Source organism: Anolis sagrei, chromosome 3, assembly GCF_037176765.1.
Source record: "Anolis sagrei isolate rAnoSag1 chromosome 3, rAnoSag1.mat, whole genome shotgun sequence".
Lineage (NCBI taxonomy): Eukaryota > Metazoa > Chordata > Lepidosauria > Squamata > Dactyloidae > Anolis > Anolis sagrei.
In genome coordinates this window covers 1,961,146-2,171,661 of record NC_090023.1, presented here as the reverse complement: position 1 = coordinate 2,171,661, position 210,516 = coordinate 1,961,146, and the positions used below count along the sequence as shown (strand labels likewise).

General features: G+C 45.3%; 2 protein-coding genes across 6 annotated transcripts; one reads left to right on the top strand and one right to left on the bottom strand.

The window, feature by feature from the left end:
- Window positions 1–25,223: 25,223 nt before the first annotated feature.
- RHOG (ras homolog family member G) lies at window positions 25,224–25,931 on the bottom strand. The gene has a single exon (XM_060771328.2). The coding sequence runs from the start codon at window positions 25,877–25,879 to the stop codon at window positions 25,304–25,306; it is 576 nt and encodes a 191-aa protein (XP_060627311.1). The 5' UTR covers window positions 25,880–25,931; the 3' UTR covers window positions 25,224–25,303.
- Window positions 25,932–61,329: 35,398 nt separating this feature from the next.
- Window positions 61,330–203,672, top strand: STIM1 (stromal interaction molecule 1). 5 transcript variants are annotated; one of them, XM_067466400.1, is made up of 14 exons: window positions 61,333–63,911; window positions 65,998–66,298; window positions 146,262–146,392; window positions 154,621–154,735; window positions 159,353–159,464; window positions 161,197–161,312; window positions 179,994–180,171; window positions 183,794–183,971; window positions 186,139–186,306; window positions 187,702–187,802; window positions 188,327–188,571; window positions 190,434–190,502; window positions 195,124–195,190; window positions 201,507–203,672. In XM_067466400.1, the coding sequence occupies exons 2-14, from the start codon at window positions 66,190–66,192 to the stop codon at window positions 202,099–202,101; spliced, it is 2,184 nt and encodes a 727-aa protein (XP_067322501.1). In that variant the 5' UTR covers window positions 61,333–63,911; window positions 65,998–66,189; the 3' UTR covers window positions 202,102–203,672. The 5 variants fall into 5 exon arrangements, with proteins under 5 accessions (XP_067322498.1, XP_067322501.1, XP_067322502.1 ...); XM_067466397.1 differs by lacking the exon at window positions 190,434–190,502 and having other exon boundaries at window positions 61,330–63,911; window positions 195,124–195,511; XM_067466401.1 differs by lacking the exon at window positions 190,434–190,502 and having other exon boundaries at window positions 61,334–63,911.
- The last annotated feature ends 6,844 nt before the right edge of the window (window positions 203,673–210,516 follow it).

The window sequence follows — 210,516 nt, the reverse complement described above, 5'->3', positions numbered from 1 at the left end:
GGCTTCAAGGCAGTGCTGCACCTCCAAGAATCATGTCGTTGACAATGCACAGCTGTGAAGGTAAACCTGAGTGGGAAAGGTGTCAAAATTTTCCTTCCCACTCCCAGTCCTTAGCAGGTGATTGCAGGTGAGGAGGTATAAATAAATTCCACACAGACTATCAAGGTAGAAAATCCCACAATATCTGCTTTGAACTGGGTTATTATCTGAGTCCACACTGCCATATATTCCAGTTCGAAGCAGATCATGTGGGGTTTATGTCAGCTGTGTGGAAGGTGGCCCCCAGTCTGGCCAAAGTTGGAGACCCACCTGGCCGTGGGACAAGGATCTTTCCAAGCATCTCTTCCCCACTTAAAAGTGCTTAATGTCCTGCGGCGCACAGTGGGGCCAAAGGCCCATGTGGCCAAATTGTGTGACAGTGGTGCTGCTGGACGTTGGCTGGAGTGGAGAAGGTGCAGCCGGTGCAGAACACGAGGTGGCCTTCAAGATTTGCAAATGTGAGAGTGTGTGGACGTGTGGTGTGACTGAGTGGCATGAAGATTGGCCTTTTGTGCAGCCTACTAGCCATTACAACAACAACAACAACAATAATTATTTATTTGACTAGTCATATGACCATTTCAAAATACAACACAAATACAAGACAAAAATGAGAGGACAGCAGCTGACCTTCTATTTACAGTCAGAGTCTTATTTTCCTGGTCCTTCTTTCAGGAAATCCGCTCTTTTCTTGATGGCTTTCAGAATAAAAAGGCTGACTCTGATGATGGTGGATCTTTCTTGTCCTTGCAAGAGGAATGTCAGAATGTCATTTATGTTGTGGGACCTGCAGTTGGATAATATTGGATGTAATATCTGTATCGCACTTCAGCATATACTAGCCATCCTCATGTGTGTGAAGGCACACACGACAATGGCTGTTAACCTGCTCCATCGGCTCTTCGTGCAAACCAAGTGAGAGAGATGGTGTGGGTCAGTCTCCCTCCAAACTAGCTATTTGGAGGGAAACTAAAATGATCAAGGGTCTGGAGAACAAGCCCTATGAGGAGCGGCTTAAAGAGCTGGGCATGTTTAGCCTGAAAAAACGAAAACTGAGGAGATATGATAGCCATGTAGAAATATGTGAGAGGAAGCCACAGGGAGGAGGAGGGAGCAAGCTTGTTTTCTGCTTCCTTGGAGACTAGGACACAATGGAACAATGGCTTCAAACTACAAGAGAGGAGATTCCATCTGAACATGAGGAAGAATTTCCTGACTGGGAGAGCTGTTCAGCAGTGGAACTCTCTGCCCCGGAGCGTGGTGGAGGCTCCTTCTTTGGAAGCTTTTAAACAGAGGCTGGATGGCCATCTGTCAGGGATGCTTTGAATGCAATATTCCTGCTTCTTGGCAGAATGGGGGTGGACTGGATGATCCAGGAGGTCTCTTCCAACTCTAGGATTCTATGATTATCAGGACCCCAACATCCCCAGGGAAAGAATCCAGCTAAGGGACCCTCCAAAGCTCTCTCGAGTGCGATACCTGTTCACCTTTTTGTTGCCTGTCAGGTCACCACCTGAATATCCACATGTTGTCCTTTCTTCCTTCATCCAGATGCCCATTCCCTCAGCTTGAGTTGCCCATCATGGGCATGACTATTGAAAAATGATGGTTCAGTTGCATCCAGGGTGGTGGAGATCCCATAAAGTGTATGGGTTTATAGCAGAGATAGTGTTGCACTCCAGGACAGGAAAAATCCTCTGATTTTAAACACCACACATTGAATAGGAAAACAATCCTTTTAATGAAGATACGTAAAAAAGCATCTAAATAAAAAGCACTTAAAAGGAATAGGCAAATCCAATTAGGTAAGAAGATAAGCAGGAGCACATTAATCCAAGGTAGAGTTCAGCCAAGTCCATAAAGCAAAGTCCACACTTCTCTAATATAATCCAGAAAAATGGGAATATATTGATCCAAGGCTTGGATGAGCAATCAGTCAATCCAGGAATCAAAAACCATGACACAACAAATATCTTAAGATGAATCTTCAAAGCAGAGCTTCCATGAAACAAGGACAAGAATTTGGTGTGATTCTAAACGATGCTTCATCTGACTACATATCCCAAAGTTGAGACTTATTGTCTCATTAGCTAGGTCACTAGCAATCAGAAACTGGTTGTAATTTTGGCTTTATTACTGTTTTTTGTCAAAGCTGGGCCAATCGGCAAAGCCGCTCTTCAGCCCTCCTGTTTTGGCTAATCTTTTCTCTCCTATCTCTTGGCTCGTTATCTACCTGCTCATTAATTTCTGCAGAGCTTCCATGAAACAAGGACAAGAACTTGGCGTGATTCTAAACATTGCTTCATCTGACTACATATCCCAAAGTTGAGACATATTGTCTCACTAGCTATGTCACTAGCAGTCAGAAATTGGTTGTAATTGAGGCTTTTTTACTGTTTTTTGTCAAAGCTGGGCCAATTGGCAAAGCCACTCTTCAGCCCTCCTATTTTGGTGAATCTCTTCTCTCCTATCTCTTGGCTCGTTATCTACCTGCTCATTAATTCCTGCAGAGCTTCCATGAAACAAGGACAAGAACTTGGCGTGATTCTAAACATTGCTTCATCTGACTACATATTCCAAAGCTGAGACTTATTGTCTCGTTAGCTAGGTCACTAGCAGTCAGAAATTGGTTTCTCTTTCATTCAGGCTTTATTATTGTTTTCTGTGAAGCCAGGCCGATCGGTGAAGTCACTGTTCAGCCCTCCTGTTTTGGCTTCTCTCTTGGCTCGTTATCTACCTGCTCATTAACTTCTGCAGGTGCTGAGCTAACTTTGTGTTCTCTCTCATGGGAACCCTCTGGTAACCATCATCCCCACACTCCTCAGGGACATTCTCATAGGAAACTACAGGGATCTCCTGGTCATTTTCTGCATGGAGATCCCTGACCAAACCATTGCCATCTTGAAACTCATCTTGAACCTCATTGAGACCTTGATTCTGTAACACAATCACAGGCTGAGCTCCCAACAGGTGGGCAAAGAGAGGGTCCATGGAGCAGGTTTGCTTAATTCAGACATGGGCAAACTTTGGCCCTCCAGGTGTTTTGGACTTCAACTCCCAGAAACCCCAGCCAGCTGGTAAGCTGGCTGGGGTTTCTGGGAGTTGAAGTCCAAAACACCTGGAGGGCCAAAGTTTGCCAATGACTGGCTTAACAGTTGAGTTTAAATACACCTGCCTTGAGCTCCACCAGCCTCAGTGGAAGAGACGTGGGCTGTCTTTTGTGGTTTGCACAGATGTGAGTGTGTGAGTGGTGTGGACAGAAATATAGTAATGGGATAGAGGGATGTGCAGAATCGCCTTTTGCAAGTGGCAAGTCTCTGGGGCCATTCAACCTGCCAACAGGTAGCAAAGGCACACCTGAGGAGGGTTGTGACCTGCTCCTCTGATCCATTGCCCATCAAATCTATCCAAGGTGGCCGCAAAGACCCCAAAATCCCCAGGGAAAGAATCCAGCAGGCCGGAAGACAGAGAAGGGTGCAAAGGGACCCCCCAAAATACCCCACCTCAAGACAGGTGTGTTGCAAAGTTGTGTCTCCCATCTGGCCTACTTTGCCTGCCCATCTTGCTCAGCCTCTGCACTGTTGCCAACTTGTTGCATATGATATCCGTGTGTGTATATATGTATGTATGTGTGCGCATGTGCCTGTGTGTGACGGTTTGTATATCCATTTGTATATTTGGATTGGGAAGAGTCCCACAAGTGGAATAAAAGCACTGAGTCTTTTCCATCCTTTCCCAAATTCTGTTGTTGGTGGAAGGGGAGAGCAGGTGTGCTCGACACATGGCAACATAGCGCACATCTGCAAGGGAGGGAGAGTGGGTGGGACTGAAGGGAGGCTCGGCCAGTGAGTCATTTCAAGACATGGGGGTTCTGTGTGGGAAGTTTGGCCCAAATTCTATTGTTGGTGGGAGGGGAGAGCAGGTGTGCTTGACGCATGGAAACATGACACACATCTACAAGGGAGGGAGAGCGGGTGGGACTGAAGGGAGGCTCGACCAGCGAGTCATTTCAAGGCATGGGGGTTCTGTGTGGAAAGTTTGGCCTAAATTCTATTGTTGGTGGGAGGGGAGAGCAGGTGTGCTCGACACATGGCAACATAGCACACATTTGCAAGGGAGGGAGAGTGGGTGGGACTAAAGGGAGGGTCAGCCAGTGAGTCATTTCAAGGCATGGGGGTTCTGTGTGGGAAGTTTGGCCCAAATTCTATTGCTGATGGGAGGGGAGAGCAGGTGTGCTTGACGCATGGAAACATGACACACATCTACAAGGGAGGGAGAGCGGGTGGGACTGAAGGGAGGCTCGACCAGCGAGTCATTTCAAGGCATGGGGGTTCTGTGTGGAAAGTTTGGCCTAAATTCTATTGTTGGTGGGAGGGGAGAGCAGGTGTGCTCGACACATGGCAACATAGCACACATTTGCAAGGGAGGGAGAGTGGGTGGGACTAAAGGGAGGGTCAGCCAGTGAGTCATTTCAAGGCATGGGGGTTCTGTGTGGGAAGTTTGGCCCAAATTCTATTGCTGATGGGAGGGGAGAGCAGGTGTGCTTGACGCATGGAAACATGACACACATCTACAAGGGAGGGAGAGCGGGTGGGACTGAAGGGAGGCTCGACCAGCGAGTCATTTCAAGGCATGGGGGTTCTGTGTGGAAAGTTTGGCCTAAATTCTATTGTTGGTGGGAGGGGAGAGCAGGTGTGCTCGACACATGGCAACATAGCACACATTTGCAAGGGAGGGAGAGTGGGTGGGACTAAAGGGAGGGTCAGCCAGTGAGTCATTTCAAGGCATGGGGGTTCTGTGTGGGAAGTTTGGCCCAAATTCTATTGCTGATGGGAGGGGAGAGCAGGTGTGCTTGACGCATGGAAACATGACACACATCTACAAGGGAGGGAGAGCGGGTGGGACTGAAGGGAGGCTCGACCAGCGAGTCATTTCAAGGCATGGGGGTTCTGTGTGGAAAGTTTGGCCTAAATTCTATTGTTGGTGGGAGGGGAGAGCAGGTGTGCTCGACACATGGCAACATAGCACACATTTGCAAGGGAGGGAGAGTGGGTGGGACTAAAGGGAGGGTCAGCCAGTGAGTCATTTCAAGGCATGGGGGTTCTGTGTGGGAAGTTTGGCCCAAATTCTATTGCTGATGGGAGGGGAGAGCAGGTGTGCTTGACGCATGGAAACATGACACACATCTACAAGGGAGGGAGAGCGGGTGGGACTGAAGGGAGGCTCGACCAGCGAGTCATTTCAAGGCATGGGGGTTCTGTGTGGAAAGTTTGGCCTAAATTCTATTGTTGGTGGGAGGGGAGAGCAGGTGTGCTCGACACATGGCAACATAGCACACATTTGCAAGGGAGGGAGAGTGGGTGGGACTAAAGGGAGGGTCAGCCAGTGAGTCATTTCAAGGCATGGGGGTTCTGTGTGGGAAGTTTGGCCCAAATTCTATTGCTGATGGGAGGGGAGAGCAGGTGTGCTTGACGCATGGAAACATGACACACATCTACAAGGGAGGGAGAGCGGGTGGGACTGAAGGGAGGCTCGACCAGCGAGTCATTTCAAGGCATGGGGGTTCTGTGTGGAAAGTTTGGCCTAAATTCTATTGTTGGTGGGAGGGGAGAGCAGGTGTGCTCGACACATGGCAACATAGCACACATTTGCAAGGGAGGGAGAGTGGGTGGGACTAAAGGGAGGGTCAGCCAGTGAGTCATTTCAAGGCATGGGGGTTCTGTGTGGGAAGTTTGGCCCAAATTCTATTGCTGATGGGAGGGGAGAGCAGGTGTGCTTGACGCATGGAAACATGACACACATCTACAAGGGAGGGAGAGCGGGTGGGACTGAAGGGAGGCTCGACCAGCGAGTCATTTCAAGGCATGGGGGTTCTGTGTGGAAAGTTTGGCCTAAATTCTATTGTTGGTGGGAGGGGAGAGCAGGTGTGCTCGACACATGGCAACATAGCACACATTTGCAAGGGAGGGAGAGTGGGTGGGACTAAAGGGAGGGTCAGCCAGTGAGTCATTTCAAGGCATGGGGGTTCTGTGTGGGAAGTTTGGCCCAAATTCTATTGCTGATGGGAGGGGAGAGCAGGTGTGCTTGACGCATGGAAACATGACACACATCTACAAGGGAGGGAGAGCGGGTGGGACTGAAGGGAGGCTCGACCAGCGAGTCATTTCAAGGCATGGGGGTTCTGTGTGGAAAGTTTGGCCTAAATTCTATTGTTGGTGGGAGGGGAGAGCAGGTGTGCTCGACACATGGCAACATAGCACACATTTGCAAGGGAGGGAGAGTGGGTGGGACTAAAGGGAGGGTCAGCCAGTGAGTCATTTCAAGGCATGGGGGTTCTGTGTGGGAAGTTTGGCCCAAATTCTATTGCTGATGGGAGGGGAGAGCAGGTGTGCTTGACGCATGGAAACATGACACACATCTACAAGGGAGGGAGAGCGGGTGGGACTGAAGGGAGGCTCGACCAGCGAGTCATTTCAAGGCATGGGGGTTCTGTGTGGAAAGTTTGGCCTAAATTCTATTGTTGGTGGGAGGGGAGAGCAGGTGTGCTCGACACATGGCAACATAGCACACATTTGCAAGGGAGGGAGAGTGGGTGGGACTAAAGGGAGGGTCAGCCAGTGAGTCATTTCAAGGCATGGGGGTTCTGTGTGGGAAGTTTGGCCCAAATTCTATTGCTGATGGGAGGGGAGAGCAGGTGTGCTTGACGCATGGAAACATGACACACATCTACAAGGGAGGGAGAGCGGGTGGGACTGAAGGGAGGCTCGACCAGCGAGTCATTTCAAGGCATGGGGGTTCTGTGTGGAAAGTTTGGCCTAAATTCTATTGTTGGTGGGAGGGGAGAGCAGGTGTGCTCGACACATGGCAACATAGCACACATTTGCAAGGGAGGGAGAGTGGGTGGGACTAAAGGGAGGGTCAGCCAGTGAGTCATTTCAAGGCATGGGGGTTCTGTGTGGGAAGTTTGGCCCAAATTCTATTGCTGATGGGAGGGGAGAGCAGGTGTGCTTGACGCATGGAAACATGACACACATCTACAAGGGAGGGAGAGCGGGTGGGACTGAAGGGAGGCTCGACCAGCGAGTCATTTCAAGGCATGGGGGTTCTGTGTGGAAAGTTTGGCCTAAATTCTATTGTTGGTGGGAGGGGAGAGCAGGTGTGCTCGACACATGGCAACATAGCACACATTTGCAAGGGAGGGAGAGTGGGTGGGACTAAAGGGAGGGTCAGCCAGTGAGTCATTTCAAGGCATGGGGGTTCTGTGTGGGAAGTTTGGCCCAAATTCTATTGCTGATGGGAGGGGAGAGCAGGTGTGCTTGACGCATGGAAACATGACACACATCTACAAGGGAGGGAGAGCGGGTGGGACTGAAGGGAGGCTCGACCAGCGAGTCATTTCAAGGCATGGGGGTTCTGTGTGGAAAGTTTGGCCTAAATTCTATTGTTGGTGGGAGGGGAGAGCAGGTGTGCTCGACACATGGCAACATAGCACACATTTGCAAGGGAGGGAGAGTGGGTGGGACTAAAGGGAGGGTCAGCCAGTGAGTCATTTCAAGGCATGGGGGTTCTGTGTGGGAAGTTTGGCCCAAATTCTATTGCTGATGGGAGGGGAGAGCAGGTGTGCTTGACGCATGGAAACATGACACACATCTACAAGGGAGGGAGAGCGGGTGGGACTGAAGGGAGGCTCGACCAGCGAGTCATTTCAAGGCATGGGGGTTCTGTGTGGAAAGTTTGGCCTAAATTCTATTGTTGGTGGGAGGGGAGAGCAGGTGTGCTCGACACATGGCAACATAGCACACATTTGCAAGGGAGGGAGAGTGGGTGGGACTAAAGGGAGGGTCAGCCAGTGAGTCATTTCAAGGCATGGGGGTTCTGTGTGGGAAGTTTGGCCCAAATTCTATTGCTGATGGGAGGGGAGAGCAGGTGTGCTTGACGCATGGAAACATGACACACATCTACAAGGGAGGGAGAGCGGGTGGGACTGAAGGGAGGCTCGACCAGCGAGTCATTTCAAGGCATGGGGGTTCTGTGTGGAAAGTTTGGCCTAAATTCTATTGTTGGTGGGAGGGGAGAGCAGGTGTGCTCGACACATGGCAACATAGCACACATTTGCAAGGGAGGGAGAGTGGGTGGGACTAAAGGGAGGGTCAGCCAGTGAGTCATTTCAAGGCATGGGGGTTCTGTGTGGGAAGTTTGGCCCAAATTCTATTGCTGATGGGAGGGGAGAGCAGGTGTGCTTGACGCATGGAAACATGACACACATCTACAAGGGAGGGAGAGCGGGTGGGACTGAAGGGAGGCTCGACCAGCGAGTCATTTCAAGGCATGGGGGTTCTGTGTGGAAAGTTTGGCCTAAATTCTATTGTTGGTGGGAGGGGAGAGCAGGTGTGCTCGACACATGGCAACATAGCACACATTTGCAAGGGAGGGAGAGTGGGTGGGACTAAAGGGAGGGTCAGCCAGTGAGTCATTTCAAGGCATGGGGGTTCTGTGTGGGAAGTTTGGCCCAAATTCTATTGCTGATGGGAGGGGAGAGCAGGTGTGCTTGACGCATGGAAACATGACACACATCTACAAGGGAGGGAGAGCGGGTGGGACTGAAGGGAGGCTCGACCAGCGAGTCATTTCAAGGCATGGGGGTTCTGTGTGGAAAGTTTGGCCTAAATTCTATTGTTGGTGGGAGGGGAGAGCAGGTGTGCTCGACACATGGCAACATAGCACACATTTGCAAGGGAGGGAGAGTGGGTGGGACTAAAGGGAGGGTCAGCCAGTGAGTCATTTCAAGGCATGGGGGTTCTGTGTGGGAAGTTTGGCCCAAATTCTATTGCTGATGGGAGGGGAGAGCAGGTGTGCTTGACGCATGGAAACATGACACACATCTACAAGGGAGGGAGAGCGGGTGGGACTGAAGGGAGGCTCGACCAGCGAGTCATTTCAAGGCATGGGGGTTCTGTGTGGAAAGTTTGGCCTAAATTCTATTGTTGGTGGGAGGGGAGAGCAGGTGTGCTCGACACATGGCAACATAGCACACATTTGCAAGGGAGGGAGAGTGGGTGGGACTAAAGGGAGGGTCAGCCAGTGAGTCATTTCAAGGCATGGGGGTTCTGTGTGGGAAGTTTGGCCCAAATTCTATTGCTGATGGGAGGGGAGAGCAGGTGTGCTTGACGCATGGAAACATGACACACATCTACAAGGGAGGGAGAGCGGGTGGGACTGAAGGGAGGCTCGACCAGCGAGTCATTTCAAGGCATGGGGGTTCTGTGTGGAAAGTTTGGCCTAAATTCTATTGTTGGTGGGAGGGGAGAGCAGGTGTGCTCGACACATGGCAACATAGCACACATTTGCAAGGGAGGGAGAGTGGGTGGGACTAAAGGGAGGGTCAGCCAGTGAGTCATTTCAAGGCATGGGGGTTCTGTGTGGGAAGTTTGGCCCAAATTCTATTGCTGATGGGAGGGGAGAGCAGGTGTGCTTGACGCATGGAAACATGACACACATCTACAAGGGAGGGAGAGCGGGTGGGACTGAAGGGAGGCTCGACCAGCGAGTCATTTCAAGGCATGGGGGTTCTGTGTGGAAAGTTTGGCCTAAATTCTATTGTTGGTGGGAGGGGAGAGCAGGTGTGCTCGACACATGGCAACATAGCACACATTTGCAAGGGAGGGAGAGTGGGTGGGACTAAAGGGAGGGTCAGCCAGTGAGTCATTTCAAGGCATGGGGGTTCTGTGTGGGAAGTTTGGCCCAAATTCTATTGCTGATGGGAGGGGAGAGCAGGTGTGCTTGACGCATGGAAACATGACACACATCTACAAGGGAGGGAGAGCGGGTGGGACTGAAGGGAGGCTCGACCAGCGAGTCATTTCAAGGCATGGGGGTTCTGTGTGGAAAGTTTGGCCTAAATTCTATTGTTGGTGGGAGGGGAGAGCAGGTGTGCTCGACACATGGCAACATAGCACACATTTGCAAGGGAGGGAGAGTGGGTGGGACTAAAGGGAGGGTCAGCCAGTGAGTCATTTCAAGGCATGGGGGTTCTGTGTGGGAAGTTTGGCCCAAATTCTATTGCTGATGGGAGGGGAGAGCAGGTGTGCTTGACGCATGGAAACATGACACACATCTACAAGGGAGGGAGAGCGGGTGGGACTGAAGGGAGGCTCGACCAGCGAGTCATTTCAAGGCATGGGGGTTCTGTGTGGAAAGTTTGGCCTAAATTCTATTGTTGGTGGGAGGGGAGAGCAGGTGTGCTCGACACATGGCAACATAGCACACATTTGCAAGGGAGGGAGAGTGGGTGGGACTAAAGGGAGGGTCAGCCAGTGAGTCATTTCAAGGCATGGGGGTTCTGTGTGGGAAGTTTGGCCCAAATTCTATTGCTGATGGGAGGGGAGAGCAGGTGTGCTTGACGCATGGAAACATGACACACATCTACAAGGGAGGGAGAGCGGGTGGGACTGAAGGGAGGCTCGACCAGCGAGTCATTTCAAGGCATGGGGGTTCTGTGTGGAAAGTTTGGCCTAAATTCTATTGTTGGTGGGAGGGGAGAGCAGGTGTGCTCGACACATGGCAACATAGCACACATTTGCAAGGGAGGGAGAGTGGGTGGGACTAAAGGGAGGGTCAGCCAGTGAGTCATTTCAAGGCATGGGGGTTCTGTGTGGGAAGTTTGGCCCAAATTCTATTGCTGATGGGAGGGGAGAGCAGGTGTGCTTGACGCATGGAAACATGACACACATCTACAAGGGAGGGAGAGCGGGTGGGACTGAAGGGAGGCTCGACCAGCGAGTCATTTCAAGGCATGGGGGTTCTGTGTGGAAAGTTTGGCCTAAATTCTATTGTTGGTGGGAGGGGAGAGCAGGTGTGCTCGACACATGGCAACATAGCACACATTTGCAAGGGAGGGAGAGTGGGTGGGACTAAAGGGAGGGTCAGCCAGTGAGTCATTTCAAGGCATGGGGGTTCTGTGTGGGAAGTTTGGCCCAAATTCTATTGCTGATGGGAGGGGAGAGCAGGTGTGCTTGACGCATGGAAACATGACACACATCTACAAGGGAGGGAGAGCGGGTGGGACTGAAGGGAGGCTCGACCAGCGAGTCATTTCAAGGCATGGGGGTTCTGTGTGGAAAGTTTGGCCTAAATTCTATTGTTGGTGGGAGGGGAGAGCAGGTGTGCTCGACACATGGCAACATAGCACACATTTGCAAGGGAGGGAGAGTGGGTGGGACTAAAGGGAGGGTCAGCCAGTGAGTCATTTCAAGGCATGGGGGTTCTGTGTGGGAAGTTTGGCCCAAATTCTATTGCTGATGGGAGGGGAGAGCAGGTGTGCTTGACGCATGGAAACATGACACACATCTACAAGGGAGGGAGAGCGGGTGGGACTGAAGGGAGGCTCGACCAGCGAGTCATTTCAAGGCATGGGGGTTCTGTGTGGAAAGTTTGGCCTAAATTCTATTGTTGGTGGGAGGGGAGAGCAGGTGTGCTCGACACATGGCAACATAGCACACATTTGCAAGGGAGGGAGAGTGGGTGGGACTAAAGGGAGGGTCAGCCAGTGAGTCATTTCAAGGCATGGGGGTTCTGTGTGGGAAGTTTGGCCCAAATTCTATTGCTGATGGGAGGGGAGAGCAGGTGTGCTTGACGCATGGAAACATGACACACATCTACAAGGGAGGGAGAGCGGGTGGGACTGAAGGGAGGCTCGACCAGCGAGTCATTTCAAGGCATGGGGGTTCTGTGTGGAAAGTTTGGCCTAAATTCTATTGTTGGTGGGAGGGGAGAGCAGGTGTGCTCGACACATGGCAACATAGCACACATTTGCAAGGGAGGGAGAGTGGGTGGGACTAAAGGGAGGGTCAGCCAGTGAGTCATTTCAAGGCATGGGGGTTCTGTGTGGGAAGTTTGGCCCAAATTCTATTGCTGATGGGAGGGGAGAGCAGGTGTGCTTGACGCATGGAAACATGACACACATCTACAAGGGAGGGAGAGCGGGTGGGACTGAAGGGAGGCTCGACCAGCGAGTCATTTCAAGGCATGGGGGTTCTGTGTGGAAAGTTTGGCCTAAATTCTATTGTTGGTGGGAGGGGAGAGCAGGTGTGCTCGACACATGGCAACATAGCACACATTTGCAAGGGAGGGAGAGTGGGTGGGACTAAAGGGAGGGTCAGCCAGTGAGTCATTTCAAGGCATGGGGGTTCTGTGTGGGAAGTTTGGCCCAAATTCTATTGCTGATGGGAGGGGAGAGCAGGTGTGCTTGACGCATGGAAACATGACACACATCTACAAGGGAGGGAGAGCGGGTGGGACTGAAGGGAGGCTCGACCAGCGAGTCATTTCAAGGCATGGGGGTTCTGTGTGGAAAGTTTGGCCTAAATTCTATTGTTGGTGGGAGGGGAGAGCAGGTGTGCTCGACACATGGCAACATAGCACACATTTGCAAGGGAGGGAGAGTGGGTGGGACTAAAGGGAGGGTCAGCCAGTGAGTCATTTCAAGGCATGGGGGTTCTGTGTGGGAAGTTTGGCCCAAATTCTATTGCTGATGGGAGGGGAGAGCAGGTGTGCTTGACGCATGGAAACATGACACACATCTACAAGGGAGGGAGAGCGGGTGGGACTGAAGGGAGGCTCGACCAGCGAGTCATTTCAAGGCATGGGGGTTCTGTGTGGAAAGTTTGGCCTAAATTCTATTGTTGGTGGGAGGGGAGAGCAGGTGTGCTCGACACATGGCAACATAGCACACATTTGCAAGGGAGGGAGAGTGGGTGGGACTAAAGGGAGGGTCAGCCAGTGAGTCATTTCAAGGCATGGGGGTTCTGTGTGGGAAGTTTGGCCCAAATTCTATTGCTGATGGGAGGGGAGAGCAGGTGTGCTTGACGCATGGAAACATGACACACATCTACAAGGGAGGGAGAGCGGGTGGGACTGAAGGGAGGCTCGACCAGCGAGTCATTTCAAGGCATGGGGGTTCTGTGTGGAAAGTTTGGCCTAAATTCTATTGTTGGTGGGAGGGGAGAGCAGGTGTGCTCGACACATGGCAACATAGCACACATTTGCAAGGGAGGGAGAGTGGGTGGGACTAAAGGGAGGGTCAGCCAGTGAGTCATTTCAAGGCATGGGGGTTCTGTGTGGGAAGTTTGGCCCAAATTCTATTGCTGATGGGAGGGGAGAGCAGGTGTGCTTGACGCATGGAAACATGACACACATCTACAAGGGAGGGAGAGCGGGTGGGACTGAAGGGAGGCTCGACCAGCGAGTCATTTCAAGGCATGGGGGTTCTGTGTGGAAAGTTTGGCCTAAATTCTATTGTTGGTGGGAGGGGAGAGCAGGTGTGCTCGACACATGGCAACATAGCACACATTTGCAAGGGAGGGAGAGTGGGTGGGACTAAAGGGAGGGTCAGCCAGTGAGTCATTTCAAGGCATGGGGGTTCTGTGTGGGAAGTTTGGCCCAAATTCTATTGCTGATGGGAGGGGAGAGCAGGTGTGCTTGACGCATGGAAACATGACACACATCTACAAGGGAGGGAGAGCGGGTGGGACTGAAGGGAGGCTCGACCAGCGAGTCATTTCAAGGCATGGGGGTTCTGTGTGGAAAGTTTGGCCTAAATTCTATTGTTGGTGGGAGGGGAGAGCAGGTGTGCTCGACACATGGCAACATAGCACACATTTGCAAGGGAGGGAGAGTGGGTGGGACTAAAGGGAGGGTCAGCCAGTGAGTCATTTCAAGGCATGGGGGTTCTGTGTGGGAAGTTTGGCCCAAATTCTATTGCTGATGGGAGGGGAGAGCAGGTGTGCTTGACGCATGGAAACATGACACACATCTACAAGGGAGGGAGAGCGGGTGGGACTGAAGGGAGGCTCGACCAGCGAGTCATTTCAAGGCATGGGGGTTCTGTGTGGAAAGTTTGGCCTAAATTCTATTGTTGGTGGGAGGGGAGAGCAGGTGTGCTCGACACATGGCAACATAGCACACATTTGCAAGGGAGGGAGAGTGGGTGGGACTAAAGGGAGGGTCAGCCAGTGAGTCATTTCAAGGCATGGGGGTTCTGTGTGGGAAGTTTGGCCCAAATTCTATTGCTGATGGGAGGGGAGAGCAGGTGTGCTTGACGCATGGAAACATGACACACATCTACAAGGGAGGGAGAGCGGGTGGGACTGAAGGGAGGCTCGACCAGCGAGTCATTTCAAGGCATGGGGGTTCTGTGTGGGAAGTTTGGCCCAAATTCTATTGCTGATGGGAGGGGAGAGCAGGTGTGCTTGACGCATGGAAACATGACACACATCTACAAGGGAGGGAGAGCGGGTGGGACTGAAGGGAGGCTCGACCAGCGAGTCATTTCAAGGCATGAGGGTTCTGTGTGGGAAGTTTGGCCCAAATTCTTTTGTTGGTGGGAGGGGAGAGCAGGTGTGCTCGACACATGGCAACATAGCACACATTTGCAAGGGAGGGAGAGTGGGTGGGACTAAAGGGAGGGTCAGCCAGTGAGTCATTTCAAGGCATGGGGGTTCTTTGTGGGAAGTTTGGCCCAAATTCTACTGTTGGTGGGAGGGGAGAGCAGGTGTGCTCGACGCATGCCAACATGGCGCACATCTGCAAGGGAGGGAGAGCGGGAGGATGAAGGGAGGCTCGGCAAGCGAGTCATTTAAAGGCATGGGGGTTCTGAGTAAGAAGTTTGGCCCAAATTCTGTTGTTGGTGGGAGGGGAGAGCAGGTGTGCTCGACACATGGCAACGTGGCCGGGAGAGCTTTTGCACAATTAAAACTTGTGCGCCAGCTGCGCCCGTACCTTGGGAAGTCTGATCTGGCCACGGTGGTCCACGCTCTTGTCACATCCCGGTTGGATTACTGCAACGCACTCTACGTGGGGTTGCCTTTGAAGACTGCTCGGAAACTTCAACTAGTCCAGCGAGAAGCAGCCAGATTGCTCACCGGAGCGGCGTACAGAGAGCATACCACCCCCCTGTTGTGTCAGCTCCACTGGCTGCCGATCCAATTCCGAGCACAATTCAAAGTGCTGGTTTTGACCTACAAAACCCTATACGGTTCCGGCCCAGTGTATTTGTCCGAACGGATCTCCCTCTACATCCCACCTCGAAGCTTAAGATCTTCTGGGGAGGCCCTGCTCTCAACCCCGCCACTCTCACAAGTGAGGTTGGCGGGGACGAGGAGCAGGGCCTTCTCAGTGGTGGCCCCTCACCTGTGGAACTCACTCCCTGGGGAGATTAGATCGGCAACCTCCCTCCTGGCATTCAGGAAAAAACTGAAGACCTGGGTTTGGGACCAAGCCTTTGGACACGCTGGCAGCTAAATTAAGGATCTGATGACAGACAAGGACAAATGGAATGGAATGGATATATGGACTCTGAACCCGAGCATGAGATTGTCTTAATATTTTATTATGCACTGATGTTTTAATTTTAACTGTTGAATTGCTTTTTTGTATTTTGTATTACTGTCAATTGATTTAGGCATTTAATTGTGCCTCCTCTGTAAGCCGCCCTGAGTCCCTCTTGGGGTGAGAAGGGCGGGGTATAAGTAAATGAAATAAATAAATAAATAAATCTGCAAGGGAGGGAGAGTGGGTGAGGATGAAGGGAGGCTTGGCCAGTGAGACATTTCAAGGCATGGGGTTTCTCTGTGAGAAGATTGGCCCAAATTCTATTGTTGGTGAGAGGGGACAGCAGGTGTGCTCGATGCATGGCAACGTGGTGCATATCTGTGAGGCTGGAGGGAGATTCACGTTACTTCTGAGTCCACCCTCCGGGGGGGGGGGGGGGTTGAGAAGGGTGGGGTAGAAATGTTTTAAATAAGTCCCTACAAGGCAAGGAGTTTTTGTGTGGGAGGTTTTGGCCCAATTCTATCATTGGTGGGGTTCAGAATGCTCTTTGATTGTAGGTGAACTATAAATCCCAGTAACTACAACTCCCAAATGTCAAGGTCTATTTTCCCCAAACTCCACCAGTGTTCACATTTGGGCATATTGAGTATTCATGCCAAATTTGGTTCAGATCCATTATTGTTTGAGTCCACAGTGCTCTCTAGATGTTGGTGAACTACAACTTCCAAACTCAAGGTCAATGCCCACCAAACCCTTCTACTGTTTTCTGTTGGTCATGAGAGTTCTGTGTGTCAAGTTTAGTTCAGTTCCATCGTTGGTGGGGTTCAGAATGCTCTTTGATTGTAGGTGAACTATAAATCCCAGCAACTACAACTCCCAAATATCAAGGTCTATTTCCCCCCAAACTCCACCAATGTTCACATTTGGACATATTGAGTATTCATGCCAAATTTGGTTCAGATCCATTATTGTTTGAGTCCACAGTGCTCTCTGGATGTAGGTGAACTACAACTCCCAAACTCAAGGTCAGTGCCCACCAAACTCTTCCAGTATTTGTATTGTCGAAGGCTTTCATGGCTGGAATCACTAAGTTCTTGTGGGTTTTTTCGGGCTATATGGCCATGTTCTATATGGCCATGTTCTAGAGGCATGTTCTAGAGGCAAATGCCTCTAGAACATGGCCATATAGCCCGAAAAAACCCACAAGAACTTAGTGATTTCAGCCATCTTCCAGTATTTTCTGTTGGTCATGAGAGTTCTGTGTGCCAAGTTTGGTTCAATTCCATCATTGGTGGATTTCAGAATACCTTTTGATTGTAGGTGAACTATAAATCCCAGCAACTACAACTCCCAGATGACAAAATCAATCTAGCCCCAACCCCACCAGTATCATTCACATTAATGTAAAAACAATCCCAGTTGTTCTTATCTCCAGTGCCATGTGCGTGTTTCTGGTGATCTTGCTCCATTTTGTGTGTGGTTCCCATTCTGGGAACTCATTTGTTAGTGAAATCCAGTCCAGGAAGCAGAACAAGGGCCTTTGTGTAGAAGGAGGAGGAAACCCGAGTCCGGGGGAATTTGGCCGGACGGCCAGTGACCACAACTTCTGCAGCTCTGACCAGGAAACGAACGTTAGGGGAAAGCTTCCCGGCAAAACACAACTCCTTTCTTCTCAATTGTTGGAGGTGTTGCACCAGAAGTTGCATGGCTATCTCTCAAGGAGGTTGGTCTACACCAGACATGGGCAAACCTCAGAATTGAGCCGTGTCCGGCTGCATCTGTGTTGCAGAATTAATGCTGTTTGGTCCCTCTTGAAGTGCTACAACTCAGTGCTACAGAATCCTAGGAGTTGCAGTTTAGTGTGGCCCTGACACTCTGTTGTGGAGAAGGTGAACAAGCTCATAACACTACAGCTCTCACAAATGCACTCTGCCATGGCATGTGTCTAAATGCATTCATTGAGCAGGCATGTGCAAATTTCGGCCCTCCAGGTGTTTTGGACTCCAACTCCCACCATTCCTAACAGCATAAGCATAAGCGGCTGAGGGGGGAAAGGAAAGGGCCTGAGACTGTTAAGAATGGTGGGAGTTGGAGTCCAAAACATCCAGACAGAAGGCTAACGTTGGCCCATGCCTGGTCTGGATGGCCTTTGTGGAAACACCACATTAGAAGGGTCCCAATCAGACAAAGGTCCCTGTTTTTGCATATCCAATGTCCAAGAGGCCCAGGTGAAGTGGCAAAGGTTGAATCTGGCCATCTGTCAGGAGGGCTTGGGAGTTGAAGCCCAAAACATCTGGGGACCCACAGGTTGAGAACCACTGCTCTGGAGGTTTCCCAGCAGAGGATGAATCTGGCCATCTGTCAGGAGGGCTTGGGCGTTGAAGGCCAAAATATCTGGTTACCCACAGATTGAGAACCACTGCTCTGGAAGTTTCCAGGAGAGGATGGATCTGGCCATCTGTCGGGAGGCCTTGGATTGTGTCTTCCTGGCTGGAAGAAGAAGGGGTTGGACTGGGTGGTCTTTGGGGTCCCTTCCGGCTCGATGACCTTACAAATGCTTCTAGAACATGGCCATATAGCCTGAAAAACCTACAACAACCCAGACGTTACCATTCCCATTGTCCCTTCTGCCAGTCTGACCATCAGCTGTGTCCTGACCTCACCGAAGGCAGCGTCCAGCCTCGGTGGTCCTGGGGGTCTCCCAATCTCCCCAGAGGGAAGGGGGCCAACTGGGGAGGGGGGTTTCCCTTTCCCCAACTGGTGCCAGACATCCTCAGCGGCATCTTTAGCCAAAGGGAACCGAGAGTGCCACATCAGCCCTCGGCTTCCCCTTCCTTCCTTCTTTTCTCATTGCCACAGCCCTTAGGGACCCCTTCCTCTTTTCATTCCCAGCCCCGAAAGAGGGATTTCCTCAGATCCTGAGGGTCAGCCTCTCCAACCCCACATGCATCTGGAGGCATCCCAATGGCCTTCTGGACCTTTGGCCAAAGGCTGGGAAGTGCCCCTTTCCAACTCCAAACAGACCCTTGCTTCTCATACTTGGTCAACGGAGGAGGAGATCCGACCTGAGCCTCAGGTCTCAGCGGTGGCCAGGGGAGCATTTGCACAGCTTCGGCTCATGCGCCAGCTGCGCCCGTACCTCGGGAAGTCGGACTTGGCCACGGTAGTCCACGCTCTGGTCACATCCCGCATAGATTACTGCAACGCGCTCTACGTGGGGCTGCCCTTGAAGACTGCCCGGAAGCTCCAGATGGTCCAGCGCTCGGCAGCCAGGTTGCTAACAGGAGCAGCTCTCAGGGAGCATACCACTCCTCTGTTGAGCCAGCTCCACTGGCTGCCAATTCCCTACCGGGCACAATTCAAGGTGCTGGCATTAGCCTACAAAGCCCTAAACGGTTCCGGCCCCACCTACCTCTCCGAACGCATCTCCTCCTATGAACCGACACGGACATTAAGATCGTCCGGGGAGGCCCTGCTCTCGGTTCCGCCTGCGTCACAGGCACGGCTGGCGGGAACGAGAGACAGGGCCTTCTCGGTGGTGGCCCCTCGGTTATGGAATGCCCTACCAAGCGACATCAGACAGGCCCCTTCGTTGCTGGCATTTAGGAAGAAGCTCAAAACCTGGCTTTTTGAGCAAGCGTTTGGCTAATCAGCGCAATTGTACACAGAATGACGGTAAACTGAACATAGGAACGGTATAAGGATATGAGACTGGATCTTGGTTGCGATCGAGGCACTGTATGAATGGTTGTGTGTTTGTTATTGGGTATGCTGTGTTTTAATTGTTATTGTTGTGGTAATTAATATTGTGTAAACCGCATTGAGTCACCTATTATAGGTTGAGAAACGCGGTATAGAAATAAAGCAAATAAATAAATAAATAAATAAATAAAATAGTAGTAAAAAAAAATTGATATTGTCATTTGGGAGTTGTAGTTGCTGGGATTTATAGTTCACCTACAATCGGAGAGCATCCTGAACCCCACCAACAATGGAATTGAACCAAACTTGGCACACAAAACTACCATGACCAACAGAAAATACTGGAAGGGTTTGGTGGGCACTGACCTTGAGTTTTGGAGTTGTAGTTCTCCTACATCCAGAGATCACTGTGGAATCAAACAATGATGGATCTGGACCAAACTCTACAAGAATACTCAATATGTCCACATGTGAACACTGGTGGAGTTTGGAGGAAATAGAATCTTGACATTTGGGAGTTGTAGTTGCTGGGATTTATAGTTCACCTACAATCGGAGAGCATTCTGAACCCCACCAATGATGGAATTGAACCAAACTTGGCACACAGTTCTCCCATGACCAACAGAAAATACTGGAAGGTTTTGGAGGGCAGTGTCCTTTGGTTTTGGAGTTGTAGTTCACCTACAACCAGAGAGCACTATGGACTCAAACAATGACGGATCTGGACCAAACTCTACACGAATACTCAGTATGCCCAAATGTGAACACTGGTGGGAGTTTGGAGGAAATAGAATCTTGACATTTGGGAGTTGTAGTTGCTGGGAATTGTAGTTCACCTACAATCACAGAGCATTCTGAACCCCACCAATGAGAGAATTGGGCCCAACCTCCCACACAGAACCCCCATGTGGGCCACAGCAACGCGTGGCAGGGGATAGCTAGTCTATATAAATAAAAATGTAATGTTCAGTTCTTGTGGGTTTTTCGGGCTATATGGCCATGTTCTAGAGACATTTCTCCTGACATTTTGCCTGCATCTATGGCAAGCATCCTCAGTGGTGTAATGTAATGTTCCTAACAGCATGCCGGCTGTTAGGAATTGTGGGAGTTGAAGTCCAAAACACCTGGAGGGAGGGCCCAAGTTTGCCCATGCCTGGATTTAATCTTCGGCATCTCTAGTGTGGATGCACCTCAAAGAGGGAAAGCCATTCACTGCGGTCAGAACCTCTTTGACCGCTGAACGGCGAGTCCACAACCGTTTTGTGACTTTCTTTTATTTGGCCCCGTGTCGAGGCAAAGCATTCAAACCAATCCATCCCCCATTTTTTCAGAGATATACACAAAGGCGGAACAGTTGCATGGAAAGAGGAAGGCCAGGACTCCGTTTCCTTCCTCCTTCCCTCCCTCGGCCCCAAATGGAGTTAAGACGAGTCACTGAGGCGCCCGCCTCGTCCCCATCGCTTCCAAGTTGCAAAGAAACTGCAAAGTCGTTTCTCCAAGTTGCAATGATGGTGGTTAAGAAACACAACCGGAGGAACGATGGGGCCAGAGCAGGACGCAGACTGGACGGTCCAAAGTAGCCACACTGACCGGGACTTTGACGCATTTCTTGGACACTACACCCAGCACCGTGACTCAATGCAATGAGATGGGCCAAAACTAACAAAATGAAGTTCAACAGTGACAAATGCAAGATACTCCACTTTGGCAGAAAAAATGAAATGCAAAGATACAGAATGGGGGACAATGCCTGGCTCGAGAGCAGTACGTGTGAAAAAGATCTTGGAGTCCTCGTGGGGAGGAAGGGGAACATGAGCCAGGAATGTGATGTGGCGGCAAAAAAAGCCAATGGGATTTTGGCCTGCATCAAGAGGAGCATAGTGTCTAGATCTAAGGAAGTCATGCTCCCCATGCTCTATTCTGCTTTGGTTAGACAACATCTGGAATATTGTGTCCAATTCTGGGCACCACAATTCAAGAGAGATATTGACAAGCTGGAATGTGTCCAGAGGAGGGCGACTAAAATGATCAAGGGTCTGGAGAACAAGCCCTATGAGGAGCGGCTTAGGGAACTGGGCATGTTTAGCCTGAAGAAGAGAAGGCTGAGAGGAGACATGATGAGGGCCATGTATAAATATGTGAGAGGAAGCCACAGGGAGGAGGAGGGGGGAGCAAGCTTGTTTTCTGCTTCCTTGGAGACTAGGACACAATGGAGGAATAGCTTCAAACTACAAGAGAGGAGATTCCATCTGAACATGAGGAAGAACTTCCTGACTGTGAGAGCCGTTCAGCAGTGGAACTCTCTGCCCCGGAGTGTGGTGGAGGCTCCTTCTTTGGAAGCTTTTAAGCAGAGGCTGGATGGCCATTTGTCAGGGGTGATTTGAATGCAATATTCCTGCTTCTTGGCAGAATGGGGTTGGACTGGATGGCCCAGGAGGTCTCTTCCAACTCTTTGATTCTATGATTCTATGAAGTCCTAAGAGTTGTAGTGTTTACAACGCCTTTAGCCTTTCCCATCACAGAGCACCAAACCACGACTCCCAAGATCCCCTTGCATTGAGCCACGGCAATCAAAGGGGTTTTAAACTGCTTTAATTTCACAGTGCAGAAAGGAATTTGTTTGTTTGTTTGTTTGTTTACTATATTTATATACCGTCCCTCTCTGCCCGCAGGCGACTCGGGATGGTTTAGAGTTGGTTTGTTGTTGTTCATTTGTTCAGTCGTCTCCGACTCTTCGTGACCTCATGGACCATCCCACGCCAGAGCACCCTGTTGGCCGTCACCACCCCCAGCTCCTTCAAGGTCCGTCCAGTCACTTCAAGGATGCCATCCATCCATCTTGCCCTTGGTCAGTCCCACTTCCTTAGAGTTGGTACCAAGACCATAAAATACAATTTCAATATAATAAAACAGTCGAATAATAAAACCACACCAGAATTGATAAAATCAGTAAAAACATGTATCATTAGGGTCTCCTCATTAAAAAACGTCGTCCAATCCCATTCTCCAACCATTCCATTTTCCTATGTCTGATTACAATGTATTTGGACACACCTGCTCAAAGAGCCAAGTTTTAACTCTCTTCTGGAATGTTAAAAGGGAGGGGGGCAATCTGATGTCCTTAGGGAGGGTGTTCCATAACCGAGGGGCCACCACTAAGAAGGCCCTGTCTCTCGTCTCCGCCAACCGTGCTTGTGATGAAGTCGGGACCGAGAGCAGGACCTCCCCAGACAATCTTAAATTAAGGGACAACATCGTGGTATTTCAATGGAGAACACAGAGGCAGAGGTAGGTAGCCACTCCACAAGATGTAGTTTCATGAATTACATTTTTTCCTTTATTTTAATTACCATAAGCTGGGACCTCCCACCCACCCCAACCCAAACCCTGAATATCCTCTGCAGAAGAGCAGGAATTGTGGCAAAACTAAGCTGAGAGAGTCTTTAAACAAAGGGAGATGGACAAAAAAGGAACTTCGCTGAGTTAAATAAAGGCCAAACAATGCCCTGAAGGCACCATATAATGTCTGACTTTGGTGGCTAAGCAGGACTAGACCTGGTTGGCCCTTGGATGGAGTACCAGGCATTGTAAGGTGAAGGGACACTAGAATGGAAAAATACCAGCTGGGACTTGTTCACCCGGCAGGGTGTTTTGGCCAAATAAACCTATTGAACAATTTCCTTGCTTCTAGTGTCTGATTGGATAGAAACCTTGGAGGTTTGGGGCCATAAAGAAAAGAAGGGCAGTGAATCCCAACAAATGATACTAATTAAAAACATTCATGGGTTCCCCTTAAGTCAACCAGGGACTGGAAGCCACAGGGGCCCAAATCAAGGTCCTTGTGTTGTAAACAGGTTGCTGCATGTAGATAGCAGGTCTATAAGGTATTCTGAAGATGCCCAAGAGGGCAAACTCTCATCCATCAAAGCTCAGAGGTCATCCTTGCAAGAGTTAGGAGACTGCAAGCCAAACATGAGCCAATGGTGTGATGCAGCAGCAAGAAAAACAGTGCAATTCTAGGCTGCATCAAGAAGAGTCTAGTTAGTGTCTGGATGGGTAAGAGACGTCCAATCCTACTCCCTTCTTTTCACCTGGAATGAACCTGTGTCCAGTTCTGGGCAAAGCAAGTCCAGAAGGAGAGGGACAAACTAGAGCACGCTGGAAATGGTGAAGGTTCTGGAAAGCATGAATCCATCTGAAGATCTGGTGAGGGAACTGGAGATGCTTAACTTGGAGATGTTGGGCTGTTCAGCACGGAGAAAAGGAAGCTGAGAGGAGACACAGGAAGCAGCTTGAAATACTCAAAAGGATATTCCAGTGATGGGGAATGAGTCAGCCTGTCTTCTGCTGCTCCAGGGACACAATGGGGAGATTTTTTGTTCATGTCAGGAACGACTTGAGAAACTGCAAGTCGCTTCTGGTGTGAGAGAATTGGCTGTCTGCAAGGACGTTGCCCAGGGGACGCCCGGATGTTTTGATGTTTTATCATCCTTGTGGGAGGCTTCTCACATGTCCCTGCATGACGAGCTGGAGCTGATAGAGGGAGCTCATCTGTGCTCTCCCCGGATTTGAACCTGCGACTTGCTGGCCTTTGGAGATTCCTTCAACCCTACTGGAATACAGCCCACCTGGGATGTCCATCTACTGGGAAGGCTTGAATTGTGTCCTTCCTAGCTAGAGAGGATTGGACTGGATGGCCTTTGGAGGTCCCTTCAACCCTACTGGAATACGGTCCACCTGGGAGTCTGGTGGAGGGCCATCTACTGGGAAGGCTTAGATTGTGTCCTTCCTGGCTGAGTCCCTTCAACACTACTGGAATACAGTCCACCTGGGATGTTCATCTACTGGTAGGGCTTGGATTGTGTCCTTCCTGGCTAGAGAGGCTTGGACTGGATGGCCTTTGGAGGTCCCTTCATCCCTACTGGAATATGGTCCACCTGGGATGTCCATCTACTCGGGGGGGGGGGGGAGGGCTTGGATTGTGTCCTCCTTCCTGGCTGGAGAGGCTTGGACTGGATGGCCTTTGGAGGTCCCTTCAACCCTACTGGAATACAGTCCACCTGGGATGTCCACCTACTGGGAGAGCTTGGATTGTGTCCTCCTTCCTGGCTGGAGATACTGGGTGGCCTTTGGAGGTCCCTTCAACCCTATGGTCCACCTGGGATGTCCACCTACTGGGAGGGCTTGGATTGTGTCCTTCCTGGTTGAGTCCCTTCAACCCTACTGGAATATGGTCCACCTGGGATGTCCACCTACTGGGATATGGTCCACCTGGGATGTCCGTCTACTGGGGGGGGGGGTGGATTTTGTCCTCCTTCCTGACTGGAGAGGCTTGGACTGGATGGCCTTCAGAGGTCCCTTCAACCCTACTGGGATATGGTCCACCTGGGATGTCCACCTACTGGGAGGGCTTGGATTGTGTCCTCCTTCCTTCCTGGAGAGGCTTGGACTGGGTGGCCTTTGGAGGTCCCTTCAACCCTACTGGAATACGGTCCACCTGGGATGTCCATCTCCTTGGAGAGCTTGGATTGTGTCCTCCTTCCTGGCTGGAGATACTGGGTGGCCTTTGGAGGTCCCTTCAACCCTACTGGAATACAGTCCACCTGGGATGTCCATCTCCTGGGAGGGCTTGGATTGTGTCCTTCCTGGCTCAGTCCCTTCAACCCTACTGGAATACAGTCCACCTGGGTTGTCCATCTACTGGGGGGGCTTGAATTGTGTCCTCCTTCCTGGCTGGAAAGGCTTGGACTGGGTGGCCTTGGGAGGTCCCTTCAACCCTACTGGAATATGATCCACCTGAGATGTCCACCTACTGGGAGAGCTTGGATTGTGTCCTCCTTCCTGGCTGGAGATACTGGGTGGCCTTTGGAGGTCCCTTCAACCCTACTGGAATACGGTCCACCTGGGATGTCCATCTCCTGGGGGGGTCTTGGATTTTGTCCTCCTTCCTGGCTGGAGATACTTGGACTGGGTAGCCTTGGGAGGTCCCTTCAACCCTACTGGAATACGGTCCACCTGGGATGTCCATCTCCTGGGAGGGCTTGGACTGTGTCCTCCTTCCTGGCTGGAGATGCTTGGACTGGGTAGCCTTGGGAGTTCCCTTCAACCCTACTGGAATACAGTCCACCTGGTTGTCCATCTCCTGGGAGGGCTTGAATTGTGTCTCTTCGCCTGGCAGAAAGGGTATGATACCCCCTCTCCCCGGAGGGTGGTCCAGGTGGCCCCTGGGTGCTCCTCACAAGAGTCGGCAGGGCTTCTTGGGCTTGGCGGGGGCCGGGTTGAGGACGGCGCGGACGGCCTCTGCGAAGACGTCCTTGATGCCCTCCTGGTTGAGGGCGGAGCACTCCACGTACTTGACGGCGCGGATCTGCTTGGCCAGGGCGTGTCCCTGCTGGGGGGTGAGGGGGGCCTGGCTCTGCTCCTTGAGCCTGCGCACGGCCTCGGCGTCGCCGCGCAGGTCCTTCTTGGTGCCCACCAGCAGGATGGGCACGTCGGGGCAGTGGTGGCAGACCTCCGGGTACCACTTGTGCTTGACGTTCTCGTAGGAGGAGGGGCTGGCGATGGAGAAGCACACCACGAAGACGTTGGTCTGCGGGTAGGAGAGGGTGCGCAGCCGGTCGTACTCCTCCTGCCCGGCCGTGTCCCACAGGTTCAGGCTGACCGTCCGGCCGTCCACCGTGTTCTGGGCGCTGTAGTTGTCGAAGACCGTGGGGATGTACTCGCTGGGGAAGGCGTTGGTGGTGTAGCAGATCAGCAGGCAGGTCTTGCCCACCGCACCGTCACCCACCACCACGCACTTGATGCTCTGCATCCCGGCGGGGACACCCACCCACAGGTCTCCTCGGCCTGGAAGGAGAGAAAAGGGGAACATCAGTGGCACGCGGACAGCTCGAGGTGTTGCATTCATTCATTCATTCGTTCGTTCACTCATTGTGTAACCCTGCCAGAGGGTGTCTCCAGGCAACAACAGCCAGGCTGTCTCTATGCAGATACCCTCACTGATCGATCCTGCAAATTTCATGGCTACTCAATGCTAATCAAGCTTTTGAATTGCAACTTTCACACTTGCTTCAAACAGATCACCAACCAAACAGAGGGTGCCTCCAGGCAACAACAGCCAGGCTGTCTCTATGCGGATCCCCCCACTGATTGAGTCAGCAAGCTTCATGGCTACTCAATGCTAATCAAGCTTGCGAATTGCAACTTTTACACTTGCTTCAAACAGATCAAGTGCCAGTTGACATCAGACAGATCAGGGTTCAATTACTGATTAAGACCTCCCAAACAGAGGGTGCTTCCAGGCAACAACAGCCAGGCTGTCTCTATGCAGATCCCCCACTGATTGACCCTGCAAATTTCATGGCTATGCAATGCTAATCAAGCTTGCGAATTGCAACTTTCACACTTGCTTCAAACAGACTGAGTGCCAGTTGACACCAACCAAACAGAGGGTGCCTCCAGGCAACAACAGCCAGGTTGCCTCTATGCGGATCCCCCACTGATTGACTCTGCAAACTTCATGGCTACTCGATGCTAATCAAGCTTGCGAATTGCAACTTTCATACTTGCTTCAAACAGATCTGGGTTCAAACAGAGGGTGCCTCCAGGCAACAACAGCCAGGCTACCTCTATGCAGATCCCCCACTGATTGACTCTGCAAACTTCATGGCTAGTCAATGCGTATCAAGATTGTGAATTGCAACTTTCACATTTGTTTCAAAGAGACCAGGGTTCAAGTGCCAGTTAACAACACCCAAACAGAGGGTGCCTCCAGGCAACAACAGCTAGGCTACCTCTATGCATATCCTCTCACTAATTGACTCTGCAAACATCATGGCTACTCAATGCTAATCAAGCTTGTGAATTGCAACTTTCACATTTGCTTCAAACAGATCAGGGTTCAATTGCCGGTTAAGACCTTCCAAACAGAGGGTGCCTCCAGGCAACAACTACCAGGCTACCTCTATGCAGATACCCTCACTGATTGACTCTGCAAGCTTCATGGCTGCTCAATGTTAATGAAGTGCTAGTTAACACTGCCCAAACAGAGGGTGCCTCTAGGCAACAGAGGCTGGGCTACCTAGAATCAACAACCAGCCTACCTCTATGCAGATTCATTCACTGATACCTTCATTCACTGATACATTCGCTCACTGATACATTCGCTCATTGATACATTTGCTCATTAATGCATTCGCTCATTCATACATTCATTCATTTATACATTTGCTCATTGATACGTTCATTCATTGATACATTCACTCACTGATACATTCACTCACTGATACATTCATTCATTGATTCCTTCGCTCATTGATATATTAACTCATTGATACATTCGCTCACCAATACATTCATTCACCGATACATTTGCTCACCAATATATTCGCACATTGATACATTCGCTCACTGATACATTCACTCATTGATACCTTCGCTCATTGATTCACCCACTGATACATTCGCTCAGTGATACCTTCGCTCAGTGATACATTCACTCATTGATACCTTCGCTCAGTGATACATTCACTCATTGATACCTTCGCTCAGTGATACATTCCCTCATTGATACCTTCGCTCAGTGATACATTCGCTCACTGATACCTTCGCTCACTGATACCTTCGCTCACTGATACCTTCGCTCACTGATACCTTCGCTCACTGATACCTTCTCACACTGATACCTTCGCTCACTGATACCTTCGCTCACTGATACCTTCGCTCACTGATACCTTCGCTCACATATACCTTCGCTCACTGATACCTTCGCTCACTGATACCTTCGCTCACTGATACCTTCGCTCACTGATACCTTCGCTCACTGATACCTTCGCTCACTGATACCTTCTCACACTGATACCTTCGCTCACTGATACCTTCGCTCACTGATACCTTCGCTCACTGATACCTTCGCTCACATATACCTTCGCTCACTGATACCTTCGCTCACTGATACCTTCGCTCACTGATACCTTCGCTCACTGATACCTTCGCTCACTGATACCTTCTCACACTGATACCTTCGCTCACTGATACCTTCGCTCACTGATACCTTCGCTCACTGATACCTTCGCTCACATATACCTTCGCTCACTGATACCTTCGCTCACTGATACCTTCGCTCACTGATACCTTCGCTCACTGATACCTTCGCTCACTGATACCTTCGCTCACTGATACCTTCTCTCACTGATACCTTCGCTCACTGATACCTTCGCTCACTGATACCTTCGCTCACTGATACCTTCGCTCACTGATACCTTCGCTCACTGATACCTTCGCTCACTGATACCTTCGCTCACTGATACCTTCGCTCACTGATACCTTCGCTCACTGATACCTTCGCTCACTGATACCTTCGCTCACTGATACCTTCGCTCACTGATACCTTCGCTCACTGATACCTTCGCTCACTGATACCTTCGCTCACTGATACCTTCGCTCACTGATACCTTCTCACACTGATACCTTCGCTCACTGATACCTTCGCTCACTGATACCTTCGCTCACTGATACCTTCGCTCACATATACCTTCGCTCACTGATACCTTCGCTCACTGATACCTTCGCTCACTGATACCTTCGCTCACTGATACCTTCGCTCACTGATACCTTCTCTCACTGATACCTTCGCTCACTGATACCTTCGCTCACTGATACCTTCGCTCACTGATACCTTCGCTCACTGATACCTTCGCTCACTGATACCTTCGCTCACTGATACCTTCGCTCACTGATACCTTCGCTCACTGATACCTTCGCTCACTGATACCTTCGCTCACTGATACCTTCGCTCACTGATACCTTCGCTCACTGATACCTTCGCTCACTGATACCTTCGCTCACTGATACCTTCGCTCACTGATACCTTCGCTCACTGATACCTTCTCACACTGATACCTTCGCTCACTGATACCTTCGCTCATTGATACCTTTGCTCACTGATACCTTCGCTCACTGATACCTTCGCTCACTGATACCTTCGCTCACTGATACCTTCGCTCACTGATACCTTCGCTCATTGATACCTTCGCTCATTGATACCTTCGCTCATTGATACCTTCGCTCATTGATACCTTCGCTCACTGATACATTCGCTCACTGATACATTCAGTCATTGTGCCTTCCTGTCTAGAAACCCGGTGTTGGACTAGATGACCCTTGGGCTCTCTTCCAACTCTAGGATGTCAGAATTATTGAAGGTATGCATGTATGGTTTTTCAATGTGCTTCTATATGATTATGAATGGTGTTCATATGTATTCAAGATGGATTCTGTTATGTTCAATTATGTGTTGGAATTGTTGTAAGAGACAGAGATGTACAGAGAGAAGAGACCTTGACAGAAGTTAGATAACGAGTTTCTCTGCTGGGAAGAAAGAGGGAGTATCCGGCTTACAGCCAGAGAGCCTGATAAGCAGATGTTCCGAAACTGTACTGAAGCTGTGCTTTGTAGTTGCTGATTTTGCTCACTTAGAAGTAGACATGTATTGAGATGTACTAAGTAAACTTTGTGTTATTTTTAAAACTGGAAAACGGCAGAGTCCTGGAATTTTTGGAGTCCTGTGTCTGTTTGATCTAGCACCTCATCTGCTGCGCATAGCCCCCCGAATTTTACTCTGACATAGGATTCCATGATTCATTCACTCATTCATTCACTCATTCATTCTCCATGATTCATTCACTCATTCATTCACTCATTCATTCTCTCACAGTCACAGTCAGGAAGAACTTCCTGACTGTGAGAGCCATTCAGCAGTGGAACTCTCTGCCCCGGAGTGTGGTGGAGGCTCCTTCTTTGGAAGCTTTTAAGCAGAGGCTGGATGGCCATCTGTCAGGGGTGATTTGAATGCAATATTCCTGCTTCTTGGCAGAATGGGGTTGGACTGGATGGCCCAGGAGGTCTCTTCCAACTCTTTGATTCTATGATTCTATGATTCGTTGGGTGTTCCTGCAAGGTGGAATGGAGCTGGACATAAGTCGGCAGGTGACCTGAAGACAGGATAATAGGATCCTAGAGTTGGAAGGGACTTGGGTTAGACTGGATGGCCTTTGGGGGTCCCTTCCAACTCTAGGACCCTATGATTAAGAAACCCCGCCTATAGTTTGAAGCCCCCTCTGAAAATGGGGGCTATGATCTATAGCAGTCATTGGCAAACTTTGGCCCTCCAGGTGTTTTGGACTCCAACTCTCACAATTCTTATGGGATTGTGGGAGTTGGAGTCCAAAACACCTGGAGAGCCAAAGTTGGCCCATTCCTGACCTACAGAAAAAGGAGACAGACAGATCAAATGAGGATAAAAGGCCAAAGACTTCACCCCAAACCATTCCAGTGTCAGCAAACTACACACACAACCATCTCTAAATAGGCCTCTAATGTCACATGCGTTGTTGTTGTTGTTGTTGTTGTTGTTGTTATTATTATATCTTCCTTTTTTCCCATTCGAGATGCCATTGAAAAAATTCGCAAGAGTATTATATTTTATCTATACATTTAACTATGTTGTGCCCCACCTCAGGACATAAGAAGAGGCTGGGTGCATAACAACAACAACAACAACAACAACAATGCCCGACATGTCATCCAATACAACAGCCAGCAGAGAGATCTTGTTTGCTGTGTACTCATCTTGTTGTGTGTCTAACAACAACAACAACAACAATCAAAGCCAGAACTGAAAAGTTGGCCACAGATCCCAAGTGTAGACTCTGCAAGGAAGCAGATGAAACAATAGATCCCATCCTCAGCTGCTGCAAGAAGAAAAAGACGCGGACAGACTCCAAGCAGAGGCACAACACTGTTGCTCAGACGAACAATTGGAACTTGTGCCACAAATCCCATCTGCCTGCGTCAAAGAACTGGTGGGATCACAAGCTTGAAAGAGTTAGAGAATGAACACGTCAAGCTCCTCAGGGACTTCCGGATTCAGACAGACAGAGTTCTGGAGCACAAGATTCCTGACCTCAACATCGTGTAAAAAAACAAAGTATGGATTGTTGATGTCGCAATCCCAGGTGACAACAGGATTGAAGAGAAACAACTGGAAAAGCTGGCACGATATGAGGATTTAAAGATCAAACTGCAAAGACTCTAACACAAGCCAGTCAAGGGGGTCCCAGTGGTGATCGGCACACTGGGTGCAGTGCCTCAAGACCTTGGCCTGCACTTAAACACAATAGGCACTGACAAAATTACCACCTGCCAGCTGCAAAAGGTTACTCTACTGGGATCTGCACGCATTATTTGCCAATACATCACACAATCCTAGACACTTGGGAAGGGTCCAATGTGTCATCCAGTACAACAGCCCGCAGAGTGACCTTGTTTGCTGTGGACTCATCTTGCTGTGTTTCAAATAACAACAACAACAACAACAACAACAACCCAGCATATACATCTCATTTGCTGTGACATACTGTGTTTTTGTGTCAGTAAAATAATAATAATAATAATAATTATTATTATTATTATTATTATTATTATTATTGGAAGTGTCCGATGTGTGATCCAATACAACAGCCAGCAGAGAGATCTTGTTTGATGTGTACTCATCTTGTTGTGTCTCTAATAATAATAATACTCAAACTGGTGGTCCCAGTAGTGATTGGCACACTGGGTACAGTACCAAAGACCTTGGCCTGCACTTAAAAACAATAAATGATGACAAACTCAGCAGGGGTCAGCTGCAAAAGGACACCTTATTGGTAATAATAATAATAATAACAATAACAACAACAACAACAACAATAATCCAGCATATACATTTCATTTGCTGTGACATACTGTGTTTTTGTGTCAGTAAAATAATAATAACTATTATTATTATTATTATTATTATTATTATTATTATTATTATTATTATTGGAAGTGTCCGACATGTGATCCAATACAACAGCCAGCAGAGAGATCTTGTTTGCTGTGTACTCATCTTGTTGTGTAACTAATCATCATCATCATCATTATCATCATTATCAAAATGCAAAGATCGAACTGCAAATACACAAGCCAGTCAAGGTGGTCCCAGTGGTGATCGGCACACTGGGTGCAGTGCCTCAAGAACTTGGCCTGCACTTAAAAACAATCAATGATGACAAACTCAGCACGGGCCAGCTGCAAAAGGCCACTTTATTGGCATCTGCACACATTATTCACCAATACATCTCATACAGCCCTAGACACTTGGGAAAGGTCCGATGTGTGATCCAATACAACAGCTAACAGAGTGACCTTGTTTGTTGTGTACTAATCTTGTTGTGTAAATAATAATAATAATAATAATAATACTCAAACTGCAAAGACTGTGGGACAAGCCAGTCAAGGTGGTCCCAGTAGTGATCGGCACACTGGGTGCAGTGCCTCAAGACCTTGGCCTGCACTTAAAAACAATCAATGATGACAAACTCAAGAGTCCTAGACATTTGAGAGGGGTCCAATGTGGAATCCAATACAACATCCAGCAGAGTGACCTTGTTTGCTATCTACTAATCTTCTTGTGTATCTAATAATAATAATAATAATAATAATAATAATAATAATAATAATACTCAAACTGCAAAGACTCTGGAACAAGCCAGTCAAGGTAGTCCCAGTGGTGACTGGCACACTGGGTGCAGTGCCTCAAGACCTTGGCCTGCACTTAAAAACAATCAATGATGTGACCTTGTTTGCTGTGTTTGTTGTGTACTAACCTTGTTGTGTATCTAATAATAATAATAATAATACTCAAACTGCAAAGACTCTGGGACAAGCCAGTCAAGGTAGTCCCAGTGGTGATTGGCACACTGGGTGCAGTTCCTCAAGACCTTGGCCTGCACTTAAAAACAATCAATGATGACAAACTCAGCACAGGTCAGCTGCAAAAGGCCATCTTATTGGTATCTGCACACATTATTGGCCAATACATCTCATACAGCCCTAGACACTTGGGAAGAGTCTGACGTGGAATCCAATACAACAGCCAGCAGAGAGATATAGTTTGCTGTGTACCCATCTTGTTGTGTATCTAATAATAATAATAATAATAATAATAATAATAATAATCAAACTGCAAAGATTGAACTGCAAAGACTCTAGCACAAGCCAGTCAAGGTGGTCCCAGTGGTGATCGGCACACTGGGTGCAGTGCCTCAAGACCTTGGCCTGCACTTAAAAACAATCAATGATGTGACCTTGCTTGCTGTGTACTAATCGTGTTGTGTATCTAATAATAATAATAATAATAATAATAATAATAATAATACTCAAACTGCAAAGACTCTGGGACAAGCCAGTCAAGGTGGTCCCAGTGGTGATCGGCACACTGGGTGCAGTGCCTCAAGACCTTGGCCTGCACTTAAAAACAATCAATGATGTGACCTTGTTTGCTGCGTTTGCTGTGTACTAACCTTGTTGTGTATCTAATAATAATAATAATAATAATAATAATAATAATAATAATACTCAAACTGCAAAGACTCTGGAACAAGCCAGTCAAGGTGGTCCGAGTGCTGATCGGCACACTGGGTGCAGTGCCTCAAGACCTTGGCCTGCACTTAAAAACAATCAATGATGTGACCTTGTTTGCTGTGTTTGCTGTGTACTAACCTTGTTGTGTATCTAATAATAATAATAATAATAATAATAATAATAATAATACTCAAACTGCAAAGACTCTGGAACAAGCCAGTGAAGGTAGTCCCAGTGGTGATTGGCACACTGGGTGCAGTGCCTCAAGACCTTGGCCTGCACTTAAAAACAATCAGTTATGTGACCTTGTTTGCTGTGTACTAACTTTGTTGTGTTTATTATTCTATTAAATGCACAAATCAACAGATAAAAATAATGTAAATACTCTCAAGCAAATAGAAAGGCATTTTGCAATGACAAAAAAAGGCAGAGGAAGGGCGCACCGAAATAGAAGAAGAAGCGGAAGAAGCAACAGCAACCGGCAAAAAAAAAAATCTTCCCAAAATAGGACAGTGGTCACTCACAAACGTTGTGGCGCTCCGGTCCCTTTTTCTATCCTGCAAATAATTGTTTTGAACATGCATTCATCGTGTGCAAAGAAACAGGGCGACGGAAACGTTTCAAATTTTGCAACTTGTCATTTCAGGAAGTTGGCTTTGTATTGTTCGCCGATGCCAGCTGGCACCAATCCCCGGCAAGTTTGTAGATTGGCAAAAATGATACAAATGGGTGTTGTTTGTCTTGTTTATTTAACTAGTCTTGAATATTCAAAAGTAAATAATAACATATGGGAAAAACAAAGGAAAGAATCATAGAATCATAGGATCAAAGAGTTGGAAGAGACCTCCTGGGCCATCCAGTCCAACCCCATTCTGCCAAGAAGCAGGAATATTGCATTCAAATCACCCCTGACAGATGGCCATCCAGCCTCTGCTTAAAAGCTTCCAAAGAAGGAGCCTCCACCACACTCCCTCCGGGGCAGAGAGTTCCACTGCTGAACGGCTCTCACAGTCAGGAAGTTCTTCCTCATGTTCAGGTGGAATCTCCTCTCTTGTAGTTTGAAGCCATTCCTCCATTGCGTCTTAGTCTGCAAGGAAGCAGAAAACAAGCTTGCTCCCTCCTCCTCCCTGTGGCTTCCTCTCACATATTTATCCATGGCTATCATGTCTCCTCTCAGCCTTCTCTTCTTCAGGCTAAACATGCCCAGTTCCCTAAGCCGCTCCTCATAGGGCTTGTTCTCCAGACCCTTGATCATTTGAGCCACCCTCCTCTGGACACAGTATTCCAGCTTGTCAATCTCTCTCTTGAATTGTGGTGCCCAGAACTGGACACAATATTCCAGGTAAAGTGGTCTAACCAAAGCAGAATAGAGCATGGGGAGCATTACTTCCTTAGATCTAGACACTATGCTCCTATTGATGCAGGCCAAAATCCCATTGGCTTTTTTTGCCGTCACATCACATTCCTGGCTCATGTTCACCTTCCTGTCCACGAGGACTCCAAGATCTTTTTCACACGTACTGCTCTCAAGCCAGGCATTATCGTCCCCCATTCTGTATCTTTGCATTTCATTTTTTCTGCCAAAGTGGAGTATCTTGCATTTGTCACTGTTGAACTTCATTTTGTTAGTTTTGGCCCAAGAGTATACAATGAGAGCAGGTTTCAGTATATAAGTGTTATATACTATGGAAATATGCTTGCATTGCATACTCTACACCTCACAAAACTGAAACAAGCACACTAGCATAATAGGAACCAATAATAAAAATAGGTTCATGCTGTTGTTGTTGTTGTTGTTGTTGTTGTTGAGCAGGTTTCGGTATACAACTAAGTATTATATACTATGGAAATCTGCTTGCATTGCATACTCTACATCTCACAAAACTGAAACAAACACACTAGCATAATAGGAAACAATAATAAAAATAGGTTCATGCTGTTGTTGTTGTTGTTGTTGTTGTTGGTATCTTCCTCTCCTTTTGGCTCAAGCCTAGGAACAACATAGTTAAATACATAATAACGATGATGATGGGTTGTTGTAGGTTTTTTCGGGCTATATGGCCATGGTCTAGAAGCATTCTCTCCTGACATTTCACCTGCATCTATGGCAAGTATCCTCACCTCACTACCTCTGAGGATGCTTGCCATATGTGACCATGTTCTAGAAGCATTCTCTCCTGACGTTTCGCCTGCATATATGGCAAGCATCCTCAGAGGTAGTGAGGTGAGGATACTTGCCATATATGCAGGCGAAACGTCAGGAGAGAATGCTTCTAGAACATGGCCATATAGCCTGAAAAACCTACAACAACCTAGTGATTTCGGCCATGAAAGCCTTCGACAATACAATGATGATGATGACTATCATCATCATTAATACTGATGATGATGATGATGATTATTATTATTATTATTATGAGGATTTTAAGTTTGAACGGCAAAGACTCGGTCACAAGCCAGTCAAGGGGGTCCCAGTGGTGATCGGCACACTGGGTGCAGTGCCTCAAGACCTTGGCCTGCACTTAACAACAATTCGTGCTGACGAAACAAGCACACTAACATAATATGAACCAATAATAAAAATAGGTTCATGTTGTTGCTGTTGTTGTTGTTGTTATCTGCCTCTCCTTTTGGCTCGAGCCTGGGAACAACATAGTTAAATACATAATGATGATAATGGTGATGATGATTATCATCATCATTAATACCGATGAAGATGATTAATATTACTATTATTAATTATTATTATTATTACAATTAGAACAGCACAACAACAGAGAGGAAACAAACAAGCACATCTAATCACCTCTCAACAAAAGATTGCTCCAGGCACTGCCAGGCAATCAAATACTAATCAAGATGGGCAGCTGAAACTTTCACACCTAGCTCCAACAGACAAGAGTCCTTTGTCCCACCCTGGTCATTCCACAGATATATAAACCCCTTTTCCTAGTTCCAACAGACCTCACAACCTCTGAGGATGCTTGCCGTAGATGCAGGCGAAATGTCAGGAGAGAATGCCTCTAGAACATGGCCATATAGCCTGAAAAAACCTACAACAACCCAGTGATTCCGGCCATGAAAGCCTTCGACAATACATCTAATCACCTCTCAACAAAAGATTGCCCCAGGCACTGTCAGGCCATTATATGCTAATCAAGGTGGTCAGTTGAAACATTCACACCTAGCTCCAGCAGAAAAGAGTCCTTTGCCTCACCCCAGCCATTCCACAGATATATAAACCCTTTTTCCTAGTTCCAACAGACCTCACTACCTCTGAGGATGCTTGCCATAGATGCAGGCGAAACATCAGGAGAGAATGCCTCTAAACCATGGCCATATAGCCCGAAAAAATCTACAACAACCCAGTGATTCCAGCCATGAAAGCCTTCGACAATACATCTAATCACCTCTCAACAAAAGATTGCTCCAGGCACTGCCAGGCAATCAAGTGCTAATCAAGGTGGTCAGTTGAAACAGTCACACCTGGCTCCAGCAGACAAGAGTCCTTTGTCCCACCTTGGTCCTTCCACAGATATATAAACCCTTTTTCCTAGTTCCAACAGACCTCACTACCTCTGAGGATACTTGCCATAGATGCAGTCAAAACGTCAGGAGAGAATGCCTCTAGAACATGGCCATACAGCCCAAAAAAACCTACAACAACCCATTATTATTATTATTATTATTATTATTATTATGAAGATTTTAAGTTTGAACTGCACAAGCAAGTAAAGGTGGTCCCAGTGATGATCGGCACACTGGGTGCAGTGCCTCAAGACCTTGGCCTGCACTTAAACACAATCAGCACTGATAAGATTACCATCTGCCAGCTGCAAAAGGCCACCTTACTGGAATCTGCACACATTATTTGCAGCTCCATCACACAGTCCTAGACACTTGGGAGGTGTGCGATGTGTGATCCAATGCAACACCCAGCAGAGTGACCTTGTTTGCTGTTGACTCGTTTACTTATTTATTATTTTATTTATTTACAGCTTTTCTATTCCGCCCTTCTCCTCACCCCGCAGGGGACTCAGGGCGGATTACAGTGTACACGTATATGGCAAACATTCAATGCCAATTTTGACATACAAACATATACAGACATACACAGAGGCTATTTAAGTTTTTCTGGCCGCCAGGGGAGCTGTCACTTTCATCGTCCATCTGCAACGCTGATGAAGCACTCCGCATTCCCCGCATGCTTCCCCGCATACTTTGCTGGAGTCTTCTTTATGGCTTCATAAATCAGTTAATTTAGCCTCCCCACACTTTAAGGTGGTACCTTAAAGATGCAACTGTCTTTCAGGTTGCAAAGGTCAACAACAGGCTACACCCAATTGGTTGGAAACCCACTCCAACCCGGGATGATGAAGCACTTCCGCATTCCCCGCATGCTTCCCTGCTGGAGTCTTCTTTATAGCCTCATAAATTAGTTAATCTAGCCTCCCCACACTGTAAGGTGGTACCTAATTTTCCTACTTGACAGATGCAACTGTCTTTCAGGTTGCAAAGGTCGACAACAGGCTACACCCAATTGGTTGGAAACCCACTCCAACCCGGGCTGATGAAGCACTTCCGCATTCCCCGCATGCTTCCCTGCTGGAGTCTTCTTTATAGCCTCATAAATTAGTTAATCTAGCCTCCCCACACTTTAAGGTGGTACCTAATTTTCCTACTTGACAGATGCAACTGTCTTTCAGGTTGCAAAGGTCAACAACAGGCTACACCCAATTGGTTGGAAACCCACTCCAACCCGGGATGATGAAGCACTTCCGCATTCCCCGCATGCTTCCCTGCTGGAGTCTTCTTTATAGCCTCATAAATTAGTTAATCTAGCCTCCCCACACTGTAAGGTGGTACCTAATTTTCCTACTTGACAGATGCAACTGTCTTTCAGGTTGCAAAGGTCGACAACAGGCTACACCCAATTGGTTGGAAACCCACTCCAACCCGGGATGATGAAGCACTTCCGCATTCCCCGCATGCTTCCCTGCTGGAGTCTTCTTTATAGCCTCATAAATTAGTTAATCTAGCCTCCCCACACTGTAAGGTGGTACCTAATTTTCCTACTTGACAGATGCAACTGTCTTTCAGGTTGCAAAGGTCGACAACAGGCTACACCCAATTGGTTGGAAACCCACTCCAACCCGGGCTGATGAAGCACTTCCGCATTCCCCGCATGCTTCCCCGCTGGAGTCTTCTTTATGGCCGCATAAATCAGTTAATTTAGCCTCCCCACACTGTAAGGTGGTACCTAATTTTCCTACTTGACAGATGCAACTGTCTTTCGGGTTGCAAAGGTCGACAACAGACTACACACAATTGGTTGGAAACCCACTCCGACCCAGGCTGGCTTCGAACTCATGACCTTTTGGTCAGAGTGATCTTAATGCAGCTGACACTCAGCCAGCTGCGCCACAATCCCGGTGCAGTTTCAAATAACGTTGTGTTTCAAATAATAATAATAATAATAATAATAATAATAATAATAATAGTCCTACACACTTGGGAAGTGTTCGACGTGTGATCCAATGCAACAGCCAGCAGAGTGACCTTGCGGGCTGTGGACTCATCCTGTTGTGTTTGAAAAACCTCCAGAGGAAGAGACTCCAAATCCTAGGGCTGCGAGGGCTCCCCAAAGACCATCTAGTCTGACCCCACTCAGGAAGACACAATTCAAGCCCTCCTGACAGATGACCACCCAGCCTCTGTTTCAAAAACCTCCAGAGAAAGAGACTCCAACAGACTGCAAATCCCAGGGCTGCATGGGGCACTCCAAGGTCATCCAGTCTGACCCATTTTGTCATTCAGGAGGACACAATCCAAGCCCACCTGACAGATGGCCACCCAGCCTCTGTTTCAAAACCTCCAGAGGAAGAGACTCCATCAGACACCAAATCCTAGGGCTGCGGGGGGCACCCAAAGGCCATCTAGTCTGACCCCATTCTGCCATTCAGGAGGACACAATCCAAGCCTTCCCGACAGATGGCCATTCAGCCTCTATTGAAAAAGCTCCAGAGAAAGAGACTCCAACAGACTGCAAATCCTAGGGTTTCAGGGGTTACCCAAAGGCCATCCAGTCTGACCCCTCTCTGCCATTCAGTGGGACACAATCCAACCCTCCTGACAGATGGCCAGTCAGTCTCTGTTTCAAAACCTCCCATAAAGGAGACTCTACCAGACTACATATATTCCACTAGAGCTGGAAGGGGACCCCAAAGGTCATGCAGTCTGATCCCATTCTGCCATTCAGGAGGACACAATCCAAGCCCTCCCAACAGATAACCATCTGGTATCTCTTTCAAAACCTCCAGAGGAAGAGACTCATCATTTCATAATATCACCTCAGGACCTTGGGAAGGGATGTTATGTATATGTAATAAATATAATATGTTCATATCGTTATTATCGTTATTTGAAACACAACAAGACGAGTCCACAGCAAACAAGCAAAACATTCTTGTTACATGACAATAAATTGAGAAATTATGATGGGAAAGTAATATGAACTTACGTGCGGTCTGGAGCTTGCAAATGAGAGACCCCAAAATCTCCTTTTCTTGCAAATAGTAGTATCAGCAGGGACCAAGGCGCTCTGGGATGTATAGTTCTCCGGAGAGCATGATCTCCAAGGGTTTTCGGTCTTGAGAAGAGAAGTCAACAAGAGATGACAAATAGGGTTCCAAAGGCAGGAATGTCAACAATGTTTACGGCGTTTGCACACATGCAAAATGCACCGCAAGCGAGACGTTGGCTGGTCTTCCAAAGAGAGAGAACGAGGAGGTCAGAAGAAGTGCCAAAGAGACCGAAAGAGGAAGGAAGACCTTGCCCTCCTCCTTCTCCTCCTTCTCCTCCTCCTCTTCCTCTTCCTCTTCCTCCTCTGTCAGAAATTGCAAAACCCTCCTTGCAAGGAAGGCAAGGGAGAAGCCAAAGGGGGAATTCCTGCTCTCAGGCCGATGGTCAAAGGAGGCCTCCAGCACCCCAATCCCAGACTGGGAAGGGAACCCCAAGGGTCATCCAGTCTGACCCGCTTCTGCCATTCAGGATCACACCACCCAAGTTCTCCCATTCAGGCTTCGGCTCAAACACCTCCAGATACTCCAAATCCTAGGGCTGCAAAGGGTACCCAAAGGCTATCTAGTCTGACCCCATTCAGGAGGGCACAATTCAAGCCCTCCCAGCAGATGGCCATCCAGCCTCTGTTTCAAAAACCTCCAGAGAAAGAGACTCCAACAGACCGCAAATCCCAGTGCTGCAAGGGGCACCCCAAGGTCATCCAGTCTGGAAAGTGTCCCCAAAGGTTATCCAGTCTGACCCCTTCCTGCCATTCAGGAGGACACAATCTAAGCCTTTCCAACAGATGGCCATCCAGCCTTTGTTTCAAAAACCTCCAGAGGAAGAGACTCCATCAGACACCAAATGCTAGGGCTACGAGAGGCACCCAAAGGCCATACAGTCTGACCCCTTCCTGCCATTCAGGAGGACACAATCTAACCCCTCCCAGCAGATGGCCATCCAGCCTCTATTGAAAAACCTCCAGAGAAGGAGACTCAATTAAACTCCAAATCCTAGGGCTGCGAGAGGCACCCAAAGGCCATCCAGGCTGACCCCATTCTGACAAGAGGAAGGCACAATCCAAGCCCTCCTGACAGATGGCCACCCAACCTCTGTTTCAAAAACCTCCAGAGAAAGAGACTTCAGACTGCAAATACTAGGGCTTCAAGGGTGTATCCAAAGGTCATCCAGTCTGACCCCTTCTTGCCATTCAGGAGGACACAATCCAAGCCTTCCCGACAGATGGCCATCCAGCCACTTTTGAAAAACCTCCAGAGAAGGAGACTCTATTAGACTCCAAATTCTAGGGCCGCGAGCGGCACCCAAAGGCCATCCTGTCTGACCCCTTTCTGCCATTCAGGAGGACACAATCCAAGCCTTCCCAACAGATGGCCAGCCAGCCTCTATTGAAAAACCTCCAGAGAAGGAGACTCCAACAGACTGCAAGGGTACCCCAAGATCATCCAGTTTGACCCCATTCTGCCATTCAGGAGGACACAATCCAAGCCCTCCCAACAGATAACCATCTGGCTTCTCTTTCAAAACCTCCAGAGGAAGAGACTCCATCAGACACTATAATCCTAGGGCTGCAAGGGTTCCCCAAAGGTCATCTAGTCTGACCCCTTTTTGCCACAATCCAAGCCCTCCTGACAGAGGGCCATTCAGACTCTGATTCAAAACCTCCTGAGAAGGAGACTCCAAGAATTCTATATATCCCACTATATAGGGGGTCCCCAAAGGCCATCCATTCCAACCTCTTTCTCTCAGGAAGGAAAACACAGTCAAAGCCCTCCCAACAGATGGCCTTTGGGCACAGAAGAAAACAAGGCCGAGCATTCTCTGCATGACAAAGTTTGCCAAAAGTTGGAGTTCTCTCTGGAGACCAGGACTTGCATCCCTGTTCAGCTGTGGGATTTGTAGTTTTGCAAGGTCTTTGGCCCTTTTCAGGGCTGGTGCAAACTTGGGCCCTCCAGGTGTTTTGGACTACAACTCCCACAATTCCTAACAGCCTGCCGGCTGTTAGGAATTGTGGGAGCTGTAGTCCAAAACACCTGGAGGAAAGGCTGAAGTTTGCCCATGTCTGCTGTAAATGCACCTCCTGAAATGGCCTGCGAAGGAAGGAAGGAAGGAAGGAAGAGGTCAGCCGGCTGAGTATATTTATAGCCCTGCGGCCAGAGAGTGACCATTAGTCACAGCAGCAGCATCAGTCATGGAATCCTAGAATTGGAGGAGAACCCCAGAGGCCATCCAGTCCAACCCTTTTCTTTCTTCCATGTGGGAAAAGCACCATCAAAGCCCCCCTGACAGATGGCCATCCAGCCACTATTTAAAAGACTCCCTTCCCTTATGTTCTGGAAGTTGTAACTTACAGCATTTGGGTTTTTAATAGATAAGGAATAATCAGAGGTGGGTTCTGTTGGTTCCTTCCTCCAAAATATTGCTTCCAGCATCAATATCCATTGCTATGGGGACCCCCTCCAAATCCTAGCCTGGGATGACCCTGCTTAGCTTCCAAGAACAGACCTACCTACGTATATAGCCATCCACCTACCTACCTACCTACCTGTCTATCCATCCACCTATCCGTTTATCGTCTCTCTATCTATGTGTCTATCTATCCATTGGATGCCTCTCCTTCCATTTATCCACCTATTTATCATATATCATTGCATTATTTTCCATCCATCTGGCTTATCTATTGTCTATCTCTCTGTGTGTCTGTCCATCCATCTACCTATCTATCCACCTACTAATCTCTCTATCTCTCTATCTATCTATCTATTCATCCATCCATCCATCCATCCATCCATCCATCCCCCTAGCTAGCTAGCTAGCTAGCTAGCTAGCTACCTATCTATCCACCCATCCATCCACCCACCCATTCATCCATCCATCCATCTACCCATCTGTTTATCGTCTATCTCTTTCCCTATCTATCTATCTATCTATCTATCCATCCATCCATTGGATGCCTCTCCTTCCATTTATCCACCTATTTATCATATATCATTGCATTATTTTCCATCCATCTAGCTTATCTATTGTCTATCTCTCTGTGTGTCCGTCCATCCATCTACCTATCCATCCACCTACTAATCTCTCTCTCTATTTGTCTGTCTATCTCTCTATCTCTCTCTCTATCTATCTATCTATCTATCCATCCATCCATCCATCCCCCTACCTAGCTAGCTAGCTAGCTACCTACCTATCCATCCATCCATCCATCTACCCATCTACCCATTTGTTTATCGTCTATCTCTTTCCCTATCTATCTGTCTATCTATCTATCCATTGGATGCCTCTCCTTCCATCTATCCACCTATTTATCATATATCATTGCATTATTTTCCATCAGTCTAGCTTATTTATTATCTATCTCTCTGTGAGTCCATCCATCCATCTACCTATCCATCCACCTACTAATCTCTCTCTCTCTCTCTCTCTCTATTTGTCTGTCTATCTATCTATCTATCTATCTATCTATCTATCTATCTATCCATCCATCCCCCTACCTAGCTAGCTAGCTAGCTACCTACCTATCTATCCACCCACCCACCCATCCATCCATCTACCCATCTGTTTATCGTCTATCTCTTTCCCTATCTATCTACTATCTATCCATTGGATGCCTCTCCTTCCATCTATCCACCTATTTATCATATATCATTGCATTATTTTCCATCAGTCTAGCTTATCTATTATCTATCTCTCTGTGTGTCCATCCATCCATCCATCCATCCACCTACCTATCCATCCACCTCTCTATCTCTCTATCTATCCATCCACTTACCTACCTACATATACAGCCATCTATCTATCTATCTATCTATTTATCTATCTATCTATCCATCCATCCATCCACCCATCTGTTTATCATATCTATCTATCTATCTATCTATCTATCTATCTATCCATTGGATGCCTCTCCTTCCATTTATCCACCTATCATATATCATTGCATTATTTTCCATCCATCTAGCTTATCTATTGTCTATCTCTCTGTGTGTCTGTCCATCCATCCATCCACCTACCTATCTACCCACCTACTCATCTATCTATCTATCTATCTATCTATCTATCTATCTATCTAGATGAAAGACATTTGATAGATAGATGGTTGGATGGATAGATGAAAGTGATGATAGATAGATAGATAGATAGATAGATAGATTTTTTTCATGTCAGGAGCGACTTGAGAAACTGCAAGTCGCTTCTGGTGTGAGAGAATTGGCCATCTGCAAGGACGTTGCCCAGGGGACACCCAGATGATTTGATGTTTTTATCATCCTTGTGGGAGGCTTCTCTCATGTCCCCTTCGCGTGAGGAGCTGGAGCTGATAGAGGGAGCTCATTCGCCTCTCCCCGGATTTGAACCTGCAACTGTCGGTCTTCAGTCCTGCCATCACAGGGGTTGAACCCACTGAGCCACCGATAGATAGATAGAAGAATAGATAGATAGATAGATAGATAGATAGATAGAAGAATAGGATCATAATCTCCTAGAGTTGGGACTCCCAAGTCCACCCAGTCCAACCCCCTTCTGCTAGGCAGGAGGACACAGTCCAATTCCTCCTGACAGATGGCCACCCAGCCTCTGTTTAGAGATTTCCAAATAAAGGAAGGAGACTTTGGGAAACTGGTGCTCCCAGGCCTGAACGTTTTATTTCCCAGGGAGCCTTTTCCCCTCCAAATTAAGGCCTCTCCTCTTGGATCCTCCAAACGCCTTACTCTTGCCTTTGTACCGAGCCATTGCAGTTCAACTGTTATCAAACTGTGTTAACTCTAGAGTGTAGATGCACCCAGGCCTTAGGGGACAGAGCTGAACCGCTGTGCTTGCAGTCCAAACAAATACCCAGAAACATCCTAAAGCAGGACAAGAATCCAAGGTGTTCCTGGATTGCAACTCCCAGCAGCCCCAGCCAGGAATGCTGGGTGTTGTAGTCTGCCATTTATCATCTCTGGGGCCTCTGGATCCCCCTTGATGGGGCAACAGCTTCCTATGAATAAGTGGAGTCACAGAATGCAAGACTCCTCCAGTTTGTGAGTCAGACATGAGTTGTTTTGCATCCGGGGGAGTTTTTCAGTCTCCATGAGCAAAAAGCTCCAGCAAACAAATCAGCTCCGTGACATCCATGTGGCTGAAGCAGGAGCCTTTAGGCCCATGCAAAACACATGCAAATCGCATGCAAATCATGTTCAGCACCAAAACCCTTGCACAGCACACAAGATGCAAAAGCGGCAACTTCTTGCACCACCTCCAGCACCTGACCCCCTCCTTGATGCAAGTGGAAGTGATGTCACACCACTTCCTGTTCTGTTTTTTTTTGCAAAACTATTGCGTTTTGCAGTGCGTTTAATGCATCAGGAGGGAGGTATTTTTCAGCTTGCTTACTGTTGTCAATCCTCTGGGAACTGGAATTCAAAATGGAAAGATTATCTAAAGAAATCTCCCATTTGGAAAGCTACACTGCGAGTACCGATTATTTTTATTCACATGGTAGTTATAATTCGTCCCATGGGGAAAAGACTTGTCATGTTTTGCTTTCTAGGACTAGTTCTGGCCCTCTTCATTCGCTGTAGACCTAGACTTGTGTTAAGAATTGTGTTACTATCACAGCTCAGGATAGATTCGCCTTGCTCAGAACAACACCACACACCAAGGCTGTAGATTTTGTAGTTTATTGAAGGAAAAGCAGAATCATAAACATAGAAATACAGCTTTGGAAAGGGAAAGTCAAGATTCCCATGAGAACATACATTCCGGGCCAATCGGAGACGGTTCACTCCCTTTTCCTCCCAGTGTTAGCTCTCCAGAGGATCAGGCACCTGGCTTGCCTAATGAGGATAGGCGGGGGCAGATTTGGCAGAGTCAGGGAGAAGCCCAATGTTTACGCAGGTCAGCCAGATTGAAGGAAATCCAAACAAAATCTACAGGCGTGTCTCGCAATAGATTTCTTGGCTTTAAACATGACTGCTCTGAATACAGCTTCAGACCAGGCATCGTTCCAGATTCATGTGCCAACGTTTGCAGGTCTCCTGATCCAAGTAGCCTTGTTCCACGGAGGTTTTCTAGTTGCCCTAAGTACGGTTAGTGATTTGCTAACAGGTTCCAGGATTCAACAGTTTAGCTTGTTTATGGACATTTTTTGTTTATGGACATTTTTTGTTGCTGATTTTTACTGTGGCTTTTTCCATTTGCATTTTTTCCTCTATTTTGTATTCTTCTTTCATCAATAAAAAAAAGGATTGTTTTCCTGAAGCCAAGCGTGGTGGATTGTTGTCTGAGGGTCCAGTTTCCTGCTCTGGGTTGCAACATGCCATATCTTAATCTCCCGAAACTAGCACCAACCTCATCAATGAACTCCATATTGCAGGACAGTATGACAAAAGGACCTAGCCTCTCGGGGTTAGACAAGAATGTTAATTCAGAGAATCAGACAATGACCTAGGCCAGGCTTGAGAGCCAAAAAGCTATCGCCCAGCCATTTGGCAAACATCAGCCACTTTTAATCCAGTCAACTAGACATCTCTTCAAAAGCAGGACAAGAGCCCTCATTGGATCTCCTGCTGGCTTCCTGACGTCACAGCCAATCATAACAAAGCCAGCTGGGGGGGGGGGGGATGGGACTTTTGAATCTGAAGGCTATATATATTGTACTAGCTGTACCCGCCAACTTTTCTCCTTCTTTCTCTCCTTTCTTTCTCTTCCTTCCCTCCCTCCCTCTTTCTTTCCTTCCCTCTTTTCCTTCCCTTCTTCTTTCTTCCTTCTCTACCGGTTTCTTTTCTCGCCTCCTTTGCTCTTTGTTCCATCCCTCCTTGTCTCTTTCTTTCCTTCCCTCTTTCTCTCTTTCATTCCTTCTCTCCTTCCTTCCCTCTTTCACTTTTTTATTTCATTCTCTCCCTCCTTCTCTCCTTCCTTCCTTCTCTGCCCTTCTTTCTTTCCTTCTTTCTCTCCCTCCCTCCTTCTTTACTTCTTCTTTCCCTCTTTCTTTCCCTCCTTCTCTCTTTCATTCCTTTTTTACCCTTCTTTCTTTCCTTCTTTATCTCCTCCCCTCCTTCTTTCCCTTCTTCTTTCTTCCTTCTCTATCTGTTTCTTTTCTCGCTTCCTTTGCTCTTTGTTCCATCCCTCCTTGTCTCTTTCCTTCCTTCCCTCTTTCTCTCTTTCATTCCTTCTCTCCTTCCTTCCCTCTTTCACTTTTTTATTTCATTCTCTCCTTCCCTCCTTCCTTCCTTCTCTGCCCTTCTTTCTTTCCTTCTTTCTTTCCTTCCTTCCCTCCTTCTTTCCCTCTTTCTTTCCCTCCTTCTCTCTTTCATTCCTTTTTTACCCTTCTTTCTTTCCTTCTTTATCTCCTTCCCTCCTTCTTTCCCTCTTTCTCTCCTTCCTTCCTTCTCTACCCTTTTCTTTCCTTCCTTCTCTCCTTCCCTCCTTCTTTCCCTCCTTCTCTCCTTCCTTCCTTCACTACCCTTTTCTTTCCTACCTTCTCTCCTTCTCTCCTTCTTTCCCTCCTTCTCTCCTTCCTTCCTTCACTACCCTTTTCTTTCCTACCTTCTCTCCTTCCCTCCTTCTTTCCCTCCTTCTCTCCTTCCTTCCTTCACTACCCTTTTCTTTCCTACCTTCTCTCCTTCTCTCCTTCTTTCCCTCCTTCTCTCCTTCCTTCCTTCACTACCCTTTTCTTTCCTACCTTCTCTCCTTCTCTCCTTCTTTCCCTCCTTCTCTCCTTCCTTCCTTCACTACCCTTTTCTTTCCTACCTTCTCTCCTTCCCTCCTTCTTTCCCTCCTTCTCTCCTTCCTTCCTTCACTACCCTTTTCTTTCCTACCTTCTCTCCTTCCCTCCTTCTTTCCCTCCTTCTCTCCTTCCTTCCTTCTCTACCCTTTTCTTTCCTACCTTCTCTCCTTCCCTCCTTCTTTCCCTCCTTCTCTCCTTCCTTCCTTCTCTACCCTTTTCTTTCCTACCTTCTCTCCTTCCCTCCTTCTTTCCCTCCTTATCTCCTTCCTTCCTTCACTACCCTTTTCTTTCACAATACCGAAAGGAAAGATCAGTGGGCACCAAACTGTTGCAGTATTATCTGTTGGTCATGGGAGTTCAGTGTGCCAAGTGTGGTTCAAAACCGTAAATCCCAGAAATGAGGAGTACATTGTTTAAAAAGTGAAACAGCAGCGGGCAGGAGAACCAGTTGGGAGAGACCTTGGGGGAAGAGGTATTAGCAGGCCAAATTTGGTGAGATTTCGTCCGGTGGTTTCTCCGTTTTTGACCGCCTAAGGACGCCCTTCAGATCCTTATATATATAGATTTCTCTGCCCAGTGGGTTATGTCAATTGTGTTGGCAGGCTACTGCAATCGTCACCCTTTCCAGCTGGAATGAAACAAAACCTCGGTGGCTTTCTCTTCAACTTGGTGAGATTTATTCTGGAATGCTGGCTTCTCTTTCTCACCAGGCAACCCACAATGGCTTGGGTCTCTCTATCCACAGCCACTCTCAATTGCTCGACAACACACCTACACTCAGAGAGCACTCTGAACCCAACTGAGATTTATTTATTTATTTATCGTGTCATCAGCAACCATTGTATTACAATTCTAACAGAGCAAAACAAACACAGAGATTAAAAAGAAAAAGGGGAAAAAAACCACAGATTTTGCAAATTTGGTATTTGGTTAAATGTCCTTTGACCAGTCTCTGGCCACGTGGAGTGCCTCTGGTGTTGCTGCAAGAAGGTCTCCATGGTGCATGTGGCAGGGCTCAGGGTGCATTGTGGCAGGTGGTCAGTGGTTTGCTCTTCTCCACACTCGCATGCCGAGGATTCCACCCTGTAGCCCCATTTCTTAAGATTGGCTCTGCATCTCGTGGTGCCAGAGCGCAATCTGTTCAGCGCCTTCCAAGTCGCCCAGTCTTCTGAGTGCCCAGGGGGGAGTCTCTCATCTGGTATCACCCATGAATTGCGGTGCTGGGTTTGGGCCTGCCACTTTTGGACTCTCGCTTGCTGGGGTGTTCCAGCGAGTGTCTCTGTAGATCTAAGAAAACTATGTCTTGATTTACGTCGTTGACATGCTGGCTGATACCCAAACAAGGGATGAGCTGCAGATGTCACTGCCTTGGTCCTGTCATTATTGGCTGCTACTTCCCAGCAGATGTCAGGTGGTGCAATACCGGCTAAGCAGTGTAATTTCTCCCGTGGTGTAGGGCGCAGACACACCGTGATAATGCGGCGTGTCTCATTAAGAGCCACATCCACTGTTTTAGTGTGGTGAGATGTGTTCCACACTGGGCATGCGCACTCAGCAGCAGAGCAGCACAGCGCAAGGGCAGATGTCTTCACTGTGCCTGGTTGTGATCCCCAGGTTGTGCCAGTCAGCTTTCGTATGATGTTGTTTCTAGCGCCCACTTTTTGCTTGATGTTCAGGCAGTGCTTCTTGTAGGTCAGAGCACGGTCCGAAGTGACTCCCAGGTATTTGGGTGTGCTGCAATGCTCCAGTGGGATTCCTTTCTTCCCAGGTCATAATCCTCAGAGCTCGGGATGCTTCTCTGTTCTTGAGATGAAAGGCGCATGTCTGTGTTTTAGATGGATTAGGGATCAGTTGGTTTTCCCTGTAATAGGCAGTAAGAGCACCTAGAGCTTCGGAGAGCTTCTGTTCAACCATCTCAAAGCTCTCTGCTTGAGCGGTGATGGCACGATCATCAGCGTAGTTGAAACTCTCCGTCCCTTCTGGCAGCGGCTGGTCATTTGTGTAGATTTTGAACATGGATGGAGCAAGCACGCTCCCAACTGAGATGGAACTGCAACAAACTTGGCACGTTGACTACTGGAAGGCTTTCAAGGGACTGACTTTAGAGGTTGGGAGTTATAGTTCACCCACATCCACAAAGTGCTGTGCTTCCAATTGGTGATGGTTCTTGACCAACTTGGCAGAAATGCCCAATATGACCAACTCTGAATACTGGTGGCACTTTGGGGGTGGGGGCTGACCCAACATAATGGGAGTTGTAGTTCCCTGCATCCAGAGAGCCCTACGGCCCCCACCGATGATGGAGCCAAACCAAACTTGGCAAACAGACCCAACATGGCCAGCTTGAAATGCAGGTGATGTTTGGGGGTGATTGGCCTTGCACTCTTGACGCACACAGAGACCCCATTTGCAATGCAAAAGCAGCAGTTATATGGAAAGGGATGGATTTGCCTACTGGGAAAACAAAGGGCCTATAGCATCAATGACCTTGGGCTCAGCTGGGTCAATGCTATGGGGTCCTGGGAGTTGTAGTTTGGTGGGGCGCCGGTGCAATTGGGCAGAGGAGGGGAAAGGCCTTGTCAGACTACAGTCCTCAGGATCCCATTAAAAGTGGGGTTCCCCTCCCCCTTTGTCAAAACTACAATTCCCAGGATTCCATACTTTAAGCCCTGCACTGTAAGTGGATGCATTCATTCTTGTCAAACTACAAATCCCAGTATTCTACAGCATTAGCAGTTAAAGTGGAGTTATTCAATCCACAGTGCAGGTTGCAGTTCTCGTTAAACTACAGATCCCATGATCTCATAGCATAGAGTCATGGCGATTAAAAAGGGTCACCCCCTTGTCAGACTACAAATCCCAGGATTCTATAGCATTGGCAGTTCATGTGGGGTTATTTATTTTACAGATACCCCTCTGATCAAACTACAACTCCCAGGATTCCATAGCATTAATCCATTGCAATTCAACTTGGGTCACCCCTTGTCAAACTACAACTCCCAGGATCCCGTAGCACTGGGGTCATTCATTCTATAGAAGTACCTCTTGTTAAACTTCAACTCCCAGGATTCCATAGCATTGATCCACGGCCATGGATCTGGGGTTCTTCCCTTTGTCAAACTACAACTCCCAGGATTCCTTAGCATGAAGGCCTGGCTGTTAAAGCAGTGTCAAACTGCATTAACTTTGCAGTGCAGATGCACCCATGCAGGGCTGACATCATTTGGATTCGCTCCGAGGAAGCTAAACAAGCTCCAATGTTTTGCAAAGCTTATGTTTATGTTTCCGCAAAGCTTATTTTTAGGGACAAATAGAACAAGTTTCCAGAAGGAAGGTCCTGGCCAGATATGGAGCAGAGCTATTTGTTTCTTTTGAGATACACACACACACACAGCCATGTAGTAAAACAGTTGACACTGAGCCCGTGCGCGGCAGGGAGCCCCGCCTTCACATTGGTGTGAACTGCAGCGGAGAGTTCCGCAGTTCCTGGATCAAGTTTTGGGGACCAACAGATGAAATGTGCCCCAGCAGCCAGCTCAAAACCAGGAATGCCTGCAGCCTTTCTTTGCTTTCCCCTTCTCCTTACTTTGTATCATTTCCCTAATAAAGGTACTTGAAACTTGCAACTTTTTATCTCTCCGCTTGATACTTTTGTATCTTTCCTGGCTCAAACTATAACAACACTAAAATAAACCTTTTTCCGGGCTCCGGAGAGCCGTGAGCCCGCGCGAGGCGCCTCCGGGCGCCCCCGAGACCCCGAATCTGCGTCCGTTCAAACCGCAGATACGGAAACCGCCATTTCAGACCTCCTTATCCGCGAAAATACATAAAATGGTGGATCGCCGCCGTTCCAATTTTATATTTTTCTACAACTAATCTTAAGACTAACTGCTATCTCCCTTTTCTCATTTTGGGCTCCTACACCCGGGAATAAATTGGTTTTTGCTTGAGTATTTTATCTTACAGAAAAACAGCTGTTTGTCAATTTGGCCGGGCTCTTCGCTTCTCCTCGGCAGTGCTTGCTCATACTTGGATCCAGCAACCAGGGACCCACTGCGGCCGCCCGTAGGAGTCCCGGGGAGGCGGCCAGGCGTGGGTCCCGGCCTCTGACCAGGGAGATGTAGTTTCCCAAAGGACATTGCCCCATCACTTGCAACCCGGAAATCCTCTTCGGACTCTTTTGCCCTCTCCTATTGACTTTCTGCCCCATATCCCGGACTGTTTTCCTGCTGCATCTTTGGACACGAACTTCAGACCAAGCTTGCCTTGAAGGACAAGCAGCCTCAGCTTCCGCGCGCCTTCATCAAGAGGCTATGAATTTCTTCGTACAATAAAATAAATCAACTATTTTTAATAAACTTTGCTGGGGATGGGGATGGGGTTTGCTCATGAAATATATGAAATGTATGGAAAGTTTATAATGAAATATCATATGGAATGTACTCTGATTCCCCTTCCCGCCTTTCCCTTTGACCCTTGCCCCAAAAAGATGTGACCTGGGGATTACTGTCATAAGGAGGAACTCCTTTGTCCTCCCGAAACTATTCTTAATTACATTTGCATGGGCCGTGCTGTTGTCTTTCCCCCGATCCTGGCTTTCAGAGCAGACAGTCAGGGGAGGGGGAGTCAACAGAAACTCAGGAAGAAAAGACTGATTAAATCCTTTAAGATATTGTTGATCCCCCCTTTTGAGGTCCGATATCAATAGTAATAATAACACTTCCTTCCAAATCCCATCACAGACCAGGAAGCTCATTGTTCCCCTATCTGACACCCCGCCATGTGAGGACAAAGCCTCACATTCCAGCTGGCGGATGCCCTCAAGGCTGTCATTTCCCCGGCCATTGTCAGGCTTCGTCCCGCCTCCTAGCTGCCGATTGGCCCATCTTCAGAGGCGCTAGGAAGGCGCTGATTGGCCTCCTAGAGGCAGCGGGGCCCGCTGATTGGACCAGAGGCGAGGCGGGCCGCCAAGCCTCCTCCCAGCTGTTCCGCGGCCAGCCAATCAGAGCAAAGCCGGCCGGCAGAGGGCGGGTGGGAATTTTGAAACTGTTTCCTTTTGTCTGAACCCTATAAAATGCTTGGAAAATTCTGTAAAATCATGCTTGTATGTGAATCATCACTACAATCGCATCCTTTTCAGCTGAATTGCAGAATAAACGCCTCGGTCACTGAACCTCTTCCGCCTCCGGTGAGATTAATTTTTAAATATTCTCGTCTTCTTTGGATTGGCTTCGCTGGGCTCACCGAGGTTCGAGGACCCTTTTGGGTGGTCCTAAGGGATCTCTCTCGCTGGGAGACCCCCACAAAAGAGCTCGATATCAACACCAAAGCCATGGGGTTGTGGGAGTTGTAGTTTTACAAGGCCTTTCGCCTTCTCTGCCGAAGAAGGAAGACACAATCCAAGCCCTCCCAACAGATGGCCATCCAAAGTAGGAGAGCCCCCCACCTCCAATGACGTCCATAACCCACTAGCATCAGAAGGGACCCCCAAAGGCCATCTAGTCCAATTTATTTGTTGTGTCAGGGCAACCAGTCAATTGTATTACATTTCTAACAGAACAAAACAAACAAACAAACAAACAGACAAAACACAAAATTTACAAACTTGGCAGTCTATTAAATGTCCTTTGAGCAGTATCTGGCCCCTTGGAGTGCCTCTGGTGTTGCTGCAAGAAGGTCCTCCCTTGTGCATGTGGCAAGGCTCAGGTTGCATTGCAGCAGGTGGTCAGTGGTTGGCTCTTCTCCACACTCGCATGTCGTGGATTCCACTTTGTGGCCCCATTTCTATAGGTTGGCTCTGCATCTCGTGGTGCCAGAGCGCAGTCTGTTCAGCACCTTCCAAGTCGCCCCGTCTTCTGTGTGTCTGTCATTTGGTATCAGCCATTGGTTGAGGTTCTGGGTTTGAGCCTGCCACTTTTGGACTCTTGCTTGCTGGGGTGTCCCAGCGAGTGTCTCTGTAGATCTTAGGAAACTATTTCTTGATTTAAGTCGTTGACATGCTGGCTGATACCCAAACAAGGGATGAGTTGGAGATGTCTCTGCCTTGGTCCTTTCACTATTGGCTGCTACTTCCTGGCGGATGTCAGGTGGTGCAATACTGGCTAAGCAGTGTAATTTCTCCCGTGGTGTAGGGCGCAGACACCCTGTGATAATGCGGCATGTCTCATTAAGAGCCACATCTACTGTTTTAGCGTGGTGAGATGTGTTCTACACTGGGCATGCGTACTCAGCAGCAGAGTAGCACAGCGCAAGGGCAGATGTCTTCACTGTGTCTGGTTGTGATCCCCAGGTTGTGCCAGTCAGCTTTCGTATGATATTGTTTCTAGCACCCACTTTTTGCTTGATGTTCAGGCAGTAATTCTTGTAGGTCAGAGCATGGTCCAGAGTGACTCCCAGGTATTTGGGTGCGCTGCAATGCTCCAGTGGGATTCCTTCCCAGGTCATCCTCAGAGCTCGGGATGCTTCTCTGTTTTTGAGGTGAAAGGCACATGTCTGTGTTTTAGATGGATTAGGGATCCGCTGGTTTTCCCTGTAATAGGCAGTAAGAGCACCTAGAGCTTCGGAGAGTTTCTGTTCAACCATCTAAAAGCTCCCTGCTTGAGCGGTGATGGCACGATCATCAGCATAGATGAAACTCTCTGTGCCTTCTGGCAGTGGCTGGTCATTTGTGTAGATGTTGACCATGGATGGAGCAAGCTAGATAGATGAGATAGATAGACAGATAGATGATAGAATCCTTACACTGAATTATTTCAATACAGCTTGTGAAGCTCCACTTACACAACCCATTGAAGTTTGCACAACTATTGTGTTTCTGTTTCATAACAACTGCACCAGCCAAGAATGCGCAAGTGAATGGCTGGCATATATTGATTGGTTAGAGTAGACCCCCCAAATCAAGGAAACACACCCTTAAAAAGGTATTGTTTCAGTACTGTTTGTGGAATGCCACTCACACAAGTGTGAGCTTGCACAACCATTGAAACATACCCTTAAAACAGATTATTTCAGTGGAACGCCACTCACACAATTGTGAGCGTGCACAACCATTGAAACATACCCTTAAAACAGATGATTTCAGTGGAACGCCACTCACACAATTGTGAGCTTGCACAACCATTGAAACATACCCTTAAAACAGATTATTTCAGTGGAATGCCACTCACACAATTGTGAGCTTGCACAACCATTGAAACATACCCTTAAAACAGATTATTTCAGTGGAACGCCACTCACACAATTGTGAGCTTCCACAACCATTGAAACATACCCTTAAACCAGATTATTTCAGTGGAACGCCACTCACACAATTGTGAGCTTCCACAACCATTGAAACATACCCTTAAACCAGATTATTTCAGTGGAACGCCACTCACACAATTGTGAGCTTGCACAACCATTGAAACATACCCTTAAAACAGATTATTTCAGTGGAACGCCACTCACACAATTGTGAGCTTGCACAACCATTGAAACATACCCTTAAAACAGATTATTTCCGTGGAATGCCACTCACACAACTGTGAGCTTGCACAACCATTGAAACATACCCTTAAAACAGATTATTTCAGTGGAACGCCACTCACAATTGTGAGCTTGCACAACCATTGAAACATACCCTTAAAACAGATTATTTCAGTGGAACGCCACTCACACAATTGTGAGCTTGCACAACCATTGAAACATACCCTTAAAACAGATTATTTCAGTGGAACGCCACTCACAATTGTGAGCTTGCACAACCATTGAAACACACCCTTAAAACAGATTATTTCAGTGGAACGCCACTCACAATTGTGAGCTTGCACAAGCATTGAAACACACCCTTAAAACAGATTATTTCAGTGGAATGCCACACACACAACTGTGAGCTTGCATGACCATCGTGAAACAATGGTGCAAATAGTGCAAATGCACGTGGAAGGGAAATCACACATTCGGAGGCACAACATCAATCACTACCCAAAGCCAAATGGTACCAAGGTCTTGAGATGGACATTTGGACACTTGACCACCATGAAGGGCCAAAAGTGGAACAACCAATAGGATCCCTGCCCCAAATCTAGACTACAAACTTTCGGCATTTCGCACATACCTCACGTGGGAAGGGAGGGTTGGGTTACTTTCCTTTAATTTCTGAAGAGCGTTGCCAAAATCGCAGGCCGCGGAAACGCGTGTGTCATGCGTGACGCCACTTACGGCAAGCGCAACCCCACAAAAACCCCAAACGGAACGCTTGTGCAAAAGGATTATAAAAAAAAAATATTTGCACTTCCTGAAAAGTTTGGGCGAGAGAGAGAGAGCAGAAAACACAAGCAAAGGGACACAACAGAGGAGGACAAAAGGCAGATTATTTAGAAGGGAGGATAAATGCATCTTTGGCTTATTTTTAGGCAGGGCAAACTCGGGTTCAAATCCCCATGAAAACCCTACTGGATGGCCTTGGGCAAGTCACACTTTCTCAACCCTTTACATCTACTGAATTGGACATGGCTCTCAATAAATGTAAAAATGGCAAAGCAGCTGGCCTGGATGATCTACGGATGGAACAAATCAAGAACTTTGGTCCCAAAGCAAGGCGCTGGCTGCTGGAGCTGATGAACAACTGCACTGCATCCTGTCAGATCCCCAAAATCTGGAGGAAAGCAAGAGTCATCGCCATCTTGAAGCCAGGCAAAGACCGCAATGACCCAAAAAGCTACAGACCAATCTCCCTGTTGTGCCACCTCTACAAAGTTCTGGAGAGACTTATTTTGCATAGAATTACGGAAAAAATAGACCCGTGTCTGATTCCACAGCAAGCTGGCTTCAGAAAAGGCAGAAGCTGCACATTGCAAGTGCTGAACCTGACTCAGCACATAGAAGATGGCTTTGAAAAGCAGCAGATCCCAGGAGCTGTCCTCATAGACCTGTCAGCAGCCTATGAGACTGTGAACCACCGCCTCCTCCTGAGAAAAATGTATAGTATCACAAAGGACAACCACCTCACCCGCCTCATAGGAAACCTGCTACAAAACAGGAGCTTTTTTGTTGAGTTCCAGGGCGAGAGAAACAGATGGCGGAAACAGAAGAACGGCCTGCCTCAGGGGAGTGTGCTCGCTCCATTCATGTTCAACATCTACACAAATGACCAGACACTTCCAGAAGGGACAGAGAGTTTCATCTATGCTGACGATCGTGTCATTACAGAGACACTCGCTGGAACACCTCAGCAAACGAGAGTCCAAAAGTGGCAGGCTCAAATCCAGCACCTCAACCAATGGCTGATACCAAATGAGAGACTCCCCCCAGAAGACGGGGCGACTTGGAAGGCGCTGAACAGACTGTGCTCTGGCACCACGAGAGGCAGAGCCAACCTTCAGAAATGGGGTTACAAAGTGGAATCCTCGACATGCGAGTGCAGAGAAGAGCAAACCACTGACCACCTGCTGCAATGCAACCTGAGCCCTGCCACATGCACCATGGAGGACCTTCTTGCGGCAACACCAGAAGCACTCCAAGGGGACAGATACTGGTCAAAGGACATTTAACCAAATACCAAGTTTGCAAATTTTGTATTTTGTCTGTTTGTTTGCTTTGTTCTGTTAGAAATGTAATATAATCGACTGGTTGCCCTGACACGATAAATAAATAAGCCCCAGAAAAGTCTGAAATAAGGTTCAAAATAAGGCGGAAATTACTCGAAAATAAACAGACCCTGAGGGTCCCAGGATTCCAGGGCATTGAGCCATAGCAGTTAAATTGGCGTCAAACTGCCTTAACTCTACAGTGCAGATGAACTCAATGGTATGGAATCCTGGGAGTTGTAGTTTGGTGAGGCCCCAGAACTCTTTGGGCAGAGAAAACCACACCTCCCAGGATTCCATAGCATTGAGCCATGGTAGCTAAAGTGGTGTCAAACTGCATTAATTGTATAGTGTAGATGCACTCTTGGGCTGCTGTGTTATAACAATGGCATTTCCCCTCAAATTTGAGACTTTGCTGCCCTCTGGAGTCAAAAGCCAGGCCTTTTTGTAGTGCAAAACAGTCTCCCTGTGGATAGAAAAATAAGGGTATAAATAAACATAATAAACATAATAATTAACATAATAATAATAAACAAAACAGGGAACCATAACAATATACACACCTACAAGGGTTATCCAAAAAGGTTACAAGGCACGTAGCTCTCATGGAGAATTTTCACAGGGAAAGTTAATATCATTGCCCTGTAGTGGGAAGCCAGCGGAAGTGAATGAGCAGTGCCAGTCGTTGGGAGCTCATCGACTGGTGCTTTGGTGAAGGTTCGAGATGAGTGTCCTCATTCTCTTTCCCTCCAAGTGCAAAGTTTGCACTGTACAAGGGACATCTGGAAAGTAAGGTTACAAGGCATGTAGCTCTCATGGGAATTTTCTCAGGGGAAGTTGGTATCACTGCCGTGTAGTGGGAAGCCAGCGGAAGTGAATGAGCAGTGCCAGTTGTCGGGAGCTCATCGACTGGTGTTTTGGGGAAGGTTAGAGATGAACGTCCTCATTCTCTTTCCCTCCAAGTGCAAAGTTTGAGCAGTACAAGGGACATTTGGAAAGTAAGGTTACAAGGCATGTAGCTCTCATGGGAATTTTCTCAGGGGAAGTTGGTATCACTGCCGTGTAGTGGGAAGCCAGCGGAAGTGAATGAGCACTGCTAGTTGTCAGTAGCTCATCGACTGGTGTTGTGGTGAAGGTTAGAGATGAACGTCCTCATTCTCTTTCCCTCCAAGTGCGAAGTTTGCACTGTACAAGGGACATCTGGAAAGTAAGGTTACAAGGCATGTATCTCTCATGGGAATTTTCTCAGGGGAAGTTGGTATCACTGCCGTGTACTGGGAAGCCAGCGGAAGTGAATGAGCAGTGCCAGTCGTCGGGAGCTCATCGACTGGTGTTTTGGGGAAGGTTAGAGATGAACGTCCTCATTCTCTTTCCCTCCAAGTGCAAAGTTTGAGCAGTACAAGGGACATCTGGAAAGTAAGGTTACAAGGCATGCAGCTCTCATGGGAATTTTCTCAGGGGAAGTTGGTATCACTGTTGTGTAGTGGGAAGCCAGCGGAAGCGAATGAGCACTGCTAGTTGTCAGTAGCTCATCGACTGGTGTTGTGGTGAAGGTTAGAGGTGAGCATCCACATTCTGCTTTCCTCCAAGTGTGAAAATCGTGCTGTACAAGGGATATCTTGAAAGTAAGGCTACAAGGCACATAGCTCTCATAGAGAATTTTCACAGGGAAAGTTAATATCATTGCCCTGTAGCGGGGGAAGCCAGAGGAAGCGAATGAGCAGTGCCGGTCGTCAGGAGCTCATCGACTGGTGTTTTGGTGAAGGTTAGAGGTGAGCGTCCTCATTCCGTTTCCCTCTAAGTGCGAAGTTCGCACTGTATGAAGGATATCGGAAAGTAAGGTTACAAGGCATGTAGCTCTCACGGTAATTTTCTCACAGTTGGCCGAGGAGGATAGTCTTCCAGGACCACTGTTCTGGTGGGTCCGTAGGTGACTGTGGAGCCCTCTCCTTGATCTGCATTGGTTTCCAGGTGGAAGCCGGTCTCAGTTGGGGTTGGCTTGATGCGCCTTCCTCCTGGAACGTTTCTCTCTTTCGCCCTACATTCGTGCCTCTTCAAATTCGGAAGCACTGCTGGGCACAGCTGACCTCCAGCTGGGGCGCTCAAGGGCCAGGGCTTCCCAGTTCTCAGTGTCTATGCCACAGTTTTTAAGGTGGCTTTGAGCCCGTCTTTAAATCTCTTTTCCTGCCCACTGACATTCCATTTTCCGTTCTTGAGTTTGGAGTAGAGCAGCTGCTTTAGGAGACGGTGGTCAGCTTCCCTGGTTGGAGTTTTGATGTAGGTATCTATCTGTGTGTGTGGGTTTTCTGTAGACGGTGTGACCCAATTGTTGATCTGGTTTGCGGATGACTAGGACATCTAGAAAAGGCAGTCTTCCTTCATTTTCTTTTTCCATGGTGAACTGGATTTTTGGGTGAATAGATATCTACATAAAAACTCCAACCATCACCCAAGTCAACAAAGAAGCCCCATTAAAGCCTTGGCAGACCATGCAAAAAGAATCTGCGCAGTCCACCTCCTCCAAGATGAACTGAACCATCTCAACTGGGCTCTCCAGGCCAATGGAGACTCCACCTCAGGCATCAGAAGAGCTGCAAGACAACCAAGAACAAGCCAGGAGAGTCAAGATGAAGATCCACCCAGAGGGAAAGGGTTCCTGTCAGACATCAAGGGAACCACTGACCGCAGAGGGAAGCTAAGGAGGAAACACAACATACAAACTATCTACAAACCCACCAAGAAAATCCAACCAATGCTCCGTTCAGCAAAGGACAAGAGGGATCCTCTCACCTCTGCAGGAGTCTACCGTGTACCATGCAGCTGTGGACAAGTGTACATAGGGACCACCAAACACAGCAGCATTGCCCAGACACGCATCAAGGAACATGAAAGGCACTGCAGACTACGTCAACCAGCGAAGTCAGCCATAGCAGAGCACCTGAGGAACCAACCTGGACACAGCATTTTATTTGAGAACACAGAAATGCTGGACCACGCTCACAACCACCATGTCAGGCTACACAGAGAAGCCATTGAAATCCACAAACGTCAGGAGAAATGGGCTCTATAGCCCGAAAAAACCCACAAGAACCTAGTGATTCCAGCCATGAAAGCCTTCGACAATACATTATCATCATCATCATCATCATTATTAGGTTCTTGTAGGTTTTTTCGCCTGCATCTATGGCAAGCATCCTCAGAGGTAGTGAGGTCTGTTGGAAATAGGAAAATGGGTTTATATATCTGTGGAATGACTGGGGTGGGGCAAAGAGCTCTCTGCTGAAGCTAGGTGTGAATGTTTCAGCTGACCACCTTCATTAGCATTTGAAGGCTTGGCTGAGCCTGGGAAAATGTTCTGTTGAGAGGTGTTAAGATGTGCCTGGTTGTTTCCTCTCTGCTGTTTTGCTGTAGCAATTTTAGAGTTTTTTTAATACTGGTAGCCAGATTTTGTTCATTTTCATGGTCTCCTCCTTTCTGTTGAAATTGTCCACCTGCTTCTTGTGGATTTCAATGGCTTCTCTGTGTAGTCTGACATGGTAGTTGTTGGAGTGGTCGACAATACATCATTATCATTATCATTATCATTATCATTATCATTATCATTATTATTATTATTATTAGTAGTAGTAGTATTAGTATTAGTATTATTATTATTATTCCACCCTCCGCCTGTAGAGGCCGCTGCCGGGCAAGCTGAAATCCTTGGACAGCGTCCCGCGCTTTGATTGGCTGGCAGCGGCGAGGGGGCGTGGTCTTTTCGGCCGCGAAGCCCCGCCTCTCCTCGCTCTCTCTGCTGTGTGCGCTAGAGCGAGAGAGAGAGAGAGCGAAAGCGCGCCGAGGAAGCAGCGAAAGGAGCAGCCGCCGGACGAAACCACTCGGCGCCAGGAAAAGGGGGGGGAGGGCTCTTCCTCCTTCTCTCTTTAGGGAGAGACCACCGTCAGAGGCGGAGGGGGGGGGGGGAGGAGAAAAAAAGAGCGGGAAGCCAGGAACGCTTTCTCTTCTGCGCTTGGGCGATACCATTGCGGGGCGGGAGAGGGGGGGGAATAGAATATAATACATAGCACAGGGAGGAACCATTTTGACAGATCTAGGGGAGGGCGCTGGGAATATTTTGGAAGCTTTAGGGCTTTTGGAGCCAGTTAGGCTTTGTTCTGTAATTAGAAAAATTAGTAAAAGGGGGTGTCATCAGGCTGAAGTCTAGAGGAGTCTGTTGGTGTGAGGGTTTTAGTCAGAACTGTGAGGGGAAACGGTTGGCCAGAGTGACGCCATCTTTGTTTACTTTTTGAGGCAGTTGAGAGGCAGCCTGAGGAAAAAGACTCAGGAGGGTTTGAGGTGGATATATATATATATATATATATATGAAAATTAGGGTCTATATATTATAGTAGACCTATATATATATATATATATATAAATATAAATAATCAGAGGCTAATTGGGTTTTGTTTCTTCAAAAAGTACCTCAGAACTAGGGTCTATATATTATAGTAGACCTCTATATATATATATAAATTAATCAGAGGCTAATTAGGTTCTGTTTCTTCAAAAAGTACCTCAGAACTAGGGTCTATATATTATAGTAGACCTATATATATATATTTAAATATAAATAATCAGAGGCTAATTAGGTTTTGTTTCTTCAAAAAGTACCTCAGAATTAGGGTTTATATATTATAGCAGACCTAATCAGAGGCTAATTAGGTTTTGTTCCTTCAAAAAGTACCTCAGAACTAGGGTCTCTATATTATAGTAGACCTATATATATATATATAGATAATCAGAGGCTAATTAGGTTTTGTTTCTTCAAAAAGTACCTCAGAAATAGCACCTGTGGGAAAGTAACGCTAGAATAACTTTTGGCTAGGCCTCCACGACAGTTTATTAATCTATATTATATATTAATATATAATATTACATATTAATATATAATATACCGGGATATATATTGTGGGTGGTGCCTCAGAAATAGCACCTGCGGGAAAGTAAAGCTAGAATAACTTTTGGCTAGGCCTCCACAACACTTTATTCATATATATTATATATTAATATATAATATTATATATTAATATATAATATACTGGGATATATATCGTGGGTATCATCAGGGCAAGTTGCTAGGAAAGTGCCTCGGGAATTAACACCTGTGAGAAGGTAAAGTACTAGCCAAATATAGATAGGTAGATATATTTAATTATATATACACACATACACACACACACACACATATATTTAAAAGGAGGGTTTTAATTAGGGTTATTTGCTAGAAAAAAATACCTCGGTGAATCCACCTTTGGGAAGGTAAAGCTTTCCCACTGGCTATATATATATATATAGGGTTTCGAAAAATTAGGGCTATTTTCTAGAAAAGCGCCTCAGTAAATACACCTGTGAAGGTAAAGTTTCCCCACTGGCCAGAGAGATATAGGTATTTATATATATACTTATACATACATACATAACATATATATTAAAAGGGGGTATTGCGTTATTTTCTGGAAAAGTACCTGAGCAAATACACCTGTGGGACGGTAAAGCTTCCCCACTGGCCAGATAGATATAGATATTTATATATATACATATACACACACATACATACATAACATATATTAAAAGAAGAGTTTTAATTAGGGTTATTTTCTAGAAAAGCACCTCAGCAAATACACCTGTGGGAAGGTAAAGTTTCCCCACTGGCCAGCTAGATATAGATATTTATTTATATATATACATACACACATATATATTAAAAGTGGAGTATTAATTAGAGTTATTTTCTAGAAAACTGCCTCAGCGAATCCACCTGTGGGACAGTAAAGCTTCCCCACTGGCTATATGTATATATATGTATATTAAAAGGGGTTTTAAAAGTAGAGTTATTTTCTAGAAAAGTATCTCAGCGAATACACCTGTGGGACCTTAAAGCTTCCCCACTACCACAGTAACTTCTGGTCATAGATATTAAAAGAGGGGCATTAATTAGGGTTGTTTTCTGGGAAAGTGCCTCAGCAAATACACCTGTGGGAAGGTAAAGCTTCCCCACTCTCACAGTAACTCCTGGCCGTAGAGATAGATATTGAAAGCGGGGTATTAGGGTTATTTCCTAGGACAGTGCCTCAGGGAATCCACCTGTGGGAAGGCAACACCCCTTTGCTACCAGAACTACTCCTGCCAGGCTCTTACCTGTTCGCTCAGGTGTGTTCACCTGCCCTGCTGTGCTTCGTGGAACCCGGCCCTGCCTTGTGTAAGGAAGCCAACCCGGATCCACAGGCCCTGTTCTGGATTAACTGGGCACCTGCCACCCCTCCAGGATAACCTTTCTTTGGGACAAAGCAAAGCCAACGGAGAAGCGAAGCCAACGGAGAAGCGAAGCCAACGGAGAAGCGAAGCCAACGGGAGACTACGGGCTTTCCTTCTCTTGGAGAATAAACTGAGAAGACCCGTGACTCTTCCTCCTGGATTCCTCTTTGTTTTTTTTTCTCTTTCTTCCTCCATCTCTCTTTCAACTGGGACGAAAAAAGGAGAGATTAAAAGGAAAAGAAGCCAATTAGGTACAGAAAACAGAAGCTTTTGTGTTGTTCTCAGCGCTTGACAAAGTGTTCTGCAGAAAAGGGGAAGCAAGGGACACAAGTCTGAAGGGTCCCAAGGATTTTTGGGAGAGTGATTTGTCTTTAATTTTTTGGGTGGAGCACAGCAGGAGGAGGAGGAGGAGGAAGAGAGATATTCCTTTGAGGTTGTGCAGAGGACCTGCTCAACAGCCTTGGGTTTCAGCAGAGCCAACAGCAATGCCTCTTTTTCTCCAGGATGGCGGAGCTAAATCAGGGATCCGGCAAGATCGGTAACTTTGCTTCAGGTAGCACGAAGCGGCCTCTTGGCCTGCTTCCTGAAGTAAAACCACAACCCAAGAGTTTCACGATTTGTGCAACTGGTCTCAAATTCGCTATTTTTAAAAATATATTTAAAACTTCCTGACTGTGAGAGCCGTTCAGCAGTGGAACTCTCTGCCCCGGAGTGTGGTGGAGGCTCCTTCTTTGGAAGCTTTTAAGCAGAGGCTGGATGGCCATCTGTCAGGGGTGATTTGAATGCAATATTCCTGCTTCTTGGCAGAATGGGGTTGGACTGGATGACCCATGAGGTCTCTTCCAACTCTTTGATTCTATGATTCTATGATTATATTTGGTTGTAAGGAGTTTATTTTGGCTTTGTTTTTTGACAGGATCCCAAAGGAGACAGGATCTCCCTCATTGACAATTTGCTTTCCTGATTGCTGATTAATTATCTGCAATTGTCCTTAGAAGCATTTTACTACCCGTTGGGTTGGTCTCTCTTAAAACCCTCTGTTCACGCCCAGTGTTTACTTTAATTTTTTTAATTTTTTAAAAAGAAATTTGGTTGAATTTTATGTAAGATACAGCGAAAGAGTTTTTAATATATTTTTAAATTTTTAATTAATTTAATACAGATAATAATACAGATGATGTGTATTATCTGCTTTGAACTGGATTATATGGGTCTACACTGCCATATAATTAATTTCAAAGCAGATAATATGGATTTTGTATGGCAGTGCAGGCGAGGGCTTAATTTTGTCTAAATGTTGTGGGGCAGTGACATGTGAGTCTAAGTTTTGGAGTGACTCTGGCAAAAAGAGATGGGCAAAGACAACAGGAATATGCATTGTCGAAGGCTTTCATGGCCGGAATCACTGGGTTGTTGTACGTTTTTTGGGGCTATATGGCCATGTTTTAGAGGCATTCTCTCCTGACGTTTTGCCTGCATCTATGGCAAGCATCCTCAGAGGTAGTGAGGTTATGGCCTCGAGTTGCCGGAATTTAAAAAAAAATTAATTTATTACACCTGACCATAAGGTTTTAAATTCTCTGTTATTGTTTATATGTAAGTTATATTAATTGTACTGTTTTATTTGCTTGCTCTTTTGTTTTTACTGATGTGTTGTTGGGCTTGGCCTATGTAAGCTGCCCCGAGTCCCCTTGGGGAGATGATGGCGGGGTATAAAGATTATTATTATTATTATTATTATTATTATTCCCACTCTCTCCCCCACACACACACATTTTAAATTTCTCTGGCGTGTTCAGCTTCACCTGCTTCCTTTTACAAAAGCGGTTACTGGGTTGCATCAAAAGTAAAGGGCTTGCTGAGCCTCCAAAAGTCAGATTCAAGCTGTTGTGGTTTGGCATTTGAAGGCTGAGAATTAAGCTATGAGTGGTAGTTATGGTAATCTCATTGTTTCCCCCCCTGCCCCCAAAAAGGGAGTAAGTTTCCAAATGCATTATGATTAATATATCATTCTCAATTGCTTGTAACCATTTGGAAATTGGCTGGAATAGCTCATTTGGAGAGTGAGATGCATGTGAGGACTTGTAAACAAATTTTGAAAGAGAGCTACGCAGTACATTTCTTTTTCCACATTTCTGGTATGCTTGGGAACTGTTGCTTTAATTGTTTAGGATTTAATTTCCCCCTCAACCGCTTGGGCAGGCCTGCTGTGAGCACATAGGAGCAGCTTGGGGAGCCTTTGGAAATCTAGCGCAGGCTCTCTTCAGGTGTGTTGAGGAGTGAAGGGGGGAAGAACACCTCTTAAAGCCTCTCTCCACCCTTTATTTACATCTGCAGCTTTTGGAAGCAAAGTGGTTTCGCGCCAGGATTAGAAGAAGAGCCTTTTGGAATATAAAGGAGCCGAAGGGGCCTCAGAAGAAAAGGATTTCTGCGGGAGAACCTGGACTTCTTTCCCTGCCTGGGAACTGATGTTGAGGGGGAGCTGACATTTGGAAATTACCGCAGGGGTCTTCTCTGGCTGAGCAAGCCATGGATGTCTGGTCCCGGATTGCCGTGTGGCTCCTCTGTGGCATGCTCCTGCAGCAGGGACATGGGGAGCGGGCCCCCGGCACTCACCTGGATGAAGCCACCATTGCAGGTAAGAAGAAGCCCCTTCCTTCACCTGTGGGGCGGGATCCTGTTTGGTCAGGGGTCTTGTTGCCACCTTCGCTCTTCTCAAGTTGCAATCTGTGCCGTTGCCTTGTCAGTGTTTTAACAGAGTTCAGAACAGTTTTTGAAAATTATGTTTTAGTTTGGCTTAACTCTTTTTTGCTCTTAGGGTTTTAAAAATATTATGTGATTTGCTTTCAGTATTTTGCCATATTTGTGCAGTCTTCTGGTCAGTTACCTTCTGCGTTTTACATTGGTTGCAGCTTCTAAGTTGTTTAATAAGACTGGAGAGATAAGAAATACATACGCTCTTCAGAACAGGAGAGGCTGTCTGTTCAAGTGAGCACTCTCCCTCTGCACATAATGGGTGCTTAACTAATGGTTGAGAGGAGAAACATTTTAGGCCCTTCTACGTTGCCATATAATACAGATTATCAAAACAGATAATACACATTATCTGCTTTGAACTGGATTATATGGGTCTACACTGCAATATAATTCAGTTCAAAGCAGATAATATGGATTTTATATGGCAGTGTACGGGAGGGCTTAGTTTTGTCTAAATGTTGTGGGGCAGTGACATGTGAGTCTAAGTTTTGGAGTGATTCTGGCAAAAAGAGATGGGCAAAGTCAACAGGAATATGTATTATCGAAGGCTTTCATGGCCGGAATCACTGGGTTGTTGTCAGTTTTTTGGGGCTATATGGTCATGTTTTAGAGGCATTCTCTCCTGACGTTTCGCCTGCATCTATGGCTAGCATCCTCAGAGGTAGTGAGGTTATGGCCTCGAGTTGCCGGAAGGCTGAGAGGAAGCAGTATACAAATACAATAAATAAATAGCACTCTTATGGCAGCGGTTTCTATGAGTCTGCACTTAATAGGGATGTAGTTGTGCATACATCTAAGATTATTTATTTTAAGTGATTTTAATTGACTGTGTTAAATATTATTGGGTCATTCATATTTGTATTGTATGTATTATATCTTATGTATTTTACATTGCATTTTTAATGTTGTGATCTGTTTCGTGTCTCAGTTGAGGTACTATAAATGTACTATAGTTCAGGGTTGTTGTAGGTTTTTTCGGGCTGTATAGCCATGGTCTAGAGCAGTGGTTCTCAACCTGGGGTCCCCAGATGTTTTGGCCTCCAACTCCCAGAAATCCTAACAGCTGGTAAACTGGCTAGGATTTCTGGGAGTTGTAGACCAGTGGTTCTCAACCTTGGGTCCCCAGATGTTGTTGGCCTACAACTCAGGCGCGTTTGGTGGGGACACGGGACAGGGCCTTCTCTGTGGTGGCTCCCTGCCTCTGGAATGCCCTCCCGAAAGATCTCAGACAGGCCCCTACCTTGGCGGTTTTCAGAAAGAACCTGAAAACCTGGCTGTTCCAATGTGCCTTCTCAGATTAGGAACCCCACCACCAAAGCCCAGAAGCACTTTAGTAGAGTTAAGATCACCCTCACCACACACTGCACTTATATTTTAACCCCATATCCCTCCGACACTTCAGCACTTTTAATCCTGTACCCTATTCCAGGCCGGCTCAGTTTTTTTTTTTTTTTTTAAATAATCTTTATTGAGGTTTCTTTTATGTTACAGAGTCTTTGAAGTCTAAGAAAAGTAGGGTAAAAGTAGGATAAGGGGGGATGGTGATGGGGAAGGCAGAGGAGAAGGGGGAGTGATAGTAGGGTAAGGAAAGCGCAGAAGGGAAGGAAAAAGAGTGAAGGAGAGAAAAGAAAAAAAGTAAAGAGGGGTTAAAATAAAATATGAAAATAAGAATAAAATTTAGAGACAGATGTTCTCGTCTCTCTTGTTGACTTCCTTTGTGACTTCCAAGTGGATCTTCCCTTTTCCTTCTTCCATTTTCAAGGTTTCTTCTCTATTCTTCTCTTCTGTTTATTATTCTGAATTATTATTTATTTGGTTTATATAATTTGTTACCTTTGTCCAATCAGTTTCCTTTATTGGGGTTCCTTTATTTTTAGATAACAGATAGGTTAATCTATCCATGTTCCTAATGTCCAGTATTTTTTCTATCCAATCTTTTGTTTCTGGAATTTCTTCTTTTTTCCAGAGTTTCGCATAGCAAATTCTTGCAGCGGTACTCATTAAAAAAAGGATTTTATCTGTATCTCTTTCCATTCTCGTATCAACTATTCCCAATAAAAAGACCTCAGGCGTAAGTGGTAGTTTTATATTTAAGATTTCTTGTGTTATTCTATGGATTTTTTTCCAATATTCTTTAGCTTTTTGGCACGACCACCACATATGATAGTAGGAGCCTTCCATCACCCCGCACTTCCAGCATTTATAATTTAAATTTTTATAAGAATTGTTCAATTTTTGGGGAGTCATGTACCACCTATGTGCTACTTTCAGCCAATTTTCTTTTAATTCTGTTGCGTATGTGTATTTAAGTTTTATTCTCCAGATTTTTTCCCAATCCTCTTTCTTAATTTTTTTCCCTAAATTCTCATTCCATCTTTTCATATATTTTTTCTCTCCTTCTGCTTCTAGATTCCATTCTAACAATTTCTTATATAATTTTGTTATTATCTTTCTTTCCGCTTTTAATATCTTGTCCCAGAAGGTGTCTTGTTCTTGGAAACCATACCTTTTATCTTTTTTGTAGCACTCCATTATTTGTCTATGTTGGAACCATGAAATGTTTTTATTTATCGCATTCATTTCTTGTTGTGTTTTTAAAACCATCTCTCCTCTTTCCTTTTTTAATAGTTCCTTGTATCTGGGCCAGTTATTCCATCCCATTTCCCTTCTTTGCGTAGCCTCCAGGGGGGATAACCATAAAGGGGTTTTATCTCCAATTTTTGTTTTGTATTTCTGCCAAATTTTTATGATAGCCGATCTAATGAAATGGTTTCCAAATTTTTTTTCCTTTTTTTGACCTTCGTACCATAAGTAATGATGCCAGCCAGTTCTTAGCTCAAATCCTTCTAATATGAGTAATTTCTCCTTTTTCAGTTCTACCCATTCCTTGGCCCACATCAATGCGCTGGCTTCAAAATATAGTCTTAGATCAGGCACAGCAAATCCTCCCCTCTTTGTATCCTCTGACATATTTTTGAAATTAATTCTAGCTTTTTTGCCTTGCCAAATATATTTCATTATCACCTTATTCCATTCTTTTATTATATTTTGGTTCCTAATTATAGGTAAATTTTGAAAGAGGAAGATCATCCTGGGTAGTATTTTCATCTTCACGCTGGCAATTCTCCCTAGAAGCGATAGATTCATATTCTTCCAGCTTTCTAATTCTTTTTTCATTTTTCTCCATCCTTCGATGTAGTTGTTCTGTAGTAGCTGCAGATTCTTTGCTGTTAATATTATGCCTAGGTATTTTAATTTAGTTACAATCTGGATGTCCCATTTCTCTGCTAGTTTTTCCTTTTCTTTCCGTGTGATATTCTTTGTTAGGGCTTTTGTCTTATCTAGATTTAATTTGAAACCCGCTACCTCGCCAAATTCGTTTATGGTTTTTATCCATTTTCCCAAATTCTTCTCTGGATCCTCAATTACACATATGATGTCGTCAGCGTATGCCCGTAATTTATAGTCTTGGCCTTGTATTCTCGTACTTACAAGTTCTTTGTCGTCTCTAATCTTATCTAATAGGACCTCTAACGCCATAATAAAGATCAAGGGCGAGAGGGGACAACCCTGTCTTGTCCCTTTTTCTATCTCAATTTTCTCTGTTTCTTGCTTATTAATCCATATTTTTGCCTCTTGCCTCTCATAGATTGCCGAAATCATATTTTGAAAATAATACCCAATATCCATTTCTTTCATAAGTGCTTTAAAGAAATCCCAATTCACCCTGTCGAAGGCCTTCTCTGCGTCAAGGGCGAGAAACATTACCTTCTTTTGGTTATTAACGTCGTAGTATTCAATCAAATCTAGTATTGTTCTAACATTTTCTTTTTGTTGTCTATTTGGTAAAAAGCCAGATTGTTCTTCTTTAATTCTATTTTTTAACAATTTTTTTAGTCTTTCCGCAATTATCGAGCTATATATTTTATAATCCAGATTCAACAGCGAAATGGGTCTGTAATTTTTTACTTTTTCAGGGTCTGAGTTTTCTTTATGCAGCACCGATATATTAGCTTGTCTCCAAGATGTTGGAATTGATTTGGACACTCTAATCTTATTCATAATTTTTTTTAAGTAAGGTATTAGTTCCTCCTGAAAGGTCTTATAGTAGATAGCAGAGAACCCATCTGGGCCTGGTGCCTTTTCTGTTTTGAGGTTTCTGATTGCTTCTTTTATTTCTAAGTCCGAAAATTCTTTATTTAGATCTTCTCTTTCTTCCTCTGATATTCTTGCTATTTTTCTTTCTCCCAGGTATTTTGAAATCTTTTCTTTGTCAATCTCATCTTTTTTGTATAAATTTTTATAGTACTCCCTAAATTGCTTTTTTATTTCTTCTTCTTGTGTGTATGTTTTTTCACCTTCTTTTAATTTTGTCACAAATGTTGCTTCTCTCTTTGCTCTTAGTTTCCTGGCCAGCCATTTCCCTGGCTTATTAGCATTCGTGAAATAGTTTTGCCTCAGGAATTTTAATTCTTTCGCTCTTTCATCCATTTCCAGGAGCTCTCTCTGTTTATGTAATATTTTTAATTTTCCAGCAATTTTACCATTTCGGGGATTTTTCTTGAGCTTTTCTTCTTCTTGCTTGATTTCCTCCATAATTCTTTCCCAATCTTGTCTTTTCCTTTTGTTCTTTCTTGCTTTCTGTTGGATGAAATTGCCACGCATAACTGCCTTGCTGGCTTCCCAAATTGAGTATAGGTGTATATCTTCTTTGTCATTAATTTCGAAAAACTCTTTTAATTTTTTCCTATTATTTTCAATGTCTTCTTCATTCTTTAATAAATTATCGTCTAATCTCCATTTTCTTGTTGTCCTAGATATTTGCAATTTCATTTCTAATGGGCAGTGATCTGACTCCAATCTTGGTAGAATATTTATTTCTTTGACATTAATTATTAGGGAGTTTGTTAGCCACATCATGTCGATTCTTGACCAGCTTCTATGGCGATCCGAATAGAAGGTATAGTCAATGTCCTTTTCATGTTTCGTTCTCCAGATGTCTTGTAGACCATACTCTGTCTTCCAATTTAGTATTGATTTTGGTAGGTTCCCGCTGACCAACTTCCTCTTTCTTTCCTGTTTTATCAATTTGCTTCTATCCAATTTAACATCTATCACTCCGTTAAAATCCCCCAGGATAAGTAGATAGTCAAATACTTGGTTATCAATTTGTTTCTTTAATTTTTCAGAAAATATCGTTTTAGTGTCGTTTGGGGCGTAAATATTACAAATTAGCAATTTTTTATCTTGGATAGTAATGTTAACACCCAGGTATCTTCCCTCCTCATCTTTAAAAGCTAACTCCGCTGGAATATCTTTGTTTACATAGGTTGCTACCCCTCTTTTCTTTTCATTGGCCGAAGCATAAAACACTCTGCCCAATTGTTTATTACTTAAATGTGCTACATGCTTTTGTGTTATGTGGGTCTCTTGGAAAGCCACGACATGATATCTTTTCTTTATTAATCTGGTAAATATTTTATTTCTTTTATTTGGGGAATTAATTCCATTAATATTATTAGAATAGATTTTTAATTCTCCATACATTCTTCTTTTTGTGTCTCCTTCTCCTCTTCTTCCTCCTCCCTCTCAGTCTCTCCATATTCTTCTTCTTCTTCCTCCGTCTCTTCTTCTACTTCGATTTCTCCTTCCTCCGTCCTCCTTAAGTTCTCTCTCTCTACAGCTTCATCCATGGTTGTCATCTTGTATCTTTCTGATTGGGTTCTTTGGAATTCCTGACCATCCTGTTTTCCTGGTAGGATTCTTCCTTGTCTTTTCTCCATTCTTTTCTCTCTCTCGTGCTTCTCTCTTCTTTTTCCAGCCTCTCTTTTTATTTTATCGAAGAAGTCTCTTGCACATTCTTCATTAAGGATCCAATAACGCTGCTCTTTATATGTTATCATCAAGCCGTCTCCTTTCTCCCAGCGGTATCTAATATTTTGTTTCTTTAATTCTTCCGTGAGAAAAAGATATTTCCTTCTTTTATACAGTGTTGCCTTTGGGTATTCCCTCATTATAGCCACTTTCTTTCCTTTATAATATATGTTCTTGTTGCTATTTATTTTTAGTATTTCATCTCGAACCGTCTTTTTCGTAAAATTCACTATTACGTCTCTTGCAGTTTTATTCTTTTTTGCATATATTGTATTAACCCGGTATATCCTGTCCGTGTGGTTTATCACTTCTTGTTCCGTCCATTCTAGCATTTCTGTTAGAATTTCTACTACCTTCTCTTGTATATTCTCTCTTGTCTCTTCCGCTATGTTTCTTAATCTAAGTTGATATTCTAGATTTTTTGCCTCCATGGCCTCCTGTCTTTCTTCTATTCGGTGACTTTTTAGGTCCATGGTTTTTACTTTTACTACAATCTCCTCCTGTTCTTTCTTCAACTCTTGTTTTTCTTTTTTTAGATCTTTTAGCTCTTTTTGTATGGAGGTTATGTTTCCCTTCATAGCTCCTAGCTCTGCCTTCAGTCCTGCCATCTGTTCTTGTGCAATGTTTTGATAAGCATCCTGTTTCTCTTGCATTTTATCCTGTTTTTCTTGTATTGTTTGTATTTCAGCCAATATCTTTGTCATCATCTGTTTTAGGTTCATCTCCTTTGGGATCGTCTCCTCTGTCAAAGAACCTTTCCTGGTTGGTCCTTTCATTTCTTTTGACTCTCTGTCACCTTTGTTTTTCGGTGTATTCATCTCTTATAAGTAAATTCCCTTTTATTTCTTATTTTTTCTATGTATTCTCTTTTCTTTATATGCTGACTCTGAGGGTATAAGTGAGGGAGTTTAGATAAAGAACTGGTCCAGGGAAGCGGATAAAAACTTTTTCAGTTTATTGGTTATTATTGGATTAATTTAGTATTGGTATTAATTGAAGAGGTAAATTTTCTTTTGTTTCCTTACCCTTTCGCTCTTAGTTTTCCTGTTTTTTCTCCCTTCCTCTGCTGGGTTGCTGGGTTGCTATATCTTATTCCTTCACTAGCCTCTTCTGTCTCCTTTCTGTTCAAATTCTTTACCTTTAATCGCGCTCCGTCTCTCCGTGCTCTTCTCCTCGCGAAGCTCTGACGTTCTTGGTATTCTTTTTCCTCTTTCTACCCTTCTTCCGCCCTTCTTCCGCCCTTCTTCTCTCTCTATCCTGCTTCCGCCCTTCCTTCTTCTGCCCTTCCGCCCTTCTTTCGCCCTTCCTGACCTCCTCTCGTCTCTTCTCGCGATGGCGCGCTCCCACTGGGTCCCGCTCTCGCTCTCGCGTTATCTCGCGCTATTTCGTTCCCGCGATTCTGTGCAGCCCGGATCTTCCTCCCTCCAGCGTCTATTGTTCACTCCCACGCGGCTTGCCTTGTTTACCTACTCTGTGCGCTTTATCACTCCTTATCTTCCCCTGGATGGCTTGTTCAAGGTCAGTTACTGCTTCTCTTTAGTTTCCAATCTCCCGCGTTCCAATTGTCTGGATTCCAATTATTATATTATTTCTAGGGCGTTATTTTCAAGCGTTATTTCGGGCGCTTGCTTGGGGCGTTTAATAGTCTAATAGGGTTCTCTCGAGTTATAGTTTGATACAACTGTTGATTTATTTTCTATCTTCTGTTGTTATTGCCTTATACCAGGGTACCGGAGTGTTTAATTAGAGGGGGGGTACTTTCCCAGGCTTATTTTTTTTTTTTTCCTTCTCTCTTCTTTATTCCCCCCTTTTCTCTTCTTATATCTCCGGACCTTCGTTTCTCTCACTATTTCGCTTAAAGAGTATTTATATAGTATCTCTTTCTGTCTCTTATATCCTCTTTCCTCTTTCCTTTTCTTCTTCTCTTTCCCCAGGGGGCTTCACCCCTTCTGTGTCAAATTTGTTTTTATTTCTTACCTTCTTGTCAAATGTACCCTCTTCGATCCATTCAAGAAGAGAGGCTTCTTATCCACTTTTCCGTCACTTTCTTTGTTTCTATTTCTTTCTTTCCATTCTCTTACTTCTTCTTGCAATCGAAGTGTGCTCGCCCGGAGATATACAGGGGAATAAATTCCCTGTGCGCTGCTGAGACGGCCCGCCTTACCTCGGGGATCTGATTGCCGGGTCCTTCAGGAACCCCCTCTTGAGGAGGGAGCCCCTTTTTGGACCATCGGCCGATCCCCTTGCGGTTACGCTGTTTCTCTCTCTTCGATCCGAGAGAGAAAGGGAGCTTTTGCTCTACCCAGCCGTCTTCAGAGCTGGCACTCTCTCCCGAGCTAAAGTGCCTGTCTCCCCGCCATGGCGGCACACCGGAAGTCCCCCAGGCCGGCTCAGTTTTTAATGATGTCCTGTTGTATTGCTGCTGTTGTTGTTTTCTGCTTTAACTGTTTTATTTGCTATGTATTGTACTGTTGTATTGTGTTGGGCTCCGGCCTGCTGTAAGCCGCATCGAATCCCTTGGGAGATGCTAGCGGGGTACAAATAAAGTTATTATAATAATAATAATAATAATAATAATAACTCCCAGAAATCCCAGCCAGTTTACCAGCTGTTAGGATTCCTGGGAATTGTAGGCCAAAAACATCTGGGGACCCCAGGTTGAGAACCACTGTTGTAGACCAAAAACATCTGGGAACCCCAGGTTGAGAACCACTGGTCTAGAAGCATTCTCTCCTGACGTTTCGCCTGCATCTATGGCAAGCATCCTCAGAGGTAGTGAGGTAGTGACCTCACTACCTCTGAGGATGCTTGCCATAGATGCAGGCGAAACATCAGGAGAGAATGCCTCTAGACCATGGCCATACAGCCCGAAAAAACCTACAACAACCCAGTGATTCCGGCCATGAAAGCCTTCGGCAATACTATAGTTCACTTGGGCAGCCCCACATAGTGTGCATTGCAGTAGCCAAATCAAGACATTGCCCATGCATGGGCTTTTGTGGTCAATTAGCCCCCTCCAGCTGGGCAGACCAGTTGAAGTTGGTCTACCCAGAAGCTGTTTCTGGGGAAAGAGGTGAGTCCAGGCATACCTCACAGATGAACATCCGCTTCTTCGGTTGGAGTGCAGCCCCATCCAGGTTGCTCCCAGGCTGTATTTTAATTTAGGTGAGGCATATTTCTCCCTGCTCCATAGTTTCAGGTTTTGCTTTACTTCTCTGCAGGAAATATGAGAGGCTGTGAAGCTGACGCTTAACTAAATCTGGGGAAATTATGTTATCATTCAATAGAAGGGGTTTGTTTCCAGAGTTACATGTAATGAACAGCTTGAGGAAACAAAAAGGCACTTGTATAATTTGTTAAGTGGAGCTCTGCTCCTTTTTTGGACTTCCTGGCTTCGGTAAAAGTTTGATCAGTTTCCGGACAAAGCTCAGCTTTGGATAAGAAAAGAGTTTGCAGTAGTATATAGGACTGCTTTGGCACACACGAGGCAGAATATATTTTTTAAAGGATTGTTTTGCATAATATTCTAATGTATTACTGGGTTAGTTTTGCTGCTTGGTGGGAGCAGTAGGTGAGGCAGTCAGTATCGACTTCTCCCAAGTTGCTTTCTGGTCATTCATAAAGATTTAGGAGCAACCTACAAATGGGACTTCACTTGCTGAGAGACTACAACTGTAACCCCCTCCTTTTCTCCTGTCGGAAATCCCCATCCTTACATCACACGTCTTTAAAATAGCTGCACGTCAGTATCGCCATGTAGGATGTTGCTTTTATCAGGTGGCTTGGCAAAGGCAGAGGAAGGGTATGACAACGCTGTTTGGAGATGGTAGTCAGCACTAGTTACTGAATGGTGGAACCATGAAATATGTGGTGATAACAGTAATCATGCATATTAGTTGTATCTGGACTTGGTTTCTTGTATTTATGTCAGCTGCCTTTTGTGCATTTGTTTGTATGCATGTGTCTGCAAGTCACCTGTACATATTCCTCCCATCATTATCAATATTAATTATATGATTATTATTAAAAGTAGAAGTGTGTTTATATAATAATATAATAATAATAATAATAATAATAATACTTTATTTGTACCCCGCTACCATCTCCCCAAGGGACTTGGTGCGGCTTACGTGAGGCCGAGCCCACAATTCAACAATAAACAATAACAATAATACAAAACAATAAATAACTCATAAGCAAAAATAAGCAATAAACATTAACAATAACACAACGCGTTTAAAAACCTATGGCTGGGCCAAATGTAATAATTAATTTTTTTAAAAAAATAATGCTGGACATGACAAGGTGACATGGAACTGAGATAGAAGTTTTGGAGAGGGATGAGTGCAGACAATCTTAAATCACTAATAAAGAGCGTTCAGGGACATATTGCTGGGAGTTTCCTTATTCTGGGAAGGCACACTGAAACAACCATGTTTTCAGGCTCCTCCTAAAGACTGCCAGAGTTGGGGCTTGCCTAATGTCCTTGGGGACATTATCTAAAAGGAGTAGAATAATACAGGGTAAAAATCAGTACAGTGAGCATGAGGCTTGTATAATAGTTTATGTAGTTATTTATTTATTTATTTATTTACCTACCTTTTATGCCACCCATTTCAGCCTGAAAGCAACTCAGGGCAGTGCACAGATCGGCAACAATTAGATGCCATAAATAAATAAATTTATAATATGTACATGTTGATGTAGATATGTGTTTAGTGTATTTGCTTTTGATTTAGTTTTGTAGTATGTTGTATTCATTCATTTATTCATTTGTATCCTGCCCTTCTCAACCCCGGGGGGGGGGGGGGGGGGTACTCAGGGTGGCTTACACCAGCAACAATTCAGTGCCAATGCACAACATAGCAATAGAACACAATTAACATATTGATTAAAACATTCAATATAAATAGGCAGTTAAAAACATTATTAACAATAATATAGCCGCATCCAAGTTCGATTCAACATTCAGGGACTTAGTCCAAAGCCTGTAGGGCAGTAGTTCTCAACCTGTGGGTCCCCAGATGTTTTGGCCTTCAACTCCCAGAAATCCTAACAGCTGGTAAATTGGCTGGGAGTTGTAGGCCAAAACACCTGGGGACCCACAGGTTGAGAACCACTGCTGTAGGGGCTAGTTAGAAAGCTACTTACTTTTTTGTGATATATAAACATAAAAATCTGGGGTTTCCTTTTTTATTTCTGCTTTTTTAATAATTTATGCATTATTATTATATTTATTTATGCCCTGCTTTATCTCACCTGAAGGGGATTCAAAGCAACTTAACTTAAAAGCATCAGCATAACGATTCAAAATACACGAATATACAAATGTTAAAACAGGATTAAATATATACGGTATTAAAAATTCCCAGTTAAAAACCATTGAAACATATTCAAAGTTAAAAGCCACATTTCTGAATAAATATTAGTGACACATCATTATAATCAGTTATTATAAATATTTATATCCTGCCTTTGTCCCATTTGGGGACTCAAGCCAATTTACAACAGATTAAAAAAACTTAGTTAAAAGTTCACACAATACAAAGGTTAGAAAGCGATTAAACTGTCAAATTAAAGCCAATTCAGAATGAAAAGCATAAGAAACACAACAGCGCAGCAAAAATAACAAATAGAAAACCCAGCACATTGTACAAAACCTGCCATGCTTTAGCAATAGGTCTGCAAATATGTGTCGGAAAGGAAAGAGCTTCTCCTGTTTACAGAAAGAGAGTATGAAGGCTGTCAGTCTAACCCAGTGTTTCCCAAACAGTGCTCCTCCACGTGTTTTGGACTTCAGATCCTAGAAATCCCAGCCAGCTTACCAGCTGTTAGGAACTGTGGCAGCTGAAGTCCAAAACATCTGGAGGAGCTCAGGCTGAGAAACCTCTTTGGTAAGGGATGTCCAGAGCCTGCAGGGAGCCACCAAGAAGCCCTAGGTCTCTTCCATGTTCAGGCTAGATGTCCTCTTGCAGGTAAAAGGGCCCTCTATTAGATCTCAAAATATAGGGAAAGTACAGTATAGTTCTTCAGATAGCTCAGATTTCTACCTTGGAGAGTCTGTTTGGTCACCATTGAGAAGTAGGCTTCCTCAGTGTGCCCTCCAACATAGCAACAGTTCAGATCTTGGAAAAGTGACCTTTCTGGACTGCAGCTTTCAAAATCCCAAAGTTACCCAAAGTGTTAAATTCCATGATGCGTTTGAGCCTCATGCAACCATATAACTGGTGCCCTCACCTGTGTTATGCAGTAGTACTATTATATGCTAGGAATTTTACTGGAGAGGCATTTGTGACCCAGAAGCAGTGGGGTTTTTAGGGCATTGAGTTTCCCGGTTCAGCAACCAGCGTTATCAATCCTGCTTACAGAGCAACCAAACAGGGTTCTTCAGCCACACAATCTTTTTGCAATGTGGTTGTTCTCTGTCGCATTCCGTTTCTTCACTTCCTGCTTGCCTGCCTGCAGAATTGACAGTTTTGCCAGATGTTTGAGGCCTAGGGAGGTACCAGCAGGAGTGTGAGGTGCTCCTTTAAGTCTTCCCTTTGGACAGGAGAGTGATGATCCAAGCAGTAAAATACAACAAAATCGAGACTATGGTGTTACTTTTACTGGGCCAAATAAAAAAACACAAACCTCATGCAAGCTTTCAAAGCTCGCTACCTTCTTCATCAGGCAGATAAGTTAAAAAGAAATCATATGATGTGGGCTTCACAGGCCTACATTTTGTCTCAGATGTTTGTATATTAAAGTGGTCCAGACGGATATCAATATAAGTTCTTGGACAGGTGAAGATGGACCAGGGATGAAGGGCAATAAAATTTCAACTCTGCTGCTCCTTCCTTAGGTGAAGAACAATTTCTCAAGCAGCCTCTGTACAGTCACATCTGGGGGAAAAAAAGGGTTTGTGTAGATAAAACCCGCCAATTGTAGTCCAAGTGAAAGGGTTATTTTTGAAATAACCCGAGGATGTGGACAAGATACTTGATGTTGACAAGATGTTATGAAACCCGAGGATGTGGACAAGATACTTGGAGGAATGAGGCCCACCACGTCCATCCTAGACCCCTGCCCATCCTGGCTGAGTGGGTAACAGTGGTGGTGAATGCCTCCCTTCGGGAAGGCAAGATTCCAGCGAGCCTAAAACAGGCTATCATAAAGCCGCTGTTGAAGAAACCATCACTGGACCCCACTAAATTGGACAACTTTCGGCCTGTTTCCAATCTCCCCTTCTTGGGCAAAGTCATGGAAAGCGTGGTGGCCTCACAACTCCAGGTATTCTTGAGAGACACGGATTATCTGGATCCGGCACAGTCTGGTTTCAGACCGGGGCATGGTACCGAGACGGTCTTGGTCGCCTTAGTGGATGATCTGCGCCGAGAGCTAGACAGGGGGAGTGTGTCCCTGTTGGTGCTCCTGGACCTCTCAGTGGCCTTCGATACCGTCGACCATGGTATCCTTCTGGGGCGCCTTGCGGAAATGGGCCTTGGAGGCATTGCTTTGCAGTGGCTCCAGTCATTCCTGGAGGGCCGCACCCAGAAGGTGTTATTGGGGGACTCCTGTTCCGCACCACAACCTTTGACTTGTGGGGTGCCACAGGGTTCCATACTGTCCCCCATGCTGTTTAATATCTACATGAAGCCGCTGGGTGAGATCATCCGGAGTTTCGGGGTGCGGTGTCATCTGTACGCAGATGATGTCCAACTCTGTCACTCCTTCCCACCTGCTACTAAGGAGGCTGTCGAGGTCCTGAACCGGTGCCTGGCTGCTGTAACGGTCTGGATGAGGGCGAACAAACTGAAACTAAATCCAGACAAGACAGAGGTACTCCTGGTCAGTCGCAAGGCCGAACGGGGTATAGGGTTACAGCCTGTGCTGGATGGGGTCGCACTCCCCTTGAAGGCGCAGGTTCGCAGCTTGGGTGTGACCCTGGACTCATCGTTGAGCCTGGACCCCCAGGTTTCAGAGGTGACCAGGGGAGCATTTGCACAGCTCAGGCTCGTGCGCCAGCTGCGCCCGTATCTCGGGAAGTCTGACTTGGCCACGGTGGTACACGCTCTTGTCACATCCCGCCTGGACTACTGCAACGCTCTCTACGTGGGGCTGCCCTTGAAGACGGCCCGGAAGCTTCAGCTGGTTCAGCGCGCGGCAGCCATGTTACTAACTGGAGCGGGTGACAGGGAGCACACAACGCCCTTGTTGTCCCAGCTCCACTGGCTGCCGATTTGCTACCGGACCCAATTCAAGGTGCTGGTTTTGGCCTACAAAGTCCTAAACGGTTCCGGCCCAAAATATCTTTCGGACCGCATCTTGGCCTACGAGCCCACGAGGACCTTGAGATCGTCTGGGGAGGCCCTTCTCTCGATCCCGCCTGCCTCACAGGCACGGCTGGCGGGGACGAGGGAGAGGGCCTTCTCGGTGGTGGCCCCCCGGCTGTGGAACACTCTCCCTGCACACATCAGACAGGCGCCCTCCCTCATGTCCTTTCGAAAAAGCCTTAAGACATGGCTGTTCGAGAGGGCATTTAATTAAGTGCTAAAACAATACGGTAAAGAGGACTGGAATGGAACAAGGAATATGAGACTGGTTATGATTCCACTACGAGACGAAGCGGATTTTTAGTGTAGTCTGTAATTGTTGTATAGTTTATATGTTGTTGTTGTAACTGGCTTTTTTGTAATTGTCTTTTATGTGTACTGTACACCGCCATGAGTCGCCCTTATGGGCTGAGAATGGCGGTTAATAAGTGCATCAAATAAATAATAAATAAAATAAATAAATTTTTCCTTGTTGGAGGTCAACATCTCAAACAAGTAAACCCCAATCTACTTCTCCCTCTTGTTAAAGATTATACTGTTTCACCAAAATTCAGTACCTTAAAATCCAAGAAACATATTCAGGGCTAGCCATGCTGGCCATGCAGCAAAATATCACAAAGGAAATTTCCAGATAACAGTCATGCCTTTATTGGGTCAAGCACAAAATATACCATGCAAGCTTTTGGAGCATCGCTGGGTTCTCCATCTGGCAAAAATGCCAAGCAGTGAGGAGCAGAAGGGGAGTACTGTATTTGCAAAGTAAATTGAACTAATCTAAAAGTTTGTGTTTTGTTTGTTTGTTAAAAAATGCAATACAACTGTTTGTTTTGCTCCTGACATGATAGATAAATAAATAAATATCGAAAAGTTAAATACAGTAAACTAATCTTTAGAAGTAATTGAAATCTTTAGAGTTGCAGGGTATGTGTCTGAAATGATCACAGCCTTCCAGTTTTAGAAGATTGGCTGGATCTTTGTCCGTCAGCCTCAAAGATTCCAGAAAAAAAGACAATGAGTCACCTAATTTTTTTTCTCACCCTGTGGGAATTGCGCTGAACTGGAGGGAATACAAATGGACCGTGCCTTCAGGCTCTTTCTTGCTCTGGATGCCACAGTTCTTTCAGGGCTTTGTGTTGCCCAGGATCCATCCCTTCCAGCCACAGTGGACTAATAATGGCTTTAACTACATCAAGAATAGGTAAAGTGCTGCCCATGAGCTAAATGCAGTCTGCTATTACAGAGAGGTCTAGTTTCTTTGTTCCAAACATTTATTTCTTGCACTTCTACCCCGCCCTTCTCAACCCCCGAGGGTTGAGAAGGGCAAAGGTGCTCCTAGGCAGCATGGAGGACAGTTTTGCTAAAAGCATTCCAGATATGCCTCCCAGGCTGCCTAGAAGACACTGGGGGACAACTCTTTTGATTTCTATTTCTTCACTAGCTTAGGTCCCAGACAATGCCTGGGTTAGGTTATTTGTAACCCTATTTATTAGGAAAAAGTCATTGATCGTTTTGGGGTTTTATGAACAGTCTCATTAGCAAATGCATAAAGATATGGGTAAGCTACCACTTGCATTATCCCAGGTCCATTTCCCCCAAACCCCTCCAGTACTTAAAGTTGGTCATGATGAGTTTGTGTGCCAAGTTTGGGCCAGATTCATTGCCAGTGGGGTTCACAGTGCTTGCTCTCTGGATCTGGCAGCCACCCACATACAAACATTGTTGTTCATTTGTTCAGTTGTTTCCGACTCTTTGTGACTTCATGGATCAGTCCACGCCAGAGCTCATTGTCGGTCGTCACCACCCCCAGCTCCTTCAAGGTCAATCCAGTCACTTCAAGGATACCACCCATCCATCTTTCCCTTGGTCGGCCCCTCTTCCTTTTTCCTTCCATTTTCCCCAGCATCATACACTTCTCTAAGCTTTCCTTACACACATACACACTTACAAGCACATTTCCACTTTTATTATATATCTAAAAGACTAAAAGATTAAAAAAATAAAGGACGTGTATATATTCAGCATTGCCTGGGTTTGCATTTTCTTTGTTTCTTTCTTTTTCAGTTTGCTTCCTACACTTAATCCTTCTCTCTTCTCTTTTTCTTTACCTAGACACAGCCAATTTGCTTCATTCCTTTCTTTTCTTTAGTTCAAACCCCTCAATTATTTAGTTTTTATTTAATGAAGGGTATGAGTGCCAGGTTTGGTCCTGATCCATCAAGCCACGTAGGAACTTTTGTGATACAGACCAATTAACCAACAAACATTGCATACATATTTTGACATATACATACATAAGATAAAGTGCAATTCCCAAAGTTTTCCCCTTACTCCCACATCAGGGCAAAATGCTTTCAAGGGACTCCCACATTTCCAGTCCATGAAGGTCTCTACTGGAGGCCTGCTTGTCATCTTCCCTTTGAGCAGAAACAAGAAGGGATTCTTTGCTACGTAACCCCCCCCCCCCCCCCGCAAACATGCTATTTGCCCCTTGTTTCCATCACAAAATGGTATGAGACCTCCTTTGCCCCAAGAAGTGACGTTGTGTGAGACAGAAAGAATTACTCCAAGGGCAAAATGTCTTAGCTAGATGGAGAAAAATGTTGCCCGTGCTGTTCTTTGTCCATCAGATAATAAGACAGGGCAGGTGGCCGAAACCTGGGACATTGTTGAGATGTTAGTTGTGTAAAATGTGTACCTTGCAGTCCTTGGTTCTGTTTTGAAAAGACGACTAGAGTATGGCTTTGGACAGAGTTGGACTTGTCCATGCACTTCTAATAGGGTACATTTGCCCACTTCCATCTTGCTCCCAAGAGAAAAGATCACTTGACGTGGCTTAGCACTTGTTCAGACTATGTCCTCCATGGCAGGGGGTTGGACTAGATGGCCCATGTGGTCTCTTCCAACTCTATTATTCTATGATTTTCTGCCCTGAGCCCTTGAGCAAAGGTGGATGGTGGAGAGGATCTAGTTCATCTATGCCTCCCTGCTCCCTGAACTTTCTCCTGTGAGAAATAAACTGAAGCAACTAATGAGATTGTTAACATGGATTAGTAGCTATATTAGCCTGTTGCAGCAAATATCGTAAAGTTTGGTGGCATGGTTCATCCTTAATAAATCTTTTTTGGAATGAGCTTTTATGAGCCAGTCCAGTCCATCGGGGACAGATGTGTTATCCTTCAATTGCCAGGCTTATGCATTCTTCTGCTTGGTTTGGGTGGAAATTGTAAACAGAGGAGTAGAGTGAAGCCCAGATAATGAAGATGAGTGTCACGGTGACAGTGGACTGAATTGTAGTTGTGTTGATGAGCTGATTAACTCATTCCAGGTGGTTAAAATATTTCCTCCCTGTTCAAGCCACACGAGGACCAGCTTTTACTTCTTTGTGGAATTACATTCATCTGTTTCTTATTGACATTTCATTGTGCCAGGACAGCTGCCAACAGAATATTACTGGGGCTGAAATATCCTCCCACTGGTTTTTGAATACTGGTACTTTTAATGCCAGTATGCTTCTTCTTTTCTTCTGAGACGCAACTGTTTGCCAGAAGTGTGTTATGCATAGGGTTCTGTTATTGCATGGCTTCAAATCGACCATGCCTTCCAATTGAATTATGGCCAGATTCTCTTAGGACTTTATTGGCAAAATTTCTTCAGAGGAGGTTTACTATTGCTTTCTTTTTGGGGTTCTAAGGGAGTGTCACTTGTCCCAGTTCATCCAGTGGGTTTCTATGACTAAATGGAGGTTTCAACCCTGGTTGTCTTCAACGTTTAAGCCACGCTGCCTAAATGATAGTGCTTTCTTGCCCAGAATTATCCAGGCTTCCTTTGTGGTTTGTCTAAGGGTCAATACTTGAACCATTGGGCCATGTTGGTTCTTTCTGGGGTATGTTCCACAATGGAGGACATAAGCAGGGGTGTTATGGTCCCTTCATGGTCTGTATAGCATTATCACTTTTGGTTCTAGAGTTGGTTCTTGGTTTTGCCATTTTGATGTACTTTTTAGTTAGAAATTGTAAGTGCAATGACGCCAAAATACGAAAAGTTCTCGTCTTCTCTCGCTTGCAGATGTAGGTTTTCTCTGGATAAAAGTCTGGCTATCTTTGCCTGGGTTTTCCCCCTCTCATTGTTTCACTGGTGGTTTTTGTCTTCTGAGAAATAACATGATTTAAGTCTGTAATGTTATTGCATTTCTGCAAGATGTGGAGTGTGGCTTATGATGTGCTCAGAGTGGAAGCCAGGAATTTTCTGATTAAATGTGACTATATATGATTGGAGGGGGGGGGGGATGCAAGTCAGCTTTCCCCACTTGCTGGCACCTGGGTGGGTGGGTTAATGTCTTCCATGGAAGTGGAAAAAGTGCATTTTAAAAATCCACAAATATTTTTTAGTTGGGAGACATAGACCATAAAATGACACTGGAGTACCTAGAGATTCCTAGCGAGAACATTTTAATCAAATAGTTATACACACATAGATAGCAATATGTGTTGATTTTGTATAACTGTATCCAGGTTCATAGGTCTTTTCAAAGTTGAGACATTTTACATGCATTTTGATGTAAGATAATATACCAAGTTGTAATTTGTCTCTGGTTAACAATTTTTGTTTTATTACCCCCCCCCCCCCGTTTTTTCTTTTATCCGCCCCAGAAGAAGAGCATTATATATTACAAGGTTGAAAAGCTTGGAAAAGATTAGAAAAATAAAGTTGAGTTTTCAAATTGAATATATTTATATATTGCTGCTTTAAATTACTGTTTTTCTAATCCCACATTATCTAAACTGGTTTTATGATAAGCTGTCTAGAGATCGTATGTTTTAATTAAATCGTTAAGTCTACCTGGTCTGCTTAATTAAGGGTTTTATGCCCAGTTGCTTCCTTACTGACCAGGAGCGAACTGAGTTGCAGTTTCCTTGCTGTCACTCTCCTGTCCCTGAAGAAAGTATTAACGGATTTCAATTCTGGTTGAACCACTTGAGCAGCAGGATCTCAGGCTGCTTCCGTTGCCGCTGATAGTTGACACAGTCTCCAGCTGTATTGTCTGTATCTTTACTCTGCCCCAGATCAAATATTTATCAAACACGATTTTCAAGAGTCAGATTGATACTGTGGCCTCTCCTGGCAAATCGGAGGTTGTCTCAGCTTTCTGCTCCATTTCTCCTCCTCATTGCTTGTTATGTCATCTATTGGCAACCAGTTATACAAGGGTTGAATGAAAAGTAATGCCTCCACCTTCGTAACTCCTCAACAGATGGCAGTACTGGTATGCGGCAGGAACTAGCGTGTTCAGTAGACTCTCCTCTACAGTTCCATTTTGGCAGGAAGCCTTAGCATTGAACGGTTGTGTTGTTAAAGTGTGAAGTATGAAACCCTGAGTAGACGGTGTGTCAATGCTACTTAAGCAACGTGCAGTCATTGAATTCTTGACAGCAGAAGGTGTCACCTCAACATCTTTAAACTTACTCGCCCAATGACGCACAGTACTCACATCAACACAATCACCATAAACAGCTTGCATTCTCTGATGAATCTTCTTTGAGGTGACACCTTCTGCTGTCAAGAATTCAATGACTGCACGTTGCTTAAGTTGCATTGACTGACCGTCTACGCAGGGTTCCATACTTCGCTGTTTAACAACACAACCATTTAATGCTAAGGCTTCCTGCCAAAACTGAACTGCAGAGGAGAGTCTACTGAACAAGCCAGTACCTGCCGCATACCAGTACTGCCATCTGAAAAAGATCTTGGAGTCCTCGTGGACAACAAGTTAAACATGAGCCAACAATGTGATGTGGCGGCAAAAAAAGCCAATGGGATTTTGGCCTGCATCAATAGGAGCATAGTGTCTAGATCTAAGGAAGTAATGCTACCCCTCTATTCTGCTTTGGTTAGACCACATCTGGAATACTGTGTCCAATTCTGGGCACCACAATTCAAGAGAGATATTGACAAGCTGGAATGTGTCCAGAGGAGGGCGACTAAAATGATCAAGGGTCTGGAGAACAAGCCCTATGAGGAGCGGCTTAGGGAACTGGGCATGTTTAGCCTGAAGAAGAGGAGGCTGAGAGGAGATATGATAGCCATGTATAAATATGTGAGAGGAAGCCACAGGAAGGAGGGAGCAAGCTTGTTTTCTGCTTCCCTGGAGACTAGGACGCGGAACAATGGCTTCAAACTACAAGAGAGGAGATTCCATCTGAACATTAGGAAGAACTTCCTGACTGTGAGAGCCGTTCAGCAGTGGAACTCTCTGCCCCGGAGTGTGGTGGAGGCTCCTTCTTTGGAAGCTTTTAAACAGAGGCTGGATGGCCATCTGTTAGGGGTGATTTGAATGCAATATTCCTGCTTCTTGGCAGAATGGGGTTGGACTGGATGGCCCATGTGGTCTCTTCCAACTCTTTGATTCTATGATTCTATGATCTGTTGAGGAGTTACGAAGGTGGAGGCATTACTTTTTATTTAACTCTTGTATGTTTAAAAGCAGCTGATTTTTCTTGGGTTTGCCTTTATTGTGGGTAAACTCTGGTGCTCTGAAGTCAACACAGATGGATCTGGTTGGAAGGTAAAATAGAATGAGCCGGTTACTCCCTTTAACATGTCTTGCGCTTCCTGAAACAAAAGGGAACACAGTTGGAGGTGCCTGAAAGTTTTCCTGAACAACGTGTGGGTTTGTTGTGACGTGTTTAGAGGGAGCAGACAATTCCCTTGTTGCAACAGTTCTGTTTCAGGCACAATTCAGGAGGCTGCATATGGCTTCAAAAGCCCTGTGTGGCTCAGATCCAGGCTGTTTAAATGCACATATCTCTCTATGCAAGGCTTCCTGAGTGCTGAAATCTTTGTCGGTTGACGGAGCAGGGTTTTGGCAATGCAGTCATGTGAAACAGATCAGAATCATGCCCCTCATACACTTGAAACAAATGTGTGCATGTAGGTGATATGCTGGTTTCATGTGACATTAAATTGTAAAAGGTAAAGCAGCTTTTAAAATGCAATTGGACACTGTCTGACTTCTGAAACTCACCGTGTAGAAGGGCTTTTTGTAATAAAATGTGTGCCTGGTGCTCTCATCATTACGTTCTATTATTGTTTTAAATTAGCGATGCTTTTAATACAGTGGTTCTCAAACCAGATGTTTTTGCCTTCAACTCCCAGAAATCCTAAGAACTCGTAAACTGTCTGGGATTTGTGGGAGTTGTAGGCCAAAACACCTGGGGACTCACAGGTTGAGAACCCCTGTTTTAATAGGAGTTGCTGTCAAGCTGACTCAACTTATGGCAACCTTATGCATACGGGTCTTTCAAGAGACTTTGGGTGTGTCTACATAGTAGAATTCATGCAGTTTGACTCCCAAGGCTCAGTGCTATGGAATCATGGGGTTTGTGGTTTTGTATAAGTGACCAACACTTAGTGGCAAAGAAGGCTAAGGATCTTGTGAAATGACAACACCCAGGATTCCATAACATGGAGCCATGGCAGATAATATAGTGTTGAACTGCATTCAGACTGTAGTGTAGATACACCTGATATTAAATACCCTCCTCAGGTCTTGCAATGAAGAACCCCCAGGTTTAAATAAATCTTTTATTTATACCTTTCCTTTCTCCCAGTATGAAATCCAAAGTTTACGCAGTATACTGATTTGCAACTGAGTGGGAAACATATAGGCTTCTACTGTTGACTCCCACTTCATCCATGTTCCAATTTTTTGCATTCGTTGGAGAAATTCACATTGCTCTGAGCTTCTTTTGCCCCATTGAAGCCCAAATCAAGAGACTGTTACCCTAAGGGCTATGAGTATTCTAGCTTTGGGATGCCTTTTGTCTGGTTCATTTTTTGGGGGCTCGATGTAACATTTTACAGAGGGTTTGTTGTGGCACTGCAAAGGCTGACACTGTGGCTGTGGTATTAGCTTTTGTGGAATTCATGTTTCTTTAGAGGCTCAGTTATCCTGGTTAGCTGAGGCAAAAAGAGCAGACGGTGAGGTCAGAGGGGAAGGAAGCACAGAAAGTCCGACACAATACTGTCCAAAATCCCCCACAGAGCTGCAAACCTTTTATTGAGCCAGCCAAAATACACAAAATATATCATGCAAGCTTTCATAGCTCTACTGTCTTCTTCATCAGGCAAAAGTGTTAAAATCATACATGAGGAGGAGAGAAAAAAATGACCTTAGTGGAATCATAATACTGCATTTTGTTTCAAGATGTTGCTTTTGGTCTGGAGGGATATCAGCTCTCGCTCCTCTTTGGTCCTGTTGGCACAAGAAGATAAAGAGCCATAAAGTCCTGGCAATAATAGTTCAACTCCATTAGCAGTAGAAAAAATTGTTTCCCGTGAGATCCAAGCTGTTTCTGCCCTGGAGGTTATTTACCCCTTTCTTAGCCAGAGAACATTCAATTTCTCAAGAAGCTGCTATACTGTTGCATCTGGAAAAATCTTCTAGGTGCTATATAGGTAAAATCTTCCCAATGCAATCTGAATTTAAAATTTGAACATTTGTTGGAGGTTGCAATATCCTCAAATCAAGGCTGCATTGCCTTTCAGGAAAATACAACAACATCCACAATCCATAAAACATGATGTATTATGAGTTTTTGGGTTGGCTCAATAAGGGTATTGCTGCTTGTGGAACTTAGATTTTGTTGTATGTATTTTGCTGTGTGTCCAGCATGGCTATCCCCAATATGCCTTCTGGATTTGAGTATACTGCATTTTACCCCCAACAAAAATCCAGAATCTATTTTGTTACTAGTGGCCATGGACAGAATGGCTTGAATCTACTCCAAGTTCTTGTTTTTTAAATACAACATAACTTTTAATAAATTTTAATGAATCTGTGAGTCGTCGTTGCCAGTGCCCTTTACTTTCTGCCATTACCTTCCCTGAGAAGCTGGTCCTGAAGAACCATGGACATTCCTTTCATTAATGCTGGCAGAGTAAAATGGGATTGATTTCTTGGAAATTGGACTCTCTCTTCCCAGTTGATGCAGAGCTTGTTCAGTTGAAGTGGTTATTAGACAGTGACTTTGTACTGATGGAAGGCAGTCTGGTTCTCTTTTCCTGAGAACTTAATGCCCTGCAGAGTAAAATTGTGCAGAAACCAATGATGTGCTAATATTTGCTCATCTGAATGGAAGTTGACTCTCAGCGGCACAACCTGCTGCTCATCTAAAATCATTTTGATTCTTCAAGCTGAGCTACTAGGCTATTTGTATGACTGAGCTCCATTTTTCTCTTGACAGATCACACAAATCACAAGTATTTGAGCCCTTGTAGCATTTGCAGGGCCTCCTAATGATTCCAGGCAGAGGTTTTGTGGTTCCATTTTTTTTCCTGTAGATCTGGAAAAATGTTTCTTTCTTATGCGTCTTAGAAGTTTACAGATTTGTAATACCTTCAAATCTGTCTTGTTTGAACACAAATTCCACTTGATCCCTATCCTGCCTGGTTTGTCTGGTGGACTGTTAGGCCTAAGTCTCATTTCCGTAGTTTTTGTGTCTGTTTAAAATAGGCATGATTCACCTTTCCGCTCAGGTACTCAAAATGGTAATTAGGTACATTAATATCACATCAAAACCACAACCTAAGCTTACAGTAGAAGAAGAGAATCCAACGTGTCATAATTGGCAACTGTACTGAAGCTTTTCACACATAGTAATGGAAGTTAAGGGGCAGAGTTGGGTTACTTTCAATGATTCTATTCCAGAATGAAGGCAGCAAAACAGATAAGGCCTTGCTCCATGCATGCCTGGATCTTGCTTCTGTAAAAGAAACAATCTAGAGTAGTTTGCTTTGGGTAACCTGAGGAAACAGGAATGTTACCCTCCCATTTACCAGCCATTAAAGCTTGAAAGTTAACCTTTTGTATTTTGAATGTAATCTGGAAGTAACACACCAGCCAGCTCTGTTGCATCAGACCAAACGTAAAATAGCTTATCTCGGTGGTTTGATCAGACAATGGGCTGCTGCATTTGCTCTGGCAAAAGTGTCTCAGCCTTGTTGAAGGGCAGCCTGGCATGAAGCGTGTTATTGTGGAATTTTGTGTATTTTCCGTGTTCTAGCAGCATTTTCAAGGAGAAAATGAACACTCCCATACAGCCCAGAAACCACACAACACTCCCGTGATTCCAGCCATGAAAGCCTTCAACAATACACGTTACTATGGTCTAGATTATGATCTAAATGGTGGAAAGAAGAGCCCAGTGAATAAGGAAAGGCATCAGAGAGCAGCTGGTCATGTATCGGATGCCAAAGCAAAGAACCCAGGATCACATCAAGTCCCTGCTTTTCCAGGGAGACTGTGACCTTGTCATCAACAAGTTGGTCCTTCAACCCCATCACTTCCTTTTCACTAAACATCAGCAACTGCTGGGCTTCAGTTGGCTACCTTCAGTATTGCCCATCACAGGACTCATGATGCTGGAAGCAACTCTTAGGTGGAACAAAGTTGAAAAATGGGAAGTAAGGTCACAGCAGTTTGTTAGAGGTATTGTTTCCTTAAATTTTGAATAGTTTATCTCCTCACAAACCCTAGTTCGGATGAGTCTTGTCATTGCTGAGATCAGAAGGTACTAGAATGGACTTAGCAGAGCAGAGCCTATTCTGTCACATCAGCCTATCCCTCTGCTGTGAAGCCTCATCCGCGGTGGTCTCTGATGCAATTAGGCTTAGTGTCTTGGAGGTGGCTCCCCTTAGGCCAGAAAGGCAAGAATGTGCAGGTGCCCATGGACCTTGCCATGTTTCCTGACAGCAATAATGGAAACCAATCCCATACATCATCAGGCAAGAAAAAAAGCAGTGGGTGCCTTATTAGTTGAACCATGTTAACAACTAAATTAGATTATTGGAAGTGCTTTATGGACACATCAGTGGGCTTTGGTGACACTTTCCTTTACAGGAAAAACAAGGAAATTTATGCTGTGTTAATAGCTTTGCCAGCTCTGTGTGTGTGTGTGCATGTGAGTGTGTGTGTGCATACCCCCTCCCCCCCAAACTGGGAGTCACCGACTCTACAGGGAGGCATAGCTTTGGTGATTAGCTTCTGTTCCTGCTTTGGAACCGAACTTAGGAGGCTCAATTGCACTGTGACACAGGATGTCTGTTTGAATTTGCCCTTATCAAAATCGACCTTATTAATGGTGTAAGTGCCGTATCCATTAGTCTTTCAAGGCAGTGGGTGGATGTAGAGAGCTCTAATGCACTTGGTTTAGTATCTAAGAGATGTTGCAGTCGGCTCCTCTTGTATTCCCTGTTAGTAATTTTGGTCATAAAGTCTTACTCAGGACATAGCTTTGGGAAAATCGATGCTGAGTAGAAGAGGTTTAAGGGCTGTGTTCTGAACCGAGGCATCAAGCCAAGAATGCCAAATGATTCAGAAATACAGTCACAGAGTGACATTTCTCTACACAGGAATGTGGTGCATGCTTTTAAACTTAGCCAAGAGGTATACTGATGGAATGATAATAATAACTTGGCCAGCATGAATGGTCTTGCTCGGAGACCTCCCTAATTCAGATTCATGTGTGTGCAGAAACATTTAGCTCTGTGGCATAATTCCTTCTGTCTGTTAGAAGAGAATAAGAAGAGTGTTCAAACAGGGCAATCCTCAGAAGGGTGGAGCTTCTTCTTAGAAGGTCACTTGGTCATTTGTATCTCATAGTCGAGCTGTGGATGCGGCCGGTGACCTTTGTCCCTTCCCCACATCTGGTGCAAAAGGGACCTGCTTGCTGCGAACCCTCTCCCATAGCCAATAATGAGCTTTTGAAAAGCAGACTTGCACAGCCACCTCTTAAATGGCAGACCACATTTGTTTGTTTATTAGTGTTGAAAACCTCAATTGAATTCTTCTCATTAATCAGCTTCACTAGAGAAAAAAAAACCCCAGATGCTTGAGAAATTAATTCATGCCCTCTTGAAGACCGAGCAGAGAGAAAGCTCACTGTTCTGTGTTATTTATTTATCGTGTCATCAGCAACCATTGTATTACAATTCTAACAGAGCAAAACAAACACAGAGATTAAAAAGAAAAAGAAAAGAAAGAAAGAAAAAAAAACCACACAGATTTTGTAAATTTGGTAGTTGGTTAAATGTCCTTTGACCAGTGTCTGGCCACTTGGAGTGCCTCTGGGGTTGCCGCAAGAAGGTCCTCCATCGTGCATGTGGCAGGGCTCAGGGTGCATTGCAGCAGGTGGTCAGTGGTTTGTTCTTCTCCGCACTCGCATGCCGAGGATTCCACCCTGTAGCCCCATTTCTTAAGATTGGCTCTGCATCTCGTGGTGCCAGAGCGCAGTCTGTTCAGCGCCTTCCAAGTCGCCCAGTCTTCTGAGTGCCCAGGGGGGAGTCTCTCATCTGGTATCACCCATGAATTGAGGTGCTGGGTTTGGGCCTGCCACTTTTGGACTCTCGCTTGCTGGGGTGTTCCAGCGAGTGTCTCTGTAGATCTAAGAAAACTATGTCTTGATTTAAGTCGTTGACGTGCTGGCTGATACCCAAACAGGGGATGAGCTGGAGATGTCTCTGCCTTGGTCCTTTCACTATTGGCTGCTACTTCCCGGCGGATGTCAGGTGGTGCAATACCGGCTAAGCAGTGCAATTTCTCCAGTAGTGTGGGGCGCAGACACCCCGTGATAATGCGGCATGTCTCATTAAGAGCCACATCCACTGTTTTAGTGTGATGAGATGTGTTCCACACTGGGCATGCATACTCAGCAGCAGAGTAGCATAGCGCAAGGGCAGAAGTCTTCACTGTGTCTGGTTGTGATCCCCAGGTTGTGCCAGTCAGCTTTCGTATGATGTTGTTTCTAGCGCCCACTTTTTGTTTGATGTTCAGGCAGTGCTTCTTGTAGGCCAGAGCACGGTCCAAAGTGACTCCCAGGTATTTGGGTGCGCTGCAATGCTCCAGTGGGATTCCTTCCCAGGTAATCCTCAGAGCTCGGGATGCTTGTCTGTTCTTAAGGTGAAAGGCGCATGTCTGTGTTTTAGATGGGTTGGGGATCAGCTGGTTTTCCCTGTAATAGGCAGTAAGAGCACCTAGAGCTTCGGAGAGCTTCTGTTCTACCATCTCAAAGCTCCACTGTTCTGTGTTGAATGAGGTCATTGCAGCGAAGGAGTCCCAAGATGACCTCCAGCAAAGTCAGTTGAGTTTTATTTCTTTATGATTTTATTCTCATTCCTTCACCAGGGAGATTCATTCAGGTGAGGCTTTTACAGGGAAAGTAAAGTGGTTCTGTACCTCCATGTTTAGTGAGTTATCTTTTGTGTTGTCTTTTGTGAGTTGTCTTTTGTGTCCTAAATGGCGTGCTTGCCTTCATCCTTCATAGCCATCTTTTTGTTGCACTTGGAGGTCTGCAACTTCCTCTGGGATTTGGCAGCTTTTGCATTTCTTTGAGGACTGCTCTGACAAAGAGAGACAGAACTGCTGCCGTGTCCTTGGTCTTTTTGTCCATTTCCTCCTCTATAGTCTCCTCTAACTGGCTCAAGATTTCCAGGTTTTTATTATTATTATTATTATTATTATTATTACTTAATTTGTACCCCACTAGCATCTCCTGAAGGACTCGATGCGGCTTACATAGGCCAAGGCCTCAAAACACAATACAACAATACAATACCTAAAGCAAATTAAAAACAGTTAAGCAGTATGAACAACAAACAATAAACAATACATCAAGACACTATAAAACTGGGCCGGGCCAGAGTAATGGGTACAAGATTAAAAGTGCTGATGTGGCAGGAGGTATGTAGGATTATAAGTAAGTGCAGTGTGCGGTGTGCAGCAATCTTAATTCTACTAAAGTGCTTCTAGGACTTGTATTGGAGATTCCTAATCTGAGAAGGCACATCGGAACAGCCAGGTCTTCAAGTTCTTTCTGAAGACTGCCAATGTAGGGGCCTGTCTAAGGTCTTATGGGAGGGCGTTCCAGAGTCGGGGGGCCACCACAGAAAAGGCCCTGTCTCGAGTCCCCACCAAGCGCGCTTGCGACGCAGGCGGGATCACAAGCAGGGCCTCTCCAGATGACCGAAGAGAACGTGTGGGTTCGTAGACGGAGATGCGGTCACGCAGATAGGGTGGTCCCAAACCGTTCAGGGCTTTGTAGGTAAGCACCTGCACCTTAAATTGGGCTCGGAAAATAAACGGCAGCCAGTGGAGCTCCTTGAACAGGAGGGTTGACCTCTCTCTGTAATGAACCTTGGTTAACATCCTGGCCGCTGCCCGTTGGACCAGTTGGAATTTCTGAGCCGTTTTCAAGGGCAGCCCTACGTAGAGCACACTGCAGTAATCCAATGTAGAGGTGACCAAGGCATGGACCACCCCGGCCAGATCAGCCTTCGCGAGGTACGGTCGCAGCTGGCGCACAAGTCTCAATTGTGCAAAAGCCCTCCCGGACACCGCTGACGCCTGAGCCTCAAGGTTTCAATCTATGGGAGGCCTTTCCCATCATCTGCTGCCTGATGGAAGCCAAGATTGAATTTGAGAGATTCTCTATGCAGGCTGTGAAAGAGCAAAGGCTTCTCTCCGATGACAGTTCTTTTGGATTTCCCAGAAGAGAATTTCATGCAGGACCTTGGAATTTGTGGAACCGTCTGCAGACAAATGGAGCAAGTGGAACTCTTTCTCCGCAGAACATTTGGAACCAGTGACATCAGTAACATGGAACTGAAAGCAATGCACTTCAAAGAAAAGGAAGTGCCTTTCATTATGTCTCAGCAAGGGTTTTTTTTTTTAATCCAAAGCTTCCTATCTGTATGCGTGAAATGGAGCAGCCAGGTCAGGTCAGCCTGGCTTTCTTCACAAGGCGGAAGTGGACTACCAGGCATCTTGCTGCTTCCTCCACTGTTGCTCTGTGCTATTTTTACAGGCCTCACCTTGCGTTCTCTCTGCAATCCTTTACCTGGGCCATTTTGGATAGGGACTTACAGTCCTCTCCTAACATTCTCAGTCTCTCTGCAAGCCTGCCTCTTCCCTGGGGGCAGATGAAGATTAGATCATTCATCTCATGGAGCATCATTTTCTCCCCCAAGGAGTATTCACCTTAGCTAAGTACCTGAGATCTTGCAATTTTCCAAGGTACGGAGCCACGAGGGACTGCAGAGCACAGGCCCTGGGCCTGACCTGAACTAATCTTATAATTTGGATACCATTACCCATTTCTCAACTCCTGCCTCGACTGGGCTGCTTCACTGCCTTGTATGTGAGGCAGCCTTTACAAATGATTTTGTTTACTTCCCACCTTCCTCTCATACCATATTCTAAGAAACATCAGATGTTCATAAGCAGAAACTGAACAAAAAGGTGAGGGAGTCTTTGGGGGAGGGGTTTATCTGAGAAGTTTCCATGGATTTATTTATTTATTTATTTACTGTACTTGTATACCGCTGTTTCTCAGCCTAGCTGGCGACTCAACGCGGTTTACAACAAAATACCAAATACAATAGTCAACAGTATACAATTTAAAACCATAAAAACATAATACACAATATTGGTACATCAATAACAATCCAATGCATCTCCTGACTAAAATCGTTATCCAGTTTCGTCGTCCATATTACCAATCCTTTAATCATCACATTCATTGCACCGAATTAACCAAATGCCTGTCCGAACATCCAGGTTTTTAATCTTCTTTGGAACACCATCAGCGAGGGGGCTGATCTTACCTCCATGGGAAGGGCGTTCCATAGCCGAGGGGCCACCACAGAAAAGGCCCTGTCTCTCGTCCCCGCCAGACGCACCTGTGAAGCAGGCGGGATAGAGAGCAGGGCCTCCCCAGAAGATCTTAGGGTCCTGGTGGGCTGATAGGCCGAGATACGTTCGGATAGGTAGGTTGATTTACGTGGCTTTATGGGAGCAATTAAATAAGCACAGGAGCTGTAGTGTTGGGTGAGTGGAATGTGGGTACAAATGATGCATCTGTACTTGGTATTTTGCAAAAACAAGAGAAGGGACTCCCCCCCCCCCCCCCATTAATCTTTGATAGTAAAACCTGAAGAAATGTTTTAGGCCAATATACCAGCTTGACCGTCAGATTGCTCCATTGTGTGCTTCTTGGGCTCCTCTGCAGTTTCCAGTTGCTCATTGTTTTCTCTTTTCCTGCTGCTCTCTGACCTGCGTTTGGAGCAAGTTGTCCCTTTGGGCTCGCTGTTTTCTTAGGCCTATTTCTAGGCTGCGAGGGGCCCAGCTGCAATGCTTGTTCTTCCCAGTGTCTTGGCTATCATCTCAGCCGGTTGAGGAAGTAACTCTGTTTACCTGTTTATATTTTGGGCATTTAGGGAGCCACTATAACTATGTAATAAAATGAAAGTTAAAAAAAGATCTAAAAACAAGGAAAATACTGTTGCTCAGTTTGCAAAAAGAGCAGCAGGCTCCGATACTATCTTTTGCTTTGAGAGGTTTTTCGGTGCATGTCTTTGTTGACACTTTTAGTCCAAATGCACACATGCTTCTGTCAAGTTCCTATTTCAGGGGAGATGTTGTGCAAACAATGAACGTGCTGAATGTGGAGTGTGAGAAATATGACATGCTTCCTTTCAGGGTGGTGATGGCTCATCTACTTACAACTATTGTGCTCAGAGGCTTCTGCTGGATATAGTGGGTGGCTTTGCTACTGTGACTGTCACCTCTCTCTCCTTGCTGCCCCACACTGGCCTTTTCATGCCCCTCTCCCCCAGTGGCGCAGTGGGTTAAACCCACTGGTTTAACAGGACTGAAGACCAACAGGTCGGAGATTCGAATCCAAAGAGAGCGCAGATGAGCTCCCTCTGGGAGCTCCAGCTCTCCATGCGGAGACATGAGAGAAACCTCCCACAAGGATGGTAAAACATCAAAACATCCAGGCATCCCCTGGGCAATGTCCTTGCAGGCAGTCAATTCTCTCACACCAGAAGCGACTTGCAGTTTCTCAAGTCGCTCCTGACACACACAAAAAATGCCCCCCTCCCTCAATTTGGGGTGCGCAGGGATGTGGCACAATGGGGTGAATTGGAACTAAACTGGAGCCCTTGCTGCTGTGTCTGCAAAACATCTTCCCAAAGAAAATCTATATTATAACCTGCTTCCATTTAGGGGGAAATCTCTGTCCAGTGATGGTCAGACATCTGCCCCTAGATAGTGGTCAAGCAGCAGGTGGCTTAGTGGTGTAACTCTTTCTTTTGGAAAAACATCACTAGTGGGGTGTCACATTGGGACACATCTTTATCAGTTATTTGGATGACAGAATAGAAGGCATGCTGGTCCCATTTGCAGATCACACCAAATTGGGAAAGATAGCTAATGTCCCAGAGGATAGGATCAGGATCCAAAATGACCATCACAGATTAGAGAACTGGTTGGCCAGAACTAATAACAGGAACCTCAGCTGGAAGAAATGCAAAGTACTACTCGTATGGAGGGAGAAAAGAAATGCAAAGTCATTTTGTTCATTCGTTCAGTCGTCTCCGACTCTTCGTGACCTCATGGACCAGCAAAGTCATAGGACCTGGTTTTAAAACAATTTGTGTTAAAGGTAATTGGGATTCTTAGCAGAGTCAGCAGTATGATGCAGCAGCTAGAAAAGTCAATGTGATTATGGGATGTATCCATAGGAGTCCAGGGCTTGAATAGAGGAAGAGTGATCAGGCAGTGGAATATGCTGACACAGGACAAGGTAGAGTCTCCTCTTCAGTAGGTTTTTTTAAATGTCTTCCATAGGAGGCTTCTCTTTAAATCAAAGTAATATGGTTGCACGATTTACAAAAACAAGTTTTCCATAACGCAAATAAAGTTCAATCTTCACACTGGAGCTTCACACACGAGGCTTTCAACCTGGGGCTTCTCTCACTGAAGCTTCTCACAGACTAAGACTGACCTCACACTGTGAGGCCTTCTCTAACAGACTAAGACGCGGTATTGGCAAACCCAGGCCTGGGGTTCAAATGTGGCCCCTTGATCTCTTTTCTCAGGCCCTCCTTTTTCACACCATCCTCTCTCACACCTTCCTTCCTTCCTTCTCTCTTTCTTTCCTTCTAGAGGTTTTAAAGCATAGACTGGATTGGCATCTGCTGGAAGGGCTTCAATTGTGCTTTCCTGCTGGGCAGGAAAGGCTTGAATTGTATGTCCCTTGTGGTCTCCCCCAACTCCTGGATTCTGTGATCTCAGCATTGACGATGGGTTGGACTAGATGCCTTTAGATTCCCTTCCAGCTCCGATGCTTCTGCCTGCCGAGGGAGCCCAGTTTTGCCCTTCCTCTGGACTAGATGGTGATAGCAGCTCCCTGTCCTAGAGCTGAATGAGAGAGAAAACACACACTGATGGAGAGGCTATGGCTCTGGCGTCCAGGATGCAGAAAGAGTGCCTTGTCTTTGCTTCCAACATTCCCAAGGCATTTAAAGCAAGTAAATGCTTGCTTCTAGTGTTTCCCTTGTTCCTGTTGCTCTCAAAATTTAGTGGCATTATGAGGAATGCAGAAACAGCCAAGGGGTCTCTCATTTATCTCCTTAATTTTAGAGGCTTTCTGTCTGTGAATTGAGAGGTTCTGCTTGGACAATGGTCATTCACAGGCCTCTTCTTCCGTCCTAAATCGAAACCACGGGTCATTGGTCTCCTTTGCTGAGCAAGAATCCCGCAAACAGCACATGCAGCCTCCTATTCCTCTGCCTGGACATCCCTTTCAGGAAAGGAAAAACATGTTCCTTGGCCCATTCTATTCATGCTGTGCACAAACCTCAGCCATGCCTCTTTTAAAATCATACTTTTCCCCTCAAATACCTTTCCTTATTTGGAAGGGCCCCAAGCCCTTTGCCATTTTGATTGCGCTTCTTTCCACCTCCCCTTTGTGAATGGGCCTCTCTGTAGTGTTGTAAATCTTGCCATAACATAGAGCTTCATTAATATGTAATTATTTCTAAACCATGCTCTAATTATCCTTAGTATTGAATTGTTTGTTTTCCCACGGCTGCTGCTTTCCACTCACCTGATGTTTTCCTTAAGTCCCAAGATGCCTGCCAAAGCTTGGAGCACATACTGTCCTGTGTTTAATCCTAGGCATCTTCTGTTAAATATCTGGAATAACATTTTGGGGGAACAAAGCTGCTTGTCCCGAGGTTTTAGATAGCCATTTCCTATCAGAACAGACCAGCAATTTATAGCCTGTTGTCCTCCAGTTGTTTTGAGATGCATCTCTATAATGTTTGATCATTGACTCAAAACATCTGGAATGTTGCCTTTTCCTGAAATAGAAAACCATTGTGGGTTAGGTCAAGCGAGTCTGAGTCAATCCATATCAGTCTATTATTGTTGTGTGCCTTCACATCGTTCCCGACTTAACAGTGCCTTTAACACAAATACATCTATAGTGATACTAAGAGCCAAGACAGGCCCATTAGCATGCATGCACACGTGTGTGTGTGTGTGTGTGTGTGTCAGACTGTCTGTCTGTCTCTCATGACTCCTTTGGAAATCATGCTCTAAATGTCAACATGGGACATGTGTTATGGGCTACAGAGTAACATACAGGGTTTGGGGGAGACTGTTTCCCCAAATGGGTTGTTGTGAGTTTTCTGGACTTTATAGCCATGTTCTGACGTTTCACCTCCATCTATGGCAGGCATCCCCAGGGGTTGTGGGGTCTGTTGGAAACTAGGCAAGTGGGGTTTATCCCTCTCTGTCTCTCTCTCTCTGGGATAATGTCCAGAATTGGAGAAAGAACTTTTGTCTGTTTGAGGCAGGTGTGAATGTAGCAATTGGCCACCTTGATTAGCATTTATTTATTTATTTAGATCATTTGTATCCCGAAGGGGGACTCAGGATGGCATACAATGGCAGTCATTAGATGCCAAACAAAGAAACAGCAATAAAAATGCATCAAAAAAGCAATAAAATACATTAAAAATACTGTCCCTTAAAATATTAACACAATTCTTGTCCAAGGTCTCTTAATTGACAATTCTCACGAGTCATTACAGTTGTTGCTCAGCCAGCTGCCCGAATGCTTGGTCCCAAAGCCAAGACTTGAGTTTCTTCCTGAAGGAGAGGAGAGGAGTCGCCCTAATTTCACTGGGGAGTGCGTTCCACGGCGGGGGGGGGCCACCACTGAGAAGACCATGTCACTTTAGAAGTGTCGGACAGACTTCTGCTTCAGCAAGGCCTTTTCTTCCTTAATATACGCAATAGTTTTTTCTTTAGTAATCCATTTCATCAGTTTACCTCAGTGTCAGCTTTCTAACAGCCTTGCAATTGCTTGGCTTTGTCTTGGATTCCATTAAAAATAGCCTTACATTTGCTATATTTTGGGCCTCTGTTAAGAGACTGACCTAATTACTAGCTGCATATTTTATTACTTCATCATCAGCCCTACATTTAGAAGGTGTATGTCATCCAGATTTGGAGGCTTTGAAAGAAGTGTTTTTCAGTTAGTCGTAGGACGCCTTTTGTCGCCTCCCTTGAGATTATTCTTGGGATATATATCTCCCTGCTGCCATTTTGCCAAGAATGTTTCATTTAGATGTTTGCTATATTTATATCCTGCTTTTCCTTTTTGAACTTGAGGCAGCTCTCCTTCTCCCTTTACTATAACATCACAACCAGGACCCTGGAAGGTTAGCCAGGTTTGGAGAATGGGTTATTTATTTGTCCTATCAGGAGCAAACCAAGAATACAGTTGTAAGGTTAAAGCACAAAGTTTAAAAACTTGGCATTGTATTAAATGTCCTTTGACCATTTGAGGTTCCTCTGGTGTTGCTATAAAGAGGTCCTCCATTGTGCATGTGGCAGGGCTAAGGTTGCATTGTAGTCGGTGGTCTGTGGTTTGCTCTTCTCCGCACTTGCATGCCATGAACTCCACTTTGTGGCCCCATTTCTTAAGGTTGGCTCTGCATCTTGTGGTGCCAGAGTGCAGTCTGTTCATAACCTTTTAAGTCTCCCAGTCTTCTGTGTGCCCAGGAGGGTGTCTCTCATTTGGTATCAGCCATTCATTGAGGTTCTGGGTTTTAGCCTGCCACTTTTGGACTCTTGCTTGCTGAAGTGTTCCTGCAAGTATCTCGGTAGATCTTAGAAAACTATTTCTTGATTTAAGGCATTGGCATGCTGGCTGATATCCGAACAGGAGGTGAGCCGGAGATGCCACTATGTTGGTCCTTTCATTATTGTCTGTTACTTCCAGGTGAATGTCAGCTGGTGCAATACCGGCTTAACAGTGCAATTTCTCCAGTGATGTAGGTTGCAGACATCCTGTGATAATGCGGCATGTCTCATTAAAGAGCCACATCCATTGTTTTAGCGTGGTGAGATGCTTTCCACACTGGGCATTCGTACTCAGCAGCAGAGTAGCAAGTGCAAGGGCAGATGTATTCACTGTGTCTGGTTGTGATCCCCAGGTTGTGCAAGTCAGATTTCATACGATATTGTTTCTAGCGCCCACTTTTTTGCTTGATATCCATGCAGTGCATCTTGTAGGCCAGAGAACGGTCCATGGTAACTCCCAGTATTTTGGTGTGCTGCAATGCTCCAGTGGGATTCCTTCCCAGGTCGTCATCAAAGCTGGAGATGCTTATCTGTTCTTAACATGAAAAGCACATGTCTGTGCTTTTGATGGATTAGGAATCAGCTGGTTTCCCCTGTAATGGGCAGTAAGAGCACCTAGAGCTTTGGGGAGCTTTTGTTCAACCATCTCAAAGCTCCATGTTTGAGCGGTGATGGCATAATTGTCAGCATAGATGAAACACTCTGTCCCTTCTGGCAGTGGCTGATCATTTGTGTAAATGTTGAACATTGATAGAGCAAGTACACTCCCCTGAGGCAGGCTGTTCTTCTGTGTTTGCCATCTGCTTTTCTTGCCCTGGAATTTCTGGCCCTGGGGAATGGGTGGCTGGCTTAAACTCAGATGGTGAGTTTCATGGCTGAATGGGAAAAAATATGAACCTGCAATGTCTCAGCCTAAACATCCCAGGCCCCTTTTACACTGGCAGGGTAGAATCATATAATCCAATTCAAAGCAGATAATGTGGATTATCTGCTTTGATAATCTGGATTATATGGCAGTCTAGAAGGGGCCCCAGTTGTAGGCCGGGAAGACATTGTTGGATGGATAGTACAGATAGCTAGCACTAAGCAATACCCTACACTAGCTCAATTCGGGCCTACAACGTGGGAGTGATTTCAGCGTGAAAGTTTTGGCAGATGAACGTCCAGATGAGCTCGATTTCCTCTTGACATCTCAGCCTACAGTGCTGGATTTGTGAGTCAATGTGAAGGTGACATTGGTTCAGTTTTGGAGACAGATATTTGTTAGACACCTTTGTGTAGGAATATTTGATGTCTATAACAGATTATTATATTATAGCAATGGCCAATCTTGATAAAATAGTAAAGAGTAGAGACATTGCAATAGCAACAAAGTTCTGCATAGTCAAAGCCATGGTATTCCCTGTAGTAACCTACGGATGTGAGAGCTGGACCTTAGGGAAGGCTGAGTGAAGGAAGGTCGATGCTTTTGAGCTGTGGTGTTGGAGGAAAGTGCTGAGAGTGCCTTGGACTGCGAGAAGATCCAACCAGTCCATCCTCCAGGAAATAAAGCCTGACTGCTCATTGGAAGGAAGGATACTAAAGTTGAAGTCCTTTGGCCACATCATGAGGAGACAGCAAAGCCTAGAGAAGACAATTATGCTAGGGAAAATGGAAGGTAAAAGGAAGAGGGGCCTACCAAGGGCAAGATGGATGGATGGCATCCTTGAAATGACTGGACTGACCTTGAAGGAGCTGGGGGTGGTGACGGCCGACAGGGAGCTCTGGCGTGGGTTGGTCCATGAGGTCACGAAGAGTCGGAAACGACTGAACGAATAAACAACAATAACAGATTAGAGTGCAGTGTAGCCAGTGCTCTATATGAGCCTATGGTAGAAAAAAAGGAGATGAAATACGCAGGATGCTGTCTCTGGGAAGGTTTAAAAAAAGATTGTTCAAAACCCTTGTTTTTTATTGTTGCAAGTAAAATACAACTTGGCTAAAGGAGGCGATGGAGAGGAAAAGGAGGACAAGGACGTTACCTGGCTTTGGTAGAATACACCCTAATGCTGATTCTCATGTCTCTGAAGCCTCATGGCATTTCCTTCTCACACAAAGAACAATAAAGATATAGCAAAGAAGAAGGAGGAGGTGAGATTTGCATGCAGGCAGGAAGCGAAACATCTTGAGTTGCCTCACTTTTGGAAACACAGATGAAAAGTAAGGCAGCAGGCATGCTCCATAGGGTTCCCTCTGTCCCTAATGACTCTCTATATACAAGTGTAAATGCTTCTTCACTTCCAACACGTTGTGAAATGGAATCGAAGCGGAAACCACTGTGTGGCTAGTGTTTGGAGTGCTGCTTGTTTCCTTTTTAGGTTTCTGTACTCACCACACATTTGGAATTAGTAAAAAGTTAAAAGAAACAGTTCCACATTCATAGTGGCTGGGACAACACTGGAAGGGTGTTCCCGCTGCCCTCCCGTCTTATCTCTCTCAGGTCCGTGAGACTGTTTGACTTTTTAGTTGTGGTTACCATCCGTTTCAGCCCTTGTTGCAGCCTAAGGCTTTCCAAAGACCAGGAAGGCAAGGTTGTAATAATGTGTGCCTTGTTTTGGATTGTTTGTGTCCCTCGAAGGTTGAATGGCTCACAATTCTAAACAAGCAAAAAAGGGGCCAAGAAGGATTTGGCCAGGGAGGGGCCAGAGGGAAAAGCAGGTTTGTCCCTCGGTCGGCCAGTGTGCTTTTATCGGAAGTTGGCTCCTTTTCCAAGACCGACGTCAGCAATGTTCAGGCTTTGCATGCCAGCGCCTGCCTCTCAGGGAAATTTCTGCCTCTGTCCACAGAGAACAGGAGCAGCTGGTCCTGCCTTTAGGAGGCAAAGTGGTCATGAGCTGCATGTCATTCGAACTTCCTCTTCTTTTCAAGCCACAAATGTGTTTGGTAATCCATAACCAAATGTGCACTTAAATACTAAGTACAGTACCTCTTGAACAGCACCTCTACATTTGGTACTACATAACTAAATAGTTTGGTACTACATAAGTAAGTAAGTAAATAGGTTTGGTACCTGTTTACTTATTAAGTACAAAACACAGAGGTGCTGACTGTTATAGAGATAGTATTTAAATACTCATTTGCTTATTGAATATTTAAATGTTAGTACCTCTGTCACAGTATCACAGTCTGGTATTTATTTACTTAATTAGTACCAAATGTTCCACCTGAACAATGGGAATCATGTCCTGACTACAAGAAGAGCTGTTCAGCAGTGGAACTCACTGTCTCAGAATTCAGTGGAGCCTCCTTCTTAGGGGGCTTTGACTGTGCTTTCCCTGCCTGGCAGAAGTGAGTTGGGCTGGGTGGCCAGTGGGGTCTCTCCCAACTCTGTGGTCCCATTATTCTACTTATGCCCTACCAATCTTATCCTTTCATTTGCATGATTTGTTCAGAGGAGGCTTGCCCTTGTCTCCCTCAGAGGCTGAGAGAGCGTGACCTTCCCAAGAGCATCCAGTGCCCTAAAAGGGGCTCAAACCTTGGTCTTCCAGAGACATTGTCCATTCTTCCAACCAAAACACAATGCTGCCTTTCCATTTCATGTCAACTCTGACATCTCTCAATAGCATCCTAGGATTTTCTTGGCAAAGCTTGTTCTTATGTAATTTGTGTTTGTATTTATTGTAATGTTATTTTGTTACTATATTAATTTTTTTCTCATGTAATTTTGATGATGTTGCTTGTTTATGTTTTGGTTTTATTTTTGCTGTAATATGTTGTCTGGGCTTGGCTCCATGTAAGCCGCTCCGAGTCCCCATTGGGGAGATGGTGGCGGGGTATAAATAAAGTTTATTATTATTTATTATTACTATGGCGTTTGCTCTTGCCCTCCTCTGAAGCCGAGACTGTGTAAGCTGCTAAAGGCAACCCAGTTGGTTTTTATAACTAAACAGGAATTGGAACCCTGGTCTCCCAGAGTCCTAGTCTGAAGCAGCGGGCCAAATCGGGGATCTGGTCTTACTTTTAACTGCTATTAGTTCTGTTGATGCTTTAGGTGTATGTTAACACTATGATTGGTGCTTGTGGCTCTCCCTGATGCCTCCCTCCGATGCCTCCCTCCTTTCCAGGTACATTTTTGCAACAAGATGGAGGGAGCTGCCCACTCCTTCCCTTTGTGCACTTACCTGAAGCCCTTCCTCCTCTTTCCAATTTTATATTATTTATCAGGTGTTACTACATTTTGGTTCCTTCTGCACTGTTGCAATTACAGTGGCATCATTCTTCTTTATCTGCTCAATTCCCCTGGAGCCTGTTTTTTTTTTCCTCCCCTGGAGGGGTGTTTAGGAAGGGATGCATAGAATTCTTTTCCAGAGAGCTGTAGTACACCACTTCCTGAAAACACAAAAGCCCAGGGATTCATGGGATGACACATCCATGGCTGTTAAAGAGGTGTAAGGTTAGTATAGAATCATAGAATCATAGAATCAAAGAGTTGGAAGAGACCTCATGGGCCATCCAGTCCAACCCCATTCTGCCAAGAAGCAGGAATATTGCATTCAAATCACCCCTGACAAATGGCCATCCAGCCTCTGCTTAAAAGCTTCCAAAGAAGGAGCCTCCACCACACTCCCTCCGGGGCAGAGAGTTCCACTGCTGAACGGCTCTCACAGTCAGGAAGTTCTTCCTCATGTTCAGATGGAATCTCCTCTCTTGTAGTTTGAAGCCATTGTTCCGCATCCTAGTCTCCAAGGAAGCAGAAAACAAGCTTGCTCCCTCCTCCTCCCTGTGGCTTCCTCTCACATATTTATACATATAGTATAGAAGGATATAAAACAAACCGAGCAGGGTTTTTTGTGTTTTTATTTTGTGGCTGTGTCAGAAGCGACTTGAGAAACAAGTCACTTCATGTATGAGAGAATAGACCTTCTGCAAGGACGTTGCCCAGGGGATGCTCGGTTGTTTTAGCATACTGTGGGAGGCTTCTCTCATAGAATCATAGAATCATAGAATCAAAGAGTTGGAAGAGACCTCATGGGCCATCCAGTCCAACCCCCCGCCAAGAAGCAGGAACATACTTTATATACTCTCACATCCCCACATGAGAAGTTGGAGCTAACAGACAGGAGTTCACCCTGCTCCCCAGATTCGAACCACTGATCTTTCGGTCAGCAGTCCTGCCAGCACAAGGGTTTAACCAATTGTATCACTGGGGGGGGGGGGGGTCCTAACCGGGCTGATGAAGATTTGGCAATGTCTGCAGTGAACCAGAGCTCTAATATGGCTCACGTTTCTTGTGATGACTTTGCAAAAATGTTCTAAACAGAGGGAGAGAATATGCATGGAAGTCCCACAGACAGAATGAGAAAGTGGGACTGTCCTTGCCCCAGAGTCTTCCTGGGCTACTTACTCCGCTTCTCCCCACTTTCTTGTGGGGTCCTGAGTGTCATCCGTATCCACTCCACTCTCTTCTTTGGCAATCTCAGCTTGCAAAGAGACGCCTGGCCGCATGTGTTGAATGTGTTGAAAGGCCTGAGGCCGTCAAAAGCATGATGCCTCTTTAAACAGCAGCTCAGGAGTCAGCCGGGTTCACAGCTGACAAAGTAGGGGATAGCTCTCCAGGTGCAAAGCGTGCTGCTTACGTCTCTGCAAGCAAATGGGACTGTGTCCAAGGCAAGGGAGAGAGAGTCTGAACATATCCTCTGTTCCAATTTTTCCAAGGGTCTTTGAGATTGCAATGGATGCCACCCTCCCCATGCTGTCATTTAACCTCCTCTGCATCTCCCTATTGTTATATTTATTTATTTATTATTATTATTACTCTTATTATTATTATGTGCATTTATATATACCCTACTTTTTTCTCTCCACAAAAGAGGCTCAAAGCAGCCTAGCTCAGGCCGATGGCCTTTTTGGATGTAGTTCCCCTGCAGTGCCCTAGAATCAGAGGAATGTATAGGCTGCAACTGCTAATACCTTTCCAGTCTCAATTTAAGGTGGCTATAATGATATTTTATGCATTACATGGGTTGGGGCCTTGATCTGCGAGGAAGGGCCTCTCTCCATGGATGCCATGCCTATCCAGTGGATTCACAGAACTCCCAAGGGTCATCCATTCCATGGGGTATTCTGCTACACATGTAAACACCATCCAATCCTTCCCGTTAGATGGTCATCCAGCCTCTGCTTAAAAAGCTCCAGGGAAGGAAAGTTCAACACTTTCCATTCCACCTTGAATGTTCACATCTTAAAAGTTCTAGTAATCCTAGAGTTGGAAGAGTCCACAGGTGCCATCCAGTCCAGTCCCCTTCTGCCAGGCAGGAAGACACTGTCCAAACCCTCCTTACAGAGGGCCATGCAGCTTCTGTGTACAAACTTCCACCAGATTCCCAGGCAGCAGCCTATTCCACAGTTATACAGCTCTTCTTGCCATCAGGAAGTTATTCCTAATGTCTAGGCCAGTGGATCCCAACTTTTTTTTAGATCAGGGACTACTCTCCAACATTAGTACCAAAAGGGTTCTAAATCAGTTTTTGGTCAACTTTAGGTTCGATTTGATTCGGATTATTTGGGGTGCTGATTCAGAAAACTCCACTGGAGAGACCACATCAGCTCTAGTTTCTGATACTGGACATATGCCATCTAGTAGTCGCCATCCGCTCGGCACTGTAAAAGAGTTTCGCAAGACCAGTTGCTCTTGTTGCAATGGTGTAGTAAGGGTGAGGCCATGGACCATATTTTAGTTCTTGTAGACCACCGATGGTTCATGGAACACAGGTTGGGAACCACTGGTCTAGGTGGAATCCCTTTTTACTGCCACTTGGATCTCCAGCTCCCTCAGCCACCCCTCAGAAGGATTCATAGTTTCCAGAACTTCATCCATCTTGGTCTCCCTTGCCCATCTCCTCCTTGAATTGCTTTGCCCACAACTGGACACAGGGTTATTATTCCAAATGAATCTGGCCAATGCAGACTATGACTCCCCTTGATCCAGACACTATACTCCTATGGATGCATCCTCCCCACTGGAGCTCTAAAACAACTTGAAGAGTTTTTAATAAAAGAAGCCATGCTTGTGCCTTATCAGGAAATTACATCTCAACGGCTTTCCTAAAAAGCCATGACTTTGTCCAGCATCACGTTTCACATGACTCTCCTCAGATTTCTGCTCTGCTTTTGCCATCATCATATGGTGGGGCCTGGAGGGTTCCTTGGTGGTTGCTGATACTGCCTTTGCACTTGAAGAAGACCAAGGTGGATGGTTTTGGACTTTCTGCAGTAGTTGCAGGCCTTAGAGAGGTGACTGGCAAGTTGGTGGTCTGGGACCTGTACAAATTGCAGAGAAATTGAGAGAAATTCCTGCACTTACACACAGGAGTTTGCAGATCTAAATTCATTGTGTTTGCAGTCTCTGGTCTCATTCTTGTTCAGCTGGGAGTCATTTAGCTTCCCAGATCCTCTTTCATTTCCATTCTCCTGGGCTCATTTCATTCACCCAATGGTAGATAAAATACAAATGAGGATTAAATGAGGACGTGCTCAGCTATAATGGAGGCCTTTAGGTCGTCCCTAGTGCCCCCCTTCGTCATGCTTTGGGGTGTAATTCTTCATCGGACATAAAAGGGCAGGGAATCCAAAGAGAGCCTGTTGAAAGTGCCTGGAAGGCGCCTCTCATTCCTTCTTCGCTGATGATCTAGTTGATAAGAGAAAGGCTGCCGCCAGAGCAATGCAGGGAAGGGAGGAGGAAGGCAAGGATGAGGGAGACTTTAAAAAAGACTTTAAAATATCTTTGGATTGCTGTTTGTAAATTGTTTTGTATTCATAGAATCATAGAATCAAAGAGTTGGAAGAGACCTCATGGGCCATCCAGTCCAACCCCCTGCCAAGAAGCAGGAATATTGCATTCAAATCACCCCTGACAGATGGCCATCCAGCCTCTGCTTAAAAGCCTCCAAAGAAGGAGCCTCCGGGGCAGAGAGTTCCACTGCTGAACGGCTCTCACAGTCAGGAAGTTCTTCCTCATGTTCAGATGGAATCTCCCCTCTTGTAGTTTGAAGCCATTGTTCCACGTCCTAGTCTCCAGGGAAGCAGAAAACAAGCTTGCTCCCTCCTCCCTGTGGCTTCCTCTCACATATTTATACATGGCTATCATATCCCCTCTCAGCCTTCTCTTCTTCAGGCTAAACATGCCCAGCTCCTTAAGCCGCTCCTCATAGGGCTTGTTCTCCAGACCTTTTATCATTTTAGTCGCTCTCCTCTGGACACATTCCAGCTTGTCAATATCTCTCTTGAATTGTGGTGCCCAGAACTGGACACAATATTCCAGATGTGGTCTAACCAAAACAGAATAGAGGGGTAGCATTACTTCCTTAGATCTAGACACTATGCTCCTATTGATGCAGGCCAAAATCCCATTGGCTTTTTTTGCCGCCACATCACATTGTTTTTAAATTGTGTCCAATTTTAGCCTATTCTTGTAAGCTGCTCCAAGCCCCAGGGGAGTGGCGGCATTTAAATTCAAATAATAAATAAATAAATAAAATATTTTACCAAATTGCAACACCCATTATCCCATAGCATTCAGCCATGGCAGTTAAAATGGGGTTGAACTGCATTCATTCCACAGTGCAGATTAATCCCTTGACTTCTAAAGTCCCATTGGAATAAAATAGTGTTTGCCTGCTGATGGAAGGACAGCAAAAAGGGTCATTCTGGCCTTCTATAGAGGGGAATCCTAGGGCAGCCACCAAGAAGGCCTGGGATTTTTGCATTCTGACCAGCAATCTCTAGGACTGTTATGGCTGGGTTGCTTCTCATGGGGGTACATGGGGGGGGGGGGGGTTGTTGGTCTTTTTTAGAGAGACTGGATCGAAGTCTTACAGAGTGATATAGACCATGGATGAACCTGCTAAAAAGCCAATGCAAATCTAGGCTGCTTCCATAGGAGTCTATTGTCTAGTTCAAGGGAAATCCCAGCCTCCTTTTCTTCTGCTTTGTCAGACCTCATCTGTAATAATGACTTAATGTCCAGTTCCAGTCAAAACAATTCAAGAAGGCTATTATGGACAAGATGGAAAGTGGCCAGAGAAAGTCCACCAAAATGTCCAAAGCCCTGGAAACTATGAATTTCTCTGAGTAACAGGTTATGGAGCTGGGGGTGTTAGATTGGAGAAAGGAAGGCTAACTGGAGACATGGGAGCAATGTTTTAATATTTGGAAACATGCCCCATGGAGAGGGGTTGAGCGTGGTTTTCTGTTTCTCCAAGGAAACAATGAAGCCATGGATTCAAACTCCAGGAAAACAGATTTGACCTGAACATTAGGAAGAATGTCCTGACAGAAAAAGCTGCTCAACTGCTTTGGAATCCAGCAGAGCCTCCTTTTCTGGAGTTTAGAAAGCAGAGGCTGGAAGTTCATCTGTCAGCAGCGACAAGGGAGCTGAATCTATCCCTAAAGTGAGCTTTTCCCATCCAAAAATGCAGGACTGAAAGAGGTGCTGTTTTTCTGATTTAAGGCCCTTTTCCTGTTTGCTTTTGGGTGCGTTTTAGGGTATAAGAGCAGGTAGGCAGTCTTCAAAGGTGTTGCTAAACAAAGACTCCTTTGTTCTCCTTGTAGCCCAAGGGTTGTGTCTGGATACCAACAATTGCTTTCAGTTGGCCTTCAAGACTGAAGCGTCAGCAGAGATAATCTCTCCAGATAGTCTTTCCTCTGAACTCTGGGTCGATGGGCCTTTTGTTGAGAGTTAGAGCCACACAATGCAAAACTTCTCACTTGAGGAGTCAGCGTGCCCTTTGGCAGCATGCTGGCAAGCAGGACCTGGGCATATATGTTTTGAGCAGAAGCGGTGTCTAGTGATCTCACACTCCGGTTCCTAAAAACAAGAACAAACCTGAAGCCTTGCATTAAGGCATCTTAAATGCATTTTCTGGGAACGATAGCACCGTGACTGTGCAAAGAACATTCTCCATATACAGTCTTCTGGTCAGCAGATACTTTTTCATAGGAATAAGAGCCAGAGGTGGTAGGTAAACATGGTTTTCCTTGTAACAAGCAGATCCTAAAACACAGGATTTAGCATTTCTGGAGAGCAGACAATCCCTCCGTTGCAGCAGAAACTTAACACAACACACAGATTCTCCTCTTAAATGTAGGAGGCATCTCTAGGTATTTCGAGGTTAATTTATGGATTTCAAAATCTAGAGATCTAGAGGTTTTGAAATGCCTCCTGATATTTTACATCTTATTTAAAAAGTTGCATAAATACAGTCAGCCCTCACATTCATTGAATTTAGGGGCACAAGGCTCATGTTACAGTGAAAACCACCAATAAAGACATTGCTGGATTGTTGCTTTTTTAAAACGTAAGTGAATATGTTTTAAGGAATGTCTAGGTCCTCCAGCACAACTCTGTGGTCAGCTTCTGCTGGAAGCCGATCATTGACGCACATTGGAGAGCCAGAGAGATGCCTGCTCATCCTGGAAGACCCAGAGAGGGCATTTTAATCAAATCCAGGGAGACTCAAATCTACAAAAAGTCAATACTCTAAATGTGGAGAGACAACTGTGGGTTGTAGAGTGAATGGCATGTGTGATCTCATCCTGAAAGCCAAAATGACTAAACGGATGCAATCCTATTTTGGATATATCATGTTTCATTGGAAAAGAAGATAGCGATGAAACCAGTGAAAGTGCTGGGAAAAATCAAAAGCAACAAGAAAAGGAAAATTATGCGGCAAGTGAATTGACGTCATCCCCAGCCGTCCTGAACTTACCAGTATCTCTTGGAGGTCTCCTTTTAACAGGGTTCCCTGGATGGCAAATAACAACCACAAGCCCTTGGAGAAGCAGAAAGCAAGCCCAAGTCCCGTCCCCCCCATGTTCCCCACAGCACTCCTCCAGCACCAGGCACTTCTGTTGAACAGCTCTTCTTGCCATCAGGAAGTGTTCCTCATGTTTAGGTCACCGTATGCTATGTCCAAAAAATAATAGCATTCATTTAATACCATATAGAAACCAATTGTTGAAATAGAATTATATAACATATATGATAAGGATAATTTAAATTAAAAGGAATAAAATTTGGTGGGGAGAGAGGGGCTGAGATGATGAACTAAACATGAATTTCCAAGAATTTGAACCTTAATCAAAATGGAGAAATGTTTGATGTGAATATTACTTGTAATTATTTAGTAATTTTAAATCTATTGCTTTATATTTAACAGAAGCTGACAGGTGATTAAGTATCATAGAATCATAGAATCAAATAGTTGGAAGAGACCCCATGGGCCATCCAGTCCAACCCCCTGCCAAGAAGCAGGAATATTGCATTCAAAGCACCCCTGACAAATGGCCATCCAGCCTCTGCTTAAAAGCTTCCAAAGAAGGAGCCTCCACCACACTCCGGGGCAGAGAGTTCCACTGCTGAACGGCTCTCACAGTCAGGAAGTTCTTCCTAATGTTCAGATGGAATCTCCTCTCTTGTAGTTTGAAGCCATTGTTCCATTGCGTCCTAGTCTCCAAGGAAGCAGAAAACAAGCTTGCTCCCTCCTCCCTGTGGCTTCCTCTCACATATTTATACATGGCTATCATATCTCCTCTCAGCCTTCTCTTCTTCAGGCTAAACATGCCCAGTTCCCTAAGCCTCTCCTCATAGGGCTTGTTCTCCAGACCCTTGATCATTTGAGTCGCCCTCCTCTGGACACATTCCAGCTTGTCAATATCTCTCTTGAATTGTGGTGCCCAGAATTGGACACAATATTCCAGGTGTGGTCTAACCAAAGCAGAATAGAGCATGGGGAGCATTACTTCCTTAGATCTAGACACTAGGCTCCTCTTGATGCAGGCCAAAATCCCATTGGCTTTTTTTGCCGCCACATCACATTGTTGGCTCATGTTTAACTTGTTGTCCACGAGGACTCCAAGATCTTTTTCACACGTACTGCTCTCAAGTAAACAAGAAGTGTGTGTAATAGTTTGACAGCTGCCTTTGCCTGAGAAGGGGAAAAATCAGTTGTGTTTTTAATATTTTTTCTTTCCTAATTCCATTTTTAATCTCCTTTTTAAAAATGAGTGAAATAGTTCAATTGTTAGTCTTAGTTGTCGGGGAAGTAAGGAAGCGAGAATGTTATGGGGCTATTTTTGTACTGGATCCTCCTTTTGTATGGGTTCTTATTTCAGTATTTTCATTTGCTTATTTTTAATTGTTAATTCATTGTGAAAATTAATTACAATCAATTAAAGATTACTTGTGCAGCAGAAGAAGAGAACAAAGTCAGAAACGGGGTTATGTGTCCGTGTAAGGTTTAGGTTCTGTGTAAATAAATAAGAGTGATGAAGCGCAGGCCTCGTGCTCTCCGTCGGTGGAGATTTAAGGCTCCACTTGACCTGAAGGTTTCAGATGAAAAGAACGGCCGCAGTGGAACACTTCAGAAGAAAGAGCAGCAAAGCAGAGGGACTTCTTGGCTGGAAACAGGGGGGTGGAGAGGAGGGATCTTGGATGGAAGCTTTACAAGAGGAGACATGCCTGTGTTTTGATATCCCATTTAGTGGAAGTGAAGGTTTTATGTCGGGGGCTGGGACCCCCAAGAATTTATGAGACAGCACTTTGTCTTCAGCAGGGCAACCTCCTGTGCCTTGACAGGGCCGCCTTATATTTTCTTATTGGCAGTTTCCCCACTTTCACAGGGGTCCTTCACCCACAACTGCAGTGAATGTGGAAGACTGAAGGTAGTTTGCCAGGCCTTTGGCAGGAACCATACATCACTCAGGGGCTGACTGCATCCTTCGATTCAAAGAGATGGGGAGACCCGGGTTCTTGGCAGAATGGAGAGAGTTGGCCAAGGCAGAGGAAGAGCCTGGCCTACCTGCATTATTCTGCAGCCCTTCTTGTGGAAGTCACCCACAGAGTTGTGCTGGAGGATTTAGAGATTCTTCAAGAGACCATATTAACCAAAACTGTAAATGTTGCACAACAGAAAAAGCCAATGCAGTTCTAGGCAGCATCAATAGAAGCATAGTGTCCAGATCGAGGGATGTCCTAGGCCCACTCTCTTCGACTTCGGTCACATCTGATCTGGAATAATGAACCTGGAATAATGAACCTGGATCTGGAATAATGCTTTCTCTTCATCCTGGAAAGAAGTGACGAATGGAGTGCCACAAGCAGGGTTCCGTCCTGGGCCCAGTCCTGTTCAACATCTTTATTAATGACTTAGATGAAGAGCTAGAAGGCAGGATCATTAAGTTTGCAGATGACACCAAATTGGGAGGGATAGCCCAGACTCCAGAGGACAGGAGCAGGATTCAAAAAATCTTGACAGATTAGAGCAGGGGTCAGGAACCTTCGGCTCTCCAGGTGTGGTGGACTTCAACTCCCACAATTCCTTGAGGCTCGGCATTCACCCCAAAGGCTTACCTTGGCCTCAAGGAATTGTGGGAGTTGAAGTCCACCACACCTGGAGAGCCGAAGGTTCCCCATGCCTGGATTAGAGAGATGAGGGGCAAAACTAACAAAATGAAGTTTAACAGGGACAAATGCAAGATACTCCACTTAGGCAGAAAAAAACAAAATGCAAAGATACAGAATGGGGGGTGCGTGGCTTGAGAGCAGTACATGTGAAAAAGACCTTGGAGTCCTCGTGGACAACAAGTTAAACATGAGCCAGCAATGTGATGTGGCGGCAAAAAAAGCCAATGGGATTTTGGCCTGCATCAAGAGGAGCCTAGTGTCTAGATCTAGGGAAGTCATGCTACCCCTCTATTCCGCTTTGGTTAGACCATACCTGGAATATTGTGTCCAATTCTGGGCACCACAATTCAAGAGAGATATTGACAAGCTGGAATGTGTCCAGAGGAGGGTGACTAAAATGATCAAGGGTCTGGAGAACAAGCCCTATGAGGAGCGGCTTAAGGAGCTGGGCATGTTTACCCTAAAGAAGAGAAGGCTGAGAGGAGATATGATTTATTTATTTATTTATTTATTTATTTATTTGCTGTATTTGTATACCATCTTTCTCAGCCATATCGGCGATTCAAGGCAATCATTTATATATGATCGCCATGTATAAATATGTGAGAGGAAGTCACAGGGAGGAGGGAGCAAGCTTGTTTTCTGCTTCCCTGGAGACTAGGACGTGGAACAGTGGCTTCAAACTACAAGAGAGGAGATTCCATCAGAACATGAGGAAGAACTTCCTGACTGTGAGAGCCATTCAGCAGTGGAACTCTCTGCCCCGGAGTGTGGTGGAGGCTCCTTCTTTGGCATCTGTCAGGGGTGCTTTGAATGCAATATTCCTGCTTCTTGGCAGGGGGTTGGACTGGATGGCCCATGAGGTCTCTTCCAACTCTATGATTCTACCTGTGTCCAATTCTGGGCACAATTCAAGAGAGATATTGACAAGCTGGAAGGTGTCCAGAGAAGGCTGACCAAGGAGATGGGGATGCTTAGCTTGGAGAAGGGAAGACTGAAAGAAAGGGACATGAGAGCCATGTTTAAATGTTTGAAAGGAGGTCCAGTTGAGAAGAAGTGAGCAGGCTTGTCTCCTTCTGCTCCAGAGTCTGGGACACAATTGAGCCATGGATTCAAGTAGCAGGCAAAGAGATCTGCTTAAACATTTGGAAGAAATTCCTGGCGCTAAGAGTTCTCCAACAAAGCAATATGCTGTTGCTTGGGAGTCTGGTGGAGTCTCCTTCCTTCCTTTGGAAGTTTTTAAGCAGCGGCTGATTGGTCTTCTGTTGGGAGGACTTGCATTGTGTCATCCTGCTTGGCTGAATGGGATTTGTCTGGTTAGCCTTTGGATCTCCTCCACCTCTTTGATCTGTACCTTCAGATAGAGGATAAAGGTATGCACGTAACAGATGGAAAGCAGTATAAAATCTACTGTTTTCGTGGCCACCTTAAAGAGTTAGGTAGACAGGTAAGGCACAAGGCCTTCAAGCAGTTGGGTGAACAAATGTGTCCTGTCCCCTCTGTGTTGGGGTCCCAGGTGCAAGCCTTATAGTGTTGTGGTTTTGGACCCTGAGGTTTGCGCCAGATTCATACGCTGTCTATGCTAAATCCTGGACAAGTTCCAGCCAAAGGCAAATACAGCGTTGCTCCTTGATCTCACCAACGAAAGGCTCTGCTTCCGTGGCGCCTGGGCGCTTTGTCTCCAAGGAAGCGTTAAACAGGATTTTCCTTGCTCCTGGGAGAGTTGCGCAGAGACAAGAAATCTTCAAACTCCTTGGTGTTCAAGTAAACTGTTGAGAGATCAGATGACAAACCAGGGAGAAATGCCAGGGCCCTGAGCATTGGAGGGAAGGCAAACTTTCTGCATTCCAGAGTCAGTTTTTCTCTTAAACTATACGCGCCAAGTGATGATTGCAGCGTCTGATTCCAATCCTCCCCTCGCCTGCGGAGATGGCAAATATTTTTCTTTTTTGGTATTGCCTTCAATCTGCAAAGATTCCCCAAATGCTTTGGCAGTTATATAATGTTGCTGTGTGCAGTACGGAGCCAGCCTACATGAAAGAGGAAGTGGATAGCCTTGATTGGAAGGCTATAATTTCATTCCTGGTCCAGGAGAGAACATTGGAAATGGCTAAGAGGACAGGAAGCAGTTGGCTTTGGATTTGGACTGGAACTGTCTTTGATGCTTTGGGATGTGGACGTATCCTACTTGTCTTTCAGGCTTCTTTCAGGCTCTCTTATCTGTCTTTCAGGATTCTTTCACAGTCTGTGATTCCTACTTTTAGTTACTGTGGACTTGGCAGACCCATCTGGAACATTTGCGGTGAGGTTTTGTCTTGGGGTCCAATCTGCTGAGACCACAGGAAAAGGCATTTTCAGTGGTCGGTTCCACAGAATCCTTTGGGTGCAAAAGACCTCAAGGGCCATCCTATCCAACCTCCTTCTGCCAATGCAGAGAAACACAATCAAAGCCCTCCTGACAGATGGCCATCTAGGCTCTGCTTAAAAACTTTCAGGGAAGGAGATTCTGCCATAGGAGACTCCACTGGTTGCTTCTCTGTATTGGAAGTGAAGAAGCACCCTCACTTGTATATATAAACAGAAGGAACCTTGTGGTAAATGCCTCCTGTATTGTTTTTCACCTGTTTCCTAGATTTTTTTTTTGTCGTGTCAGGAGCGACTTGAGAAAGTGCAAGTCGCTTCTGGTGTGAGAGAATTGGCCGTCTGCAAGGACGTTGCCCAGGGGATGCCCGGATGATTTGATGTTTTTATCATCCTTATGGGAGGCTTCTCTCATGTCCCCACTTGGGGAGCTGGAGCTGACAGAGGGAGCTCATCCACCTCTTCCCGAATTCGAACCTGCAACCTGTCGGTCTTCAGTCTTGCCGGCACAGGGGTTTAACCCACTGTGCCACCGGGGGCTCCATGTTTCCTAGATCTATATCATAGAGTTGGAAGAGACCTCATGGGCCACCCAGTCCAATCCCCTGCCAAGAATCAGGAAAATCACATTCAAGGCACCCCCGACAGATGGCCATCGAGCCTCTGTTCAAAAGGCTGTGTTTGGCTTCTTGCCTGCATTAAGAGGGCATTTCCACCTCTTCTACCCAAAAATACTGCTTACGGCTTAATTCCCCTTTGTTTGAGAAGGAGCATCATGAAGTCTCTCTGTGTTGGAAGTGAAGAAGCATCCACATATGTATATAGAGAGCAGCTGGAGACAGGGGGAACCTTGTGGTTCAGGCCTGCTGCCTTGTTTTCACCTCTGTTTCCTAGATCAGTTGTCTCTCAAACAGTGTTTTGTGTCTTGCCTGTATGGAGTTTCTCACGTCCCCCTCACGTCTACTCCTCTTAGTTTGAGAAGGGAGCTTTATGAGGCTCTTCTCTCCCTCTCAAGATGCCTGACACACAGACATGAGAGTCCACATCCAGGACCCTTCCAGCAAACTTAGGTAACTTTTCTTCTGTCTACCTTTTTTCCAAGATACATTACTTGGAGGAATAAATGTAAGTTTTTACCTCTTATGAAATATGAGCATAGCACCCTGTGTATTTTTTTTCTGACCATAAGTTCATATACTGTATATATGAACATACACAACACTCTTAGCAATATGTTCTCCTTCTCCAAAGACTAATATTTCAACAGGCTTTCAGTACCCATTACCTAACTAGGTGTACAGAAAGGGTGTGTGTCCTGTATGTTTTTTGCTATTGCAAAGGCTTATATGAGAAATGGGATCAGTGGCTGCTCACAAGTGCCAGGACAAACATTTGCCTTCCCATTGGAAGTCAGTAGTCAGAGATTGACTTTTGTTAGCTGAGTAAAGGCTTGTGGCCAGAGAGAGCAGGGTGAAGAGTGTGCCCGTGTGTGCTCAGAAGGCAGTGCTCTTTCTTCTGAGGAAATGTACAGCTAGGGAACAAACATAGTCCCTGAACCTTCTGCTTCTGGGGATAATCAAGAATTCAACAATATTGCTAGGAAGGATTGTGTGAGAGAGGGGAGAGTTGACCAGGAGTTCTGCACTTGGATAGACCCATGGCCCTGTGGCTTTCAGGTTTTGGTCCCAGAACAGGTCCAGGTACATCTGATTTTACCCAGGTCTCTGGAGAATATGATGTGGGAGAAGTGGAAAGAGCTATTTGACCATGGAATCGACTCAGTGCTTCCTTCACTGGAGGGTCTTACTGCTGGAAGGAAAAGAGCACCAACACTTGTATATGTGGAGTAGTTGGGGACAGAGGGACCCTGTGGTGCAGACCTCCTGTCTTGCTTTTCTCCTTTGTTTCCTAGATCTTTGGAACTCAAGGTGTCTTTGCTTCCTGCCTGCATGAAGAGGGCACTTCCTGCTTCTTATTTATTTATTTACTATATTTATATACCGTCCCTCTCAACCCACAGGTGACTCAGGTGGTAATAATAATAATAATAATAATAATAATAATAATAATAATACTTTATTTATATCCCGCCTCCATCTCCCCCAAGGGGATTTGGGGTGGCTTACATGAGGCCACGCCCAACAATACAGTGAACACAATATAACACAAAAACACAACAGAAAATCAGAAAATAAAATACATAAGATGCAAAACCAATATAAATAAGCGACACAGCAGCATAAAATCCAACATTAAAACACAAATGATCACACTGGGCAGGGCCAAATTCAAAGATAAAATTTTAAAACACTGGGAGATAGGACAATGTAAAATATCAGGGAGGAGGTCCGGGAATGAAGTAGGATTTAATTGCACAAACCATGAAATAAAGTGCTTCTGAGGTCATTTAATGCAGAGTTTGGTCAGGGAGTATCTTACATCCAATCATTGAAGGCACATTGGAATAACCAAGTTTTCAGGCTCCTCCTGAAGATTGCCAGGGTGGGGGCTTTCCTAATATCTCTGGGGAGCGAATTCTAGAGCCGGGGGGCCATCACAGAGAAGGCCTTCTCTCTCGTCCCCACAAGTTGCGCTTGCGATCAGGGCGGGAGCGAGAGAAGAGCCTCTTTGGAAGATCGAAGAGGCCGTGTGGGTTCGTAGATGGAAATGCGGTCACGCAGGTAGGCGGATCCCAAACCGTTTAGGGCTTTGTTGGTCAAAACCTGAACCTTGAATTGGGGCCGGAAAATAAATGGCAGGCAGTGGAGCTCCTTAAACAGGTTTACAATCTTCTCCTTCCCAAAAGCCTTTAGTGCAGTTGTTCTCAACCTGTGGGTCCCCTGGTGTTTTGGACTACAACTCCCAGAAATCTCAGCCAGTTTACCACCTGTTAGGATTTCTGGGAGTTGAAGGCCAAAACATCTAGGGACCCACAGGTTGAGAACCATTGCTTTAGTGTATCATAATTATCGTTTGGTTTGAGGAGGGAGCATCATGAGGCTGCCTGCCTCAAAATGCACACAAACATGAGAGTGTCAGGGATTCTTCTACCAAAGTTAAAATAACTTTCCTTTATCCATCTATTCTTTTGTTTGAAATGTATTTACTACCTGCAAAACTAATAAAAGTAATAGTTTTTTCCTTCTTCAACCTTACCAAGGCATCATTCTGCATATTTTTCCTCCTGGTTCATTCCATAAGCTCATATATGTAGCTCTGCTACCGGTGCCAGATATTCCTGCAGTTAAGTAGAACTTGAAGGCCCCCATCCTCTGGGGCATTTCCAGCCATGGACTCCTGCTGGGCCGGGGCTTGGACTAGGTAGCTCTTTTAATCCTCTCAATCTGATTTGCGTCTCATGCTTTCTGCCGACGTTTGTTGTTTTATTTTTCTCCTTTCTGTTATACATTTTTTGCACAGAGCTAGGGCTTTCTCTTCTGGACCAGATCAGGAGAACCTTGGAAAGGTTTGTGTCTTGGGTTATTAATAGGCCTCTATAAACCTCCCAATAAATGCAGAACTATAAATATTATCAAGGGGGAGTTTCCGGTCAGCTTGGGTGGTAGCGGCTGCGTCTTTCCCCTTCTCTGAACTCTGCTGGCTTTTAAAAAGAGGGCTTGGCCCCAAATGCTCCTTGCTGTTGTATGATTTTTGGGAGGAGGAGAAAGGGCTCCTCATTCCTCAAGTTCCTTCCTTGGGCTCATGCATTTTAATAGGATTTTATTTTATCTGCCTGTTTTAACCATGTTGTGGCCTGCCTCAAGCCATAAGGAGAGGTGGATAACAAGTAAATAAATAATAATAATAATCATCATCATCATCATCATCATCATCATCATCATCCTGTGCCTCATTTGCAAGGCATCTCTGACAGTCCAGTCTTTGAGAAAGTGGCGGACTCCTGCGTAGCTCCCAAGGCTCCAGAACTCATCTCCTTCTGCCATTGATAGCAACTAGAGCATGTGAAGTGGGAGGTAAAGCTCCAAGTGGGCAGAAATTGGATTTTGTCTCCCTCAAGGCTCTGTTGCTGGAGCGAGGCAAGGCAATTCCTTTAATAAGTGCAAGTGTTGTGCCCACAAGCCACAAAGTCTAAAGTGTATTGCCTCCCCCCCTCCCACCTCCAAATCCAGCCTTTTAGGTACTCCCAGGTGAACAGCTTTTGAATATAAGGTACTTGAGGGTCCAGGGACTGAATTGAAACTTTCCTTGTCTTTTGCTTCACATTCAGCCTTGGAAAAGAATCACAATGGAGCTGCAGATCAAATCCTTTCTGTGTAGAAAACTCTTTGATACACTTCCCATGAGTTAAGAGTCTACTTGGAAGTTCATCAACATTAAAGAGACATGCATAATATCTATCTATCTGCATACATAAACATGCATACATATAGATACATAGATACACATACACTCATACATGTATAGGTTAAGGTAAAGGTTTCCCCTGACATTATTCTAGTCTGACTCTGGTGATCATCTCCATTTCTAAGCAAAATTGCCGGTGTTGTCCATAGACACCTCCAAGATCGTGTGGCCAGCATGATTGCATGGAGTGCTGTTCACTTCCTGCAGAAGCAGTACCTATTGATCTACTCACATTTGTATGTTTTCATCTGCTGGGTTGGCAGAAGCTGGGCCTAACAGTGAGAGCTCATCATGCTCCCGGGATTTGAATGGCCAACCCTTCGATCAGCAAGTTCAGCAGCTCAGCAGTTTAACTCTCTGTGCAACCAGAGGGCCCACATACAAGTATATGTATTTTTTAATCTCCTGTCTTTCCTTCAGCCTTGGAGTTCAAGGCAGGTTATTGAAGTTAAAACCAATGCTGGTTAAAAGGTCCTATTATAATTAGACATGAATTCACTATCAATAGTTTTAATTTTAAAAGCAATTGAAAATCAAAGACAGCAGGCCCTCTGAGCATCAGTCCTCAAAGGTCACCTTTTTTTTTTTGGTCATGTCAGGAGCGACTTGAGAAACTGCAAGTCGCTTCTGGTGTGAGAGAATTGGCCATCTGCAAGGACGTTGCCCAGGGGACGCCTGGTTGATTTGATGTTTTTATCATCCTTGTGGGAGGCTTCTCTCATGTCCCCGCATGAGGAGCTGGAGCTGATAGAGGGAGCTCATCCGCCTCTCCCCGGATTTGAACCTGCAACCTGTCGGTCTTCGGTCCTGCCGGCACAGGGGTTTAACCCACTGCGTCACCGGGGGCTTCAAAGGTCACCTGAAATCAATCAATCAATTCCATCTGAACATGAGGAAGAACTTCCTGACTGTGAGAGCCGTTCAGCAGTGGAACTCTCTGCCCCGGAGTGTGGTGGAGGCTCCTTCTTTGGAAGCTTTTAAGCAGAGGCTGGATGGCTATCTGTCAGGGGTGATTTGAATGCAATATTCCTGCTTCTTGGCAGAATGGGGTTGGACTGGATGGCCCATGAGGTCTCTTCCAACTCTTTGATTCTATGATTCTATGATTCTATGAATCAAAGAAATGACTCAATTCGGTCAATCCCAGCAGATATCCAGAGAGGCAGCATTTTGAACTAGGAGACCAAGGTTTGAATCTGCTTAGCCATTGAGACCCTTTGGGCAAGTCACTCAGAGGCATTCCATGGTGGCAAAACCCCTCGGAATAAACCATCCTAGGAAAACCCTTGCAATGGATTTGCCTTAGACTTTTGGCAGGCTTGGAACTACAAATCCCAGGATTCCATAGGCTGGAGCTGTAGCAGTTAAATTGGGCTCAAAGTGCTGTATTTGCATAGTGCGACCTTGTGCGACTTTGGCAGAAGGACTCTCTTCCTTTCTCAGTTGTACCTCACTCAGGAGATGAACTCCTAAACAAATCGTAAATCTTTTCCTTCGCAGTCCTTAAATAACCCCAACTTTTGATGATTAAGAAAACAAGCCAGGCTCATCTTTTGTGCCGACCGACACAGGCCTCATTCTCTGGGTGAGACCTTTTCTCTCCTGGCTGTTTTCCAGTGGAATTCACTTTGGAAATCTCTCCCCAAAGAGATAAGGGTCGCTCCCTGCCTTTTGCGTTTGGGGAGAAGCCTAAAGACTTATTTTTAAAATTCCAAGCAGCTTTTTAATGACCCCAGCACTGTTTTATTCTGCACTTGCTTTTGTTATTGTTTCTGTGCCCAGCTGCTATATTTTTAGATTCGTTGGCCTTTTAAAATATTGTGCTTTTTAGTGTTTTAAATATACAACGTTGAGATTTGGTTTAAATGAGGTACCCTGAGAGGTTCACTACTAATATGGAAATAAATAAATAGACATCTAAAAAGGAAAAAGAGAACAGATTCCCACTTCTGGGAAAGTCAGCAATCCAGCATTCAATATGGAAGGTGAAGAAGGGAAAGAACCAGAGACTGGAAAGGACCTTAAGAGGCCATCTAGTCCATCCTCTGCCAGTGAAGATTATTATTATTATTATTATTATTATTATTATTATTATTATTATTAAACTTTATTTGTACCCCGCTAGCATCTCCCAAGGGATTCGATGCGGCTTACAACAGGCCGAAGCCCAGCACAACACAATACAACAATACAATACATAGCAAAATAAAACAGTTAAAGCAGAAAAAACAATAGCAATAACAATACAACAGGATGTTATTAAAAACTGAGCCGGCTGAGGTGGGGTACAGGGTTAAAAGTGCTGAAAAAAGTGTCGGAGGTATATAAGATTAAAGTATAAGTGCGGTTTGCGTTGAGAGTGATCTTGGCTCTACTAAAGTGCTTCTGGGCTTTGGTAGTGGGGATTCCTAATCTGAGAAGGCACGTTGGAATAGCCAGGTTTTCGGGTTTTTTCTAAAGACCGCCAAGGTGGGGGCCTGTCTGAGATCTTTCGGGAGGGCATTCCAGAGGCGGGGGGCCACCACAGAGAAAGCCCTGTCCCGCGTCCCCACCAAACGCGCCTGTGAGGCGGGTGGGATCACGAGCAGAAGATTGCTTCCATTTGCCAGTGTTTACGCTTAATTACTTTTTAAAATAACAATTTGGTTTCGTATTACATCACTTCCCTCAGTTAAAGAAAATAATAATAATAACTTTATTTTTGTATCCTGCCTCCATCTACCTGAAGGGACTCAGGCGGCTACCTAAGACAATGCATAAAATAAACACACAGTACAGAACAAAATAAAAGCAAAAGCATATAAAACAATAATTTAAACTCAAAACAGCACCCAATAACCTGTGTTGAGAACTGTCATAAAACCTGGCCAACTGTAAACAAAAACAAGGGAATGGATTGTGCAAATTGTAGCTAAGGAACAAGAGCATGGGACGAAAGTGCAGTTCTGTGTCATTAATTGCGGACCATTGGGCTAGTCTCAAAGGCTTGTCTAAACATCCAAGTCTTTAGTTCCTTCGGGAAGGAAGACAGTGTGGGGGTCTGTCTAATTTCCCTTTTATATACTTTTGTTATTTTTTAAAAAAAATAATGTTTTTAGTAAAAAAAAACAAACTAAAGGACACAGCATATTATTTGAGAACACAGACATGCTGGACCACTCTCACAACCACCATGTCAGACTACACAGAGAAGCCATTGAAATCCACAAGCATGTGGACAATTTCAACAGAAAGGAAGAGACCATGAAAATGAACAAAATCTGGCTACCAGTATTAAAAAAAACTCTAAAATTACAACAGCAAAACAGCAGAGAGGAAACAACCAGGCACATCTTAACACCTCTTAACAAAAGATTTTCCCAGGCTCAGCCAGGCCTTCAAATGCTAATGAAGATGGTCAGTTGAAACATTCACACCTAGCTCCAGCAGAGAAGAGCTCTTTGCCCCACCCCAGCCATTCCACAGATATATAAACCCATTGTCCTAATTCCAACAGACCTCACTACCTCTGAGGATGCTTGCCATAGATGCAGGCGAAACGTCAGGAGGAAATGCCTATAGAACATGGCCCTATAGCCCGAAAAAAACCCACAAGAACCTAGTGATTCCAGCCATGAAAGCCTTCGACAATACATAAAACTGAAGTATAATTACACAAAAATAGTAGTACATAAAATATGTTTTTTGATTATATATATTTAAAACTATGCATCTATACGGTATTTAATTTACTACATCCGTACAACTAAGTACCCATTAAAACACAACAGAACATGAGTACACACACACAAACTGACAGAGAGGGGTTGAATCTACGAAGCTCCCTGCCTAATGGCTGTCTTTTATTAATCTACTCCTTTTATATCAGGCATGGGCACACTTTGGAATGAGCATACTTCCAGGACATTAAAAAAGAGAAAAGAGTCAAAAAAGAAAGGCAATCATATCCTAGCTATTGTCAAAGGCTTTCATGGCTGGAATCACTGGGTTGTTGTAGGTTTTTTCGGGCTATATGGCCATGTTCTAGAGCAGTGGTTCTCAACCTGGGGTCCCCAGATGTTTCTGGCCTACAACTCCCAGAAATCCCAGCCAGTTTACTAGCTGTTAGGATTTCTAGGAGTTGAAGGCCAAAAACATCTGGGGACCCCAGGTTGAGAACCACTGTTGTAGAGACATTCTCTCCTGACGTTTCGCCTACATCTGTGGCAAGCATCCTCAGAGGTAGTGAGGTCTAGTGAGGTTTCCTATTTCCAACAGACCTCACTACCTCTGAGAGTGCTTGCCATAGATGCAGGCGAAACGTCAGGAGAGAATGCCTCTAGAACATGGCCGTATAGCCCAAAAAAACTTACAACAACCGAAAACCTACAACAACTGTTTCTTTAGGCCAAGCATGGGCCAACGTTGGTCCTCCAGGTGTTTTGGACTTCAGCTCCCACAATTCGTTAACAGCCTTTTAGGAATTGTGGGGAGTTGAAGTCCAAAACATCTGGAGGGCCGAAGTTTGCCCGTGCTTGCTTTAAATTATACTTTATACCATGCTTCTGTTTTTAATTACACTCTTCTAATTTACGTAAATCTCAGAATTGACATCAGATCCTGTCTGATCTTGGAAGCTAAGCAGCATCCGGCCTCTGGTACTTGGGTGGACTGGACTATATTGTCATAAATATTAAAAATTAATTAGATATTTTTGATTACAAAAATGTGAGTCAAGTACTGAAAGAGTGAGTAGGACAAAGCCTGTTAGAGTCAGTGGGCCAAAGCTAGTGTTAGTCATCCTGAGGAGTGAGAGGTAAACCTCTGTGTGAGAGAAGCTTCGTGTGAGAAAGCTCCAGTGTGAAGGCTGCTGTGCGTAAAGCTACTATGTATTTTTATTTGTTTTATGGAAACCTTGTTGTTGCAAATAGTGCAACCATATTATTTTACTACAAAGAAAAACCTGCTATGGAAGAGATAGCATTGGTCTGTGTGTTTTTGGTCTTTTTATCACTTTGGGCTACTGGTTCTGGGTCACGCTGCTCCTGATAAGTTACTCTGCTGTAAATTTATGAGAAGGGTCTTTTGTTATTAAGCCCACTTGCCCAACATGTATTGCTCATCCAATGTGTTGGCTAAAATGTAAAGAAGAGGCTGGTTTCCTCCTTTCGGCTCTGTGTGCAGGGTGTGCTTCCTGCTCTGCATTTGCCTACAGAGACATACAGCCTCTGCGTGTTTTGGGAAGCCCATTTTCCCTTCCTTGGCAATGTGTTGCCACATTCTGCTAATGGCTGTACTCAGAAGTAAGTCCCCCTGAGCTTCATTGGGCTTTTCAGCAGCATGTTCTGTTATGTGCAGCTTGGCTCGCTTCCTGGAGTCACTCACTCTGCACAGCAAGTCTTTGAATTATTATCTGTCGGAAAATAAGGAAAGCTGGCCTTTGGGTGCTCACTGGGGCTGCAGCGTTTCCTGAACATTGGGGAGATATTTGGTAGCATGGCTTAGACAACTATGCATTTATCAAACTGTGCTCCCCAGATGTTTTGGACTTCAGCTCCCCCAGTTCCTATGCTGGTAAACTGGCTGGGGTTTCTGGGAGCCGAAGTCTAAAACACCTGGTGGGGCACAGTTTGAGAAACACTGCATTAATATAGATTGATACCACTTGCAAGGAGCCCCTGGTGACTCAGTGGGTTGAAGCGCTGAGCTGCTGAACTTGCTGACCGAAAGGTCGCAGGTTCGAATCTAGGGAGGAGCGTGAGCTTCTGCTGTTAGCCCCAGCTTCTGCCAACCTAGCAGTTTGAAAACATGCAAATGTTAATAGATCAATAGGTACCTCTTTGGTGGGAAGGTAAAGGCGCTCCATGCAGTCATGTTGGCCACATTACCTTGGAGGTGTCTATGGACAATGCCGGCTTTTCGGCTTAGAAATGGAGATGAGCACCAACACCCAGACTTAATGTCAGGGGAAAACCTTTATCTTTACTACCACTTGCATTGCCATGGCTTGATGCTATGGAATCCTGGGAGTTGCCATTTTACAAGGTCTTTAGCCTTCTCTGACAATAAGTGCTGGTCCCCTCCCCAAACTACAACTCCCAGAATTCCATATCATCATCATTATTTGTTTCCAGCTTTATCTCTCCTAAAATAGATTTACTGTTGACCCATGGCAGTAAAAGTGGGGTCAAACTGCATTGATTTGACAGTGTAGCAAATGCACCCAGAGAGAAGCCTATGGACCTTGCAAAACTACAGCTCCCTGGATTCACTGGCCTTGGGCCATGGCAGTTAAAGTAGCATCAATCTGCATTCATTCCACAGCTTGGATTCCATCCAGAATGTCTTTTTCTCCCAGCAGGATGTTTCTTTTCTTTTCCTTTTTTGCTCTTTTCCCTTTCTGCCACTTTCTGACTCACCGGCTGCGCATGATGTGCTTCCCGGGCTCCTTCCCCTGCTCCTTCCTTACCTTGCTTTTCAAATGGTGATTCGCTCTCCTCCTCCGCTGCTCCTCCTCCTGCTTTTCTCCCAAAGTCCCATCCATCCATCTTTTCTTTTGGAAGCGGCAGGGAATGCAAAGACCTTTCACGAGTCAGAATTAATCAGTTTGCCCCAAACTCAGGCTTACATAAGCCAGGAACAGAATAGCAAAGGAAGAAGAGGGGGGTGAATCAATCGCAAACTTCCCCAGAAGAGCTTGGCAACCTTTTATATGCAGTATCTGTTTCCATGGTTTCTTTGGGTGTCCACATTGGCCTCTCTTGCCACGGGAGGAATGGATCTAAGAGTGGTTGCACCTGGATCCCACACCACTTACTGGCCACTTCACTGAAATCCTGCAAAGTGCTCAGTAAAGGAAACCAAGTACAGCATGGAAACGGCAAAACCAAACACCTCCAGGGTATATACGTGCAGGTATATCTCAAATATATTTGTCTGCACAGCTCTGCGTAAAGCAATGCAAAATGTATTATAGAAAACATGGGATTTCCATTCCAAATGATCAAGAGTCAGCATTAATGCCCTGCTATGAAATACACCCCCATTTCCCTCACCCTCCTTCATGCAGAATAGAAATACCATGTAGTTACCTTGCTTTCAGCAGAGTCCTGCATGCAATTTTATTTGAAAAAAAGACTTTATTTGAGATACAGTGAACACTTGGTGAGCTAAAAACTCAAGCAACTGGCAAAAATAAATAAATAAAAGAAATATTTTAAATAAAAATTAAAAACAGGTAATTAATTTTATTACAAGGTTCTTGTGGGGTTTTTTGGGCTATAGAGCCATGTTCTAGAGGCATTTCTCCTGATGTTTCGCCTGCATCTATGGCAAGCATCCTCAGAGGTAGTGAGGTCTGTTGGAATTAGGACAATGGGTTTATATATCTGTGGAATGGCTGGGGTAGGGCAAGGAGCTCTTCCCTGCTGCAGTTAGGTGTGAATGTTTCAGCTGATCACCTTCATTAGCATTTGAAGGCCTGCCTGAGCCTGGGAAAATCTCTTGCTGGGAGGTGTTAATCTGTGCCTGGTTGTTTCCTCTCTGTTGTTTTGCTGTTGTAATTTTAGAGTTTTTTAATACTGGTAGCCAGGTTTTGTTCATTTTCATGGTCTCTTCCTTTCTGTTGAAATTGTCGACATGCTTGTGGATTTCAATGGCTTCTCTGTGTAGTCTGACATGGTGGTTGTTGGTGTGGTCCAGCATTTCTGTGTTCTCAAATAATATGCTGTGTCCAGGCTGATGAGGAAACACAACATACAAACAATCTACAAACCCACCAAGAAAATCCAACAAATGCTACGTTCAGCAAAGGACAAGAGGGATCCTCTCACCTCTGCAGGAGTCTACCACATACCATGCAGCTGTGGACAAGTCTACATAGGGACCACCAAACGCAGCGCCCAGACACGCATCAAGGAACATGAAAGGCACTGCAGACTACTTCAACCAGAAAAGTCAGCCATAGCAGAGCACCTGATGAACCAGCCTGGACACAGCAGAATCCTTGTAGATGTCATAGAATCATAGAGTTGGAAGAGACCTTATGGGCCATCCAGTCCAACCCCCTGCCAAGAAGCAGGAAAATTGCATTTAAAGCATCCCCAACAGATGATGTTCTCCAAGAGCCTTGTCCTTCTCTGCCAAAGAGTGTTGAGGTGTTACCACATCTCCCAGGATTCCAATGCATTGAACCATGGCAGTTAGTCAAACTGCATTCATTCCACAATGTAGATCCACTCTAAGTCTCTGGAGCAGCAGAAAGCAAACTAGCTCCATCTCCTCCATGGCCTCCCTTCAGATATTTATGCCACCTCTCAGTTTTCTCTTCTCCAAGTCTAATAATCCCAGCTGCCCCTCAAATGGTTTCTTACTGAGGTTTTTTTTTTGCTGCTTTGTGTTTCAATCAGGAGATAAGTAGGATATAAATAAATAAATATATTATTATTATTATTATTATTATTATTATTATTAATTTCCAATTTTATTCTGACAAGGATTCTCAAGTTGTGGTGGAAGTAACCTTTTTGCATTTTGTGGTTTATGATTCTGGAGGATATATTGATAAACCATGCAAAGCTATTGCTGTCAATGTGTGGCTGTCTGAAAGTTTCTGTGCTGCTTCCCCCAGCAGCACAGGACTGATTAGAGTTGTATTGTGAATGTGGAGAGGCCATAAAGTATTCAGCTGAGAACCAGAGGTTTCCTGCAGAGGATTATCTGGAAAGCCAGCAGGCAAACAGAGAAATGTTTCTGCAAGATAAAAAGAAAGTTTTCCAGCGAATAGAATACTTGGCCTGGTCTTTTCAGTTAGAACCTTCCTCTTTTCAACATTTGCAACATTAGTCCAACATTCCTGGGTATTGTACATTTGTTATTGTATGGCATTGTAGGTCTCTAAGTATTATATGAGAAGTAAAATTGTGCCTTGGGACCTGCTACTTGTTTGTGGCTGTTTCAAAGCAGCCAAGGCTGTGCTCTGTTTTTACCATTAAACCCCTGAATTGGAAGGATGCCTTCCTCCTTTAGAGAGTTTGCTGCGTCCTGATCAAATCATGTTATTTGTATTCTTCTGTATTCACATCCATTATAAAATAGAGTTTGGAAGTTCCAGCAAAAGCAAGTTGAGGACCAATTGAGTGAAAGCCCCATTAGGATCTCACATGTTGAATTCATCCTCCCTCTGGAGGAAAGACGATGGAAAGATGTAGAACAGATCAATATATCTTTCTTCCCCATTGTAACCCTTTTAATGGTGTGGAATGGAATATCTCCTGGAGGGCAACCTCAAAAACATGGATTTATGGGCAGACCCTTCACTTGCCACCACTCCTCTTGTCTTTCCAGTGAGAAACCTGCTCTCTTTCCTTGTCTCTTTAAGGGAAGATGGACTGCAGCTGCTGTAAAGCTGTCAGTTGTTTTAAGTTGCCTTTATCCTGACCTTGGTTTGTGATGGAGCAGTTGCTGCAAACCTACTCTGAGCCCTGGATTAACATTTGTGCACAACTAGCCTATTTACCTGGCGGAGTTGCTTAGGTTTGCATTTTCTTTGTGGCTCTCTCTTTCCTTCCTCTGTTTCCCTTGTTCACCTTTTCCCTCTCTCCTTCCTTCCTTTTCTTTCTTCCCTCCTTTTTCTTCCTTCTTTCCTCCCTTCCCTTGGACATGATGGCCCTTCTGATTCTATTGGAATCTACTCCTGCCTGGAAATCTGGTGGAGTCTCCTATGAGGAAGCGGATTTAGGTTACTGGGATCCATAGTTTTGTGGGACACTCAACAAAGGCTTTCAGGGGACAGAGCCTTCCCTCTTTCCCTCCACAGAATACAAAGAACAGCCCATTCTTAATGGAGTTGCTTCTCTCCTCCACCTCTCTCTCTCTCTCTCTCTCTCTCTCTCTCTCTCTCTCTATATATATATATATATATTCCCTGACTCTGTCCCCTATCCGTACTGACCATGTAATGCAGTTTCAAAATGACATTGAAGAAAGTGGTGTTGGTGTGCAGGTGATTCCATAGGAAATCCTGGAACCGGTTTGAGAACCAAATGGCGATGCTACAAAGTGATGAGAGCTTTATTTGTACACTTTCTTGGGAGTTTGTTGTCTGGCCGCTGCAGTTTGAAGCTGACTTAAATCTGCATTCCTTGGGCAGTGGGGCCTAATGGTCTTCAGCCTAACAACAACCAAAAAATATGATTACTCTAATATCATTAACTCAGAGTGAAGCATTTCCGCAAAGTTTGAGTGCAGACAGCCCTCAGTTGATTTAGTATTCTTTGCACATTTGCAATTAAAAGCACCCCCCTGCCCCAAATGATATATTCTGGAGGCTCACAGGTTGGCTCCGATTGGAAGAGCACTGGTGTTTCTGTAGGAAAGCACCTGAGCAAGACGTTCTTTCCAGCTGGGAGGAGGGATGTTTGGCTGACTGCTCTGCTTTGTGGATAAGTCACAGTGCCCTTCTTTTCTAAGGCTCCTCTTTGGAACAATGGCACAGGTGAACCCACCCTGGAGCCCAGGTGTTCTGTTCAGTTGGAGTGCTTGTGGCAAGGAAATGGATCGAGGAGCTCAGCATTTTAGGGTGATGATCACAAGACCCTTTCAGGAAGCCAAGGGGTCATGGTCTGAAGCCTTTTGCAAAAAGGGAGAAGGAGGAGGATTCCTAGCTCAGGGGGAAACCACATGCCTCACCTGCAGAAAATCCCAGGTTCAGGGGAGGAAGCAAGGCCCTAGGTGGCTACTAGTCACCATGGCAGTGTACACACACACACACACAGAGAGAGAGAGAGAGAGAGAGAGAGAGAGAGAGTAGACTTAACCCATGTCCCCCTTGAGCTTTGGAAAATGCTAGATAAATTGAGTTTCCAGTTGCTTTAAAGTTAGTATTAAAAATAGGCCTGATTCATACTATATGATTCTGCATTGATTTGGTGCTAATATTGAAATGCACTAATTAAAGGACAAATAAAAACAAACTTAATGGACACTTAAATTTCCACTGACAATATTTTATTTTAATTGTTATTTAAAGTAAATTTTTTTGGCTTTTTTGCTGGTCGCTTGAGATTTCTGGTTCACTGAGAGTCAGCTAGATAGATAGATAGATAGATAGTATCTCAGTTAACTTTCTGTAGATAGATAAATTAGATAGATAGATAGATAGATAGATAGGTAAAGTAGATAGGTAGAAATACAAGGCAGGTATAGATAAAGATATGTAGATATAGATGCCTATTCTGGTGGGTTTCTTGGAAGCCGGTGGGGGGGGGGACCCCTTGGCCCCCTTATCTTGCTCTAGACCTCCCCATTTGGGCATTGGCTTGACCCAGCTTGGGGGCTGCTTTTTAGTTTAGTCCTTTTCCTTCTCAGGGGTTGGAGAAAAGAAGGCTGGGAGAAGAAGGGGCATGAGAGGAGGAGGTTTAATTGAGGGGATAGGGCCAGGGTTGGTTTTCTGCTACCGCAGAGGCGTACATAAGGGAGCCATGAGTTCCAGTTACAGGAAAAGAGATCCCACCTAAACATGAGAACGTCCTTGCAATTTGCTGGTGGAATGGGAATCTGGTGGAGTGTCCTTCTCTAGAGGTTTCTAAGCATAGGCTGGATGGCCATCTGTAGGGAGGACTTGGATGGTGAGTCTCTGAATGTGGAAGAACCTACACAATCTCTTCGATCCTCTGGGGAGGCCCTCCTCTCGCTCCCTTCCCCATCACGTTTGCTGGTGGAATGGGCTGCTGCCTGGGAATCTGGTGGAGTGTCCTTCTCTAGAAGTTTCTAAGCATAGGCTGGATGGCCATCTGTAGGGAGGACTTGGATTGTGAGTCTCTGAATGTGGAAGAACCTACACAATCTCTTCGATCCTCTGGGGAGGCCCTCCTCTTGCTCCCACCCCCATCACAAGTGCGACTTGGGACGAGAGAGAGAGCCTTCTCCATTGTGGCCCCTCAGCTTTGGAACTTGCTAACCAGAGAGATTAGGCAACCCCCACCATGGCAGCCTTTAAGAAAGGCCTAAAAACCTGGCTTTTCCGGTGTGCCGTTGATGCATAAACACATACCCCATATGATGTTCGTCCTAATACAGACCTGTCCTCTTGATGCACTTGGTCCCTTAGTGAATGTCAAACCCACTGTCCATCCCTTCTGAGCTTTCCCCTCAGACACACACTATTCCATTTACTTATCTCACCCAGGGTTTCAACAATTTTATTCCATGCATTTGGCCCACCCACTCTGTAATCTATCCTACCATTTTTGCTGCATTTGTTTATTGTTTGCATTTTGTTATTGTTTGCATTTTATTTTGATGTTATTATTTGTTTGTTGTATTTTACTTTGTTGTATTGTAACTTTTGGGCTTGGCCTCATGTTAGCCACCCCAAGTCCCCTTTGGGGAGATGGTGGCGAGGTATAAATAAAGATGACTGTGATGATGATGGTCAGGATGTGCAACAGTCATGGGTAAACTTCAACCCTCCAGGTGTTTTGGACTTCAACTCCCATAATTCCTAACAGCCAGTAGGCTCTTAGGGATCGTTGAGTTGAAGTCCAAAACACCTGAAGGGCTGAAGTTTGCCCATGCCTAGTTTAGGTCTTTCTCTTGCAGTGAACACATTTGCCAGAAAGAACTGCTAAAAACAACTCTGGATGCTAGGAATAGTTCAAGTGAGATGTTCTCTGGTCTCTTTGGGTCTCGATCAAGAGAGAAAAGCAGGGTAAATAAATATAATAACTACAATACTAGCAACACCCCCTCCACTCCTCAATGTTGTGGGATGCTGTGTAAAGTTTAGTTTTTTGAGAGCAGTCTCTTTCTTGGCTTCATGTCCAGTGTTAATGAAAGTGGAGTCGCATAGCAAGCGGATGGCTCATTTTGCAGCTCTCCCTTCTGGTCTGTTCAAAGCACCGCTGGGGATTTCTGGCAGCCAAGGATTAAGATGGCCTTTTTTGGTCTTTCGGGAGATAATTTCTGAGGAAAATTAAAAGGCAGCTTGAAATTTGATCCCAGAAACAAAACCTAACAGAGACAAGAGGGTGGACAGGGCCTCAGCGAAAACTCGGAAGAAATGTGAATAATGGGTACAGAATGTGGGTGAAGGCAGGAAAATTACCATGCAGGCTCTTCTTTGTGCCCATAAGCGTGGCTTACTAGGCCACACAATTTAATCTTCCTTCAGACCCTGTGAGCATGCCCTCTGTTTCCTTAAAAATAACTTAGGAGTCCATCTAGACTGGAGAAGGAATGCAGTTTCATTCCTCTTTTAACAGCCACTTCTCTGTAGAGCAGCATTTCTCAACCTGGGGGTCGGGACCCCTGAGGGGGGTCGCGAGGAGATGTCAGAGGGGTCACCAAAGACCACCAGAAGACACAGTATTTTCTGTTGGTCATGAGTTTCCATGTGGGAATTTTGGCCCAATTTTTGGTGGGGTTCAGAATGCTCTTTGATTGTATGTGAACTATAAATCCCAGCAACCACAACTCCCAAATGTCAAGGTCTATTTCGCCCTAAACTCCACCAGTGTTCACATTTGGGCACATTAAGTATTCAAACTTGGTTCAGACCCATCATTGTTTGAGTCCACAGTGCTCTCCGGTTGTAGGTGAACTACAACTCCAAAACTCAAAGTCAATACCCACCAAACCCTTCCAGTATTTTCCCTTGGTCATGGGAGTTCGGTGTGCCAAGTTTGGTTCAATTCCCTCATTGGTGGAGGTCAGAATGCTCTTTGATTGTAGGTTAACTATAAATCTCAGGAACTACAACTCCCAAATGACAAAATCAATTATCCCACCAGTATTCAAATTTGGGCATATTGCGTATTTGTATCAACTACATCCTGCATATCAGATATTTATATGATTATTCATAACAGTAGCAAAATTACAGTTGTGAAGTAGCAACAAAAATAATTTTATGGTTGGGGGTCACCACAACATGAAGAACTGTATTAAGGGGTCACAACATTAGGAAGGTTGAGAAACACTGCTGTAGAGGGATTCCAGCCCCACAAGAACTGTGCGTTCAGAGCCCAGCATGCCTAGCTTCCCAGAAGGTCAGATCAGACACTGAAGGCAAAAGCAGGGGATGTCAGTGGAGAAAGCACTCCAAAGTACAGACATACCCCAGTTGCAAATCCAGAGCATTTTTATTTCATCTGACAGCTATTCAAGAAAGCTGTGCCAGCTCCTGATTGGTTTAGAAACTGTCCAGCTGGGATCTGGGTCCTGAGTGGCTCAGGACTCTGTTGGATGGTATTGCCAGTTGGCTCTTACTTGGTGGTGGAAAATTCAATGAACTCTCATTGGAGCATTTGAAGCATGGATCCATTTCATGGTCCGCCTTCGAAAGAGGCACAGATCCCAAAGGAATGTGGTGTTGCATTAGGTAATGAGTCCTTGATGGGTTTAATGGGCGAGCTTTGGGTAACACATAGAGTTAGTCCAAGGTACACAATGAATACTCGGGGATGATGACCATCTCAAGAGGTGAAGATGACTTGAGACCTGGGTTCCCGATCTTTCCCACAAATAGCTCTCTTCTTCTCAATGGGAGTTGGAAATGGACTTAAGAAATGACTCTGATGTACATCCATTAAGTGATTAGCTCTCTTCTTCTCATTGGGAGTTGGAAATGGACTTAAGAAATGACTCTGATGTACATCCATTAAGTGATATCTCCCCCCCCCCCCCCCCAATCTCCAAGTTCATTGGGAGGGGATTATGGAAATGAAATGGAGAGGGTTTTGGGATGCACCCAGGCAGCATTCCAAGGGCAATTCATAACAAAGATAGAAGTGAGTTCATGTTCTGGGGACCTTCCAAGGAATTTCATAGGAAGGTTACTTATTAAAGCGATAAGAAATGATCATGCAGCTGGGAATTACAGATGATAACACTATGTAACACGGGTTTTATTCCTTGGTTATAAATGTCAGTTCCTAATTGGTTCTATCTTTAAAACATGGAAAAGGTTAATTAAACTGCACAAACTTTTGTGTTTGCGGGAGGGATATCCTGCAGCATATTTTGCACTAGTTTTTCAACAAACATCTCATAGAATCTCAGTTCTTGTGGGTTTTTTCGGGCTATATGGCCATGTTCTAGAGGCATTTCTCCTGACGTTTCGCCTGCATCTATGGCAAGCTTCCTCAGAGGGTGAGGTCTGCTGGAGCTGGGAAAAAAGGAGTTTAAACTTGGATGTTCAAGCAGGCATTTGGCTAATTCGGTGCAATGAATGTGTTGATTACGGATTGGTAATATGGATGATGCAATTGGACCACGATTTTAGTTAGGAGATGTATTGGATTGTGATTTCGTGTAATATTGTGTATTATGTTTTTTATGGTTTTAATTGTATACTGTGCACTGTATATTTGTTGTAAACCGCGTTGAGTTGCCAATTAGGCTGAGAAACGGCGGTATACAAGGACAGTAAATAAATAAAATAAAATAAATTATATATCTGTGGAATGACCAGGGTGAGACAAAAGGCTTTTGTAAGTTGGGCTAGGTGTGAATCTTTTCAACTGACCCCCTTGATTAGCATACAATGGGCTGACTGTGCCTGGAGCAAACTCTTCTTGAAAGGTGATTAGATGTCCCTGCCTGTTTTTCTCTCTGCTGTTTTAATTTTAGAATTTTTTAATACTGGTAGCCAGACTTTGTTCATTTTCATGGTTTCTCATAGAATCTTAACAAATTCAACATAGTCTGTGACAGCCACAAAGTTTCTGGAGTAGAACAACTCATTTCAAAGTAAGCACCTTATTCCCAGCACCATATTCCCAGCCCGGCCTTACAGTTTTACGTGTACACAAGTCCTTGTCCTGCCCAACTAGTCTCAAATCTGCACATACCCACTTTTTGGCTATTGGTTGTTTTGTAGTTCATGTTTTATGATGTTTTATATTTTATTAGCTTTACTGTTTTTAATATAGTTGATTGGTATATGTTTGAATTGTGTTACTCTATAACCTTTGTTTGGGCTTAGTCCCCATGTAAGCTGCCCTGAGTCTCTTTGGAGAGATGGAGGCGAGATATAAGAATAATGTTGTTGTTATTGTTAGTACAGCACAGCTAAATAGGAAATAACACTTTAAAACTAGAAACAGAACATTTTTCAAATTTTGTTACAGAGTGTAATAAGTCTAAAAACTTGGCTGTTCCGGTGTGTCTTCAATGAATGAGCAATAATCCCTGACTTTGACCAAACCCGGCATAAAATACCTTTGGACTCACTTTATTTCACCCTCTAGTGCAATTAAACCCCATTGTTTAGTCCCACTTGGACCTCCTTCTAGATACAGTACATTACTTATCTCACCTAGAGTTTTTAAACATTTCAATCTTTGCAACCAGCCCTGCCCATCATGATCGATTATGGTGATTTTATATTGGATTGTGTGCCTATTTTCTACTGTTTTTAATTATTTTCATTATATTTTATTGATGTATTATTTTATGTTGTATATTTGCTTTGTTGTGATTGTTGGGCTTGGCCTTATGTAAGCCGTCCAGAATCCCCTTGGGAAGATGGTGGCGGGGTATAAATAAAGTTTTATTATGTTGTTGTTGTTATTATTATTATTATTATTATTATTATTCAACGTTGGGGTCCGGTTTCTCAACACCACGTAATGCTTTGGAATCCTGGGAATTGCAGTTCTGCAAGGCCTTCCTCACCAAATAGTGCCGACTACAACTCCCAGGATCCTATAGCCTTGAGCCACAGTACTTCAACGGGTGCCAAGCCGCTTTCATTCTGCAGTGTGGAGGCACCCTTAGCTGACAGCCAAAACAAGGTCTCTCTGGGGCTGGGCTGCTGCTGCTGCTTCATGACTCAGCTGCTCTTCCTCCGGCGGAAGGAGACTGGCATCCCTCCCTCCATGGCAACAAGCGCCTGACTCATACGGACCCTTTTAGCCCCCCTTCCCTCCTGCCATCAGCAGTGCCTGTTGCTTTTGCTCGTTTTATGTTGGTTTCACTCAAAACTGGGGAACCCACTGGCCTCGCATGGGGTCCGACTGGGGATGGATTCCAGTGCCATTTAGGCAAAAGCAGGCATGTTGTTGTAAAGTGGGCACAGGCAAGTTTCGGCTTTGGACTTCAACTCTCAGAATTCCTAACAGCCTGGAGGGCCAATGTCTGCCCATAGCTGTTCTAAAGGGTCATGGTGAGGTTGAAAGAAGAGATCCCATCCAGTCTAACCACCTTCTGCTGCCATTACTGCTCAAGCAGGGAGCTTTGAGATGGTAGAACAGAAGCTCTCCGAAGCTCTAGGTGCTCTTACTGCCTATTACAGGGAAAACCATCTGATCCCTAATCCATCTAAAACACAGACATGCGCCTTTCACCTTAAGAACAGACAAGCATCCCGAGCTCTGAGGATTACCTGGGAAGGAATCCCACTGGAGCATTGCAGCGCACCCAAATACCTGGGAGTCACTTTGGACCGTGCTCTGACCTACAAGAAGCACTGCCTGAACATCAAACAAAAAGTGGGCGCTAGAAACAACATCATACGAAAGTTGACTGGCACAACCTGGGGATCACAACCAGACACAGTGAAGACATCTGCCCTTGCGCTATGCTACTCTGCTGCTGAGTATGCATGCCCAGTGTGGAACACATCTCATCACACTAAAACAGTGGATGTGGCTCTTAATGAGACATGCCGCATTATCACGGGGTGCCTGCGACCCACACCACTGGAGAAATTACACTGCTTAGCCGGTATTGCACCACCTGACATCCGCCGGGAAGTAGCAGCCAATAGTGAAAGGACCAAGGCAGAGACATCTCCAGCTCATCCCCTGTTTGGGTATCAGCCAGCACGTCAACGACTTAAATCAAGACATAGTTTTCTTAGAACTACAGAGACACTCGCTGGAACACCCCAGCAAGCAAGAGTCCAAAAGTGGCAGGCCCAAACCCAGCACCTCAATTCATGGGTGATACCAGATGAGAGACTCCCCCCTGGGCACTCAGAAGACTGGGCGACTTGGAAGGCGCTGAACAGATTGCGCTCTGGCACCACGAGATGCAGAGCCAATCTTAAGAAATGGGGCTACAGGGTGGAATCCTCGGCATGCGAGTGCGGAGAAGAACAAACCACTGACCACCTGCTGCAATGCACCCTGAGCCCTGCCACATGCACGATGGAGGACCTTCTTGCGGCAACCCCAGAGGCACTCCAAGTGGCCAGATACTGGTCAAAGGACATTTAACCAAATACCAAATTTACAAAATCTGTGTGATTTTTTTCTTTCTTTTTTTTTTCTTTTTCTTTTTAATCTCTGTGTTTGTTTTGCTCTGTTGGAATTGTAATACAATGGTTGCTGATGACACGATAAATAAATAAACCTTCTGCTGTGCAAGGATACCTAAACCAAGCCCTTCTGTCTGATGGCCACATGGGTTCTGTTAAAAACTCTCTAGATCAGTGGTTCTCAACCTTCCTAATGCCGTGACCCCTTAATACAGTCCCTCATGTTGTGGTGACCCCCAACCATAATATTGTTTTCATTGCTACTTCATTTTACTACTGTTATAAATCATATGCAGGATTTTTTTCATTCACTGGACCAAACTGGGCACAAATACCCAATACACCCAAATGTGAATGCTAGTAGGTTTGGGGGAGGATTGATTTTGTGATTTGGGAGTTGTAGTTGCTGAGATTTATAGTTCACTTATAATCAAAGAGCATTCTGAACTCCACCAGCGATGGATTTGAACCAAACTTGGCTCCCATGACCAATGGAAAACACTGGAAGGGTTTGATGGGCATTGACCTTGAGTTTGGGAGTTGTAGTTCACTTATATCTAGAGAGCTCTGTGGATTCATGCAATGGTGGATCTGGACCAAACTTGGCATGGATACACAATATGCCCAAATGTGAACACTGGTGGAGTCTGGGGAAAATAGATCTTGACATTTGGGAGTTGTAGTTGCTGGGATTTATAGTTCATTACAATCAAATAACATTCTGAACTCCACCAATGATAGAATTGGCTCAAACTTCCTACACGGAATCCCCATGACCATTGGAAAAAAACGGTGTTTTCTTATGGTCTTTGGCAATCCCTCTGACACCCCCTCGCGACCCCCTCAGGGATCCCGACCCCCAGATTGAGAAACACTGCTCTAGAGGAGACTTCACCGAATGCGCATATGTTCTGTAGTCTACTAGGGTTGGAAGGGACCCCCAAAGGACCCTCCCAAAAGATGGCCATCCATTCTCTGCTTGAAATACTCCAGAGGAAGAAGGAGACTCCATGAGACTCCCATGCAGCAGCAGATTCCACAGCCCTTAATTCTCAGGAAGTTCTTCCTAATGTTTAGGCAGAATCTCTTTTCCTGCCATGAGAATCCATTACTCTGTTGTGTCCTAGTCTCTGGGGCAGCAGAAAACAAGCTTCTTGCCCCCTCTTCAATGTGAAATCCTTTTGCAATATTTAATGTCTCCTTCTATCAGCCTTCTCGTTTCAAAGTTAAACAGATCCAGATTCCAAAGGTGCTCCCCATGGAATTGGGCGAGGAGAATTTGGCTGCAGACCATGATGATCAGCCCCCTTTATCCACCCACATCTTTGTCCCTGTCCTGTACTACAAATTATTATTATTATTATTATTATTATTATTATTATTATTATTATTTGAAGCACAACAAGATGAGTCCACAGCAAACAAAGATCATTCTGCTGGCTGTTGTACAGGCTCACATGTCGGACCCTTCCTAAGTGTCTAGGACTGTGTGATGTATCGGCAAATAATGTGTGTAGATCCCAGTAGTGTGGCCTTTTGCAGCTGGCAGATGGTAATCTTGTCAGTGCCGATAGTGTTTAAGTGCAGGCCAAGGTCTTGAGGCACTGCACCCAGTGTGCTGATCACCACTGGGACCCCCTTGACTGGTTTGTGCCAGAGTCTTTGCAGTTCGATTTTTAAATCCTCGTAGTGTGTCAGCTTTTCCAGTTGTTTCTCTTCAATCCTGTTGTTGCCTGTGATTGCAACATCGACGATCCATACATTGTTTTTTTAACACAATCGTGAGGTCAGGAGTATTGTGCTCCAAAACTCTCAGTCTGAATTGGGATAAATTATTATTATTATTATTATTATTATTATTATTATTATTATTAGAAACACAAGAAGATTAATTTGTTCAATCATAAAAAACACGGAAAAGGTTTTGAAATTGCAAAAACTTTGTCAGAGGGACATCCTCAGCATATTTTGCAAGTTTTTCAATGAATGTCTCATAGGATCTCAACCAATTAAACCTATGTATTGTCGAAGGCTTTCATGGCTGGAATCACTAGGTTCTTGTGGGTTTTTTCGGGCTTATAGGGCCATGTGCTAGAGGCATTTCTCCTGACGTTTCGCCTGCATCTATGGCAAGCATGATGCTGTTTTTGCTGTTGTAATTTTAGAGTTTTTTTTTAATACTGGTAGCCAGTATAATCTGGCTACCAGTATTAAAAAACTCTAAAAAAAACCTCTAAAATTACAACAGCAAAAACAGCAGAGAAGAAACAACCAGGCACAGCTTAACACCTTTCAACAGGAGATTTTCCCAGGCTCAGGCAGGCCTTCAAATGCTAATGAAGGTGGTCAGTTGAAACATTCACACCTAGCTCCAGCAGAGAAGAGCTCTTTTCCCCACCCCAGCCATTCCACAGATATATAAACCCACTGTCCTATTTCCAACAGACCTCACTATCTCTGAGGATGCTTGCCATAGATGCAGGCGAAAGGTCAGGAGAAATGCCTCTAGAACATGGCCCTATACCCCGAAAAAAACCACAAGAACCTAGCAATTAAACCTAGTTTGTGGCAGCCACAAAAACTAAATTTCTGGAGTAGAACAACAACTTTCAAAGTAAGTACTACACAATTAAACAGGAAGTAGTGTTTTCAGGTATTTTAGTTTTTTCAAATTCTGTTACAGGGTGGTGGTATTATTATTATTATTATTATTAGCCTCTTTTTCTCTCCTAAAAGAAACTTAAAGTGGTGAATACTAAGAACCAAACCTCGGGCCATAGTGGGAGAAGGTGACTGTTCAGCCCAACCCTATTCTGTAAGGCACTGCACTTAACGTTAAGTGTTTCCCACTTAAAACGGGATGGACCTAATCTAGTTTTAAACTCTCTGGAATAGATTGAGATGCAGAGATGTCCTTTAAATCCATGTTTGCCTGCAGAAATACATTAGACATGGGTTCCTTGCCCAGCAAAGAAGAGTCTTGCAAGCAGAAAGGTGTTGAGAACGAATAATCATCTGCCCTGGAAGGAGACAAGCCTTCTTTTCTTTTGCTTCTCCAACTCCTGCTGCTCATTTGGCTCCTCTCCATGCTGCCTGGCTTGACAGCCTGTTTGGATTGTCGCTTCCTATGTCTTTCAAGGCAAATCCTGCCAGCTCCATCCCTGACTCACCTGCCTCCGTCTGCCTGCCTCTTCCGCGTCTGATTGCTTTTCATATATCTCCTTTTAAAATGGATGTTCCTCCCTTTCAGCTGATTCTGTAGTTTCAGTTGGAGTTTATGTTTTTAACCATGTTATGTGTTAATTGGTTGATGTATTTTAAGCTGTTGTTCCCTGTTTAGATTCATAGGGAAAGCTATATAAGAAATAATAATAATAATAATAATAATAATAATAATAATAATAATCTTTATTTATACCCTACCACCATCTCGGAGCGGCTTACGTGAGGCCAAGCCCAAATGACAATTACAATAAAGGAAAAACCAAAACACAACTGAAAACGCGAACAATAAACAATACATAACAATATAAAAATTACAACATACACAAGCACAGTAACAATGGATGGACTACATGTAATGATTAAAAGACAAAATGATTAAAGCTAATTAAAAACTCACGCGAGATAAAAGAGAGAAGCAAGTAATTTACGGAGGAGGGATTGTTGTTGCTATCGTTCAGATCAAGCCATCGAGGAGGATTCATTGCTGTGATTTCCCAGAGTCTTTCTCCTTGGCAGGAACTGGCCAGGTGTGCCCTGAATAGGACAGTGCCCTCATTTCCATATGACGGGGAGAGCCGTTGTTGTGTGCCTTCAAGCCATTGCAATCTAATGGCAACCGATAATGGCGTTTCCTCAGAAAGTTTCCCAAGCCCTTCCTCTAAAGCTGAGAGATAGCGAGTGGCCTGCCCAAGGTCAGATTTCTGTGGGTGAAGATTCGAACCCTGGGTTACTGCTCTCTTAGTCCAAAACTGCCTGGAGGTCCTCTTTCTCTTGGGCTTTTGTAAGCCACACCGAGTCCTTCGGGAGATGTTAGCGGGGTATAAATAAAGATGATGATGATGATGATGATGATGATGATGATGAGGAGGAGCGGCTTAGGGAACTGGGCATGTTTAGCCTGAAGAAGAGAAGGCTGAGAGGAGATATGATAGCCATGTATAAATATGTGAGAGGAAGCCACAGGGAGGAGGGAGCAAGCTTGTTTTCTGCTTCCCTGGAGACTAGGACGCAATGGAACAATGGCTTCAAACTACAAGAGAGGAGATTCCATCTGAACATGAGGAAGAACTTCCTGACTGTGAGAGCCGTTCAGCAGTGGAACTCTCTGCCCCGGAGTGTGGTGGAGGCTCCTTCTTTGGAAGCTTTTAAGCAGAGGCTGGATGGCCATTTGTCAGGGGTGATTTGAATGCAATATTCCTGCTTCTTGGCAGAATGGGGTTGGACTGGATGGCCCATGAGGTCTCTTCCAACTCTTTGATTCTATGATTCTATGATTCTATGATAATAATAATAATAATAATATAATTTTATTCAGAGGCTGGGTGGCCATCTGTCAGGAAGGGTTGGATTGTGTCTTCCTGTCTAGCAGAGTGGCAGTTGGACTAGATGGCCTTCGCCGGTCCCATTTCTCTTCAAAGCAGGTTGTAATTGTGTGTTTAGAATTGCATGTTAATGTTGATATGTGTGAGGTTAGGGCGTTTGTTTTAGATTTCGTTTTCTAGCATATCTTAGTGGCTAGTCAGAGAGCTGTATAGTTTTTGTGATCTATATCATGAAACTCTGCTTTTATGTATTGCCTGTGTTCTTGTATCATTTTTCCTTTATTTCTGAATAAGAGTTCTTCAAAGCAGGTTTGCCACTATTGCCTTCCTCTGGTCCCTCAGAGTCCTGGTCCACTATTAGCAAAGCATGCTGGCCCTTGTAGCATACTAAAGCATAGCGTAGCCATTGCCCACTGGTCATGTGCAAAGCATCCCCTCCTCATCTGCCTCTCTGAGGTTCTACATAATTTTCAATGCACTCAATGATGAAGACACTCTTGACCAGTTGAGCTTCTTTGCCATGTTTTGAGTGGGTTTACAAGTCTCTTGAATGACCTTTTAACCAAAGAAGCAGTCAATGATCCTGCACTAAACAGTTTAATGACGAGCCAGATACTGGTAAATAGACGTTGCATTTTTGTTGTGGTCATAAATTACAGTCAGAGTCTCATGGGGCTTCTTTCAGTGCCAAAAACTGTCTTGTGAATCCTTTGAAGGTGAAGGATTTCATGCAGCAAGCCTTGTGACAGATCTTTCTCGGATGTATTTACAACTTTTACTGCTTTTTTGCTGTAAGTTGATCATCTTTTCACTTCTGCAAGTTCAAAATGGGTGAGAATAACTCACATATATTATCTTCTGCTTCAGATCTTGCTTTCAAGTCATTGATAATAAAGCTAAATCCCAAGTAAAGTATGGGAATTCTGAAACCTTGTTCAGGTCCTATAGAAGTATAGGTTTATGGGAAATTGAGGTTCTACTGCTTCAGCAACTATTTTTGCCTCTTGAGTAACACTAAGTGCTGCTCTAAGTCCCTCATAAGTGTGGATATTCCTTTATTTTGTTTGAGTTTTAAATAAAAAAGAGATTGATTTTCTTTTTTTAGCATATCAACACAGGCACGTGTCGTCCATCAGCATAAATAAGAGTATGAATGGGGCTAAATCACAAAGAGGAAACATAAAGTTGGTATAATGAGAGGATAATGTCATGTGCGTAATAAAATAGACCAAAGAAAAATCAGTATTTTATGAAGTTACTTTTTGTCTTTTTTTCCCATCTCATTATTATTATTATTATTATTATTATTATTATTAGCTGTAGCTGTAGTTGTAGTGTTTATACTCTGTTTTTTCTCTGCCAAAAGAGATTCAAAGCTGCTAACAATAAAAACCATAACAATGTCTGAATTAAAACCTAACACATACAAATATGTTTAATCCTATCATTGAAAGTTTAAAAAACAGCAGTTAAAGCCATTAAAACTATGTATTATGCATAACCACTTGGGCCCCTGCTTTTTCCTGTCAGTTATCAAGCTGAGACGCATACCGATGCTTCTCCATTCGAAAGACTGGGTCATGTCTCTTGTGGGTTGATGCCGGTCTGGAGGATGCCGGTCTGGAGGCCTTGTGACTTTTGAATGTTCTTACCTTCCTTCTGAGTGTCCTGTGCTAACGCTTCGTCCTTCTTCCGTTCTGCACAGAGTTCTGCCGGATCGACCAGCCCTTGTGCCACAATGAGGATGAGCAGCTCAGCTTCGAGGCAGTCCGCAACATCCACAAACAGATGGACGATGACGCCAACGGCAATGTTGATGTGGAGGAGAGCGACGAGGTGAGCCCAGGAACACCGGGCACCATAGCAGGGTACAGCATAGCCAGGAATAGATAGATAGATAGATAGATAGATAGATAGATAGATAGATCCTCCACACAGGAGGATGTTCTGGTTAGGTTCCTAAAGAGGTCATAACCTACTTTTATTGTTGCAGGTAGTACAGATAAAAGAATAGACAAAATTTACCGAACTTTGGTAGAAGGGTTCCTAATGATGACTCTCATGTTTGTCTCTGTGTTGGGCATCTTGAGACAGAGAGAGATCTCATGGTGCTCTCTTCCCAAATGAAGAGTAATAAAATACAGCAAGACCTTCTGGGAAAAAGGGAGAAGTGACTTCGTCATAGAGGCAGGAAGGAAAAACACCTTGAAGTCCATAAATCTAAGAAAAAGATGAAAATAAGGCGTCAGGCCTGCCCCACAGGGTTTCCTTGGGCCCCAATGGTTCTCTACTCAAGTGAGGGTGAATGAGATGGTGGCAATGGCAGCACCTGCTTTCCAAAGGCTCCAGGGACTCCGCTCTCCTTCCCCCCTCACCTGCCACACCTGAGTTACGTACATTGTATTGTGAGTGATCTGGTGTCCATCCAAGGCAATGGGTGCTGTATTTCTGTCGTGTCTGTAAATGCCTGGCACATACACTAGCAGTGAATAAGGGTACATTTACATTAGCTCCATCCTATGGTGAGGCCCCAATACTCTTTGACAGAGAAAGCTAAAGGCTTTGCAAAACCGTAACTCCCAGGATCCCATAGTGGTTAAAGTGGGGTCACACTGTGTTCATTTTACAGTGCAGACGCACCCAGAGAGAAGAAAGGCCTCCCTGAAAGAGCTCATTTTTCTTCTCCCCCCAAACCTTTGCAAACCTGCACATCTCCCTTAAAAGAAAGTCACATCACTCCTTCTCCTTTGTGATTTGTGTTCTGAAGTCAATTTTCTAATTTTTTTATAAATGGGCCATATCTAGGCACAAACTGCATCAATTCTACAGTGTGTAGATGCACCCTGTGAGAAGAGCTGAAGAGGGGAATGATAATGAGTGCGTAAAGTGACTCTCTCTGGAATTTGTCATTATCTGATATCTCTTTGATTCCTAGATGGAATTTGAATCGCTGGTGGTCCAAAATGCCAGTTAGTAGCACCTGTTGGAAGAGCGTGAATGAAAAATAATGATTATAATAATGATAGTGCGGTTGACTCTCTTTATCCAGGGATTCTCCCTGCCTTGAAAATATTTGGGGGGGTTGGATATGAGAGACACCATTTTACTCTGCCATTGGGTGCATCTGCACTGTGGAATGAATCCGGTTTGATGCTACTTGTAATTGTCATGGCTCCGTGTCTTTAGCTGTCTCTTTGCTGGTGCTCCGCCAGAGTACAGCTCCAGTGGTTCTGTAGCATTGAGGCATGGTAGTTAAAGTGGGATCAAACTGCATTAATCCTGGAGCACCCTAGATTCTGCCTCTCCTGACCTAGAACTTTTAAGCCTCTGCTTGCTTGGTGACGCTAAAAGAAGATGGAAAATGTTGAGCTGCCCTTAACCCCTGAGGCTTTCTTCTTCCATCCCTCCACCTGCTTCTTCCTCCAGTTTCGGGCAGCAGGAACCCAGCTGCTCCTATTGCCAGGCATGTGTCCCCATCTGCGCTCCCCCCCCTCCCCCCCACCCCCCATCCCCCGGCGGCTTGGAAGTGCAGAGCACACAAAAGCAGTTGTGTCATGTGGGTGTGTCTGTGTGTGTGTGCTGTGTGCATGTGCACAAGGGATGAGCAAAGAGTTCCTGGAGCTGTTGACTCATGCAGCACCTCCTCAAAGTGGTGCATGCTCAAGAAATGTGATGGGAAGCTGGTAATGTGCAGTCATCATCAGAGTCGTAATAGTGGGAAGAGACTCACAGGACCTTCCAGTCCAACCCCCTCATGCTAGGCATTTCATTCGGAGAGATTAAGGAGAGATAGAATAATCATAATACAATTAAAACATTCTTGCCAGATGAGTATCCATCCCCTAATTAAAAACCTCTAGGTAAGGAGACCCCACCGGACTCCTGAACAGCTTTGACCCTCAGGAAGTTCTTCCTAATATTTGGGTGGAATCTCTTTCCTTGCAGCTTGAATCCATGACTCCATTGACTCCAGAGCAGCAGAAAAACAAGCCTGTTCTCTCTTCCTTGTGACCTCCTTTCAAATGTTTAAACATGGACCCCATGCCTCCCCTCAATGTTCTTTTCTCTGAGCTACACATCCCTGACTCCCTCAGCCCCTCCTCAGGGGGATTCATAGTTTCCAGACCTTGGACTGTTTTGCTTGCCCTTCTCCGGACAATTTCCCTCTTGTCCATATCACTCCTGAACTGCTTTGCCTAGAAATGGATCCAGACGCATTCCAGGTGAAGACTTCTGACCCAAGCAGAAAAGAGTGGGACTGTGACTTCCCTCGAGGTGGACTCTAAATTGAGGTGTTCCAGAATCTCGTTAGCTTTTGGAGCTGCTACATCAACAGTGTTGGCGCATGTCCATCTTGTGGTCTCCTAAGACTGCCAGAGGCCTCCCTTTTGTCTGGGACAACCTGTCCTGCTTCCTGCCCATCTGGGGCCCCATCTCTGTCTAGACAGACCTGTTGAGGCCTGCCCTCCCCACCATGTACAAATCCCAGGGATTTCACCCTCATTGCCCTTCTAGGACTTTCCCATCCCACCTTGTATCCCCTGAAGGATAGATTCCCGGGAAAGGCTTTTTGCATTGGAACCTGAGCTTTTCTTTACCAGGAGGCAGGCATTGTAGTTATGTACTATACAAAAACACAACTCCACCTTCAACAGTGTTTCCTTCCCTATTTTTTCTTGTGGGGGTTGAAAAAAAGGAGAGTCTTGGCATGGGTTCCCGCAGAGCACCTCTCTCTCTCTCTCTCTCTCTCTCTCTCTCTCTCAATGTTTTTTTCCCCTCCAGAAAACAACTCCAGCATATCCTGAAAATTATGCTTATTGTGTGCAGCAACAACAGTTTCTGCACTGTCTGCCTTCTGCTTTGGAGGTCTTCCCTCGGTTGCAGCTGAGCTTTCTTCACAATGTTTTTGCAGAGCAAAGTTAGGTAGTGCCTTGAAGAGGCGTCACATGAAACTATAAGATAGATACTCATTTCATACTCGGAGGAAACAAAGACATTATATTCAGCTATTGACTTGTCCCTTGATAGGAAATACCATGCCAGGACTTTAAAGTAAGGCATAAGGTTTGCTGCTTATGTGGTTCTGCACTGAGTGTGTCCACACTGGGACTTCAGCCTTCCCTCCAGGTGTTTTGGACTTTGGCTCCCATAGTTCCTAACAGCCTACTGGCTGCTGGGAATTGTGGGAGTTAAAGTCCAAAACACATAGAGGGAGGGCTGAAGTTTTCCCATGCCTGGTCTTGAGAGTTGCAGCAGAGCAAGGATCGAAACTTGCTCCAAATATCCTTACATTTTGAACCCATTTAACCATGCAGTCTTTCGCTTGTTCGCCCATTTTAAATTCAGTGCCTGTGCTGGTGACTTCTTTATTTGCATTCCCCATCCCTCTTCTTTGCAAAATGTTTGCATTGCAGCTCTTGTGCTCCTAAACACATGTGGTTGCCTCCCTTTCTGGGTAGGCGCTTTCAGCACATTTCAGCAGTGAGTGACTGATTAGAAAGAGCCCCACCGCCTCCTAAGGGGAGGGTTTTCCTAATTAGCAGCCTATTTCTGGTCCTCTTTGGAGGCTGAAGTAGAGGCAAAAGGCCTCCTGAGGGAAGCGAACAGTGCTGGGTTTTTTCTCTCTGTCCTCCATTCTGTTTCCCCAAGGAACCCACAACCCTGAAGGCATGTATCTAGGTCTGGAAGGGAGGCAGGATGCCTTGCAGCAAGCTAGAAGGCCCAGGCCACCAAATCAGACCAAACAAAAGAAGTGTTTCCAGGCAGCGCAAAGAGATCCACAGGGGAGCGAAAAGGGGCCCACCACAGAGACACCCCCATTTGCTTCCCGCAGAGGAGCAATAAAGCAAATAGGGCTGCTGATTCATTAAAAGAAAGCTAAGCTGATTGCTCAATTAAACCTCTCCCGTGAATCGGTTAGTAATTAAATTTGTATCTATTTGCCTGTGAGTTAGAAGGGTTCCCAAAGGGCAGGAAGCCTGAGGAGGAGGAGGAGGAGGTTTGGGTGATGCCTCTGTGTGTCACAGCAGACAGCATTCCCAATGGGATATTTCTCCATCCATGAGAAAGAGGCAAGAATGCCACCTCTACTGAGAAGATGCCCTGAACAGATTGCAGAGCTGAGCCAGGACTAACAAATGAACGTCAGCCGCAGAAAATGTACGGGATTGCACTTACATAGAAATAATGAAATGTACAGGTAAAGGATTTCCTCAAAAACATTCAATGCAAAAGGAATTAGTCTTAGTGGACCACAATCTGAACATGAGCCAAGAGTGTCACACAGCGCCTAAAAAGGCCAATGCAATTCAAGACTACATCCAAAGGAGGACGGTGCTGAGATCAAGGGAAGTCATGGTCCTACTCTATTCTGTTTTGGTCAGATCTCACCTGGAATCATATCCTTTTGTCCATTTAAGTGGCTTAAAGAGCTGAGCATGTTTAGTCTTCAGAAGAGAAGGCTGAGAGGAGACTTGATGAGGGCCATGTAGAAATATGTGAGGGGAAGTCATAGGAAGGAGGGAGCAAGCTTCCTTTCTGCTGCCCTGGAGACTAGGACGCAATGGAACAATGGCTTCAAACTACAAGAAAGGAGATTCCATCTGAACATCAGAAGAACTTCCTGACTGTGACAGCTGTTCAGCGGTGGAACTCCCTGCCCCAGAGTGTGGTGGAGGCTCCTTCTTTGGAGGCTTTTAAACAGAGGCTGGATGGCCATCTTTTGGGGGTGCTTTGAATGCAATTTTTCTGCTTCTTGATGGGAGGTTGGACTGGATGGCCCATGAGATCTCTTCCAACTCAGTGATTCTATGATTCTAGGAAAAGTCATTCAAGGAGGAGATGGTCAAGATGGAAGGGGTCCTGAGGAGGCCAGCAAAAGGGCCAAAGGCTTGGACACTATGAATCCTTTTGGGAACAGCTAAGGGAGTTGGGCATGTTTAGCTTGGAGAAGGGAAGGCTGAGAGAAGAGGGCATGAAAGCTATGTTTAAATATTTGAGGAGGGAAGAAGCTTGTTTTCTGCTGCTCCCGAGACCAGGACACAACAGAGCCATGGATTCAGATTACAGGAGAGCAGATTCCATTCAAATATTACAAAATATCTTGATGACAAGAGCTGTCTAGCCATAGAATTGGCTTCTTGGGAGTCCGATGGAGTCTTGTCCCTTCTCTAGAGATTTTCAAGCAGAGTCTGGGTGATGTATTGTCAAAGTCTTTCATGGCCAGAATCACTGTGCTGTTGGGAGTTTTCCAGGCTGTATGGACATGTTCTAGAAGCATTTTTTCCTGACGTTTCATCTGCATCTATGGCAGGCAAAACCTCTGAAGATGCCTGCCATAGATGCAGGCGAAAAGTCAGAAGAGAATGCTTCTGAAATAATGCCATACAGCCTGGGAAACTCACAACAACCCAGAGGGCTTGAATTGTATTTCCCGCCTGGCAGAAAAAGGGGAGTTGGACTGGATGGCCTTTGTGGTCTCTTCCAACTGTAAATTTATGAAAGTTTAAAGTGTGAAAAGAGTCACGGTGTGTCTGACCTTCTTCTGGCGGCCAGTCTGCCCTCTGGCAGTTCGCTGTGGACCTGGCCGAGAGCGTCCTCTTTGGAGGGACCTTGGAGGCCGGCTTCCATGCGGATGGGGCCCTGCCAGGAGATCACTTTTCCTTCCTGAGCTAAATTTACCCGGCAACAGCTGGTTCCCTGGCCAGAGAGGAAGGGGGGGGGGGGAATCATAGCTGGCCGGCCGGCTGGAGAGCCTCTCTCTTGGTCCACTCCGGATGGATCACATTGCCCTCCTGCTGCCCATGGAGGTCACAGCCTGCAAAAAAAAAGGGGGGCACAGAAGAGAAAAGATGTGTCCTTTTTGCATTCCTCCCCCTCTGTGTCTTTTGCTTCCATCTCCTCTGGAGCATCCCACAAAGAGCCCCCTCCTCCCCACCAAACCCTTCTGTTCCTTTTCCTCCGCCGTCCACTTGGCTCCCGGAGAATGTCACAGGGCTGCAACGGATTTCCTTAATCCCTCTTTCTCAGGCCTTGCGGCTTCAAAGCCCCACTGGACCTGCCCTGGGGAAGGGATCTGCAGGGGGCATTGCAGGAAAAGGGTCCCCGGGACACTTCCTAGCATTCAGACTGCACCCCCACATCTGTAGTCGGGTGTGTTTTCACTTTTGAGCCCCCCCCCCCACTCTGCCCCAGTTGCTTTCTCCATTGGTGCAGCTGGGGGTGCTCCATATTTTATGACTGTATTGGTTCCCATACAGTCATAAAATATCAGAGTTGGAAGGGACCTCTAAAGGCCATCCAGTCCAACCCATTCTGCCAGGCAGGAAGACACAACCTAGCCTCTGTTTAAGACCTCCAGGAGATAGATAGATAGATAGATAGATAGATAGATAGATAGATAGATAGATTTCTAGAGTTGGAAAGAATCCCAGAGGATATTCAGTCCAACCCCCATCTGCCATACAGGAATACACAATATTCTGACAAACAGTCATCCAGCTTCTGTTTTAAGACCACTAGAAAAGGGGATGTTGATAGATCAAATAAATAAGTAAGATAGATAGGATTCTAGAATTGAAAGATACCTCCAAAGCCATTCTGCCCAACCCATTCAGGAAGACACAATCCACGTCCTCTGGAATGATGGCAATAATAATAATAATAATAATAATAATAACAACAACAACAATAACAACAACAACAACTTTATTTATATACCGCTCCATCTCCCTGAGGGGACTCAGAGCGGTTCCCAAATAACATCACAAAACATACAGAGTAAAAACAACATAACCATAAGATTAACAAACAAAATATAAGCATAAAAATTGTCGCCATAACACACCAGCCTCTGCCAAACAGTTCTCACTGTGTTCTGTTGGGTTCATCTACACTGTGGGATTAATGCTGTTTGGCACCAGTTCAACTACTGTGAGTCAGTGGTATAGAATCACAGGACTTATAGTATCATAAGTTCTTTACCCTTCTTTGCAAAAGTGCCAGGGCCTCATGACACTACAGCTCCAAAGGTTCCATAGCCTTGTGCCATAGCAGCTCAGATAGTGTCACATTAATTCTACACATGCATTAATTCTACACTGTAAATGCGCCTCTTGTTAACTTTAACCTTGCTCAGGTTTGGTCCCCAGGTCTCAAAGGCAGAGGGTTTGAGGCCCTTGTGGTAGACATTTGAGAGCACTAATCTGGCTGTGGTTGTGTTTAGGATATTATTATTATTATTATTATTATTATTATTATTATTATCATCCCAGTTTTTATCACTTGATTGAGCTGGATCTGAGGCTCGTTTCCCTTGTTCCTGTGAGTTTGCAGCCATCTGTGTGTGTGTGCATGTGTAAATGTGTGCGTACACCTGCTAGTTTAAGTAGCCTTTCAATCGGCAGGTGTAAAGAACTTGGGGAGAAAGAGGAGATGCAGCAGATTTGTCCGGTTTTAGCTGCAGCTTTGGGAGACGATGGGTCCATTTATTATTAGCCGCCCAGCATCAAATAATTGCACAAGGGCTGGATTTCCTCTCCTTGGCCTCTTTATATCACCTTTCCTTCAGAAAATGTCCTAATTTGGCATCCTTCACCCTTCTACTAGATCCACCATGTTGATCCTTGATTTCTCCAGTTTGGAACAGAAATTCTCGTGTTGGAAGTGTTTCTGTGATTCTCTCTCTCAATTCTGTTGTCTTGACAAAGCCACGAGGTCAAGGCAGGATAAGGCTGGGGAAGGAAATATATCTCTATACTTTGCAGATCTCTGTCAGACAATTTTCTTGCATTGGGATGATTCCTTCCATCCCTGTGCATAGATGATTCTTGCTACAGCTACCATATACTGTAGTAACCTTCCAAGTTTCCTTCCTAGTCAATTGTCCACCATTACCAACAAATAATACTCACAGCAACCCAATACTCTGGTTTCCTTGTGAATATAACCTTCGCTGTTTCTTCCAGCATTCTGTGTACCTTAGTCCAGCATTTCTGCGTCTCCCTTTAACACCGCCTTTGGAGTCTGTGGACCTGACAGACTATTTGTGTCTTTTCCCTCCGTAGTTCCTGCGGGAAGACTTGAATTATCACGACCCGACCGTTAAGCACAGTACTTTCCATGGGGAGGACAAGCTCATCAGCGTCGAAGACCTCTGGAAGGCTTGGAAAGCCTCTGAAGGTGAGCCCTACACTGTGCCCGTGTACCTCTTCATGTCATGCAAAGGCAACCAATCCCTTAGTGAACCCAGATCAGTGTGGCCCTTTGGTTTTTGCATCCCTGCCCTGATGGAGTTTATTTTGAAAGCTGCTTCATAATCAGGATAGACCAGGAAGGAGGGGAAACAAAAAGTGTGAATGTTGCAATTGGGTGAGGGTCTGTTGGAAATGAGGCAAGTGGAGTGTATATATATGGCCTCTCCTCCAGAGCCAGGGGTTCAACAGGGCTTTATAGAATTATAAAATAGACCCAGTGTGCCTATCACCACTGGGACCACCTGTACTGTTTTATGCCAGAGCCTTATATAGACCAACATACCTGGGGAATACTTCTGTGGAATAATCTGTGGAACTCTTGTCTGTTGGAGGCAAGTGTGAATGTTGCAATTGGCGAGCTTTGTTTTGCATTGAATAGCCTTGCAGCTGCAAAGTCAATCAGTGAGGGTCTGTTGGAAATGAGGCAAGTGGAGTCTATGCCTCTCCTCCAGAGCCAGGGGTTCAACAAGGCTTTATAAAATTATTTATTTACTTACTTACTGTAATATAATAATAATAATAATAATAATAATAATAATATTTATTTATATCCCGCCACCATCTCCCCGATGGGGACTCGGAGTGGCTTACATGGGACCAAGCCCAAACATAAACAACAAGCAACACCATCAAAATTACATGAAAAGAAAAAAAGTAACATTCCAATAAAGAAAAAACACAGTCACAGTAAACAATGGTCAGGCCACATGTACAGGATAAAATGTTTAAATTCTAATGAGATAAAAATAGGAGCAAGTTATTTGCAGGGAGCTCATAGAGATACAGGGTTGTGAAATGAAACTTCCCATTTGGGGGGGGGGGGGTATGTACTCCAGTGAGAGAAGCATTGAGGGGAGCAATAGAATCATGTTGTGCACCTACTTGCCAAAGGCACAGCGGAAGAGCCAGGTTTTAAGGTTCTTTTTAAATTTTTCTAGTATATGTTTCTACTACGTTTCTACTATGCTTGTAGACCACCCCTCTCAGCCCGGAGGCGACTCGAGGCGGTTTAGAACCAGTCATTTCAGTGTGTGTTAAATCCTAAACTTCCTGAATGAGGACAGAAAGGCAGAATTTGGTAGGATGTTTTTTGCCACCAGAGAAGTGCTCTTATTCCCCCCCCCCCCCCCTCTGCGATACTAGAAGATGTGTGGAGTTGGAGCAGAACAGTCCTCCCACCTTCAAAAAATTACATTATTGTTCTTAACTTGGTTTCTATCCTACTGTTTCCCCCCATTAAAAGTCTCAGCAGGTGTCAACATCTGACATTCAGGGTCATTGGAGTGTTATGTGGTTTCCAGGCTTTGTGACCATGTTCTGGCAGCATTTCTCCTGACGTTTCACTTGCATCTGTGGTTGGTATCTTCAGATCCTCTAGCGAAACATCAGGAGAAAATGCTGCTAGAACATGAAACCATACAACATCCCAGTGAGGCTGGCCATGAAAGCTTCTACAATACATTCAGGGTCATGTTCAGGCCTTTTAAGGCTATGTAAACCTTAGGTCTTTTCATTTGCAAATTAACAATTTTCTCTGTTCCTGGAGAGCCTCCTGTCAAAAGAGGAACCCCTGCCACTTTGGAGACAGACCCTATTTTGCTGCCCAGGTGAGATGCCCAGGACTGGAAGCTGAGGCCCTTGCCTGCTTCCTTCCCGAAAGCGGCCTGTTGATGTGATCTGGCCTCCTCTCTCTCCGCTTGAGCGACAGACCCCAGTGGCTGGTGGCCAGCTGGGTGTTGAGTGGCCTAAGATAAAGGCCCTTCCAGGCACCTTGGCCTCGTCTCCTGCACTCAACAGACCCTTCTGAGGCCCTTCTGGTTCTTGTCCCCTTTATTGCCTTGTTAATCCTTCCAGCCTGCTGATAAATCCTTATTGTCATGTAAATGTCGGGATTCCCTTGCAGCTGGAAAGGCTGGCTCCTTCCTTTGGAGTCCAGGCCTCCTCCGCCTCGTCCTCAGTGCTGTGCATGAGGCAGAGCCTTCGCTGGAGAGTTGTGCAGTCTACGGACAACGCTTTTGCCCTGTGCTTGGTGGCCCACGAGGCTCCAAGGTCGTTCAGTGGGTCCAAAGGCAATCAATATCTTGTATGGATTCATGAATTAGAGACAGAGACTGGAAGAGATCTCTGATCGGAAGTATTAGTATGATTCGTAGCCCAAAACTCACTTCTGTGAGGCAGGAATGCACAGCTAAAGCACTCTTGAATGATGGCCATCAGACCCCTGGACCTCACTACCTCTGAGGATGCTTGCCATAGATGCAGGCGAAACGTCAGGAGAAATGCCTCTAGAACATGGCCCTATAGCCCGAAAAAAACCCACAAGAACCTAGTGATTCCAGCCATGAAAGCCTTCGACAATACACAGACCCCTGGTTGTTTTTTTAAAAGTGAGCAGTAAATATTATCATGCAATTTATAAACGCAATAATGTCTCCCTCTGTGCTTTATATCACTATATACATCAATTTAAACTAGTCCCCCCCCCCCCCCCCAAACTGTCCTAATGAGAAACAATAATCACAATAATAATAAAAGATTAACTAAACTTCCCACCTCAAAGACACAGACAGGAGCAGAATTCAAAATGATCTTCACAGATGAGAGAGAAGACTGGCCAAAACTAACACGATGAAGTTCAACATAAAATGTTAGCGTCCTTGTACATCAGGCATGGGTGGACTTCAGCCCTCCCTCCAATGTGATGTGGCGGCAAAAATAGCCAATGGGATTTTGGCCTGCATCAAGAGGAGCCTAGTGTCTAGATCTAGGGGAAGTCATGCTCCCCATGCTCTATTCTGCTTTGGTTAGACCACTTTACCTGGAATATTGTGTCCAATTCTGGGCACCACAATTCAAGAGAGATATTGACAAGCTGGAATGTGTCCAGAGGAGGGCGACTAAAATGATCAAGGTTCTGGAGAACAAGCCCTATGAGGAGCGGCTTAAGGAGCTGGGCATGTTTAGTCTGAAGAAGAGAAGGCTGAGAGGGGATATGATAGCCATGTAGAAATATGTGAGAGGAAGCCACAGGGAGGAGGGAGCAAGCTTGTTTTGTGCTTCCCTGGAGACTAGGACGCAATGGAACAATGGCTTCAAACTACAAGAAAGGAGATTCCATCTGAACATGAGGAAGAACTTCCTGACTGTGAGAGCCGTTCAGCAGTGGAACTCTCTGCCCTGGAGTGTGGTGGAGGCTCCTTCTTTGGAAGCTTTTAAACAGAGGCTGGATGGCCATCTGTCAGGGGTGATTTGAATGCAATATTCCTGCTTCTTGGCAGGAGAGGGTTGGACTGGATGGCCCATGAGGTCTCTTCCAACTCTTTGATTCTGTTTTGGACTTCAACTCCCACAATTCCTAACAGCCTCAGGCCCCTTTCTTTTCCCCTCAGCCGCTTAAGCGGAAAAGGAAAGGGCCTGTGGCTGTTAGGAATTGTGGGAGTTGGAGTCCAAAACACCTGGAGTGAGGGCCCAAGTTGGCCCAGGCCTGCCTTAATTAGTAATACTCTGCATCTATTAAATTTAAAAAAAACTCTGCAAGAATATTATAAAATAAGAATGTGGCAGTAATACAAAGAAGCCTGCTTTTTTGGTGTGTAATGCTAAAACTACATAACTACATGCATTATGGCGTGTAGTGCATTATGCATTATGCATGCATTCTGTTGTGTAATGCTAAAACTACATAACAACTCCAAATAGATACAACTCTGCCTCAAAGTTACAAACACAAAGTCAAAATTCACTCCTACGCACACAAAATAGAAAACTCTTCTCTGAACTTCCGTTCACTATCCCTTGGTTTTTATCTCTTGTCAATTGTAGGATTTAGGAATTAGAAGAATGTTACCAAATGTAGAAGCGTAGTTATATAATACCATTTAGAGCGGGCAGAATCGTAAAGGGTAATCAGAGATATTTCCAGGATTTTATACGGCTATGTTGTAATCCTTCACCAGTCAAATAACTTTGTAGGGGTGTGTGTATAAGGGTGTTGTGTGATTTCTGGGCTGTATGGCCATGTTCTAGGAGCATTTTCTCCTGACGTTTCGCTTGCATCTGTGGCTGGCATCTTCAGAGGATCGGATAGTAGTCAAGCAAATGAAGAATATATACTTTTGGGGTGTCCAGCGTGGGAGGAAAGAACCATTATCCATTGCACAAGTGTAAAGTTTGCAATTAGGAAGCTGGATTTGTGTGTATTGAGTGGGATCTACCCATTAATATGCGGGTAAGCATGAAGATAGCATTGTCAATTAGTGAGGGCATTAGCATAGAAATCGCAGTAAGCAATCAAGGGATGTCTCCAGGTAGCAAACAATTCAAAGGGAACAAAACCCACTTGCTTTGCTACCATCAGATCCTCCACAGGTGCAGGTGAAACATCAGGAGAAAATGCTGCTAGAACACAACCATTCATCCTGGAAACCACACAACACCGCATTGATTCTAGTCCAATACTGTCCAGTTTGTTAATTAAAGCAGTTTCCTTTGCTTTGGTTTGGCATGCTTGGTATGCTCACATGGCTCTCTGCTCCTCTTACAGTGTACAACTGGACGGTGGATGAGGTGGTTCAGTGGCTGATCACGTACGTGGAGCTCCCTCAATACGAAGAGACCTTCCGACGGCTGCAGCTCACAGGCCACGCCATGCCCAGGTCAGTGGGGGACAATGGTCAGTCCTTGAAAACAGTATGAGGACCACAACCAAAATAGGCTGGATATTAGTGCGCAAAATGACTCAAAAGCCACACATATCTTAGTATCTATAGTGATGTCCCATAGCGTCAAAGTCCTCTCAGTGGAGACCCGCGGCCCACCCACAGTCAATATTTGCTGTTTTTAGAACAGACGCACACTAGATGCTGCTTCCACGACTTTCATTGCTGAGTTCTCAAGTTGAGCCCCTCTCTTCTGGAAGCCATGGTTGCAAACTCATGCACATAAACCTGGCAGAGCAACTGGTTAACAGTTGGAGGAGAGTACAAAGGACAGCTAATCCTACTCCATCCTGCTATGTAGGAACCCATGTTTATAGCAGACTTATTTGAGTGCCTTTGAAAGTTTTTTTAATTTATGTGTTTAAATATTATTTTAATATATGCATTTTAATAATATTCTATTTTATCTCTGCGTATTAACCTTGTTGTATCCTGCCTTGAGCAGTTATGAGAGGCAGGTAACAAATGTTGTTGTTTTTTCCAAATATTTTTATTGTTTTCTACATGTTTACAATAAAAAGGGGTAGGTACATAGGTAATAAGGTAATAAGGTTGTTGTTGTTGTTATTCTGGCCCAACTTACCTGTCCAAACATATCTCCCCTTATGAACCAGCTAGGACTTTAAGATTGTCTGGGGAAGCGTTGCTTTCATTCCCGCTGGCGTCACAAACTCGTCTAGCGGGGACAAGAGACAGAGCCTTCTCAGTGGTGGCCCCTCGGCTATGGATATTAGATCAGCCCCCTCCCTTTTAGCGTTCCAGAGGAAAGTTAAGCCTTGGCTGTTTGAGCAAGCGTTTGACAATGCAGTATAACAAACATAGGAATATGGAACGATCGGATGATGATTTTGGACAACGTTTTTAACCAAGAGATATTTATGATTTTTTTAAATTGATCCTGTTAAGGTATTATATTATATGTTAATGTTTTAAAACGTTTTATGCTGTTGTTGGCATTAAATTGTTGCCTCTGTTCACCGCCCTGAGTTGCCTGTGGGCTGAGAGGGGCGGTATATAAATATAGTAAATAAATAAATACATAAATATTCAAATGTCTTTGTCATTATACATCTCCCCAGGGGCTCTGCTAGAATGCAAGGTACTTTGAACCAACACAACCTTTCTGAAGGAGTGCTGCATTGAGTCTCCTTGTGGAGAGAAAAAGAGGGGTATAAATAAACAACAACAACAATAAGGATTGATGTAGGGTTGTCCTCTATTGAAAGGGGCCCTCCATCATGGAGCTATGGCCATTCCCCATAGCAGAAGGAGGAAAGGAAACCAGCTGTAGGGCAGCCTCTGTCTCAGCCTCTCTCTTCATCCTTTTGGCCACAGATTGGGTCCTGAAAGGCCTCTGAAGTGTAAGACTTGTCATTGGTAGGCTGTGGTAATCCCCTCCTTGGATTGTGTGAAGTCTCTTCAAGAGAGAGGATGTCCCAATAGGGAGAGGAGCTTCCTCTCTGAAATGTAAATAGTGGCCTACCTCCTTGGCTTCTAGTCCAAATGTCTTTGTGAATAACAAGGAAACACTTCTTCATCCGCATCCTGTATGCTGGCCCTGTCTGGGGGATCTGCTTCCGGCCAAGCTGCATTTTTCATTTCCTGAATGTCTGTCATGTCCCTCAATTGAAGAATGACCTCTGTCTCAATCTCGCTCCCTCTCTCGCAGATTGGCCATCACCAATGCCACCATGACCGGGGCTGTCCTGAAGATGACTGACCGGAGCCACCGGCAGAAGTTGCAACTCAAGGCCTTGGACACCGTCCTCTTTGGGCCTCCCCTCCGTAAGTCACATTCCCTGTACAGTGTGACCTGGGATTGGCCCCCAGGAATGCTTTTGCCTTGTGTTTTCCTAGTACAGCTATCCTTCCTTCTGTGGGGCCAGGCCAGGACTCTCTCTATTCAAGCCCACTGCTTCAGTCTTAGGGTGCATCTACCCCAAGCATGGGCAAACCTTGACTCTCCCTCCAGGTGATTTGGACTTATTTATTTATTTAAAAGTTTTCTATACCGATCTTCTCACCTACAAGAGGGACTCAGATCCAATTCACAACATGTGTTCATATACAAAAATACAAACCACACAATGCATCATCATTACACAATTAAAAACATATTACAATACAACATCGTCATCATCACACTTCTATAGCCACGTCGTCAAAGCATTCCTGGTCATAATTCTCAGTTATTCATTCTCCTTCCATGTGGACCAAAGTTGACTCAGTTATCAAAGGCCGCATTCCATAGCCAAGTCTTTGTTAGCTTCCTGAACGTCAGGAGGGAGGGAGCAGTTCTAATCTCCTGTGGGAGGGAGTTCCAAAGCCGGGGAGCCACCATCGAGAAGGCCCTGTATCTCGTCCCCACCAACCGCGATTGTGACAATGATGGGATCGAGAGCAGGGCCCTCCCAGAAGATCTTAAAGACCTTGATGGTTCGTAGGGGAGAATCCGTTTGGACAGGTAAACAACTCCCACAATTCCTAACACCTTACCAGCTGGAGGGAGGACCAAAAGTTCCCCATACTGGATTAAGGCCTTGCAAGACTATAATAAATAATAATAATAATAATAATAATAATAATAATACTTTAGTTATACCCCGCTACCATCTCCCCATGGGACTCTGTGAGGCTTACATGAGGCCGAGCCCACAATACAACAATACAAGCAATACAAGCAATAACAGATACAATACAAAGCAATTAAAATAAATCTCATACACAAAAAGCATAAAAAATCAAACAGAATACAGTGCACATTTAAAAACTATGGCTGGGCCAAATGTAATTAAAGTTTGAAAAATAATGCTAGGCATGAACAAGATACAGGAGGTGGGGCGTTGATAGAGACATACAAGCAGTCATAAATCGATATAAAGTGCTTTTTGGGGGGACATAATGCTAAGGGTTCGTTATTCTGGGAAGGCACACTGGAACAACATTGTTTTCAAGCTCCTCCTGAAGACTGCCAGAGATGGGGCATGCCTGATGTCCTTAGGGAGTGAGTTCCAGAGTCGAGGGGCCACCACCAATAAGGCCCTCTCTCTCGTCCCCACCAATCATGCTTGCGATGCAGGTGGGAGCGTGAGTAGGGCCTCCAATAATTCGAATAATTCTAGCATTGAGCCATGGCAGTTCAAGTGGTGTCAAACTGCATTCATTCCACAGTGGAGATGCTGGTGTGGGCAAGAAGGAATTTCATGGTTATCAATTTTGGTTCCATGGGCCTGGCTAGAGCCTAAATCCAGCCATATGTAGTCTCCTTTTGTTGTATGTAATTGATAGCCTTGGCTAGTGATTATGTGCACAGGATGACAAGTGTTGTCATGCTGGAGAATGGCATTTTTTCCTCAAAAGTGTTTATCCTTGCCTGATAGATTTACGGCTTGCAGCTGCAAAAGAGGGGTCGTAACTGGCAAATCGCTTCAGGGACATTCTTGGGAGAGACCAAGGATGAATTGGTTTCTGAAATGTTTTGGGTTAATGAGCCATTATGCACTGGGAAAGCCTGTGCAAGAACAATAGGTGGTTGTGTCTTGGCAAATGGAATGGAAGCCCACAGAATATTTGAATTGTTTTACCTAGACATGTATTTTGCAGTTTTTCACTCCTCAGAACTAAGAATGTCTGTTGCATTGTGATCATTTTCTCAAATGACGCTCTCAGACTTTGAGAACTTTATCTTCTGAATATCTTCTGGCCTCCCCAATGGAGACAGTTCTAGGATAGATGAACTCAATATCTCATTCGGTGTGGGGCAACTTCCTATGCCCCACACAATAATTCTCATGAGTGGCTTTAAGTCACCTCGAACCCATGGCAGCCCTAAGGCAAACCGATTGCAGGGATTTTGGGCAACATTAAGAAGAGGTTTGTGCCCTTGCCTTTCACTGAAGCTGAGAGAGTGTGTGATATCACACTTTGTGTCTCAGTCAAGAGATAAAAGCAGGATATAAATTAATATACTGATAATACAGTAATGATGTGGCTTGCCCAAAATCACCCAGTGGGTTTCCAGAGCTGAAAGGGAATCTGTACCCATATTTCAATGTCCACAAAGTGCCTGCCTTCAGTTAAAAGCTGCTGCCTTGATTACCCATTGAGAATTCCAAGTTCAAATATTAGGAGAGAGATTATGGTGACGGTGATAGATACAACAATACCTACCTCCTGTTTCAAAACTGCTGCTACTTCCACTTATTATTTCGATTATCCTGACTTCAGCAAAACTGTATACTAGTAAAGACTCTCGTAATCAATTCTTAGAATTCTCAGTCCCTAAATGTTTGTCCAAATCAAAGTCCCACTCGTCAGCAGTATTTATTTATTTACTGTATTTCTATGCCCTCTTTCTCAGCCCAAAGGTGACTCAAGGCGGCTTGAGTTACTGGTACAAAGAGCAAAGGCAAACTGCATTGTTTGGTCAAAACTGAGAGACTGATCACAGCTACAAGATTTATAAAAGACTTACATTTTTGAACTAGGACACAGTAGGTTATCAGTTGGCTAATGTCAGGTTACCTGTGTGTTCATTGGTTCACTACCTTATGTTTCATTGATCTCATGCCTTTTCCTGGGAACCAGCTTCGATCCCCATCCTTTACAACTCTTTCCCCTTTGAAATCCCTCAAACTATATATCACTCTGGATCCCATAACACAGCTCAATGGTGACATTTATGGCATGACTTCCAAGTAGTCGCGGCAGAAGTGATCCCAGCATTATATGTATTTGAATCCAGACCAGTATCTCTGGGCCTTTTTGAAGGACCGTCCTCCTATGGTGACATGTCCCAACATTGTGCTCACATTTCCAGCTGCCTTAGAGAGTCTCTTTCTGGTGTTTATCCTTGCTGTGATTGTGCTTTTGTAGTATGGCACAAGGGGGTTGGACTGGATGTCTCTGGTCATCCCTTCCAATGCAGTATTTCTGGACCTTTTTGAAGGACCGTCCTCCTATGGTGACATATCCCAACATTGTGCTCACATTTCCAGCTTCCTCTTTCTGGTGTTCATCCTTGCTGTGATTGTGCTTTTGTAGTATGGCACAAGGGGGTTGGACTAGATGGCTCTGGTCGTCCCTTCCAGACCCTATGACTCTATGCTTTATACATCTTAGAAAGTTTCTTTCTGGTGTCAGCCCTGTTTCCAAGGGCCTGAGGCCGAAGGGAGGCTAGGACATCTTGAGCCGGTCCAGCCTCGCGGCTTTTGTGTTGGCCGGCTCTGAAATTCCTTTTGCGTGGCACTTGGTCTCCAAGGGCTGCCTGGTGTTTGTTTATTGCTGGTGTGTACAAGAGAGAGAGAGAGAGACCCGGTCTCCATAGCGCTGGGACTTTGGCTTGGCCCAGTTAAGCTTGCAAAGCACTGCCGGCACATGAAATGCAAGCAGCCGAAAGTGGGAGTCCCACAGTAATGCACAGCCTTCAGTAGACACTGGCTAGAATGGGAGACTTTGGCTGTGGCACCTGCCCAGAGAGAGCCACAGGTTCATGGCATTACAGAGCTAGAAAGGACCATGTTCAGGTGGAATCTCTTTTCCTGCAATTTGACTCTGTGGCTGCATTGTGCCCAAGTCTCTGCAGCAACAATAGGAAAATAAAGATTGCCCCCTTCTCAATATGGAATTCTTTCCAGTACTTAAACCTGGCTCCCCTGTCCCCTTCCCTCCTCCAAACCAAACATCCCCAGCTCCTTACGCTGTTTCTTAGAGGGCTGAGCTCCAAACCTTTGACCATTTTGCTTGCCCTCCTCTGGACACATTCTGTGTTGTCCATATCTTGAATTGCTTGGACCAGAACTGGAGACCGGGCCATTATTCCAAATAAGGCCTGGCAAAAGTAGAAGCGAGTGGGACTATTATTCCCATCAATCTGGACACTATATTCCCCTTGATGCAGCCTAGAATGGCATTGGACCTTTTAGCTGCTGCACTGCACTCTTGGCTCATGTTCAGCTTGTGGTCCATTAAGACTCCTAGATCCCTTTCACATATTTTCAAACCAGGTTTCTATACCTGTGCATTTCTATTTTGTTGCCCATGGACCTCCCCACACTAGAGAATGAATCCACTTTAAATCCGGTTGCTGCCTCCTGCAGAATTCTGGTGTTTGTATTTTAGTGATTTTATTTTATAAAATTTTATAACTTATAAATATTTTATAATTATAATGTAATACAATATAATAATACTACTAATAATATGATATTATAATTGTATATTACATGTAATATGACTAATAATGTGACAATATAATGGTATAGTAAAGTATAGTAATATATAATACTGATATTGTACTATGCTAATCTATATATATTTAAATGCTCTGTGCATAATGAGTTCCTTAAAAACAAAAGATCCAATGAACGAAATCACATCAAATTTGGCAACAAAATGTCTCACAACACAAGGAGTGACCATCACTCAAAACATTATGATTTTGTCATTTGGGAATTGTAGTTGCTGGGATTTATAGTTCACCTACAATCAAAGAGCATTCTGAACTCCATCAACGATGGAATTGAGCCAAACTTGGCACACAGAACTCCCATGTCCAAGAGAAAATACTGGAAAGGTTTGGAGGGCGTTGACCTTGAGTTTGGGAGTTGTACTTCCCCTACATCCAGAGAGCACTGTGGACTCAAACAATGATGGATCTGGACCAAACTTGGCACGAATACTCAACATGCTCAAATATGAACACAGATGGAGTTTGGGGGAAATAGACCTTGACATTTAGGAGTTGTAGTCACTGGGATTCACAGTTCACCTACAATCAATGAACATTCTGAACCCCACGAACGACAGAATTGGGGCAAACTTTCCATACAGAATCCCCATGACCAATAGAAAATACTTAAGGCCATCCAATCCAACTCCCTTCACCAGGGCAAGAAAACGTAATCAAAGCCCTCCCGACAAAGAGCCATCCAGCCATAGATAGATAGATAGATAGATAGATAGATAGATAGATAGATGGAGATAGATAGATAGATAGATAGATAGATATAGATATGATTCACACACACACAGATATAGTATCATAGATTTGAAAGGGACCCCTAAAGAAGGACAATTATATGTCGCATGTTCCAGAGTAAGCAAACCAGACAATCTCCACATCAACACTGAGAAAGAAACAGCAAGGAATACTGTTTACTCACAAGCATAAAGAAATCGCATATATTAGAAACCAACACTTTCTCATTACTTTATTTTCCAGATCAACAGACTGGGCCACAGCAACGCGTGGCAGGGGACAGCTAGTAATATAATATATTGTATGAAAATATATCTTGTAAACCGCTCTGAGTCCCCTTTGGAGTGAGAAGGGTGGCATATAAATGTCGTAAATAAATAAATAAATAATAGTGAGGCTGTTAAAGACTCCTCCCTAAATTACAAACCCCCAAATTCTGCAGGAGGCAGCAACTGGATTTAAAGTGGATTCATTCTCTAGTGTGATGAGGTAGCAAGTGTTGAACCGTGCATTTCTCCCTGTCGAAGTTCATTGTGTTAGTTTCGACCAGTCAGCAATCTGATTGCAAAAGCCCTTTGGGATTCTGATCCTGTCCTCTGGGGTATTCGCTCTCCCTCCCAATTTGGTCCCATTTGCAAATGCAGTCCACACACCCTGGGTTCTATTATCCAGATCATTGATAAAGATCCCAAATAGCCCTGGGAGAGAGGCGGCAGCAGGAGATAGAGGCCCATCTGGCACAGATTCCCTTCTCAGCCCTCTCTTGTCAGGAGGAAAGAGAGATGTTTGGGAGAAGAGTTAGCAAGGCATGTCGTGAAGTGCCTGGGGGCAGTGCACGGTTCCCAGGTGAGGCAGCCAGGCCCAGCTGTGCGCCAGGGAGCTCACCTCTGGCCCCCAGCAACAGGTGTGCCTCCGCGCCAGTGGGAAATTTCTTGGTGAAGAGATCTGCCAGAACATGGAAGGAATTTGGAAGGCTCCTCGGGAAAGAAGAGGGGAGAGGCTGCAGACAAAGCAAGAGTGCCTCACACAGCAACAATTCATGGGTTTGTGCAGAATGATGGCATCTGCTCCAGAAACTGGCAGGAAAAGAGATTCCATCTAAACATTAGGAAGACCATCTTGACAATCAGAGATGTTCAATGGGGGAATATAGGCTGCCTATGAGTCTGGTGCAGCCTCATTTCTCGAGAGATCTTTGAGCAGAGGATGGATGGCCATCTGCCAGGAGGCATTGGGTTGTGGGTTCTAGCTTGGCAGGTAGTAGGTTGGACAATGGCCTTTGGGACTCCCTTCCAACTCTCTTGTGTGACCCATATTCCTTTCCTGAATGTCAGTCAATAGTGAAATAGGACAGCCTGCTACTCTCTCCAGCAACAACAACAACAACAACAATAACAAGTTTATTTCTTACCCGCCTCTCCTCATGGCTTGAGGCGGGTAACAACATTGCTAAAAACAATGTTAATATATTGTTGAAGGCTTTCATGACTGGAATCACTGGGTTATTGTAGGTTTTTTCGGGCTATAGGGCCATGTTATAGAGGCATTCTCTCCTGACGTTTCACCTGCATCTATGGCAAGCATCCTCAAAGGTTGTGAGGTCTGTTGGAACTGGGAAAGTGGGTTTCTATATCTGTGGAAAGTCCAAGGTGGGAGAAAGAACTCTTGACTGTTGGAGCTAGGTGTGAATGTTTCAACTGACCACCTTGATTAGCATTTGATGGCCTGGCAGTTTTTTGGTGTGGCTTGTTAGTGCCTGGGGGAATCTTTTGTTGAGAGGTGATTAGATGTCCTTGTCTGTTTCCTCTCTGTTGTTGTGCTGTTGTAATTTTAGAGTTTTTTTAAATACTGGTAGTCAGATTTTGTTCATTTTCATAGTTTGCTCCTTTCTGTTTAAATTGTCCACATGCTTATGGATTTGAATGGCTTCTCTGTGTATTCTGACATGGTGGTTGTTGGAGTGGTCCAGCATTTCTGTGTTCAGGTTGGTTCATCAGGTGCTCTGCTATGGCTGACTTCTCTGGTTGAAGTAGGCTGCAGTGCCTTTCATGTTCCTTGATTCGTATTTGGGCAATGCTGCGTTTGGTGGTCCCTATGGAGACTTGTCCACAGCTGCATGGTATATGGTAGACTCCTGCAGAAGTGAGAGGGTTAGGGTTAGGGTTGTCCTTTGCTGAATGTAGCATTTGTTGGATTTTCTTAGTGGGTCTGTATATAGTTAATATATGTTTTTTATTATCAACACATGTAGAATAATACCTCAATCCATCATAATACATAACAAATATTATTTATGTGCACTAGTTTAATTAACTATTGTACATTAAATTAAATTGTTTCTGTTCCTGGATGGAAAGTGTTATTTCCTCTTTAATTATGTGGTCCTTAGTTTGGAAGTAGTAGTTCTGCTCCAGTAACTTTGTTTTTGTGGCTGCCACAAACTCGGTTGAATTGGTTGAGACTCGATGAGATATTCATTTAAAAAGCTATCGCAAAATGTGCTGCAGGATGTCCTGCAGAAACAAAGTTTGTGAAGGTTCATAAACTTTTTCCCATGTTTTTCTGATAGAACCAATTAGGAAATGACATAATCCAGGAACAAAAACTGTGTCGCTTAGTGTAATCATCTAAAACATTCTGTAAAATACATACATTAAAATATATTTCTGCCAAATTTATTTATTTATTTATTTATTTAAAAAACATTAATATTCCACCCTTCTCACCCAGCAGGGGACTCGGGGTGGAACACAACATATATATGGAAAACATTCAATGCCAGGACATAAAACCATAAATACATATCAAAATGCACAGAACAAGGATGAAACCTAAGACGCGAGTTTAAAATGCATGATTCAAACTGCCTGGGTCGGCCTTCTGTCGGAAAAGATCGGTCTTCTCCTTGCAGACCTTCTTGGCTCTCTGCTGCCAGGCTTGGGTGCGGCCAAATGCACAGAGCACAGCCTTTATGGATCTCGCTTTGCCCCAATGGGATCCTTGCCATCAGCCCTGAGAAGAGAGCAGGGCGGCCGCACCTTCCTTTGCGGCCGGTATTTCCAGGCACGCCTGCATTCTTCTCTGCAGCGACCTGTTGGCGGTTTCTGCTGCTATTCAATACAGTAGCACAGGAATTGTTTCTCCCTAATGAATGGAAATAATGACTGTTCTTCATAGTGGATAGGCAGTGAGGAATTATGGGAGTTGAAATCCAAAACACCTGGAAGTTTGCCTATGCTTGGTATAGAATCACAGAGTTGGAAGAGACCTTCAAAGGCCATCCTGCACATGTGGCTCGCCCACTGTCACTGTGATTGTTTATTGTAATGTTATTTTGTTACTGTATTCATATGTGTTTTCTAATGTAATTTTGATTTTGTTGCTTGTTCCTTATGTTTTGGTTTTATCTTGCTGTAATATGTTGTCTGGCCTTGGCCTCATGTAAGCCGCCCCAAGTCCCCGTCGGGGAGATGGTGGCAGGGTATAAAGTTTATTATTTATTATTATCCAGTTCAAACATCAAGCAAAAAGTGGATGCTAGAAACAATATCATACAAAAGCTGACTGGCACAATCTGGTGATCACAACCAGATACAGTGAAGACATCTGCCCTTGCGCTATGCTACTCTGCTGCTGAGTATGCATGCCCAGTGTGGAACACATCTCACCACGCTAAAACAGTGTATGTGGCTCTGAATGAGACATGCCTCATTATCACAGGGTGTCTGCGCCCTACACCACTGGAGAAATTACACTGCTTAGCCGGTATTGCACCACCTGACATCCGCCGGGGAGTTGCAGCCAATAGTGAAAGGACCAAGTCAGAGACATCTCCAGCTCATCCCCTGTTTGGGTATCAGCCAGCACGTCAACGATTTAAATCAAGAAATAGTTTTCTAAGATCTACAGAGACACTCGCTGGAACACCTCAGCAAGCGAGAGTCCAAAAGTGGCAGGCTCAAACCCAGCACCTCAATCCGTGGGTGATACCAGATGAGAGACTCCCCCCCTGGGCACACAGAAGACTGGGCGACTTGGAAGGCGCTGAACAGACTGCGCTCTGGCACCACGAGATGCAGAGCCAATCTTAAGAAATGGGGCCACAAAGTGGAGTCCACGACATGCATGTGTGGAGAAGAGCCAACCACTGAGCACCTGCTGCAATGCACCCTGAGCCCTGCCACATGATGCACAAGGGAGGACCTTCTTGCGGCAACACCAGAGGCACTCCAAGGGGCCAGAGACTGGTCAAAGGACATTTAATCTACTACCAAGTTTGCAAAATCTGTGTTTGTTTATTTTGATCTGTTAGAAATGTAATACAATGGTCTGGTTGCGGATGACACGATAAATAAATAAATAAATAAATCCAGTTCAAACCCTTTTCTTCCAGGCAGGAAGACACCATCCAAGCCCTCCTGACAGACAGACATCCAGCCTCCACTTAAAAACCTCTAGGGAAGGAGACTCACTGGACAGGCAGTAATATAGTCCACAATTGAACAGCTCTTCTTACCATTAGGAAGTCCTTCCTAACCCTTTGTGGAATCTCTTTTCCTGTAGATTGAATCCTAATCTCAGGAGCAGCAGAAAACAAGATTACTCCATCCTCAGTCTGACAGCTTTTCAAATACTTAAACTTGGCTCTCGTGTCCTCTCTTCACTTTTTATAGAATCATAGAATCAAAGAGTCCTGAACCGGTGCCTGGCCGCTGTAATGGTCTGGATGAGGGCGAACAAACTGAAATTAAATCCAGACAAGACAGAGGTACTCCTGGTCAGTCGCAAGGCCGAACAGGGTATAGGGTTACAGCCTGTGCTGGACGGGGTCGCACTCCCCTTGAAGGCGCAGGTTCGCAGCTTGGGTGTGACCCTGGACTCATCGCTGAGCCTGGAGCCCCAGGTTTCAGCGGTGACCAGGGGAGCATTTGCACAGCTTAGGCTCGTGCGCCAGCTGCGCCCGTATCTTGGGAAGTCTGACTTGGCCACGGTGGTACACGCTTTGGTCACATCCCGCCTCGACTACTGCAACGCTCTCTACGTGGGGCTGCCCTTGAAGACGGTCCGGAAGCTCCAGCTAGTCCAGCGCGCGGCAGCCATGTTGTTAACGGGAGCTGGACGCAGAGAGCATACAACGCCCCTGCTGTCCCAGCTCCATTGGCTGCCGATTTGCTACCGGGCCCAATTTAAGGTGCTGGTGTTATCCTACAAAGCCCTAAACGGTTCCGGCCCAAAATACCTTGCAGACCGCATCTCGGCCTACGAGCCCACGAGGGCCTTGAGATCATCCGGGGAGGCCCTTCTCTCGGTCCCGCCTGCCTCTCAGGCACGCCTGGCGGGGACGAGAGAGCGGGCCTTCTCGGTGGTGGCCCCCCGGCTGTGGAACACCCTCCCTGCTGAAGTTAGACAGGCGCCCTCCTTGATGGCCTTTCGTAGGGGCCTGAAAACATGGCTCTTCGAGCAGGCCTTCAACTGAATGTATTGAATGACTATGGAATGAACTAGGACCACGAATTTTGGCTATGACCCCAGGACTTGACGAAGCGGATTTTTAGTATAAGTATATGTTGTGTTGTATTTGTCTGGTTTGTATTGTCGCGGATCACTGTACACTGTCTTCTTTGTTGTTGTTCACCGCCCCGAGTCGCCCTCGGGCTGAGAGGGGCGGTCAATAAATGAAATAAATAAATAAATAAATAAATAAATAAAAGAGTTGGAAGAGACCTCATGGGCCATCCAGTCCAACCCCCTGCTAAGAAGCAGGAATATTGCATTCAGAGCACCCCTGATAGATGGCCATCCAGCCTCTGTTTAAAAGCTTCCAAAGAAGGAGCGTCCACCACACTCCGGGGCAGAGAGTTCCACTGCTGAACGGCTCTCACAGTCAGGAAGTTCTTCCTCATGTTCAGATCTTCCCTCTCTTCTTTAGGTTCAACATCACTAACTCCCCAGGCTATTGAGAGTTTGGGTAGCCCTTCGCTGGACGCTCCGTCCCACATAGTCCCTTTGCATTCCCTAGGATTAGCCAAGAGTGGGTGCTGATCCTCTGAAAGTGAATGCTTGTGGAATCAAGGAAGTGGAAGATGCAGAGAGCTTCGTCTCCATTTCATGATGAGGTCCAACTTTGGTCTTGTGGGGTTTCTTTAGCTTTCCAGAGCCACATCCAATGTTCCAAAGGCTTTTGAGGCTCCTTTGTGCCTGCCTGCCATTCCAGCCTCCTTTTCCTCCCACAATCCCTCAGTTGCCTCTCTATGGCTCTGGTTCTGATCCTCCAGTGGGGCTAATGGTGGGAATGAGGCTGGATTAGGTCTCTTCCGCTGCCATCTTCCGGAGGCTAAGCGCTGGGCTTAGCATCAGAAATAATTGCACTTAAAGGCACATGTAAATAATTTAATGGGATAATTTCCCTTCATTGTTCTTGTTGCCAAGAGCAAGTGCTTGCTTGCAGAAGGGTTTTCAAATTGGGGCCCATGAGCCCAAGCACCTTTGATAAGCGGACTGGTTCCCATCTTTATTTTATGTTGCTTGCATTCTCATTTCTACCACTTGCATCCTGGAAAATGGGAGCAGAGAAAGGCCACCTGTTGACAGACCATCCAGGGCTGGTTGCTGTCCTTTTCTCAAAAGGCATTTGGTGCATTTTCAGACCCTGGGGCTCACTTCAAAGAGGCATGAAAGTGACATCCCCACCATCCATTCAGGAATGTGTTTATTATACAATCACAGACTAAGGGTTTGAAACATTAAAATCAGAGGGTTTTTGAAAGGTTATAATCAGAAGTTCAAAACATTAAAAGCAGAAAGCCCAGGATATGCAACCCTCTTCATTGGCTCACATTTGACACTTAATTAAAATTTATGGAGATAGATCTTAAAAGGACTAGGTTAAAACATTATCCAATACAATAATCCACAACCTCTCTCCTTAATTGTATAGCTGCAGCACAAAACCTATCCACTCTAAAAGTGACCCATGATTCCCTGTTCTCTATTACAGGGGTCCTCAAACTAAGGCCCGAGGGCCAGATATGGCCCTCCAAGGTCATTTACCTGGCCCTCGCTAAGGGGCAACCAAAGTCTGAAACGACTTGAAAACACACAACAACAATAATCCTATCTCACCAGCCAAAAGCAGGCCCACACTTTCCATTGAAATACTAATAAATTTATATTTGTTAACATTGTTCTTCATTTTAATTATTGTATTGTTTTTGTGTTTTTTTGCACTACAAATAAGATATGTGCAGTGTGCATAATTCATAAATGCTTTTTTCAAATTATAAGCCGGCGCTCCAACAGTTCGAGGGACTGTGACCTGGCCCTCGGTTTAAAAAGTTTGAGTTCCCCTGCTCTATTAGGTAAAGGTAAAGGTTTTCCCCTGTCCGGAGAACAAGCCCTATGAGGAGCGGCTTAAGGAGCTGGGCATGTTTAGCCTGAAGAAGAGAAGGCTAGAGAGGAAGCCACAGGGAGGAGGAGGGAGCAAGCTTGTTTTCTGCTTCCCTGGAGACTAGGACACGAAACAATGGCTTCAAACTACAAGAGAGGAGATTCCATCTGAACATGAGGAAGAACTTCCTGACTGTGAGAGCCGTTCAGCAGTGGAACTCTCTGCCCCGGAGTGTGGTGGAGGCTCCTTCTTTGGAAGCTTTGAAACAGAGGCTGGATGGCCATCTGTCATGGGTGCTTTGAATGCAATATTCCTGCTTCTTGGCTGAATGGGGTTGGACTGGATGGCCCATGAGGTCTCTTCCAACTTGTTAATTCTAGGATTCTATGACCTTAAGTCCAATCGTGGTTGTTCGTAGACACCTCCAAGGTCATGTGGCCGGCATGACTATGGTACCTATTGATCTACTCACATTTTCATGTTTTTAAACTGCTAGGTTTGACAGCGTAAGCTCATGCTGCTCCCCGAATTCGAATCTGAGACCATTTGGTCAACAAGTTCAGCAGCTCAGCGGTTTAACCCACTGTGCTATCTCTATTAGATGTTTTAAATAATATCATCATTTCTGCCAGGGATCTTCTGTACAACAGGAATCATAAAAGCAGATCCAATACCCCTAAAGAAGTGACAATGTAATAGGACCTGCCTGGCCATTTCCACTTGCTCCAAACTGCGGTGGCATACTCGCTTACAGCAGGGGATACCTGCAAACCCACCTTGCTGTAGCGCTACTAGGAACTCTAGAATAGACTAAGGGTCTAGGAAACATATGGATCATAAAAGCAGCCCAGAATCCAGTGAGACTTTAAACGACTTACAGATCTATCCTGCCCTGGGCATCTCAAGGCTTGACCCCACTGCACCGGACTGCAAATGCCCCAGGTCTCCGCTGCTCTTCAGCAATTTTGCCCCCCTGAAATCCAATAACAGACTATGTGTTTCTAATAGAAAGCTAATGAATGTTGCTGATGGATCCAAAATCACCATTTGCTGCCACCTGCAGGTTGCAATACTGCCTCCTGTTCCCCTGAATTGATAAACGGGGTTCCGGTGGGAGGAGAGTCCATCTTTCTCCTTTAACTCAATGGTCTCATTTGACCAAGGGACTATCCCACCCCCAAATCAAAGGGCCACGTTTGATTTAGAATGGGGAGAGAGAGAAACTAGATGGAGGGAGGCTGTCTCTTCTCTCTCCGAATAGAAGGGTTAACCGTAAGCATATTATTCTCCCTTTATAGCCAGTCTTTCCTTCTCTGTAGTCCTTTCATGGTTCTTTGGAGCCCTGCCACTCTAATTTCCAAATCTAGTTGCGGTTTGATTGCCCCAAGCTCTTTGCAAGGAAAGCAGCCTTGCTCTCTTTCGCCCGTCTCGGAGGGAGGCAGAGCAACCTCTGACATATCTTTCCATTTTTGGTGAAGCAGGAGACCCCTCCAATCCTCCCTGACTCCAGGTTCCTTTGCCAGCTGACCTGAGGTCAAAGGGGAGGCCAAAGGGGATGACTGACCGCATGCCATGTGCAGAACCATTGCAGTAAAAACCTCGCCTGGACTGAGTGAATTACAACTTCCATGAACCTCAGCCAGAATCGCCAGGAGTCATGGTGGCCAGGAGTCTTTGGTTACACCTCTTTACCTGGAATACTGTCTCCAGTTCTGGGCCCCACACTTTAAGAGGGATATTGACTCTTAAATTGTCCAGAGGAAGAGAGCAACTAAAAGGATTAAAGGTCTGGAGACCTATTATCCCTCTGAGGAGCGGCTTAAAGAGCTTCAAACTACAAGAGAGGAGATTCCATCTGAACATGAGGAAGAACTTCCTGACTGTGAGAGTCGTTCAGCAGTGGAACTCTCTGCCCCGGAGTGTGGTGGAGGCTCCTTCTTTGGAAGCTTTTAAACAGGGGCTGGATGGCCATCTGTCAGGGGTGATTTGAATGCAATATTCCTGCTTCTTGGCAGAATGGAGTTGGACTGGATGATGCCCCAGGAAGTGTCTTCCAACTCTTTGATTCTGTAAGAACTTCCTGACTGTGAGAGCCGTTCAGCAGTGGAACTCTCTGCCCCGGAGGCTCCTTCTTTGGAAGCTTTTAAGCAGAGGCTGGATGGCCATCTGTCAGGGGTGATTTGAATGCAATATTCCTGCTTCTTGGCAGAATGGAGTTGGACTGGATGATGGCCCAGGAAGTGTCTTCCAACTCTTTGATTCTGTAAGAACTTCCTGACTGTGAGAGCCGTTCAGCAGTGGAACTCTCTGCCCCGGAGGCTCCTTCTTTGGAAGCTTTTAAGCAGAGGCTGGATGGCCATCTGTCAAGGGTGATTTGAATGCAATATTCCTGCTTCTTGGCAGAATGGAGTTGGACTGGATGATGGCCCAGGAAGTGTCTTCCAACTCTTTGATTCTGTAAGAACTTCCTGACTGTGAGAGCCGTTCAGCAGTGGAACTCTCTGCCCCGGAGGCTCCTTCTTTGGAAGCTTTTAAGCAGAGGCTGGATGGCCATCTGTCAGGGGTGATTTGAATGCAATATTCCTGCTTCTTGGCAGAATGGGTTTGGACTGGAGGATGGCCCAGGAGGTCTCTTCCAACTCTAGGATTCTATGATTCTATGAGTCTGTTAACCTGCAAAAGAGAAGGTTGAGAGGAGGAGATATGATCACCATGTATAAATATGTGAAAGGATGTCATAAGGAAGAAGGAGCAGGCTTCCTTTCTGCTGCCCTTGGAGATGAAAACTTAATGGAGCCGTGGGTCCAAATGACAGTAAAGGAGATTCTACCTGAACATTATTAGGAAGAACTTCCTGACCACAAGAATCACTGTTCAACAGTGAAACTCTCTGCCTCAGAGTGTGGTGGAAGCGCCTTCCTTGGAGACTTTTAAACAGAGGCTGGCCATCTGTCAGGGGTGAATTGATTGCGCTTTTCCTGCATGGCTAAAGGGGGTTGGACTAGATGGCCCATGTGGTCTCTTCCAATTCTTTTGATTCTATGAACTAGTCTAAAGTGTGTGGAGGACCCTAGGTTTCTTCCCCTTTGTCTGGGGAGTGAGCCACGTAGCTCTTGAGACCAGTGTTTCCCAAACTGGCCCTCCAGATCTTCTGGAGCTCCCAGAACTTCTGGCCATTGACCAAGCTAGTTGGGGTTTCTGGTGGTTGAAATCCCAAACACCTGGAGCAACAAAGTTTGGGAGATGCTGCTCTAGATCAGGCATGGGCAAACTTTGGCCCTCCTCCAGGTGTTTTGGAATTCAACTCCCACATTTCCTAACAGCTGGACAGCCAAAGTTTGTCCATGCCTGGGTTAGGAGGATTAGTGAGGTCACACTACCTCTAAGGATGCTTGCCATAGATGCAGGCAAAACATCAGGAGAAAATGCCTCTAGAACATGGCCATATAGCCTGGAAAAACCTACAACAACCCAGTGATTCCGGCCATGAAAGCCTTCGACAATACATAGTGCTGAGAAACTTACCATCTGTCAGATGCACAAGGCCATGCTACTGGAATCTGCACACATTATTCGCCAATACATCACACAGTCCTTGGGAAGTGTCCGATGTATGATCCAGTACAACAGAAGCAGAGTGATCTTGTTTGCGATTGACTCAGCTTGTTGTGTTTCAAACAACAACAACAACAATATTAATCGGTTCCAGCCCAGCTTACTTGTCTGAGTGTATCTGCCTCTATAACCCACCTCAGAGATTAAGATCGTTGGGGAAGGCCCTGCTCTCAATCCCACTACCTTCACAAGTGTAGATGGTGGGCACGAGACACAAGGCCTTCTTGGTGTTGGTCCCCCGGCTGTGTAACGCCCTCCCTAATGAAATTAGGTGTGCCCCCTCCCTCCTATCCTTTAGGAAACAACTTAAAACATGGTTGTGGGACCAAGCATTCAAGCAGCAGACACAGCAATAATAGTGAAAATGATTTACCTGACTGACAATGGACAGACCTGGATTATGACTTGAACTTGTGTAATTTTAATTGGCTGGGTTTTTATAATATTTTAACTATTTGTTTAAATGTAAACTGTTATTATAATGTTTTTTGTTTGGACATCTTATGGTTGCCAGTTGTGAGGCAGCAACGAGTCCCTTTTCAGGGGTGAGAAGGATGGGATATAAATGAATGAAGAAATAATAATAATAATAATAATAATAATAATAATAATAATAATAAATATGCTCAAATGTTCTCAGAACTGAAGACTCTGCGGCCACATGCCATAGAAAGCAGTTCAAATGTTTTCAAGGGCTTTCACCCCATTTGTCAGTAACCCAAAACATTCTGCCTTTGGATGGAAGAGATTTCCTTTTAGGCCAGGATATGGCTTTTGACAAGTTGCTGCTTCTTAGTTTGGAGAACAGAGGTTTGCTGTACTTCTGTTTTCATGGTTCCAATACTTTCAAATGGCTTTCAATTGTGTTTTCAGCAGGGAAGGTAGCTTCATGACGTTTAGCGGTTTGGGACCCGCCAACCTGCATGACCGCATCTTTGTACGAAGCCACGCGATCTCTTCGTTCATCTGGAGAGGCCCTGCTCTTGCTCCCACATCCTTCAGGCGCGATTGGTGGGGATGAGGGAGAGGGCCATCTCAGTGGTGGCCCCCTGACTCTGGAACTCACTCCCCAAGGATATCAGACAAGCCCCCACATTGGCAGTCTTTAGGAGGAGCCTGAAAACGTGGCTGTTCCAGTGTGCCCTCCCTGAATAAAGGACATAATCTCCTGCAAAATATCCTGAGAAGCACTTTAATTACTCGTTGGGTTGTTCCCCTTACTTTTCATTTAAAACCCTCTGCTAGATACATCCTACCTCTGTTCATGCCCAGCGTTTATTTTTTAAAGTTTTAACTACTACATTTAGCCCATGTGTTTTGTCTATATGTGAGTTATATTAGTTGTATTGTTTATTTGCTTATTGCTTGTTGTTTTTAATTGATGTGTTGTTGGGCTTGGCCTCATGTAAGCCGCTCCGAGTTCCTTGGGGAGATGGTGGCGGGGTATAAATAAAGTTTATTATTATTTAAATGGCATGGGTTTTCTAGCTATGCTTTGCTTGAGCTGGAGCTGGGAGCTGCCTTAGAGGAATAAAGCCTCTTATCTAAAAGCAAAAGAATGCAAGCATGAAATAATGAAATAATGCATATGCAGAATTGTTTTTATACTATGTCTTGAATTTTGTTGTTCCTATGTTGTTAGTCGCCCCTGGGCTGAGAACAGCGGTATATAAGCAAAGTAAATAAATAAATAAAATAAATATGTACACTATGGCTTGCTGTGGTGATGATGACAACAACGAAATTATTCATATTATTATTATTGACTTCATTTCTATCCTGCCTTTCTCCCTATAGCGGCTTAAGTCAGCTAACAATAGCACGACGCAACCCAATAAAAATTCAAAACAAGGCCCATACAAAGAATTTTTAAAAACAAATATTTGTGTTATAGACACAAAACTTAAAATACAGTTAAAATGCAATTACGTTTAAAAACGAAACATCCCCACAAAATCCCACCCACAATATCCTCCTACATTATATGCTAAAAAAGATCAAAGCAATGCGTAAACCAAAACCTAAATCACATAAACATTAAAATAGAATTAAACATAGGAACATTAAAAATACCAACGAAGCCATTAAAAACCAATTAAACTACATAAAACACAGCACTGCCTAGCTCGGTCTCAAAACCTAAAGCCTTCCTGAAAATAAAGTTTTTTACTAGGAGTGATGGGGAAGGAGCCGGAAGCAAAAACAGACCATTAAAGCCAAACTTGGGCCCTCCAGGTGTTTTGGACTTCAACTCCCACAATTCCTAGCAGCCTACCGGCTGTTAGGAATTGTGGGAGTTGAAGTCCAAAACACCTGGAGGGCCAAAGTTTGCCCAAGCCTAATTAACTACAAAGTTGTGTGATGCAGCCGTTGGACTTGGACTTCACAGTTCTGCTCAGCTGTGGAAGCCCACTGGGTATCTTCTTGGCTTTGGTGTGCCGCTCTCATCCTCATCATGGTTATTGTTATTGTTGTGTCTCCACAGTGACCCGCCACAACCACCTGAAGGACTTCATGCTGGTGGTGTCCATCGTGATTGGGGTGGGCGGCTGCTGGTTTGCCTACATCCAGAACCGCTACTCCAAGGAGCACATGAAGAAGATGATGAAGGACCTGGAGGGCCTCCACCGGGCCGAGCAGAGCCTCCACGACCTCCAGGAAAGGTTAGCTGTGTGGACAACAAAGGGGAGGCTCTATGGGTGCAGGAGGGGAAGGGAATGGGGGGAGGCCTATGCTTTGAGCGTTATGCTGTTGTTTTACTGAGGCCTTCGGGAGATGTTAGCGGGGTACAAATAAAGATAATAATAATAATAATAATAATAATAATAATAATAATGACCCTCTTTTTGGGCCATTCTGCAATCTGGTCCATCTTTCATGCAGAATGTCTTGGGTGATAACCATGTGGATCACAGTGGCTATGTTGTGTTGTTGGTGTTTATTCGTTCAGTCACTTCTGACTCTTCGTGACTTCCTGGACCAGCCAGGTCAGAGCTCCCTGTGAACTGTCACCACTCCCATCTCCTTCAGAGTCAAACCAGTCCCTTCAAGGATGCACCTTGCTCTTGGTTGGCCCCTCTTCCCTTTTCCTTCCCCTTTCCACAGCATTCTTCTCTTCTCTTTAAGCGTTTCTGTCTTCTCATGATGTGACCAAAGGACTTCCTCTTTGCCTCTAATCTCCTTCCCTCCAGTGAGCAGTCGGACTTTCTTTCCTGAAGTATGGACTGGTTGGATCTTCTTGCAGTCCAAGGCACTCTCAGCATTTTCCTCCAACACCACAGTTCAAAAGCCTCTCTTTTCCTTCGCTCAGCCTTCCTTATGGTCCAGCTCTCACATCCATAGGTTACTATGGGGAATACCATTGCTTTAACCAGTGGCCCACAAACTTTTTAAACAGAGGGCCAGGCCACAGTCCCTCAAACTTTTGGAGGGCCGGATTATAATTTGAAAAAAATATGAATTAATTCCTATTCAAATTGCACATATCTTATTTGTAGTGCAAAAACATTTATAAATACAATAATTAAAATGAAGAACAATTTTAACAAATATAAATTTATTAGTATTTCAATGGGAAATGTGGGCCTGCTTTTGGCTGATGAGATAGGATTGTTATTGTGTGCTTTCAAATAGTTTCAGACTTAGGTTGACCCTGAGCGAGGGCCAGGTAAATGACCTTCGAGGGCCGTATCCGGTCCCTGGGTCTTAGTTTGAGGACCCCTGGCTTTAACTATACGGACCTTGGTTGCCAGTGTGATGTCTCTACTCTTCACTATTTTATCGAGATTGATCCTTGCTCTCCTTCCAAGAAGGAAACATCTTCTGATTTCCTGACCGCAATCTGCATCTGCAGTCATCTTTGCACCTAGAAATACAAAGTCTGTCACTGCCTTCATGTTCTCTCCCTCTGTTTGCCAGTTATCCATCAGTCTGGTTGCCAGAATCTTGATTTTTTTAATGTTTAACTGCAACCCAGCTTTAGCACTTTTTTCTTTCATCTTGATTAGAAGGCTCCTCAGCTTCTCTATATACTATATAGTTTCTATACTGCTTTTCTCACCCCTAGGGAGACTCAAAGCGGTTTACACATAACTGACAAAACTTCAATGCCATACATTGGACACTGACACGATGCCAAACCATAACAACCACAATAATAGAACCACAATTAAACATAAATCATAATTAGACAGTACATAAGCACTCATTAAAACAATAAATAATAAAAACAGTCTCGCCACTCGTATTGCCATTCTAGTCCATGTCCTTTAAACTCTACAAACATCTACTGTCCGAAGGCCTGATCCCAAAGCCATGATTTTAATTTCTTTCTAAAAGCCAGGAGGGAGGGAGCAGATCTTATCTCATTTGGGAGTGTGTTCCATAGGCAAGGGGCCACCGCCAAGAAGGCCCTGTCTCTCGTCCCCGCCAGGCGCATTTGTGCAATTGACGGGAGCGAGAGCAGGGCTTCCCTGGATGATCTTAGATTACGAGATGGGATGTAGGGGTGGATGAATTCGGACAATAGGCTGGGCCTAGGTTGTTAGTGTTTCTTCTAGCAATTTTCACCCCAGCCTTGCATTTGTCAAGCCCCGCACATGTCACATGATGTGTTCTGCATACAAGTGGAATAGTTTGGTTGAGAGTGGACAACTCTGCCATATGCCCTTCCTAATCTTGAACTAGCCAGGGTCAGTTCTTATTTCGCTACTTGGCTGTTATACAGATTCCTCAGGAGAGAGACAAGGTGGTTTGTTCTCCCCATACAGACCACCAACAACAGTTTATTATGATCCACACAGTCCAAGGTTTTCGAATAGTCAACAAAACAGAAAGAGATATTTTTCTGAAACTTCCTGCCTTTTTCCATTATCCAGCATCGGGATATTGGCCATTGGGTCTCTCATTCCTCTGCCTTTTCTGAACCCAGCTTGTCCATCTGGCCACTCTCACTCCATGTCTTGCAGGATCTTGAGCATTCCCTTCCTGGCATGAGAAATAAGTGCCACTGTATGAAAGTTTATTATAATGGAAATGTCTTTATGATTGGATAACTAATGTTGTTTTAATGAATTGTATTGTATGATTTTATTTTGCTTTTATAATAATAATAATAATAATAATAATTTATAATTATTATTATTATTATTATTATTATTATTATTATTGTGGCATATATCGTTGCCATTGTTAGCCGCTCTGAGTACCCCTGCGGTGGTGAGAAGAGTGGGGTAGAAATACTGTAAATAAATAATAATAAATAAAGTTTGAGCATTCTTTAGCATTTCCCTTTTTTGGTATGGAGATAGAAGTTGATTTTTTCCAGAAAAAAAATCAACTTATATCCTTATGGGCATGTTCTGGGAGCCTATTAATTCTCCCAAGACCCTATGGAAATCCCAAGAGGGAGGAGAGGGAGGTGGTTGTTGGAAAGAGAAATACTGCACTGGGAGGTTTCCAGAAAAGATGGTTTGCTCCCCAAAAAGCCTGGTCTAAGGGGGAGCCAGGGCTGAGCAGGTCTTCTCTGAGGAGTTGAATGGGTGAAAGCTCTGAGCCAGAAGCGCTTCTTTCCCATCCCCATCCAGAGCCCCATAAGCTCTTGAGGCACAGAATTGGTGGCGCCTTGAAGCGCAGAGATCACAAGGTTATCTCTGAAATGTGTCACATGAGAACCAAGGAGGGGAGAACATTCTTCCTTCCCGGCAGAGGAGCCTTTCTTGGGGACGCATCCACAGTGGGGAATAATCCTCTCTTGCAGAGAAGCCGGCAGCAGTCAGGACCAAGAGTTGGGACCCTCCTGGGATTGTGGCTGCGTAACTTAAAAGCATCCACTGAGCATGTAACGGCCGCTTTAGCCACATGCCGGCCTTTGCTGCTCCCGGCCTCATGCGTTTCCCACGAGAGATGTGTTTATTTGATTGTGAGCGAGCAAGCACACATTGTTCACATTCTGGGCTGCGTTCTGTGCAGCTTTTGCTTGATGCTTAGTCAGAGGACTGAAGGCAGCGTCAGGCCCCCAAATTCCGAGCGAGAACTGGCTGCAATTCCATCCCTGGCCTAGAATTCATTTGGAACCAAACACTGGCTCTTCTTCCTTGGAGTTTGCTTTCCCTGCTTGGGATCCTGGCTTCTTGCGCAGGACTCTTCCCTTCCCTCCTTCCAGATGCCTCTTCCATTTAATCCTTCCTGTTGGGCCACCTGAAAGTGCTCCAGAACCCGGTCGCATTGGTGCATCCCCACCAAGCCATGCTCTCACTCCGTCTCTTTTTCCCTCTCGCTCTGCAGGCTTCAGAAGGCACAGGAGGAGCACCGCACGGTGGAGGTGGAGAAGGTCTCCCTGGAGAAGCGGCTCCAGGATGAGATCAGCATGGCCAAGCAGGAGGCCCACCGGCTGCGAGAGCTACGCGAGGGCACCGAGAACGAGCTCAGCCGCCAGAAGTATGCCGAGCAGGAGCTGGAGCAGGTACCCACCCCATCAGGACCAGAACCTGTTGCTCTTTGGCCTTGGCTGCCCTGCTCTATTCTCCCTCCACCAGCCTGGAGGTCTGGGCCTGACCTGCTACCATCTTGAAATCCATCAACACCAACTTTCTGTAGGAATTATTTATCCCTGTAGCAGGGTGGGTTGCAGCGTAGCCAGTTTATGTATGAGCTTATTTATTTATTTATTTATTTATTTCGAACATTTTTACCCCGACCTTCTCAACCCCTGGGGGGACTCAGGGCGGCTTACAGTTGGCCATAATTCAATGTCGCATCATAAAATACAGAATAACAACTATAACAATTATAAGGTAAAGGTTGTCCCCTGACATGAAGTCCAGTCATGTCTGACTCAGGGGTGTGGTGCTCATCTTCATTTCTAAGCCGAAGAGCCGGCGTTGTCCGTAGACACCTCCAAGGTCATGTGGCCGGCATGACTGCATGGAGCGCCGTTGTACATGTATACAATAATACATGAACATTAATAAATAAAGATTAAAACAGTATACTTACACTCCGATTAGCTATTGCCCGTCTGGTGGCTGTTTAGCTAGCAATCTACTAATGATTTCTCCCCTTAACTTATCCAAATCCTCTTCGATGCCATAGTCCACATTATCAATTGTCCTTTAGCCTGATTGTTGGAAGGCCTGGTCCCACAGCCACATTTTAACCTTTTTTCTAAAGGTGAGGAGGGATGACGATGACCTAATTTCCCCAGGGAGCAAATTTCCACAGGCGGGGGGCCACCACTGAGAAGGCCCTGTCCCTTATGGGTAGGAACAGGAGAGAAAATACACACAAGGCTCTGGTCAGGTTTAAAAGGAGGTTACATCATTGAATCATAGTTGGAAGGGACCATATGGGCCATCTAGTCCAGCGGTTGTCAACCTATGGGTCTCCAGATGTTTTGGCCTACAACTCCCAGAAATCCCAGCCAGTTTACCAGCTGTTAAGATTTCTGAGAGTTGAAGGCCAAAGCATAACGAAGCCCTCCCAACAGATGGCCTTCCAGTCTCCGTTTAAAATCCTCCAAGGAAGGAGTTTTCACCACACTTTGAAAGGAGAATTGAATATACAAACAGACATCCTAAGGAGAACTGGGAGTCGAAATTGAAAGGACTGATAATTTATTTTATTTATTTTGATTACTTCTACCCCACCCTTCTCACCCCCGAGGGAGGACTCAGGGCGGCTTACAAAGAAGGCACAATTCGATGCCTATGTCAAATATACAGGCATACAAAAAAGCAATTAAACAATTAACAGGTTAAAATCATCAGTACATAACCAGATTAAAAGGGAAAGAAAAATACTGTATAAGGAACTGAATAAAAAAAATAAAATAATACAAAGAGTAGAGGTACAATGCTTCCCGGGAGGAGGGAGGAAGACGGAAAGGGAAAAATCAGATATGTAGAAGCAGTCGATAAGTATAGAAATGTAAAGGAATCATCAAAATATAATAATAACAACAACAACAACAACAATAATAATAATAATAATAATAATACTTTATTTACACCCTGCCACCATCTCCCCAAGGGACTCGGAGTGGCTTACATGAGATCAAGCCCAAACACATCAATAAAAACAAGAAAGCAATAAACAAATACAATACAATACAATTAATATAAATCACATATAAACAATAACACACAAGGATTTAAAAACCTATGGCCAGGCCAAATGTAATGGTTTAAAATTAAAAAAAAATAAATGCTGGTCATGAACAAGGTAGGATATATCTGGTATAAGGGTTTTAAAAGAAGTAAGGGGAGCGCAGTCCAACCCAAATATTATGAGAATATATGGGGATAATCTTTTTTGTAAAGGTGACTGTGACAATGGGTTGTTATGCATTTGCGACCGTGTTCCAGAAGCAGTCTCCAGAAGTCCAAAACACCTGGAGGGCCAAAGTTGGCCCATGCCTGTGTTAAACCAGATCTTAGTGATTTCATGGGGCTGGAAGTGAGAGGCAGGCATTTGGGAGGCATCTGGATCCACTTGTGGTGCCCTTGTAGGCCTGGATTCAGCTTCTGTTCCTTTGGCCAGTAGTCCCTCTTGCCCTGGGCTGGAGGCTGTTCTCTGTCCCTTCCCTGCAGGATTGTGGTCTCTTCCAATTCCATGTCTCTATGGTTCCGTAGGTCCGGATGGCACTGAAGAACGCGGAGAAGGAGCTGGAGTCGCACAGCAGCTGGGCCGCCCCAGAAGCCCTCCAGAAGTGGCTGCAGCTGACCCACGAGGTGGAGGTCCAGTACTACAACGTCAAGAAGCAGAACGCCGAGAAGCAGCTGCTCCTGGCTAAGGAGGGGGTGAGTCTGGATCAGTTGGACTGCAGCTCACATCATCCCTAGCACACCCTGTAGAGTCAGTGGGGAGTCATGCTGGGAGTCCCAGTCCAGGTATGGCTGGAGAGCTGTCAGGGGTTCTGTGGGGTCATAAAACTCCTGTCCTTGCAAAAGTGACTCTATAAGGAACCAGGTATCCAAAAACACAGTTGTTGTCTTGCAGTCAAAGAACAAAACACACAGAGGCAGGAAGGCTTTTCTTTCTCCTTTGTTGCATCAACATACTAAGTATATACAAAAAATACACACTTTACAGCTGCTTCTCCTCACTACTCACAGCAACAATTCTCCAAAACATCACCCATCCCTCAGAGACACTCATGAAACTTACTCAGTATAGCTGCCACCTATATACTACTCCCATTGCATTAGCCACCACACCCTAATTACAATGGCTTAGCTCTTTTACAGGTGGTTAGGCCAGAGGTATGAACTCTGCTCTCACTTAGAGAATGCCAAGTAATTTCCAAACCCTGACAAAAGCTGCATGACTCCCATCCCTGGTCTTCCTAACAGCATAGTTGTCTTCCTCCTTTGGTCCTTACATTTATGTATGGCGCTTACATATTGCTTCTTCACCTACCGGGACCCCCCACAGCAATGCACCAGGGCTGGAAGCATTTCTACCTTCCCCTCATTCAGCTGGAGCAGCAGTGTGTGCATTTTAATATTTGCCCTTCCTGGTGGGAACACTCCCCACTCTGCAGTCTTCGACACAAGAGGCTCTGTGCTCCAGAGATCCTGTGGAAGGATCCTGCTTCTTTCCTGTGTCCATATGTTTCCTGGCACACCTTTACCCATCCTTAACTACATAGTAAAGGTGCTGTGGACCCCCCCCCCCATTGTATTGTAAAGATGTAGGTGGGACCACCAGCAAGAGTATAATAATTGGCACCTGGCCCTACTGATCCACACTGGCACTTTCTTGTGAGTTGGCCATCCTCAGCTTTTGTCTGGATGGGTCATGAGAGCACCTAATGCTCATTGATCCCAGTGCACAGTGTTCCCTTGCCTGGCTTGCATACGTACTCATGTCACAGCAGCCCCTTACTGAGTAGAAGCGTTACAAAACCCCTTTCTGATTCCCTGGACATAATGCCTACTTCTATGGGCACATAAGGTGTTTCTGGTTGCTCGTCTGGTAGGAAGTCCATTAAATGCAAAGGAAACTCATTCTGAGTAGGCTGGTCTGGGACTTAAAGAAATAAACCTTTTTGTGGAACCAATAGTAGAAACACCCACTTCTCATGGCTCACCATGGATGGATGGATGGATGGATGGATGGATGGATGGATGGATGGATGGAAGAAAGGAAGGAAGGGGGTTCCAGTGTTTCAAATTGCTTTCTGTTTTTCCCAGGCTGAGAAAATAAAGAAGAAGCGCAACACCCTCTTTGGCACGTTCCACGTGGCGCACAGCTCCTCCCTAGATGATGTGGATCACAAAATCTTGACCGCCAAGTGAGTTTGCTCTCCAGGCACTTTTCCTCTCTGTTGTTGTGCTCTTCTAATTTTAGAGTTTTTTAATACTGGTAGCCAGATTGTGTTCCTTTTCATTGTTTCCTCCTTTCTGTTGAAATTGTCCACATGCTTCATGTGGATTTCAATGGCTTCTCTGTGTAGTCTGACATGGTGGTTGTTGGAGTACTTCATCGGTGTCACGAGTGGATGGTGAAGCGGCAGCTCCCCCGGTGGCTGGAATTCGAGCATACCCTCATGAAGCTGGAATGTTAAATATCCTCTGTGTGTCTGTCTATATATGTTGTGTGTCTATGGCATTGAATGTTTGCCATGTATATGTGCATTGTGATCCGCCCTGAGTCTCTTGCAAGGTGAAAAAGGCGGACTATAAATACTGTAAATAATAAATAAATAATAATAATTAAGGTTCTTCCGGGGTCAGAACATGGGACCCTTTGCTTGCAGTTCCATCTACCCCTTCCTGGGTCACATCATCTCTGGCTTTTCCTCCCTCCTTCCCGCAGGCAAGCCCTGAGCGAGGTGACGGCGGCCCTGAGGGAACGACTGCACCGCTGGCAGCAGATCGAAATGCTCTGCGGCTTCCAAATCGTCAACAACCCGGGGATCCATGCGCTGGTGGCTGCCCTGAACATTGACCCGGCCTGGGTGGGCTCTGCCTCCGCCACACGGGCCAACGCCTCCCACTTCATCATGACCGACGACATGGACGACCTCGACGAGGAGATCGTCTCCCCCATCTCCATGCAATGTAGGCGCCTTCCATGTGTTTGAGGGCAGGAGGCAGGCTGGGGGGGGGGGGGCAGAAACCACATGGGAGGCAGGGTGGGCCATCAGGGTTAGGGAGACCCTGGCACAGAAGGAAAGAGCCTACTTGGAGGACGACTCAGCACCTTGATTTACGTACCGTACATACTCGAGTATAAGCTGACCGAAAATACAAGCCGAGGCACCTAATTTCACCACAAGAAACTGGGAAAACGTATTGAGTAGAAGCCGAGGGTGGGAAATGAAGCGGCTACTGGGAAATTTCAAGGTAAGAATAGATAATAATACAATTACATTCATTGAGGCATCAGTAGGTTCAATGTTTTTGAATATTTACGCAAAACTGTCATTTAAGATAACTCTGATTAAACCATTATTTTAACTTTCCTCAGTGTAAATGTGCTTACGCCTCCTTCCAATAATAATAGAATAAAATAATAAATGTAATAATAGTAATAGAGTAAAATAATGGAAATGTAATAATAACAGTAATATTAGAGTAAATAAATGTAATATAAATAGAGTAAAATAATAAATGTAAAAATAACAATAATAGAGTAAAATAATGTAAATGTAATAATAATAATGTAAAATAATAAATGTAACAATAATACTGCAAAAAATAGAGTAAAATAATAAATGTAATAAATTAATAGAGTAAAATAATATAAATGCAATAAAAATAATAATAGAGTAAATTAATACATGTAATAAAATAATAGAGTAAAATAATAAATGTAATAAAAATAATAATAGAATCAATTAATAAATGTAGTAAAAATAATAGAGTAAAATAATAAATATAATAATAGAGTAATATAATGGAAATGTGATAGTAACAGTAATAATAGAGTAAAATAATAAATGTAAAAATAACACAGTAATAATAGAGTAAAGTAATGTAAATGTAATAATAACAACAATAATAAAGTAAAATAATAAATGTAATAATAACAATGCAAATAATAGAGTAAAATAATGTAAATGTAATAAAATAATAGAGTAAGTAATAAATATCATAAAAATAAAAATAGAGTAAAATAAATGTAATAATAACAATAATAAAGTAAAATAATAAAAACAATAATAAAAATGCACATAATAAATAGAGTAAAATAATAAATGTAATAATAATAATGCAAATAATAAACAGAGTAAAATAATAAATGTATGGTAATATTAATAAAGAGAGCAAAATAATAAATGTAATAAAAATAATACTAGAATAAGATAATATAAATGTATAATAATAATAATAAATAGAGTAAAATAATAAATGTACGGTAATATTAATAAAGAGAGCAAAACAATAAATGTAATAAAAATAATAATAGAATAAAATAATATATATGTATAAAAATAATAGTGAATAGAGTATATTAATAATAATAATACAGAGTAAAATAATAAATAACTTTGACTTGAGTATAAGCTGAGGGGGGCTTTTCCAGCCTTAAAAAAGGCTGAAAACTCAGCTTATACTCGAGTATATGCGGTTGATCTCGTAAACAAGGTGAAGACAAGAGAGTAGGCCTCTGCCCCACAGGGTTTCCCCTCTGCCTCCAATTGCTCAATAGCCACAAATGTTGGTGCTTCTTTACTTCTGACTCTTGCAGTTTGCTCCCGGGAGTTGTAGTCCACACACCCCAGGATAGGGCCCTTTGCCCTTCCTCCAGAAACGGCTCTGAGGTCTTCCTCGGGTTGGGGAACAGGGTGGGAATGGCATTCTCTGGGAGGGATGCTGGGAGCCATCCTAGGGCTCAGTTGCAACAAAGTGAGTGGAGAGGGATGTCTCCCTGGCCACTGACCCTCTTTTTCCCCTCCCCTCCGGGGGTCTCCCGCCAGACGCCGCCTTGCTCTTGGGCCAGTCCCGGTTCTGCTCCGAAGACCCCTCCGCGCCCTGGAAATACCCCGGTTTGAGGACGATTCTTTGGACTCTCCCTTTCTTCCTCTCACCCACCCACTGGACTAAAACACAACCGGCCTCTCCCCACGGCCACCCTCCCACCGCTGCTACTGCTGCCCTTTTGAGCACCAGAAGCTAATATTCACCTCACTCCTTATCTTCTCTCCCTCTCCCCCCCCCCCCCCCCCCCGCTCCGCTCTGGCAAAATTGAGTTGGTGTCTGTACTAATAATGCCCTTTGGGTGCAGCATTTTGGGGAGGGGGCTGCTGAGATAGACGAAGAACTTCCTCCACAAGTTGGCTCTCGTTTGGGTGGCCTCTGCTGCCCCTTGCAGGAGGGAGGTGGAATTGGCCTCTTCAGGGCCAGTGGTCTCTGTCCTCCTGGCTTGACCCACAGGGTTGGAGGGAAGGTGGGGTGCGAGGAGGAGCCCACAGATGTGCCCTGCTAGTAACAATGGATTATTATTAGAATCGTAGAGTTGAAGGAGACCTCCAGGCACCACTCATGAAGGAAGACACATTCTAAGCCAGACATGGGCAAACTTCAGCCCTCCAGGTGTTTTGGACTCCAACTCCCACCATTCCTAACAGCCCCAGGCCCCTTCTTTTTTCCCCCTCAGCTGCTTAAGCGTTAGAAAGCTTGATAGATGAGTTGGAGCAAAGCCTTTAGGCCTGAAAAAAGGGAGTTGGAGTCCAAAACACCTGGAGGGAGGCCCAAAGCTGGCCCATGCCTGATCTAAGCCCTCCAGACAGATGGCCATCCAACCTTGGCTGAAAACCCTCCAGAGAAGGAGGTTGCACCAGACCCCTATTCTAGGATGGGGATGGTTTTGTATCCTCTAATCCTCTGGGTTGGAAAGCTGCTTTGTGAGATTTTTAGAGCAATAGGGATCAGTGTTTCTCAACCTGGACCCGTGGGGGGGGGGGGGGTATGAGTGAGGGGTTCAAACCACTGATTTAAATGATGTAAAAATGGCATCATTTTAAAAAGCTGAAAGTAGTCCGAAAGACATGTTAGAAAGCTTGATAGATGAGTTGGAGTGAAGCCTTTAGGCCTGAAAAAAGGAGTTTGATACAAAACCAGATTTGACCTTGGCAGTCGGTTTGGGGGAGGGGGGGGGTTCCTATCCCAAGGTCCTCAAGGAAAACTGGGATCTCTGCCCTTGGAATTCCCTGGCTGTGATTTTGCCGTTTCAAAGGGGAAACTAGGTCTGACCCGGGGCGCATGGTCACAGGAGACTCCCATTTTAAAACTAGAGCAGCTAGGAGTAGAACCCTCCATGTTCCCGCCCGTACCTTTCCAAATGCTGCTTCTTTATCAGGTGAGTTTATCAGGCTGTCTGGCCATGTTCCACCAGCATTCTCTCCTGACGTTTTGCCCACATCTGTGGCAAGCATCCTCAGAGGTTGTGAGGTCTGTTAGAAATTAGGCAAGTGGGGTTTGTACGTATATCTGTGGAATAATGTCCAGGGTGGGAGAAAGGGTGGGTGTTGCAGTTGACCACCTTGATTAGCATGGAGTAGCCTTGCAGCTTCAAAGACTGGCTAGTTGCTGCCTGGGGGAATCCTTTGCTGGGAGGTGTTAGCTGGCCTTGATTGTTTCTTGTCTAGAGTCCCCCTGTGTTTGAGTGTTGTTCTTTATTTACTCTCCTGATTTTAGAATTTTTTAAAAAAATACAGGTTGCCAGATTATGTTCATGGTTTCCTCCTTTCTGTTGACATTGTCCACATGCTTCTTGTGGATTTCAGTGGCTTCTCTGTGTAGCCTGACATGGTGGTTGTGGGAGTCGTCCAGCATTTCTGTGTTCTCAAATAATATGCTGTGCCCAGGCTGGTTCCTCAGGTGCTCTGCTATAGCTGATTTCTCTGGTTGAAGGAGTCTGCAGTGCCTTTCATGTTCCTTGATGCATGTCTGGGCAATGCTGCTGCGTTTGGTGGTCCCTATGGAGACTTGTCCACAGCTGCATGGTACACAATGGTAGACTCCTGCAGAAGTGAGAGGATCCCTCTTGTCTTTTGTTGGATTTTCTTAGTGGGTCTGTAGATAGTTTGTAGGTTTGATGGTTTGTACAGACCCACTAAGAAAATCCAACCAATGCTCCATTCAGCAAAGGGCAAGAGGGATCCTCTCACCTCTGCAGGAGTCTCCCGTATACCATGCAGCTGTGGACAAGTCTACATTGAGACCACCAAACGCATCAGCATTGCCCAGGCATGCATCAAGGAACACAAAAGGCACTGCAGGCTAATCCAACCAGAGAAGTCAGCCATAGCAGAGCACCTGATGGACCAACCTGGACACAGCATATTGTCTGAGAACACAGAAATGCTGGATCACTCTCACCACCACCATGTCAGACCTCACAACCTCTGAGGATGCCTGTCATAGATGTGGGCGAAACGTCAGAAGAGAGTGCTTCTGGAACATGGCCAGGCAACCCAGAAAACTCACAGCAACCCAGTGATTCTGGCCACGAAAGCCTTTGACAACACACTGTTTGTACCCTTTAGGTTTTTTTACCCTATGGTCAGAAATGGTGTGTGGGGAGGGAAACGACTCACCACCGGAGACCTTGTCCCTCTTGCTGGTTCTTCCGTTGGCCAGCGGTCCCTCTTTGCCCTCTAACCTCTTGGCCACCGCTGCCTCCTCTGCATGAGCTTCTTCCAAGCCCAGGAAGCTAGGAGTTGGTCCACTGGGGGTTTCATGGGGTGGAAGGGGGTCCCTGTGGAGGAAGAGTGACGGATCCTGGGTGGTTGTCTCTTAGAGAACCCTTGAATCTTAGAGCTGGAAGAGACCCAGAGGCCATCCAGTCTAGGCAGAAAGGCATCATCCAAGCATAATCTTTCCATGGGGAGGGAGCCTGCATTTCAAAGGCTTCTGTCAGAGGCAGGACCCTTAAAAAGACCCCAGGAGGGAAAAGTGCCTCTTGCATAGTAGTACTGTACAAAGCAACAATTACACAAACCAACAAATACAAACTTTTTGTAATCATTTTTTTTGCCATCACATCAACTTTTTAAAATATGACAAATGGTGCATTACAGCAGACTACTGTAAAGTCTGCACATTTAACATCATATTTTTGTAATAATAAAAATAATAAACTTTATTTATACCCCGCCACAATCTCCCTGATGGGGATTCAGAGTGGCTTACATGAGGCCAAGCCCAAATAACAGTTACAATAAAGAAAAAACCAAAACATAAGCCGAAAACACGAACAATAACAATATCATATTAACATAAAACATATGCATACATAACAATATAAAAAATTACAATAAGCACAGGCACAATAACAATGGGCGGGCTACATGTAATGATTAAAAGACAAGCTGATTAAAACTAATTAAAACCCGGGCGAGATAAAAGAAGGAAGTAGGTAGTTTGCGGAGGAGAGCTCATTACAAGCCAATAAGTATTTTTCATCAGATATGATTTTAGTTCATTCTTATAGAGGATTTTTGCCCTGAATTCAGATCTGTGCTTATTTTTTCTCGATCACATGTAGTTTTTGCAATGAGGTCAATTGAATAATCAATGCATTTATGCACTGATATCAATTAGATTCTGTTGGTATCAGTGCGTAAATGCATTAATTATTCTATTAGCCTCATTGCAAAAACTACACGTGATAGAGAAAAAGTAAACACAGATGTGAATTCAGCACAAAAAAAACTATAACAATGACCTAAAATTATATCTGATGAAAAATACTTGCTGGCTTGTGTTATTATATTGATTTGTAGCCAACTCAAAGTGACTTACACTTTGAGTCGCCAATAGGCTGAGAAAGGTGGTATACAAGTATAGTAAATAAATAAATTAAATAAATAAATACACTGTTAGCAACTATACAACTGACACTTTGAAACCTGCAACATATAAATCTGAAATTGGAATTAAACAGGGAAAATGGATAAAGACAAATAGTCGAAATCACATAAAACCCTTGGAAACTATTAGAATAAATAGTATTGGCCAACTCATATTTTGGTGCCTGCAGTATAAGCCCCTTTTCTTGGTATATTTGACCTGCTGGTTCCAAAAACGGCACCGGTTTGCTCTTAACAGCTTTAGTTTTTGAGATACAGAACATACACCATCTATCTGCTCACCCATAGAAAACCATGATAACTCTGGATTGTTGTAGGTTTTCCGGGCTATATGGCCATGATCTAGAGGCATTCTCTCCTGACGTTTCGCCTGCATCTATGGCAAGCATCCTCAGAGGTAGTGAGTAGTGAGGATGCTTGACACAGATGCAGGCAAAACGTCAGGAGAAAATGCCTCGAGAACATGGCCATATAGCCCGGAAAACCTACAACAATCCAGTGATTGCGGCCATGAAAGCCTTTGACTATACATGATAACTCTATTTAAGAAACTAAAGTTGATGCAGTCAATCCAACACCTTTATTGAGCCAGTGCCCCAAAGAAGACAAGGAGCAGGCCTAAAGACCAAGACACCTGGAATGTCTTCTATGGGGCAGCTTTGGGGTGAAGGTGGGGGGAGCCTTTCCCCAGTGGAGCCAGTTTCCTCTAGCAGCTGAGGGTCCCCTTTCCTGGGAGAAGTGCCCTTGTCTTCCATTGACTTCTCTCTCTCTTTCTCTCCTTCCATCCCTCCAGCGCCTTCTTTGCCCAGCAGCGTCCGCCAGCGCCTCGTGGACCCCCAGCTCGCCTTGGGATCGCAGAGGTTGGTAGAGAGCCAGGGTGAGGCGGGGCCCCTGGTCCACTACTTGCCCGGAGGAAGGGTCACTCTGCGCCGGATGCCCAGCATCTCCGGCGGGCAGCCTTTCGGTCCGGACGTCCATGGTGCCGCCTCCTCTGCCGCTGCGGCCTCCTCTCTTCCTCCTCCTCCTTCTGGTCCTTCCTCCTCTTGCCCCTCCGCGGGCCACGGGCTGCCCATCCTCTACCACCACACCACCTCCTCCTACATCCTCCAGATGGATGCTCTGCCCAACCTGCCCCCACCGGACGTCACCTCTGGGACCCGAGGCCGCGCTGAGAGCTTTGGGTATCTGGCATGGCATGTGGCACGGAGAGGCCCGCCTACCCCCAAACCCTGCCGCTTCAGCCTCCTTTTTGAGCCTGGCTGTCCTGCCCCTTTGCCTCCTCCCCACTGCCTGAAGGAGCCAAAGAGCATATCACTAATATCTTCCTGAGTGATCTGCCTCCCAGGCTTTGTGTGATTAACCTTCCTGGTCCTTTGTGGGCGCAGTGAGCTTGGTGTGACTTGGTGTGTCTCTCTGGAGGGGAGTGGGCATCTTGAGCAGGAGCGTTTGTGCATTGCCTGATGGGTCTTGAGAACGCTCTGGTCATGTCCCAAATAGATTACTGCAACACGCTCTACGTGGGGTTGCCTTTGAAGACTATTCGGTAGCTCCCAATGGTCCACTGGGCAGCAACCAGATTGCTCACCAGACCAGTATAAGAGGGAGCATGCAATCCCCCTGTTATGACAGTTTCATTGACTGCCAGTCTGCTACTAAGTACAATTCAGAGTGCTGGCCTATAAAGCCCTAAACCAGTGGTTCTCAACCTGTGGGCCCGCAGATGTTTTGACCTTCAACTCCCAGAAATTCTAATACAGTGATGGGCAACCTTTTGAGCTTGGTGTGTCAAAAACCTGACCACAACTTGGGTGGGGTGTCAACTTCGAGAAAAAATAAACGTAATTTTGCAATATTTATAGTTTAAATAAGAAAAATGTATAATCCATGCTGAGTTATGGAGTGAATAGTGCTCAAACATGCAGATGTTAAATTTGTAGAGCCTTTTACAAATTTAAGATGGAATTAGATTGGCTCTTATAAGGTGTACTTCTCTGTATGCGGCCGCATGTGGCCGTGTGTCATCAAAAATAGCCATGTGTGTCAGTGCTGACACACGTGTCATAGGTTCACCATCATGGTTCTAATAGCTGGTAAACTGACTGGGATTTCTGGGAGTTGTAGGGCAAAAACCTCTGGGGACCCACAGATTCAGAACCACTGCCCTAAACATTTCTCTCCCAGTTTACCTGTCCAAACGTATCATCCCCTATAGACCACCTCGGAGAACAAGATCATCTGGGAAGGCCCTGCTCTTGGTCCCGCCTTCCTCACAAGCACGACGGGTGGGGACGAGAGACAGGGCCTTCTCCGTGGTGGCTCCTCAGCTGTGGAACTCCATCCCTATTGATATCAGAGCAGCCCCCTCCCTCCTGGCCTTCAGAAGGAAAGTGAAAACCTGGCTCTGGGGTCAAGCCTTTGAGGATTAACTCCAGTGCAATAATCGCTACAGAATTGCAATGACTTTTAGAGCATCCCCAGATTACAATTATGGATACTGTGATTTCTAATAGCAATTCTAATAATCCATATGTTTTTAACGTGCATTTTAATTTTAATTTTAGATCTTTAACTTAATTTATTTTAACTTTGAATGGGATTTTCCTGCTTCTTGGCAGAATGGGGTTGGACTGGATGGCCCACCAGGTCTCTTCCAACTCTAGGATCCTATGGTTCTAACAGTTTGTTGTTCAAAGGCATCGGATCGTTGCCATATGTAAAGCCGCCTTGAGCCCCCTTTGGGGTAGTAGTCGTAGTAATTTTATTTTATTGATTAGCCCTTAAGCCATATCACAATAAGAAACAGAACAACAAGGCCTGACAAGACCCGATCACACTCCACGTAGTAAGTTAAAATAAGACACTTACAATAATACAGTAAATGCATATGATAAGACATGATAAAACTGATAAACTGATCAAACTGAGTATATACATCATATTTCATGATCACCCCTACAATTTACCCCAATCAGCCCTACATATGTGGTTCTCAGACATATTGTTTTGCTTAAGTACAGAGCTGTTTTATATGTTATTTTTGGGTCTTGGCCGCACATAAAATACGTTGTTCTGATGTAAGATTCCCAATACATTGTCCGTTTGATACATGGACCAAGGTGGAAGTCTCTCACCCTTTGATACAATTTGCAATCAAATAATATGTGTGCTATATCCTCCATTTCAGGTGCCTTTGGGGTAGAGAAAGGTGGGATACAAATAGAGTAAATAAAGAAATAGATAAATAAATTAAAAAGGAGCCCCAAAACAAAGGCAGGAAGAAAGGTTCTGCTCCACTGCAGCCCCAAAGTGATTGCCTCCCTTTGTCCTCGGCCCTTGCCCTTCTCCTCCTGCTACAGACAGGGATGTGCCCTTGTCTGTCCAGGACCTGCTTTTGAGCAGCCCAAACTGGCCAGAAAGTAGCCTCCTCATCCTCAACAGAGAGCAGTCTGGGGGCAGCCATGGTCCAGGTGGAGTCCAGGGGCAGCAAACCCCTGAATCTGTAGTTCCCAACCTGTGGGTCCCCATGTGTTTTGGTCTTCAACTCCCGTAAACTGGCTGGCATTTCTGGGAGTTGTAAGCCAAAATACCTGGGGTCCCACAGGTTGAGGACCACTGCAGTCTGAATGCTTTACTCGGTTCCTTTGAAGAGCCTTTGTAGCAGCAAGTGGAGGGGCTCACCGGCTGGCCCTCCCTGCCCACCTGAAGGGTCGGTCTTCCTGTACCGGCTACATGTCCATATGTGTATTATTATTATTATTATTATTATTATTATTATTATTATTTCGGTTTCTTCTACCCTGCCCTTCTCACTCCGAAGGGGACTCAGGGCGGCTTACAAAGGCACAATTCGATGCCAGCATCACATCACAGTAGTAAAACAAAATAACATCAATTAAATAGTTAAACAGTTGAACAGTTAAACAACAATTCCTACATTACAACCCTAAAACCAATAAAACAATACAATCCCAATTACTCCTTATAGACGGTCAGCATTCGCTATCTCATAGTCCAAATTCCAATTCCACATTGTCAGTCCTGTCAGTCCTAGTTGTTTGATTGTCCTTATCTAGTTGTCAGATTGCCCAAAGGCCTGGTCCCACAACCACGTCTTTACTTTCCTCCTGAAGGAGAGGAGGGATGTTGATGCCCTAATTTTTCCCGGGAGTGAGTTCCATAGGTGAGGGGCCACCACCGAGAAGGCCCTGCTCCTCGTCCCCACCAGTCTCATTTGTGATAGCAGTAGGGTCGAGAGCAGGGCCTCCCCAGATGATCTCAGACTCCGGGGTGGGACATAGAAGGAGATAAGTTCAGACAGATACACTATGTGTTTGTTTTCTGAGCATGATGCTTGCCTTGAAGTCAAGCCCTATCTCTTTTGGCAGGCCTATTCAGACATTTTAATGGTTTGACTGGTTTTCATGTGTGTTTTAATCTGAGAATCATAGAGTGGGGGGGGGGGGGGGCAGGGGCATGCAGTCTAACCCCCATCTGCCATGCAGGAGGACACATTCTCACCTGACAGATGGTCGTGTTATATCTGTGTGTTTGGAATGGTTTTGTATTTTTATCTAATGTATTTAATTGCCTTGCAACTGGCCTTGGGGAGAGACAAGTATGAAAGACAGGTTGCTTATCTGTAACCATAGATCTTTGGAGTGGTCGTCTAAGAAATCACACAGATGGCTTATTCTGAATCTGCACAGAGCACTCTCAAAACCATGGGCAAGCTTCGGCCCTCCAGGTATTTTGGACTTCAACTCCCACAATTCCTAACAGCCTTCCAGCTGTTAGGAATTATAGGCGTTGAAGTCTAGGGCCCATTTTATTGGAAATTCCAACCTATTGTAAGTAAGTGCACCATAACCTTATTGAAAAGGTAAAAATGATGTCACATCCAGCTACCATTATTAAAAAACTCTAAAATTACAACAGCAAAACAACAGAGAGAAAACAATTAGGGACAGCTAATCACCTCTCAACAAAAGATTGCCCCAGGCACTAACAAACCACACCAAACAACTGCCAGGCCATCAAATGCTAATCAAGGTGGTCAGTTGAAGCATTCACACCTGGCTCCAGCAGACAAGAGTCCTTTGTCCCACCCTGGTCATTCCACAGATATATAAACCCAATTTTTCCTAGTTCCAACAGACCTCACTACCTCTGAGGATGCTTGCCATAGATGCAGGCGAAACATCAGGAGAGAATGCCTCTAGAACATGGCCATATAGCCTGAAAAAACCTACAAACCAATGTCACATCCATTTGGCAAATGTGAATCTCCAGGAACGTGTTGAGACCACCTTTTGAAATCCACTAGCCAAGAAAAGCCTGACCTAGTTAGAAGTCAGCCCTTTGAACCAGTGATATTCATAAGCATTCATGTAATGGCACACGGGTAACTCAGCTGTTAGACTGAAGAACCATGTCTTTAAACTGCCAAGGATAAAGGCATGCCCCTACAAAAATATATTGAGTTAGCAGAGGATGGTTGTTTCTTAGAAGGAGGATTTGCAGTTGCCCAAAAGATATACGCTCCCTTGAAACCTCTTAGTTAAAATATACACTCGGAGATAATAAAAAAACAACAAAGTGATTTCTAATAGCAATTGTAATGTTGAAGGCTTTCATGGCCGGAATCACTAGGTTGTTGTAGGCTTTTTCGGGCTATATGGCCATGTTCTAGAGGCATTCTCTCCTGATGTTTCGCCTGCATCTATGGCAAGCATCCTCAGAGGTAGTGAGGATGTGTGCCTTATTTATTTATTTATTTATTTACTTTACTTGTATACCGCAGTTTCTCAGCCCAACAGGCGACTCAACGCGGTTTACAACAAGGATAAGAATCAATCAACGATATACAATTTAAAACCATAAAAGCATAATATACAATATTGACACAAAAATATGGAACGCTTCACGAATTTGCGTGTCATCCATAGATGCAGGCGAAATGTCAGGAGAGAGTGCCTCTAGACCATGGCCATATAGCCCGAAAAGACCTACAACAACCCAATAATATATCTTGTTTGCTCATAAACAACTTGTATAATTCACTATACAGAGTTTCTTCTCTGTGTGTTGAGTACACAGGGTGTCATTCTTAATCGTTCATAGTCTTTAGGTATAGTTGTACTCACAGAAGTCCAAAACTCATATTTTTCTACTAAAGTCCAAACAGCAACATGCCTCCACCTGCACTGAGGTCTAAAGCAGACACATCCACCTCCAATGAGATGGTAAGCAGACACGGAATGCAAAATGGAATCCTGAGTCTGAGCATGCTCCCTAAAATCACATGTCTATAACCCTTCCCACACTAAAGATAAGTCAAACTGGCAAATCAGCATGCACAAAGAATACAGGTTAGCAAATACATACATTAACATGCAAATAGTGAAAGGCTTGGGAGGTTGTTATTTCCAACACATGTTGGCCCATGCCTGCTGTCGAAGGTTTTGAGAGTGTGTTGTGCAGACGCAGAATAAGCCATTTGTGCAATTCACAGAGACTACGATGAAGGGATGAAATGCATTACTGTTATTATTTATTATTTATTTATTTATTTCCTTTGCTTCTCTACGGCTGTATCTCAAGCCCGAAGGCGACTCACAGCTGTTCACAAACAGTAAAAACAGTAGAAACAGCAGTGGTTCCATGCAACATACAACAATTGACTTAACACATTATCCATAAATTACCAATAAGCAATTACAATGCACAATTATTACGAAAAAACAACCGTACCCCATCTTCTCATCATCCAAGCGTAGTCCAGGTTCGTCGTCCATTGTTCCATTCCTATATTCCATTACCAGATTGCACTAAATTACTCAAACGCCTGCACAAACATCCAGGTCTTCACCTTTTTGCGGAATACCATTAGAGAGGGTGCTAGTCTAATGTCCGTGGGAAGGGCGTTCCACAGCCGAGGAGCCACCACTGAGAAGGCCCTATCTCTCGTCCCCGCCAGCCGAGCTTGAGAAGCAGGCGGGATCGAGAGCAGGGTCTCCCCGGAAGATCTCAAACTCCTGGTGGGTTCATAGGCAGAGATGCGGTCAGATAGGTAGCTGAGTCCTGAGTCCCTCTGCGGAGGTTGAGATAGGATGGGATATAAAAGTCTGAAATAAATAAATACTGTGATTGATCTCTTTTCTCCTTGTGCTCCGGCAGGGATCTCTCTCGCTCGGACTCGGACTCCTCCATCCCACACCTGAGTGACAACCAGCGCATCTCCGGCTCCTCCTCGGCCTCCAAGCTGCTGACCGCCCGACCTCCTGCCGCCGGCCTTCTGAACAAGTCAATGGAGGAGGTGGGTCCCTCCAGCCTCCCGACCCTTGGGGGCCCCTCTCCCGGCGCCAGCTGCGGCCGCCACTCAGAGGGGGGCCCATCCTCCTTGCCGGAGCATCTGGCCGAGAGCCCCATCGTGCTGAAGAAAGCGCTGATGCTGAACCACGGCGGCCTGGAGAAGTCCACCAGCCTGGGGGAGATCTCCCACTCTGGGGGCGGGGCCTCGGGGGCGTCCCGGCACAGCCCCTCCGACTCCTCGCGGTCGCACAGCCCCAGCTCCACGGAGCCCGAGACCCCCTCGCCCACCTCGGAAGGGGGCCGCCCCAACAGCAAGGGCAACAGCCGCATCCCGCACCTGGCCTCCAAGAAGAGCGCGGCCGGCGGAGAGGAAGACAGCGGCTCCACGGGCGAAGAGACCGACTCGGGCCCCGGGAAGAAGAAGTTCCCCCTCAAGATCTTCAAGAAGCCCAAGAAGTAGCCGCCACCACTGCTGCCGCTGCTGTCGTTGGAAGGGGAATAGGAAGCCCAAAGCCCACCCTGGGACATGAGCCCCCTCTTTGAAGGGGGCACAGGCCACACAACAGGGGCCTCCCCCTCCCCCTGAGCACCTTATGAAGGGGACCCCCGCCTCCCTCCCTCCCTCCCTCCGTCCCTTTGGGGCTGCTGTGGCTGGAGGAGCCAAGAGGCCTATTTATTTGTCTTTGTCAGTGACCTCGGCCTGCCCCCGCTGACCCCCTCCATCCTCCAGCCCCAGCAGCCTTTGCTTTTGCTGCTGCTGCTTCTGCTGCGCATGGCTTCACCTCGGACCCCTCCTCAGTTTGGCACACCGGTCTGGAATGCCTTTTCTCTGGTTCCGTTCCCTCGGCTTTCTGCTCAACACCGAACCCGGCAGGTCGAAGCCCCCCCCCCCCCCATCTCCACTCCATGGGGCAGAGTTGGCCCCCTTTTCCTGGGTCACATGGATGAGATGCAGAGAGAGGGCTCTGGGGTGGACTTTGCCTCTCCCATCCAGCCAGGCAACAGCAGAGCCCCCTCCCCAGTCCCCTTTTCCAACTTGGAGAGCAGGGTCTTCTCACCTCCCGCACCTGGAGACCCACAACTTAGCAGAGCACGGTAGCAGACCCACAACTTAGCAGAGGCACCACCTTTGCTCTGCAGAGAGAGGGCTCTGGCTCTCCCATACAGCAGGGCAACAGCAGAGCCCCCTCCCCAGTCCCCTTTTCCAACTTGGAGAGCAGGGTCTTCTCACCTCCCGCACCTGAAGACCCACAACTTAGCAGAGCACGGTAGCAGACCCACAACTTAGCAGAGGCACCAGCTTTGCTCTGCAGAGATGAGCGTCTTCCTTCGTACCCAAGAGCCTTCAGGTTGCTATCACTCACTTGGGGGGTCTGCAGAAGCTGTGGCCCATTGCAGCCCTTTTCCTCATCTTCCATTGTTCTATATTTGCAGGGTGTGTGTGGGGTCCTTGCCAACCAGAAAACAAAACCAGGGTTCACCACAATCCTCTGCTGCTGCCTTGGTTCTTTTCCTTTCCTTTCCCTGGCAGCAACATGCATTTCCTTCCTTTTTGCCCTTCGACTGGCCAGTTTGAGGGGGGGGGGGGGGCTTGCAAAGCACTTCCCGGACCCTGCCCATCTTGCACCCAGAGAGCCTTGAGAGGAACAGAAATGGGGTCCCTCTTCCCGGGCTCAGGGGCAAAGGAGCGCCCCGCTTCCGGCTGAATGTTGCAACCCCCTCCCCAAATCTTCCTTGCCGCCAAGTGCCTGGAGACCCCCTTTTGCCCCCTCTGCTTTGCCCTGGGCCCCCTTTGGCCCCACGGCGGAGTCCGGCTCCCAAGGAGCCCCCCGGAAAGAGTGCCGCCTGCCCCTCGGTCCGGAGAGAGAGAGAGAGGGAGCTGCCTCTCCTTTCGTTTCCTCCTCCTCCTCCTTCCCGAGAGGAGAAGGAGACCCTCACTCTGCATCTGCCCAAACAAACGTCTTGGTTTTATTTAACAGCCATTTCATAAAAACGGTTTTCAGTCCAATAAAAGCATGTCGACTCTTGTAAGGCCCTGACCCGCGTGGCGTCCTTTCTCCGCCAAAGATGGACAGTGGCCCTGACCCCAGAGCAACGGCGTCTCCCCGTCTTCCTGCAAAACAAGGGGTGCAATGTATTGTCGAAGGCTTTCATGGCCGGAATCACTGGGTTGTTGTAGGTTTTTCCAGGCTATATGGCCAAGTTCTAGAGGCATTCTCTCCTGACGTTTTGCCTGCATCTATGGCAAGCATCCTCAGAGGTAGTGAGGTCTGTTGGAAGTAAGAAAAATGGGTTTATATATCTGTGGAATGACCAGGGTGGGACAAAGGACTCTTGTCTGCTGGAGCTAGGTGTGAATGTTTCAGCTGATCACCTTGATTTGCATTCAATGGCTTGGAAGGGCCTGGGGGGAATCTTTTGTTTTGTACTCCAACCAGAAAAATCAGCCATAGCAGAGCACCTGATGAACCTACCTGGACACAGCATATTATTTGAGAACACAGAAGTGCTGGACCACTCTCACAACCACCATGTCAGGCTACACAGGGAAGCCATTGAAATCCACAAACATGTGGACAATTTCAACAGAAAGGAAGAAACCATGAAAATGAACACAATCTTGCTACGAGTATTAAAAAACTCAAAAATTACAACAGCAAAACAACAGAGGGGAAACAAACAGGCACATCAAATCACTCTCAACAAAAGATTCCCCCCAGGCACTTCCAAGCCATTGAATGCTAATCAAGGTGATCAGCTGAAACATTCACACCTAGCCCCAGCAGACAGAAGTCCTTTGTCTCACCTTGGTCTTTCCACAGATATATAAACCCATTTTTTCTTACTTCCAACAGACCTCACTACCTCTGAGGATGCTTGCCATAGATGCAGGAGAAACGTCAGGAGAAAAATTGCCTCCAGAACATGGCCATATAGCCCGGAAAAACCTACAACAACCCAAGGGGTGCAATGCCTTGCAGGTGGTGTTGCACTGCAGTTCCCATCATCCCAAGATAGCCTAGCACCTAAAGGGGGGGTTGTGGGCATGTCCAAGGGTCACAGGTGTGGCTGGGCAGTGGGCAGAAGGACCCACCTTTCCACCTTGATGCAGTAGCAGGGAGGAGGGATGTGGATCTTTGGGAATTGTTCCAACAGCTCCAGGTCACCACAGGTCTTGTGATGGATGCTGGGTTTTGCAGTCCAGCAGCCTTTTGAGGTGCATACAGTCTGACCCATTAACCACCTCTCCTCTCGCAGTGGTCATCAAGAAGGGGGAGAGGCCTACTCTCCAGCTTTGGAAGAGGCCACTACCTTGGAGGTGCCCCACTCCACCCCTGGCCTTCATGGGGAGAATCCCATCTGTACTCCCCCTATTGCCTTCGTTGGAAGAACAGAGGGAGACCAAAGAGTTGGGGGACTTTGAAAGGGACTTAGGTAAACTTCAGCAAATTTTGGCCCTCCAGGTGTTTTGGAGTTCAACCCCCACCATTCTAGGAATTAGGCATGGACAATGCATGGGTCTAAATGGATCTAAAGTACATACAAAACTAGGGGGCGCTGGTGCTTTGCTTCTAAAGTGTTGCTAAAGTTCTGGTGGTGAAAATTTCAGAACTCTAACAAAATGTTCAAAATTTCATTATAAATGGCAGTTCCTAATTGGTTCTGCAATAAAATTTAGAACTTTTATATACTGGTCTTCTCGATCTCAGGCCGGTTCACAACAAAAGATTCATAAACAATGGTTTAAAATCACACCACATAATGCACTAATACATAAAATACATTAAAATACAATCAAATAATTGCATAAGGCCAAGTCATCAGAATGAAATCACAATTCATCACCATCTATCCGTGTGGTGAGGAGTTATTGACTCACTCATCGAATGCTAAATTCCAGAGCCAAGTTTTCACCAGCTTTCTAAAGGTCAGGAGAGAAGGGGCAGTTCTAATCTCCAGTGGGAGAGAGTTCCAGACCCGAGGGGCTACCACCGAGAAGGTCCCGTTCCTAATCCCCACCAGATGCGGGGATGAATATGAGGAAGACCATGAGGAAGAACTTCCTGACTGTGAGAGCCATTCAGCAGTGGAACTCTCTGCCCTGGAGTGTGGTGGAGGCTCCTTCTTTGGAGGCTTTTAAACAGAGGCTGGATGGCCATCTGCCAGGGGTGATTTGAATGTAATATTCCTGCTTCTTGGCACAATGGGGTTGGACTGGATGGCCTAGGAGGGCTCTTCCAACTCTTTGATTCTATGAATAATGAAATTTTGAAAGTTTTGTTAAGTGTTGTGAAATGTTCACCATCAGAACTTTAGCAACACTTTAGAAGCAAAGCACCTCTAGTTTTGGAAGTACTTTAGAACCATGGATTGCCCATGCCAACTAGGAATTGTGGGAGTTGAAGTCCAAAACACTTGGAGGGCCCAAGTTTGCCCACGCCTGGGCTAGTGCCACCTTGCCCATTCTCATAGATCCGAGTTTTCCACTTGTGAACCCTTTTCACCCAAGAATAATTTACCTTACCGGAGATATATAGGTGTATAAATACCAAATCTTTACTGATAACCAATCAGCATTTGCAAAACTTGCTAGAGAGGCTCGTTTCACCTCTTTTAATGAAGTATAGCTGAAACATTTTCTGCAGAGTCCATTGTAAACACTGTATGTTGTTGGTAACAGATTCATGTAAAACAGCCACTAGGTTTACTGCTGCCAATTTTTTTGCGACCCCATCATTGAGCACAGGGGTTGGGACCCCCAGTTTAAGAAACAATGCCATAGAGCAGTGGTTCTCAACCTTCCTAATGCCGCGACCCCTTAATACAGTTCCTCATGTTGTGGTGACCCCCAACCATAACCCTAACGTTATGAATCGCCATGTAAATAATGATCTGCAGGATGTATTTTCATTCACTGGAGCAAATTTGGCACAAATACCCCATATGCCCAAATTGGAATACTGGTGGGGTTGGGGGGGGATTGATTTTGTCATTTGGGAGTTGTAGTTGCTGGGATTTACAGATTTGCATTCAGAAAACATTCTGAACTCCACCAACAATGGAATTGAACCAAACTTGGCACACAGAAGTCCCATGACCAACATAAAATACTGGAAGGGTTTGGTGGGCATTGACCTTGAGTTTGGGAGTTGTAGTTCACTTACATCCAGAGAACACTAGACTCCAACAATGATGGATCTGGACCAAACTTGGCACAAATACTCAATATGTCCAAATGTATACACTGGTGGAGTTTGGGGAAAATAGATCTTGTCATATGGGAGTTGTAGTTCTTGGAATTTATAGCTCACCTACAATCAAAGAGCATTCTGAACCCCACCAATGGTAGAATTGGGCCAAACTTCCCACACAGAACCCCCATGACCAGCAGAAAGTACTGGAAGGGTTTGGTGGGCATTGACCTTCAGTTTGGGAGTTGTAGTTCACTTACATCCAGAGAACACTAGACTCCAACAATGATGGATCTGGACCAAACTTGCCACGAATACTCAATATGTCCAAATGTGAACACTGGTGGAGTTTGGGGAAAATAGACCTTTTCATATGAGAGTTGTAGTTCTTGGGATTTATAGCTCACCTACAATCAAAGAGCATTCTGAACCCCACCAATTATAGAATTGGGCCAAACTTAGCACACACAACTCCCATGACTAGCAGAAAATACTGGAAGGGTCTAGTGGGCATTTACCTTGAGTTTTAATGTTGTAGTTCACCTACGTCCAGAGAGCACTGTAGGCTCAAACAATGACGGATCTGGACCAAACTTGGCATGGATACTCAAGATGCCCAAATGTGAACACTGGTGGAGTTTGGGGAAAATAGACTTTGACATTTGGGAGTTGTAGTTGCTGGGATTTATAGTTCACCTACAATCAAGGAGCGTTCTGAACACCAACAATGATAGAATTGGGCCAGACTTGGCACACAAGACTCCCATCACCAACAGAAGAGACTGGAAGGGTTTGGTGGGCATTGACCTTGAGTTTGGGAGTTGTAGTTGACCTTCCCTAGATCACTGTGGGCCCGTAAAATGATGGATCTGGACCATAGTTCACCTACAATCAAGGAGTGTTCTGAACCCCACAAATGATAGAATTGGGCCAAACTTCCCACACAGAACCCCCATCACCAACACAAAATACTGTGATTTCTGATGGTCTTTGGTAACCCCTCTCACACCCCTTTGCGATCCCCCCCCCCCCCCCCGGCGGGTCCCAAACCCCAGGTTGAGAAACACTGTTAAAGCATCTCCACCGGACACGAGTGAAGATGGCTGGCTCTGCTGGGCTCTGGCTTGTGGCCTGTTGAGAACAATCAGGCACCACCTTCGTCAAAAATACATGGGGGTCAATTCACAGAAATGCAAGAGGGTCCAGTCGTTGGAAGTGTTGGGGCTCGGTGAGTTTCTAGTATCTCTTCTTCCAATGAGATGCTAGAGACAAGAGGTCCAAACTACAGCTTTATTTCTGGCCAGAGCAAAACTGAGGGTGACCAGCAAAGACAGAAGTGTGCCACACAATCTGAGGTGCAGCTCAATACTCTATAGTCCATAGTGCCAAACAAAAACATGCGAGTGCAAACCTTTTTCCCACTCCCACTTCTAATTGTTGCCTCTTCTCCACAGCCATTCCCACTCTCTTCCTGCGCTCTCCCTTCTCTTCAGGTCACAAAGTCCCTTTGAACCCTTTTACCTACTTTCTTCATTCTCCATGGTCTATCTACGACTCCTGCTGTGCTTTGTTTTGACTGGAAGGGGGAGCTTTAGATCTCCTCAAACTACAAGAGAGGAGATTCCATCTGAACACGAGGAAGAACTTCCTGACTGTGAGAGCCATTCAGTAGTGGAACTCTCTGCCGCCCAGTGTGGTGGAGGCTCCTTCTTTGGAAGCTTTTGGGTGGCCATCTGTCGGGGGTGCTTTGAATGCAATATTCCTGCTTCTTGGCAGAATGGGGTTGGACTGATGGCCCATGAGGTCTCTTCCAACTCTAGGATTCTGTGATTCTGAACCCTCTGATCCTTCCTGTCTCAATCTTCCACATTAGGAAGAACTTCCTGACTGTGAGAGCTGTTCAGCAGTGGAACTCTCTGCCCCGGTGGAGGCTCCTTCTTTGGAAACTTCGAAACAGAGGCCAGATGGCCATCTGTTGGGGGTGATTTGAATGCAATATTCCTGCTTCTTGGCAAAATGGGGTTGGACTGGATGGCCCAGGAGGTCTCTTCCAACTCTAGGATTCTGTGATTCTGAACCCTCTGATTCTTCCTTCCCTCCCTCCTGTCTCAATCTTCCACATTAGGAAGAACTTCCTGACTGTGAGAGCTGTTCAGCAGTGGAACTCTCTGCCCCGGTGGAGGCTCCTTCTTTGGAAACTTCGAAACAGAGGCCAGATGGCCATCTGTTTGGGGGTGATTTGAATGCAATATTCCTGCTTCTTGGCAGAATGGGGTTGGACTGCATGGCCCATGAGATCTCTTCCAACTCTACGATTCTGTGATTCTAAACCCTTCGCTTCTTCCCTCAATCTTCCTTCTGAAATCCACACTTTTGAGGTCTTCTATGATGATTCCACTTCCATCAAGATCATTAGCATCATCATTGGTGGTCCCTCATGTCTGAGTCTTGTTGGTAGGTCCGTAGGTGGCTGTAGAGACCTTTTCTGGATCTGCAGGTTCTTCCTTTCGCAGTGAGGACATCAGTTTCCAGAAGATGCCTTGCTTCACAAAGGCTTCATCTGTGGCTTGGAGTGAGTCCTTTCATTTCTAGAGGTCTTCCATGATGATTCCACTTCCTTCAAGATCATTAGCATCATCATTGGTGGTCCCTCATGTCTGAGTCTTGTTGGTAGGTCCGTAGGTGGCTGTAGAGACCTTTTCTGGATCTGCAGGTTCTTCCTTTCGCAGTGAGGACATCAGTTTCCAGAAGATGCCTTGCTTCACAAAGGCTTCATCTGTGGCTTGGAGTGAGTCCTTTCATTTCTAGAGGTCTTCCATGATTATTCCACTTCCTTCAAGATCATTAGCATCATCATTGGTGGTCCCTCATGTCTGAGTCTTGTTGGTAGGTTCATAGGAGGCTGTAGAGACCTCTTCTGGATCTGCAAGTTCTTCCTTCCGCAGAGAGGACATCAATTTCCAGAAGATGCCTTGCTTCACAAAGGCTTCCGTTGTGGCTTGGAGTGAGTCCTTTCATTTCTAGGGGTCTTCCATGATGATTCCACGTCCATCAAGATCATTAGCATCATCATTGGTGGTCCCTCGTGTCTGAGTCTTGTTGGTAGGTCCATAGGTGGCTGTAGAGACCTCTTCTGGATCCACAGGTTCTTCCTTCTGCAGAGAGGACATCAGTTTCCAGAAGATGACTTGCTTCACAAAGGTTACCAATGTGGCTTGGAGTGAGTCCTTTCCCACACTTCTGGGGTCTTCCAAGATGATTCCATGTCCATCAAGATCATTAGCAGCATCATTGGTGGTCCCTCATGTCTGAGTGTTGTTGGTAGGTCCGTAGGTGGCTGTAGAGACCTCTTCTGGATCCGCAGGTTCTTCCTTTCGCAGTGAAGACATCAGTTTCCAGAAGATACCTTGCTTCACAAAGGCTTCCGTTGTGGCTTGGAGTGAGTCCTTTCATTTCTAGGGGTCTTCCATGATGATTCCACGTCCATCAAGATCATTAGCCTCATCATTGGTGGTCCCTCGTGTCTGAGTCTTGGTAGGTCCGTAGGTGGCTGTAGAGACCTCCTCTGGATCTGCAGGTTCTTCCTTCTGCAGAGAGGACATCAGTTTCCAGAAGATGCCTTGCTTCACAAAGGCTTCATCTGTGGCTTGGAGTGAGTCCTTTCTGTCCTGGCAGGGGAATAG

Coding starts and splice junctions, on each gene's coding strand:
- STIM1 (XM_067466397.1), top strand. CDS start 66,190: ATGGATGTCTGGTCCCGGATTGCCGTGTGGCTCCTCTGTGGCATGCTC. Junction 154,736..159,352: donor GGCTTGGAAAGCCTCTGAAG/GTGAGCCCTACA, acceptor CTCCTCTTACAG/TGTACAACTGGACGGTGGAT. Junction 159,465..161,196: donor ACAGGCCACGCCATGCCCAG/GTCAGTGGGGGA, acceptor CCTCTCTCGCAG/ATTGGCCATCACCAATGCCA.
- RHOG (XM_060771328.2), bottom strand. CDS start 25,879: ATGCAGAGCATCAAGTGCGTGGTGGTGGGTGACGGTGCGGTGGGCAAG.